The sequence below is a fragment of the Corvus moneduloides genome, chromosome 20, assembly GCF_009650955.1.
Source record: "Corvus moneduloides isolate bCorMon1 chromosome 20, bCorMon1.pri, whole genome shotgun sequence".
Classification (NCBI taxonomy): Eukaryota; Metazoa; Chordata; class Aves; order Passeriformes; family Corvidae; genus Corvus; species Corvus moneduloides.
Window position 1 is genome coordinate 1 of NC_045495.1, and position 235,963 is coordinate 235,963.

Genomic DNA, 235,963 nt, shown 5'->3' on the forward strand with positions numbered 1-235,963 from the left:
TCAGGTCATAATGGCTGACATGAATGGCTAAACAGTTCTAACTGTGTATCATGGGTACATTCTAGGGAGCTGCATTAGCTACGCTTTACATTTCAGTTCTGGATATGGGCAGTAATTGTTGAATGGGATCTCAGTTGCACTAAAGACAGCAATAAAAGTTCTGAACCCCTCATTCTGCGTGGTTTCTATAATTAGTATTTGTTGTAATTTTCTCAATCCTGACAGCTAGTGATAACTGAGTTTATTCGTGCACAGTATCTTTTTCTCAATAAATACAAAAGTTTCAAAATAATTTTATTTTCAGAAAATAAAACATCTGGATACAGTGACACATCCAGTTTAGTGGCAGTAAGTCAGACTGTGTGTGTGGATGGGAGCATTCTCCATAGGGATGGCAGATGGTGTAAAACTGAAAAATATTATTTTAAAAAAGTTGCTCTTTTGGTGATGTATTGAAGTTTGCAGACTAGCTTTGCAAAAAAACCTAGCCTGAGCTAGGTAACTATCAAGAGTTCAGCTTTGTTGTATGTGGGTATCCTACTTTTGGCCAGGACAGGGTTAATTTTTTCAGTTCTGCATGGTGCAACTTCCCCAATCTAGTTACTTTCCTTTCTTTTAAATAACAAATATAGAGGGAAATTAAAACAAAGCAAAATTTTACCTTGTTTGGATTGTGCTTCCACTGTGAACTTCATTGTATCAATCATTGAATCAACATTTCATGTGCAAAACTTGCAGTGTATCTTAAGACATGCTAACCTAGTTGTGGAATGGGCGTTCTAACTCCCAGCTACCTTAGGTGCACCTCAAGCCTTCAGTAGGCATCAGTGGAAATCTGTCAGTCCTGTTAACGGGCCTATGAGCAATATTGTGCTAAAACATGGTGTTATGCGTGATTGGTTGTTTGACTGGCTGTTGTTCAAAAGAACAGAAAAAGAAAAGCAGCTTCTTCTGTGTTTTGGTGGTAAAGAGACAAAGGAATGGCTTGGCTCCTCGTGTAACCTCCACACTCTTATCTAGCAGTGCATGTAAGTGCACATTTAGCCCCTGAAAGATCATTGACTTAGAAACTAGACTAGAGAATTAAGTGAAAGCTCCTAGCTGAGAAAACTTTAAAAGTAATTTTCTGAGAGTACATCTTCCACATTTTCAGGAAGTGTCCAGTCCTCTTCTTAACTCTGTACTGTTCTGTTTGAAAATCATATCCAGGTCACCCTATCTCTTTTCCTCACTTAGCGTAGAAATAAAACGTCATGAGAATCAGACCCCAGGTTAAAAAACAGTGTGCAGTCCAATGTAATAAAGTGTGCCATCTGTGCTGAGCCTTAAATACTGTCATGTAGGTGCAAATTCTGCTATGTACATCTCTGTTCCATTGAAATCAGTTGGAGGCTGACACTAGTATCTAGAAAGATCTGAATCCAGCCCTAGGAGAGTTTTGTGTTTAGGCTGCCTTATTGTAATCTAATAGTAATTAACAAATTCTTAGCAAGATCTCAGACCGTAGTTACCGGAAGTTGACTAGGATATGCATCCAAAGTAATGGAAGTTGTAGTATCTCAAGTACACTCTCCAGCATATAACAAGATAAAACAGTTAAAAAAAAAAAAATCTACAAAGTGTGTTAATGTTATTGTCTGCTGTTCCTGGTTAATTTTGGATGAATGTAAACAGATGCATGATAAACAGCCGACAAGTTCCAAGAAAATATTTTTATTGATTTGTCTTGATCGTGGGTTTTCTGTATTGTATATGAGATAATTTTAGATAGATATGTATATATTTATATTTGAGAGAATAGTTTGTTATGATCACATCACCGGTTCGCTCCATAATTCCTGTGTATGAAGACCAGAAACAAATTAATTTGTTAGAAGTATACACCCTGTGTCTTTCCTTTTCTGTTACGTTTTGTTGTTTTTATAATTATGTACAGTGTAAAATATTTGGTATCTATCTTCAGTCTTTCTGTCAAAAGGAAGCTTGTTTGGATTGAGATTATAAGAATTTTTGATTATATTTATAATGGCACATTACAGATTTTTTTCTTTAGTAATAAATTTTTTGGCCCATCTCATAGGTGGATAACTGTCCAGAATCAATTAAACCGTTTTTGTGGACTGTGTGTTGGGGAATTTTTCTCTATGACTTGTAGCTGCTGCTTCTTGGAAGCTACATTTTTTTTAGCTGCAGTAAGCGTGTGTCCGTGAAGCATTTTCTTCTTTCTTCAGTCACACAGATGAAAATCACATAGTTCCTCATGGTTTAACGTGCCCTCCCGCCCCCCCCCCCAAAAAACCAAATCCAGCCCAACCAGCCAAAAAAACCCAGTCAAACAAACAAAACCCAAAACCTCCTACTAAACCCACAAAAAGGTTCCTGACTGATTTTTCTGGAATTATGTTGACAGGCATTATGAGGAGAATTTATGCTTTTCCCAGAAGAAAGCTATTCTTACGGGGGTTACAGATTATAATACAGCTGTAATGTCCTAGGATTGGATTTACTTTATGTGTTGCTTGAACAATACGTTTTCATAATGGAATTTCTTTCTGCGGCAAATAGAAAAAAAAATGCAGAGCGTTACTCTGCAATCTCAGCCAATTTCTCCACTATTACATGGAGTCTTCTGTTTATCACCATCACACAGTGGATGGTGATACCTTTATCTAACAAAAGATAACACCTCCTAGGTGCTTGGGGCCCATTAAGGGCGAGTGTGTGAAGATTGATGTGAGTTCTGTGTTGCCAATGCTTCATTTGCAGGCTTGGCTCTTGGGGTTAGGTAATTGTTCCCTTCTTATATTGGGGTCACTTGCATGAGGAAGGCCTGTTCTTGGCAGGTGTTTCTGGATATTCTTCTCACTTTTGCTGCTGTTTGAATTTTAGTTGTCATGTGTGTTGTCTGTTCTGACAGAGTGTAGACCTGGATGACCACCAGAAACCTGAATTTAGAAGAGTTTTTAGTTCTTCCATCATTGAAAATGGGCATCGATCTTCATCATCAGGTACGAACAGGGCATGAAACGAAGCAGCACTACTTGTAAAATACCTGATCCTGGCAGTCATAGAGCAGGTCTCGCATTTTGGAAGGGTTAGAATCTGCTATAGTTTCAGAATAAATGTTGTCCTGTGGCACCAATACTTTATTTCCTAATTAGGAGTTTAACTTTTAAACTTTGGCTTTACTGTTAAACATGTACTATGGTGTTTCATAAATTAGAGGCTATTACTGTCGCATTAACTTGGGAGACGAGCGATAAGGCCTGCTATGCTGGGTTCCATTGCAGTCTCGCATCCCAAAACATCTTGCAAGTCACCCGTCCACTTCCATCATCCTTTGGTGGAGGAAGGACTTAACATCTCCACTTTAGAGAAAGTCATACAGTGTTTCATAAAACCATGAAAAGAACAAAAATGCCAGGGCAGGAGATTGGAAGTGAGGGCTGCACAGAGGAAGAGAAGCTTACCGAATGCAAATGCTAGTGTATTAATGATCTGAAGACATTGTTCCTGCTGCCATTCACGTAGAGCAAGTGCGATCGCTGTGAGGATCGCTTGCGCTAGGGTTGCTCCTGCTACATAAGTGGTACTGTGATTCACGGGGGAGTAATTCCAATGACTTGTAAAATAAAGTTGTTGCATGGACATTGGTTTGTAACTTTGTTACAAATCTGCAAACAAATTTCCTTCCTCTCTCCTGCTTTTTATTCAGGTCAGGCAAAAGCCGCCCATGAGCTGACCTCTTTTCATATGTCAGAATCTTCTTCCCCTGAAGCCCATGCCCCTGCAGTCACCTTACAGATGCCCCACCTTCCCGTTACTGCAGTAACCAGGACATCTGAGAAGTTTTCAGGAGAGAACATCTGTTCAGCAGGAACAATTAATACATCTTCTTGCCTGCTGGGACAGGGCAAGAGCACAAATACAATGGGAGTAAAACCTTCCAACCAGCCAGGTAAAAGAGACAAAAATAACTTGCTGAAGCTGCATGCCATTTCCTTTCTTCAACTGGTGCTATCAGTATTGTCCCATGACCTAGTGGTAATTATGAAACGTTGCTTCTATGGCTATATATCCCATTGCGGGACACTTCAATTTGGAATACTGTGGGTCCTAGCTGGAACTTTCAGCTGTTATGTCACATCTGCAGAGAATTTTTGCTGCCTAATGTAGTTGAGTTTTTAGTGAAGCATATCTTATAGCACAGTTACTGAATTCAATAAGTTACTGAATCTCTTAAACATGCCCAGCTATTTTAATGAAATTTGTAGACATTTTTACTGCTCTGAGACTGGAGGCCCTGTGAGAAGTTAGGTTGAGTTTAAAAAAAAAGTCATACTGAAGTCATTCATCCTTGGCTGTGATACTTACAAATTGGACTATATATATATACACACACACAGAGGTCAGAAATTATAGAAGGAGACCAGATGGGATTGCCAGCAAGAGATAGGGATTATTTGCAGATTCTTTCGATTTTATCTTACTAAAGCTGAGAATGTCACAAATGCTTCCTTTGTCTTTTTTTTTTTGTGCTGATACAGTGAAGGACTGGAATTCAGTTACAATGAGAACAGTGGATTCATCTGCCACTGGAGGTGAGTGTTCCTATCAGCATGCCCTTATGCAACAAAATTGAGAGTGATTCCATGCTCTTTGGGGGATTCAGATCTGAGCACGTAGTTTTGATTTGTAGTACTAAATGGTAATACTAAAATTGCTAACAAGTCTGTATGCAGACTCATAGAATCATGAAAACTTGTTCTACTCCATCAGATTCTCAATCAGTTCAGTGAGGGGTTCTTACCCTTATTTGCACAGTGATGTACATGTGTACTGTTAGGCAATCTCTGCAGTGGAAACCATAGGTGCCAGAAAAGTGTGGCAGGCAGACAGCTTGAGCAGTGAAGATTTCAGCTGATTGAGTGAAAACTGTGACTATACACAAGGTAGTGGCAATTGGAAAGTGGTGTGCCCACCCATGTGTTTTGAAGCAAATGACTTTGAGTAAGACAGAAGTAAGGAGTCTCCTTTGTAATATGAATGCGTCAAAGGACAAAATGTGTCACTCCACTTTTGCATTTATAGAGCATAGCTGGAGTCCAGAGCTGAGCTCTAAGAGGCAAAGCACAAAAGGTAGACACTCAGGAATGGAGGAAGGAAGATGCAAAATCGGTTTTAAGCCACATTTGCAACTTGGAGTCTGTTCTAGTTTACAAACTAAAATATCTTCCTGGCAGTAATTAGGTCATTTAAATTATGCACTCAGTTATGTTAAACTCCTCAGGGCTTGTCTGCTAGAATGACTTTTGCAGGCACCACTTTTTCTTTTAACTGAAGTGTCTGTGGCAGCGTGCCCTCCTCTGAGGTCTGCACAAGGGCCTGAAGTGATCTGACCTTCCGAGTGCGGTTTTATCAAAGATATCCTCTCAGAGTCCTTTCTGGTATGCTTACACTATCCTTGCTGCAGTGCAACAATTTTACAGAGGAATTGAACCGCTGGGGAAAATCCTTCCCCAGCTTGTTAGCTCATATGGAAGTTAGAGGCCTGTAGCTTTACAGTGTAACGAGTAAAAATCAACGCGTGTCTATCCATCAGGAAAGCACGAGGAAAGTTTCTATTTGAAAGCACACGAGGAAAGTTTCTGCAGTAATGTGTCTTTTATGTTTTTATATAGAGAATGCTACTTCTGCCACCAAGTCTGTCTCAACTGTGGACTATGGGCTGCGTAGTGGAACCAAAACTGGTGAAAGGTATGCATTCCTCATGACATTTTGTTAGGCCATTGTGGTCAATATAGTCTCAAGGGACAGGTGTTCTGCTGACTTGGAAAACAGGTGAGTCCCAGATGCTGTATTTTAAGCATTGAATGTATAATTGTACATTAATCTAGTTGCCCCATAATCTCTTACATTAACCTAGGGAGTTCATTTAATGTATTTTGGTCCGTCGACATGTAAATGGGCCTATTCCTCTTAACCACGCTTCTACTTTCAGGGAATAACCAATCAATGACTACTGGAATAATCACACCAGCTGTACTAAAACCATCCTAGTGATGTACTGTACATAGTAATTTTTGTTCAACACAGCAGTGCTTGTATACATACCCTGGATATTCTCAGGTGAAACATGCCAGGTTATTTACTGATTGTACTTCTCATGGGAAATCAGCAACCTGCTATATATGTCGTGGTATGTGTCCAGTTTGAGGGCCATTCATTCCCCCTAACCCCCCTGCACGACTTGCTCTTTTTGTGCCTCTGATTCCTGTATCAGGGCCGTATCTTGATTAATCCTCACACCTTTCTTTTCACAAGACATCTAGTAGGCTGTGCGTTGACATCACTCCTGTGATTACAGCTTTGGATAGCCTTAGCACATTTGGCTCTTTTTTGGGGGGGGAGGCTTCTTCAGGCTGCCCCACCAGTGCACCGAAGAACAAATGAATTGCCAGTGCTATATTTTAAGCCTGTTAAAGGCTGTGAGCTTTCCTCTGGGCTAAGTGGAACAGAGATGAGAAAGGACAAAAATTTTATAGAGCAGTTTCAAGTAGACCTAACTGTGGGTTTCCACATTGTTTTAGTCTTAGTCAGTAAGACTTTCAGTGCCCGATAGTGGAGGATTTTTGTTAGGAGGAGGATGTTATCAGGTCCTTTGAAAACAGTTTTAAAAATACTCATCTGTGTTGAACTTTGGGCTTATTTTTGGAAACCAATATATGATTGCCATCAAATATCCTTAGTTTGACTAGCCTAGAGTTTAATTTCTAGACAAATGCCTTGCTGAGGACTGCTACACATTCTTTATTAATGAGTTGCAGTTGCTTAGTAGAGGACTACATGGTATCACAATTACTCCTGGCATATCCAGACATACTTAGCAGGCAAAATAGCCATCAAGAAAAAAATGGGAGAGAAGAAAGTTTAAACCTCTTAAATTTGGCTTGTATCTGCCTTGAAAACAATCCCAAATTAGGCATTACATTTTTTCTGAGGTAGTTCCAACATCAGCACTCCAATATTTGGGTCATGATACACTAAGCACCCTAGAGAACTTGGTGTCATACCTGACCTCCATCTGTACCAGAAATTAATGTGTGACACTGATGTCATTGTTCTTTGCCTCTTTCCCCATCTCTGTTACAGAGAATACTTCCAAATGCAATGTGTGACTTACTTCATTAATGCTGATGAAGCGGTATATGGCTCAAACAAACACAAATTGGAGTATAATCCTATATTCTCAATCAAATTACCAGCTTGCAGTCAGTAAAGCAACGCTGACAGAAGCTCAGAATTCTGTGTGCTATAAGTAAAAATTTCAAAAGTACTTCCTGAATTACTCTTTAAGTTTAATTTTGAAAATGTGACAGCCTCAAGGAACCCTGAACCTTGGCAATGAAAGGGATTTAGTGCTCCTGTGTGACCACAACTTTTTTCGTGAAGGTTTTTAATTGTATTTCTGCTCAGTGCTACAAAGTGCTTGTGGCTTGTCCAGCTGTGTCTTATTTGTAATAGTACCTTATGGTCTTCTATACTTAAGTGCTGTTGTGTGTCAATAATAATTTTACTTTTATTAAAATTGCTTTTCACTCATGCAGATCCTCTTGAAATGGATCTTTTGGGAGGTTTAGAGACAGCAGTTGAACCTTTATGCTGGCTCTTGTCACTGCAGAGTTACTCTTTTGTTTACTGCATACTTTTTATGTTATGTTTTTCCAGTGCCATTGACAGTTACTGTGATGTGACCGTGACCCCCAGCTCTCACTCGCCTCCTCCTACCGTACGTCGCCAAGTTGAAAGGAGGCGAGAACTGGTGCGATCTCAGACGCTCCCGCGGACTATAGGAACACAGGCCAGAAAAGCGCTTTTCGAGAAATTTGAACGTGATGATGGAAAGTATGTCACAGTCCTTGTCTCCAGAACGGTTTCTTAAAGGGAAACTAATTTGTCGGTTATTACCAGCAGAGTACAGATGGGTGGGAGAACTCTCTCAGTGTAGGATTCGGCGCTAAGGGACAGTATGAGGTCACTTGAAGTTTCACTGACTTTACAGACCAAGCCTTGGAAATTCACAGCTACAGATTCCTCTGGCTTTGGAGTTGTTTAGCTGAAGCAGCAGGTGTCTTTTATCAAGAAAGAGTTCTGTGAAACCTGCCTTCTCCATCATTATAGGAGACTGCGAGTATAGTTGCCATTCATTGAGGATCAAAAGTATGAACTCTCCTTGATGGGAGTATGATTTAAATAAAAGAGGGCTTGGAATTCTGGCTTTAGTGAAATAAAAATTAGTTTTTCTTGCAGGACCAACAAGTTGAGGTTTCAGCAACATGTTTCTCAAATATCACCTGGAGGGGCTGACCTGGGCAAGGTTGCGTAGATGTTCCTGACAAGTAGGTTTAAGTTTTTCTAGAATGTAATTTAATCTGATCTCTGTTAATTTTCCAGAGGAAAAGGAGAATCCAGAGCTAAGCTGAAGAGGTCGCTGAGTTTTGGGGTTGCCAGCGCTAGCAGCATTAAACAAATTCTGTTAGACTGGTGTCGCTCAAAAACCATAGGATACAAGGTGAAGATATGCTAGTGCTTCCAGCTCTCTCTTCTTTTTTTTTTTCAGGAGAATTTGCCAAAAAACCATGCTCAAAAGGTGAATGTAAAATATGCTAGAGAATAAGTTAACTTCCTCAAGGTCATCAATTTTATTGTGGGTAACACAAACATGGTTTGCACAGGCAGCACTTCAAGACAGTCAGTGATTGCATGAATGAGATTCTGTATGTCTATTAAAGCAATCCATTAGTGTTTTTCTGAAAGCCTACATTTTTGTGCTTATGGATATAAACTTCAGTATACACTCAGACATTTTTTTTTCTTCGTTGCCGACTGTAATTTTTGCATTCACATGATGTATGACAAGTTCTGAATACATGGAGACTATGGCCATTTTGCTACATGCAGACCAAAGTACTCTGTTGGTATTTGACAAATGAATTTGTAGTAAATGGTTGAGGTTGAATCACACTGTGAGTAAATTTTTATGAGGTAGCATCAGTGTAACTAAAAGAATACAGCAGTTCAGATTTTTTCATTTTACCAGGCCTTAAACTGCACTTGTCAAAGAAATACGAATTTTTTTCCTAGGGATTTTTTTGCATGCGTAGTATGTTTTTTCAACATTACTAAATGTGCATAATTATTGCTAAACTGTACATTATAGTACAAATAAGGAGAACTAATTAAAATTACTGTTAATTGCTTACTAGAAAAGCTGGGGCTTGAATTTTATATGATGGGAAAGCAGCATGAGACAAGAGCACAAATACGTTTCTTTTCATTGTGGCAGTTGAAAGTAACAATAAGAATTTGTTTTAAGAATCAGGTTGCGCAGTAGGTATGATTCTTCCTTTATTTCTACCTATCTGTGTGTAAACAGGTATTGAATTAGGCAAAGCAAGAAAGCGTAGTCTTTATCTAGTGTTATTCACAGTTATTCACAGAGTGAACTGCTCTTCAATTTTAAATCCTCCATAGGGTGATTATGATTATATATAAGCAGTGTCCTTAGTTTCCACAGATACTGAGCTGGTGCATCGGGGCCTGCTCCACAGCTCACTGATGTTGATTAGATTCTTCACAGTATTTTCAGTGGGCTTGGATCAGGGACCTTGACTATGTGTCTGCTTTGCATCTAGGTATTTCAGGCAAAAAGCTTTCTTGCTAAGTGTGCCTTTTTTTCCCAGAATGTCAACAGTGAAATGGATATACCAAGATGGGAAGAAAAAAATAAAGCCTGTGCTCTTTGCTCTTGCTGGTGGAAAGAAGGATAGAAAACTGCATTGAACAAAAGCAGCTGCTCTTATTTGTTCCCCTGTGCAGCATTAACATGTGTGTTTTTTTCATCGTGACAGCACATGATCTCCAGAACTTCTCCTCAAGCTGGAATGATGGATGGCATTCTGTGCTCTTGTTCATTCTTTCTTTCCTGAAGCTTTTGATTATAATAAGCTTGACCCGGCTAATCGCAAGCAGAACTTTGAGCTGGCCTTCACAACGGCCTGAGTGAGTACATTAGCTCTCTGTGAAGTGCTTCAGTTCAAGTCTAATGCACCTGGGCAGCAGTGAAGAGTTTAAGGATTATTCTTGTAGATTCTCTATCATTAGCTTGCATGAATTATGCCAAAAAAGATAATAAGCTCTGTAGAGAGAATGCATAGAACATGTGGGAGACTTCACCTCTATCTGTATGTTGTTTTGGTTGAAAAAGAATGAAGGTTGAATTCAGTGTAAGTAGAGACCGAGGCTGAGAGCTTCTCAGTATCTCAACCAGGTGACTGCATTTCTGAAATGGCAGAGCTAATACCCTCAATCACGTTATCCAGATTCTTCTTTGTGCTGTATAGCAGGCAGTTAATGCTAACTTGTTTGTTAAAGGTCGTCATGAATGTGAACTCGCCGGTCAGAAATAGTAACTTTTTTGAGCTGGTATCAACATGATTCTTACAGTAAGAACTCTCCGTGTGGTATGCAGCTTGGTTTGGTACACGTCTTCCGAATGATAACATGGTGGTAGGAATACATGGCTAATGCAATAACTTAAAGAAACTGGATTTTCCACTGGTCATTCAGTAAAAACCTTTCAAAATTCTTCACATAATGTTATTTCTCCTTATTATGGCCTCTAGCAAAGGAATTCATTTGGGAATTACAAGTATTTTTATAAGTACACATATATGTATATATAAAAAAATATTGTTGCTTGTCAGTGAGTTGAAGGAGATTTTGTGATACTTTTAGGTGATTGATCTCTAAGAAAAACTATCTACAACTCTCAAGGAAAGCCGCAGTGTTCTTCTACCTCGATTTATGTAAACAGTAAGTTTAGGGGAGAAAAAAGACACCACGAACACAACACTAAGAAACAGTAGGTGAGAGGTATCTACAGAAATTACTGTTCGTAGCTATGATTGCCCTTTCAAACTGATTTATTCATAGTGCCAGTAAAAGCTATTTTCTCAGTTACTGCTGTTCACCCCAGTACTAGCTGTGCTGATCAAATTGCTTCCTGCCCTTGTGATTTCTCATCTTAAGCCTCTGCAGATCTGTTCCTTTCTGCTGGTCCACATCATTCACATCTTGAAGATATGGGGGTGCTGGAGAACAAGCAAGTCAACAGCCACATGGGCCTTCATCAGCACATCTCCTCTCTTCCTGAGTTTTTTCCATTCTTTTGGAAACTCCCTACATATTAACCAAAATCTGAGACGTGGGCAGAGTAGCGTGAGCTTGGGCTACGTGCTACAGCTATAAGGAATGTGAATGATAGTGAAAAAAGCCCCAACCCTACAGGGCTTTAGATCAGATTCCAGTATAGAGGAAGAGAGAGAAAGAACAGGAATATTCCATGGTCACAGAAATAATAATGTCCGGCCTGACCCTGCTCAATTAATTGTGAAATGAAATGCTGCCGATAAACCTCAGGATTTCTTAAATGTTTCGATGATGCTCAAATCAGAGCAGTAAATGAATCTTGGAAGCAGCTATGTAACTCTAGATTTGTTGTATCTGTTTTATTATTACTACAGAAAAATGGCTCACTGTGATCGTCTGATAGAAGTGGAAGACATGATGGTGATGGGTCACAAGCCAGATCCCATGTGCGTCTTCACCTACGTCCAGTCCCTATACAGTCATCTACGACATTTTGAATAAAACCATTGACACCTCTCCAGCCAGAAGGGTCAAGTACACCATGCTAATGGGAAGAGTGACATTTTGCAAATGGGACACATTATTATTTCTTGCTTTTTACTGCTTACGTTCAGCTGTGTGGCTGGCTGACTGAAGTATTGCTGAGCAGTGCCCTGAAGTGTTGATCACATCACCATGTCACTAATACACAAATGGGTCTGAAAAGACATTGGCAAAGGCAAATGCTGTCATTTTGGTGCTAGTAGTAGGTTGGATTTTTAGGGCTTTTATGTTTAAAGATCCCGGGAAGCAAATTTCCTTCTCCTATCTCTGTAAGCTGGGGACAATTTTATGCAGTGATTCTGCTATGAAGGTGTTCCATCTTAAAATGGCAGGTAAAACTCCAGAAGATAGCACCTTCAGTTTTACTTCTCTGTTGAGCGTAGTACAAAAGAAATAGAGATGGACAAGGAAAATTCTGTTTAGCAAGTAATAACCTAGAGTACTCAACCCACCTCGGGCAATAATGCTTCTCCTCCAACCCTACCCCTCCACTCCGGCATACACACACAGAGATCAAACAGGCATTGGTTTGTTCTCTTAAAGCATAAAGAGAACATAACCTCTTGTCTGATGAGTGTGGGGACAGATTACTATGTTACATAATGGCATTTGTCTGTAATGGTCGAATCTAATGTGATTTGCTGCGAGGCTTGCTTAAAGCCTCTACTGGCAGTGCTGGATTAATTTCTTGATAAGATAGCAGCAGCTGGGGCTGTTCTGTGTCTGAGATTGTGTGCTTGCATGGTTTATGATTGCAGGAAAGGTGGGAGTACCTGGCACCTGGTATAAAATCCTTTGAATAGTTGTAATAGAAACAAGCCTGTAATGTGCTTTTACCAGGACTCAGGGGGAGAGCAGCTCTTCAGTGTGAGAAGGAGTGAACTCTTTACAACTGGTTCAGTTCATATGCTGACTGAGGTAGATGAACAATACACAAAAAATACATGAAAGGTGTGGGAGTTTTGAAATGAGTTGCACTAGTTTCAGTTTTCAGTTAATTAGCGTTTAAAACCACAGTACAGTTAGATTATTCCAGATTTACTAGACAAAATGCTCATGTGTCACTCTTTCTGGCTTTCTTTTCGATAAATCAACAGTGTTGTTTTCACAATGAACATTAAAACCACTAAAAAAATGTACTTAAAAAAAGCCTTCTAAGGCTCATAGAAAGTAAAATTGAAAGCCACAAGTCCTCTGCTCATGCTAGAGAATGTTTTTTAACCTGCCCAGTGCTTTTTGTAGATATTTAGAAAGATTAATTTGGTTCTGTATTGACGACCGTTATAATAAAATATATCAAGCATTCTTCAGATTTATTGCATCTTTTTAGAATGATGCGACAGATAACAAAGTAAAATCAGTGAAAACAACACAGAGCTTTTACTTAAAAGATTTTTATTCCAGTCATGACTCTGTGTGCTCTGAATTATAGTTTAAAAAGTACAGAAGTTCAGTTGCATTTGGAATATGATTTTTGTTCAGTCTCCCTTTCTAGTCAAGTTTACTTAAGAAACCACGAACGAAGCAACCGCTTTGTTAGCATATAAGTGCCGTTGTCTTCAGTTTTTGCTTTGTCTTGGACGACCATAATTCTAAGGAGTAAGCATGCACCTGTAGCTCCACCAAATGCACTGTAAGGATAAACACATTGTACTTATATTTTGGAGGAGTTTGGATTAAGCATGATGAGAAATCTGTCCACAACTGGCACACACAATATACCTATTTACATTCTTACAGTAGAATACTTTTTATTGATTAGCAGAGCCAAGTTCCATCGTAACTACCACAAGAGGGGCAATACTGGCTTCATACATTGCGTTCGTTCACAGTCCCGGGTCACGGATGATTTTACTGTGTTATGTGAGTGCTTGGTAAGACACAGGTAAGTGCTTGGCCAATTTAGGCCTAATAGCATATAATTCTATAAAGGAAGTTTTAGATTGTAAAGTTATTGCCAATTCACCAGGGTGAATCTACATCCTTTCTGTAATTTAGCCTGTTTTTGCAGCTACCCACAAGGTATTTGCACAGGTTTTCTAAAGTCTTCCCGCTTCAGAGAGGTGATGGTAAAGATACCTGGGACTTACCAGCAACCTGTTTGCAGGGAAGTGGGACTATAAGCTGAGCTGATCTATTGGTGGTTTGTGTGTAAGAAGATGAGGGAGATAGTGCTATGACATACTTTTAGAAAAACTTACAGCTTTGTGCATTAAGAGGTCTGCTCTATATTAATAACATCAACTATTTGATTGTATGATTAAATTTAAATTATATAATGTATGCCCCCAATTAATTTTTTAGTATTTTTATTTTTAAAAAAATGCAGAGCATGTGTGTATATATGACAGCGTGTTTAGCATGAGTGATAAAAGAACAATATATAAAGTTGGCATAGTATATATTTTACACAAATGGACTGTTTCTTAACTTTTCTAATGTTTCTGTATTGTATCTAAAAACGTATCTATGGTTGTTTGTTGGCAACTTGATCCTACTTTTAAGGGCTAAAGCAGTTTGTTCTGTGCAGTATTTTCAAGATAATGTCAGCAGAGACATCATCTACTTTTTAAGATTATGTTTGCATATAGCTTCCCAGAGCAGGAAAGTCCTTCTCTTTTATAGTATAATAACTGGATGAATGTCTTTCATCACTTCTCCCTTTGTGTGATATTTCCAATAAAGTGTTTAATCTAAACATATGCTCAAACCCATGCAAATTCTTGGATATATGTAATTACATATAAAACTATCCCAAAGGTTCAGCCTGTATCATTAATTTAAACCTGACCTGGCTTACATAGGTAGTTTTAAAGTGTCCAAAATAAAAGATGGGATTGCCTTTGTGTAAGATGGCATTTAAAAGCTCCTTGTGAATTTTGTCTGGATGTAGAAAATGGGTTCATTATTTATGAAGTGGCCAAGTCCTCAGTCTGGAAAAGTCTCACGTTTTCTGTGGAGAAGTCTAACTAATCAGCATTAATGAGTCTAGATCTAAATTAAGTATGTTGCCATGTTCCTTATTGGGTGCATGAAAAATACCGTAGATAGTCTTATTCTTCAGAGAATCAAACTGTCAGCCAAGCTGCTGCAACTGTATTGAAGTAGGAGAGTTCTCTAGGTTGAACCAATAGTGCAGCATCATTAACTGCTTTCTTTCAATGCTGCTGAAATTGCAAAGCAGACTAACGTAATAGGTCTGAACTCTGGTGTTCCACTAGTGTTCAAAATAATCTGTGAAGAAAGGCTGAGAGGGCTGGGGCTGTTCAGCCTGCACAAGGCTCAGGGGAGAGCTTCCTGCAGCCTTTCAGTACTTAAAGGAGGCTTGTAAGAAAGATGGGGACAAACTTTTCAGTAGGGCCTGTAGCGATAGAACAAGGGTCAACAGTTTAAACCTAAAAAAGTTGATTTAGACTAGATATAAGGAAGAAATTTTTTACAATGAGGGTGACAAAATACTGGCATCGGTGGCCCAGAGAGCTCCTCATCCCTGGAAAAATTCCGGGTCAGTTTGGCCTTGGCTCTGAGCAATCTGATAAAGCTGAAATCATAGAATCATAGAATGATTTAGGTTAGACATCCTTTGTAAAATCCTTTTTAAAGGCTTTACAGTGGAATGTGGTAAGCGAGCTGGTGTTAGTTTACCCCTACTGCTGTGCAGAAGAGGACTTACTTTTTCATCCAGCTGTAACTGGGCGCTTACACGTGGTGTGGAAAGGCGGTGCCGCTGCCTGCCCACCGGCAGAGCCTCCGCAGCACGAGGACTCAGCCCCTCGCCCCTCGGACGCGCCCCGCCCGTGACCGCTCGTTACAGCGGCTGCGAGCGGCGGCCCGGGCGGGGCGGGGCGCGGCGCGGGGGGAGCGTCCGCTGCGCGCAGCTCCGGCGGCTGCGGAGCCCTTTTCTACCTCTGTAAGTCGGTAGAGAAAACCACCTGAGCTAAAACTAAAGCTTTCTTCTGTCGTATAATTCATATTGCAGGATCAGTTGTAAATTTCGTATTAACGGTTTTAAAAGGAAGTTGTGTTTTACGGTAGCAGACACTGAGGAACGGATTTGAGGTTTGTAGCTTTAATTACTTTGTGGCGGTGTCGCTACACTCTGGGACAGGACAGCATGACATACTGGGTTTTCAGAACAAAACGGCATGAAGTCCCACCGTGTTGCCTCTCGGAGGCATAGCGACCTGGTTCAGGAACGGCACGACGACCACCTCAGGTCGTTCGGGCCACCAGCTCGCAGACACCAATTTGGTGGACGGCAAATGGCGTTTATTCATGGGTTACATAGGGTTAAATAACCTGGGTTTACCGCGTCACTTCCTTCTGGTCACGTATTACCTGTAGAGGGGAGGGGTTTTACCTGTCCCGCACAACGCGATATCTTCTGAACGCCTGTCCCTAATCTCCTACACCACCGGTCTCAAAATAATGTCGTGGAGAGCCATCACTGGGGGGTTCCTCTGCTTTCAAGGTGACTGAGCACGTTTTCAGAAACATGACATTCATTGTTCTCAACTGCTATTCAGATATCTCAACAATTCATTGTGAATCATTTGGTCATCCCTTTCAAATTTGCCAGTATTTCTAAATGCCTTGGAATGTTACTGGGAATAGAGATGATAAAATTTTGCAGAAGACAACTAATATGCAGCCTGATCCATACTCTGTGACTCATGCGAGCCAAAGTAAACCTCTGTTCAAACCAGCTGTGCGTTCAGATCCACCGAAGCCATTGGAAAATTTTCAGTTATTATGGAAAGGGTTCCAGTTCCTGCTCCACCTGTTCATGTGGGGGGGAAAAAAATACTGTTTTTAACTAACGCATTTTACTATGCAATGTAGATAACCTGGTAAAAAATCCATCAGGGAAAAAAAAGTCTACCTAGACCAAGGGGGGCCTGAATGTACAAATCAAGGGACAGTCCATAGAAGCACTGCCCTTTTGTGCAAATAGTTGCAGACTTCATGTGTGCAGTGCCATATAAATTCATCTACAGGTCTGCCTCAGTAGCAGTCTTTGTAATTGATTCTGATCACTGTTCAGCCTAGTCACAGTTTTGCTCTTCCATGTGCATCAGGAGCATGCTGAGTGTCTGTGACTGCAGCTTTCCTACATGCGTTAGCATATATTGCTCATTTTCCTTGCTTACCTTGCACCCCAGTCTCTGTTGCTTCTTGAATCTCTAAGGCCTCCTTCTCTCAGGCTAATGGCTTCAGTTCTAGCGTTAAACCTGTCTTCTGAAGCCTGTATTTTTCTTTGGCTAGCTCTGAAATACCTGCATTTTTCTGTAAGACAGTGTTTCTTCAGCTGAAAGTCCTTTTTTGCCCTTCCAGAATACTTGCGTATTTCTGTTTACATGTCAGCTGGCATGAAAGGCACTGTAGTTACCAGTTTTAATGACCACTGTTTGAAAGAGAAGGAAGATAATTAGCAGCTTTCTAGCTGTCACTGCATTGTTTTCGCAGCTAACAATTGCAGTTGCTTCCCGCTTTTCTGTCCAGGACCAGCTCTGCTTCTTTCTGACCAACGTTGCTTCTTTATCATTTTGTGATCTTTTTGAACGTTGTTGGGTTTCACTCTGAGAAACTCTGCTCTGGTCTAAACTATAGCACCATCTGATGTCATGCTTTTTATCTCCTTCATCTCTTCTGTCTGGCTTCCAATATCTTCTCTCCCAGGAAAGAATATTGTTGACACAGAGATGGAGTATACTACTAAGGGTATTTTATGACTGACATTTTAGATAGCTAGGTACTTAACACACTTCTTGTTTGCTTTCACAATCCTTATGCATTTCTACAACAAATCAATTCAGAATTACTGTCAGAAGCTCTAGAAACTATCAAAAAATAATGTACAGAGAACAAGCTCAGTCGAGGAGAAGTATCAGTCGAGAGGTGTGGGAGGGAGAAGGAAGTTGAGTTAAGGGTAGCTGTGCTGAATGGAATGTGGGCAGAGCTGTGTGTTGCTGAGGAGCAGTTGTGGGCATTTGGGCTCAGGAGCTGTCTCGGGAATACTGGATGAGCATACTGCAAGAATAGGAAAATAGATAATCAAACTGCTTTGCAAAAATTCAGGGCATTGGTTTCTCCCTCCATTAAACAAGTGTCCCGGTATGCTTTGTTCTTTGTTCCATTTTAGTCCTTTCCGGACTTTCCCATTTCCTCATTTGCCTGCTGAAGTTCCGCCTTCAGCTTTTCAGGTCCTTTTTTGGTTTGGGGTTTGGCTTTTTTTGGTTTTTTGTTTTCTTTTGTTGTGTTGTGTGGTCGTGGGGTTTTTGGTCAGTTGGGTTGTGTTGGGGTTTTTTTGGTTGTGGTTTTTTTTTGGTTTTTTTTTTCCTAATCATCATTAGAAAAAAATTGCCTAATCAGGCATTGGAACAGGCTGCCCTAGGAAGTGGTGGAATTGCCATCCCTGGATATGTTCAAAAGGCATGCGGATTTGGCACTTGAGGATATGGTTTAGTGGTGAACACAGCCACGCTGCATTAACAGCTGGACTCAATGATCTTAGTGGCCTTTTCCAACCTTAACAATTCTATTATTCCATTTCTTTTTACAGTCTAGATTTTATCCATCTCTCCAGCCATATTCTTGAAAGGTGTTTACTTCTCCAACATCTGGGAGGCTATTTATCTTTTATATTTGTTCACTTTTTCTCTTGTTTTCTGTGGTTGCTTGTTTAGTTATTCCAGCCTCCTCCACAGGTCTCCTTTCCCTTCTTCCTATTGCATAGTCCATCTTTTCCTGTCAGTTCCACTTCTCTCCTCCTAAACTCCACTCACAAATTCTTCTGTTTCTTCACTCTCCCACTCCAAACACATCAGCACATTCTTCCCTACACATCAGCAAAGACTTGGGGAACTTTGAGCAAGACATCTATTATTTTCATATCAGTGTCATTTTGCAGGTAAAAAGAACAAAATATTTCTCATCCGCATGGACCCGTCTTCTCCCCTTCCTGCTTCTGCAGCTAAATGTAATGCTATTTCTGTTTTCAGGTTCCACATTACAAGAACTAACCTGCATTATATCCAGAAACCTTCCAAATAACAATGGCCAGACTGTTGCAAGATACATCTAAATTTCATCCCTCAGAATGGTACACTGCAAACAGGATGCAGCGTGCCAGTACAGAGTCCCAGAAATCCAGGTCAGAATGTGTGACAGCTGAGAGTTGGAGGCTGGTGGATGAAATCGAAAAGACAACTCAAAAAACCCAAAGCGATGTCAATAAGAAAATAGGTAATCCCATGTCTTCTACAAGGGTCAAGACGCATTATTTGAGCTATATGTTTAAGACAGACTTAACAAACTAGTTGGTAATGAACAGGAGTATGTGTCAATGCCATGCTTGTTGATGTCATGGAAAAATCAAAAATATTTTATACAATATTTTGAGGCAGACTCTTTATTTTTATTACAAAACACACAAAAAGCTATTTTAACCAAACCTCCTGACACGGGGTTGCAAAACTGTTTCCACACAGCCCACAGCACTATAGGCACTCCACTGTAGAATAAGTCTATTTTTAGCCATATCTAAGATCTGAGCTACAGTCCTCTTGCTCATAAAATGGGCCTGTATTAATACGCGTTTGTTATTTTGATTCTACAGAACAGAGACGGGAAGAAATAAAATTCTGGAAGCAAGAACTAGATAACAAGCTAGAACAAATTGTTCATGAGACAGAGGTATTGTTGACTTTCAAGAATAGGCTGGAGAGAGCTTTGGAGAGCTGCAAAGAGCCACTTGTCGTTGCCCAAAAGTGTCTCATGTACAGGTGAGATGATTCAGAAGAAAAGCATTCAAGGAGAGAAAAAAAAAAATCTAGGTAATGAACCTTTAACAAATAAAAAAAAAAAAAAGACTGCAAACTAAAGGCCTGACTCTCTTTGCAGTGGAGTCACAGTCTGATTTAGGTGTTCATACACTGGGGAAAGCTGAACATCATCATCTGTTAGATGCAAGCATTTGAACAATGTGGTTGATGGTTTTTCCTTTTTTTATTTAGGCAGAGGAGAGTTGGGATTGACTTGGTGCATGATGAAGTGGAACAGGAACTACTGAAGGAAGCTGAAGTCCTCCAGGGGATTATTGCTTTACTTGGACGTACATTGGAACAAACCAATGAGCAAATCAGGTGCAGAGGCAAAGGGCACAATAGAACACTAATTAGATGAAAGTTAAGACAGCCGCAATACTGAGAAGTTGTAGGGTCAGGCTGAGCACAGGTCCTAAATTATCTTCAATGCTAAACAGTTGCAGGAGGCCAATCAGTAATGGTGAGATGCTCTGCATGTAGAATACAAAGTACTTGCACTTGATCCTTGGTCTTCTCGTGATTCAGTCCTGTGCCTTTAATTTCAATGTGAATTGTACCATCAATTTATAGAAAGGCAGCTTCATGCTGTAGATTTTGTGACTTGACAACTAAGAGTTCATACGCTAATATTTCCATAACAGCATTTGAATTACCTAATGCATGTATGCATGCATATTAAGGACACCTGTGAGTGTCTACACTTTGTCTTAAGAGTTTGGTTGTTTCTTCTCCTAGACGAAACCGTTCAGCAAAATACAACCTGGAAATGGATCTGAAGGACAAATTCACAGCTTTGACGATTGATGATTACTGTGCTAGCTTGACAAACGACACTCCTCATATCATATATGCTGACAATGCAATGAAACTGGAAGGAAAGTAAGTGGTTCTTTAGTTCAACAAACATATGATAATTATACAGATAATGTGGGCTGTCCCAGTAACAGCAAGATTAGTTTTGTGTAAAACAGGCTTTATCTTTTCGTCAACTGTTTCTTATACTTCTGTCCATCACTTTTTTGTATCACAATAATTATGCTCCCAGTGAACTCCAGTTTAGTAGAAGTTTTTGAAGTTCGCCATTAGCTAAGGAAGAATTTCACATATTGTTTAAACACAGAATAGATTTACTGCCCTTAACTTCTTTCCTCTCCCAGAGTGTCCCAGTGGGGAGAATGCTGGACTGGGACACCTGAGGTGTGGAATCAGTTTCTGACTCAGTCATTAACCTGTCAAATGTGCCCCTTTTGCATGGGTTAGTTAGTGTGAAAGGTTTAAATGGAAAAATAGCTACCACAGAAAAATGGGCTGAAAAGAGGAACCATGCTGAGAAAGCAATGTGTGTGAGAGCCTCAGGAAGTCACTCTTGCTATGGAACAACTGGCAAACTTGTAACACCAAGAGACTGACAGCTCTTGCTGCCATCACGTTGGCGTGCATCAACAACGGGTTGTGTAACTCAGACCACACCCAGAATGGTGTTGCCTGCTGTGTGCAAATGACAAGTACAACTTTATATAGCCACCCAATTAAATAAGGAATGAACCCTCTGAGGAACTTTCCAAACACCCACCTGCAAGCCACAGCAAGGATGACCCTCTAATTCTGGAGATACAGTTGGGGCTGGGCTTCTCAACTATTGCTCCAGGCAGGTACTCTAAGTGTCGCACAGGTGAACTGTGTGAGAGAATAAGTGACTGTGTTGTGTAAATAGCTATCTGCTGTGAATAGTAACAGCTTTATTAATGAAAGATGTTCTAAGAAATACTGGCTATTATGTGTGTTTCCCCCCACAATAACTTAATCCGTCGCCAGGGGAAAAGAAAGTTATAGCAAAGTTGCTCTATGACTCTAGCGAATTTGTTTTCATCTGACTCTCATCTACTTCATTACAAAATTATTGTGACAGAGCCTTTATTTTGTATCATCTGTAGAATTCCCAGGACAAGTGGCGCTTACTGGGACATGCAGTTAAAAGTACTGCTTTGTTCTTGATTTTGTGGCATAATTACAGATTTATGAAGCCATAGAGGACCTGCTGCTGTCTGTTGGTGACCTTTTATTTTGAATCTCTTTCAGTTTTGTTAGCCCTGAGGACTGGATAGATTTCTCAAACATAAATGTTGAAAAGGCTGACAAGCAAAGAAACAATTCTTTGGCACTGAAGGCGCTTATCGATAGCATTCTCTCACAGACGGCAAATGACATGCGCAAGCAATGTGAGATGGTGAATGTTGCTTTTAGAAATAGGGTGAAGGAAGTCAAGGATGCCAAGCACAAGCTAGAGACATTTCTTGCAATGGTAAGTCATAGGGGACAGTCAGTGAAAAAGTGGAAGCACTGGGCTTGAGTTATCTACTGGTTTTCCCAGTCCAGTGGGTAGCATTTATCTGCCACGTGTTCCTTTTTGTTCCCTTCTCCCTCCTCCGTAAAAGTCATCTTAGATTTTTTTTTTTTTCTTGGTTCTGTGTGCACCACCACAGAGATGCATTTCTGGAGTCACTTATTCAATCTAAATGTTGTTGTAGTCATCAGTAAAGTGAGGATTTTCCTTGTGATTTTTAGTTGCAAGGGGCTCCTATAGCTTTTTCAGGATTGTGATATAAGAGCCTGATAATTGATAAAAGCAGGGTCAATGTGCTCAAAATTTGACGCATGAAAACTGAGTATTAATATTAAAAATTAATTGCTGAGCATAAATTTCTGGGTTCACCCAGAACAGTGTCATCTGCTTTCCAATGACAGAATCATACCCCTGGCTAAGTTTTGCAAAATATCGTTTGATGAACTAACAACATAATGAGTGTTACTGTGATTGTTACAACTATTAAAGATGATGATGATGATGATGATGATGATGATGATGATGATCTCACACATTGTAAGAGGCGGTGTGCAGAATTTCGTTGTTGGATTTGTTAAGGTAATGGATGAGACTGCCTCACAGGAGAAGAACATTGCAGCCTTAAAGAAAGCAATTGCTGATAAAGAAGGACCTGTAAAAGTGGCTCAAACCCGCTTGGAAGCAAGAAACCATCGCCCCAATGTGGAACTGTGCTATGACACAGTGCACTGCAGCCTGATGAATGAAGTTCAAGAAATTACCAAAAATATTCAAAGGTGAGTGGAAATGATGCAAGAGGAAAATCTGTGGTATAGATTACTGGGTTAATTTAATGTGTCAGAGTAACAACGGGTCCCAGCTATTCTCCCTGAAAAGTTGGGAGTTGCTTTTCTCTTAAGGGCAGGACACTTTAAGGGAAGTTGCATGGATATTGTCTCCATGAATCCCTTTCCATCTTTCTTTTTTCTTGCTCAGAATTCCTAACCCATATAAGAAAAAAAAAACCTATTCATGTGTTTTCAACTAATGGCTGCCTCTATTTTCCCTATTAGATTAAAGGATGCATTGGCACAGGCTGAGGCAGAGCTGAAACGCCTGAGCTGCCGACAGCTTTCCTTGGAGGAAGAGATCAAGGTCAAGGAGAATACACTGTACATTGATGAAGTGCTGTGCATGCAAATGAGAGAGTCTCTTTACATAAACAATTACTGAAGTCATCATACTGGGGGATTGTGCTCCAAAGAACCAGCTCCTGCTGAAATTTTATTTACAAACTTCCAAATTTATTGGCTTGGCTCAATGCTGTCTAGTTGTGCAAGGTAATTAAAACAGACCTAGTACTTACAGCTATCTGTTTCACAGCTATCTATGCTCTAAAACATTTGATGAAATCTTCCACTTGGCAATAAAATTCCAGAATAATGAGAAATGCCTCTTCTTCCATGTTTCTCTCATGTGTAACCAATGATATCTTTTGCCACTGAAATGTGTCAAAAGAGGACTCTGTGGAAGCTAGAGCAGGAATATCCTCATAAATCACTTGTTGGAGAGCTGGGCAAGTGGGAGGGATGTCTCTCAGGACTAGCCATGCTATGTTTTGTTTTTATCTTAGCATCTGCTGCTAAGAACTAGGCAGCATGACAAACTTAATAGGACTTAACTAGCTTAACTAGCTGATACACTAGATAGTACATCTGTCTGCATCTGAATCAAGATCAAGTCAAGGCTGACTTTGGGAGAATCACTTCCTCACCCCAGGTCTCAGTTTCCCTATTCGTAAAATGGACACAATGAGATAGGCTTCAAGGGTAAAATGTTTGAAGCTCTACAACGAGAAGTGCTGAAAAAAGAGGAGGGTCTTATTTTTAACAGACATGCCTGTAAGGGTGCAAAAGGGATCACTGCTTCCTTTGGTTCTGGCAAGGAAAAACAAAGCAAGGGCAAGAATAAATGGTGCTGGAGACAAAGGAGTCCAGTTCCCAAGTCCAACATTTTAATGCAAGGAGTTTAAAATCGTCCCTTGCCTCTCTCTTGCTGGAATGATAACTCCCTTTCAGAGGCATTGCTGTCAAGATTCAAATACCTTACCAAAGTCCTCCGAAGGATCCGATAATGCAGATGTCACTGGGTGTTCTTCTCTCCCTGTAGTTTACACCATTGGGTAGGTAATGACAAAATAATTAAGTTCTGAGTCAATCAGGTACTTGAACTTCCTGTAAATATCAGCCAACAGCTGCTCCTCCTCAGTGCTGTCATCTTGGGCTGTATAAATCCTGACCTGTATGCACAAACAGCAGTAATGTCTCTCAGATACAGGGAGCTTGGCCCATTAAAGCTCGTGGCAACAAGAAGCATCTGTGACTAAGAAGGAATCTAGAGAAGCAAAATTCCTTGAATTTGAAGAGAATCTTGAGCTTTACTCTCTTCCCACCCCCAACTGACTGAAAACATCATCTCCTGCCAAAGAATTTTTGGGAGGTGTTGCGAGGAATGGGTTAAATAGTGGAAGACTAGCGAGGAGGATTGTAAATAATTCAGGTGATCTTGCAGATGGGAACAGCCCTTGATAAGACCAGCCAGTGACCCTCTGGCATGGACCGAGTTTAACTGTGCTTACATCTCCACTTGTGTGTGTCCACCTGGGGGCTGCTTTGGGGATCCCTCGGTGAGCAAAGGAAGGGAAACAAATTTACTCTTTGTCTTTTAGCTGTGGTTTTGTGGTTGTCCCGGCTGTCTGCCTGTGCTGACTCAGACAGGAAGAGCAAGGTTCTTTTTACCCCCCAGAAGTGCTGCATCCCTGGGATCTGCGCAGATCTGTGAGGACCTACTGAACTCAGACTGTAGCACCCAAAGTAGCATGTCAGCATGGTTTACACCAGCTACAGTTGTGGCCTGGCCCCAGTTCAACACAGGATCCCTAAAGGGTGTGATGTGCTTACATCTTTTTGCTATTTAGTGGGATTCAGTCCACCTTCCTTGGTTTAAGCATAGACATAAGCACTGAGCCTGAGAGGTGACTGAGAAACCCTAGAAGTGGGAGAGGGCTTGAACTAGAGGTGACAGAGGGAATGCCAGTCTAGGAAGGGCTTCTGGATTTTTTTGGACATCATATTAAACTTCTATAGTATCTATATATGGCTAAGTAGATTGGAAAGCCCCATTTCTATGAGTGGTTCCCAAGCTCTTTAGTACTAAGGCATAACATAGGGAAGATAGTTATATTAACATTTCTGTAAGTGACCTTTGCCTGGGCACGGAGACCTTTGGGTATAGGAGCAAGAATGGAAATGGGAGTTTTGAAGCACAGTCTTACCTTTATGGTAGTCAAAACGCATTTCCTTTCTGCACGGTTTTGTAGCAGCCTCTCCATAAAGCTGGCACTTAGAAATGCCCAGACTTTCAGAAAAAACAACCTCTTGCATGATAAGATAAGCTGTAGCAGCTCATTGTCCAGCAACTCATGGTCATTGTTCAATTCAAGTGTTAATTTCTTGAAAAAGAATGAACACAGTTAGTACTACTGAACAGATGTTGAGTGCAGTAACTAGAATTCAACAAATAGTTTTCTAAGTTAACCAACAAAAGCAAGTGTCAACAGATCAATTTTGTACCTTGACATTAGCTGAGAATTTGTTTTGCATTATGACAACAATGTATGTGCTACAGTAAATCACTTTCCTGTTAAGATGGGTTGATCCCTTGGGCATTCATTAGAAAATGCTGCACCCACAGTCATGCCATGATCTTATCTGACATCCTGAAAATTATCCCAGAGACAAGAGTAGAGCCAATGATGGTTTCTAGAAAGCTTTACAGATCTCTGGTGTTTACTGGAAACTCTGCAATGCAACAGGACTTACAGAAAACTGTCAGCAACCATCAGGTGTAAGGCCACGTGTTTCCCTCTGGCATGCAAAGACCTGATGCTCACTTATGTGGGTCAGCTGTGGCAAACCTTTGGTGACACATCCCTTGTGACACCAAAGGGCTTTGACACGGGCACTAGTTAATTTAGATGTGCTGTACGATATTTATGCATTGCCAAAATAGAGCGGCCTGATAGCATCATGGTGGGTTATAAATGGACAAGGATAATTTCATCAACACACTATAGCTGAAACACTGAAACGACTCACTTATGAAAACTGCCCCCTGAACGTAAAACTGAAGCAGTCAGGAACTTCTATTGCTAACTGCTATTATGCAGAAGGCCTACATGATTATTTTGCTTAGCTTTGTGATATTGCAGTAGGGTGTCCCTATTGTTTCCCTTACCTGCAGACCATGCCAGTAAGCTGGGAGAAGGTTGGTGAGGGTAGGTCTCATTGTCCAGTCTGGGTCACTAAAATAACAGCTCCGTAGGCTGATGCTCCTAACTGGGATCTCCACTAGCAGGATCCTAGCTAGGTGATCATGCTTCATGACTCTTTCAAAGAAGAAGTTCACGTTCAGTTTTGGGGCTCTCTTTGCCAGGTTTGCCCATGCCATTCCTGAGACCACTTGCCCATGAGGGTCATGGATATGACACTTAATATTCAAGGTGCACAGGGAATGAGAGCTGTGCTCCCGCAGGATGTCCAGCAGTTCATCAGAGATGCAGTTATAATTGAAAGTCAGGATGGTCAGGCTGTGGAACTTCGACATAGTTTGGTGGAACAAGGCACTGCTGTAGACAGAAAGGTGGAGACTGAAGAAATCCTCAATATTGATTTCAGATATAAAGCTTCTATTTGTCAAGCTGCTCAGAGAATTCAGAAGCTCACAGCCTTCTTCCAAAGTTATTCTTGCTCCTTTTAAGTTAAGATAATCAAGCTGATTGCTCATTCTTTTCAGGAAGGCAGCTAAGTTCTTGATAAACTGAGCCCTAACCACATTTTTCCAGATCAAGCAGTCTAATTCTAGGTACTTGATGCTCAGGGATACTAGGTGACTATTACACTTACCCAGGTGTGAAAGAAGACCTCTCATAATCACTTGAAATTTTTTGATAAAGGGAGTATTGTAAGGATTCGATAACTTAATCTCAAGGTGCTTCAAATACTTGCCAAATTTTTTGGTATACCACAGTGCACTTTGAAACTCCAGTGTGCGTGCCCTTGATGACTGGCCATAGAAGGTGATGGTTCTGCATCTCCAGAGAGATCCAGAGTACATGGCGCAACTCCATTTTTTACAGACCAAGGCAGCTCGAGATCTGTCCCTGTCATCTAACCAATGGAAGACATGCCTCAGACAGACATCAGGTAGATAGGCCCAGGAGCTTTGCTCGGGTTCACTGTCATCTTCCATTGAGAGGACTTCTCTTCTGGGTCTTGAGTCAAACCTACATGCAGAAAGCTGTGGGTCGATTTCTTGCCAATCCCAACGTAATAGGCTTCTAAACAAATGGATGAAAGTTTGCTTCTTCACAATCAAAACAAACAATCTTTTCCTTGCCTCTGTACTCTAGCTGTCAGAGTCAAAGCTCTTGAGTCTAAACTATAGTCTTACCTAAACCAAAAGAAAAAAACAAAGAGTGAAGAACAATCACAGTACAAGCATAGGACACATCTTTTAACTTTTTGACCTTCACCTTCAGTTTAGCTAAACAGTGATGGGGTATCAACTGCTGCTACAGCAGCCACACTGTAAGAAGCCTTTGGTTAGCATCAGCTGCAGTTAATAGATCATGGTTTGTGCTCTGTTGCCTAGTGTTTAAAAGTACTCAGTTCTTTGTGCTGTATACATTTGAACTGGACCATCAGTGCAAAATTAGCACTAATGACTTTTCCTAGCCTTCTGGGGTACCATTCCATGACAATTAGTACCCTGCCTTAGATTCAGGTAAAATCCCTGTTGAGTATAATAAGCATGGCCATGGAAAGCTAGTGTTTTGCTAGTACCTTTGCAGAGGCTAAAATTCAGGATGTATTTACTTCCCTTCCCTGTAATACACGTGTCTTAATCATGTCTGCTTGAAAAATCATTCCTTGGCTTTTGGGGGTGAAACTGGAAAAACATCAAGTGATACTTTCTAATGGTCTACCCCAGAAATCTAGGCTTCTTGTCTGACAGGACTACAGGAAGATCCAACTCAAAAGTACAATATGCCAATCTCCAAACAGTCTACCTTTTCTACTTTGCACGTGATATTCTGCTGGATAAAAAAAAGTTGAAATGGATGGAAACAAGAAATGCACCATAAGAAGAAGAAAACATGCAGATCCATGAGTCTGTTTACAACTACAAAGGCTCAGATATTTCTGTTTTAATTTCATAAATGGGCACGAAAGGTCAGGCTGACAGCCCAGTCCAGCTTCAGTCTGCTGTTTGCCTTTTGGCCTATGGTTCTTATGTCACACAGAATCTCTCTGCCTGTACACACACTCTTTTCAATTAGCACCGTTTCTGTTCTTAGGGATTCCTCTGCCCACTCTTGCCATTCAAAGTGCCAATCCAAATCCCCAGCTATCAAGACAACCCTTAGAAACTGAGCGCGTGGTCTGATTACCACCCGACTCTCTCTCTCTCTCGTATTTAGTATCCCCAAGAAGAGCTCTTTGTTTTGCAGAACCATCAGTCATTTAGGAGATCTCTAGATCAATGTCCAAAAATCCAAGCCAAGTCTTCAAATATGACTGAAGCTCCAGTTTGCTAGTGAGAAGAACCTGAAACTTTTGCTATAGAGATTGAGGGCCGGGAGGACACAGGAGAAGCGGGCTAACACTTCAGCTACCTGGAAGCCCTGAAAGTCAATGGACAGAGGAAAGCAGAACAGCATATAGGGCTGCAATACATAGAAACACATCTGTTAATAAAGGGTGTTTATTACACTATACTCATCATTTTTAGTGTGTGAATACAAAAGGGTACAAACACCATCACGTGGAACTTTTTTAAAACCAGAGCTCTTAGGAATTCGTAAAAAGTATGTTTGTAAGCCAGTGGTGAGATTCAAGAGGTATCCTGCAGCGTTACTGGGTTGGCTTCCTCATCACTTTAAGTCTTAGCTAAGGAGGTGTCTTTAGCTGTCAGCTCTGAGTTTAACTTGGTGGGGGGAAAACAAATCTCTGGAAAAAACTAGATGCTGCTATAGCTCTTTCTAGAGCAATTTTTTTTCAGGTAGAAGTCATATAAAGAGAAATGAATGCTTTGCATGTCTTGTTTGCCTCTCGAGTAAGAAAAAAATCCAAATCAAAACAAAATCCCCCACGGCTGAACAAATACATCCGCTACACTTGGCCCTCTTTGCTGCCCGATCTGCTTCAGAGGGCATCCCGGATGGTTTACGGTCCCACAAGGACAGTTACACCAGCTGTCGCCTCCAGCAAGAGCTGCAGAAGCCCGTGGAGTAAAAGCAAACAAACAAAAACCTTCTAAGACTTTGGCCGATAATTACCAGAAGTAACAGGAGCTGCGGCTTGGATACCCAAGTGGGCAACCCAGCCCGAGTCCTTTTACTGCTCAGCTGACGCGGATCTCTGGGCCGAGGTCCGCAGAGGCAGCAGGCCCGCGGGGGGGGGCAGCGGAGCCGCGGCGGGCCCGGGACGCGCCCCCTCACCCGCGGCGGCCACGCGCGCGCCAGGCCGAGTAACGGCAGCCGCGCGTGCGCGGGGCCCGGCCAATTGTGGCGGGCGGCGGCGGCGGCGGCGCCAATCCGGGGGCTCGGAGGGGGCGGGGCGGCGTTCGAACGTGGTGGCGGCGCCCACGGCAGCTCCCGGAGGAAGGCGGCAGCTCGGTCCCGCTCCCGCTCCCGCTCCCGCGCCCGCCCGGTGCACTGACTGAGTACTAACCCGCGCGGCCCGGTCGCGGCCCGCTTGTCCCCAGCCCGTCTCCTCCGGCCTTGGCGGTACTTTTCGCACTTGTTTCTATCATCCCGGTGGGTGCAATAACGGCACTAGCTGGGCCCGCCCGGTGCCACCGTGTCTCGTTACCCCGATGTGGCGGCACGGCGGGTCTGCCGCGGCTGGCGGCGGGGAGCACGGGCAGTGCCAGCAGAGCGGGGTCCCTGCGGCGAGAGCGGCTCGGATCGGATCGGACGAGGCCTGGGCCCGGGCCCGGGCGTGTCCAGGGGCCCGGCCGGGGGCTACCGCAGACAGCTGTGGCTTCCAAAAGAACTAGAGCAGCGCGCTGTCCTGTGCGATACCCGTTTGATCATTGTAACCGTAGGACGGCAGTGGCTCTCTCGGGACGTTTCACCTGAATCATATTTGCTAGCAAGTGAAAATCAAGAATTGAAAGTATATGTGTACATATGTTTGAACTGTCATATGGGATTTAGGTAACTGGCGTTTTAGCCCTTCCCACCAAAACCTTCTACCAGTAATAATCCTGTCTGTTTCAGGACTTACGTTTCCACGATCATAACTGTGACTGAAGCAGGAGCCTTCAGCTAGCAAGTACAGCAGGAGACAACAGCAGCTGCGTAAACTTGTCTCGCAGTGGAAGGTTGTTTTTGATAAAGAAGGCAAAAATTTGCGAATACCAGATCTTGATCTGAGACACAAACAAAAAAATTGCACTCATAGAGCATTCTACCTCTCAAATTAGCAGTGGAATTGCAGTACGAGGCTTCTTTATGGATTTGCACAAGCCTAAACAGCTGTAGAAATCAATCCTGTTCTCTTTCAAGCCTCCAAGTAAAAGTCTGCTCAGCTCTGGTTTTCTTGTTTCAGGCAAGTGTAACCAAATATATTGTGCCACAGTTTCCATTTCTCTTTTTTTTACACTGCTTTGTACCTTGTTCTGTCTAAGCTTTGCTTTCATTTTGATTGTTTAGAAATAAGGCTGACCAAGAACTGGAACAAGATGGCATCTGTGCTTCAAAATGTCAAAGCAACAGTGGCCTGGCGGAAACACCAGCTCCTAGCTGACCTCAATGAGAATGAGAGCCCTGTGCCTGACAAATTCAAGAGAAGGGCCTCTCTGAGTTCTCTCAATACCATTCGCATGTCTCTAAGGAAACGGGTACCATTAAAGCGACTAGAGCTGAATTTTCATAAAACCCCAACTAGGGAAAGTCTGGAACCAAGACAGAGATGCCAAACTCTCCAGACTATTAAAAGAACAGCAAAATATGCTTTTGGAACAGTGTCCCAGGTACTTTGCCTTTGCAGTGGAACATGGATAGAGTTTAGTTTTGGCTTCAACTCCAGTACTAAGATTTCTGAAATCTGTACTGAATGCTGTATGCCAGAGAGTCCATTCCCATGCACTTGCACGACTTAGTAGCTATGAGACAACTACTAACTTTTAAAATCTTTAATATCTTCTCCTAAAGTATAGGCACGCAAATTATGGATCTAGCTGAACATGGAGCAAGGTGAAAACATTTTATTTTATTATGAAATAAAAGCTTTTCCCCTACTGTATTTAATCATGTATGGCAGAGCAGCCTTCACACGGAGGAAGTTGTAGAGATTGCCATCACTTGCAAAGAATTGTTACTGAGAAACATGCAGCACTTTGGATTTTTTTTTCTTTTATTTATTCTCCTGTACCCATACTATATACTAGCATGTTCTTCATTATAGTTGATCTAAATTTAGACTGACAAAACCTGCTACAAGGTAGCAGGGTAGCAGATTTGAGATTGCACTTCCCTTTGTTGGAGACCTCAGATTTTTAAATGCATGAGTTCTGTGTTTGTTGGGGAGCTTGACTTCTTCCAGCATAAGAGCAGCAGGAGGTTTGTCCCAATGCCTGCTCTGAAGTCCTTGATGAGTGCCAGGGGTTAGGGAAGCAAGTGACTCCTACAATGCAAATGAGTACAGAGGTTGAGATGCATTCATGTTAGTTGAAACCTGATACAAGAATGGAAGCTAGGCATTCAGCCCAAATGTTCCTAGTCTTCCTGGTTCCAAACTCTAGGCTAATTGAGTTCATTTAGCCTAACATGTCTAATGCTTCTTTCAGAAAATACAGAAGTCTTGCCAAAGCCCAGTACGCTCAATGGTGACCTTTCCAGCTGAATCCATCAGCAGAGGCTGTGCGACCAGTTCTACCGAAAAAGGAAGTACTACACCTTGCTGTAAGAGTGTTACTCCAGCAGCCAGTTCCAAAGGCACTCCAAGGTCCAGCAAAAGGGCCTTGCTTGGGCCAACAAGGGTGTCAGAACATAGAGAATGGAGGGATTTCTCATCCTGGCTTGGTAAAAATGCTGTCTCTCTCCGGAGATCAAGAAGAGCAGCAGCACTGAAGAGCCCTTATTCATCACCTGCTCCTTCCAGCAGGAAGATGTAAGTTACATTCTTTTGTAAGTCTTTTTTTTTTTTTTTAATTACTCTGATTAGAATATCTGGTAAAGTGAAAGGCAAGGTGTGCAGTTTACTGTCCTATTCTCCTGAAGGGGTGTGCTGCTCGAATAGTTAAGGAAGTAGTTCCAGCTCCCTGTATAGACAGGGACTGAGCTCTGCATAAAGCTGAAACATAAAAAAAGTAGTTTTTTGCTGACAGGAACTTTTAAAAAATCACTCTCCCACTGGGTAAGTTTGCAGTGTTTCTCAGCACCAGTGCCCATCAGATGCTAGAGACATACCTGAGTTCTTTGCTGGGTAAAGGCAAATGCTCTGTATGTATCTCACTCCTATTTCATTGTATCTTTTCCAAAGCTGCTATTTGTCTTGCGAAGATACCAGGAATTGCTCTGCTTATGCTGAGTTCTTTATAGAACGTAGACAGATTCTTGCCTCAAAGAACAAACACAAATTAGATCAAGGGTTGTGAGCTAGGGAAATACTTAATAATGTGCCCATAGGTTTTTCTTTTGGTAAAAGTCGCAAGAAAGGTTAAAGCTAGAAGTTGAATCCAAGCCTCGTGAATCTGAATCCTGTGTCTGAGTTGGAAGGTAGCTGTCTGGGGGATGAATGGAGATATGAAGCAGTTGGCCAATGGCATTAAGACCCTAACCCTAACCCTGCCACTGCCCTAAACTTCTCTGGGTAAAGTCTAGAGGTAACAAGAGTGGTACTGCAGGGATGGAGGCTCGAGTAGTGTCGCCTAGTCAGCCTGTCCTGTTTGATCTTTAGCAATGACCATTCTGTTTCCAGAGAGTTTGACTGCGAGTTGGAACTGGTCTCCTCAGGGATTTGCCAGTTGAAGCATATCTCCCAAGCACTCGATGATGCCATTGTGAAAGAGGAGAGGTAAATAATGTTAAGTGTCCTTCAACTTTTGGCACAGGTTACCTCCCACCTGAACATAGCCAATTGCAGGCCAAGTAGTCCCTGTAACTCAGGATGAGGAATAGTTGCAGAACTTTTTCAGGTGTAACATAGTACATCCGTTTTTCCTTCAAGATACCTGGGAAGATTAAATCTGCAGTTGGATTTGCAGCTTCTAAAACCTGTCAAATGCTCTCCTTGTCTTCAGTTTCCTTGTTGTGGAAGTCAGATTTTTAGCAGCAAGAGCCTACCTTTGACCTTGTGTGAGAAGAGTACCTCCCTCACTCTTGTCTAAAAGAGGTGCCAGTCCAGGCTGGGGGAGGAGCTGGGAAAATTCCAGTGTACTGACACAGTCACTGATGTCTGCACATCTATAAGAAAAATCCTTTTATTAGGTAGCATTATGTTAGCAAACAGTCCATGGTACCCAGATGAAGCAGCCTCTTATAAAACACCTTGGTTAATCCATAAGGTGATAGGCTGCTGTATTTGTGAAGGTTATGCCATTCTGAATTAGACATATTAAGAGAGTAAAAATTAAAGGTCAGAAGTCTTGTCACAGGGTGATTCCCTAAACTTCTTCCTCTCTTAGGACACTTCATGTCAAGCATTCAATAACTAAATGTCAAGCACCTCAAACGCTCTAGAGAGTTTAGCATCAAGTACTTTACCTACAAAGAGTTAAGGGCTTAACATCCCAGATAATTGCAAAAATTTTTACCAATGGGACCATGTCTAGATACCTATAGGTTAAAGCTTGTATCAAGTTAATTTTATCATATCCTTTGAAAGTTCACTAAATGTCACTCCTAATATTCTCCCATCTGCTAGCGATATGACAGTTTCTCTCATTCGTAACTGAGGATAGTAGCAACCAGGTAAAGTAGTTGTTCACTTACCTTGTCTATGCCTGCATGCATCTGTGGAGAGAAAACCTGCTGTTTAGAGAGAGAGAGGTTTATCAACTCATGCTGCTTTAAGGCAGTATTATGCCAAACCACAGAATTCTTCCTTCATATTCACTGTGGCTGTCTCTGGTACAGCAGATCATTGTGCAGTTGTAAAACTTCACCTCTACATTGTGGACTAGTGAGTCCTTGTGGGTTCACAATGAATCTCCTATGCAAACATCAGCTTTTCTCACCCCAGACCAGAAAACTACTGGTACTAATGTTTTTGTCATTCAAGTTTAGTTCTCACTGGTTACTAATGATCACAAAGCATGAGAGAATCAACCATTATCCTGAGCTGTCTGATTTTACAGCGTTTTTTTTCCATGCCTTGAATTTTCGTAGCAGTTGAATCCATGTTATCACAATTAACAGCAGCTCATAACTGTATTGGTGACGTTTTTAAACACAGCAATTGTACCCAAATGAATGTGACATTAATATCTTCACCCATTATGTTGGAAGTGTTCTTTTTGTTAAAGGGAAAGGTATGTCCTGAATACTATGTTCTATTTTAGCAATGAAGATGGGTGCAAGACACTTTGCTGTAACTTTTCAAGAAAAATGAGAGCAGTCTCAAATGCTCGACTGATGCTTTAAGCTGTGATCTGTGCTGCTTCCACTAATTTGGTACAGTTCTCCTGCAGATACATACAACATGCTCTGTCACTGCCTAGTTGCCTACTGGAATAGTTGTGAAATGAACTTTTTTGGAGGTGCCTTTAGTCTTGCATGAGATTTTCTGTTCTGGTATCCAATTGCCATGAGTTTTAATGTTAGCGCTCCCTTTTCATTTTTTTCATGATGCAGCAAACCTTGATCTCAAAGGATTGTTTCCAATTCCATGTACTGTTCTAATGTTTTGCATTTTAATGAATTAGGTTATATCACAAGAAATGCTCCTGTTGCTAGTTAAAATATTGCAGTACTTAATTTGTGTACTGCCATTTATGTTCATTGAAGATAACAAAATACTTTCTTGCTAGTGTTTAGAACAGGTACACAGTGAAAGTGTACCAGACGTCTTCCTTTCTCCCATCTGTTTTCCAGCAATTTGTGTGACAACCAGTTGATTAGCTCTACTGACTTCATGCTGCTAATGGGAGTCCTGTTGTTCTTCTGCAGGCAACAAGCAATATCAAACTACTGTCTAATGGCACAAAACTCACACTCTGTACATCGATCCCTGAAATCATCTCAAGCTATCAGAAGGCAAGCAAAGAAACTCCATCAAGCACTTGGTACCTAGACAGAGATGGCTGTAGCTATTTTTTCATGTTTCCAAGTTTATGAGCACATATAAAGGAGAGGTCTGTATAGCACCTGAAAGGATGCACTCTATACTCTTAAATGAGCCATTACACTTTATATATTTTTTTTTCATGAAGCAGCTCAGCACTTCCCTTGCTTTCTCTTTTCAAGTAAAGAGAGAATCAAAATGGTACCAACTACAGTGTGTTATCTCCCGCTGAGATGAGGGAGATGGTTCATCTTGAAAGTGACTTTCATGAGGCAGTAAGTACTTAGAAACTGATGCTGAACTGGCCAGTAAGAATGGCCAAAGCAAGGGCCACAGACTTATGAGGGGTAATCCTAGGTAATATTAGTATTAGTGTTTTAACTGGTATCCAGTGGCCATGAGTTTTAGCACAAGTACTTTTCATGTGAAAAAGATTGGTCTATTATTTTGAAAGCCTAACTTTTTTTTTCTTTTCTTTTTTTTTTTTTTTGTTATTAGCAAACTAGAAGTTATTCATTGTATTAGCTGGAAGTTAATAAAACAGTAGTGGCTTCTTTGAGTTCTAGGCAGAACTGCCATTCCAAAGCAACGGGCTTCTGTGCAGTCACTCATGCCACAAGAACAGAGCCATATTAGGACTCTTACTACATGGCCTTAAAGATTAGCCTAACTAATCCTATCTTAGGTAGTTTGGTTCCAGACAAATCAAAGAGCAACTTTGTCATTTCTTACTGCTGCTTTAGATAGCATCTTGGCAGTTGAGTTAAACATTGCTTTTGTGCTAATCTGTCTTTTACACATAGAAATTTGTTACTACAATTAATGTAACCTCTTGCAACTACTGTTATTAGCTAATATCACAGTGGAAGTATTTTGATTATGTATACTTAGCATTTGATACCTGTATCTTGCTTCTAATGACTTTAAAAAAATATTAACATTCGTTTGACAAGCCATTTTTGGTAGTTCATTCAGTATAACAAAGTTTAGTCTTTCAAACTAAAGCAAAGACATCAAGTTTATAGAATTCAACAGCAGGGCTGTTTTCCATGGTAAGCTTTGTGCAGACTTCTCCGATTATGTTCACTCTAAAATGAACCTTCAAATGAAAGACTGATTTGGGAAACTTTGCTCTACTTGATAATTTTTAAGATGTGCTTGTGACTTAGTAGTTCCAGTGTTACTAAAATTTTAATGGTATCAGGTATAAATATGAAAAGCATTCAGTTATGATTTATGTATAAGTATTGATTTTAAACTTGGTTGCAATTTTTCTTCTTTTTATTGTCAAACTAAACAATTTTAAAACATTGAAACAGTTAATGAGGCCTGGAAACATGAAAGCAACCCTTCCAGCCTGAAGACTTCTAGACTTTCAGAGGACTGAGAATTTTAGCTTATGTTATTTCTTGATGTAGTGTTTGTGTGTGTTTTGTGGGCTGTTTTTTAGGGTTTTTAAACAACTTTTCTATGTGGAACTATAGAAAAGTATAGTATCTCCAAATTATTCTTTGCATGTCCTGAAACTACTTCTATAAAGCTTTCACAAAAATGTTGTCTCATTAGTGAAATACCTTCTTCTATGACTTTTGAAAAGGAAGGAGGGTTGGAGTTTTGTGAAAAGTTGACCTCCAATCTAAGTATTATTTCAGACAGATCAAATACCCTCTATTTATGTTTCCACCAGCTACTAGGGCATGTACAATGATGATCCAATATTTACCAAATCACTGGTAAGAAAAATCAGTGACACTGTTTGTTTAAAGGCAAGGAAGATTTTATTTAAGTGGCTAATCTGTTTTAATATTTTAAAAACCAGCTCACATCAAAATCTATAGCAGTTGTAGAAATCTTGCTCCTTATTTCATATTAAGAAATTCATTATTGTACATTTTTGAATCTTTACAAGGCAGCAATAAGAAATATAAACATTTGTCACCAGATAGAACCTTCTCACTGACAATATTTAAAAGTATGCACTTAATAAAACTATAGACTGAAAGAACACCTACAATTTCAAGTTTCTTTGTCTGAATTCAGTTGTAAGGGGACTGCCCCTTTTCTCCCCAACAAATAGAAAAACAAGTTATGCATAACCTGCTTGCCTAAGTTATACATAAGACTTGGGGTTCTGTGAGAGGACTGCCATTCTGGGCTGTATGCCAGTCATCCAGGAATAACCCTACCTTTCAGACTTGCTATCTGTAAATCACGTTGCAATCTCTGCTATACCATCTCCCAGCATGTCAGCGTAAACCTGCCTCTCTCTTTTCCCCCTCCTAAGTTCTATACATCCATACAAATGACAAATGAATTGTCAAATTTGTTCCATTTTCCCCAACCCCTCAAAATTCCATTCCAAGGATAGCTTATTGAGATAAATACAAGTAGAGGGTAAACTGTGCTAATCGCCGTCTGTTGGGCTTGAACTGAGTGAAAGAGCCAACAACATGACTTCAATTCCAGAGTCCATGGCACAGGATTCTAGCTGTTCCAGGCCTCGTTTCTGAAAAACAGGTATTTTCATCCAGAAAAATGTGTTATTACTTCCATTTTTTAGGGGGGTTCTGAATTTAGGCTCATTTGTAGGAACAAATAGTTACCTTGAGCGACTAAACATCAAGGAAGTCTTAATTACCTTGCCAAACCCACAATTTCTGCTTAAGATATGAACACAGACCATGAAGAACCATTGCTCTTAGAGAAGCTGAGAAGGTAGGCTGGAAAGTTTTGTGTTTACAGGAATTCTATCCTGTACCAGCTCCAGAGAAGGATGAAAGTTCCACTTTCTCCCCTGCATGCCTGACATGAACAATTCAATGCAGAGTTCTTGAGTTCAGATGCCACATGTCGATCTCTAATCAGAAAAGTTACGAAACTGTGGTGCATAATCTTCATCTCTCCATTATCAAACCAATGAGCCTGTCAAAAAGGTACCCCATCATCTAGTCCTGCGATGATGTACTCACCTTTCTGTGGCCTAGATGGCAAGAGGGGAAAAGAAACCTGGGGAAATCCTATTTGTTCAGTAACGACTGTTGGACCTACAAATTTTGAAATGTAAAATACCTACTGGCTTTGGGTATTATTTAAAATGCTTATAAACAAAGCTTTTAGCAAATTTAAAACAGAAAACGATGCAGAAGGAAAGAAAAAAAAAACTTTTTTCCCCTTTCTAAATTTATTCCATGAAGGACGGGATGATACTATAGATCTAAATATTGAAGATTTGTTAAATACACACATTAGTAGTGTCCTGGCTAAAGAAAGACTGCAATGTATAAACAGGACAACTTACTCACTAGTAATGGCAAACAAAGGCTATTTTGCAGAATAGTGGGGCTTCTGAAAAAAAATGTCATTGTCCTGCATAGAGCAGGGTGTGTAACTTTTTTTCTCTAGTTTACTAATAGTTCCACTTCTACATAAGCAGTGAAAGTTTTACCTGTTTGGAAGTGACTTCCCTAGGTACTAGAGGAAAAAGTGAAGTAATCTGTATAAATTAAGACTAGTTTAATGTAAACAAATAAAAATGACAGCTCTCATGAACCCCAATGAGTAAGAATTATCAATACTTTGTCATTTTTACACCTAACAAAATTTTATGCTGAATAGATACAAACCATGCCACAAAACTAAACAGGAATACTTTGGTCAAGCAAAAATCTATTCCAAGAGCACTAGTTTATGCAAACAAAAATGTTATTCAAAATTAGCAGATTTGGATTAGCATCACTATTCAATTCTGCAATCTATACAATGATATCTTTTTCCAAACCTACCTAGCTAGACAACAAAACTGAACAGACAGCCATTGTTGCTGTTGAGTTGGCTTTGTTCTTTTTTTTTTTAATGTATATTGGTTACAAATTTGCTGTGAAAGCAGAACCAAAACTTAAATGTCTTCCAGTAGCTATACACACATACATACAAACAAAACCGAAACACCACAGTTGTGAAGGTGTGTTTTCACAATATCTCAAATAACTTTACCACTGCTATTAACCACAGCCATTTTTTTACAGTAATTTAAAATGGATCCATATCAACAGGACAAAGAAGTAAATGCTTCCGACTGTGGCTTACTTGTATGGTAGCCTTAGCACCCACTGGACTAACAATTTTGCATTTTACAATTTCATTTATGCTTCCTCCATTCAGCATATTAAAAGAACGTGCTTTTCTGTTACACACTGGAGGCACTAAACAACTGATGGTGCTGAACGAACTGATGAGTCTAATGTATGTTCTGTGGGCACACCCACCTGACTTCTCTATCCCCTTCCCTTTCGTGTATGCTAAAACACTTTCATAGCCTGTATAGTTTAACTAAGTGCTGGCTGCACAGAAACTGCAGCGATGAGGACTTGCAATTAAGAATCAGATGACTGTAGGATCAAACTTACCCTCAGTAAATGGCCTGCCTAGGGGACTGATTTTCCATGAAAACAAAAGTAAAACTGAAATCCAATTGCAAGCTGAATGCCCATGAATGACTGGATGCAGTTTCATGTGGACAAAGTGTTTAACTAAAATGCCTGTATCACTGTTTTGCTAAAATGCACAGCTGGAGCATGTGATCACAAGATAAACCATTCTCGCCATGAGCAATAAGCAGTGCTGGAATTATGCAAATACTATATAAGCTCTCATATATTGTATGAAAACAAAGTTAGGGAGAATATTTTCAGCTTGATTATAATACCATGTGAAACTTTGAAATTGTTACCACACTAAATCATACACACACACACACACACACACACACACACGTTTTACTGCTATTAGCTCCTAATATTCCTAAGGGAAGCCAACACAGTGACTACTGTAAAGGTGACCCAGCTATTAATAGAAATACACAAAATAGAGTTTTCATGACATGGTACCCTGCAAAATGACATTATGTTTCCAAGAGTAAAAGGCAGCCCTTTATAACCTAGGAGATTTTTCTAACCTCGTATTCAGACACTATTTCCTTCAATACAGTTACAGAATTACACACAGATCCCTCTTTTGAAAGGAAGTAGACCTTTCTACTACAGCAATTTAAAACACAAACATAGGTTTTCAAGTCTCTTGGGTGATAGAGGTAGATGGCTAAAGCAACAGTAGCTTTGAACAGGAATAGCAATTACTGTCAGGAGACATGCTACACAACACCCAATGCTTAAAAAGAACTTTTTGATCAGTCAATATTTTAGACCCCTCAGCAAACTTAAAATTTTCCTAGTAAGTTCTCTCACAAGCCTTGGATTCCCATACCTATTTAAAACTAACAAGCAGGAGCATGCTAACAGTAAACTCACTGGAAGGAGATGGAGGCTGGGGCACCTGTGCAACCTCCTCCTAGTGCAGAGCAGAGGAGAAGAAATGCACTATGTGATTAGAATTAATACATGCAGTGGGCTGAGACAGAACATGGAATAACTCCTCCAATTTCACGTATACAAGAACTATGATACTACTGGGAAAGCATTTGTAAATGTAAAGACTGCTTCAATGCAGTTTGCGAATGACTTTCATTTAGCTTTTGTAGCTGGCTGACTTGGCAACAGAGCATAAAACCCCCGCCCCTTGTAATGTATTTACCTGCTCCCAATAAGTGTTTGCTACCAAACTTTTTATATCTTTCCTTAATCTTCAGCAGAGATTACCCCTTCCCTTCAAGTAAGCATTATTAAAAAAACCCAAACCAACTACTGATGTGACAGAGATATTTCAGGAAGTTTGAAATAGGTAACTGACCATCTTGCCAAGTAACGTCTGAAAATATAAATCAAAGATCTCCACTTTTAAGCTATTTTGCTGCCTCTTAGGCAAAAGCTACACTCCTATACCCTTCCAAAAGCACACCGAAACTTCAAGGTTAACAGGGAGTATAGACTTACTTTACTTCTGCACTGTCTAAATAGTTTTCCATTGCATTTCTTGTTTTACATGTTAACTTTCAAAATCATTAACCAACTTGTCGAGAGATTGTTTCTGGTCTAGCAAAACCTGAAAGGGGGATGGAGAGGCACAACACCCTCTCCACCCCAATTCCCTGAAATAAAAAACAAACAACAAACCTGAAAAAGGAATGTCCTGTTGACTTCAAGCTTTCTCAGTGTCAATAGTACGTTTTTAACTCTAAAAAAAAGGGTTTTTATGTGCACTTTTAACTTCATTGCAGGTTTTAAAACATGCGTCAGTTCAGTCATTAAAGTTCTCTTGATTAATTTCAATGGAAGTATCTGCATGAAGAATCTGCAAACTGCTACTATGTAAAAGTAACTATAATGCTTTAGAAATATTACTACTTAGGGAAAATGTCACACATTTTACTTCTAGTAAGTCCATTGAAAGATCAGAGAGAAATTTAAATCAGTAGAAAAATGTCTATTTGGCACCTGTATTTTCGCATGTCCACTCTTTGAAGCTCAAATGCTATAATTCTGAATGCCACAGATTGTCTTAATACAGCAGCTGCTGTAAAGCATGAGAAGGTAAACAATTTATCAATTTACTTAATTAACTTTTTTTCCCCTCCAGTGTAAAGATTCTAGTTAGAATAATTTAAAAAGTGATTGCTCTGAAGTTTGCAGATCCCTTAGTAAAACGGTTCCCTTTAACTTGCCCTCTTAGGATCTGACTCTCAGACTGAGATCATCAGAGCCATCTTCTTTGGAGTAGTCCACACATTTTTGCACAGTCACCAAGTTCCACAAACAATGTGATCTTTGTACAGTTGCACACTACTTTGTTTACAACAACACTAACCGTGTTCAAACTGTGGCAGACACATTTATTTTTAACATGAAGTTTTTATGTTCGATTCACAAGTGAAGTTCTCTCATTTATTTGTCCAGCACCTCACACAAACATGAGTGCCCATGTTGGAGTCTGCTGATCAACACTGTAGGCTGAAAGGAAACCTTGGGTTTAAGGCACCCAGAAAGCATCTTGTTATACAAATCCTAACCACTTGTTATTGTAGCTCCTATAGCTGCTTCCCTTTATCACTTTTATTGAAAAGTGAAGTGGAAACAGACATGACTACTTAATGTTTAAAGTGTAAATCTTCTCTGTAACCTACAGGACCTACCCTTTATGCTGTTTTGGGTGCAGCTAGTTAGCTGATACCACAATCCTTCTGAGTAAAATCAGTATCTTCTCCTCTTATTGCACATATTACGTGTGTTAAAAAACAACCAAAGATATTTCCTGTTGCTATGATGATAAACTTGTGATAATTTTAGATTGTTTTATAGTTTCCCAATAAACATGACAAGAGGAAGAGATTGGGAGTGCCCCACTTGGTGTAAGAAGGCAGATTTCAGAACAGGGAAGACTCCAAGGTACAAATTCCCATCTACTTCTCTTAGTTTGGAGCTGCCTAAATACTATCTTTGAGGCATGCCTACAAGTTTAATGGGGTGCACCCAAGATCTACATTCCCAATCCTCCTAGGGAATAGATTCAAATTTGTGAACTCCACCTCGAACCCAAGCAATGGAAGGCAAATGCCTGTCATGATCTTTGTCTGATTCAGGCTGGCTCTGAGCACGCTCTGGCTTGGGGTTGGAAGAAGGCGGGTCAGGTTGCTGTACAGACATAGTCCTGCGGAGGTGGTTTCTCTTGCGCAAAAACTCAGGTTGCGAGTGGAGGCCAAAGCTGCCTTTTCTCAAGATCATCCGAGAGTTATTCTTTTTGGGTCGTGAATGGAGACTGAACTCCAGCGAGGCCAAGTGGGCTGCATAACCTTCACTGAGGAACTGAAATAGGAAGGAAAGAAAGGGAGTGACAAATTATTGCTGCCTTGACCTATGAGCTCTATGAGGAATTAAGTTTTGATCACTGGCACTCCAGTTAGACAGAGTATTAATACTCCTCTCCCCTCACTGTTTTTTCAAGTGACCTGTTCCATTTTGTCATTCAGAAATATGCAATGCATGCACTTGTAGATACAACTTGCAACGACTTGATACTCTTTACTATTCACTCTTCCAGAAAACGCCTCATTTGTAACCCAAACAGCCTTTCTTTGAAATACTGCCGCTGCTTTGTGTGTGTGTGAGTTTGCACATGCATTCATTTGCATGCATTTCCTTGTTTTCCCTAGGACTTCCTGACTGAATAGCAAGAGTTACTTACTTGGCACTGTGCCTGGTATTTCTTTGTGGATCGTCCAACTATGTAGATCTGGGATGGTGACAGAGCCAAGACACTGTACACAGAAATATCCTTCATGGAACCGTATGCGGCACAGATTTTGATGTGGCACTGAAACAAACATTACTTCCAAAGTGAACACACTGTTGAACACCATGCAACTACAAGGCTGGTGCTTGATTTGCAATGAAGCAGCATATGAATTCGTTGTTAACAATTTCAATCTGTAAACCACAGAAAGCTAAGTCGGTCTGCCTGCATATGAGCAAGAACTACAGCTATGCGCACAGGAAAGAACAAGCAGTTCATTTACTTATTTGTCATGATTGGAAGTCCCTTTGGATGCTTTATCAGCTTTCCTTGCTCTTTAAAAAGTGAGAAAAGAAATGAGGAATGGCAAAAAGACTTTGTGATGGCCAGAAAGATTTACTGTTCAGAAAGAAGGGAGATCTCTACTGAATAATGTTCTCTGAAAAGAGGTTTCAAGGCTATAAATAGGTTTCTAGTACCTCTTGCACGAGATTCCGGAGAAAAATGGTCTTTTGTCGCAGTGGGTCATGGACAAGTCCATCTGAGAAGAAGATCATCCCTTGTGGGAAATTGTGTTGGGACAACCATGAAACCACACGCTGTTTTTGCATATCTGGACGGCCAGTGATATAGATAATCAGATATCCCAGGTCCTGCCAATGCCTGTCAGAAGAAGCAGTTAAATTATGTAAGTACAGAAAGAGAAACAACACTCACAGGTCAGGTCAGCATCTTTTCTCAGATCAGTTAGGAGTCAGATGTTATCCTTCAACAAGTGGAAAGGAGCATGCCTAAGTCTCTGCTCTAATCAAGAAACTAAATAATAATGCCTACACCTTGGGGGAGATGGAGGAAAGCAAGAGACATTCTTATACAAAATATTATCTAAAGTATGAGAGACATTTAAAAATAGACTTAGAATAAGCCTTGCAACACATCAGGTATTGTTACTTTTGAAATCTTTAATGAGATTTCCTGCCATTTCAGCTGTAAGGAATGGAAACCCTTGAAAACTGACATTTCTACATTCCCATGTAAGTTCCAAAATGAGAACTGCCTCTACCCATCCAGTACAAAAATAACAGACCTGCAAGAATGGATTAAAAGGCCTTTTAATTTTTCCTCCAAAAAACATTCTTGCATTCCTGGCACCTGATATTTTTGAAGTACAAATATGTCCTTATTTGAAATTAGTGAAACACAAAATACACATGGGAATCATTATTAATTCACTGCACACACTTCAAGATCATATTCCCAAGAAGCAACTTTTTATCTTTAGGCAACTTAAACTACAAATTTCAATGTAATCCACAGCATTCTAATATTACTCTGAAATTCAGGCAGACCTGATGTCCAAGAAAATACAGAAATGTATCTGCAAAGACTCTTGGTCCTTGGAAAATTGCTGTCTGTTTAGTATAACAACCCTTTTCCCTCCTACTGTGTTCAAGCAGAAAGTCAGAGATTTGAAGTGTTCAAAGCTCATTTACCTGACAACATCAACGGCCCCTGCTCGGACTTTGGGGTCACTTCCCATAATTGAAACACTTGCTGCAAAGGAACCATCAATGCTGAACACAACACATTCCATTCCTCGGGGCAGTACAGTCAGGTAACTTGCAGCACTGCTCTGGTCTCCTCTGGAGAGTCAAAGCAATAAATTAATTTAAAAAGCAAAATGTCAGAATGTATTTTCTGCACGTTCTAGTTAAGACTTGAAATTAGATCTGTCTGGACCTACAGCTTTAAAAATCACTGTCAAATACGGCTTCTGATTTCAGTCTTACATGGGGCAATTGAAACTTACACTTTTAGGAAATAGTTTTCCAAAGACAAATTTGGAAGCTGACCTTAATAAGAAATCACATGCAAACAAATAACTAAAAGAATTAGAAAAAAAAAAATGCAAACCAGTCGGAAGTACTCAAACTACTACTCAAACTTTCTCCATAAGCTTAACAGTTGGTAATACGAGCATTAGCCACCCTCAATCCTTGCAAATTATGATGGGAATGCCAGTCGAGAAAAGTAAAAAAAAAAAAAAAAGAAAAAAGAAGCCCACCCCAAAACGATGCAGTCATACATCACTCTTTTCATGGAAAGACATGTGAAACACATTTCCTTGTGATGTATTTTCCCCAAGAGAATTGGATGTTAAAAAATGGATAAATGACAAGGAAATCCAAAGCTCTTCCCATCCTACCACCTCATGTTCCCTAAAACCTGTAATCTAAAGACCGCGTTTATGTCTGGTGATGAAGATTCTTACAATATGTGCTCACAGCCTAATGAACAAAGACAGGACAATTTATTTTGTTCCTCTTTGAAACGTACTCCTGCACTCTAAAGCTTCACTTCTGAATACGAGTTTATTTGCGTATCAGTAACTCCATTTTCTTGAATTGATTGCCTTCTTTATTAAAGTGAGGTAAAACATTTTCTCCTCCTCAAATAGCACTACATAGGATTGTAAGCTGACTTTGGACTTTGTTAACTGGTGGATAACAACACATTCTATTGAAGCTAAATTCACCTCACTGATTTAATCTCCCAAGTAGGGATTCAAACGAAGTTTTTACTCAGTTTTGAAGTTCCTTCCTGATCACAACAACCCATCACAGCTTTAGTTCCAGCTTGGAGCTATTACCTGACCACCATTTTGATGGGATACACACCAACTCTCAGTCTCTTCTGTTCAGGTATATTGTAGGATATTCGTCCACTGCTGTTGGATATCTCTGTGTCAAAATACACCCACCTACCCGAAGATGGCTCAGTCATTATGAAGATATCCACCTGTAAAACCAATGAAACAGTAATCTAGTGTGATAGTCAACAAAACACCCCCTAATTACCAGGCCTGCCAAGACCAGATAATATTAGTATCTCCGACCATGACTGGTTGTAAAAGCCTACAAGGAATTTTGAAGGAACTTCATGACTCAGTAAGAACTTCAAAGAGAGTCCTTGCAATAAGCAAATGCTTCCTAACATACAAGAGTTTATTGCCTGCATAATTTACTGTCTTAATAATTTAAAGCCCTGATCTTAGCACACTGCACATGTCAAACATAGTTATAGAGGTCAGAAATTTGGCAGGAACCTAAACTAGGAAAAAGACAATTCTATCTTGCATGGCTATTATTACCTTTTTGCACACTAAACCTACAAAATGGAAAATTTCATCTGGTTATTGAGACAAAATCTTTCTCAAATCATAATTTTGCCTACAACCAAAACACTTCAAATTATCAGAAGATTTCATCAATATGGTTTTCTTCAACTGAAATATTTCATAAAAATTAACATAAAGGATATTAAATACTTTGCTGGACCAGGAACAGGCCAAGTGAAGCCTCCATGCTTCAGTTTTTCCCTCAGCTCAGCTGCATTGCTCTCTTAATTTGCGCAGAAAATCTTACAACCTCAGTGAATATGAAAAAATGTGTTCACTTGATGCTTGGCTTTATTAGCTGTAAGCGTGGCTTCTGCAGGCAGCTTTAGGAATGAGAGTTTCAATTGTGTCACATTACTACTGATTTCTAGAACTAATCTTTACACACCCATGTGTAGGCAGCCACCTAACCTCTAGAATGCCGATTCTTTTATCTGGTTGTTTTACCTGGGCAGGATGATACATGATTTTCTTTTAGTGCTTTGTCAACTACTATAAAATTCTTTTTCCTTCTTCCTCGGAAAGTTAATTGTCTCCAGTAGGTGATACAGTTGGATGGTAGGTTCAGAAACCACTGCACAGCACACTCACCACTAACCAAAGGAGATAGCCATAATCAGGTAAGAGAGATGAGAGCTCAGAAAAAGGTCACCTATCAAGGAAAGCCCACTTTACAGCCTATTTTTGCTGAAGTACTAGGGGGTTAGTGACACATTTCCCCTCACTGTAAGGCTTTCTCTGACACTATACATGTGTGCTACATTCCACAACTGTTTCTGAAAAACTAAGAAAATTGATTACTCAGACTTCACCTTTTCACCTGTTAAAGCCACCATGTCCAGAGGTCCATACATAAAGCGCCCAACTAGTACCTGAGGACCATCTTCTGCTGCAATGACATCATTAGCTCGGTGATTAGCAGTCACATTCTGAAATAAGAGCAAAAGATGGGAAGGGTACTGTTTGTTTTTGTCACGAGGCTACTTTCTCTACTATGTTACAAACAGTGACACAGAAACACAGTCCTGGACAGTATGTCTGAGGTATGTCAAGTGCACTGCATTCCCACTTCAGCTGGAGCCTGATTTCCACTAATGGTGGGCTCCTGAATAGACTTTCTAGAGAGAGTGCTCCAGACGACCAAATAAGAGAGAACTTTTAGGGGAAACCCAATTATCCTTCATTTCAAGTGGTGCCATAGATGCACATCATTACGTGCAGGGCACATGCATTTTAACTGACATTAATAACTGACTTAGCACCTGAAGAATGGAGGAAATATTTTTGCTTGGCTTATGGATTTGTCTAGCATAAAGAAACTTCTTTGCATAATGGAAACTTAGGGCCTGTCTGTTATTTAAAGAAAGAAATATACTTTCTCTCAACATGTAGTGATAAACCAAGAAGAAATTGCTCCTATTCCCTAACCATTAATCTGCTTGCCTCTGGATTAAGTTAGCCATTTTCAGCTCTTTAGTGATATTCAGTTATGTAAACTCTTACTCGGGGAGATTGAACTCCATTTAAATTTCTGCCAAACCCATGTTCCATAGCTGCCATATATATTCAGACTTAAACTTACCCTCAATTTGACATGTGTCCTCTTGCGTAGCCATTTTTCTCGTGGATTGGATGGACTTAGTGTTTCTGGATCCAGGTTGTAATTTTCCTTGAAATTTACATTTTCATACCTCATCACCTGAAATTATATTAATATTTTAATAAATAGTGTATGGCCTGGGGAGTCCCGGTACTTGGCAAAGAAAGAGAAATTACAATGCTGCCCCACTTGAATGACACTGCAGAGCCAAAAGCACCATGGAAGTAGAGAGAGGTAAAGCCATATGTTCACATTAATTGCACAAATATGAAGACTGACCCTTGGAAGATGCAATTAACAATCCTAAGGTTATCTGTTGCAGAGAGAAAAAAAAAAATTAATTACCTGTCTTAAAATGAAGGCCACGACGTCTGTTGATTCCCAGTAGCTGGCATGAAAGAGATGCGGCAGGGCTACCGTTGGAAAAGCTGTCAGCACATCTGGACAATACAAGGCATAATCTATTCGTTTTGTTCCCCACCACTTTGCAGTAACTACAAAAAATGAAACAAAATATCAATAAATTTCTTGCTGACTTCATTTTTAAGCTAGATAATGGAATTAAGTCCTCTGCTTTCTTAATCTTGACATTTTGAGTCTGTTAAAGGTATCTATCATTCATGCAAGTACTGTTTTTACTGACTGCATCATCACATTTAACTGCCTGCTATCTAAAGAGCTCTTCTGGGTTCAAGTTTTGGGAAGTAGAAATCACCTCAGCATGATTCCCACAGCTTTCTGGTCCACGGAAAATGTGCAGTGAAAGACTAGTACTTTTACGATCATGTTATAGGGTAAGAACTGCAAATGCTTCCCAAACAGTGAAGCAATACTGAGATAGATAGATACATATATATACACACACATGCATGACTATAGTCCATAACAGGACAATATAATGATTTATAGCACTTTTAATTATGAGTAACAAACCACAAACCTTATCTATCTATACTGCTTCATGCCTGGAACATGATCATAAACCCGTTACTGTGAAACTCTTGTGGCTATTTATGAGTGGCACCTTAATGTAAAACTGTGACTTCTTTTCTATTACTTTATCTAATTACAAACAGAACAGGAAGATAACTTGTGTTATGCAAAATTGCAGAAACCTGGGCTATTCTCATTCTCCCCAATTTCCAAGCAGATACCTTTTCTTTTCATAATCAGCTTTTTCACAGAAACAATGTGAAGGGAAAGGCTGTTGCCATGTCCAATAGCACATGGCGTCAGGCTTCACTCACTGTTGGTGAGGCATGCTGATGGCAAGCTTTCAGTTGACCCAGAGTTTTCACTGTTTGTGCTGCCCAAGCTCAACTTTCTTGTTTTCCCTTGCAGTTGATTAGATGTATTTGGAGATCCAGGACTCTCCTGAGAGAAAGGTATGTTCAAAGAGCTATTCTCAAGGAACAGACCACTGTGATTGTGGAGAGCATCACCTGCAGGTTACAAAAATGAAAATAACATTAAAAAAAAAAAAAAGATGCACACAATGGTTTTGAAACTAGTGTTTGTGTGTATATCTTATTTGTTTATTTATTCATTTATTTTTAAATACAGGGCTAATGAGTGTTTTCCTGAATAATATCACATTTAATGCCCATGGATGAAACTTCCTCCTTCAGAGTGAGAATAGCATGACACAGCATGACTGTATGGAGAAAGCATACCCTACTGCCATGAATGTGCAATGGTACCCTGGTGCTTTTGGTCAGGCTCTTCCAAACTGTGTAGTAATGCTGGGAGGCTATTTTACTTCACACTCAACCCTACTCATTTTAAAGTCATTTTTGGAGAAGAACTACACAGCCCTGGGAGCTTCTCTGGGATACTTCTCTGGTCCTCTTTCTGACATGAGCAAAATTACTTTAGAAAGAGAATCTTCAGCAAGGCTATCTACTGGTTTGCATTTCCCAAATGGAACAGAATGGAATAGAATTCTCATTTATTCATGCCATTCTGACAAAGCCAGAGTAATACCTCTACTCAGTGAAATGAAACACAGCCTTCTCTGCGAGGTCTTCTGAAACATGTAAGAACAGACATGCACTTAAATAAAAATTACTGGTATCTTTGCTTGAAGCAGCCACATTCCTCATAGCCAGGAAAGGCAGAACCTCAACTTAGATATAGGTTACACAGCAAAGTACGTATCAAAAGCAGCTGACTCCTCAGTGTTACTCCTCAGAGAATAAACCTGTTGGAGATGTAAAAATAGTGAACAAAAAAAAAAAGGAGACCTGGTTCAATGCACATAACACAAAAGAAAGGAGATGGCCCTTGATGTCTTGCTCTACTTTTGAGCATATTTCAGTTCCATTCAGACAAATAATTGCAGTCATGCTGTGCTCATCATTCATGCGGTCTTGGGTTGGGGAACTTTATGATTCTTTATGTGCTGGAGGTCTGAAATAAGTTTCTCTGCAACTTTTCAAGTCTTACCAACTCTCAATGCAATGCATACCTCAATGGTGCACAAAGGAGCACACAATAACATGTTTCTGCTTTCAAGGACACCATTCAAAAAAGAAAACCAAACCACTGGAAGCATGTCTATAGCTTATCAGAGCTGGTAAAACAATTTATCATTAAATGAAAAGGAATAGCAGTATAGCTCCCTAAAATCTCCTCCCTTCCAAAAAGGAGACATGGTCAGAAAGATTCTGGCTTGTTTTGACATAAGCATGAATATCTCAACTGCAAGAAACAATATTGAGATCTGCCCCGCAACTGAATGAGAACAACATTCAGTTCTAACACTTTGTGGAGGGTATGTAGTTTGGACAGAATATGTTCAACTGCAGTTTCCATGGGAACATGTTTTTCATCAAAAAACTGCAGTGTACTGTTCTTTCAAAGAAATCTTGTTGACACGTAGTGTAGCTAAATGTGGCTACAGGATGGAGGTGAAAAGAATGGAAGGATAATTTTGTCTCAGGCAAACTATATAGATCCCAACACAGTCAACTGAAAAGAAAACACAATGCTACTTTGCTATTACTTATCTCGCAAGACAAGGCAGTATTATTATGCTTTTTGTACTGAAAGAAGCAACCTTTCTCATGGCTCTGAGAGTGACCAGAAGTTATTATTTGTCCCACTAATCTAAATTTACCATCATGCTTGATAAGAAATAAATTAAAGAGAGATCTTTTTACAGAGTCTCATCTTGGATAATTATGATAGTCACAGCCAATACAAAGAGACAAAGCAAGCTTCCTCAAAGTCACAGCAACTATCTCCAGACAAAATTAACAATACTTTATTTCATGCATATACAGCTGGAGAAGTACTGAGCTTTCAGATGTTTACTTCTGTCTATCCATAATGAAGCAGACCAGTTGGATCAGCCATAGTCTGGACTGGCACTCCTGCATATTCCTTAAAAAGAAAGCATCTCAAGAGAAGAATTTTGCAATTATTTAAACTGTGTTGCAAAGTTAAATGTGAGGTTGAAGCTCGAACAATAAAGATAATGACTATCTACCTCCTGCTATGCCAAATGTCTAAAAAGTAGGCTATGTTGAAACCAGGTGTTTTGAATTAATATAAAACAACCATGCTTTTAGCCCCCTAGTAGATATAATGTGTCTTGTCATAAGCAGGAAAGCAAAGGAAAGGAATTAAATCACACATGTTAGTAAGTATCAAAAGCAGGAGTGGTAAATCAGAGACCTGTTACAAAGCTAAATTAACTTGTAACAGCCACAAAAGCACCTCAGTTACAAAATGTCAGTTAGGTAGCAGCTAAGAAAGCTGCTGTTTAATGAAAGGTCAAGACAGTGTGGCTTTCTCTGGGCTGTAACACAACCTGAACTTGTACCTTGCCCTTACAGTGAAGAACCACACCAGTTAATAGATCACACTTTTGTCTGAACCATTACCTCCTGCAATGTCTTCTGTCAGCAATCACCACAGATAAAAGAGGAGGAAGGGAAATGTCTTCCCCACTTGCTCTACATGCCTGGCAGTGCTTTCAATCTGCTTTCAGTCTCCTACTTTTACGGTGGAGTGTCTGTATATCACACTCAAAAAAATGAACTTAAATTATGCCTCAAATAATTTTATATTACTAAGCTATTTCATCAATTGCCTAATATTGGCATCATGTCCGCATTAGGAATCGTAGCAACAGGAGATAGCGTTGGAACTGACCAAGTCATTAACAGAAAGAGGAATAATTCTTTGGGCTAGTCCAGTCTCTGTAAAAGTCAAAACCAAACCCAGTAAGAGTAAGCTTTCATCCTCAGTAAGCACTTAATAGATCAATCCCTCACACACAAAATAATACCACAATTATTACACACTGATTAGTGGCAATTATTGAGGACTACTGGACATAGACGGCAATTGTTTAGATAAACGTGTGTCCTGCTCTTTGTATACCATCATTTAAGTCTTAGATGTTTCCTGAATCTCAATGGAAAAAGTGAATTTGACAGAATAAAACCTTCAAGATAAACCCTATGCACAGAGCAATCTGGCTTCAAAAGCTTAATTTGATTGACAAGAACAGAAAGACAGCTATAGAAATATCCCTCTACACACCCCTACCCAATTTTCACGTTCTCCAGCCTGCATTATTGCAGAACTGTTCTTATGAATCTTATGGTGAAATTGTCTTCCAGTAGTACCTTTTTTGTCAGGCACCTTCCAGATCAGAACTATTTTTTCAGAGAGGAACCAATCAGGAACGTCAGGTAGACAGAAGAGTCACTCTTATTTTAACCAATCATGAGAAATGGAACAAAGAATGGGATCATTTAATGATGTGAAACGTTATCAGAAAAGGCTGATTTGGGCAGTGCATAATAATTAAGGTTTGGCGTAACTAGGTCTCATCGTAACTGATTAGTCAGGTTTTACAGTAACTCCAAGTCAGAAAGCAAAGCAAGGTATGTATTTCCATTGCAAGAAAATTCAATGAGGAGAAAGCATGCATTCCCAAGTCTGGACTGTTTCTCACCGTAGCTATTCCCTAAATCAATTCATGAGGAACAGCCAGATCTTTACATATTTCAGTGAAGCCAATACCTAGAAACAAGCCTTCAGCAACTCAGTATCAACTGTCACTTTTCAAACTGATTTGCATCCAATGCACACCATATTTGAGCAGGTAAAAGAAAGGAGTTGTGTGTACCCTACTGCACAGAACTGGCTCCCAAATACAATTCTCCTAGCTCCAACAAATAGAAACATTGCCATTTTATTGTATTAGCCTCCAACCTTAAACTCTGAATCCTGAGAAACCTTTCCCAATATCCTGCTGAAGCTTGAATTCATGTCTACTACAGAGCAAAAAGAATTAATCTAATATGCAAGCATGTACAGATACAGACTGCCGAAGTCCTTTTCTGCATAACGTCACAAGTCAAAGATACTTCATGCCTATATGATTTTACCTTATTTTCTATAAAGTCAAAAAAGCACAATTCCTTCTACTAGCACCTTGCTCATCCACACCTTCCTCTTTCTTCCCCAGAAAACAATCTATTTCTGCTTTTTTTTTTCCTGGATTCAAATCTTTATTACCAACATAACTGTTGTTTAGTAGCCCACCTAGGAGAAAAGCAATCAAGACTGCTCAGTGGTCTGATTTGTCCTAGTAGATATCTACAACAAACCAACCACAAGTGACCAAAAGAAACAACATGTGAAGATCTAGGCAAAGGTCAACTAATTGTAAAAATAAATTGTTTAAAAGGATAGTAAAAGACATGGAATTTTTCAAGTGACACTTCAACTAGAACAGTGATACTGCCTTCCAGCTCCTCTTTAAAACAACTAGTATCGCAAACCTCGTGCATAAGAATAATTTTTTTCTTAGTAATCTTCTTCAGTTCCACACTTGCTAAGTATGTCTGTGCTACTCAGTCCCAGATGACTTGTTTTCAGCATGTTAGCACATTGCTATTTCAAATTTTCTTGAGCTGTGTAAGGAGAGAACACTTAACAACAGGCAATGAGACCTACAAAAACAGGCACTGTACCTAACTGGTGAGATCTTCCATCCCCTAGTGGGTATCTCTGGTACCGTGGGACACTGAATGGAGGAAGAAGATGGAATCTTTTCTCCAATAATGGTTCAAGTCTGCAGGCAGAGGGGTCAGCAGAGTGAAAGAAACTGTACACTTGGCTGCAGGCTGGTCGGACCTGGCATACTTGGATGAGAATGAGACAGAGAAAGACAGGGGTCAGTATTGCTGCTTTACAATTTTCAAGGAGTCTGTACAGAAACATAGTTAATACAGTCTTCTGCAAACTCCAGATTAGCACACATCAGGCCAAAAGAAATGTAACTGAATTGTTTCCTGTTTCAGTGAAGAACACTTCACTGCACAGGAATTTACAGGGACATCACAATCTGAGATGCAGGCACATAGGAGATGTGAAGAGCAGCAGAAGAGAAACAGATGGAAGCAAGGAAGGAAAAAGAAATTCAAAATCTTGTAAATATGTTACTGAGCATTACAGCTGTGATGCTCAGCACTTCAAATGTGCTTCAGACCAGCAAAATGGTCTGATGGGCCTGTGACATCCAGAGGACTTAAACCCAGGTGACAGCAGAAGCTTCCCTTATATTTTAAAAATTGATTCTAACAAAACAAATAAATACATCTGAATTTTACTTGTCACATTTTCAGGTAGCTTTCTACCTTTCCTTTCAGTAAAGAGGGCACCTGACTCTTCTCAACTAATTTCCAACTGTCTGCATGATAGGTTTAAATTTGTCTTTTTCCCTCTCAACTGTGTCACAATTATCACTTTAAAACAGGATTCTTTTATCATATGCACTTCTAAAGACTAATTATGCTTCAAGAAGACACTGCTCACCTCAGAATGTGTTTGAAATGCCCATCAGTTGAGCTGCTCTCAAAGCATATTCCTTTGCAGGATACCAGAGGAAGGATAGAAGTGAGAACTAATTCAAAAAAAATAGTTTAAAGTACTAGTAATTAACATGAAAATTTCCTGTCAAAGTGTCTGGAGGGTAGCAGAGCAGAGACTGAGGGAAGGACTACTGGCTAGGAAAAAAAAAAACCCTTAGAGTTCTGAATTGTTGTCTCTTCTCATTATTGCAACAGATTTTCTCCCTCACCTGATAAATGAATGCATCATTTCCTATAAAGATGCTGTGCTATCCAAAGCTCATACCATGCAAAGAGACAAAGCATGTGCTGAATAATGAAAAATAAAGTAAGTTTTTAACTGAAAAACTTAAAAAATCCAGATGCATTAGAAATAAAACTAAAAAATCCTTTCTGTGTCTGATCACTAGGCTCTGTTACTAGAGAGGAAGAATGGCTCACATGCAACACACCCGAGGGCCAAATCCACCCATGAAGCCAGACATGAACAAGAGGCAATGCTGAACCAAGAAGAGATGTTATTTTTGGTATTGTTTTCAAGGACTGATCCTTGGTGAAGTGTGAGCTTCATGTTGTATGACATGGAATATATGATTAACAGCAGAACATAAGACACACTTCTGTAAGTGAGCAGTGAAATCCCTGGAACAATCCTCGTCACCTCAGTACCTACCTACATTAACGTTCCCATCTCTTAAAGGAAGAAACTTACCTCACTCCGTGATCTTTAACCAGGCTCCTTTATTTACCTCCTTTTTGTGTGAGTCTCTTTGTTTACAAAGGTCATTACACAACCTGTATTTTAACCCCAAAAAGAGCTTACCATCCAGACCAGGCAGAACAGTGCTCCTCATGGCCAGCACCAAACCAAGCGGTGATCCAAAAAGGAAGAAATCAGACACCTCAAATTCAAATCGGCCCAGATTTACTTCTGAGAGACTGGAATCCACAGGAGGAAGGTCTGTACCATCTTTCAACACGCTTGAGTGGATACTGAATAAAGAAAATACTGAATCAAAAATAATAAAAAGGGCATTCAGAAAAAAAGAACATTCCCAAAACAGGATGCTTAGAAAGCTCTAGCACTGGCATTTAGATCCAAGCCATACACCTTAAAACTGTAGAATAATTGCAATATAGCAGCCATGATTTTCAGTGCGGCTATTAAGTAAATTTACTACCTTCAACATGCAAGAGTTTCCTACAGTTATTTTATAGAACACTTGGTAAAGTTTTCCCAAAATCATGAATATTCAAGTTTACCTCCCCTTCCTTTTAGCAGTACAAATGTATGCAAGTTCATTCTGAAACTTCTGCTACAAATGTTAACCTACTAAAGTTGTGTAAGGACAATGGTATTAAAAGGTTACAGTCAAAGTATGTTATCTGGGTACATAAAAACCATTGTTGTAATCTGCTCCTTGAGCTATGACCTAGAATTTTATTACTTCTCAACTGTTTTTAACAGATCAAAATCAATGATACTTATAGACAGCTTTTAATCTTTTAAGTGATTTAAAACACATCCATTTACTTTGTATGCATGAGGTAAATACAGATCACTTATTTCTTACTGACAGAAAAAGACTTATCTATCATTTAGTTCTGCTAGAGAATAAATACCTACACTCAGAAGCAGAAAAGTAGCCTATGAACCTGCTGCCCATCCATGAGACAGAACAGAAATAATAACAATGCCTCTGTGCTCTGGTGCTAACAGGCTCCATTCATTGGCAAGCCCATACTCAGTCATCTACCACTAGCTACCTGGACAGGAATGCATGATGCTGGGTTATAGTGTCACAGTCGTAAGTGGATGAGTCACTCTGTTTCCGAGGCACCAGCTGCCTTTGCTTCTCATCCTCCATGATTCCCGAGATGTCAATATTGCTTTTGCTCAGGTGTTTGCTGTCACCCAGACTGGAGTCCTCTGCTAAGAGTGGATTATCCTTCAGAAAATGAGCAGAGCAAAGGGAAGATTCAGACAGGTAACAAAATACGAAAGAGCTTATATGAAATGCCTGCATTTATATATATGACCTCACTTTATCCAACAAAGGGTGGAAGGGACTAAAAATTTCTCTTTGCAGTAGAAGCAAAGAGATGAAAACTAAATTTCCCTTCAAGATAAATAGCCTAAAAGCTGGAGGGAGAATCAGGAATCTGAGGGTGGAGAGGGGTGTGAGGGGTGGAAAGGAGGAGTAACACAAAAGCTTTATCCCTCATTACTTCATCATTCTTAGAGAACTAAAAATATCATAAGGTAATCAGAAGGGGTCTTACCTGAGTGCACAAAATGCACATTACAACATTAATGGTCCTGCTCATCGTGTTCCATGGATATGGATCGGCTTTTTTGAGAAAGGGTGGGGCAGGGTGGGAAGGGGAAGGGGAAAGGGAAGGGGAAGGGGAAAGGGAAGGGAAAGGGAAAGGGAAAGGAAAAAGGAAAGGAAAAAGGAAAGGGAAAAGGGAAAGGGAAAGGGAAAGGGAAAGAGAAAGGGAAAGGGAAAGGGAAAGGAAAAAGGAAAGGAAAAAGGAAAGGGAAAAGGGAAAGGGAAAGGGAAAGGGAAAGGGAAAGAGAAAGGGAAAGGGAAAGGGAAGGAAAGGAAGGTATTTTGACAAAAATGGCAGCCTGCCAGAGGTTTCTGAGCAAGGACATATTTGCATCTACAGTTAGGGATACCATAAAGAGCACTTGGTAACCCTACTGCAAAGGCTAACAGATAAAGCCTTCACTACTGATTTCTGTATATCATAAACTGAAGCTGACAACTTAATTTTTAACAGCAAATTTTTGATAGACGGGCAGAATCCCACTCTATCATGGCAATTTACCAAATCCTTAAATTTTCTCTGGCTCATATGGAGCTGATTTCCTCCACGGAATGAATCTATAGGGTTTCAGCTGTGTGTATTTTTTTCTCTTCACCTGGATGCTGCTGATGCTTCCTCTCCTGCTACTGTTCCGACTTTCGTAAGCTGTATTAGAATTATAGCAGATGGCATCAAAGCCCAGAATTCCTCCAATGCAGTCACCTATGAGACACACCTGAAAAAAAGATTTTTTTGGGAGATGTAGCAAGTATTTTTAAAAGAGACAAAAAGCATCACGGCACTGCAGAGGAGTTTCTGTCTTACTTCATACCCTTGTTACTCATTTTTATACTTTGGTTTATATTGCAGTTACTTTCTTCTACTTTCTTTTATCTCCAGAAATATGCCCTACACCAAGAATATCTGTCCCAGGAACTATTTTGATGAGTGGGAGTTCTGCCAAATGGATTAGAACTCTTCCAGCTGCTTGCAGCCAGATTCCAGCTGGAAAAGTCCAGATCACTGGATGACCAGTGTCACAAAGATTTCAAGCCACTTAACATTTCCTTCAGAGTCATACAGAGGAGAGAACTTCAACAGATTGGCACTCCCCTGTCAGGACAAGGGAACAAAACTTTAAAATGAGGTATTAAGCAGAGAAATTCACTCTTGCTTCACATTTAATATAAACATAGAAGCTATCTTCAAGGTATGGATCTGGCAATTAAAAATACATATACTACTAAAATTGGGAATTCTGGAGTAATTTTATGGTACACTAGAATCTCCCTCACAAGCCAATTCCACTGAACCCCTCCCCATCCCACATGAGATGATTCTTTCTCCCTGTTCCCCTGTCCATGCCTGAGCATGAGTAATAGCTTGATAACACGCTTCAGCAAGTCTCTCCTTCCAATTCTCAAACGGAAGCAATTGTCTAATCTGTTGTTCCCAACTCCGATTAGCAAAACAGAAAATATTACAAATCTTTAACTTACTTCTAAACTTAATTCAGCTTGGCTACAACACTAAACTACAAGTTTTGGATATAGCACGTTGTGCATTTTTTCTCTGAAGTGAAGAATGTTAGGAAAAGCGAGTACATTTCTTGTAGTCAACTAAAATTATAAAAAAACACTTTAAAAATAAAACAAAATATCAAAATACATTAAGGTGATATCTATCCTAAGGCATTTCTGGTTCTAAAGTTGTATATAATTGAACAGCATGCCAATTTACTCTCTGATTTTCGAATTCCTATGCTGCACAATGAAGTCCACAAAGAGCCGAAAATCATATGATACAGGTAACCTTAATAAAATTAACAGCACTTTTTGTAGGGAATTGGCAATACCTTCTTCAATTTACCACTGTGTTTCTAATCCTTATTATTATTGGCATTAAGGTAATGGAGTTAATTTTTTCCAGATACTACGTAAAATCAAAAAGGCAACCTCTGATCTAATGAACTTGCAATGTAAATTGACAGAAGAGACAAAAATATGGAAGGAAAGACACACACAGGGTGTGTGTCAGGATATATGATATATATTCGATCAGTACAGGACTTACTCAGAGGCAGACCTGACATTTCTATTTAAGGAGCAAAGCAAAGCACTGTAGAAAGAGAAGTCACTTCCACTTTAACAGTGCTGCTAGTTGATAGTGAAAATTCTGTGGAACATACAGAGGTCTAGCAGACTCTTCCACAGGAAATAATATATATTATTTGTAAACTACAACAGGGAGACTTTTTTGTACCTTTTCCAAAGAAAAAAATCATAACACTAAGTTTCTATTGGGAAATTTTCATACTATTTTTGTAACTGGTATCACTCTTTACATAATTTCACCTTTCATAATGTTCTGTCACTGCAATTGGGCTGGTTTTATGCTTTAAGCAATAACAGTTTACTATGTGTAGTAAAAATGCCTTCAAACCAAATTTTAGCCTAAAAATACTGATATATCACAGCATAACCTTATTAGTGCCATGGAAAAGAATCTGTTTGTGTAATAAGACACATGCTTCCCTTCAAAGTTTACACTGTACTCTATATTAAATGTATTTTCTTTCTTTTTCTGAAGTGTGGAGGTCACTGTTCTTAAAGGAAATGCATGCTTCTGGCCATTGTAGGTGGCCCCATTACAAAATAATACCAGTAACTCACACAGGGTATCAATATCATTTTTCTATGTGAAGCAGGAGATTTTGAAAACTAAAGATGGTGAAGCAGGAACAGTAATTGACAGTTACTGTCAGTTGGAAGAAACCTGTAGGTGACTTCACTGGTGTGCAGGTCACAACAGAAAATCACATAATTTCCCCAGAGTTAGAGAAGAAATCTGCACCACCACTAGCAGCTGAGTATTTGTCTTCTATGTTTCATTACTGACTATTGCTTTATTAATATAGTGATGGAGGCAAAGAAGAAATAATAGATCAGTATTGGATTTCTTAGGATCTTAAATACGTCCCAATTTTTCCATCAGCTGTGTCTGAAGAACTCATTAACACAGATGATCATTTGTCTCAGGCTTGTTCACTACATACCCTGCTTAAAGTACCATAGCAAAGTAAGAGGTTAGGAGTCAAAATGCTTGTGGGAGAATGTATATAGTCTTCCACCAGCTGAGTAAATCCACATGAGATAGTGCATGGGATCCCAGAAGTGCCTGTCTTGTGCTGGACACTGAGAGAGCATTTTGTGTAGGTGATCCCATGCTAACATTCATTCATCGTATTTGTAGTGTTGTCCCACACTCATAACTCAAACCCCTCAACACAACGGCTTAAAAAGAAATAGCCTCGCTCTGAAGGAATTTTACTTTGATGTAAGAGAAAATAGTCCTACCTGCCCATTAAAACCAGCCCCATCAGTAGATTTGAGAAACTCATTGTAAACTTGATTTGCTCTACTGATCACCATGGCAACTGCATCCTGATACTGAGGAGATGAAACAGCCAGCAAAGGCAAGGCAGCCAGTGGGATGTGGTCTTCACTGCTGCTGAGACAGCTCTCATCATAGCTGTAGGGATTTAGGCTAGAAAAGGACATGTCATCATCAGGAAAACTTCAAGAGGCAGGACACAGCATCAGAGAATGAGCAGTTAGCAACAGAAATGGGTTGGGCTATTGCAGTTCACAATGAGCGAACGTGGGAAGGATCCTTTTCTCATCGAATTCAACTGCTTGGAAAAACCAAGGCATTACTGCTTTAGGTGAATGGGATCATACTAGAAGGCATTTCTGCAGTTAAACATACTTGGTGCAATTGCTCTACACACAACTAGACATAATTTTGAATGGCAATGACATGATTACATTTCAGCTTTTGTTTTCCCCCTGTATAATAACTCCCTACACCGAAGAGCAGGATCCAACCATCACAATGAAACAGTTTCCTAGAACACAGTGTGACAGGTGAATTGCTCAAAAGCATATAAAGATGTTTTTCCCAGTGTCCAATCTTTTCAAAAAGATGAAACAAAGCTGCACACATTCTGAAATCATAGTAAATATTTGCATAGTAACATCTGGCAAAAAGGAGGCAACTTGATTGAAAAAGCAACATTTTCATGCTTAGAAAAACAGAAATCAAGAAAATCTGATTCTCTCCTCCCCTCACCAGAGTTCAACAGTTAATCCTGGTTTGCACTTGTAGAAGAGTTGAAGCAGTCCCAGGAGTATGTGTTTCTTTCTCCTTTCTCTATCGTGCCATTTAAAATATTTATGTCACAGAAAGTAATGTTACTTGAAAACATTCTCTCATTCAATGAGTGAATTTCAAGACTGAAAAAGCAGCTGAGGAAGAGCAGCTACTGAAGTGGATACATCCAATAAAAATGGTTTTTAAAACAAATTCATCCACTTAGGATGAAAGATTGGCGCAAGTCTTGCAGTCAGCAAAAGATTAGAAATTATTAGCAAAATTTCATTATGAAATATATGGGTCACAGAAAGCTATTCAAAACCACAATGCAAAACCAAACACCAGGAAATACAAATCAACTTACCTGGAAACAAGAGAGAAAGCTGCTGAACAGATTGCTGGGCAGGGAACAAGTCTCATTAAGATGTGGCCTGAAGAAGCAGGGAAATGGGCTCGGGTCACTTTCTCAAACACAGAACTGAAGGTGTTGATGTCTGCCAGCTTGCTGTTGTGGTCTCCACTCCCAGTGTCTAATATGTTTCCCCCATGTAGGATCAAAATTAACACGTGAGTTTTGCAGTTCTGGTGTTGAACTCCTTCCTGTGAGAAAAACAGGAAATAAGAAAGGAGGCGGCATTTTTATGGACTTCGTTACTTTATTTGGTGGCAACATTAGCAGTGATTTTTTTTTTTCTCCCACCCCCACTGTGATAATTTTGTGGTATTTGCTTTCACGGGAGTGGGTGGGGGCATGTGTGTGCACGTGTGCACATGCACATGTCCTGTTCCATTTAATTCAAGTACGTCTGAATCATACAGAGCCCACTATGCTCTGACACAAACCCTGTGCAGCACAGATGTAGGTTTCAGATCAACAAAGATTAAGACAGTTTTGTGTACATCAGAAATTACTTTAAATACTCTGAGCCTGGAGAAAAATTCCAACCTCCACAGGCAGCGTAAGCGATCATCTAAGTATCCTAATGATTGTTTCATTTACTGGCAAGGTTCTCATTCAAATCGCCACAAGTCCAAAATAGACAAATTTCTCTGCAAATGAAAACATTCAGCAAAAGCAGATGATACCATTATCTCAGACTTTTGACACTGGCAGCTTCTTATTAAAATGAAAGATGGCGGTAATTCACCCAGACACTTAATGAAAAAGTAAAAAAATGCATCATTGCTGATATCCATAAAACTCACAAACAAATTTATTAATATGTAAATAGGCACATACACAGACAATAATCAGCATGCTTTGCAGATAACAGATATTTCCTACTTGAAACTGGAAAAGCATTTTAAATATCTCACAAATTCACCTTTTTTTTCCTCTTTACCCCTTGAGACTCGTGTGTACTCAAAGAACTCAGTAATACATTAAAAGATTAGATTTTTTGTTGTTAAATCTTGCTGCTATTTTCTTCTTCACTTTGGATGAGATGATTCCTGAAGATTTCTACTTCCTGACCAAATATGAACACACAGCAAAAACAACAGTAATATTTTTTGTCTAAAGATTGTTAAATGCTAGATTGGGTGATTTACTCAGCATCAGGCAATGTTCTGGACAGTTTATTTTTAAGTTCTGGAGTGAAGGGAAATGGGAAACTTAAGCACTTGTATAATGGTGACAGAGAAATGGCTGAAAATGAAAGAATTGTAGGTTATTCCACTATCTCTCTTCAGCCCATGAATTTTAGTACCCAGAAGTATTCATTGCGAAGGCATTTTGCTGACCTGACCTGTATCTGCTTAAATACAGGAGAATCATAGAAGCATTTTTCAGGTTCCATTTTTCCATGCACTAATTTACAATTTCCTTCTCCATAAGGTGTCATTCCAGCTTTCATAAGAGAAATTTAATTCCCTTTAGAAGCTAAATGTAGTTCCTTCCATGGACAATGCCTGCTTGTAAATAAGCAGCACTGCTGAGGAGATGATGGAACTGAAAGCTTCAAAAAGCAAAAACTCAAGTGGGTCAATATTGCTGAAGTCACTGGTATGAGAAGTCTCTCAGCTGGATTTAACTGGTATCTTTCACAGGAAGACTCAAAGGGAATAAAATTAATTTGCCTCTCAGCAGTAGCTCAGCCATGACTTAGAGAAGGTGCTCAAGAACAAATCAACTGGACATCTGAAGTCAATCAATGACTGTCACCATTTTCAGGGGGTTGTAGGATTGAGTTCTTCAAAAGTGGTAAAGTAGACATTTCCACTACCTGTCCTACGTGTAGACAGAGGACCTTAATCAGTTTGCTGGAAGGTCTACAATGTGTTGAGATTCTTTCCTGCTTCTAAAACCAGGCAATTCTGTTATTACCAATTTCATGACTGCTGCTTCACAAAACCTGTATTTCCAGTTAATTACTAAGCAGACATAACAATTTCTCTTCAGAAAACGGAGTCCTTTTTCCACCTAAGTATGCAATGTCTAAAAATCTTGTGATGATTTTCAGTGATTGCATGTGCACCTACTAAACGAAACCATCAAATGAGTTTACAATTTCATAATACAATATGACAGTATTTTCACCTGTCTACTTGAAAATCAGCACAGCTTGTTTTAGGAAACAATCTCACCTCATTGTCCTCATGTATTTCAATACTGCCTTGTGCAGGGAACCTTTGTTTTCTTAAAGAGGCTCTATATAATTCACCTGAAAGGAAAAGAGACATATTAGTCATATAAGTATCTGCCTGCTACATCTTTCACAGACACCTATGGAGGTAAGGCACATTTCTAATTTCAAGAGAGAAAGTTCTGTTCACATGAAATCCTGTAGACAAACAGAACAATACACAAAGTTTCTTGCAGGCCTACATATCAGAGGCTCTTCTATGCTTAGCAGCAACATACAGAACAGGATTCAGGTCCTTATACAGAGGCATGTAGTGCCAGTACAGCTGCTGTTGATCATCTGTGCCTTTCTGAAGCAGCAGCAGAAGAGGTCACCTGAGGTCCTGCATCACTCCGCTCATCCCATAAAGGTATCTTAGATACTTTGGTATGTCTTGTAAGCTGAAAAATAGGAAGTGACGTTGCAGAGAAACACACTGCTTTGCCAATACCTTTTCATAACAGGTTCATGCATCCAACATCTTCAATTATAAACGCAACAATGAAAGTTTCTGCATTGACTTTGGAGCATGACCAAACAGACTCAAAGACCTACTTGTCTGCTCTTTAGGCAGCCTGGCTGGGCAGCAGCCTGATCTAAGTGGTGAAAAATTCCTGATACCAGCTTTAAGATCAAGAGATTGTCCACTGTCTTGCCTTGGGAAAGAACACTTAAAAAGCTTTTCTTTGCAGAAAGCGTGATCAAACACTGGAACAGGTTTCCTAGAGAGCTGTCAATGCCCCAAGCCTGTTGGTGTTTAAGAAGCATTTAAGACATTGCCCTTAACAACATGCTTTAACTTCTGTTCAGCCATGAAGTGGTCAGGCAGTTGGACTACATGATCATTACAGGTTTCTTCCAACTGAAAATATTCTATTCTGTTCTATTCTATTCTATTAATTTTACAGCTGGCTGTGAAAAAGCGTGACCTCTGAACAAATCTTCTCTGGCCTTAAGGTCAGAGAAAAAGATGATACAGCACTATCCAGGGTTTTTTTTTTGCATTGTTTCTTCATTGAAGAAAATTGCTACCGGCTCTTTCTGGTCTCTTCACAATGCAGTATTTTTTTTTTTTCTACCGTTGCATCTTAGTTACCTGGGAAACAGCTGTAAGATGAAATTTGATTAGCAAATGTTGTGGTTAGCTCTTTGGGGAGGGAAAAGGTGCTTTTCCCTCCGACAGTGATGGAATTCCAGACAAGATGTGAATCCTAGTCCTGTAACAACTCCTCTTCACTCTTATGGGAGGGGAGGAGGAGGCTTTTAAACCCTCGTGAGTGATGATGCTAGAAATTTGTAATTTAAAATTTCAGCTGATTGAGTTTGCAGTCTTAAAATTCCACTCATCTCATGTTAGCTGTTCCTAGAGAAACTAGGAAGCCTTCCTCCCTCCAAGACAGACACAAGTTTTAGGAGTTAAAGAGAGATGATTGTACCAAATAATTACACCAAAATAGATAACAGACAGCTTTCAGGATTTAGACACATTTACCTTCATTTCTTCCAGCATGCCAGAAGAAAATAAATACACCCCATAATGCTATAGTTGGCTCAGTTTACTTTTCCTTGGCATTAGGAGTTCACACCTTCTTTGAGGTTCTATGCCATTTGTCTACAGGCAGTCTGCCAGACCTTAAGAGAGTGGAATGTAATTTTCACCTCACCAAGAACACTGCTTAAGCAGGGTCTGGCCAGGTTATTCTGAAAGCCCTGAATTTAGTCCAAAACACATTTTGAACATTCTACTCTTCTGCATTAGGACTGAGACTGAATTCTACAGCACATTCTACCAATATTATCCCTTACAGCCACTGTAAATTTATTTAGCCCCTGTGTCTACACTTCTCTGTATTTAAAATTGAGGCAATTATTCTTGCCTTTCTGACAGGCAAGGATTTAATGTATCAGTAATTTAATACTTGTATAAAACAAAAGAGTACAACAAAACCCACAACATCAGAAAGCAAACCTAACATCATAAACCCTAAAATTCCACCAAATGCAACTGCTTTCTGAAATTCTCTGCAATGTAATGCTGACCTCATTATTAAACAACTATGTCAACAATAGAAATTTAGAAGTTCCATTTTTGGGGAGATCATCAATTTAAAAACATTTAAATTAAATTAAAGGGATTTAAAACTTAAGTCTTCATTATAAAAAATCAGCAGGAACTATTGAGCACTTTTTGGTCAGGACCATGTATCAGCCCATTGAGAACTACCCTACTAGTTAAATGGCTCTTAGTAACATGTGGTACCAAAACAAACTTAGGTCAGGTAGGTGAGTCAAAACAGAAAGTGACACTTGCCTATTGCTTACCCGATACTGAACTATAAGGAAGACAGCACACAGTCCTAAAACAAATGCAACCTCAAGAGAAAAACTGCTTTTCATTCTAGCAGTCAACAGTCAGGAACAGTGGACACCATCTAAACTAACTTATTTAATGAGTGGTATACCAAGTATTTCTGCAGACAGAAACATATCCTGCTAACACAGATACCAGTGAGCTAGTGTGTCTGGCAGGGATTGTTTCAGACTCAAATTCCCACTGGAACTGGTATATAAATATACATATATACACATGCATACATGTTCATCAGTGATTTAGAGAGGCACTAAGCAAGTTCTGCATCTCTACTCAGTTACTTTGTCTGAAGTAACTTGTTGCCCTGTCTCTTCACATGGAGTACATCAGATCTCAAGACTGCCACGAGAAGAAAGCCAGGTGAAAGGAAAAACTCTGTGTGATTCAACACCTCAAAGCAGGCATGAAAGGCAGGGGTTTGATACATGACCAAAAAAATAAGTTATTTCCCTGAATCTAGTAGAAGAGAATTTGTATGATCATTCCCAAACTTCTGAGATCATGAGGTAAAGTTCAAAGCCATGCTAAAAATCAAGTGAGGTCCTCTTTTTTTTATGACACAGACCATTTCAAATATCCCTAATATTTTGCCATGTTAATTTAGAGGAGAAAAAAAAATTTAGAGGAGAAAAAAAAAGAGAACTTGTGTTGGCTACAAAACATAAAGTGGCAATAGTCCCAAAAGAAAACTGCTATTTCCATTATCACGCCCTCATGAGAAATGATGCCGTTTCTTGCCATCTGCTGCACTATTGCTAGCCCTTTATAATGACAAATCCATCATAAGAAATATGTTCATATGAAGGCTGTGACATATGCTTTCTATTAACAAATGAGAAAGAATACTGTAAACATACTGCAGATGCAGTTTTGCAAACTGCACTGTTTATAGGAAAATAATGGCATGCATCACTGAGCCCAATCGTGCTCTGAAAACCACAACATGAGATAGTTCCTGTGTTAACTTTCACAGTTTCTTCATTGAATGAGTCTTACACATACACATGCTACCAGATCTCGTAAATTACTACTATAGAGAACAGAAGAAGAAGAAACACACGGGATTTAGCTGAGGATCTTGACTCAAAATGCTCCACAGCTCCAGTTACCAGACCTGGCCAGATGGGAGAAGTATGATTTCCAAAAAGGAAGGGGTTGGCACCTAGTGACAGCATGTCCTTACAAACAGAGCTGCAGGAATAAAGAACCAACATTTCACTGTGAACTCCAGGAAGGTAACGGACAATGTCCCCAGAGAGAACTGTGATGAAAGAAAACACCCTCATTAACACCATACACTTCTGTAAGTCAATTCTCGCTCTTTAGCAAGCAATGCAAAACCATAGAAATATCAAAAGCAGAGCCACATGTAAATACACTCCTTGAAGTTGGGCACCAGCAGCAAAGGAACCCTAGCAATGCCAGGCTTGGCACTACTTTTCATTCTTATAGCACTCAGAAATTTGAACAGTAACACTTCTTGCACCTCCCTAAGCAGAGATGGAAGGAGGAAGTCCAGAGCACAAAGCACCGAAGGCTCCTACACTCCAAATTGAGCCATGTTGTACTGCCCTGTGTGAGCTATCGTGTACACCAGCAGCTTCACTCTCCAGTGCTCTACCTCCACCACTCCAGCCAACACTATAAGACAATAATGCATTAAATAATCTCATAGGCACTTTCCTGGTACATTTTAATAATCCATGGTGAAAATAATTAAATTTAAAAGAAAATTTAAAAGAATCATGATCCCTCCACATGCATTTCTCTTCTCAGTGTAACATACCACAAGGCCTGTGCTAGTTAACAACTCTACTCTATTACTATCTCTAGTTGTTGAATAGCTTTGGTACAAAGAAAAATTAGAACAACTCACGTTGTTTTTCCTGTAGAAAGCCAGATGAGCAAAATGCAGACTCTTCACCTGCAAAAGAAAGAAACCACAATGTAAACTAAAATTGCTTTACATGAACATCAAGTTCTTTACTTTTTCTCCTGTGTTGCTGTAAATATTTTGCAACTGACTACTACTATGCAGATTTCAAAAACCCCCATTGGCTTCCGTGGGAATAGATCAGCATATGACACACCTGACAACTTCTGGAATCTATTAATCAAAATGGTTATGCTAGAAGCTAGATTTTATTCTTCATTTCAAGAAAGGCATCATAAAAAATGAAACTTGTAGGTAGGTAGGGAGGAATCTATTTGATAGAGGAATGTAGGTAGGAATCTATTTGATCACCTGCAGCACTAGTCACTGAATCTCTTAATAACTAAGAATTGGCATAACTTACCTAGCAATACAAACCAGATTCTTATTACAAATATTTAATTAGCAGTTGTTTAAAGAATATTTTTGTCCTTCCATTCTCTTCCACAGTCTACCCGTCCAAGGAAAGTTGCAAGTACAAAGAGATTTTCTCAGATCTAAATACAAAAACCTAATCTACAGAGACATAAGGATACGGGAATAAAGGCCCTTCCTATAGATAAAGTGCTCTGGCCATTACTACCATGGAGGGTAAACACCTTTGCCATCATTTGTCCATGACAAAACCCAAAGGTATCAGCCTACCTCTACCTACACCTACCATCACAGCTGGAATGAGAACACAGGTCTCTCAATCCCTTCTCTGGGTTCTTTCTTCAGAGGCCCAGGCAACATTTACTTTTTTTTTTCCAGAGCCAGCCTACCACTTGAGTACATTCACACCTGCAACAGACACAGCACGCTGCTCCTGGAGCACAGCCTGACTCAACAACAGAGGCAACATCCTGTTGCAGGTGTTTGGCATCAAAGAACAGAACGGCAAATGACAAGGACCAGGGACGCCGGTGGCCCTCTACGATACTGTGAATAAAACTGCATGTGCTGCTGTTGCCTCCCCACTGATTTGCTTGTGTTCAATGAAAGCTTCTGCCTAGTGTCCAAGACTTTAGAACTTGTCTGCACTGTTTCTCAATCTCATGAATTAAAAACACTGTTATGCTAAATCCAGCTAGTGTTAATACATAAAGACTAATAATAATGTTTAAGTCCTCTGATGGATGCAGCAGTACTGCAACTATTCTCTATTTTTTCAGGTGCTCCAACTATCACAGTTGACAATTTGGTTTTGAAGGCAATAAAAAGAACAGAAAAAATGTCAGGCTTTTAATATACAGCAAAGAAATCTCCTTTAGTCCACTCTTTGTGCAAGCTGTACTTGCAGTACACTGCTGTACCTCACCTTTGAGGAATGAAAATAATTTGAATTAGCTATTTCCAAACTTCACATATAATCTTTCATTTTCAGTTCCTTTCCAGGACAATTCACAGACTGTTGTTCTGCCAAAGAGGTTGGGTCACAACTGTTACCTGCTTTCAGCTTACCAGAGAAGAAGTATTAACTGCAACAGCTCATAGAGAGAGTCATTGCTGAGGCAAAGCAGCCATCAGTCACTCCCTTGGGAACAACGTGTGAAGTTCTCAGGAATGTGAGAGCTAAAAGCAAAAACCAGACCTCCGTGCCAAGAGCACAGACCAGCTTTCTGAAGTGCTTGTATACACAATCCCACAAATTACAACATGTACAACAATGGGTTTCATGAATAAAATTCCTTCCTGTGGCAGCTTTGAATGGCTGTGCAGATAGAAACTCTACATCGCAAAAGAACAGCTCTCGACAGATACTGAAGAGACGTCCACTACAGAACTAAAATTAATTTTTATTTGGTAGGTTTAAGAAACAGACAGTTACTTTATTTTTCATCACACAATATATTTAACAGATTCTGAAAAAAATGCCACTTCTCTGTCCCAGAATTGAAGGATGATCTGCAAGTACTCTTACTTGCATGCTACTAAAAAAAAATAAAATTAAAAAAAAAATCAGGAAGGTGTTTTTTGGGCAGTGTTGAAACCAGAATAGAAGCCACCTTATTGTCCCACAAAAGATTGGTAAAACCAGTAGAAATAACCTTCTGTACTCTTCGGAGAAAGCAGCTGCAGGTAAAAATAAGAGTCACAAAGTTACCTTTAGTGTCATGCCGTGGTACACCGCCAATATACATACATTAGATTTGTAGGCTGTAGCCATTACGCACACATGTGCTCCTGAGATGTCAGAGGGCATTTTGTACAATTCTTGTCTCTTGTTCTGCTCTCACCTGGGATTACATCAATAACGGGTTCAGCGTTAGAGGATAGCACAGCAGAACAGAGTGCCTCAGGACCAAGGAGATACCAGGGGAATTGTTCTCTTCTTTCTTCCCTCACACATCCAGTCCTGCAATACTGGCCAAAAAGGTGCCAGCAAGCTTTATGGCATACATGACTTTCTGCGCTCTAATAATCTGAATTTGTGTAACAACATAACCATACCACTGGAACAAACAACATTGATGCTCCTCTTTAGAACATGACTTTCACCTCAGCAAGAATACTGTGAAAATTAACTTCTGAATAGAAAAATCTGTTTTGTTAATTTTTTTTTTAAAATGCTGTAGCAAATGTAACACCAGTGTGAGCATAGATATGTCAAACTTGGGAAAACAGAGGGAAAGGAAAGGAGGCAATATACCTACAGATGGTATGATCCTCTCCATGGGAATGGCAGCCAGGGAAACTCTAGGCCCAGTGAAAATGATGCAAGAACACATGCTGATTTCAGCATGTGGACCGGATCTTAATACAGATTAAAAAATGAAAAGGGAGAGACTGCAAGGAAAGCAATGCTCTCTGCAGCAGGACTCAGCTCTCAGTAAAAAATGTCTTAGCAGGTAGATTAAGCTTCCTCCATTTTGCATGCATCTTCTGTGCTGTATTCTAGAACATACAGCATCACAAAATTAAATGACAGCAGTTGTACAACACTAGTAACCTGCCCTACTATAAACTGCTAACAGTAGTGATTTGCAGAAATCCAATCCACTGCTTCTCTCCAAAACCTGCAGCTAGAAGTAAAATCTGTTTTTTATATGAGCAATCTGATGCATTTTGGAATGCTGATGACTGTTGTAGTTTCCATATTTCCCTTCTACTGTTCACCAAGCCAAATTTTCTGTTTGCCACTCTTTATATTAATAGGCAGCAGCAGATGCTATTGCAATAAATTTAATAGCAGCATAAGCATCACAGTCAGCTATGTAAAAACACCGTTTAATTAATTATGTGACTCCAGGAGGGCATGACGAGGAGGGGTCGATCACATGCTGCTGGAGGGAAGGAAGAGAGCAGTTTGTTTACACAGAACATTCACTGTGGACAAAATTAGGCAAGGCAGCCCTCAGAGGGGTTAAACACTGTACAGCCTTTATTATTGACCTAAACTGGGATTAATTTTATTTCACAAGAAACCATAGATGGTTTTCAGAAAGCCTACAGTCTTTCTCCTTCCGAAAAAACATCAACCTGAAGAACGATGTAGCTAAACCTTCCTCTTACATGTAAGATTTGTACCTATTGTGCAACAACCCAGTTGAATATTTGATGAAGAAAAATCTCCTGAAGTTGATTAATTACTTCTCTCTCACAGTAATGTTTCTCCATGATACCAGACTAGTTAGACTCTTAATTTGATGGAAAGATAAAGCAATACTGTTCCACAGACAAACTAAAAACTGTTTCTGTCCTACAAAGTAATAAAATAGCAATTACTTTCTCATTTGCTTTCCTATCTCTACCTTCATCTACAGGGCAAGGTCACGGTAAATTTTTGCAGCAGCTGTCAGTATATCTTACCCTTCTGACTGGTATTGTCTTACCTCGTGCATTAATTTGGCCTAACCAGAAATTCAAGAAGTCTGGGACAAGACAAAGGAATTTTCATATATGCTTAATGCTCTGGAATGCCCAATACAATTTCTGGGAGCTTAGTGCACTCTGAAAAGCTACTCCTCGTGCAGTCTGCCCAAAACAAAACCAAACCTTCTCTAAACAGAAGAATCACTGTCATCGAGTTGTCTTTCTAGCAGCCTTGTGCACATAAGACAACAGAACATACGAATTGCGACCTCCTGCCATGCAGTCATACAGTTTAGCTTTAGGGAGTCCTGTTAGGAGCAGAGAGTTGGACTTGATCCTTATGAGTCCCTTGCAACTTGAGATATTCTATGATTTTATAAATTAGCTTACTCCACAGATGTATATCAAACTTAATCTTAACCAAAAACGTTATTCTAGTCTTTCAGTTCTGTTCAGTGCCTTGTGGCTATTATGACAGGAGAACAGAGAGAGCAGTTGAAGGAATCAACAAGAAATTGTTCCTGACACTCCTAGAAACTGGCTGCTGCACAAATAAACCAGCCTTTTTTCCCCCCTTACTCTAGATAGGGAAAAAATGAGATCCAAAAGATACTATATTAGAGAACAAAAAAAAAAAAAAAACCAAACAAAAAAATCACTCAGTGATGCATTTATTGCACTTAAAATCTCAGGAAATATTTTTTTAAAGGGAAGTTACAAAGAGCAGATAGAGTAGTGGGGAGTCATAGTGCATGTCGTGAATTCAACAGCATTTTATAGTCCACTGAGAAACACAAAGCTTGTTACTAAAAAAAAAAAATCAGTAGAAATTGAAAAGCTCAATCCTAGGTGGTGCAGAAAGGGAAAGAATTGCAGGTTTCCAAACACAGACCAAATACAACTTGCACAACAGTAGCATCTCCCAGCTCTATCCACTATCTTGTAGCGGGGTGGATATGAAGAATAAATTTGATCTAAATCAGCAATTCAAATGACTCCCAGAAAGAAAGCAATATTCCTGTCAGCACTACTTTCCAGATAGACAATCAATTTGGTAAAAGATGAAAAGATCTGTGTAACCTACTCTTGTGCAATGGGACCAAGAAAGGCCGTTCACTCACCTGATATGAAAATTTCCAGTTGTGAAAGCTGATCATGTCCATGTATTTTGCTGGTAACCAGTAAAGCAATCCATCAGTCTGTATGTGTGGCATATGAAGCACAGGAAAAGTGAATTTCACAGGCATTTTACAGTCAGTTATGTTTTAAACAACTAAAAATTAAATCGTATTTTGTCAATATACCTGAGAATTCATCCTAATTTGAAGCATTTTAATTCAATTAACTGGACTTGCAGAGTAAAATAGTAGCATGTTGCTGACAAAATTGACTAATGGCTCTTAAAATTTAATTAGGGTGTATTAAACAAATAGTCATCATTTGTGGCAAGCTTTATTACAGAAATTACATTGTTATTTGTTTGCTTGCTTGTTTATTTTCTACAAAAATACCAAATACGGCCTTTTTCTTTTTTTTAAAATAAATTAGGTTTTAAAACAAGGAAACAGTCAAGATTCATTAGGGCTTTGCCTGTTTCACTTTTTTTGTGTGTGCATGTGTGGGTTTCTGTAGCGTTTACATTTTGGAAAACACAGGCTGAGCTGGCAAAGAAGATGACCAGCCTGGCTGATCAGAGAGCTTTGGCTTGAACTCAGAGGAAAAAAGAGAGTGCATCACCTTTGAAAGAAGGGGCGAGCAACTGGGGAAGACTACAGGGCTGTTGTGAGGGAGAAAATTGCAAGGGCAAAAGCTCAACTAGAACTTAGTCTTCAAACTACTGCTATAAAAGACAACATTAAATGCTTTTTACAAATATGTCGGCCATAAAAAGAGGGCCAAGGAGAATCTCCATCCTTTACTGGATGCAGAGGGAAACATTGTGACAAATGTTGTGACCCGGGGCCCAGAGAAAAGGAGCCCACTTCTGGCAGGACTTGTGGCCTTGAATAACAGCCTGGTTGATTTTTCCGTTCAGCAGGCCAGTGGGCATGCAGTGGTAGGACAAGAGAGAATGGCTTTAAACTGAAAGTAGGTTTAGTTTGGACATTAGGAAGAAATTAATGCCTCTGAGGGTGCTGAGGCACTGGCACAGGTTGCCCAGAGAAACTGTAGCTGCCCCATCCCTGGAAATATTCAAGCACAGGTTGGATGGGGCTTGAAGCAACCTGGGATAGTGGAAGGTGTTCATGCCCATGGCAAGGAGTTGGAACAAGATGGTCTTTAAGGTCCTTTCCAATGCAAATCACTCTATAATTAAGTACACCTGCTAGTGAAAGACAGAAATTATGTGCTCCTGAGAACCATGAGTTGTGCAAGAATGCACAGTCAAAAAAAAAAAAAAAAAAAGAGATTGTACACACCAAGTTTCAGATGTTATTTAACTCGGTCACATATTACAAAGATGTATATTTCTCTTCCTTAAAAGAAATAACCAAACAAAAACATGCCAATTACCTGTTTTCCCACAACGACACCACAAACTCACATTACTGCAAATATCTTGTTACTGTGATTTTAATACATAATCTAAATCAACCATTTCAACCTTCCTACTCACTCATCCATCTATGCTTCTGAAGATCATCTTCACATCTCTCTAAATTTCTATAGGAAGCTTTTTTATGAAAAAGCTATCCACAGACAAGAAAGATGCACAAGCACTTTCTCTTCACTGCTAGACAAACTTTCCTTCAAGACGTCTCCCACCATCATTAAAGACAAAACCTCTCTTGCTACTCATGTCGAGGACCATAAGCAAACCTGAGATATACAATCCATTCCTATCACACTACTAAGTAATTAAAACTAGTGCGTTGGGGCAAATAGACAAAGGAAATTGATGAAGATCACATTAAGATCTCAAGCTTGGCATTTGCTAAATTCTGAAATCTTGGCTTTGCAAACTTGGTTCTGGGATATTCACCAATTGTAATGAAATAAAACCTGTCCTATAATTTCTGGTAAAATGGCCAAGAATCAGAGCTGTCCAGCAACAGTGGTCGGTTCACTGAGGACAGGCAGAAAACCAAACAGTCACAGAAAAAAACCAGAAGCTCAATACAAGAAAAACTTCCAAGCTTGCATATTTTATTAGATGTGACCAAAAAAAGAGGTCTGATGTTGCAATGTAGCTTGCACGAAGTAATACAGTAGTTCTGTCTATGTTAATGACCCAGAAAATGCCAACTGCTTCTGCTCACCAGTTAGCAAGGCAGAAGTAAATAAAATTCCCTAGCGTGGAAGTTACCAGCTCAGGAAGGGCAGTCTGATCTACTAAAGCTGCAACCTTTTTGTTACTGCTGTTCAGTGTAATTAAAGCTGGCTCATGTCCATGGATGTGTGACACTGCTCAGCTGGCAAAGGCAAGGTATCCTGGCCTCGAGCTGCACTGGCCATTCCTTGGCAGCTGCAGTTCTTCTACTCTTTAAAAAAATAAACTGAACTGAGGGAACAGGGGAAAGAGGTGACAAAATGAAGGCTGAAGAGCTGAAAAGTCTGCTGGCCGTATACAGAGATTGAATCATAACAATACAGATAAACTCCAACTGCACTGGCAAGCATTTATTATCTCCCTATGGAGCTCTGTGGTTCTTCATCCACTTGAGACGTTTCTGGATTCTCTCATATTTTAATTTGCATGTGTGAGAGAAAAGAAATAAGAAATGGTATGTTCCAGCTCTCAAACCCACATTTACAAAAGACCAGTATAACAAGAGATAGCAACTGAGGGAGAGAGGACAACCCTAATATTCACATGACCTTATTTGAAGTCTTATGCAGGTTTGGTCTCAAACAAATGTGTCTTGACCTCATGGATAATGCATACTCCTGCATTTTTCCTCAGGATTTCACCCTTTAAAATGCTGACATAGGTTTAAGTTTACATGCTTGAATTTAAGATTACTAGCTTGAATTGAATGACATTTTTTTCTGTAAAAAGTATTTGCCTGGTTTGCAAGTTAACGTGTACAGTAATCTCATTTCCCACCATAAAAACCTCAAGTAATGCAATATAAAGCATATACTAAATTCAAAGTATACAAAAAGTCTTCCTCACCTTACCTCAACTTACCTTCACTGCACTTGCACTATACAAAAACAAACCAACAATAACTTCGACCTTAGAATCACTAACAATATATATTTAAGGTAAGGATATGATGTCAAGATAGCTGGAGGACTGAAATCCACCAGTCTGAATTTGTTCCTAGTGGTGAGTACATGCATTTCCTTTCATGTAATGGACAGAATACTTTGCACCAGGAGTGAATTTAAATGCATAACTATGATGTGCTTGGGCCTTTACCCTAAGTCCCAGATTCTTACTGGTGTATCAGCGCCCATTTCCCACTCCTTTCATTGGTACATAGTTACATATATATTTATATAAAAATGGCCCCAAATACCTGAAAGTATGCTTCTCCATAGAAATTCCAGATAAAGATTCGTCGACTTTAAGGAGCAAAATAACCCGGTGACAACAAGAAGTCTCTCACACATTGAACACAAGAAAAAATAAGTTTTAGTCTTGTAATCTATGTCATAGTTGTTCAGCTGAGTCCAACACTGACTTCCCACTGAAGCCAATAAATTTGTATTACCTGGTCTGACAAAGTTTTCTCCTGAAAGAGATCATTGCAATTCATTTCTCAGCACTAAAATGCTACTTAGATATCCATGTTAATCTTTTAACTATGGGATGCTGTAAAATTACATTACTTCTGTAGAGCATTTACATAGTATCTAAAAATTAATTGCTTCGGTAGTCAGATGTTCTTGTTAACTCTAAACAAATAGGTAATACAAGCTAAACATTACCTTGATTTTCCTCAAGCTTCCCAATTGTTTCTATCTGCTCAACAAGGTCATTTGAGTTCCACTGGCTCATGCCTATGAGAATAGCACTTTTTCCTTCCACCATCTCTTCTGTAACAGGAAAAAGAATAGAATAAATTACTGTGACAAACAAGAGAAAAAAGACAGGGTGAGAACTAGTAATTAAGAGAGAAATAAACACTCATTAGAGCTCCTAATGGGAACAGATAACAGGTTATGCAGGACTGTCCAGGAAAGCTTCTTGCCTACTCATATGATCTACAGAGATCCTGTATGTTTCACAGATTATGTGCAGGAAAAACATGGAAAAGAGAGGACTGTCTGAATTTTTTCTCTTGCCTTGAGCAGTCACTGTAAAACAAAGTTTATAATAATCACTTGACTGTTTAAGTGGTTGGTTGGTTTTGGGTTTGTTTTTTTTAATTTTTTTTTTGTTTGTTTTAAGAACATTCAAAAGGCAGAGCAGAGGGAAGCAAGGACACACAGACCAGTTCAAGACTTTTCAAGAATATTTTTTCCCCTTTTATCAAAGCCGCCTGTGCTACATAAAACTTTACATTTTCATCTAGGGACACAGAGACATAATGGAATGGAACCAAGCTCACAGTACAGAGAACCATCTCTTTTATTGAGATCCCATCCAGGGAGCAGGGTAGGAAAGCACAAAACCCAACCTGCAGATAGATATTCACTCTTTTTTGTAAAAAAACAAACCCAAAACCAAACAGGCCTAGAAGCTGTAGGAAAATATTTTCCTTCAATTTAACAGCTATTTAGCAAGAAGGGTGCATTAATCCTTTCTGAATAAATTTACTAAAAGCACTTCAGTCTGGCTGGATACAGCCCAGAATGGTCTTTGTACCTAGGGTGAGCAGACAGGAAAAAAAAAATAAGTAAAATAAGAAATAACAATTCTTTACTTGTTAAGGCAGATTCAGAGAATGGGTCAAATTCTGTCCTCTCTTACAGCCTTTTGTAGAGAGAATGGCTCTAATATGGGAGTAAACACAGAATAATTTAGTCAGGACATTTCTGGCTAAAATAATCATTTTCAAATACCTACCTTTCAGTAGGTCTCTAAATGATATAAAAATTTATGTTCTTTCACGTTCTCTCATATGTACCTCTCTCATTTAGAGAGATCTTGGTACTGGAGAAAGATGGATCTGCATAAAGGACTGTATAAATCACTTCATAGTCACCACCATATCTTATCTCTCCGTATGCCATGCCTTTTACAAACAAACAAGGATAAAGGTTATTTATCAGATTTATCAGAGAAGGGGGATCCAGCAAAGCCCCCTGACATCTGATGCAATCTCAGCTGCTCCCTGAGGCAGAGAGAACCAACCACTTAGCACAGCATTTTGCTTAGGTTTTTTGTTACTTTCTCTCAAAGGCTGATTTATTTGAAGTTCTATAAGGAGGAAGGGAAGGAGCCATGGTGGTTTTGGTCTCTTCCCTCCCTCCCTCCACAAGTGGTTTTACAGTCAATCTAACTATGATGGGTATTTTCAGTGATGTTTTGTGCTTAGTCCTTACTGCTGTTCCTCCTGCCAACTGGAAGTAACAAGAAGTGTCTTGCCCCCCTGAGCCTCACACCAGCCCTTCAGTGTAGTTGCACATACAGATGGAAAAGTGTTCAAATTAGCAGCAGCATAGAACAAACACAGCCCTCAAGACCTCCTTAAGGCCTAATGGTGAGTGTCCGGCTGAGAGGTGTAACATTTCATCCATAGGTAAAAATGGGCAGTAATGGTTCTCTGCTGGACGTTTTGTTTTCCTGCTTTGTTCTTCTTGAGCGAATTCCAGTCTTGGCATTGGAAGACCAAGCAGCAGCAGCAGCAGCACAGCCGATGGCCCTTTACACTGGCAGGTGTGTACAGCAGGCACGAAGACCAGTGAAAAGAACTGAGAACAACTGAGAGACATGTGCCTCCAGGGCTGTGTTATGGAAGATTTTTTTCTCAGCTTAAAGGCTGTGGGGCAGGCATGTGGGGAGATCTGTATGGGGGTGTTTGCCTGTCTGTTGTGGAAGTCTGATAAAATGGCCAAATGGGAATGTGCAAGCTTCTTTGAGCAGCTTTTCAAATCTGAGGAAAAATGCTAGTTAACTGTGGAATTTCATATTCTGACAATTTTGTGATAATGTACTCAGCTGTAATTTTCATCTTCTGTGATCAGAGGTATGTTGCAGTTAAATTATAAGGTCGTTTCCTGCACCAAATATCATTTTACATGTTGACACTGTAAAATTCCTGTCTAACTTATGGCCTGACACATGGAAAGCAAGAAACAAAGGAAAGCAAATATAACATATATTTATACTACAATATTAAACAGTAAAATATTACTTCTCCCTTTCTGTATGGATTTCATTAAATTAAGCAGTTAGCCATGACAGATGAATCAACAGTCAAAACATGTACAGCTGCTTCATCTCAAACACAGGTGCTTGATTCTCTGTTTACAAGGCTGCGAGCCAGAAACTTCTTTGTTTGAGAAACTGAGATTTGACCCCAGCTGTTTTTCAGAATACAAAAGCAGCTCATTATTGCCATGTTTTAACGGTGCCCACTGCTGTGCCCACTGTTTCCTACTTCAGACTGTCTATGAAGTACAAATTACACATGGGTAGACGTGGGATAGCTTCCAGATTCTCCCATGAAGAAACTCCACAGCACTCAACTCCAGCTGCACTGTGCAGCTGCCAAGAATATCAAACATTGATGAAGCACCCTGTATAAGTACCAGAGAAATTTTGTAAGAAACACTGCAGAAAATGTTATGCTGGAGACAGAAGAAGGGTAACAAGCTACCTCATTTTTAGGTGGTGAAAGCCACAGTCTCTCTCCTGGACAGGTTTCCCTCACTCCAGCACAAACAAACTCCTCTTGTTTCTTTGGTGCTAAATTTAATCTACTGACAATGCAAATTACTTCAGCCCACACACGTGTTTTCCTCTACCAAAGACACAAGTTCCCTTATGACCAAGGGAGCTTCTGAGTGCAGAAATGCCTTCGGCCTCTTTTGCTAGTATTTATGTTTGTGTGTACATTTATTTTCCTGACATTTATACACTTATTTCTGAAAGGCTGTTTGGGAGAAACCAGAGATTTCCTAAATTAGGAGGACTATGGACTGCCTCAAGGGTAGCAAGGCCTTGCAGAGAGATCTGAATAGACCACAGAGCTGGGCAATCACCAGCCATATGAAATTTAGCACGTGCAAGTGCTAGATTCTGCACCTGGGATGGGGTAATCCTGGTTATACCTACAAACTGGGGGAGAAAAGGCTGAAGAGAAGCCCTGCAGAAAGCGATCTGAGGGTTCAGGCCGATGGCAAATTGAATACGAGTCAACAGTGCATCCTGGCAAACAAAAGGGCCACCAGTGTCCTGGGGTGCGTCAGGCACAGCAGCCCAGCTGCTGATGGAAGGCGACCGTCCCGCTCTGCTCTGCTGCAGCCTCACCTCGAGTCCTGTGTCCAGTTTTGGGCACCACAATACAAGAAAGATCTAAAGCTGTTAGAAAGCATCTGGAGGAGGACAACCAAGATGCTGAAAGGCCTCAAGACAAGATTAATGAGGAATGATTGAGGTCCTTTGGTTTGTTCAGCTGGGAGAAGAGAAGACTGGGAGGAGACCTCATTGCAGTCTGCAACTTCCTCAGGCTGGGCCATGGACAGGGAGGTGCTGACAGCTCTCTGGTGACCAGTGACAGGACACGAAGAAATGAAAACCTATCTAAACAAAACTTGATTTGAAGAGCATCTTTGCAAGCTAGCTATCAAGTAATCTAAACTTGGAAATACTTGTGCCAACTCAATATGGACTATGTCCAGCAAATTCCAAGTGCATTTCTTGTTCTCAGTCTACAATGCATGCCTCACCAACTCCAAAAATGCAGCCATCAAACTGACCTTTCAAAGCATTATTGAACAATGGATCTTGATGATTCAAAAGAATATTCCATCAAGCACAGTAAGTGATCATACTCCCAAAGACAGAATCTAATCACATTTTTGATCTATTCACATCAAAGAAAACTACACCATCTAAAATGTCTGACACATCATAATTTTGGTTCTCTTTTTGGAGAAAAAACCTGAAGTATGATTTGGTGCTCAAAGTTACAACTCCAGCTTCACACGGAATTTGGAAACATTACTGAAATCATCATGACAGCTATTTTAAGCATGCGGTAGAACATTGCAAAGCACAAAGGCAGTGTGGAGGAAAATCAGCACAGGCTGTATTTCTTTTCTATTTCCAACTCTTCCACTCACTAAAGCTTAAGATTTAAATGCAGCTTAAACAATCTGGGTATCCTATTCTCATTGAATACCCAGTGGGAACAGATCACCATCTCTCATTCTCTTCATGCTTAGATGTCTCCAATGAACATTTAATTTTAATCCGCGCAAGTAATTTATCAGGTATTATTATCTCTCACTAAAAGTCTGTTATTAGGGGATTAACAGCTCAGTAACAGATGTTGTTCATTATCCTTACATAGCAGTGACATTTTATTTCAAGTAACCATTATAAAAATGATAGTGACTATCATTACAAGCATTTCAGACTACATAGACTACTTTTGACATTAAAATGTAAGTATTTAAGGAAAGCCTACCATACAATATACTTTACACACAGCATTCTGTGCTCATAAACTATGAGTACCACGACATTTCTCCAAAATACATTTAAGATATAATACATAAAATATTATACATACATAGTGGACAGCATTAGAAATGGAAACATTTTTGAACAGATTTTGTCTTCCTTTTCCCCCAAATCTTTCCAATTCTGATTGTACGTAATTTTCTGTATTCCTCATTTTCAGAGCCTGGGTATGCTGAAAAAATTAGATTTAAGAAATCCCCTTCAAATGACACACCTCAAATTTACAGTACTTAAGCAGTCAAATGCTGACTTTGGTTTTAATTTGATAGGGAATAATTTGATAGGGATGATTAACATGCATGAACTCCAAGAAAAGGATAACTTTCCTCACATTGCTGAAGCATTGTGTTAATCTGGTGCAGTAATAACTTACTGCCTATACATTAGTTTCACCATCTGCACTGAGCAGAACAAGCAACATACCACAATTGCCAGAAGTGACGACACCCACTAAAAACTGAGGCAGCAGAAGACAGAGATCTTGACATCAAGACATTCACAAGCTATTTGCAATACAGCCTCTTCTTAAAATTTACATACTTTAGTGAATGAGAGTCAGCATGCTCACACCTTGACAGGTGAGCACAACAGAATTTTACATCACATCCCTTAGAGCACAAACATGCTGAGGAGTGTTTAGACCTCCCAAATTGCCACCTCAGTTCATTGGCAGCATTTCCAAATAATATTCAGGTTGCACAGCAGAGCATTTTAAAATTAAATAAATTAGACAGATCTAATTTCAGGAGAGGAAAGTTCAGCAAATTAAGAACAGCTCTTAATTAGCAGAGAGCTAGCCTAGCCTCCTTTAATGAATAAGAATCTTGAGAAAGAACACACAGAGACTGGCTTGAAATATATACCATGTATTTATTGGCTTCAGCTTTGTATGAACACAGTGATAGAGAAGACAGTGCCATAAGGCTCAAGGTAAGAAGGCAAAACTAATGACAAAAGTTCTTATGCAGGCTAAGCAAACTCAGCTCGGGACAAGGAGACAGCTATATTCCATGCCACCACTTGAATCTTTAGCAAAGGTGTCAAGAGAGCATTTGTCTGTAACATCTGCTAGTTAGAAACTTAGGAAGTAAAAAACCCTAACCCTTAACATTCTAAATTAGAAGCCTAATGCACAGATAAAGAAATTATAAAGAAGGTATGTTTCTGATAGGTCAGATTCTCATCTGCTGGACTAGTCTAAATGCAGAGTAACTGCTGAGGTCAGAGATCATTTGAATTTAAAGTAGGTCAGAAGGTGGTGACAGGATCTCCTGTGAACAGCAATACTACCATCTGCATCTTACCACAAACATGGTATCAACTGTTAACTTTGCTTCTTCTGCAGGAGGCCACAAAAAGCCTGAAATCACCTCCAAGGTACTTCAATAATAACAACCATCATCAGCTTCCTCTTAAATTCTACTCTAATTTTCATTCACCTGCCAGAAAAGATTTCTCATAGTTTTAACACTGGAAAAATGAAAATCTAGAAATAAAATTAATAGTTGTATATGACACAAAAAACCAGTGCCCTAAAATAGCCCACATCTACCCACAGTCCACCTGGTTTTTACCCACTACCTAATACTGCCTCTCTAAAGAGTCCAGTGTCCACATGGGACTAGTTCTCTCGGTGAAGAGACTTCCACAGACTGACACGTATTTCAAGGGCACGCATTTTCATGAGAAATTACACCATAAATGGAGATTTTGCATTTGCCTCCAAAACAAACAAAACAAGCTGCCATTCTTACCGGTAACAAAGCAAACAAAATATGTATCCACACATACATGCCACACACACCTTCTCCCCCAAAATCTCAGTTACACACCCATATCAGTTTTGTATCTATGACAATTTACATTCCCATAATAATGAAAGATCATCTGAGTACCAGCTGCAGTGTCTGTGTGCCTACCAACTGACAATAAAGATTAAAAGAGACAAATGAGCTTATACACCATCCATATTTCTTTCCTCTATCTGTGCAGACAGCTGGAACATCCTTGTGCTAAAAGTCTCTTTCCGATAAGACAGCTGTTTGGTTCAGAACAAGGAGAAAATAATCAGTGTTCAGCAATGTATTTTCTGAAAAACAGACTCGTGCATGCACACAGGCAGAGCTGAAAGCTCTCAAACCTCTCTTCAAGTAGAGAAGGGCTGCTAAATCTCAGCTCAAAAGAGCAAATTTGAACTGATTTCAGGCTAGGCATGAGCTGGCTTTCTGACACCAGATAACATGTAGTCAGACTTTACGCCTCAGCATCCCTATAAATATTAAAAAAAACCCTAAACAGAACCAAAACCAGAGCCCCAGTCTCCCACTGGAGGAGGGGGATTGCGTATGCACACAACCTACAGATTTTTCTCCCACTTCAAAACTCGGCATGTTACTGATCATGTCAAGATTCAGGGTCTCAGATGATGTAGGGAATGCTTCAGTTACCTCAGCTGGTTAGAGTCACAGGTTTGATCCCCATATGGGCCATTCACTTAGGAGTTGGACTCAATTATCCTTGTGGGTCCCTTCCAAGTCAGAATACCCTGTGATTAAATCCACAAGCATTTGAATATTGTTCCTTGAACAAGCAGAGGTCCCAGTCCCTCCAGTGAAAGTTTTTATAGAGCGGAAAACCTAAGACATTGGTGTTAAAAGCTGGCCATCAGTAACATGGATGCTCATGGCCTTCCTCAGGAACTGCGAACAAGAGCACTCCCATTGTAGTGTCATACACTGTCTGACCTGGGAAGGACCTGGGCCCAAGAGACCCCGTGAGGTCCGCACTGGTGGTGTCTTGCTGCTTCCGACACTAGACTCAGTTCAGGGCAGCTCACTCATCCACCCCAGCACCTCACCAAACTCCTGTAAATTTAGGTCCATCCACAAATCCTGGATAGAAGAACTGATGGATGTTTTGTCTGATGAGGACAATGTTGTCAGTTCATCCACAAAGGAGGTTAGCTACTTGTTTCAAAATTGGGGGAAAGAATGGGGAGGGCAGAACAAAAATGTGTACTTACCTCGTGCATCGAAGAATTCATCATCGGAGCTCTCTACAGAGTCTCTGAGAACATTCTGCATGTGCCGCTGAGCACCACCAAATTGGCACGGGCCAGCTGGAAATACAAGGAGACTCACATTAACACGAGGGAATGCTCACCTCTGCTCCAGAGAAAAACCCCAACCCAACACATTAATGAACAGTTTGCGTACGTGCCTCAGGAGGATGGTCATCACGCACACTTTAATCTCAACTGTCAGCCAGCCAGAGCTCTCAGGATGGCAAAAAAAAAATACTTCCACTTAACCAAAGTGATTAAAACAAGTTCATGTTAAAGATAAGCCTTCATCACTTTCAGCCAATGCAGTGACCTCAAAAGATAAATTCCTTCCTTTTGAATTCATCTGGCTGTTCCATTCCAACACTCAAACTGCACATTGTTTCTAAGACATACAGCAGCATTTCCCCAGGACATGGCAGTAGCTCCCACTTAAATTCAATTTAACTCCTAAAAGAAGTGCCGTCTTATTTGGCTCACAGATTTGCAGACAAGCTACTCAATTCTCACTCAGTGAACTGCTTTCACCAGAGAGCTTTGCTGTGCTGGAGCCTGGGGCTTTTATTTGAAGCTTGCCATTTGAAGACGAAGGCAAAAGCACATTAGAATAAGTACAGTAACAGATATAGTCATGACACCTTAGATGGTCCTTATAGATTATCATACTCAAACTAATTTGTAGTTAGTAAACCAGACTTGTCTAAATATCTGAATTCTCCTTGCATCTGAGCAACTCAACACTAGAAAGCAGTAGTGAAATATATTCCTTATATTAACAACAAAGTCTCCCCACAGTCAGTGGAGAACCAGGGATCAAATCCACCATACCCCTAACAACACTATTGTAGAAAGGACACTCATTACCCACCAGAATAGTGTCCTTCGTTTTATTCATTTCTGCAAATGATGACATCAGACCTGATTCTAATATCCTGAGCCCCTGGCCACAAAAGCGTTCTTCTCTCAGTAGTAAAAGAGCAACTCAAACACAGGATGCATCCTTCTGTATTATTCTGGAGAAAACATGCCTCTAGGTCACAGCCTTTTGTTTTTCATTTACTCCACCTATAGCTGAATTAATCAGAAATATAAGTGAAGGGTGGTAAGAAGAAGCAGATTTTAGCTGACCAAGATAAAGTGAGTAAAAATAATAATCAATTAATAGCATTTTAATATGGTTTAAAAAAATGTTTATTAAGGAGTCAGTATTCATTACAAGAGTACAGCATGTATTGGGAATCTGTCCAGTGGTATCTGGCAGCTGATGGAGTCCCTCCATTCAGATTCATATCCACCCTAAAATGTATTGCTATAGTCACCAAAATAGTGGTAGAAAGAACACTATTCTGAACTTCTAAGGACAAAAAGTCTGCATTGGGTCAATGCTCGGAAGAGAAGGCATTTCAAAATTTCAAAAGCACAAGATGGGAGGCACCACAAAAATACTGGAGTGGTGTATGGAGGGTTGGACAGAGGGAGGAAGGGAGGGAGGGAGAGAGGGAGAACAAAAGGAGGGAGGAGGCTATACAAATAAAAAATTGTAAAAACTTCCAAAGTACTCCAAAGTAAAGAGCAATTCCCTGGAGAAGAACTGCCACTAGCCTGGCTGAAAATCAGTAGAAGTACTCACCCCACAAAAAAAGCTCATGGTTCTAAGGACCTTGGAGTTTGATGCAGAATGTGAAGGGAGGGCAGGGGAAAGAGTCACAAATATCCAGGCATAAATTCTGGCCATGAGAAAAGTTCTTGGGAGCATCAGTTTTATTATATTGCACTGGGAATGCTTCTAGATTTAGAAGCAGCTTAAACATAACCACAGTCAGCAGCACAAATCTGCATAAAGCTCACTGCAACAGCTCTCTACATCTAGATTGATTTGCTGGCTGGACTGCATTGCATTGCCCTCATACATTGGTGCTATTGAGTCTGCTTCCTTCTGTGCCAGCAGATTAGCATTAGGCACCTTCAGAGGACTCTATTAACATTTCTTGATTTTATTAGACACTGGCATTACCTGGACTCACTGACTTGATTTACACTGTCAACTGCTGCATATTTTATTTTATAATTTTGCTTCAGAGAATGAAAAGACCAGCCCTACTTCAGAACACAGGCGAGCTCCTTGGTAATGACACTTTATGCCTCTATGGCAGTGAACCTACTCTTTATAAGATCAGTCAGCTGACTCTTAGCAGCCAGGTTTCAGCGATTTTTGCACCCAGGGTAGCAACTTTCATTTCAGTTGTTCAGGATCACAATTTCTGATCATAGAAGGGGAAAGCACGTAGAAATGCTTTGAACACTACATGACCAATTTGCAAGTCATAATAGTTGCACTGGAAGTACATACAGTAGTTCCCCGTAAGCTGTTGGGGCAGCACGACAGACGGACAGTAGGATACAAGGGTAACATTTCCAAGAGGCAGATGGAGAGCCCATAGAAACGCACAGGTGCTTTTCTTCTAGAAGAAGCAGAAGTAAAGTTTCCTATCTAACCTGTTCTCTCTGCACAGAACTGCAGGTTGTGACAGTCAACCTGTCACGGAGGGAGCTGGAAGAGACTTTCCCTGAGCACAGAACCACAGTAAAAGCTAGGGAGAAGACAAGAGCAGAGCCATCCTTGCAGCATTATGAACAGAAGCTGAATGCTCTAGTTAGGCTAGCACTAACTGTAATTAATTGTAATTAAGATTGAGTGAACCTCGTTTTTCACAATTACAATCAGGGATTTTCCTCAGTAAAAAAAGTCTTGATTTTTTTCTTCAATGAAGAATAGCTGGAATTTCACTGGTACTTTGCTGCATCAGTGATCTGGGTGACATGAGAGGAGGTGCTGTGATGCATGAGTAAAACGCAATGTTGGAAAGCAATCTCTTAATTTTCCCTGCACTAATTTTGTTCACATTTTAGTTTTTTCTGTGGCTGATGCTATCATATCCACCTGAAGACAACTCTTGTAGGACCTACAGAAAACAGTATTCCCACATGTATACCATTCCATAATACATATACACACGCATCATCAATATACTAGATCTGGGTCTGTGATTCACTATGCTTCACAATATACCCCAACCTCACAGTAGCAGTCACTGTGTAAACGGCTAATTAAAAACAAAATCACTTTTGAATGTTTGTGAAAAGCAATCAGTTAAAGTAATATTTTTAGACTTACAAAATAATAAACATACTCATTAGCCAATTTACTCTTGTTAGATATTGATTTCCTTACCCCTGCAATGTACAACTAAGGATCACAACTGAAACCTATATCCTGCACAACAGCTTCCATAAGGGGAAGAGCCACAGATACAATCAGCTACAATATCTTGTGATAGGCAGCAAAAGAGTCAGGATCTTATTTGACTTAAAAATTGCTACAGAAATAGTTCCATGTTCTATTATGCAACACTCGCACTTCCGGTTGAAGGCAAGTCAGATTGCACCTCTGTACACGTCATCCTAATTCAAATGCGAGGCAAATTTCATCCTTGGTGTTTAGTGACTGTACATAATTCCAGCAAACAGCAGAAGGAACAGTTCCCACTCACATAGCAGCAGCTTCTAATGCTGTCCATTCAGAGAAGGAACAACCCACTAAAATGACGCAATCTCTGATATATTCCACAAATAGACCTAAGGAGCAGAACAGCCATGGAAAATGCCAATTCCACTTTGACCCACAAACACCAGCAGAGCTCGTTTTACCATAGTTCTGTAAGAAATCAACAGCAGTTGGAAAGTATACATAAGAGAAGATCAGCTCCAGCTTCCTCTGGTCAGGGGACATAAACCCAAATTCTTTCCAAGGTGCCTCTTTTTTTTTATCAAACTAGCAATGATATGATGTTTGAGCAGTGCATGAGCACATTTCATTCCATGTGATATGAGGGTGATTCTAAAAGAGAAAAAAAAAAGAAAAACATAAGAGGAACTGAAGTGACCCTACTGGTCTGTAGCCAACCTTCTCAGGACTAAGGAAATGGAAACAGAAAAACATATAAGAAGGGAAGTAAGGCTGAAGAGGCTCTGAAAAACACTTTAAGAAACAAAGGTTTTCCTCTGAAAACTGCATAGCTAATGCTGTTGATTCCCAACTTCAATCACTTTCCTATAACCTTTAGAAGGCTTGGTATCCAAAACACACTCATCCTTTAAGTCCCAAGCATCCTAAGACAGAACAGCTCACCATTGTCACTCAATAATAAGCACGTGATCTGCTACCGGTCCCAAAAATGCTTCTTCAATATTACTTGTTAGGCAAAGATCATATTTAAAATGCATACCACGTCAGGAGAAAGAAAAGGCATGTACTTTCCATTTCCATTCCAGTAACCGGCATCAATTCTGACAGCACAAAGCAACACTGTACACTACAGACCCCAGGTCCTTAGGTGCCAAACACCTGGAGGTTAAACGTGAGGAGCACAGGAGTATCTTCTGGAAAAAGGAAGGAACATTTTCCTGTGGAAATGATGCCCTCTGGTGGAAGCACACTTTGCCAAGACAGGGATTGAATCTGCTACTGGATCTAATGAGCAGAAAATTAATTTTCAAATGCAGCAGGAAGTAAGCCTAGCCCTGCTGTGAAACCACAGCCATGTTACCTTTCGTCACTGGTTCTGCCTTCTCCTCATTTTGAAATAGCTTTTAAAAACACTTACTGCAACAGAAAAACAGAACCATTACTGGAGTCACCACATCACTGTTTACAGAAGCACTTCACGAGCAGGACCAGCACATACACTTTGGGAATGAAAGAGCAGTGATTTCATTCCTAAAACATACTTGTGAGGGCAGAGTAGCAGCACAGTAGGCTCAGTCCAGAAGCATCACCGTAAGAGTCACTCCACATCTCCCTCTTCTCCTTACCAATGCACGTATCACTGGCTACCTTGTCAGGCAAACAGGACAGATGGAAAGTAAGCAGGATGACCCAAATGCCAGTCATACCAGCCCCTTGTGTACTGGCAGCATTACAGGCTGGTTCCAGAGGCCATCCCAGCTCAGGTGTGCTCACACCAGAGCTGCCAGGAAGATGCATTCAAGCAGCTTGGGATAAGAGCAGCAGTTTTCATTGGATGCAATTACAGCAGTGGGCTTTACTGTAAAACTAATTAAATATTATTCACTTCACCGTCATACTATCACAGATTTCAAGCTTTGCAGCAGGCCCAGCCTTTTTCTACATCTTTTGCTTGGTAACAAACATTTCCCAATTTCCAATCAAGCCTAGACATAAGCACATGCCAGAAGACAGGCAATCATAAAAAAACCACTCCTGAATACTACCACGACACCTAGGTAGAGATGAAACAGCACACAATGTTCTCATAGCTACTGGAAACTCAGTCTTTTACATAGTCAAATATTGAGGGTTGAATTAATCTCAGTTAAAAAATAATAAAAAATAGACTTTATTGCAAAGATTAAAACATTTCCACTTGTCAAAACTTGTTTTAGAAGTGTACCATTTTGAATTCAGGGACAGTTTTCCTAATAAAATCAAAAAGCACAAGTCATTTTTCCATTTGGATAGAGATGCTGGGTAGGAAGAATGACCTTTGCTATTGCTACTGACTGCTGTTGCATAATACTTCTTTCTGTTTTGCTGGTTTCAGATGCTTCTTGCCTACCCATTAAGTGATTTAACTGAGCTACCCACACAGTGTTACCTAGTGACTGTGCAGTTAAGACTCACTGGAGGCCAAGTTCACCCACTATTATTTTCTAGTTATGTTTTATTTCCTATTTGGAAAATGTAAAACTGTTACAAGGATGTGAATTTAACTACTGGAGGCACTCCTAAGACTCAGGAATTCATACAAGACAGAGGGAGATGCTGATCAGAGGAAGTCCTTGCCTACACATTGACCACCAAAAAAGATGGACCATATTTGCGATCACTTATAGCAGGGCCACACAGAGCTCATCCAAAATCATGGAATGAATCTGCAGCAGAGACTGGAACTGAAACAAAATCAGTTGAAGCTGAAATGAAACACACTGCAAGTGGAAGGGGCTGACGAAGGAGGCCTACAAAACTGTGAGGCTAAAGGGGGAGAGGGAGAAAAATAACAGTGGGAGGCAAGAGGGAGAGAACAAAAAAGGCCAAAGGGGATGGGGACGAAAAAAGTGGAAGATCAAGTCAAGATGTCAAGTTCTCTTGTCAAAATGCAGAGCGGACAAAGCCAGATATAGTTACAGACAGAAAAAAGTCCACATAAATTGCAGGTTCTCTTGTCAAGAAGTGAAAGACTTAACTGATGGAACAGTCCAGATGCCACTGTGGTCAGAAGTGCCCAACACAACCAACTCCTCTCTCCCATTCCTCATTCGGTTTCTATCATCTCACAGCAACTTCACAGTGAGAAATCCCTGGTTGTCTACTCTGTACATCCCTCCACTGCCAGTTGGTAAGGATAGGCATGTATTTGAATATTGAGTACAGGAAACAAATCGAGAAACTAAGCCATGCAGGCCTTTAAGCCCCCATTTTAAGGTACCGGTGACATTTGCAGTCTTGCACTTTACAGGATTACTAGTGAGGTGGACGAAGAGAGAGAAGAAGTTTAACATGACTGTTCAGACTTCAAAACCTAGATCGAACTTTCCTGTAAACATGGTACATCTCCCAGAGCTGTTTCATGATGTTTCAGATGCCAGCTTCCCCACAGCAGAAATTAACTTCACCCTCCCTCTCAGCAGTGTCATCACCTCCTCCAAACTTACTCCCCAAAACCAGAGAAGATATGAATATTCTCTAACCTTTTCCTGCAAGGACTGTAGGTGGACTGCCTGCAACACATTGAAAGTCTCTACTTTCATAGTGCAGAGATTCTGGGATTTTTGAGTCACTGTGCTCTATTAAAAATGAAGCTGGAGATGAAGAGCAGATACCCTACAACTCCCACAGGGACATGTCAGGTAGTGATCTGCAATTGTCTCTGTGTGGTTTTACAATCTACACTCTTGCAAATGCCCACGCATTTCCGTGCAGGGACTACTTCAAGTGCTTAAGATCTGGAGTTCACTAGGTGAGATCTGGCTACTCAAACGAGTCAAGTGTGGACCATGTCTAAAAGCCCTTTACAAGCACACCTGTCATTCAACAGTGACCAAACCGCACATTTTCACTACAATTTTGGTCTTCCTTTCTATCTGAGGTAAGGCTACAGCACTGGCAGGGGCTGCAAGGTAGGGTAATACAAGCAAAACAGATGCAATTTTTTATAATTGTGCATATTGCAGCTCACATTGATAAACTCAGTAGGCTCAATTTATAAAAGCAACACATTTTCCCTACACCTAGAGCAGATAGTTTCTTCCAGACCTCCTTTGTGAATGGTCTACTCTTACTTTTCTTTGCAATAAGTAGTGACAACATCACAAAGCTTGTATCAAAATACATAGTTTGTCAGTGAAATCACATCCAAGACAAGTACCATGCTTTAAAATTCCTGTCCAAAACTGTTTGAATATGCAAGCTATGTATGCAGGCTGCGTTACTCATGCATCACAGAAAGCAAAAGCAATGCTCCCTTATTTTCTTACCAAACTTAAAAGGATTGTAAACTAATGCCAGAGAAAAAAAATGAGACTTTTCCCCCACTGGATTACTACTTCATCTTCCAAAGACAGAAAAAAACCATTTAGTTCAATTCTATATTTGCATCCTCTGAAATTATTGATGCTCTCATGTTCCTGAGTATTACATCTCTGGGCTGCCACCAATCCATGCTTACTTTGGGGGAGTAAAAGAAATAAACAGTGCTGGAAAAAAATCCTCTTTTAGGTTTAGCTTTAATATTGCCACGCTGCTGTAAAGCTGTGTCCGGACCTGGCACCGAACACCAGGCGAGTGTCACATACTGACCACTCAGTCATAGCAGTTAGGCCTTCACCTGCAGCAGCAATGGGTTCTGCATGCAACCTATAAGAAAACCACTTCTGCATCAGCAACTGCACTCTCATCTGCTCTGGCCATTGTGCACACAGAACATACGCTACCTCGTTAAGGCTGCACCTGCCGCCGGGCACGGGACATCAGGGTGCTGGTGCTGCTGCTGCTGCTGCTGAGCATCCTCCAGCCCTGGTCTCAGTCCCAGCCAACCGACCTCCAACCTCCACATTGCTCAGGCTCCGGAGGAAGCACGAGTTACAGCACGTGAATGGGCAAGGCGCAGCGCAGGCTTTCGGCAAATTACACCCAACAGCACACCTGTATTGTTCTCCGACCACGGCTGCAGCCTCCCGGTCTGCTCCTCCCGAGTGGGCGGCAGCGAGCACCGGCCCGACCAGGCGGCAGCCAGGGAATTCCCCCGGAGCTAGGAGAGACCCTTCCCGGACCAGCACCGCCGGAGGGCGGGAAGGAAGCCGGGCAGCGGCGACTGGCGCGGGCGCCCGCGATGCTCCGGCAGATCCGCACGGCCGTGCCGCGACCACGACACCGGCAGATGCGGGCGCCGAAGGCAGAGCGGGCCGTGCTCGATAACGACGACGAGGACAAATGTATCCGCGCCTCGTTCACGCGAGTTTGCGTTCACCGCTCCGCGGGGCCGAAGGCGAAGAACGCGGAGACGGGGCTGGCCCGGAGCCGCGGGTGGGCGGGGAGCGCGCCGGAGCCCCATCCCCGCCGTGCCCCTGGGGCCCCGCGCTCCCCTCGGGGCCGCCCCATCGGCCTCGCTCTACCCTAGGGACTGCCCCTCGAGCTCAGCACTTACCTGGGAGTGGAGCTTTCGCCATTTCAGGGCTGCCCGCTCGCAGCCAAGCCGTCCTCAGCCTTATCAGGTGCTCGCCCGCTGGGCGCTCCGGCACCCCGCTCTCCGGCGCCCCATCGGCTTTCAGCAGAGGCCCCGCGCCGCCCCCTTGCCTGCGGCGTTGAGAGACGCGGCCGGGAGACGCCGCCGCCGCCGCCCGGTGCCGCCCGCCCGCCGCTGAAGGCGCAGCCGCCGTCGCTAACGGCGCAGTGAGAGCGGAGAGCGAGGGTCGGCCGGGCCAGCACGGGGACTTGGCTACGCATAAACGGCCTGGAGAGAGCGGCCGCGAGGTGCGAGCAGCACCCCGCCCTGGAGAAGAGCTCGGCGACGCGTCTCGCCTCGCCTCGCCGCTGCCGGCAAGGACCCTCCGCCCGGAGCTCGCCTCGCCCGCAGCCCACACGACACGCCCCCCGGGGACGGGCCGGGGCTCCCTCGCCGTCCTGGCGCCCCTCGGAGCTGCAGCCGGGCAGAGCAGGAGGGGGCTGAGACCCGCGCCCCACTGCTGCCCCGCACCCAACCTCAGCTGCCCGGGGAGCCCAGTGACGCTGTCCCTGCCCCGGCCCGTGGTGCTGGGGCGCGCACGGCTCGGCTGCTGCTGCGGCACTGCCCCTGCAAGCCGTTCCTGCGACTGGCTGCTCTGGATTTTAACAGCAAAATTCCTCCGGGTGTTGCCAAGCCCCGTGTCAATGCAGTGGCTGAACAACTGCAAAGCTGCATTTTAAGTCAGCCATAGGCAAGTGGCTTAGAGTCTGCTGAAAGCTGAATTAGGGAACTTACAGGGTGAGACTTGGTTCGTCCCTCTTCAAGAGCCTCACTAGCAGCATATCTCTAAAAGCAGAGAAGCCAACTTCTCTAGAACCCCCAATAACTGGGAGAAATTCACCTTAAGGAACGTCTTAAGTCACAGCCCTCCTTGTAGAAACGACGGGAGGAGGCTGGCAGAGAGCTTAGGAGGGACTATATAATACTGCAGTGTGTCAGAACACCACCAAATAAAGGGCAGTGAACAAAAGTTTTGCTCCCAAACCCCTACTATTAAAGAGCCAAGCAAATATAATGCAATCAAGTCCTAAAGCAACTTCTAGGCTCTGTGCCAACACCAACTTGGTAAGTATAATTACATGATTTGCTAGGGGTATTGCTTAGCAGTTCATTCAAGAGCCACAGCAAATACCCCTGAGAACATGGCGAGTTAAGTGGTTTTGCTTGAGCCTTAAGTGGAATAGGTAGCCAGAATGCCCAGCAGTTCCCACCTCCAGAGCCAGCTGCAAGTAAACTATGGTCCACCTTCCCCCAGCTATGGGTGATAGTGCTATGACATGCTGTAAAGTTTGCCCTCGAGCCACATTGCCTCTGCTGTTGGACATAAGTCCTCTTTAAAAGATTTGCCAAGGATTGCTTTCCCAAAGGTGCTACAGTGTCACTAAGCCACCAAAGAAAGTAATCCTAGAGAAAGACCATGGAATCACAAAATATGCTGTGCTGGAAGGGACCCATCAGGATCATCGAGTCCAACTCCTAGCCCTGTGTGGGACACCCCAACAATCCCACCATGTGCCTGAGAGCATTGTCTAAAAACTTCTTGAACTCAGGCATGTTGAACTCCAAAGGCGTATCTGGTTAGGTATCTCATTCTTTCCGTATGGACTTTGTCCTGTCTTGCCCCTCTCCCCCATAATTTACCCCACTGTTAAAGAGTAGCCCAGAATCTCCAATCTATAATATTATTGATATTTGCTCTGCTTTACTGAGTCTGTTCTGATTTTTCCATACAGAAAAGCGGTGATAAAATTTCAGTGTCTCTCCATTTCATGGGATAAGCACAGGGCATCTATTCTTTTCATGTGGAAAAGTCTATCAGTTTCCCAAACTCATTTTGAAAAAGGCAGCCTGTTTTAGAAAAACATTGCTATAGTGGCTTAATGCATTGCTAGGAAGCCTTCTTCCCAGACCCTGGCTGCTAGTCCATAGCAGAGCAAAATATTAGGAAATATCAGCAGAAGGAAGGACTGTGATAAATGCAAGATTTGTTGATGAGTACCAGCTTGATCCTAAATCAGGCTTTTTTTGTTAAACGAGGGACTGGGTATTAGGAAAAAAACCCCAACAAAACAAAACCAAAAAAAGCCACAACCAAGAACCTGGATACACTCATGAGAACAGAAATTAAATGCTAAGGAAGTAATCAGACAGCACAGCTCTCTGGGAGCTTTAGGCAGCAGGCTATTTTTAGTCATGTTTCCTAACTGGAATGCCGAGGGGAGAGGGAGAAGCCGTGACACCAGGATTTTTTGAAGCATCTGTGGAGCTTTTCTCTTCTACAGTGCAGCAACTGTTTTCAAAGACAGCCTCAGTTTCCATGGGCTTCCTCAGGCACAGATGGACCTCAGCCAGGGCAAATGCTCACCCTGCACTCAGGAGCAACACTGCAAAGTGGCCGAGCTCTGCCAGGGGGACCACAGCTCAGGGCACCCAGCCAGGGTCAGGGATGGCTCGCTGCATGATGGACCTGCATGGACCTGCTCACTCCAGTCATACCGTGAGCCAGGTAAGGCAGAGGAGCACAAGGAGAGACTGGCTGTACAGCCCACCATGCATAAGCTCCATTCCAAAATCGATGTAAGGCAGGGAAATGCCATCATTAATGTGTAACGCAGAACAAGTCAGTAATCCACAAATGGGGACAGTCAGAAGAGGCCAGTGCATTCAAAAAATAATGATGATAAATGTTACTCTGCTCCCTCTCAGACTAATAACTTACAGAATATCTTTTCTCAGTAGCACCCATGGCCCTCTTATTCACCAGTACCATATAAGAAAAGAGTGTGGGACCATATATGTAATGCATAGGAAGAAATAATGAGACAAAAATGTGCCATCAAGTTTTGTCAGCAAACAGAAAAGCAAAGTCGCTAGACCTCAAGAGCATGTATTTTAGCACCAGCACTCCCCCCTATTCAGACACAAGGCTAATGAGGGCTGTTGGAGAAGCAAAGGGTGATGTTTCATAAAGGAAACAAATGTGGTACTTCATGACTTCTGGTTTATGGACTGCATCATTCTCTGGGCAGACTTCATCTTATGCTGTTGGTTCTGTTTTGGACAAATTTCAGGACATTGGAAAAGCCAGATCCAGGAGTTGTCTGTATGGAACAGCCCAGCACGATCTCCCCTGAGCATCTCAGTTTGGGTCCATTTGAACAATGCTATTTATGTTTCACCAATACTATGGACGTTTTGTTCTGTGGCAGCTCAAAAAGGGACAGAAATCGCTAGAGAAAGTTAAAAAAAAAAAAAAAAGAGGAAGAAGAAAGAAAAAGAGTCAGCATGTGCATTTTAACAAGTCTATTAATAACTGACACCCATGGTGCCACCTTCTGCAGATATAATCATTGCTAAGCACGTGCTCCTGAGGTGGTTAGAAATCCACACTGAAGTCTTGACCACTCTGTTCTTTTTCCCCTTTGAAGTTTACTTGCTCTCTGTCTCCTTCCAGATCACCCAGTTCTCTTTGGCTGCTTATTCCCTCAGCCTAAATATTCAGACTGGCTGCAGAAACAGAAGACGGAAGCCAGAGTCAGCAGTTGCTGCCTTATGTTTAGTTTAATTGGTACTACTTAGTTCCATATTCAGAACAAGCTTATTTTCTCAATTGAAAGACAAAAGACAATTATAGAGAGTGTAACCTTGCACTTGAATTTCAGCCACATTTAAAAACATCAGAGGCAAATGAAAGTTCCAGTGAAAACACCTGGACAGGGAACTAGCTTTCATTCAGCTGCCTGCACTGGTGTAGGTGCAAAATTATAATACGAAGACCAGTTTCTTTGCAGATTGCCCCAAACTGAAGGCCAAATCCTGACACCTGCTGAGCCTAAACTCCAACTGAAACCTTAAGAGCTTGTCCCTACCAAGAATTCAGAACAACTAAAGACCAAATCCCCAGACATGAACTTTCATAACATTGCTATTCTCACATCTGACTCACAGTAGGAAACAAATAGCCAAACGTAAAAATTAGTCAGTGCAATAAATAAACTCAGATCCCTAAAAGAGGTTAAAGCCCACAGAAATTTGGGATTGCTTAATTTCTATGAGGCAGACACAAGTAAGATGTCTCAAACTTTTCTTCTGCACCTTAGTTAAGTTCCTCCAGAAGGACTGAAGAGTGTGAAGTTGGGAATTTTATTTAAAGCCTTCACTCTCCACATATATCTGCTCCCAGAAGGCAGCCAAATGCCACAACGTTCTCATCCAGAATAAAAGTTGATTTTGGCATCCTCAGTCAGAGGATACCCCTCACAAGTGAGAGAAAGTATGCCTTCCTTCACAGATGACCACATTACTTCAAGGTGTATGTAGTCTGACTCTTGTAATGTTGCCAGGTGCTCTCTTGCATGCTGGGTGCTGACTATTCCAAATGGATTCAGAGGGAAGTTATCTTAAATTAAAACTGTGTTCAGTGATAATAAACAAGTGTTGTTTATTAAAAAATAAAACATCCTCAAAATACTTTCAGACGCATATATACACACAGAGACACTATTGCTTTAGTATTTTTGACTTATAATCTTAGAAATTAACTGTTTTAAATTACAGATTCGCGTATCAGCAAAGTCATGCTTCAGCAGTAACATTTATTACATTTTATGTAAATTTGAAGATGATTGAAATAGTAAACCAGGCTTCAATAGAAACAAAATTATTTTTAAAATATATGTTCTAATTAGAGGAAATAATCTTAGAAGGTTAAAAATGAATGTGTTATAAGTTGAATAATACTGGAGGAAAAAAAATTGACAAAGGAAACAGACTCATATTGTTCTTCGAGTTACCTCAAGGGATGAATTTGCATTTCCCTAGTATACTACACATGTAATTATTACTCATTGCTCTGACTCCAGACATAACCCAAACTAGTACCTTGATTACTTGAAACAAGTTAATTTAATGTTGCAGAAATGCCAATTGCTCATTTATTTTGTTGTTCTTGATTTCATTGGGATTCTTAAGAGAAAGGAATGTGGGGTTGAATCACTAAATGCTGTTAAAAATGTAACATTTTAGAGTAGTTTAAGAAAAAGAAAGTAAGATCTCTACCATGTGCTTCTATTGAAAGGTCTCATTTTGCCTGTGCATGATGTACTAGAGATACTCAGGAACTCCACTCTGAGGCTGATGGCAAGAGCCCAAGCAAGCCTGCACCTACAGCCAGTGACAAGTGTTTGCATCTATTTGTGCTGTTCCATGAGAATCCTTCACTGGATTGCCACATCCTCAAAGAACTCACCCCAGTGTATGTGCTAAGCATGTGCTAAGGTGATCAGACAACATCAAGTCTGAAAAGGAAAACATCATTATAATGGTTTTATAAAAACCTGAGATGAATCCTTGATGGAGATCCAGTGCAGAAAATCTCACAGACTGTCAGGCTGAGGCTGACGTTGATGGGGCACGTGGGAAAGAATTCAGTGCATTGGCTGCAAAAACTCCGATGTGAACACAGCTTCTGCATAGTCCTCACAAACATCCTGCAACTCTGCTGCCACGTCACACAGGGCTTCTTCTGTCAGTTGCTCTGCAAGACTAAGGGAGAGGGAGGGCAAAATAAAAGAAGGAAAAGGTTCAGAAAGATTTCAAATTCCAGTCATTCATGCCATTGATATCAATGCTCTGTGCCAACTGATGTTGTGCCACTATTTATGCAGTTCTGAAAGAACAGGGCTAGCAAAGTTCAAATTCAGCCTCTATTTCCATGCTTTCTTTGGGTTGGAATTTGCAAGACCCAAAGGTAGGTTTTGAAATATAAGTTATTATAAATATATAAATATATATATATATAGAATATATAAATATATAAATATATAAATTATTATATATTAATATATAAATTATTTCTAGGCATTTGTAGGTAATTACTCAAGAAAAGTGGAAGGAAATTATAACCAGTTATGTAATTTAGTTGCTAAACCTTTTACTGAGCAATCAAAACACTTACTCTAGCTTCAGTGCAAAGGTGTGTATTTTGGCTTATGTTGCCCTGCTTGCTTAGTAGACATTCAGCCTGAGAAACAATTTTTCTTTGCCAGGAAGTGAACAGCAGAAAGGCTGTAGTTCACTGTTTCTTCACATCTTCTATTTGTGCTAAGGGATGGATACTCTACTCCAATATCCTTTTGTCTTATCCAAAGACCTTCAAAATCCATGAACACTGAGTACCAGTGGAGAAATAGTCTGAGAGCCAACTGCTTCTGGCTTTCAGTTTGGAATTGAAATGGTCCCTCCCCCCTCATCTCCTGAGTGAGAATGGAAATACCTGTCAATAGCTGATACATTCACTTCCAAACCACAAAGATAGTTCATATACCTCTCAGCAATCTGCCATGGATCGAAACTGCCCACCACCTCATGGGAAATAAGCTTTAAATGATGCTTGTATCTGCGGTTATAATCCAAGATGCTCTGGAGCACATCGCTTGGCACAGAGAGAGACACAGAATACGCTTTCTGTAGAGAATTCAGAGGCAAGGGCTGCAGAATGTCATCTCCAGTCTGCAATTTCTCCTCTGCTTCTTTGTTTTCATCAATATCACTGGAAATATGAAATAATCATCACGACAGGACAAAATTTTTAAGTCTCTTTTTGAAGAGTCAGTGTAATGAAGTCACATAGATCTTACGCACCACAGTTTACTGTAGGGCCAAATATTCCACTTACATGCTGTCAAAAGGTTTTTCAAATAGAATGTCTGTTTCCAGCTCTGTGTGTCCAGTTAATTTGGTTATCTGAACTGGATGAGGAGATGTAAGTTTTTTAGCTGTTGATGCCATTTGTTGTTCTAGAAGGAAGAAAATACTATTTTAAATTGGTTTTTTGAAAGAGGAAAAACTACATCTACTGCAGGTTAAGTCCTCACAAAGACTTTTGTTTCTTTTAAGCGGAAGTCCTTCAGGTAAGTAAAGTATTCAAAGTAAGAAAAAACAAATTCAGCTCAGTGTATTAACGATTAGCAATTTAGAAATGCTACCTTTAGTATAAATCATTTGTGCTGCCAGTGGGTAATTCTAGCAGAGAGATAGAAAATGCCACTGTAAAAATAGCACAGTCTATTAAACTTAGTGGTACATCCAAGATATGGAAAAAGAATCCATAGATTTGGGGTAAATCTTCACCAGTTTTACTGTGAGATTTTCCAACTTGTGTTAAACAACACAGTTTCAGTAAAGTTGTGTGTGATCCGATACCTTGGAAAATCAATGTAGCTTCACTGTGCTACTCAATCAAACCATAGGATAAAGAAAAGGAATGCTGATAAAGTATTGATTTTAGAATTACATCTTAGAAACTGTCCTCTGAAAGAAGCACCTATGGTAAAAAATGTGTCTGAGTGGTGCTATTTGATCACACATAATCCAATGACCTTGATTTCAAAACACCTGAATTTAAACCTACAGATTATAAGGAAACCAACCTGTACTAAAGAAGACAATTACCCGTTTTGTCTTCCTGGGCCCAAAACTGGGAGTCACTGTACACAATCTGGGTGACTCTCCTGCGGACAGCCTCCTGGTACATCTGGAGTGGAACACACAACATCAATCAATCACCCATGTATCTGGCAGCTCAGCTGCACTGCTTATGACTCAATAGGAAAGCAAGTAATGATCCTCCTTGGGCAAAGCAGGCTTATTTTGGCTGGTAACAAAACATAGAAAAGGGTTGGGTGATTGAAAACACAGATATTTCTCTTATTCAAAATGCCATACTTGAATACAAAACTAACTGCCAGTCCCATGGGAGCTCTTCAGATTTCAGACCAACAGCCCTTAGCCAAACAACTGACCGGCCCTCAAGCTGCTCCTGCCTCACCAACAGTGAATCCAAATGGGTGCTCCAGTGCCTCAGGGACAAGGACACTGCAGGATGGGATGTCAGCTTCATACTTCCAACTGATGAACAGATCTCTACAAGTAAATGGCACTAAACTGAGTAGCTCTAAGTCACAATAAATTCAGAGAACAGGAAGGTCAAAATGGAACTCAAACCAGAAACTATGAAAAAACTGATTGAAGAAAAATTTTTAAGAAAGCAATATATGAGAAAGCTCAAGTCAACTAAACAATAACCTTATGAATATTTATATAGAAAGATGAATAAATAAAGGCACAGATAACCATGTATTTGTCTGACGTCTCCATATTGCCCTGTGAAATACTTTGGATTGCCAGAGCGTATTTCCTCAAGATGGTCATGCTACTGGAATACTGAGATTCTATAGTTTAAAACAAGGGAAAAATTCAAATTAATATTCAAATACTTTCCAATCTGCTAGACAATCAACATAATCACCATACTGATTCTCCTATTCACATACAACGATTTAAGCCACAAAGTTTTGAGATGGGATGCAAACTCAGGTCTGCTAACTTTACAGCAACAGATTCATCAAACGCTCTGCTTCTGCTCTTACACTGTGTTTTCTGGAAGCACAAACTCCAGCCAGGTCTTTGATCTCAGACACTGATCCAGTCAGACCTTGCTTCATTTAAGAATGTAGATACTTATAAATATTATAATTTATGGACAGTAAGTAAGAAATTGGCACTAATGAGACCAACCAAGACAGAAAATCTTACTTCAATTTCTTCCATTCTTTGCAACATTGACTCCAGGCTATGAGTGTCAGCCACAAGCAGGGCCTCGGTCTGGAGTCTCTCATGCTGATCCATGCTCCACAGTTCCTGAGCAGTATCTTCCAAAAGGTCATCCAATAGCTTTTCACTCAGAACATCTGCATTTGTTGCAACCTGCTACTTAAAAAAACAAACCCCAAAAACAAATACCACAGAAAACAAAAAGCCACAAAGCCAATAAAGAAAGAAAGAAAAAAAACCCGAACCAAAACAAAAGCAACTTGCATTAAGTTGAAAAAAAACTGTCTGTTGCCCCTTTGTAAATGTTTGACAGCTCTCAAGGCATCATTCACCCCGTGGCAGGACCTTGCCTGTACTACCTGTGTCCTGTCTAACGGAGGCTCTGACCACTCCTGTACCTCCTTCCCATCTTTGTCTGCACAATGGGCTGGAGAAACAGTTTGTGACCTGCACAAAGAAGAAGAAATGACAATGCCATTCTGAAACCTAGTATGACAATATTAATTTAAAACACCAACTACATAAATGTATTTTTAGGGGGACTTTTGGGAGTGGGGAGAAGCTCGTATTAGATCTCACACCCATTATGATATTTTTCAAAGTAAGTCATTATCTTAACTTTTCTATTTTTTCCATTTCTCCTCTGCAAAGGTCAGTTAGAACTTTCACTCCTCTAGAATTTTTTGCTTCAAGCCTTGCTAGTCTTCAAAAATAGCGCAGTAGCATAGAGAGTTACAAAATGTACATTCTAACAACCAAAGAATGAAGTAGTGTGATTTCCAGCATCAGTTTGGAAGAGTTACAAGAAACTTTAGAGAAAAAATTAATAGAGTTTAAGACCATATAAGCCAGAAAATTCTGTTGAGAATGAGGGATCTTGAATCATGTTTCTGCTGTTGGCAAACGGGAACTACATGGCTATCCACAAATACTGTCCAGAGAAATGAGCTCCTCATCTTACCATGCACACTGCCTAGTACAGATACAGCATCTGGTTCTCCTGCTTCAAATGCTACAAACACCAGTCCCAAATCAACCTAAATTTGGACACCCCCGTCTCCAAATTGAGTAAATTTGGAGTAAACAAACCTGCACTTTATTACTGTCTGGGACAAATACATGTATCTTGTCCTTCTGGAACAGGGAGATAATATTTTACCTTCTCAAAGCAGTGCTGGGAATACCCACTCCACCTCCTGTGTTTTGTCACTGGCCTGCCTTGCACAGTTTGGCTTTGACTCCCAGGCAGTAACTCAGGCAAAAGACTAAAGCTCTGGCTCTTCCCAGGCTTTAGGGAATGAGGCTGCTCTGGGCCAAATGGGAAAGCAGAGCAGCTATCTGACAGCAAGCTGTGCTGTGCCACTGGCCCCCCTGGACTGAAGCCAGGCCAACTCTATCCCAGTTACTAGCACAGATCCAGAAGCATTTCCACTGGGAAGCAGGGTACAGACGGCTGCCAGGGGACTGCAAACATACCGCTTAGGTGAACCAGACCGAGGCGGAGCCTTTGAAGGCATGCAGGGCATTTTGCTCTCCTTAACAGGTCGTTTGTTCTCTTTTAGTTGGAAAGCTATAGTTGGCTCTCGAAATCGGGCACGCTTTCCTGGAGGGTGTACCCGTCTTGACTTTAAAGATTTCAGCATTCCCTTAAAATTAACATGATCACATTGAAAACACATATTCCAGTTGTTGAATTTTTAAAGTCTTTTGCATTCTGCTTCAGACTTTGTCTTGAAATTACACCTGCTAGCTTTGCTGCAGTTGACGTATGTGAAGGTTTTACAAGTGCTTTAAAGGGAAGTACAGCTGTGCCTGAACAGAACATATGCTTAATCCTGCAACTATTATTTTTGCAAACAGTTCCAACTTTTCCAGTGTTGCTCTTCATGGGGAAAAAACTTATTTTTGATTTTTCAGAATTAGACTCTATGCTAACTATTAATAAATCCAAATAGGTTTCCAAGGTAACATTGTATTCAGCCACAAAACAATAATATTCCCACATTTGTATTTGTTACAAGGTCATTTAGACTTGTCCCCTCAATATGAATTATTGAAATGCTTAACCTTCCTGCCCATGATCCTCGCTGATCCACAGGGATAGGAAGCAGTAAAAGTTACATAAGCATACATCTATGTTACTGTGTCAGATTTGATTTTTCTAGTTAAAAGTGATACTCTGAGGAAGGAATAAAAGAAAAATACACTTATTTGCAAAATCTAGCCCTAGTCTTTTAAGAATTGTTTTGTTTGTACTATGGAGCTTCTTTCTGTTTGCAAGGACTTAGCAGAAACCAGAACTTGTATAGTGAAGTTTTACCATTCCTGTTATCAATTAAGTAAGCCTTAGTAACTTATATTCTCCTACTAACATTAGCACATTAGTGCTGAGTGCATTTTTTGTGACAGAGGATGACCATAGGAGGAAAATACTTCAGCTTTAATTTCAAATTGAAAAAAACATGTTAATTTCAAACATGAAACTAGTTTCAGTGAGCATTTTCCTTACTAATTCTGTTGTTGTTTCTAGTTGTATAGTGTATTTCCAAGGAACAGTAAACACTATTTTCGAAAAACATTTGCTAAAATAGTCATAACCACTAGAAATTAACAGACAGGGTTTATCCCCCTGTATCTCCTATCTCATAATGGCAATATTGTGAGCAAGTGCAAAGCTTTGACAGTGTCTTATATTATACAACAAATCCCAGAGCACAAGTAGAAGACAGCATAAATGATTTATCACTTCCATACCTGTGGTTTTGCAGGCAGTGACACATCTTTCTTCCTCAAAGCACCACTTTCAAGGACAGACTCTTTTTTTACAGCTCTAGCTCTCACCAGTGCAACTGTGCTTCCTTGCAAAGTGGCATTTCTCTCTGGAATAGGTGGGCCACTTTTTTCTTGGTATTTATTGTGCAATGTATGAGCACAACTGTTTGCCTGTTGAACTGCTGAAATATTTGCAACATGTCAGTGTTTATCTGTATCAAAAATAACACATAAACTTTTAATTGTAAGTTGAAAGGGGCAAGAATTGTCTTTGTTTCTACATTTGATACCTCTGTTATGCTAGGTATACCGAATCATGAACTTTAAGCTCCACCGTAATTTTACAAAAATCAAAGACAAAAAGAAAATTTCTAGCCTTGTATTTCCTGACAAGTATTAAAGAAATTGTCTTTCTTCCATTGTTTTGATGAACAGGAAGGTTTGGGGTTTATGGTCATATACATATTTATATGTATAGAGATATTTGAAAATATACATATATATGCAACTCATGGGAAAGCCTTTTGGTAGCAACTGCCATATGAACTCCAGGCAGTGATAACAAAACATCCCCGTTTAGGCAGCAAGACACATGGAAATCATTAGATGTTTATATACTGTCTCCCAGGACTGCCAGAGATGAATTTGGCATATGGAATTCTTGCTACCTGGGGGTAGTAAAGAATACTTACTGTTCTAGTAAAAACTAGCCTGAGGTATGAGAAAATCACCACAAAGAAGAAAAACAGTTAATATAGAATATATAATAATGTAGGAACTTACAGTGGCTTTCATGAGCTGCCAAAATACTTCAGGTAAATTTATCTCACAACAGGTTGAGAAAGAATAAAGCTCCTTTTCTTTCAAAGTAAAAGAACAATATAGAAAGCCAACTCCAAACAGTTGCATGGCAAGATAGTGGAGAAAACCCCCAAGTCTTCAGCTTAACCATCAGTTAATGTGTCTCTAGGTACAAAACTGTGACTGTTGTGCAAAAGACATTGACAGTAATGAACTGGCCAGGAGAAAACAGCCACTGCTCCCAGAAGTAGAGAAATTGTACCAACCAAGGGAATTCTGAGCCAAGGCTACAGAATACCTTTTCAGTGTGAACAGTTAAACAATCACAGCCTGGTTTTTGTTAAGATTGATTTGCTAACATCTGACCAACTTCTGACCAACAATACCATCCTAAAAATGGAACTGCACATGGCGAGCTAGGTGATAAAAATGTATTTAGTAATTCAAAATACAAACCAGTCAAGAGACTACCAGCACATGGAGGTTTTTTAGACTCCTGTCCAAGCTGTCCCTTTAAGGGGACAGGTTTGTTTTCTCCTTTTGGAGACAGAAGGTGCTTTCTGGCTGGAAATGTCTCAGTCTTCCTTGGAGATTTGGCCTGAGAAGCTGAAATACATTTCTTCACTGTTTTTGGTGTTTGCTTGTTTTCCAGCAGTGAATTCAGATCCTGCACCAAATATTTAAGAGTTTTAATTACTCTCTCAGCAAATCTGATGTAATGAAAAGCAAATTCAAGAGAGTCTAAGCAGTTGGAGCTTTTTTGGTCTGGTTTTGTTTTGGTTTTCTTTTTCTGACAGTGATTATTCCTGATAGCTTGTTCATGTAGAAGCTTTTTCATATTATTAACTTAAATCTTACTGAAAAGGCTTACATTTTTGTATTTACAACTGACTCCAGCAAACCATTTGCTTACAGAAGGTTCAAAAAAATTGAACACAAGGGCTACAGACCAACAAAACCCCCATGGTCACATGATTATGGTAATACAGACACTTCTTCCAATGCTATCTTCAAACTTAAACAACTACTTCCTTTCCCATTCCCAGGCAGTTAGCACTATTACTGTTCTCATAAGCAGTTCATAACAGCAAAATTAAAAACACAGCTCTTACAGTTTTAACAGTATTTTAAGGAAAGTATCTTATGGCTCTGGTATTGCTTTTTTTTACTTATGCAGCAGGCAACATGAATCAGAACTTTTCTATGATAACAATGACAATGATGTATAAGCCATCAGATATCACTAAAAACGATATTTGAAGGGCACGGAGCTAACTAAATCTTGTACCCACAACTTTATCTTCTGCCTGGACAATTCTACACCCACCACCATATGAGATCCTCAGGTGCTCGTCACTGACACTGATGACTAAAGCATGCATCCAAAGTAATAAATACATAATGCACACCAATTTATAAAATTAATTCTCTCAATCCTGAAAATGACAAATGAATTAGAAACTGATGCTTTGTTACCAGTCCTCATTCTACCAGGACAGCCAAGAAAGATAGGAACAGCAATCAATAAGACCAGCAGCAGGTAGTTTCTGTGTTTAGGATGCACCTCTCTTTTACGCCACCATTACTTAGGAACATTAGAAGTACATTTTTACATTAGAAAATATGGCCTTTAAAAAAACAAAAACAAAACCAATAATATATTCTGCCATTTCATGAACACAATCTCATATTTCACTACATCTTTCCTGCCTTAGCAAAAACAAATGTTATTTTCCTACCTCAACCTGCAGCAAAATATCTATGATAATGTCAGAAATGGAAGAATCTCCTTCTACTTTGGCAGAGCATAGAGACAGTTGTCGAACGAGACTGCCCAGTTCCTTGTAGTGGGCAGGAATCTGCTCATCTGTTTGATCTGCAAACTGACTGGCAAATGCCTGCAGGGTTCGTACAGCTCCTCTGTGTGCTGCTGCCAACCTGGATACTGCTCGGGACTGGAGAAATGAAAAACAAATAAATGCTTTAATAACTATAGTTTCTATGAATACAATCAAACCCAGTAATCTAGAAAACTCTGTCAATAAGTCACTTACAGCCTGAAGGATAATTACATCTTACCTTTTTAGTATGTTTGATTGTATGAGGACTCAGTTTTTCTATATCATCCTGAATTTCTTTTACCTGTTTATCAAGAAAGCAGATGGAGAGGAGTGAAATCAGTCAGAATTAATTCCATGTCTATAAATGAATAATAGATTTTCACTGTAGCATCTGAGCGAAAGTCCAGATTTTCCAACACTGATGCTCACCTCTCTGTCCAGCCATGAGGGAAATTAGTCACACCATTCAGATCTAAACTATGGAAGTTCAGAGATAACCTGATTGAATTTCTCTTGTTTCAGTTAGTGTCTGTCAAATTTATCACAACAAACTAAGCTACTACACATCCCAGTTTAAAATGATGGCTCCTACCTGTTGCTGGAGCACATACAGCATCCGAGCTGACCGTGCAGCTTGTTGCTGTCTCCTAATGCAAAGTCGCTGCTTGTTTTCAGGATCAAGTTCTCTATCTCTCCCTAAAAAGCATAGAATATAAAGTTTTATATCTTAATTTAACCCGTGAAAATCCCAATTAAGCCATGACAACAGACATAACTTAGTAATAAGCCTCTTCCATGCAAAACCAAACCACATATTTGTGGGGGTTCCTTTAACAGTAATGCAAGTTAGTTATTATAAACTCTACATTCTGTTTCCGTTTAGAATTTGACGAAACAGTCTCATACAATATAGCTCATTAGTTATTTAAAAAATCATGTGACCCCTTAGTTTTATGACAAAGTTGCAGATAAAGCACTCAAAATTTGGAATGGTTAAACCTCCTGCCCGTTATTACAAAAGAACCAATTGCTTAAGCTGGCTAGCTATTCTATCTTTTATCTATTTTTAAAAAAAACAGATGGTTCTAAAAAATCCAGACATAAATACAAATTCTACCCCAACCCAAAAAATGGGGGGGAAAATCAACAAACTAGTGTACATTTATATAACATAATTACTGTTCCGTCTTACACCTTTTTTAATAATTTCTTCGATTTTCTGGACATAGCTCCTCAATTCTTTCTGCAGACGCTGGACTTCCTGCGTATTTTTATGTTCTTTTTTATTTAAATTTGGCTTGGGGTCTGGTCCTGTGTCATGAGTGGGTGGAGAGTCCAAAACAGCTGGTGATGGCTTTCCCTCCTTAACTATGCAGAGATAAGTGTTTGCATCAGAGCTGGCAGACTCCCCTTGGGAAGGCTGGTCAAGCCTCTGCTGACATCTCAAGCGAGACTGAGACTTCAGGGCATTTTTATTTTCTTGACTTACAAATACTTCAGTCTTCTGCTGTTGTGATTTTTGAGTCCACCATGGTTTACTGACCACATCTCCAAATTCCCGCTGTTTCACTTGTTCTTGGAGACGTCTTTGTTTGATGTCCCTTTTTGCCAGCTGAACAGCTAATTTCAGTCTCTCTTCAGATACCACTGAGAACATCCCAGAGCTTTTCAGGCTGGGGTCCTCACTTCCAACTAGATTGGATGCCTTCAGTTTTTCTATTATAATTGGACGAGGGTGAGAGAATCTGAGAGCCAAGTTCTCTGGAACTGCAGGAACATTTCTATTAAACTGGAGCTGTTCAAAGTGCAAAAAGACCCTGATGTTATACAGAACACTATACACAGATGATGCAACTCTGTCATGATGGCACTGTTTAGGATTTGTGCTGAACACAGTGCTAACAGCACATCAATGTTTTCATTCTTGCTAAGCAGTGCTCACACAGGTGAAGGCCTTTTCTGCTCCTCGCCTGCTCACCAGTGAGTAGCCTGGGGGTGGGCAACAAACTAGAAAGGAAACAACTGGATGGCTGACCCCATCTGACAAAACGGATATTCCACACCCTGTGGCATCATGCGCAGCATAAAAGCTGCAGGGAAGAAGGAGGAAGGGGATACTGGTGACATTTGTCTTCCTAAGTCACTGTCAACATGTGCTGAAGTCATGGAAATGGCTGAACACCTGCCTGCTGATGGGATGTAGATAATGAATTCCTTATTTTGCTTTGTTTGTGCATAAAAACAGGAAAGCATTTGCTTTCCCTGTTAAACTGCCTTTATTGCAACCCGTAACTTTTCATACTTTTTGCTTTCCAGTTCTCTTCCCCTCCCAACTGGGAGAGAGTGAGCAAGTGGCTGCATGCTCAGCTGCCTACAGGGACTGAACCACAACAGACAATTAAGAATAATTATATTTTTTGACCTCTCCCCTTACAAAAGGACGGTGTCAAGATTATGTGTGACAGCATGAGGAAAGCTAGTATGACACTCCCTGCTGGGCTGTCTCACAAAGTGGGTCAGAATCATCTTTCTGTTACAATCACAAAGGAAACCAATACAGCATCGCTGCAGAAGGCGAATGGCACCTGTGCTTGTAAAGCCTTAGCTTCATTCCCGTATCGCTGGGTGCTCAATGCAAACGCATCATCAGGCACTGCTGTCTTGCTCGGCCCCATCGCATTGGCTTGAGAGCAAACCCCGTTGTTGCCCCTTGCTTGTGATCCCAGCTGTGAATGCGAGAACAATAAACAGTTATTTCAGACTTGCAGAAGCAATCCCGGGTCTGATGTAACAGAGGGAGAACCAGCCCGAGGAGCCGCGGAGAGGAGATAGGGGCAGCCTCTCTGCAACCGCCCAGGGCCCGCGGCTGCTCCCGCCCCGCGCCCCATCGCGTCCCGGACGGTACCGGCACGAGCGGGCCCCGGGTGCTGCCGCAAGGAAGAGAGACGGGAGGAAGGAAGGAAGGAAGGAAGGAAGGAAGGAAGGAAGGAAGGAAGGAAGGAAGGAAGGGCGGCCGGGCCGCGCCGGGACCCGCCGGGACCCGCCAGGCGCCGCTCGAACCCGGTCCCGCCGCCGCCGCCGCCGCGGGGGCTGCCGGGAGCGCGCGGAGCTACGGAGGCCGCGCAGGCTGGGCCGGGCAGGGACTCCGCCGCTGCCGCCATGGGCTGGGAGGAGATGCAGGTCCGCGGGTACCCCGAGTTCGTGCGGACAGCGCAGAGCTACCACGGCCGACCCATCTTCGCGCTTTTCTGCGGCGATAAGGACGCCGAGGGCAGGAGCTGGTGTCCTGACTGCGTGACGGGTGAGGCCCGTGGGGGGAATGCCCTGCCTGCGGCATGGGCCGTGTCGGTGCTGGGGAAGCCGGAGAGGCCCTTTCCGGAGGGTGCTTTCCGGAACATGCTGGGCGGTCACAGCAGCCCCGGTCCCAGTGCCGCTCCCAAGCTCTAGGCGCAGTTTCCCCTGGTGAACTGAAGGGGCTGTGCGGGCTGTGAGCCGCAGCTGCCGCGCTGCCCTTTTCGTTACGCCCGTCGAACGGCACGGGCTGTTGGCGAGGACTGGTGCACGGCCCAGCAAACAACCAGACGTGCGTCCGACAGTCGGTTTCACCTATGCTGCTCGTGTCGAGGCGCAGCGGTGTCCTCCCCGCCGGTGTCCGGCAGCAGCAGGTGAAGGCTATTCTCAGAAATCATCGCACTGAACTGCCTGGGTCGTGCGTGTCTGAGCACGAGTGGAGGTGCATTATGGAACCGTCACCCTGCAGAAGGGTGGGCGCCGTTCTGGGCTGCCACACCCAGGACAGGACCGAACGAGTGTTTTTCTTCCGTGTTAGAGAAGAAATTGGTCTTTACTCAAACACAAGTCCAGTCAACGTTCGAGCATGTCATAAAGTCTGAAAAACTTGTGGATAGCCAGGTGAAATGAAATACAGATTTCTAACTAAAGCAGACAAAACATTAATCTGCAGCCTTGCTGGTCCAAGTAAATCCATGTGATTCTGTGTCACAAGTATTAAGTACTAACAGATTTTAAAAATTATTTTCTAGCTGAGCCAGTTGTGAGAAAGGAACTTCATAACCTGCCTGATGAGTCAGTTTTCATCTACTGTCTAGTAGGAGATAGAGCCTAGTAAGTAACTTTGACTGCTGACAAATGGAAACTGTCCTTCTCTGTAAGGAATCAATCATTTTTCGAGGTCTTCACCATCTCTGACATGACCTATCTGCATGCTTGTTTTGAGAAAGGGGTTGGGAGGGTGTGAGGCAAAGCCCTTTGAATAATTTTGAAGCTATTTTAACTTCAAAATGCCCCTCTACAAGCTGTGCTTAACGCCTTCTTTCTGAACAGCTGGAAGGATCCCAACAATGAATTCAGGAGGAATCTGAAACTAACAGGAGTGCCCACACTACTTAAATACGGAACAGTAAGTGATTTGTTGTATGTTCTGGATGTACAGGCATTGAGATGGGGACCTGGCAGGAGTTCAGGGCTGTAAATGAGTTAGTGTATTCTCTGAGAACCTTCTCTTGTTCAAGGAGACCAGAGCATTCTGAACAGCTCTTCTGCTCCCTGTTCCTCACTCAAACAGTTCCTCAAGAGAGAACCATTCTGCTTATTGTGTAATGTCTATAATAAACATGCAGTAAAGGGAATATGTACTCTTGGCTCATAGTGCTTGAGGGGTTGAGAAACTTCTTAGCTACATATTGTTAATATTCCTGATTTGCAGCTCCTCAACTTTTGAAAAATCCAAATGCTGAACTACAGGAGTGAAACCAGTATGCTCGACTCAGACAGCAGCTCAAGTTGTAACTTGTACATGTTAATTAAATTAGCAGTTACTTTCTTAGAAATGCCTCTTCCAAGGTCAGAAAACCCTCAGGAATGTTTCAGTTGTTATTACCTTGTTTGCTCCGCGCCCACTACCTCACTCCCCCGGACAACAGTTGCTGCATGTGGCTAATGTTAGTGTGTTAAGATGGCTCTTGGCTAGAACAGGTTTTTTAATTGCCCCTAAAACATGTGAACTTTTCCTTTCAGCCTCAGAAGCTGGTCGAAGAAGAATGTTTTAAAGCAGAGCTTGTGCGTATGTTGTTTACTGAAGACTAAAGCCCTCCCTAGTCAATCATTGACGAAGATGGTAATCTCAATTACTGCAGTGTCCTTTCAAGGAATCACTGACCTTTATTAAAACTTTCATGATTAATTACTTCGGACTAGTCAAGATAAATGTCATTAAATTCTGGGTCCAAACCCTACACTAAAATCTTACAACAAAAAACTGTATCTTTCCTTTCATGTCCAAATAAACTTGAGTTTGTGAACAACCTGTTTTCAAAGGAGCTGAGCTCATGTTAGAAGCTGAGATTAGCCTGCACTTACTGAAGAGTAACTGCTAAGTTACACTCACAGTGAGTAAGGAGGAAGGGGAGAAACAGAAAAACCTCCTTTCTAAGCCTGACCACATAATTACTGAAACTGTTAAGATAAATTTTCAATGCCAAAGGTGTTTAATGGCTTATCTGTTCAGTCCAAGTGTAATAAGATGGTGGCTGACAGCTGTAGTGTCACTGATCACATGTTAAGAGCTGGGAGTACCTGCTCCTACAACGGCAGGAAATACAACATGAATGCACCAGAAATACAGTCTAAAAATATGAAAATTAAAAACCCTGGCTGCTGCCAAGAGCTATGTTGTTACAATAAAAACTATAAAGGAGTAAGTGGCAAGTGCTTCTCCAATACTCCAAGCAATGACATGTTTCCCCACACACACTGTTCTCATGACAGGGAGTGTAAAGAGACTCCAGAGCAGCCACCACTGGACAGGCAGAGGCCAAGATTCAAGGAAGCCGAGTTTAATGGAACAGAGACAGTTACAGCTTGTTTCCCTCTCTATCTGCAGAGTTTATTAGCACCTGTCTCTGCTCCACTTCCCAGTCCTCACCTTGTACACTCAAATTCTATCTGTACTACATGCTATAAGGAAAACTGCAAAACGCCCATCAGCAATGACTGCCAGGGAAACAGAAATGACAAGTAATAGCTCAGCTTGGTTTCAAAAAAAATACTGCACCATTTCAACTTTGTCTATCATCACTTCACCTTTGCTTGTCCCAGAGCTGTAAGTAGCAGGGAGTTCTCAGTGACGCTTTAAGACACATCGTTATTCTCCAGGGAAAAAGTTTCCTAGGACCAGCCTTTAGAGCTACACTTTTTTGTAGATACGTAGTAAGTAACAAAGCTAGGTTTTGTTTTCAAAATCAAGAGGAATCAATAACTATTGTAGTAAAGCTCTTACAAAACTGTCCATGCTATAAAATAAATTGCAGGTGTTTATTAGTCTTTAAAAGAGTTGATGAAACAAAAACAACCCCAGTCACTCGATAAATTCAAATAAAAGGGACACACATCCAGAGCCAAACTTACACAAGGGTTCATTCCCCTCCTGTAAATACTTCACTAACACAAAGTACACCTTATCACCACTACTCCACGTGCTTTTCATTTTACAGAGGTGTTGTTTTGTTGTTGCTGCTCGGCCAGTGCCTGCTGGAGGCGCATCCTTTTCCGGGAATAGTGCTGCCAGTGGAGGATCTGTTGCTCATCAATAAATTTGGCACACTGAGCATTGACCAGTTCTTTGCGGAAATGTTCATACTGGAGCAGCTCTAGCATATGCAAACATTGAGGATACCTGGATTAAAAACAAACACACGTTAATACAGGTTTTTACAAGGGACACTAAATCTAGAGTGCCCAATACTTCTGTAGGTTATTACTTTAGTTTTGACTTGTATGTGCTTTTCCCAAGTGTGAAACCACTTCCGCCTACACACTGTGACTTGGTACCTGCAGTATCAGGCCGGGAAACAAGGAGTCCAGTTCCATTTATAAATGCACGTTCCTGCTTGCTTAGAGTAGCTTCCCCAATGTCTTGGTTTGATAGACCAAATCCATAGCAATTACAATGCCTGTTTCCAGAGCCCACTTAAAGGAGATGACCAAAACCATTTTCCCAAAAACTGAAGGAATTTGCACACTTGCAAGAACACCAAATCACCTTTTGTCTCATGTAAGCATCAATAACACAAAATTAATCTTAAAATGCACTTACTGCTTTTGTACCCTAACATTCAATAGTTTGATTTTGAATCAATCAAAAGTGCAGACTAAGGCTTTAAAGGAAGATTCTATGCAAAACTCATGAAATTTTTATAATTTTGCCCATTCCTGCTACATGTGGACTATTGGAAACAGGAAAATCTACGTTGCATATAACCATAATATTGCATAGTCTATGTTGCAGGGAAGACAAAAGTAACATTACAGGCAGAAATGAAACCCTGACATGCTACTGTACAATATGTAAAAAGAGGTCAATGCCAAACCATTAAAATGCAGAAACCTAAGGGAATTTAGCACTTACTTCAGGTATTTTGCATATTCAGGTTCTTTCCAATAAAGTAAATATTTAAGATAATTTACAAAAGCTTTATCTTTGAAGTAGCCTCTTTGTGCAAGAACTGAAATAAAATGACAAATAAGGAATTGTCAGTTATAGATGGGTGAAAAAAATCTGGACACTTGAACAAATTCACAAACTCAAAACTTTCTCATTACAATCAAATTTCAATAATTTGTATTTGGTAAATAAAAAAAACCACAGGGAAAAATAGTATTTTTATGTCAACAAAATAATAGATTAGTCTCATCTCCCTTACAGTTTGTATCTTTCATTGAATGGAACAGCTTTTTGAAACAAGAACTTTTTGACTGTAGCATCAAAATTAGCAGAGAGTTATGTATAGTACCTGAAACTATTCACATTAGTAAAATTCTGTTTTCAGATAAAGGAATGCTGTTAACTTGACATTAATGTTTAATAACAGACTTGAACTTGTTATTTTTTTCTCCATCAAATAAATGCTTTTTTTTTTGCATTCCAACCAACAAAAGACTTTGCATTTTAAAAAATAATAATCCACCTGTTAAACAAATTATTTACAGATTATGCTGTGAAAAACCCTTTGTTTAGCTCTGTCTCTATATTTAACATTACCAGTAACAATAAACATCATTAAACTATATAAACTCCTCAGCGTCCTGGTATTTACTTTAAGTACTCACAGTTGAGGTAATTTGGATTTGCCAGACATTGAACAAACTCCAGCTCCAGCTGGAATCGAAGCCGATTTCCTGTATCATCTGATTCAAGAAAAAAAACAGTAAGAATTGGACCCACACAACAGATTTGAAAGTAATCGCGGTCGATGCGTAACCCGGGACTAAAGAGTCCTGGGGGTGGGCGACGGCCACGGCCGGCGGCAGCGAACCACACAGCGGGAGCCGGCCCGGGCAAGTACGTGAGAGGCCTTCTCGGGGCTGCGGGCTCAGAGGGGCCCCAGAGCCCGTGCGGAGCCTCTCCCGCGCCGCAAGCTCTCGGCCTGCGCGGTCCCGTCAGACCCGGCGCTCCGGGGGCCTGGGAAGCTCCGACAGCGGCTGCGACAGCGGCTGCGACACCGGCCCCACGGGGCTCCTCAGCGTCCCGCACCGGCCCCGTCCCGGCCCCGTCCCGGCCCCGCACCGGCCCCGTCCCGGCCCCGCACCGGCCCCACAGCGTCCCGCACCTGCGTCCATGTCCGGGGCGCGGAGGGCGGATGGCGGCACGCGCCCCCTCTGCCGGCGGCCCGGCGAAACGCAACGCTAAGCACGCTGGGAACGCAGCGGCCGTTGCCTAGCAACGGCCGCGGGGAGGGGCGGGGCGGTGCGGAGGCGGGGCGGAGGGGGGCGGAGGGGGGCGGAGGGGGGGCGGAGGCGGGGCGGAGGGGGGCGGAGGCGGGGCGGAGGCGGGGGCGGTGCGGAGGCGGTGCGGAGGCGGGGCGGAGGCGGTGCGGAGGCGGGGCGGAGGCGGGGCGGAGGCGGGGCGGAGGCGGGGCGGAGGCGGGGCGGAGGCGGGGCGGAGGCGGGGCGCGGAGGCGGGGCGGAGGCGGGGCGGAGGCGGGGCGGAGGCGGGGCGGAGGCGGTGCGGAGGCGGTGCGGAGGCGGGGCGCGGAGGCGGGGCGGAGGCGGGGCGGAGGCGGGGCGGAGGCGGGGCGGAGGCGGTGCGGAGGCGGTGCGGAGGCGGGGCGCGGAGGCGGGGCGGAGGCGGGGCGGAGGCGGGGCGCGGAGGCGGGGCGGAGGCGGGGCGGAGGCGGTGCGGAGGCGGTGCGGAGGCGGTGCGGAGGCGGGGCGGAGGCGGGGCGGAGGCGGGGCGGAGGCGGTGCGGAGGCGGTGCGGAGGCGGGGAGGTGCGGAGGCGGTGCGGAGCGGAGGCGGTGCGGAGGCGGGGCGGGGCGGAGGGGGCGGAGGGGGCGGAGGCGGGGCGGAGGCGGGGCGGTGCGGAGGCGGTGCGGAGCGGAGGCGGGGCGGTGCGGAGGCGGGGCGGAGGGGGCGGAGGCGGGGCGGAGGGGGCGGAGGGGGCGGAGGCGGGGCGGAGGCGGTGCGGAGGCGGAGGCGGGGCGGAGCGGAGGCGGGGCGGTGCGGAGGCGGGGCGGAGGCGGGGCGGAGGCGGTGCGGAGGCTGTGCGGAGGCGGCGCGGAGGCGGGGCGGAGGCGGTGCGGAGGCGGGGCGGAGGCGGTGCGGAGGCGGGGCGGAGGCGGGGCGGAGGCGGGGCGGAGGCGGGGCGGTGCGGAGGCGGGGCGGTGCGGAGGCGGGGCGGTGCGGAGGCGGGGCGGTGCGGAGGCGGGGCGGTGCGGAGGCGGTGCGGAGGCGGGGCGGAGGCGATGCGGAGGCGGTGCGGAGGCGGTGCGGAGGCGGGGCGGAGGTGGGGCGGAGCGGAGGCGGGGCGGAGGCGGGGCGCGTAGGCGGTGCGGAGGCGGTGCGGAGGCGGTGCGGAGGCGGTGCGGAGGCGGTGCGGAGGCGGGGCGGAGGCGGGGCGGAGGCGGTGCGGAGGCGGGGCGGAGGCGGGGCGGAGGCGGTGCGGAGGCGGGGCGGAGGCGGGGCGGAGGCGGGGCGGAGGCGGTGCGGAGGCGGGGCGCGGAGGCGGGGCTCTCCTCACGGACGCTGCGCCGGCGCGGAGCGGTCGCTCCGGTGCAGCGTCCCTGCCGCGGAGAAGGTGCGTAGCCGGTGCCGGCCGTGCGCCGACACATCAGTCCTTCGCACTCGTCCCTAGACGCTGACACGGCGTCCCTTGAACAAATGCTGGTTATTTTAAGTGTTGGGTTTCCCGGCCCACGAGTCCCGCCCGGAGCCGCGCACTGCCGGGAGCGCTTCCCCCGTACCGGTACCGCAGAGAAGCCTGCAAGCACTCGGCTGTTGGGAGCTGAGAACAACTGGCACCATTCCCTCGCTGCCGCGGGTGAGGGAGCAGCTTCTGCTGGGGTACAGCAGCAGGGCACCGAGTAGCTGCTCTTGGAAAGAGTATTCAGAGATCCCAATATCCAAATAAACCCCACACTGAATATGGCACTGTACAAATTCCTTCTCACGGTGCTCTGCTGCAGCTCACGGCAACCCCCAAAGAACTCAGAAATCATAAAAGTGCAAACCAATGTATTTTTGAACGACCAACTTTCAGTTTTACATCAATCGCTTTGTCCTGACGACGTCACTCACCACCGTCCTGCGGCAGCCTCCAGCCCTGGAAAATTTCACCATCTGAGGGGAAAAAGCCCAGTGACACGCGCTGCTTGTGCCAGGGGGACCCAGTGACCCAGTGCGAGTACAGAGTGACATTCCTGGGGCTGCAGCTTCTACGACTGTCCCCAAACATGAACATTCCTTCTGACAGGAGCAAGGATAGTGTTTTGTCCGTCTGCCACAGAGGCCAGTCACTCCCAGAGCCATTAGAAGGTGGCTTTGGGGTCAATGTTCTAGGCATGTTATTTCCCCAGATAACCCTTGAGCTGGGAAGGATAAAAAGAAGATGAACTTTTGTTTGTATTTGCAGAACATTCGTTGTAGCTTTGTACTAGACAAAGCCACTGTTCATCACTTCCAGAGCAAAAGGAAGTAGAGAGAATCAACCCTAAAATACTGAACTGTATTTAAAGTTTAATGGTAAATAAACTGGTGTATTATTTTCCTTCTGTATACTGGACAAAGTTTGGAGCTTTGGGCTTTGTTTTGTTTATCATAGTAACTTTACAGTCAGCCAAGGAGATTTCTGTCAGCCTCTGCGCTGAATTCTTCATTAATTAAAGCACAATTTTCTCAGAGTAAAACCATTAATAAGCAAATACTCTATGAGTGAGCAGCAGCAGCAGTGGAAGCAATCTTTACAAACTTACCCGAAACCCTTCTCATGTCTTCCTTTTTTTGTTGTTTAATTATTTTCTATTTTCATTTGTTGAAGTATTTTTGGCATCCAAGTTAGCAATTTTCTATAATACTATCTTCTCCTATGATTTTTTTCCCTGGGAATTGGATTACAAAAACCATATAAAAAGGATCCGTGCATAGTTTTTCTTAATAAAAAAGGTTGCTTTTTTAGACAACATTTTAGTGGTTGTGGAATACTACTATTACTATATCAAAACATAACAAGTCACTCCCCAGTAAACACAGACTTTAGGCTAAAAGAAGAGATCAAATAGATCCCACGTGTCTGCATTGCTATTCTAGAATGTGATTTTTCTCCCAAGACTGACTTCAGAGGAGAGAATCCTAAAAAAGGATTGGTCACAAAAATAAATTACTATGTATGTTTGCCAGAGTTAAGTCAAACATCTCAATTCTTGTCCATCAAAACTAGGAACAAAATTGAAAATCAGGATTTTAGTATACTAACTGAGAACATTCTCTAGGAAAAGTTTGGATTTTTTTCTGCTTTTAAAAGTCAGGTGAGCCAAACTTGCAGGATATGTGTTAACATAAATATGAGTCTGGAATTTGCCTTATTGTCATAGAACCAGGATGACATCACTGCCTCAGTTTCTCCTTTCATAGAGACTAGACTGCTATCATTGCTGTTGCCTGCCCAGAAATGCGATGGTTTATGACAATAAGTATATCTTAACTTATTAGAACTGGCGTAGAGACACAGCTCTTAAATGGAACCACCTCTGGGACCTGAAGCCGCCAAGGTTTTATGACACAAGAGAAAATAATGTCTTGTTTGGTATGCTGTTAGATCTTGAACGTGAACACTGAAGAAGCGAGATGCTACAAAAGATTCCTCTGTGACACCATAGTGCAATGCATTTGCATCAGAGAGAAAAGAAGGTCCAGCAATTTCATCACTGAAAACGGATCGAGATGAAACAGTGAAGTTTTTACACCCAGTGCATGAAACCCAAGACATCCCATTTTGTTCACCCATTTACCCACTGCTTTGGAATAGAATGCAAACTGATATTAACATGGGCAACATCTGTCAGGATTTTACCCATAGAATGCAAGACAGCTTCTGTAGACTGGAGAGCATCCTGCTTCAAATATGGTTAAATAACAGAGAACAGAGTATGCATTATGTTATATTTATAACAAGCCAGCACAAAGTCTGCAATTTTTATACTCCAATGCTATAATTGTAATTCAATAGAAACAAGATCATAGTTTTCAGTGGCTAAAACAATTGTCAGAACATGTTTAATTAAAGGCTTAACTCTTCACTGAGTTCTCTTTTTTTGAGGTCAAGAAACTGGCAGGTAATGTGCATTTCAGAAGCCAGCCAATGACAGTCATGGTGGAGCCACTTCATCTGCAGATGCCAAACACCATTCAAGCAAGCTGCAAATTGGATGAGATAGTGTAAAGGGACTGGCTTATTGAAGGCACTGGCACTGGTACTTCTGTGACTATGATACTCCTCTAGCTTCAGACAAACGTTAGAAATCAAAGATAAAGTCAAGATTAAATGTCATGTGTGAGAAAGCATTTTATATTTTTCATTAATAAGTTGGTTAAAAATATGTCAGGCTTCTATTAGGACGCCTGGACGGCAGGTGAATTTGAAGTCAGCCATTTGCCAGGAGCAATATGCATTGACCTGAGAGCAGTGGTCTTTAAGGAACATCTTCCCCAAAAATACTGCCACTGTTTGGAGCCCTTCCTAAGGTCCTCTAAGGAAAGAATTCTGGAGGGAGCCAGGATACATGGGGCCTGATCTGAAGGAACTCTTATTCTGTTAAACACCAAACAGGCCAGAAACAACTAATTCCCAGTAATGAAGGAATGTAAAACTTCTCAAGGTCAAGATACATAGAAAAGTTTGCAGAACAATAAATGGAATCTTATCTATTTTATAATGATTACAAATATGATTAATTTCACTTATTTTCACGATATTTTAGATTAGCATTATGGTTATGTTATTTTCCAAATAACACTTCCATAATGAGGTAGTTTGAGCCACTTTCTGTGCTATTTCATTTTTAAGCTCTTCTACTGTGGCACTGAGCAGCAGGGCTTAGGGAAAACACCAGAAAGAATTAAGTATAAAACTAAAGGAATCATTGGCATGACTTTGTAATTAATGAAGAATTAATCTCCTTTATTTTGGAATACATTTAGTATGTGTTCAGCAGATAGGAAATAAATAGTTAATTTGGTGCTGAAACTAGTAGGTACACTCATATAGACTAGCACTACAGTCACTTTTATGAAGAAAAGCATAGTCTCCAATAATGGAAATACGATTAGTGAGATTCCTTCTTACTGGCAAGTATAACTAAATATTCTGTCCAGTCATCTACAACCTCACCCACTCAGGATGAAAATAACTTTAATTGTTGGTCATTGCAAAGGTGGTGCACAAATAGTTACAGTTTCACAGATGCCTACATCAATATTTAGCAAGAATATAAACCCTCTCTTTAGTTGCATGCTAGTCAACCTGCCAGTGCTTAGAGCAAGATTATACAGCATTTGTGCAAACAAAAGTACTGATTTTCTTTGGAGCAAATCTAAATACATCTCTCATGACAAGGTTCATAACTTTTGAACACCAGGCCCACAGTTGAATATGCTGGAATTATGTCTAACACATAAACTTAGTAACATGAAGTAACCTGGAGCTTTTAAGTACACAACCGTATAAGGCACACCTTGCCATGTTACTTGCATTACATTCCACTTACTTTCTGTATTGCAGTTAAAAATATAATTAAAGTATTTGGAGATTAAATGCCACAAACCTACAGTTTATCTGGGGTGGTTTCTTCAAGCTCTCTTGTTTCCTTGCCCATGCATTACAATAATTAATATCTCTGGGGTTTAGCAGTTTTTCCCAGCTCAGAGAAAACAGCCTTTCAGTTTTTGTATCTACTCCTTTTCCTAGGCCACATTGCTGGGAACCACATTCGAGGATACCATTTTCTTTTGCTGGGAATGCCAATGTCATCTCAATTCCTTGCTCAGAAAGGCTCATTTTAATATTTTGGAAAAGAGAGAAAGATGAAAAAATAATTGCCAAGCTTTTTCCTAAATCACACCATACTTCTGGCAGCTGCTGTGCAAGTTTAACTTATTGGGCAGCCCTCAATCTACTGACAGATCAATTCAAACACAGAGCAGTAGAGTGGAGTCATCCCCCACAGGAGAATGACTGCTGACAGATGTTTCATGAAGGACACCTGCACCTAACTCCCAGAGCACTGGTCATCATCAATTTAAGTAATTCCAAAAGAAAACACACAAATAAACAAAACAAAGAGCTGGGCCAAGATCATCCCCAAAACATTAACAATTTATTTGTCTGACCACTTTTCACTCAAGGCTGAAGTTATTCCTCAATATGACGCCGCAAAGGGGTGACTTTAATGGTATTTTTTGTATCCTAGGGTGACATTGCTTTGTATTGATCTGACTTATCTGTGTAAAAAGAAAGAAATGAAAACAGTCGAAGGTGAGCTCCAAAAATGAGGCAAGATAAGACAATTTTGTGTTTGTGGAGGATGTTCCCAGGAAAATTTATGTTGTTTTTTCCCCATTGTTTGTTATTAGAAAAGGAGTTAAAGTGTCCTGTGTTCTGCCCCCCCTGCTCCTTCATTTTCTTCGTCCCCATCCCTTTTTTCAGAGGAAATTCTTTTTTCCAAATTGAAGGATAACTTAGTATTGTGCACAAAAAACCCTCAAAGAAACCAAACCAACCAAACAAACAACAACAAAAAAAACCCCCAATCCCAACCCCCCCCCCCCCCAAAACCCCTACATTTCTGATTTCTGACTCTATAGCCAAGGCAAAATATTGAAGTAAAATAGAAACTTCCTCCAGAATAATCATTCCTTAAATGAATGTGTTAACTTCGTTTCTGGTGGAAATTTGATCTTCAGCTGGCTTTCTAAAATATTTGCTAAGACCCAACCCAAGTTATTGTTCTCAAAGAATAGCTCACAAAGGAAACTACAATAAATTAGATTTAGTATCTGGAACACTCAGTTCTTTCAAGAAAATGATTTGTCTATAAAAAAATGTTTTATGAACATTATAATGGGGCTCACACTCTGGCCTGAAACAGCTTATGAAAACTCACTGAAGTGCCATGTGCCAAATAAGACTGGGAAATAATTTTGTGGGGGAAATAAAGCACTAAAGTAAACTGGGGAAGCATAACATCTTTTCTCTGACAGAAGAAACAGTCTCTTTCTTACGGCCAGAATCTACAGCCTTAGATGTACATTTACACCATAATGAATGGGCAGCTATTGACTAAGTGCTCCAGAAAAACCTAAATGGGCAAAAAATAGTTTCAGTATAGTCAGCTCTATTTTTAAATAACTGCCAAACCTTGTATTAAGTAGTCCCTGATCACCTCAGGGCAGCATGGTATGCCTGCTTTTACTCTGTGCTGCCAATGGTGAATTTCTCTGCCAAGCAGAGGCAGTTTGCAGCGCATGGCAAATCCTCTCTGTGCCACAGATCCTTCACACAGGGGCCAGCAAAGATACACAAGGGGAAGGTCTGATCTGATGCAGAGGAGCTGCCACTGAGATGGTTCTTCTGAGCAGAGGGGAATCAGCACCCTGCCACTAAACCATGCAGGCAAATGCTGAGCCCAACAAGTCTCTTGCAGCAGACTGCTAGCCTTGTGGTGCAAAGTACAAAAGTGTTGAAGACCTCTCAATGGCACAATGAGATTGATCAGACTTGTCAAAAGTCACACATTTATTCAACCACACTGGAAAACATTGTGGAAACTCTGTCACTTGATCCAAGTGCTCAGGATTCATTACTACCCACTTGTTCATATCTTTAGCATAGACATTTGGGGGGAAGAAAAAGATGTGAAGTATCTGAAAAATGTATATGATATGTCATTACTAAAAAGGAAGAGGTGGTGTGTTAAGGAACCACTGCTGCATTTTGGGTAGGACTGATTCAGTGCTCTGTTTCTTTTTCTGGGCTGATTTTCACCGACTGCCCAATTCCAACTTTGTCTGCAAATGTTGGGTTTGGCTACAACCAGGTTGTCGTTCTTTCAAATGGTAACACACCTGAGCTGGAAGACAAAGGCTGAATAAGCCAAAGACTGAGTTCAAGTGAGTCAGCTGGAATGCACTACCCGCTGCTCTGAATTCAGTGGATGACACCAAAAAATCTGAACCACTTTTCAGCTTGGGGACTTCTTCTTGATCATATAGAGAATGCTGAAAGGTTTTTCTTCTCTATTTCACAGATCTAGATATTCAACACATGGGAAGGAAATACCTTTGTTCTCCCTTTGTATGTTTTCTTGTAGTTTGGTCATTCATGTGCTCATTTATGATTGTGAGGCCATCCCCAAGCACCAGTACATTGTGGGAACAAGTTGGCACACTGGTACAAGGCCAAGCAGGAGCCCTGTGCAACAGCAGCCCAGATCATGACTCTGCAGGTTTGAGACACTCAATATTTGCAGAAACAGCATTAGCAACTTGCTCTTTTGGTAAACTGGTATTTTGAGAGAAGAAAGGAAAAGCCAAGGATCCATAGAGAGTGGGAAGAAAATAAGAAAGCATTGATTTAGCTCCTCAGAGGTGGCACTACCAGCTGTGCTGCCAGCTGGCCAGCTGACAGACTCACTGACCACGAGGAATCACACTCTGCCCTCGTATGGTAAAATGGGTACTGTTTGCTCGCTTAGCGTGGCCGAATAACCTGCCCTGACAAAACCCACACTGAGGATCCTCCCATGTTTTCTGTGGGTGCTGGGGCTGTGTGTTTTAAAGCGGGGGACAAAGGGATTCTTATGCCACTACCTTAGGACTATCACAACTTCTTCATCTAAACCAATAATCCTTCGATGAGCAACAAAATAAATGCCATGCCCAGTAAGTGTCTATCATGATACTTGTCCTGCAGTGCTGAAGGGTCTGTAAACCAGCTCCAATCACAAAGCAATTGTCCTTGCATTGTCCATTGTAAGTAACGTATATTTACTTAGGGCACTGGAACAGGACACCATGCATGCTTGATTCTGAAGAAAAGCCCGTTTGTGCCTGTTATACTGGAAAGTTTGTACAACACTAATTCTTAAAAACTGGTTGTGTTTCTTAGATTCTTATAATCCTTTACTCTGAAATGAATGAGACAGTTAGTAGGGTATGCCACCTGATTTGGTCCCACCTGAGCATCTTCAGAGGTGCAAACTTGAGTTATCACTTAGCTGTTGAAAGAAGAGAAACCACTGATATTCAGGTCTGAAGACACTTAAGAGTGGTGTCCAAATCTCTGCTTTGCATTATTCACTACAGCATGTACCCTCCTGGATCTTACTGGAGCAACACCATGGTACTGCAGAAGCTAATGCAGAAACGAGTGGTCCACTATGGTACACAGGAAACAATCCACGCTGTTTCTAGAAAGTTTTTATTTGCCAGGCTCTAATTGTGCAACCCACCCATTTAAATTAATATGAATCAATCACAGAATGTCATAAAAGCGTCTCAAAAAGAAACTGCTGTTAACAGTACAGAGAGGTGACACATCCAGTAAATCACAGTTACAATAAACCCAACACTCTTTATTACCCCACATGCACACTTCCCTTGCCCCAGCACTCCTGACCATGAATCACCCCGTGTGACTGTTGATGAAAATAGCATTTGCTTCCTTCTTGTCCAGCAACAGAGTGAAGCTCTTCCCTAGCTGAGGTGAGGGCAACTTCTCCCCTTCAAGAAACTTTCAGAACATTCTTTTCGGCAAACAGGACAGTGAAGTGCTGTCCTACAGCTTTTAGCTGGAACCAGTTTTAGAGGAGTTTTGGTTTGCATGAACTGAGATAGCCAAGCTCAGTGTCATCTACCTATGCAAGCTCCCCTGTATCTTACTCGTAAGACAGAGCAGGGCAAGCACCTTGTATCTGGAAGCAATAACCTGCTCCTTCCCACACTGTGAACTCCATCAGAAAGCAGAAAAAGTCCCTTTCTCAAATGCACTTAGATACCTAGAGATGCAAATCAGCATTAAGTGGTGACTGCCAAAGAACAGAAGGTGCTCAGCTGTTCCTGGTTTCACTTTGTTCAAACAAATACTGTTATAAGTTTCAGGTGGTGACAAATATCTGTGAGCAAGCCACTTCTTGGCACTAGAACTGGCCTCTTCCTTAGATAGACCCTGCAAGTGGAAGCGTGCTTATCCACATGCTCCACCATTCCCCAGAAGAAGTATGAGGCTGCACCACATGCAGCCAGCTGGGTAGACAGGGAGCCTTTGGTGGCACTCGGGAACAACATTCAGCAGAGAGTTTATGGTGCTAAGCGCCCTGAAAGAGCACAGAAGATAAAGGCATGAAAATCAATTCTTGAAGCAGTTTTCTGCTCAAAAAAGCACCTGGTCATTCTGCGGATAAATATTTCCCTCACTTTTACATAAAAATGTGTTTTTCCAGTTCCATAAAGAACATTCACATTAATAACAGAACTACTGAATAGCCTACACACAATACCATGCTATATGCCAGATCTTCTACACAGAATTCTATGATTCTATAACTTAACACCTTGCACCCATTATCATGAGGTGGAAAATCAGCATGGGTGCAGAATTTGACCCTTATGTCCTCACAACACCTTGGTGAGGTAGATAGGTTCCATAACATCTTCTTTAGGAGGGGAAATAGTCAAAAAGAGGTGAACTGGCTTGCACGGGGGTACACAGCAAGTCTGGGAGCAAAACCCAGGTCATACCCACACATCCTTCTACTCTAAGACACAGCTTTACCTCCCACCCGCCTCCATCCCCAGGGCTGAAGGAAAAGCGTCCATGTACCACTGAGGAAGTACACCCAGCCCTACACCAATCATTCTGTAGACTACTTCTGTAACAGAAATGGCATAAAGAGGTTACAAACTATTACAAACTACTTTTCTCACAAGACATGAATTCCAAAGTACACAAGACAACTCCCACTGCTGTCAGCCAGCACAAGCACTAAAATCTGGATCCCTAAATTTTTTCCAGGTCATCAATTAGAGTCTTTCTCATGTCTTGACTTTGCTCAAAATTCCAGAGTTAATTAATAAGGCACATCAGGGGCTAATCCAGGAACTTCTGCAATAGGTGTGAAGTCCTATGGACCACTAGTCATCTCCAGGCTGGCACTCAGAAAACACTGGTTGGCATGTGAAATCACACATGTGACTGAGGGAAAGGCTCCCTTCCCTCTAATTGCCACAGTGCAAGAAGCACAGAGCCAGCCTTAATGCATCATTGTCCGAGACATCAGCTGAATCATGACCAGCATGGAATTATGTTATCTCAACCCTCAATAAAGGCGTCTAAATGCAGTGAGACTTAGGAGTGAAAACAAGCCAAGAGAAAGCGTGCTGGATTTTGACTTGGAAGGATCCCACCACATGGCTGCGGCCCCACTAAAACGTAAGATAGCACAACATCACATACCCCTTCTTCACTAGACCAGTGACAACAGGGATTTCTCTGTACAGTTGCTGACTTGTAGATATAAGGAATAGGTAAGGAATGTTCAGCCCCTGCCTGAGTGCAATGTTCAATGCTAATGATTTGCAAGTACACATAGTGATATAATAGTTCAAACCATTTCATCCAACAGCCTCCCCTCTCTTTATTGAAAGTTTGATAAATCCTAATTCTTGACCTTGATTGGAGGAACAATGGATCATTTGATCATACTTATGATCCCGACACATGATCCTTAAGGTTGTATAATTGCAAACACTTTTGGCTCCAGCACAACTGGAGCACGTTTGGGTTGGTTCAACCCTGAACTGATGTGTGACTGCTGGAAGGCAGCAAACACCCAACACTGGATCTAAAGTGGTGATGAGACTCTATACAGGACTTTAGGCAATAGGGAGTAGTAAGGGTCCTTTCCTTGTTTAACACACAAATTCTTCACCGCTCACTGATTTGTTGTGCTGTTTGCCCAGGTTGGGAATGTGTCCAGGTCAAACATAGGTCTTCCCCATGTGTTGATGGCCAGTGTGACACAGAAGACTCCAATGATGTTCATCACTATTCCAGATCTAACCTGTGAGGAAAAAAATCCAACAATAACCAAACACCAGCACAGCAAGTCCAAACCAGCAACACCCAAACACCAGCACAGCAAACTGCAGCGAGGCCTACTTGTACATACACAAGAAAGATGGTCATATAAATCACAGAAATAGCCATTGTATCCACTGCCTTATGCTCTTGCTTAGGTGGAGATACCAGGGAACACACTGTGCAAAGTCTTTGAGCACTTTGCTATGTATATAATGAGTCTAGGAGCTTTAAGGCATGTGTAATAAGTTGTTCTTATTAGTTAGAGAACTGCTTATGCCCTCTTCAAGTGTCCAGTTAGAAAACCAGTAATGTTTGTGTGTTCCGCCCAGAACCTGCCCTGTGTGGTCTGGCAGAAAATCAGAGGACCAGAGCCAAGGGCTACTGATTGCTACCTTCTGCTTTCAGCTCCAATGGAGACAAGGCCTCAGACACTCGCCAAAGCCCCAGAACACTGCAGAGCATGCCCGCACTTTAACCCTTCAGGTTTCAGAGACTTATGATTTGTCAATTTTTCATTTCACTTGGGCCAGTCTGTATGTCTGCCAAAGCCTGTGAGAAAAGTTCTGTTACTTCAGAGACGCAAATTTTTATCACAATATTAACACTGCAGAAGAGAGGGGCATAGGGTGGTAGTTACAGCCTGTAAGAGCTTCCTAGTACTATGGAAACACTCTGCAAAGAAAATTAAGCTCACCATATTTCAGGAAGAAAGCAATGGAGAATTTCAGATAAGAGACAAGGCATCTTACCATATCCAAAACACGGATGTGGCCGTAAGAAAACACTATTGCATTTGGTGGTGTTGCAACAGGTAGCATGAAGGCAAATGAAGCACTGAGAGTACCAGGCAGCATAACATACAAAGGGTGGATCTTGACAGATGCAGCCTGAAATGAAATGGAGAGAATATCACTCTGGAGGTGTTTGAAAAGAAAAGTATAAAGGATCAATCTACCCCAGACCACTGAGATACATAGGCTTATTTTGTTTCCTTGTATTACATCACCAGAATAATTTACAAACATTTTATTCTGAAATCTGTATGTGCTTAAACATAACTTTGCTGTTGTTTCCTGTCTCATGATACTTAAAAACAAGGTTTGATTCTTTCATGTTGTTTGTTTTGCTCTATGGTATAATTTGGAGTTCTGGTCAAATATATCCAACAATCTTTTCTTTGACCTCAGACCACCCTTTTTCCAGGGAACACAGGAATGGGATTATAATTACTAGGCACACGGAGTGACACTCTAAGACTTTACATAAACTCTGTTGGAATCAAAACTTAAGTGCCAATTTAAGTCACTAATAGCTCAGTACCTTGACTGGGGTAATTTTACTTTGGTGAAATAGTCTAGAACAAAGTGCTTTTCCTTTCCCAAATAAAGAACAAACTAACCTATTTTTCTCTTTATGCCACAGTTTCTAATCTGCTCAGAAAAGGCAGCAAAACTTATCAGGTTTTCCTCCCTAAGTTTTAAAATTGTTCTGGGTTCCTATGAGAAATGACACATTACTAATAATCAGGCTTACCACTTTGTGTATTTTAGCACAAAATGTGAAGATGCATCACTCAAAGGCATCATCAGAAAGTGCTGGATTTTGTTTTGGTTTGGGTTTTGTGTGTGTGTGTTTTTCCAGTTCTAAGTGATGGTTCAAAATGACCAAAGTAACTGATGTTTGCTGATCTGTATTGCAAAAGGGACTTCACTTTCTCCAGGGCCAAGGCACACACCTTACAGAAGGCACAACGTGGCTTCCTTTTAAGTGAGGAAACACTGGAGCAACATCCAAGACATTAAATGTAATATTGCTTTGCCACCCAGTTTAACTCTGATCTTCCAGCTGACAGGACAACAGGATGGAAGCAGTCTTACCATGGACGAAAAGACAGGCAGGAAGAGGGTGGCTGTGGCCACATTACTGGTGCACTCAGTGAAGACAGCTATGATAAGGGAGAGCACTGTTGCAATGGCCCATGGCGGGATAGATCCCAGCGGAGTCATTTGATGACCCAGCCAAGCTGAGAGCCCAGAGTTCTGACAAGAAAAAAAGTGAGTTTCAGTGAGGTTTAGAATCCCTGACTCACAAGCAGGGAAGTCATGTTATGTGCAACATTCCTGTCAAATAACGCTAAAGGAGTCCTGAATTATACAAACACCATCCAGGAAAGTACAATGATTTGTCACAAAAATGGAAAGAAATTCCTTGCCAACTAGACATAATACTGTATCCCACTTTTCTGATTCTTCTGGAAATCAAATACTTGCTCACACTTAGGTTACAAAATTATGGTTTTCTTGCTAAACAGAAAGTGTTATTTCTGAGGCCATTGCAAAAACTTAATGTATGGCCCAGAAACTTCTTCTAGGGTTTCTGAAGGTTATGATTCTGTCTGAATGCTCTGTTGTAGGAACACAGCCAGTAGTTGATACAAACAGGTTACAAAATCTCTGACTTGATGGTTTTTAATGCTCTGGAGCTTTAATAATTTATGTATGATGTATGTAGATGAAAGTAAGCCCCCAGAGCTTTAATTTGCCCCATGGTTTAAACCTAATTAGCCACAAAACTTAGATGTGAACACGACTTTCCCCCAAGTATGGCCCTACTGATATCTAAGGCTTGCTTTGATTTAGATGCATCTTAGCAGCGGTGAAGGAAACAGTGTGGTTCACCTCAAGATTCCTTCCTGGTTTGGGAATTTAGCTGCATTTTCTGTGAATTTATGAACACAGCATCAACCCAGGATTTTCTTTCTGAAAGTGGTTTTGGTTTAAGTCTGAAGATGTATAACCTTTAAACAAACCGCAAATGGTTCTGAAAATCTTACAAGTGTTATCTATGCTTCTATTTTTCTAGCCATGGCTGGGATTGGGATGATTACAGAAATAAGAAAGGATGCTTTCCTGGACTGTCCAGACAGTGAAGATCCCAACCTACTTGGCAGTCTCAAAGAGGTAAGATAAATTAAAGAAACTTGGTCAGAGCACAAAAACTCCTAAAAAAGACTCACAAGCGTTCACCTCTCCTCGGTTTTTGCTAATTTAGATCTGCCTCCAGATCTGAACTTCTCTACTGGGTTTGGCTTTGGGTGCATGCCCAGTAATACAGGACTAGATAACAAACCAGGGAAGTTCGCCTTTGAGTCAGAGAAAAACAGATGTCAGGACATACTGCGCTTGCATCAGCCAAAGCAAAACCTCCTCCCAGCAGCAGCACAATGCTCCAGGGCATCTTCCTTTGAACCACATTCCAGTCTAGCAGCGGGGCTGATAAAAATGGCTTTTTAATATCTGAAGTGAGAAATGAAAAGTAGAACATGTTTTAGGAGAGCGAAGACACTTTGTCTCCTGTTCTATAAGATACCAGTGGGCAGATGCACATAACTGACAGATCTGCACAGGGTGAGGGTAACACACGTGAGCACGGACTGTGCCCCAGCGCTGCCCAACAAGTGAGATAGGTGAGCTGCTCTAAAGAACTGCATGTAAATCCAGTGCATGCTTCTGCCTTGTTAGCTGAGTGGGTTAGCTGTTTCACAATATTACAATCCCTCTTTTAAATACCTTCTTCAGTCTGTTCAGAGTCAGACATGCTTTGACTCCAGGCTATGAATTTGGGCTTATGAGCAGGAAGGATAAACAGTAGCAGGGCAATAAACACAGCAGGAGCAGAATCAGTGATATACCTAATGAAGAAAAGAGGATATAGGTTAGAAAATGGACATCTTTCTCCTAGAAAAGGGCTGCCTTCCAGCACTCTAGTCACTGCTCTTTGCCATCTGGGGCTTGAGCAAAATGGGTCGTTAGCTCATGTCTGAGGTCTCTCAGACCTGCTATAACATAAACACAGTAATAAAAGAAACAAACTACAATACACATTAATAACCAGAGTCCCGGATGACAACTCATCCCTCCTGGAGCAGGGTTCCTTCTCTGTGCTGAAGCCAAGATTCAACAGTTGTATCTCAAAGATGGACGTCTAAAGAAATGGCCTGAATGATAATAAACATGTATTTTATGTTCCTAACATGCCATGCACGAACACTATGCAAAGAAGCCATTCAAAGCACAAAATCAATTTTCCAGTGAGTTCTAAGGTATTAGTTAGAGGCAGTATTACCAAATATTCAAATGTCACTGCAACTGATTGGAGCTCATAAAAACAAAATATGAAGGTGTATGTCAGTGTGACTGAGACCAGCATTACAGAATTTTCTCTTCCTTTAGGAGGTTCAGCTTGCTCCATGTCTCAGTCTCCAGCCTTTTCACTGCAGCACAAACTGTCAAATCATAGATAATTGGTGGTGTCATGTACAAGCCATTGGATCAAGCCCAGCAAACATGAAGTCAGGTAAAGTTGGAATTAATGACCCCACACTCAAAATGGAACATATGAGCAAGGGAATCTTTTTAGTAACCAAGAGGGTAAAAGATGGAAAAAACACCTAAGAACTTACTTTTCTCCTTCTGGGAAGAGCCTGGTGGCCCAGCCTCTTACAAAGCCTGGGTGTCTGGAAAACCACAAGAGCACCAGCAATACAAACATAAGGAGGACATTGAATTCAGCGTAAGAGATAGGGCCTAACTTCTTCATTTCTGCCTTCAGCACATTGTATGCAGCTTTTTCTTTGGCAGTTCTCTCTGTCCCACAGCCCCAGCTTTTTTTAAAGCTTTAAGAAAAATGGAGAAAAAAACCCTGTGAGTATGAACATATTAGAGGGATTTAACATCCTTATCACTCTGAAGCTATCACTCTTGGGGACAGACACAGACTACAGCAGAGGCCAGAAATAAAGAAATTACAACAGTGCCAAAGTATTTTGTGGGGACACGCCAGCTGTCACAGAAGAATGGGATCTATCAAAGGATGGCAATTTGGAGTAACCTGGGATGAAAAACTCAGATTTGAATCAATGGCTGCAAACCAGCTTTGCCAGCTCTCCTAGGGCTGAAATTCACAGATGAGAGATTGAAAAATAAAAAGGCAGCTCTGTCTGAAGATTAAGAATGTATAAGGCTTTTGCCTTAGTGTACCTCTCATGAACACAAAAGGTTTCCAGACCTCAAAATTTCTGTGAAACGGACCTGCTCTCTGCTACCAAATTAATAACTTGTCAGTGCATTTGTTTTACCCAGATGTCTCAGTAAGCTGATCTGCACTAATTTACTGAGGGGTTTACACAATGCTGTGTAGATAAATACTCACTTGAGTCCCATGAAGGAGCACTGTAACCAAAGCCAAGCTAGCACCAACATCAGGATCATGTTTGGGAATGCAAATCCAAACCAGGAAGCAAAATTCACAATATCATTATTGTTGGGGTATAACCTGTAAAGAAATGACTTTCTGTATGAATGTCAAAACATTTAGTAATCTACTCTCCCTTTAATATGTGCTAGTGACAATTATACATGTACATCTAGGACAACCATTACAAGCAATCATAGGCAACATCCACAGCCTAACTGAAGTCACGGAGGAAGACAGCCTGATTTCAGAGCAGAACTCAAATGATCCTCAATTTCCCCCGTGTCTTACTTTGATGCATATAGGAGCTTATGTTGATACTTTATGTCTCAGTCAGACAAGTGTGGCTGAAAGATCTCCCATACATCCTAGGTACCTTTCACTTCCAGCACACCTGCTCATTTATCCCAAGACAGGATATTTTTTCTTCCTCCCAATTCATTCTAATAAGAGAGCAAGAAATGTCTTTCCTGAAATTAATACCTGCACTTCTGCTGCCTTCAACAGAAGAAAAAGTTGCTAGTTGGCTTGAAAGAATGAAGACAGTGTTTTAAGAAAGGCAATTTTTGTTCTTCCCTGTGTCCACCAATAATGATCAGAGGAAAAATACCAATAGCAAACTTCCAGCTGGGTATTAAAACCAACAGATAATGTAGCAGCTGAGGCTGAAGTCCTTTCAAAACAAGGAAGCAATGTTGAGGGACTGATGTTGAGTCTGCAAAATTTCCACTGTGGATTGGGTGTCATGGAAATCAGTTCCCAAACTCAGTTTAGCAATGAGAGTACAACACAACTGTACAGTTTCCACAGGCACAGTATGGAGGAAGAGTATTATAGGAGGGGCCAAGTTCCTTCTAGCGCTCTTCAGTGTGCTTATAAGTAATCTACATTCTTCTGGTGCTCTTTACTGCAGTTCCTCATCTGATGTGCTGTATTTCAGTTGAAAAAGAGGACACACAAGAACCAATATCTCATAATCAACCACTATTTCCAATTTTCTCAGAAGACCTATAATTCCATCACAAAGCCTCCTTTTAAAAGATGCTGAGGCAAAAAAAATGAGGCCCAACTCTTCATACACATTTCTCACTCTCAGCTCCTCAACTTATTGCTTAAAGTTCGCAACTCAAATTGTCATCTAAGGCCAGTCAACTGGTCACAGAAACAGTACGACAGTATAACTAAAAGAAGCAGCAAAAATGACTTACTGATTCATCTGTCCTTTCAGTACCATGTTTGGACCTGTTCCAGTAAGTGTTGCAGTTCCTCCAATGCTGGCAGCATAGCATACACAAAGTGTCATTCCCTTGCATATACGCTTCCTCATTTTCTTTTCCTCAGAAGATCTGGGGTCATCAGGGACTTGTCCATTGCTTATGGCTAGACACAAAGAAAATGACTTGCCTCAGGTAAAACTGGAAAGGCAGAGAGTTCAGGATAGGGCCTGTAGGCTCAGTGCTTCCAGTTTGTATGTGCCATTTATTTTAATTTAAAAACTCACAGACATGTCCCTAAATACTTTGGACTAATGTTCATGAGGAGCTGAAGAAAGAGGCTGACAGTCTGGGTTTACATGATCCAAGGACGCTCTTGTCCACATCAGTGCCACAGTTCCTCATCAGTAATTTCTTATTTCACAGAGAGGCTTACCACCAGCCAAATATTGTAGTCACTGGAACCATTCCAATCCCACAGTGAGAACCCAACTAGCTTTAACAGATATGAATACAGGCAGAAAAAACCCCACTGAAACCCAAATCCTTGCTTGGCATAACTTAATCAATATGTTCTGCCAGTTTACAATAACCATGAAACTTTACTGCTGTGTCCACTGTTCTCTGAAGCTAACACTCTAATCTTGAAGTCTGACTGGACTAATGGAGCAGGACAAAGAAATTATGTCAATTACAACCAACTCAACAATATCAAAGGGTATTTTTTGCACACTCTAATTATCTTCACTACACTTGGGATCTGATCTTTAATCATATTTAATAATATAGCCCTCTGTAACAGCACAGCAGAGCAGCGAAATGAGAGGGACTGAGTTTATGCACATATTTCAAATGAAGTAAAACCTACTGCAGAACCACAGTATTGGCAGAGGACCTTGAGGTAAGATCAGGGTAAGATCACACACAAGAGCAGTTTGTCTACTGTGAGTCAAATTACACCAGTTCCTCTTTTCCACGTGGCTTTTAAAGTAGTCCTCTTTCTTCTCCCCACCTCCACATACAATCTGGTCAATAAAGAGATATTTATTACCCTAGAACCAAAATAGATTGTGTTCACATGATTTTTTTCAAATAGCCCTACATGGCTTAGAAGCTGAATCCTCACTGATAATCACAAGATTTAGAAAGTGGGATGCTAGGGGTGTGGATGGTTATTTCCCACAGGATATGCTTTTCACTTCCCTAAACAGGCAGTTAAGTCTGGGGAAACTGTAGGAGGATGACTCCAGCTCAAAGGAAAGAACATAACAACCTGTCTGGGATCTAGCACTAGCATACAAAATGGCAGCCATCAAAATTGGAAGCTATTTTGTAAAACCTAAATGTTATGTATTTAGGGGGTTTCAGTCAGGTTACCATCCTCTTTCCTTGGAAAGGGTACACAGCAATCCTAGGTAGGGGAGCTGCGAGTGTAGCAAGCTCAGTAGCATCAGCTTTTTGGTGAGCAGGCCCTTACCATGCACTGCAGTGGACTCTGATGTGCTCTTTTCTTCCAGCTCAATAACTGTATTTGTTTGCCCAGCTGCTTGTTCCATCATGGTCACATCATACTCCGTGTTGTCCATTTGATCCAGGACAGCCTGGACAATGGGAACCATCATGGCAGTGGTAGCTGTGTTACTTATCCACATGGACAGGAAGGCAGTGACTATCATAAATCCCAGCATGAGGCTGAAAAGAGAGAAAAACGCAGAGGAGAGGGGAAGAGAGTGAACAGACGCTGCTAAGCTTTGTAGTCACTGTAATTTGGAGAGCAGAGCCCAACAGGGATGTGTGCAGCATCCAGTAATACAGAGCAGGATCAGACTCCCTTCTAGGACAGCTCTGCCACCTTCACTGAAGGAATCCCAGTGCATGATTAAGTCTGTCATAATTTTGTCCCCAATGGCAAGCCTCTACAATTTAGTCAGATGCTAATTTTGGATAAAGGACAAATAAACTATTCCTGTTGCTAGACTTCATTTCTGAGAACTCTGTCCAAGTACAGCTCAATTGGTTCTTGAAGGAACCTTTCTCTGCTGACTGTTAAACGTTATCCCTAGGTCTCTCCTAAACTGAGGTAAGAGGTAAGAAAAAACCAATGGAATACTCTTACAGTGCAGGTTTCACCCCAAGAATCAGAAGGACCCTCAGTGCAATCCTTTTGTGAAGATTCCACTGTTCAACAGAAATTGCAACAATCAGCCCTCCAACGAAGAGCATGTTTGTGTCGTTTAGGTACTGCAAGCAAACCTGAAAGACAGAGAAGGTAAGTCGGGCCCAAATGTTGCTTCTTACTTGCTTCACTAGTGCATTTTGCCTACTACCCTCTCAAATCCACGGACTGGACCCAACCCCACCCAACACTGGCAGAAGAGGCAGCTGCTGCCTGAGAGCTCCCTGCAGTTTCCTGAACCCTTGATCACCTGTGTAACTGCTGAATTGCCTGTGCAGGAGCTCTTTGTGCATCATTGTGCAAAATGACACTGGATTCCTAAAACACAGCTGGGGGCTCAAAGTATGGAAGGCACTGGAAATGTCAAGCTCCAAAATGGCTTTCTCAGCACCTTCAACAACCACACCTGCCTTTACCAGCTTGTTGGGCAGTAGTGAAGCTGGGCTACAGAACCTGAATACAGCCTCTGCCTTGGACTAATGCTCCAGTACAAACAGTCCAGGATGAGTTCTGGAGAGGACACAGCATACCTGCTGGCACCATGCCATCTATCCTCTTAGAAGTTTGTCCCATACATTTTGAGATCTCCCAGAAGATCTGTCAGCACTACTTTCTCAGAGGTTATGAACACACAGACTGCTGGCACTAGTGGGATGCTCTCCAGCAGGATCCATGCCCAAAACAGACCCTTCCCTCTACCACCTCAAGCCCTCCCCTCTTAACAGTTTGGGCAAATGTGTATGTAGTTCAGCATCTTCCCATATAAGAACCCTGAACACTAATACAGACTTGTTGGCTAAATATTGATGAGGGATCAGAGCACTGGATTTCCCTGTATCAGACCTGGATTGCATGAATGAATTCCTTACTGATTTAGAGCTCTGAACTCCAAGCAGAGGGAAAAATACCACTGGCATGAGGGAGGTGACAGCCAGGGGAATCACTTCAGTGCACCAGTACACAGCCATGATGATGATGATATATGCACATTTGGCCTCCTACAACATAATAGAAAACACATTTAAGCATTAGAAACTGTTTTTAAAGATAAGAAATACATTGGTAGCTCTTACAAGTGGCTCACACACTCCACTGTCTGTAGCTTAACAAATTACATTGAATGAGGACTTAAACTTGTGCTCTTAAATCATGTTCTGAAGTCACTTGTCTAAAAACATCTTTTTGACCAAGAAGACCATAGTGTTTGCTTTAATCCATCCACACAATATAAATGCTGTGAGAAAAACAAATCTTTCACCATGAGGTAAGTGCACAGTTCGCCATGTGCAATTACCTCTTGGTGGTTGAGGTCAGCAGATTTTACATCTAGAAGCCAAGAACAGCAATATAGAGTTAATTTTTCTAAACGGATGACCAAGTTTCCCAGTGTGGATGATTAGCTTGCCTGAAATTCACAAGTCTTTGATGTATGTCCTGTAACATAGCTGAACTCAGAAACTATTTCACTGAATAATTTAAAAGTTCTCTGCTTTTTAAAGTAACTACTAAAGTAAAACTCTTTTATAATTTTTTTTTTTTGGTGACTAAGCACATTAGAGGTATTAAACAACTTTCCCAAATCTTATGGTCCCTACCTGCTAAGGGGATTCCCTAGATTAGAATTCTTGCAACCTGTCTTTTTGGGCTGTGGATCAGGCATTTCTGTATCCCAGCCTTCCGTGGTTTGTACTCTAAAAATTGTTGGGAGAAGCAAGCCTTCATTAGCTAACAGTGAACTGTTTGAAAGCTGAAGTCAGTGTTCTGTAGTTCAGTATTTGCTCCTATTTAGGGCATGTGTTTATAGGATTTTACTTTAATACAACAAATATGACTTTATTGCTAAAATAAATGGTGTGACAGTGACATTTAAAAACTGACATCAGGTGATATTTATAAGTAGGGCTGCGTTTTTCTTAACTTTGTTGAGAAGTTTAAGAACCAGGAAACACCTTTCATAAGTAATTTGAATTTTTTTCCCCTCAGGTACAAGTTTTGAAAAAAAAAATTTCTTCAGAGACTAGAAGATACCAGGCAGATCCTATTGAAGTCTCTTCCCTTTATACATATAAGGTGAGCCCACAATACAATTCATGCTGTACTGCAGTAATGCAGGGCTAGAACTGACTGTGGTTAATCTGTTGCTAGTATGAAAGACAGATAAACAATTCTAAGTGAATAAAATTCAAAACACTGGGTTTAGAGACTAAAGAGTAAATAATTTATGTGGAGTTCAAAAATACAACCAAGCTTATAAATTAACTCCAACCACCATGGCCAATTCAAACGACCAAAGATTTGGAATTAAATATGTATTTGTACTTATATCTATGTTTATCTGTGATTTATGGGAACAGTCACAGAATGTCTCTTTGATGTTTCTGTACAGTTGACACAAAATGCAGTGACCTGCCTCCTGGCTGAGAGATGAAAAAGCAGTCACTGACTGAAGTATTACTTTCCCATTGTGAAATACTGTAATTTCTTAGGTTATACTAATGACACAATATGCCTACAAATAATGGCAAACTGAAGACATATTTAATTTTTTTTTTGAAATTATCTTTCCTAGCTTTGACCAAAGTAGAGCTTAACAGTCAGGAATTCCTCACTATATAAAGCACCACCATTCAACTGAAAGGCCAGGTTGGTATTACTTAGGTAAACCAGAGAGCTGGCAATTTGGTTTATAAGCACAGATCAAATTTTCCTGTACTTTAAAACAGACTGAGCAACACAAGTTGCTCAGAAGAAAGGCTGGTTTTAGCATTAGAATAGTCTCCAAAGCTCTAGTAGGCTAAAATAATGCGAACTGAGCTTTCACACTTGGTCAAGAAGGCTACAAGACAATGAAGGCCATACTTCCCTGGGTTATTCCAATTTTATGCTGGTGTAACTCCAGTGAACGCAAAGGAGTTGTGCCATCGCCATCCCTGGAGTAAGATGGATGAATTGGAGGACATGGTATTTGAAATCCTGACCAATACATACAACACAGCGCCGGCTCCCGACTGCATCAGGATGGAGAATGTCAGCAAGCAACGTGCTGGGAGTAGCAGAGCCTCAGCAGAGAGCTGGGGACGCACTCCTGCCCTTCAGCCCGCTCCAGTCGCTACGACATAATGCGGGACCATTTCAAACGCGCCGGCCAGCTACGCATGGGTTTGTCTTGGCCCAAAATGAATAGCATCTGTTTGGCACGATGGGTTGGGTCCATGGGAGCCACAGGGAGCAGGGCCGGAGACGGGTGGAGTGGGGATCACCTGGGGGGCAGCAGGGCAGGAGCCGGGCTCTGTTCCCGCAGGGGCCCCGCAGGCACTTACCCGCGTGGGCACAGCGAGCGGCAGCGGCAGCAGCAGCAGCGGCGTGAGGAAGAGGATGGCGAAGGAGCGGTACCTCAGCAGGGGCCGCAGGCACGTCGGGGCCATGTTCTGTGGGGTGACACGGTCAGGGCGCGAGTGGGAGCAGCGCGAACCGCCGCCGCTTTAAGTACGGGGCGGGAGGGGACGGGAGGGACACGGCGGGGGGGACACGGCGGAGGGACGGGAGGGGACGGGAGGGACACGGCGGAGGGACGGGAGGGACACGGCGGAGGGACGGGAGGGGGGACGGGAGGGACACGGCGGAGGGACGGGAGGGGGGACGGGAGGGACGCGGCGGAGGGACGGGAGGGACACGGCGGAGGGACGGGAGGGGGGACGGGAGGGACACGGCGGGGGGACGGGACGGACACGGCGGGGGGGACGGGAGGGGGGACGGGAGGGGACGGGAGGGACGCGGCGGAGGGACGGGAGGGACACGGCGGGGGGGACGGGAGGGGGGACGGGAGGGGACGGGAGGGACGCGGCGGAGGGACGGGAGGGGACGGGAGGGACACGGCGGAGGGACGGGAGGGGACGGGAGGGACACGGCGGGGGGACGGGAGGGGGGACGGGAGGGACACGGCGGGGGGACGGGAGGGGGGACAGGAGGGACACGGCGGGGGGACGGGGGGCCACACGTCCTGCCCGCCCCGCCGGGGCCGCCCCGGGCGGCGGTGCGGGTGAGGGCCGGCAGCGAACGAGCCTCCCCGAGCGCCCCGGGCCCCGCTCCGAGCCGCCCTCCCTGCCCGGGGCGCCGGGACGCGGCGAGGGGCCGGTCCCGCACTCCCTCCCTTGCGGCCACCTTCGTGCGGGGCTTCTGCAGCCCCTCCATGCCAGGGAAGTTTGCTCAATGGCCGTGTATCAGCTATCACACCAGTCGGGAGAATGTTTTGAGAACGTTCTCCCTGCTCGCAGAGCCCACAGAAAGGTGCCAGCAATCAGAGATTCTCACAGAGCGCATCGCGTGCAGGGACCGAGGTGCTGACACGGCCCCTTTCGGGAGCTGGACTTTCGGGAGGTGCTGGTGACGCCAAGGGAGGATCGTCCCTCGCTCATTCACACAGTGGTGGGGAAGGACTGGGCTCCTTTAGGGAAATGGAGAGTGAAAACCACAGTGGGGGTCTCCCCAAAACAGAGGTCTGTGCAGGCATGCATGGCTGTGTTTTGCTATTATTTTGAGAGGCATTGTGCCTCTGGATCTGGGTTAAAAATAACCCAGGAAGGTTAACTTGAAAGGTTATTTTTAATGTTGTTGAATTCAGTGGCTTCATCTACAGCGCAGCCTTGGAATCCAAAAGGATGATCCTACTGACAGTGGCCAGCACTACTGAGAGGGCAGAAAGGAACAACCAGAGGGACCGGAAACTAGACAGGGGACAAACAAATTGTTGATATTTTAGGTTTTGCTTCTGGGATGGCAACAGCCACCTGAAATGAAGTCAGCAGAAATCATATCTCAACAATTTGATCCTGCAGTCTCTTAATACAGTCTTACCAAGCAGTTACTCACAGAAATAAAGAATTTCAGATTCCACAGCAAGTAATGAGGGAGCTCTGACTACAGCTTGCACTCTTTATCCTCTGCTGACCAGAGGAACTTGAGTGACAGAAGTTCAAAACAAGACACTCCAATGTTACTTTTCATTTATAAAAGCAGTGAATGCCCACTAAGAAAAACAGTAGCCAACCGGATCTGGACAGATTCCAAATCTTCAAACCTTTCGGAGCAGTCCCTCTGGGTAACTTACCAACACAGAGGAAACTTCACACCAGTGCAAAGTCTAGAAGAAAGTGGGGAATCGGCCAAAACTTGCATTCCTGTGGCCTATCTCCAACGAAAAAATGGTTCCTAGTCAAAAAAGAAAAAGGACTACAAGCACTTAAATAAGAAAATGCAAACAGTTAACTCTAATGGAGTTGTTCTAAGGTTAACTCTGATAGACCAGTGCAAATATGATTTGTTGTTTTCTTGTTTCAATAAGATGCAGTGAAGAAAAAAGAAAATAAAGAGGAAGACAACAAATGTGTTGATACCTTTGGATGGACTAATCTTGTGAAAGGAGACTTGCTTGCTGTGCCTGGGGGTGAGACACGGGACTCCACGGGCAATTCAATTAGCTAATTCATGCTTCCGTCCTTTTTTTGTCAATATAGAAAAGGGAATCAGTATTCCTTTATTGTGTGGAATTATTGCAAACTTGCCTTCAGTGTGCCATGCAAAGTCCATTCAACAGTATGGAACAAAACAGAGAAATAAAGACTCATAGAAAAGAACCAGCACCTGAATAATAGAGAACCAGATTGAAAGGTAGTGGATACTGTCTGCTGCTGCTTATGTAGCATTGGACCAGCAAAGGGTGTACCTTGGGAGGAGAGGGAGAGGCATGCGAGAAACACAATGTTCCCTAGGTTTCTTAGGATCAGCTGACTTTGGACAGGGATGAGAAGTCGGTGCAGGCCTCCCAAGAGATTACAGAGCAAAAAGGAAGGAGAAAAGGAGGGAAACAGGGAGGTGTCAGTCAAGACCAGTAAGTTCCTGACCCTTAGAGATAAATACCCACTTCATACTGCTTCTGGCAGAGCTGCTTGGTTGAAAAGTGAGAGATATCTAGGAAAAACATTGAGTGCAGATTTGAAAGAAAGCATGCCTAGATTTCCTTTATTTGAGCATCTTTTTATCTGAGACACTGGTCCTACACTAGGACACTGTAATCTTTTCATGAATCAAGACCAGCACTGATAAGCTGCCTTTAGAAACTTTAAATTTAAGGCATTCCCAGGACTTTGATTAAAGCAGCAGTGGGGAGAAATCTGAAGCGGGACCATGGAAATGTGCAACTTTTACTTCTTTACTTCTTTTGCTAAAGTAGGCTCCTTTTTTAGAGGTTTACTTCAGGAGGAGAGCAGGTTTGTTGGAGTGCATGTGGAATATTTGTTCATGAACAATGTCAGGGCTGACTGCTGAGAAGAAATCAAATTAGTGCCAACTACAGTTCCTGTGGAAGTCTGCTAAGAATTCAGCGAAAATCAAGCAAAGCAGCTGGCTGAGGGAGAGCAGCAAAGCCAAAGTCCTGTACTGAACTGAACCTGTCAACTTGAAAGGTAAATTCTGACCTTGTTACCACCTTGTTCAAGCCATCCTGCCACTGCACACTTCATCACTACTTTATAAACCACAGAAGGTTTGCATGTGTCAATTCATGTTCTGTTGTAAGGACCAGGAGGGTGAGAAGTTGACTGAATACAGATGTTAGAAGTACGTCATCGTGTATTATGGCAAGCTGCAACAACATTGGCAAAAAAAAGAATACTGAGAGAGGACGAGAGAAGATGCCTACATTCAGATAAACAGGTGGGAAAGTTGTGCAATGCATAATCAAGGTGGGGAAAAGAGGAATTTACAGTACAGGCTGAGACTCAGCACAGCGCTAAGGGATCAGCACAGAGAAACACAGAGGAACATGTTCCATTTGGCAAATATTGCAGCTGTTCTCCATCTCCCTTACGCTTCCAACAAAGGTGCATTTGGCACTGTCTGGACGTGAGGGTGCTACAGGAGTGGCAGCTCTTTCGTAGCATTGGACGATGAGCTTCCTCTTCACTGTGCCAAGGAGAGGACAGACAAAGTTTTGGCTGCTAACTTTACAGAACTGGTTTGACAGCTGGGTAGAGGGAGCTGCAGAGAGCCTAAGCACTTCCAAAACATTCAGGAGGAATTTTAGGTGGTCCAAAGAGCATTCAAACAAAAACCTCCCACAGCCTGAAATTTGGCTCATGCTAATTGAGCACTAATTGCAAACCTTCAAGAAAAAGGAATCCTTTCCTCCAGTCAGTACGGCTCTGAACATAGTAGAGAGCAATGGTTTTAAATACTGCTTTAAAGGCAGTGGGTAAAATTAACTTTTGATTGCAGACATCATTTAGAAGCAGAAGATTGTAGCATCCTTTGGGCCAAATTTGAATAATGTGCTGTTCTTGTTCTTCTTGGTAGTAAGTTTCAAATCAGTTTTCAAAGGAATTCAAATTTTTGTATTACAAAGAGGCTTAGGCACGGGTGGCGACATGAGGTGGAACCAGGAGCTGAATCAGGTCTCCCTTCAGAAAACCCTTCTGGCTGCAAGACACCACTTCTCCCATTTGCTGTTCTGCTGCCCTAATAAACACAGGTATTTTGAAGCGTGTCAAGAATCAAGGGTTTGAGTAACAGAGCCAAGCCCATCTTGTGGCTCACCGCCACTAACCTTCCCTGGCCTTTGCAACGTTTTCTCAGCTGGTGGCTCTGGGGCTCATTTGATTTAACTTGACAAAGAAAGCAGAGCATTTTTCTGCTGTTAGTGAGCTGAATAGGTTCAATGAAGTGTTCAGTGAGCACCAGAGCCAGCTCAAGAGACTGGGCCAGTTCTGGCTGGGCAAGGAACAGCTGTGACAGGAACAGCCGCATCTTTCAAGACAGCAAATGCCAAGATGAGCTTGACAGCATTGTCAAACCACATGCAGAGTCTTGCAATCTTTTCTTTTATACTTCAGATACCAGAGGCAATGATGTGAACCATGGCCAAGAGTTGCAGTCAGAAGTGGGACACTGCTGAAGACCAGTTAAGAAAGGCTGACCTATATTGTCTGGTAGAGAAAGGGACTGGAAGTCAATCCCACTTAGAAAGTAGGAATTCCAGGATCAGTCCAGGTGGAAAAATTGAAAAATAAAGATTTTGTTATAGTTTAGTTCATTCCCGAGAAGCTGCTTTTCTGATAAATTGCACTCTCTACAAGGCAATCCTCCCACTTACTCCAGTTATTGGTGGATAGGAATGGTCTGTAAAAAGGTGACTTTACAGGCAGCAGCTGGTTCATTTAATTACAGATAGACATATTTTCTGCTTCTAATTCAAATGCTGCCCAAGCACACAAGTACAGTTTGCTTGTTCTAAAGCAGTCCATTTGACCTAGATAACTGCTACTCTCTCTCGAGACAAAAACTCCTCACATTCTTTTTAAGTTCTTTCATGTTGCAGGCTCCATGCAACAGCCAGAGGTACAAAAGTTTTAACAAAATAAAATTAAACCAGGATTGTAAGATGTATCATATTTGACACTGAGAAACAAAAATTAAAACAACTGACCCTGAGTCATTCTAGGACTTAGCAGAAAAAGAATGTTTTCTACTTAGGCGTTTGAAAATCACATTTAAAAAATAACCAGCTCAGAACTTACCTCTACGTGATTCTTGCCTTAAAAAGATGCCTAGAAGAGGTCTTGTATGGTAATTTTATGCACTGGAAGGTTTACACTGAATTTAAATAGAAAGAGTTATTACCAGCATTCAGAGAAAACCACTCTTTCATTGCTCTCCATTTTCCCTCCATTCGGTACTTCCCAGCTACTGCCAGTCCACTGTGCTGCTTCAGGAGTAGCTTTCAACTAAGTTCCCAGTGGAGTATCTGATATTTTTCCAAGAAAAGCTCTTGAGACTCTGAACGAACAGTCCTTTCGGCACAATCCCTGTGCCCAACAACTTTCTACATAAAAGCCCTCATTATGAATTTTGAGTCAGTGGGGTTTTCTCAGGCAGTGTATGTCGCTGATCAGTCTTTCTAGACCTAGAACTGGTGTTTCCCATATAGTTAGTGCCCTAAAGCCCATTCAAATGCTGTGCAGGCTAACAACTACAAAAGAAAAAAGATCCAAAAGAAAATCATGTTAAAAATTTGATTCAGAATTGGCAGCTCTGTAACCTCTCCCTTAGCTGCCATCTCATTAACATATTTGTTCAAAAGCCTTTTCTCTGCTTCATTACATAATTTGTTTTACAAAATCCAGATAAACATTCATTATTCCCAGATTTAAATAATGGCTTATTGCGCTTCCTTTTTCTTCTTCCTTCATTTTTCCCAGAGAAAAATGGGGGACAGAAGGGGCTTGTTTAGATGGGAAATGAACCACACCAATTTCTGAGAAACATCTGTGGCAGCTGTTGTCTATGGCATTATGATACATTGTGCAAAGTCTAGTGAATAATTATTTCTGATACTCCTGCAAGGTGGAAGAATTAATATTAGTGCCCCTACCTGACAGACGAAGAAGGTCAATTAGTATTTTCTGTATCTCCTGTATCCCATTGTTCCACACTGGGTAGGGTCTGTCACATCAAAGACACTGCTTACATCATATAGCTATAAGGGATCAGTTGTAGCAGCAGGTACACAAATGCTTGACCTTCCTTCCAAAAGGCATTGAAAACATGAAGTTCTGTTCATTTTTCTCTTTAACTTATATTTCTTCTGAAGTTTCCTATGTAAAAATGTATTGCTGAGGTCCAGCAAGAGACAGGACGTGCTGTTCCTGGGGCCTTCGTGCTGTTGGTCCATCCCAACCACAGCAAGGTGTCCCCAGGGAGGAAAGGCAGTGCTGGCTAATGCAGGTTAGAGATTTCACCTGGCACATATTTGGATACCCTGGGTCCAAGGGAAACTGGGGAATCAGTGAGGCCTGGGCATCTGCTGGGGCATGGCTGAGCAGCCCATGCTGTGCACTTGGGGAGGAGAGGCTGGGGACCAATGATGGGTTTTCTCCCCTGTGGTGATGGAGGGAAAACACCTCCCCGTGAGCTGGCTGCTTTTTCCCAAGGGAAACAGCATTGCCCCAGGGAGGCCAAGATGGGTTTGTGGGGCCAAATACTACCATGACCAGCCCTCAAGAGGCGAAGCGGATAGCAGCATGCCCCTGCCCTCCTACTCACCACAAGCCAGCCCTGAGGCCCTGCAGCCTGGGAGGGACCTCATGTCGTGCCTCCCTCCTCAGGGTGCCACAGGCTCCCTCAACTCTGGGCCAGAGCATGCCTGGATGCTGGGGGCAGAGGCCAGCCAGACCAGCACCAGCGGGGTGGAGGAACCCTGCCATCTACTGAACCAGCTAATGTAAATCAAACTTACATGGGAAAGAAGCAAACTGAGGCCCCAGAGTTTCTCTAAGGACTAGCGAACTAATCTGTGTGTGGAACTCACACTGAAAACCAAACCCCAATACTTCTCTGGCAATGCTGCTGTTTCTCCTTTAAAGAATTTTTTGGCTAACAGCTGTTTGGGGTGGAGTTACTGCAACACAGCCTTTCAGTTTTTGGGTTTTTTTTCCTCTCTGCTCTTAGAAGAAAGGATATCCAGCAGAATAAAAAGAAAAATGTCAGGAGAGAGCAAGTCCTGCAAAAATTGGTAAGAGATCTTCACTCCTACAAAGTGAGGGGGATTTCAAGAGTTCCTAGGATTTTCCTTAGTGTTATCCGGGTCTCCTGTAAGAGAGGGAGCAGAGGAAGAACCACACATCAGGAGTACACTAGCCATTGAGTAGGAAAGAAAAATACTTTGTATGCATCTCAAATTTCCAAGTTGCTGCTCTCTTGCTACTTTGCTGTGCAGAGGTTTCTTTCACATCCTTCTCCCCTGCTGCATGTTCTCTCTTTTCAGAATACCACTGTGGGCAATTTTGCAGTATCTGGCAGAGAGAGGAGTCAGTGCATGGACCATGCCAAACCCAGCAGCTGCCTCAATTTCCCCCCATGACTGATGGTTCTTTCTGTTGCTATGTTTGCAACCAAGTGATAAAACATTCATTTCTTTGTTCAGGGTAATTGGCCATCTCTCATAGATGGCTGAAAGGGGCCATGAGGATTGCAGAACTTGATGTGTCTTGAATAGTAGCAAGGCCATTGGACAAACTATACAAAAGAAAGATGATTAGCTTTCCCTCTCCCAGAAGAGACTACACTCCACCTCAAGCTCTTAAAGACACTAATTTTTTTTGATATGCTGATGACCTGTGACTCTTGCAACATTCTGCTGCCACTTCCAACCCTTCAGAAACATGAGGTGAGAAGTGACACGCTGGACTTGGCTTCCTATCTGCAAAGGGCCATACTTACACAATCACTGCTGATGTCCCCAGTGCCCAGGATCCCAGTGCCCATCTCTGTATTCCAAAGCTTCTTGAACTGTTGGCCACAGGTACACTCTTGTCTGTAAAGTGTGGAATTTGTTAATCCCATAGACTATTTATGCTCACATCCACACAAACAAGATCCATTGCTTATAGTCTGCTTCAGTTTTAGGAAAGTAATAACCATGACGGAAATAATTAATTTTAAGCTCAAATCCTGGAAAGTCTTCAGCAACTGTACTTATTTGCTGAAGGCTCATGTTGTTCCTGCTAAGCAAATAGTAAGATTATATCCAGTTGCCTCCCTACTGAATATGATGGCTTGTTGAATATAATGTTAAATTCTCCTCTGACATGACTGTTACTTATTTTTCTAGATCAAATGTCTGCATTGGACAACTTTGCAAAATGCTAGGATGAAAAAAAATCAAGCCACAGGGAAAAAGGTACTGCAGAATTTCAGAAATTTAGAATAGATTTCCTCATTCAGGATGATTCTAGACTGAGTTAACAGGAACAATGGGATATTTTGCAGAGGAAGTGCATCTTGTAAAGCTAATACTCAGAGTATCACAAAGCTCTTTAGATTCCAACGCACAGGGTGTTCCCATGAGATTGCACTAAAGAAGCATTGCTGCAGAGCCAGTCTGTTTTCACTCTCCTGACTCAGACTAATATGTCTTGTGCCTCACAAATCAATCTACTCTGAACAGTGCAGTACTTTCCCTACTGAAGCAGAGACCAGAATATCCTCCTCTGGTTTTCAGATCCTGGCAGAATCATTTCCTCTTGGTCCAGTTTAATTAAGTGAAACTGAAAGCTGTTGTTCTCAATCTGTCCTTTTTCCACTTTGTTCAGTAAATGATGTATTACTTCTCCCTGTAAAGCTTTCCTTTCTGGGTGAATTAAAGAGAAAAAGCACCAAAGTGAGAAATAGGGGGTATGTCTAGTTTTGAATTACAGGACTCTGGTCTTGAAATGAAAGTGAATACATGGTAATAACATGGATTATTTGAACTGCATTGCGAGTTTTTATATATTGTTCAACTGAGTGATGACATAGGAAGGCTGTAAACCTGAAACTTTAAAACCACTCATAACTGGTCTTTGTTTTCAGAAGACTGTTCCTACAGCATTCATGACTAAGTCTGGAAATAGAGGCACGTCTCCAGATTGAAGCTTCAGCTCATCTTTAGGAAAAGGCACTGAAAGTATGATAGCTTTATCAGCAAATAAAAGTGTAAACTTGCTACTCTAGATTAAGAACAAAGACTGACTCGGATTTTTTATTCCTTATCAAGAGAAGCATTTAAAGGTTTCACCAGAAAACTGTAAAAGTGATGGGGGCTCAACAGCTGTCATAATTTCAAATATTTCTGTGTAAGCTTGCTTTAGGAATGTAATTTTCCCACCCACTTCAGCAGGGAGAGCAGTTTATTTTAAAATACTTGTTCTGGGGAAGAGAAGGAAATAAGGAATTCAGAATAGCTTGTCATGTTGAGTGCCACCAATTCCTCTTGTACTCACTGATAGTTGAGAACTTTGTGTTTATCAGGTCATGGCCCAGTGAAAGTAGAAAACATTAAATCCTGCTCTCCATCACTTCAGTGAGCCACTGAACCCAGGACCAGCACAAACATCTTCATCTCAGGAGATGACAGACAGATCCTGGGATAACTGAGGGCATTCGTCTCCTGAAATACAAGTGGAAACTGATAGAGTCCAATGGCAGGAAAATGGATGCTCACGGGACAGCAAATGGGCAGGAACAGGCAGGTAAGGGGATGGTGCACACACCAACCCTGTTACCCCAAGACCACTGCAGACTGTCTTTGTGCTCTGTCACAGGTTATTGTGAGAGCAAACGGGGTCACACCCCGTACTGCAACACCGGGACCAAAGTTACTGTATCTGGAAAGAGCCACAAAACTACCTCAGATCACAGGGCCGGCTTTAGCCTTCCAGCCTTTCCCTCTGGAGGGGTGGGAAGGCCTGGACTATTGAAGAAGTATTTCCTCCGCGAAGGCTCGCAGGGTGTTCGGTGCTCGGTACTGCGGCGGCACCGTGTGGCTGGTGGTGGCACCGTGTGGCTGACGGTGGCACCGTGTGGCTGATGGGGGCACCGTGTGGCTGGTGGTGGCACCGTGTGTCTGACGGTGGCACCGTGTGGCTGGTGGTGGCACCGTGTGGCTGACGGTGGCACCGTGTGGCTGGTGGTGGCACCGTGTGGCTGATGGGGGCACCGTGTGGCTGGTGGTGGCACCGTGTGGCTGGTGTGGCACGGGCACCGTGTGGCTAATGGTGGCACCGTGTGGCTGACGGTGGCACCGTGTGGCTAATGGTGGCACCGTGTGGCTAATGGGGGCACCGTGTGGCTAATGGGGGCACCGTGTGGCTGGTGGTGGCACGGGCACCGTGTGGCTAATGGTGGCACCGTGTGGCTGATGGGGGCACCGTGTGGCTGGTGGTGGCACCGTGTGGCTGACGGTGGCACCGTGTGGCTGACGGTGGCACCGTGTGGCTAATGGTGGCACCGTGTGGCTAATGGGGGCACCGTGTGGCTGATGGTGGCACCGTGTGGCTGACGAGGGCACCGTGTGGCTGATGGGAGCACCGTGTGGCTGGTGGTGGCACCGTGTGGCTGACGAGGGCACCGTGTGGCTGATGGGAGCACCGTGTGGCTGACGGTGGCACCGTGTGGCTAATGGGGGCACCGTGTGGCTGGTGGTGGCACCGTGTGGCTGATGGGGGCACCGTGTGGCTGATGGGGGCACCGTGTGGCTGGTGGTGGCACCGTGTGGCTAATGGTGGCACCGTGTGGCTAATGGGGGCACCGTGTGGCTGGTGGTGGCACCGTGTGGCTGACGAGGGCACCGTGTGGCTGATGGGAGCACCGTGTGGCTGACGGTGGCACCGTGTGGCTGGTGGTGGCACCGTGTGGCTGATGGGGGCACCGTGTGGCTGGTGGTGGCACCGTGTGGCTGATGGGGGCACCGTGTGGCTGATGGGGGCACCGTGTGGCTGATGGGGGCACCGTGTGGCTGACGGTGGCACCGTGTGGCTGGTGGTGGCACCGTGTGGCTAATGGGGGCACCGTGTGGCTGACGGTGGCACCGTGTGGCTGGTGGTGGCACCGTGTGGCTGATGGGGGCACCGTGTGGCTGACGGTGGCACCGTGTGGCTGGTGGTGGCACCGTGTGGCTGATGGGGGCACCGTGTGGCTGACGGTGGCACCGTGTGGCTAATGGGGGCACCGTGTGGCTGACGGTGGCACCGTGTGGCTGACGGTGGCACCGTGTGGCTGGTGGTGGCACCGTGTGGCTGACGGTGGCACCGTGTGGCTAATGGGGGCACCGTGTGGCTGACGGTGGCACCGTGTGGCTGACGGTGGCACCGTGTGGCTGGTGGTGGCACCGTGTGGCTGGTGGGGGCACCGTGTGTCTGACGGTGGCACCGTGTGGCTGGTGGTGGCACCGTGTGGCTGATGGGGGCACCGTGTGGCTGGTGGTGGCACCGTGTGGCTGATGGGGGCACCGTGTGGCTGACGGTGGCACCGTGTGGCTGATGGGGGCACCGTGTGGCTGACGGTGGCACCGTGTGGCTGGTGGTGGCACCGTGTGGCTGATGGGGGCACCGTGTGGCTGATGGGGGCACCGTGTGGCTGGTGGTGGCACCGTGTGGCTGATGGGGGCACCGTGTGGCTGACGGTGAGACCAGCACCGGCTCACCCGCGCAGGGCCGCGGCTTGGGCTCGGGCTCGGGCTGAGCCGGGAGCAGCCTGGCCAGCCCGGGCGCGGGACCGGTCGGTAAATAATTAATTAATTATTAATAACGTCAGGATCCCAGCTGGGTCAAAGACAACAGCGTCCGGATAAAGAGAGCAGCGAGCCAAGTGTCCATGGCCTGGAGCACTCTGCAGCCTCCCCGGCATGCTCAGGCGTACCAGCTGCCGGGAGTCTGTCTCAATACCAAGAGAGTCTCCAAAACAAAATACCTCTCTGATGGATCTTCAGAATACCTGCAAGCAATCTGTCTCCGGCCTCCCAGCGTGAGGAGATGGCTGTTACGGCCACCTCAAATGTCACTCTGGTGCTGAATGTGCTGCCCAGCGCGGCGAATCTGCTCCCAAGCTCGGTGAGTCCTCGGGGGACAAACCGCGACTCTTCGATTTTGTGAATGGCCTCTGTCTAAACTGCCGGGTCCTGGTGGGAAGGTGAAGGGCCTGTTCATTTGCAGAGCCACGTCACTGTGTGAAAGCTGCAGTTCCCACACGTCTGCAAACCTGAGGTCCGAGGTCCGTAAGGGATGCGGGGAACAGGGTACCACGAGGTACCTCACCCTCTCTCGGGGTGAGAGAGAAGCAGCGCTGTTCGGTTTCCGAATTCCCAGATGTGTTCGGTGTGCCAATGTGCTCGTTTCCGTCACTAGATGGCAATAAAGACCCGACGTGCTCTTCCCTGGACGGCACAGGAGGATTGTAGAGTTCGGCCTGGATTTGCCCCAGGAGATAGGACTGGAGGATACTAGAGAAACCGAGAAAATAAGTGTGCCGTCGTTCTGCTTGGTAATGAGGATTTTAGTTACGTCTGTTTCTTACAAAAAATAGATCTTTACCAGGCACAAAACTATTATCAGATTAAAAATATATTTCTGTGCAAGAAAAGGAAGCTCAGCCTTCCCAGGACAGGTACTCAGAGGATGTGGCATCATACTCCTGAAGCACTGCTGAGGTTTCAAATACTCTGGGATTTCAGTATTTTACCTTGAGGCTTAATATTTTTATACTTTGGCAGTGGCAGGAGGCAATCCATTTCTGTATGACCCTCCTTCCCCAGTAACCCCTTACCTACATGCCTCTCCATATAGTATTTTTTTAAACAATCCTTTGTCACAGTGACAACTTTAATACCAATCTCTGAGACACCAGAATGAAGGACACCTTGTATTCCTCCATTTCCTAGGTGCTGTGTGCTGGTGGCTGCTCCTCACTATGCTGTGTGTATATTAATTTTGCTCAAAGGTTAATCTCATTTGAAGGCAGGATTTTTGTGTGTACACAAAACATTGCAAAGCCAGCTGGCATATCCTACTCCCAGACACTGTTGTGATTCGAAAGCAGTGTTATGGGAAGCAGAAGGAACTAAATGAGGAAATTAAACTGACAATATACCCTGCAGTGAGCTGATCGGGAGAAGCTAAATGACCTATTTTTGAATTTTCCCACTGCTGCTTCTCAGTGGTTCTGTTGCAAAAGACAATGTGAGATCTCATTGTCTTACTGTTGTCTTCTATGGGTGTGGATTTTCAATAATCCAGAGGGTAAAAGTCATCTGTTGAGCCAACACAAGGCCCCCATACTGCCTCAGCATGTTGAAACAAACGGCATATATTTTATGAACCATACCCAACTATGTAACTTGTGTAGTACCTCATGACTGACATCTCTTCATTTGCTGCTGAAGGGCTTTCTGGGTGTCTTGAGTTGAGTCACATTGGGATAAAATTCGGCAGAAACTTGAGCTCAAGTACTTTTTTGATTATTTAGAAAAAACCCTGCAAAAAGTAAACAAACTATTAGATAGGTGACCAGGACCACCTTCTCCTATGGTATATGAACACATGTCCCTGAAATTCAGAAAGAAATGCAGTAAAAGTGCAAGTAGCCAGTGGGGGAGAGTGAGTGGACTAAGGTAGGCAGAAATGTCTCCAAGTGATGGCAAACCTTGCAGAGGCAGCAGAGCAGAAGGAAATTTATCCTTGGGCTGTGGAAACTGGTATAGTGCAACTGCATAAATAGTGGGGATTCTGTTCTCTGCCACATTCTAAAATCCAGAACAGAAGTGGCAAATAATAGTTATGTCTGAGTTCCAAATTAGAAGCCTAGGGAATGGAGACATAGCCTAAATCTCCATAAGATTGCTCTGAACTCTTTTTTTTTTGTTTTAAATCTACCTACATGAGAGAGAGAGAAAGAAAGAGAGAACAAACTGTAGAAAAATGAGAGCTGGTGCTCATTCTTGGTTTCAGAATCTGACCTAAATGACACTGATCTCTGCAAGCAAACCTGCTTCACAGATACCTGCAAGTGCTGCTGCCACCCTGCACACAGCATTTTACTGTCAGGCAATTATAAGCTACAACTGTGATGCCACTTCAGCTTCAGTGTTTGCCCTTTTAATTTTCTCTGTTGCTATGGCAGCAACAAATGATTGCGATCACTGCTGTTTATATTGCAGTCCAAGTCACATCAATAGAGATATTGGAAACTAAACACTAAAAATCTGACTTAACTGTATAATGCATGTGTTGTTGTACATAATAGGTTGTTCGCAATAACCAGGATTCTTCGAAAGCTTTTTTTCCTGTAGCATTTGGAAAATTCCTTTAACTGATGGTTGTCAAATGATAATTTACATTTAATACATGCTTATTCAGTGCTCTTCACGTAGCTGGACAAGATTTCTTTTACACTGTTTCCTACATCCTTGAAAACAAATATTTTAATGGTCTTTCTACTGTTGAAGAAAGGCTACTTTATCTTTTTACACACTGTATTAATCATAGTAGTATATTAGATCTGAAATAATACATCTTTAAAAAGATACTTCAGTACTTTCTCTCACACTGTTTTGTCTATTTAGACTGCACAGGCTGGAGCCTCTGCTGGAGCACTGTTCCTGATCCACCCCAGCATCAGCCAGACAGCAGAGCTTGCAGGGTGCGAGTTCATTTCCTGGGGGAGTGAGGAGTGCCCACCTGCACACACCTGTACCTGCCTGGGTGCCCACCTGCATCTGCCCTGCTGCTGTCGGATGCCCAGCATAGCTGAGCTGCAGGGCTGAGCCTCACAGGGCTGGGACTCCTTTGCTGGGTTATGTGACTTTTCTTACAGAAAGTTCAGTCTCTACAGGAGAGCCCAGGAAGGCAATTTGCTCTTTAAATGACCCCAATGCACATTGGGTGTATTGAAGAAAAAAGCCATTTCCTAGTGACTAAATCTCATTTAAAAAGCAATTTTCCAATCAATTACAATGCAATTTAGCTGCTAACTGTTTAATTATCAAAAAAGAAGCTATTTTGTTCTCTGTTCCTGTATTTATGAACCATGCTTCAAAATTTAATCTTCAGAGTTTTGTATGGAGGAATGTGGCTGCTCTATTGATGCAATTATAGTAAAATTAAAATTTTCACTTCAATGTATTGTGTTAGTTCAAGGAAATATTGTTTGCCCAGAAGCCTTTGAAATAGGAGGTTCATTGATTTCTACAAGAGCTGAACCTTTGTTATCTTCATGCACTATAAAAATTGCATTATCTTATGTAGGTTTTATTAAAGGAGCATAGGAATTATTTTGTTTTTTGTTTACTTTTGTTTTCTTAATCTTGTGTAAGAATTTCAGTCCTGGAAACATGCTGAAACTAGAGCAAGGTTCCTCTTGAAAAAAGGACTTGTGTCTCTGGAGAGACTGAAGAGGTACATTGCAGGGGTGGTTTATGAGAGCTGGGATGCTGGCGCCTGGTTGTGACGTCCTGTCTTGGGGTGAGCACAGTGGTGGAGCACAGAGGGCTCAGTTCTGAAAACAGGAAAACATTCAAGCAGCAGGGCTGACATGACTTGCCATTTTTATTTGAAGTCTTGCAGTGCTTGGTGTTTCTTCTTAAAGCTCCAGTTCCCAGAGTTATCTGAGAGGAGGAAGGGATCTGAGACATGAGGGGGTGGGAGGGCTCCTCTTTAGGAGATAATTAAATAGGCATTTCTCCAAAATGTCATGGGCATTAAAATGGAGTTTAATGGTGGCAGTGACTGGATGCCTACTTTTTGTTACCCCTTCTCTCACAACTTTTAGATTATTGCAGGAAATTTGTTACATAAAACTCCTACACAGGTCATCACTGCTCCCTGGTGTGTCACGATCACTTTGCTCATGTTTGTGTGCCCGTATACATATCTGGTCAGTTTTAAAATTGTAGTGCAGAAGTAATACCAGATATGGTAATTATTAAGCTGCTCTTGACAAAACAAAGTTTTCAAAAGCCTCTAATTGTTTTAGGAATAAATTATCAGTTCACAGCTCTGTCACTTCACAAATCTCATTATTATACTCTTAGGAAAAAAAGTCGTTTTTGTAAGGAATGTCTGTTTTCCTTCTTTCACATGTCCGTGTGGCTGTTGCTTATTTCCAGCATGTCTACGTCTGGAAGGTTCTGTTTATGAGCACAGTGGTATGGCACAGATAATTATTTATTGAACTAGCTCAAATCTTTAACGATTCAGCTTTAACAGGTCTGTTCTATTACTGTGCATAAAGAGCACTGAAGTAATTAAAACAATTTGATTGCTTTGAGTGAGGTGAGACTTAACACACACACACACACACACACACACACACACACGTTGCAGTGTCACCTGAGGATGACACTCATAAAGCCCAGGTGCAGCACAGCCTGTGCACTGAAGGAGCCCTGTGCTGGCTGCAGAGCACTAAGGAAAGGCACATATGGCCTTCAAAGGGAGCTTTGGGACAAGTTCCCTCATGAAACTCCACTGCTGGAGTTTAAATATTGACTGGAAAGACGGAATTACTGGTCACAATCCTGTACCGGCTTATCCTCAGTTTTCCAACTTCAGGGTGTGAGTCTCCTGTTTGTGTGAGTGGGATGAGTCCTGTGGTAGCACCAGGATCGAGTGGCTGCAAGATCCAAGGTGTAGCCATCAGAACGTTTGCCTTGGAGCTGAAAGGCACAGTAGGAGCTGCCCCTGGCTCTGAGTGAGAAGAGAGCTGTGGTTTGCAGGTTCACTCTAGCTGAATGATGAGGACCACCCCCTGAGCCTCTGCTCTGGTAGGGCAGGGCTGGGGCCAGGCAGAAGCCCTGTCCTTCCCCATGGTGCTGGTGGGTGCACAGGGGCCCTTGGCCTCTTCTGCCATCACTATTGGGGAAGCTGTGGTGGGATTGTGGGGTGCTGGGAAGGATGTCGTGCTCCACACCAGCACCAGGCACCAAAGGTGCTTTTTGATTTCATCTCATGCTGTTCCTGCGGAGGGGAAACAAATTTGGAAGCTGAAATGAGTCCAGCAAATGGATTTTTCCTGTGAAATGTGACTTTTATCTTTGCTAAGCCTACCTATTTAGATTATAAAGCTGAGGATTGAAATGGTGTGTTCCAGTTCCGCTGCTACCAAATGCCTGTTTAAATAAAAGGTTTGCTAAATAATTCAGATAAACATTATTCAATAATTGATAAACTTTGTAATAAAGATTGAAGCCTAACCCAGTAAAACTCCAAGTACCTTTATGTTCTTTATTAGCTAATTCTGTTGAGGAAAGCACTGTTTTTGCGTGGAGGTTTTTGTGTTGGATGTTTGTGGTTTTTTTGTTTGTTGGTTTTTTGTTTATTTGCTTTTTTTTGGTCCCCTTTCAACAGGCCTCACAGGAAGCAGGGATTAGAGATTGGGCATCAGTAACAAGCAAAGCCGTGACTCACAGAGGCACCAGGACGTACCCAGTCTCTGCAGGAGAGCCTTAGCCTCAGCACAGGAACAGCCCAAGGGCCCTATTTGAGACCAACTTCCCTCTAAAACTGCAGGAGTCAGCCCACAGGTGAAGCACCTCTTTGGGCCATTGAATAAAAGAGGCAGAAGTGTTTCTGTCTGCTAGAGGATGTCAGCTCAGCCAAGCCTTGGCTCTGTGGAGTCCTCAAGAGCTCCTCTCCACCTCCTGTCCCACGGCTCTGCAGTGGGGGTCAGAGGGGCTCCTGCTGCAGATCCAACCCCTGCATTGCAGCTGATCTCTGCATCAGTGCTCGGGAAAGCTGAAGCAGGTCCAGCTCAATGTGAGGTCACTATGCATATTTTAAAACACATTAGCTCTCCTGCAGATGTTTCCATTCAAAGATAAATTAGTTTTCATCTGCTATGGAGGAATAAGGAATGACAATTTAAGGCCATTTCTGAATGAGGGCCTTCAAGTAAGCATCTTGTGCATCCATTTCACATTTTTTAAAAATTTACATCTGGCTTCCCAGCTGGCCCATTGCTGGCAGTCTTGGGGGTCTAGAGGCACAGCAGTAGCAAGGGGCCTTACCCTCCTAGATTTGAATCTCATTTCCCCACATGTGGATCCTCCTACAAGTTAATGACACATTGGCGTCGCACGGGTGAAACGGGCAAGAGACATGCCTAGATCTGTGTTTTGGCTCTGCTGTGTTTTGGTATTGGTGCTACAGGAAGTTTGTCACAGGTGTTATGACCTCCCTCTTTCTGGCTAGCACACCTGTGACACTTCAGCACCCTGTGAACGCTGCCAAGACAAGCGGTCACTGTGAGGCGGGAGGTTTGGGAAGTGGCGTATCAAGTGTGCTGCAGCTGGCTAAAAATAAAAGAGAAATCAATACTGAGTCGTATACGATAATGAAAATCTGCAAATTAATTAAATATTTACCATGCTGAAATATGGCCATAGCAGTGTTTTCCGTGTCAGAGCCTGCTCTGGTGGGAGCAGGGACATCTCCAAGAGCTGCCTTGTTGCTGGGGCAGGGTGTGACTGCTGGGGAAATGTGCTGGGAAACCTGCCCTCCCTGAAACCTTTCAGGTGCCATGCCTGGGTGAGTCGGAGACAGGCTCACTCTCTCCCTCACCAGAAAGGACAAGAACAGTTGAAATCCCCAAACTTCATGGGGATGTTGAGGAGCAGTTCTTGGTGGGCTCCTAAGGGGTTTTTCAGTTGATTTGGCAGAATCAAGATTTCCCAGCGTTCCCAATCTCCATCTGCCAGTAAGTAGGAATGCTAGTTCATTCCCATGTATTGAGTGGGAAGTGGGAGGGAGTTTGCATACTGCTGTGAAGGTGCTTGCAGACTGGTTTTATTTCCACTGAAGTGTAAAGTACCCAGCAGTATGAGAAACAATACTCTGACCTTCAAAACACTGGCTAGGCAAAACAAGCAGACAAAAAAGAAATATTTTATTCCTGAAGCACAAAGACTCTAATTCATTTTCCCTTGGCTCTAAAGGTTGTCACTGAAAGCTGCTTTGGAATCTAGCCACTTGCAAAAACTGAGGGCAGGGTGGTGGGTGTGAGAAGGGGTCTGGAGCTCTGCAAGAGGCTGGCTGACTAATAGTTTGTGGTTGTAGCTCCAGAGTGGGGTTTTAAACACAAAGGCGTGGAATGAATTTGAAACTGATAGCTTTGAGAAGGAACAGAGCTTGGTCTGTATCCGTCACTACATTACCCACCGTAGCAGATTGGCATTAGCAAGTAGAGATCAGCTGTTTATCTAGGGAAAGGATCTGTTCTGCTATTAGATGCCAATAATAGAATGTTGTGCTTCCTCAGTGCAATACAGAAATTGAACAGTGAAGGGAACCTTTCCCTCCTAAAACTCCCCACAACTCACCTGTATCTGCTCCTGGTATATCAAAAGCCTGCTCTGCAAGAATGCACAAGCAATTGATTTGGATGATAACTTGGTTTTCCAGTCTGAAGTCATCACTACAAAAGGAAGTCACAGAATAGTTAGGGTTGGAAAATGGGGCTGAAGAGCTGAGGGGAAAGCAAGAGGCAAGGAGGAGAAAGCAGCATGGGCTGGCAGCTTGTGCACAGTGCTCAAAAAAGAGAGCAACTATTTCTGGTTGTTACAATCCTCACCATGGACTGTGCTGCTTGGCGGCACTTTGAACAAAACAAAAGCCAAAAAAAGGTGTAGGGAGTAAATCCTTTCAATCTATAACATTTCATCGGGACAGAACGGAGAGCTGTTGAATTTCCAGGTTTGGTGACGTGCAGGTTTGGTAGGCAGGCGTGTGAGGTGGCAAGTAGAAGTGTGTGTATATAAATAAAACATATCAACGTGCATGTGTTCTTGTGAGTTGAAATGATGGATTTTCAAAACAGTCAATTACTAGCCAAAATTTCACTGAAATGCCTTTCTGCTCAAGTGAGTAATGCAGGAAATATTATTTGCAATAATTATGTACCTGACTGACTTGGATTTACAAAACCACTATTATGTTATATATAATTTGGGATGGCTTTGATAAACTTGTTCATTTTGTGCCATCAATTTAGAGAGGACAGGAACCATTTGTTTATGAAAACTTACCATAAATAAACAATGAGACAAGACCTAGATTTATGGCTTAATATTGTAATTGGGTTTTACTGAAGAAAAAGTAGTCTTTTGAAAGCACGAACTTACAATTATTTGTGTACACAAGGAAGGTGCTGCATATTGCAGATGGCTCATGAACTGCCTGTCAGCTTGTTTGGGTGGGAATTGCATTCACTGGGAAGATATACGTCTTATAATGAAAACATTTTATCAGACTGTCTTTTTGAATCTAATGAATTATTTTTTCGCTTAAGCAAACTGTTCATTAATTGGAACATTAATTGAAACATTAATAATAGGCAGACTTTTAATCTGCGATCAGAACAGAAAAATAAAATTCCCAAGCAAAGATTAATATTTCTTTTTAAGACAATTCGTCAGTGATTAATAACCTGATGAATCTATAACATTTATCACTTTACTGGAGCATGCATTCAAAGACTTCATTGGATAAATAGGTGGGACTGTTTGAAGACAGCTGGGAGAAAAACAGAACTTTTCAGAGGGCCCCTTTGAACTGACCTTGAAGCAACAACTCTGTTGTTACACTCTAGACCAGGGAGAGGAGAGACAGCAAAAGGACTTTAGGAGTGTTCTTTAGAACTGAGGGGAAATCTGCCCAGAACAAATGCCTGAAAAACTTCATAACCTTTCTGGGTGGCTGAACAAAAGCTGTTACCGTCTGGAGTTACTGGATATCACGGAGGTTATGTCCAAACACTTGGCTGGCACCTGGGGAGAAAATAAAAGCCTTGGGGCTGATTGAGATCCGAGTGCTTCCTCCAGAAGGATGTGTGGCTCTACGTAATGACTACAGCAACTGTCAGGTGCTGTGAGGAAAGGACAAGTATTATTGGGATGATTAAACTGTGAAGGTTAAATGACTAATTTGGGAGGGCTGAGGTGTACTGATATTGGATCTACTGGGGAACACAGAGGGAGGCGATGCCTTTGTGAATTCTCTCTCTTATAAATAGTGTTTTCTTCCCCAAAGAACAGCTGGTTTATACATTTTAGTGCTTTCTTACTCCTCAAAATGAAAACGCTGCACATGTTCCTCTGAAGGCCGACACTACCCATTTGCCCCCATCACAGAGGAAAAGAAATGGTGCCACTTTGACTGAGGTAGTGGTGGGGACAGCACACCCAGGGCCAGATCTCTGAAACATACTTCTATTTTACTTTCCTTGCAGCTTTCCTCAATTGAGTTTCCTCAATTTTTGCTACCATTGTTTGCCTGCATTAGCAACAATGCCAACAATATTTCATTGAAATGTTCCTGATGTTCTTATGCGGTGTATAAGGCTTGTGCATAAATTATATGTCAATGTAGGACTGTCACAGTGTCCCTGATCACAGGAAACACTTCATCTGGGACCTGTTGTGATTTCCCTTTCAAGCTGTTGGGAAATTCCCATTTCCTAAAATGAATTTTTTCTTGTTCTAGGAAGTGCAGAGGGGATCCACAGTCACGGGTTTGTTACAGCTCTTGGGGGAAGGGGTTCCTCTGTGTGTTGAGATTTTGCGTGTTCTGAAGTTCTGGGTGCAAAGAACTTCTCAAGGAAATAGAGTGGGAAGGAAATCCATGCCTGCAAAGACCATGAGGGTGAGCTGTCAGAGCAAGCCCTGCCCCTGGACATCCAGCCCCTTCCATCATCTCCCAGTATTTCCACAGCATACCCACCTCCAGCGCTGCGGGGGGACCCGTGGCAACCTGGAGGCTGCAGTGTTGGGATTCCTGGCTGCTCCAGGAGGCTGCAGAATTCCAATATGTTCTCCCATATGTTTTAACACTTTTGCATTTCTTCCATCTGTTTATGGGAAATTTGAAGGAATTTAATGATCTTTTCTAGGGTTATTAAACCAACAGCTGTTGTCACTAATAGAGGACATTCTTTATGGCAGTGTGCAGATTCCAGTGATAAATCCAGCCCTACCACTCTATATTTCTTTTTATGAATGCAGCATTTGTACTGAAACTGAGGTTATGAATACAGGCAGTTCTTAAACTATTATTTTATGCTATAGCTTTGGCAAAAAAAAATAGGGATTTTTTTTCTTCTCCTCTGATTCCTGAGTGCTTTTACTATGAAGTACATTTTATGCTGGGTGAGACAGAAATTTTTTTGTTCCCATTTTCCTTCCTCCTCCCATTTTTGTTCTCCCTGACAAAAAAGCAAACTGAAAAACTGGAAGAAGATGCTCAGAAGAATGGAACACATCACAACTGAATAACCATTTTTGGTGATGCAGAATGAAATTACATTTTCCTGTTCATTGTAAGGGTTCCTCTGGTACACCAAACTGACGGTGACTTTTGTTGTATTTGGGCAGGTTATTGCTTCTTGTTTGTCTTACTGTCCTGAAGACTGTAAATATCTGCTTGGATACATGTTATGTCTAATTATACACTATCCTGTTTTTCAATACTTTTACTTAATATTGTATAGTGAAGAGCTTTTTTGCTGCATCACATTTTTTTCCTATTTTTTTTTAAATGGTAACATAACCCAAAATAATGATTACAATCTTTAGCTCAGTGAAATACCTGATGTAAGGTAATTATATTTAATGTACTTGCATAGTGGCCCCATATCTAATAATTTCAATATCTTTTCCTGAATATTTACTGTTCCCTTGAAGGCTTTCAGAGTCTCTGGCATCTGTGAATGGCAAGGCACCAAGAAGAACACAGCAGGACCATAGTAGGTTCCCTCTGTCTCGTGGTTTAATGTGTCAGAATGAAAGCAAATAAGAGCAGAAAAACAGTCTGTTAACATCACTCTCAAAGTATTTGAGGTACTTCAACTATTGCAAAAGTTGTATATAATCTGTTAGGAGACTTCTGATGGATATTACTTAGGAGTAATCACTGCATTTGTGTCATTAAAAAACAAAAACAAGAAGGAAATGCTTTTCTGTTGTCTTCTGTGGCTTATTCATCCTGCACCTTAAAAAACAAAGCACAAGACAAAGCAGTTTTTCATCTTGACTGAAACACATTTTAAAATTAATTGGTTTACTGGCTTGAAAGCTTCATAAATTGGATTAGAATCCCATATATATATACTGTCTACAGGTAATGGGTGATCTGGCCTGTTTGTTATCTTATGATTGCTTTTCTCACCTACATTTTAATTAAAATAATCTCTGCACTGACATCATAAGCAGAGATGGCCAGAAGCTGAATGATTCTCTCTGCCCTGGGAGAAGATTTGGGCTCAAATTACCAGCTTAAGAGGGATTTATCAAACTTGTACAAAATGCATATATTGGAACCTGAATTATTTAGCATGGAAATGAGTGAGCACAGTTAAATACATATGTCTTGTTAGTATTCAGCATTGCTACCATGAGATGAAAGAATAGGAAATGAAAAAGATTGAATGAGTGAGAACAGGAAGCAAAAAACCAGATATTTCTTAATCTGTAGTAGTGATTCATGACAATTTCCTTGTATCATGTCTATGTCCAAGGGCTTCTGTCTATATTAGAGGTAATTAATAAATTATTATGCATCTATCTAAGGGTTTTATGCTGTCACTTAGCACTGCAGTTTGTGCCTTCTTTGGGAAATTGAAGCAATAACTGAAGTTTAGGGGTCTTCACATACTTTGGTATAAATTCTTGTTTACTTTTTTTTTTTGAGCCAAAACTCTGTGTTAAAAGCAGCAATCCTTTCCCTGAAGGGCAGGGGCTTATATATCATGTTTGTGACCATCCTGTAACTTCACGGGTGTATGGATAATGGCACAGACGTACAGTGACACAGAGGGATGGATTAAACACTTGGCGTCCACCTGTGTAGAGAAGAATCCTGATCTGGAATATCAAATGAAACTGAAGTAGAATTGAGCTTGTGTAAAGTTTCAGCTCTGTGAGCTTTTAAGAGCAATATTTACTACTCTTTTGACAAGCTGGACTTGTAGCCTCATTCAGTTCAAAGGAGAAGGAAAGCAAAAGGAAAAATGTCTTTAAAGAGCAGCAGGGACTTTGGATCATTTATTCCTTACAGCATTTCTTCTTAAACAGAACTTTTCTGTGGTTGCTTCAGGCTGGGTTTTAAAAATTTGGGGTTTGGGCTTTATTTTCTGCTTCCTAGGGAACTCATTTGGAAGCCTGTTTTCTGGCAAAAGTGGAACCCTTGGGAAGAGGGTAAGAAAGACACTTTTTCCCCAGGAAGTAGGGACCTCTCTTCCCTGCTACTGGTGCCTGTGCCTTCTGCCCCTGGCTGGCAGCATTCCCTACAGAGCCAGCAGAAACATTGCCAGTTTAGTGGGACCCTGAGTTCTGACCTCTCTTTGCAGGACTGAGGGGCATTAATTGCCCCAAACAGCCCGTGGCCAAGAGCCCCTCCTCATAGTCAGGCAAGTGCCTGGTGCTCCTGCCATTCCCCAACATTTTCGTAGTCCTTCCCTCTTTAAAGCTAGTCTTAATCCCCAGTATTGTCACATTTGTGTGGAAAAGTTGCATAAGATTCATTGCATTTCAGAAATGAGGAATCCACCCTGAAAGGGGAGATTGCATTTGAAATACATCTTGTCTTGGTAATGTTTTTTAGGTGTAGTGCTTACAGCATTTTTCACTATCAAGGTGACAGTAATTGAAAGATAGATTCCTGCAAGTTTGGCATTTTTATTTTGGCTGAGAAAAGGTCAAATTCTTCTTGGAATCTTGTTTAAACTGGTGGAATGCCATGGAAATGTCACATTGTCTTTCTGATAGTGTCACCAGTGCTTTGATTAACACAAGTTTAACCTGCAATGCAGAATGAAACACAAATCACTTCATAAGAAACTAGTCCAAAGTGCCTGAGATCAGCAGAAAGATTTTCCTTGATTTCACTGGTTTTGGGATCTGGTCTAATTGAAACACCAAGAAAAAGATAAGTTGTTGCAATTATTAAGAAATGCATTGTTTAGGCTGGAGGAAGGCTCCCCTCCCCCTGGTTCAGGACCCCACAAGCTGGAGGGGAGCGCTCTGTGGGAAGGCACACAGGTGTTCCTGACCCTGTGGCTAATGGGCCAGCTGGACCCAAGCAGCCTCACCTGGGACATGAAATTCCACACCATCCCCACCCCCGTGGCCCTCTTTGAGCTCCACCAACCCTGTTCCCCCTTCCTTGCAGTGCCACAGCCTCACGCCCAGCTCTATCACAGGTACTGCAGCGGTACTACTGGAGGTTTGTCCTGGAACCTGGTGAATCTCTGCGTCTCTTGCTGTTGGCTTTTCCCCTTGGCTAATGCTTGCCCTGGGAGGTCAAATGTCACCATAACCTGTAACAACCTCAGTGTGCTTGGAGAGAGCAGGGGTGCCCCCAGCTTGTCCGGGGAGTGTGAGCTCCCTCTGCTTCTTGTGCTGTGGGAGAACTGGCATGTGGAGCCACAAAACCTTCCATGCAAGTGGATTTGGTGTAATATGACGTTTGTTTCCCATAAAGTTCAGGAAGAGCTGGATGATTTGTATTGTATTAGCAGAGTAAATGTCAGCATTGTGAAGGATCAGACTATTGAGTTGCTGCTGGGTGTATGAACAAAATACTGTGACAGCCTGGAACAGCCTATGTTGGGAACTGTAGAGTCATCTGGAAGTACTGTCAGGGGAGGCTTCCTGAAGTAGTTGGTTTATATACTATTTTACCAATTGACTTTTCTGAAAGACAATCTCTTGTTGCAATAGTTTATCTTCATCTTTCAATTTTCAGAACAGTTGTGAACCAAGTATCACATGTCAGGAACCATTTTTCACTGACCTGAGTGCTGCACGTTTCTATTTATAGATTCACTGTTTGTGTTTATTTCTAACACACTTTGCTATCAAATTTTGTAAATAATTCAGGAAAATATAAATGACAGAAGTTGCTGGGTATGTGAGAAGTATACTGTTAGGGGAAAACACATCCTGGACCTTCCGTCTTGAGGATGGAAGAGTTTTATAAGGAAAATCCCCCTAATGACAGAGTAAGAAAAGCTAAGGTGACATTCTAAGGCTAGAAATTGGTCTCTGTAGAGTTTTGGTCTGCTGTGGAGGCAGGCATGTAGGTGCAATGTACAAAGTGAAGAAATTTTTGTCTGCATCTGCCTGGTCTCTTTTTCAACTGGTGAGTGTGGGGTGAGGTACTTCTCTTGTATTTAGCATTTGGGCATCACAATCTCCATGTTTGTTGTACCATCTGCTTTTTAACAACTTAAGTTGGTTAAGTTAGTTAAAAAACTGCCTTGACAATTACTGTGGACTGAGAAATGCAAAAAATATATGACTCAGAAAGCCCAAGTGCAGAATGGAGGTCCCGAGAAAGGGGCATACTGGGAAAGGATCACTATAAACTTACTACAGCTGGGATTTTTCTGCTGTGTATCCTGTAACCATCTGCATTGCCAAGTTGCTTGTCATGAGGTTTTTCTGCTTGACTATCTTGGGTGTCAGCAGAATGAACGGATAAGTGCAGATTTGCAGGTCATCACCAGATCAAAAGGACTTTGAGTTACTATTCCTTTTGAACTGAAAGGTCTGAGACTTCCTGCTCTTTTACACTGTAGCAGGTCTATTAACGCTTGACTTCTGTACCTCAAACGTTATTAGAATGATAAATTTCTTGACAGCTGCTTGCTCAGATTTTTAACCATCATGTTCCAGTAAGTTGTTGAGAGGTACTTGATGTGGAATGCATAATGAGACTGCCTCTTGCTGCAGGTGAGCAGGATTGTTCTGTTCCTTTCGTTTGTATAAAATGCATCAGTCTTGTTGGAATCATTTGCATAGCCATGGCTTGAATTAGATTTAATATCCCCAAGTTTAATTTGAATTGCTCTGAATTTAAGTCTCTTCAAAGAGCAGAAGCGTGCTGCTTCTACTGAGATGATGCTTCTGACTTTCTAGAAGCCATTTTCTTGTATGAGTGTTTAGCTGTAATTTAAGACATGCATTTGTTTTCAGTAGTAGGGTTAGTGACTTGGAGCATAATCCTGACAGAGTTTAATATTTAGCATGTCTAAATGCCTCTGAAAATATAAATAAATATAGGGCTCTGAAAAGAGCCCTATAATGTTAATGTTCACTGCTTTTTCCCTCTGTTACATCTGTACCTGATCTCCTTAGTCTGATCTTCTTTAGATTAAATTGTTCTTTCACTTGTTTTTCCTAAGCAATTTTGAGACCTCAGATCATTCCCCTCTGGATTCTCTCCAGTTGATATTTTGCAGCAATGTCACGAGTTGATTCACGTTCCATCTATAATCCATGATGATCATAGATGCCTTCCTGCAGAATGCTGCACAGGCAGATGTTTCTTACCCTGTGTGTTTGTCTAGCCTGTTATTCTTGCCTTTTCCCTACTGACTGACTGAGGGCAGCAGGGGAAGCAGAAAAACCCTTGGTGCTGTGCCTCAGTGTTTAGCAACAGTTGAGATATCCCTGTGCTATCAGCACTGCTTTGGCCACAAATCTGGCACAGCACCATTTGGGTTTAGGGTGTCAATTATCCATGCCTCAAAAGGATCCAGAGGGAATAATGGGCAAGACTTTCTGTATCTCTTGTATGCTTCTGCCTGTGACACACTTACTGTGTTAAGCATTGCTACCATGTTCAATTTAGGGGCTCCAGGTAATGAAAAGACATGAATTTGGTTACTTCAGAGGTGTGATGTTCCCAGACACCCTGCTTGTACCATGCAGGATGATGTGACCTCCTGCCTCTTCCTCCTTGTGAACCTCCCTCCTCAGAGGAGGAAGAGTGCTGTTCCCAAAATAGCAGTGGCTGAGCAAGACAGTGGCTTTGATTTGTGATCCTCAAAAGCAAAGAAATACTAGGCAGGGTGTCCTTTGTGTTCAGCATATACGTGCTTGCCAAAGAATTGCTTTCAAGGCTCAACTTTTAGCTGAGGATTTATCTGCAGTGCTGTCATACAAATGTGTTGAAGTTTAAAACTAGATAATGCCAGTATTATCTCAGCATAGGGAAAATAGCTGAATTCACAGGGTATTTGGCAAATGGCTTGCCACATGAAGTTTCCCATGTCTGTATAAACACAGCTGACAACATCTAAGAACTAGTTTTGGAGGGCAAGCCACAGTTGCTCAAGTAAACACAGCTGTTGGAGCACATGGTTTGGCTTTAATTAAAGAGTTCCTGAGCATAGGGACTGGGAGAAGGCAGCCCACGAGTGTTGGTCACACAGGAGTATTTTTTGGAGATTTTTTTTTCCTTCCACCAGGGACTCTGCTCTGCTGTGGAGATAATGTTCTAGACATGGGACATTGCTCTTCAAATGGCAGAATGGTGTGTGTGCATGTCACATCTGAAACAGCAGTTCCACCAGCATTCTTTAGTTTTCGAAGTATGTATGTGAAGAGGCAATGTTTCCCAGTCTCCTTTTTAGTCTTGGTTTTGTTCTAGAAGGGCTAGGAAAGCTAATTAGTTTTTCCATCCCTCTGATCCTGCCTATGAAAAGGGGAGAGCAGGAGCATGGCATGATGTGCCTTGGGGGTAAGGATTCAGCAGTATTTTGGTAGCCTGAAGAACCCCATTTTTCTGTGCAGTACTGGGAGCAATCAGGAACTCTGACAGCAACTGAAATTTTACTGGCTTTTAGCATAGATGGAAACAGGCCAGTGATGCCTGTCTGTATGAGTTGCACTCTATCAATCATGAGCCCAGTGCCATAAATCCATAGTTCAAACTTAAGACAGCTCCCAAAGTCAGCTCAGTATTGATTCAGCTGCTCACATTATTGCCAAAGGAGTGACAATAATTCTAAAGAACCTTTCGGATGGACTTTCTAAGACTTAAAGGATGAGGTGTTATGAGCCAATATCTTGTCCTTAGGGCCACTTACTCTAAAAACTGTTTGCAAACTAAGTACATTAAACTTGTTTCAGTAACTTACTGCATGATGGGCAAGAGGATGGTCGTAAATATACCAATTTCCTCCCTTTCTGGACACTGCTGTGCATTGATCAGTCTCATGTACCCCTGATTGTCAGCATTATTTCAGCCCAGGCAACATTATTTCATCTCAAACACTTTCTCTTTCCTTAAAATGCTATAAATGGGGATAAATGGAATAGTGGGCTGTAGAATTTAATGAACAATTTCGTTCCTGTTTTGTAAAGCCAAGAAAGAGCAATAGCAATAGCCCTGATGATTCGTGGAAGAAATTGGGTTGCCTTTTTGAACATCTTTCTAACTTTTATATCTGTGAGTAGGTCAAGAAATGCATTAAGTGCTTTTGGTTTAATAGGTTAACTAATTGCTCTTTAAATTTGAATGAAGGCAAGTGGTCAAAAAGTTGATTACATTTTATACCTAGAAAATAGTTAATCATGCGTAGTATTCCTACGATAAAAATATTGTGGGGCTCTAAATTATCTTGTTTTTATCCTAAAACATGCTTTTTTCAGTGTTTTCTCAGAGCTGTTGCTGACTCTAGTGATGTGGTAAGGACAGTGTGAGATGCTGGTGAAAAGAGCAGAAGAGGGCTTGGAGATTTAGATTAAAATTAGCTGCTAAATGAAACTGCCTCGTATATTTTTATGCAGTCAAGTCTTCTGAAAGGACCTGCCACAAGCATGAGGCTTTTGGCTAAAAAAGGACTTTGCCACCCCAATTTTTCTTAGCAGTGGCAAAGGCTGCTAAGGCATGAAGAATGGGAGCAGAGAGAGTGTGGCAATGCTTTTACTGACTACTGTGACTAATAATTATTAATGTGATTTTTTTTTCATACTTTTTTCTTGATACTGAAAGTGCCAGAGTTACTGAAATTGTTAATTCTTCTTTTGCTATGATGCAATTTATATCAGCTGAAGAACTGGCCATGATTTCCTGGAATAAGTTTTCCTGAGTTTGGAAATAAGTTAGTAATTTTTGTCAGTTTTGTTTTCTTTGAATTTCATCAATAGTAAATGCTTTGTCTGTAGGGGAAATAAATACTCTGGGTATTTGTTGTTTGTAATGTCTCTGGGTAAGACAGTGTGAGGAGGCTGCACAGACTGTGGTCAATGAGCTGATGCATAATGTCCCTCCTCTTCCTCCCTGGAGTGTTACCAGAGCCTGGCCACTCAGACCGTACTTGGAGTCACTCTCTGAAAGCATTAAGTGTCATCTGGAAAATGGGTCAACAAGTTGCTTTAGGTAGATATTACTCAATATGACATTATTGAAATGTCAAAAAAACGTTTGTGTAAGTATGAAATGCAACTTGTAGAGAGCCAGTAAACAGGGGCACAGTAAAAGTTCAGGCTCAGTTTCAGAGCCCAGTTTTCAGTGAGGTGTTTAAACAAGAGATGCTTTCAGAAGTGTGCAATGCCCTCCTACTGTGTTAATTGACTTGAAAATCTGATGGTGTGACTTTGTGCCTAGCTGGGCATTGAGTGGTTCTAAAATTCCAGTTTTCCTGTTATCCTTTGAAGCCTTGGGGAACAAAATCACAAAAAGCCCCATGATGATTAACATCTTCCTCCCTGGCTTAATGGCCTTGAGTCACAGTGTGCAGCTGGAGGAAAGACAACCCATGCTGGCACTGACACTGCTTGTGTTCTGATGCTGTCACTAAAGCAGCATCTGTCTGTGACTGAAGTCATGTTAAGAAAGAGCAGAGCTTGTCTTCAACTGGCATGTCTTTGTAAGCAGGAGTTGCTGGTGTTCACATTTGCTTTTAGACAATACAAGCCACAACACCAGCTGCAGGCTGCTGTGTGCTTGGAGATGAGCCCTCCCTGGGGGTGTGGTGAAGTGCTGAGATGGTTCCATCCTTTCCATGGATTTCTGGTGATTTGAGGGTGCCAAAAATCAGCCAATTTGTCAGCGTAAGCAAAAAGTCTCTGAATTTGTCTTGGATACTAATGTTTGCAGTAAATTGCAAAATTTATCAAAGCAGCTGTGGCTCAGTTTCTGTGCCTTCTTGCCCTTACCCAAGGCAGGCAGGGCCCAGTTTCTGGGATGGAACCAGTACTTCAGAAGTTGTATGGAGTGACATGGAAATGAACATCTTGGCAAAGTCCAGTGAGGTCATTGGACTTACATTATTTTCACTGGCCTTTGATTCAAATTTTTAAAATTTGAAGGAATAAAGGTTGCCTCTATCTGCTGCCTCCCACTGGCCACTTGGCTGATCCTTGGGTGTGATCCTCGTTTGTATGAACTAAAATCGATCTCTTGCTGAACTCACCACAGCCTGCAGATGGTCTGTGTTTGCATTTGAACATTTATATCAAAGTGTGACACTTTTTCTGAGACTGGTTCTGCAGGGAATTTTTGTTAGGCTTTTTTTTTTGTCACTGAGATGATTCAATGATGCCACTGAATTTGCCCAAAGGAATAAGTAGCTCTTTCCACTAACAGCCATCTGTGTTTTGTATCCTTGCATCCATTAAAATTCTTCATTCTTTCTGTTTTTCTGGCATTGGAATAATCTATGAAATGCTGCCTGTCATTAGGTGAAACTGAGTAAGGAATAGTTCCTGCAACTACATCTTGTTTTCCAGAAAGCTCAATGACAGAGAAGATACGTTAGTGCATATTCCAAGCAAGAGGTGCCTCCTCCAGCCATAGCATGAGTTAAAAACATAAGGCAGAGCAATAAATCCTGCACTTGGAGCAGTCAGGAAGTACAGGGACACACATACCAATTTTGTTTCACATATTGAAAATCTTAGCAGAGTCACCAGGCTTATACCTGCTCACTTGATCATTATGTCCTTTTGATTATCGGAAAAAGGATCTACAATGTAGGTATTATCATCACATATTGCCATTACGAGATTTAGATGGTCACTGTGGGATAATAATTCACACCTTGCTGGGACTTGAAGCTGAAGTCTAATATGCAAGTTTCTTCTGTGAGATTTAGAGATTGATGGCACATTGAGCTCATGTGTTTGCTGAGTGGGTTATGAGGCGGGGGCTGTACTCCAGTAGGACACCTTGAGTGAGGTCCTTCACCACTGTAAGCCCATCACGCGGCCCTCGTGCTTGCTGAACATGGGACAAGAGGCAAGGTGGTCATTAGGAGACACTGGGGGGGAAGCTGATCTCCAGGGGATCCCAACTGGATGTGGCACCATTCACCACCACTCTCTGGGCCTGGCCATCTAGCTACTTCAACCCAGTGAAGGGTGTACCTGTCCAAGCTGTGAGCTGCCAGCTTGTCCAGGAGAATGGTTATGAAGTAAGGACTGCTATTAATGCTTTCCTACTGATGCAGTTATCCACAGTGCAGTGCCAAGCTCTGACCCAGAAAGGTCATTTACTCCAAGGGCTTCCTGCAAGACACTGTGCTCTGCTGGGGGCAGGTTCTGAGCAAGCCCCCCGGTTGCCTCATGCTGTGGCTCTCAGGAAGCTCCTGTGACAGGTGCAAGGCTGCTCATGACAGGGATTTAGAACATTCCAATAGAAGATGGTTTTGATTTGCTCAAATTCTTCTGCTCTCACCTGCAGATTCTATTTTTAGTGGTGTCAGCAATGTTGTGAGTTGGGCCAGCAAACACATGGGTATCAAGTATCCTGTTTCCTGCAAGTTGGCATTTTTTCAAGATATAAGGTTAGGACAGAGTTTATAAACTTATAAACATATGTTTCATTCTGACTGAGCAATCAAATTAGGATGACTCATGTTCTTGACCTCAGCTAAAGATTAGGCTTTTGCTGTGTATTGTCTCAAAAGTGTCAGCCTTGGATGCTTCAGCCCAGAGATGTCTGCTCAGTATCCTGTTGGAGCAGTGAGATAATGCATATTACACTGTTATCAGGTAAATCTTGAATTTGCTTCTGGTAAACACGATTGACAGTTAATTTTCACCTTAATTAATAACAAAGGATTTTGTTTGCAGAAGTGATTCTAATGATCCTTTTTTTGTAATTGCCTATCCCTGAGACAATTAGTGCCATTGATTGTAACCTTAGATGCAATTATTTCAGAGACTTCATTAGCATTGTAATTCCAAACTGCTATATAGCATTCAACTTTTGCTTTCATTAGAGTATGGACTTCAGTTTTAGTAGCTGCTAGTGGCTGGGGAAGCTGAAAGAGGAAGGACAGAATTACCTAGTTTTCAGAAAGACTGTAAGGAGGGATGTTTGCCATGAATTTGTGTTGAAGGCTGGAGGAGAACAAAACCAAGAAGGTTTATTTCAGCAGGACTGCTGACTCTGGGAAAAGTAGAAAACACCCCCAACTGTTGTGTAAAGGCATTGGCTCAAGGTCAGTGATGTAAAACAGAACACTCTGATAAATGAGAATTAACTCTTAAAGCCAGCCTCTTACACCTTTATTTAAGCTGAATCTCTTGTTGCTTGGTAGTGGATCTCAGTGATGAGCCTGAGAAAGCAAAGTGCACTTCATGCAAGGTCCCTTAGAAGCTCCTAGGTCATGTGGTTGGCACATAAAGGAACTTACAAAACCTTTTTCCTGATCTTTCCATCTTGATTTTTCTGATTGTGTTTTTTAGCTGCATGAACATCTGTGCCTAGAGTGTCTCGCGTAGCTTTCTGGAAAAAGTGAGTTCCTTTTTCTGTGTTTGGTGTCATTCTTGCTCATTTTTCTACTGTGGACTCTGACACCAGAGTGAGGAGACATTAATGTGCCATCCTTTTGTTTGATACTGTCCCTTCTTGAAGGTTCAGAGGGGGAGAAGCCTTTGAGTAGTCTCTCCGCAAACAGCGGGCAGGTGATACAGCAGCCCAGAATCAAGGAACGTTCCCCAGTTCTTGTGATGATCATTTGGGGTTAATTTTGAGGGTAGGTTTTTGTGTCACTTGAAGAGATATTGAAGAGGTTCATAGCAATTGCTCTGTGCTGCTATCAACAATGGCTCCCAGCAAAACATGGACAAGCTCCAGCAGAGATGGGGCATCAGCAGTTACTTCTAGGAGTGCTTTGGCTTTTAACATTTTTTTCTGGCATAAATGAAGAGCATAAAGGAACACGGTTTAAGCAGAAGGTAGCTTTCACCAGATGTGTGAATGCAGTAGTAGCAATTCTTTTCAAGTGGACGCTTGCTCCAGTTTTCACCTTGCCTTTTTGTTTGTTTTGTTTTGTGAAGGGGTGGGGTATTTGGCTTCCCCCACTGGTTTCAGCCACCGTGAGAAGGTCATTTTACTGGAGTAACTTCCCACACCCACCATGTGGTCTGTCTGGTTTTCAGTTCTTCTGCTTCTCTCAGGAACAGAGCATTAATGTGTTTTCAGGTGCCATGTCTTCAGAAGATAATGCAAGTGTAGTTAATGCTTTTATAAGATAAGTAGTGGTGCTCTTTTATTTTGCTCTAGTTGAACGAGTTCTTTATGTGAAAACTGTTCTCTGTGTGAAAACTGGATTTATGCTGAGCAGCTGCTGTGGAACTCTTGTAAGAGATGTTTTAAAATACTACATCGAGGGGGAGATGTGAGATGGCAGGATTTACAGGGGGAAACAGTGATCTGAGGAGTGCAGCTGCCAAGAGCTGCTGTTTGTTGGCTGCATGGTGACTGGCAGAGCTGCTTGAGGTGGATCCCAAACCTGCAAAATCTCAGCATGGCAAGGGGAGATGTGCCCATGCCAAGACTCTGCAGCCCTCCACAGGGTTTCAAAGCCTAATAAATTCAATGAGACCATGCACATTAAATTTAAATGTACGGCTACCGTGGTTTTTTTCAGTCCCTTGTAATCAGAGCTAATTCTTTTAAGACAAGATTTTTTGGTGCTGCAGAAGGGCACGGTGTTATTTTGCAGTGTAATTGGTTTTAATTTCCATGTTGATTCTCATGTGAAGTTCAGGCACTTAATTATAGCCTAAAGGTTTTTAAAGTCATTGATCTACAAATTCTTGATTAACACAATCCTGAAAAATGTGTAAAAAAATTTCCACAGAGGGGTTGCCTTGTCCCACAGTCCTGTGGAAAATTTTGCAAGGGAAGTTGTGGTGAGGCTTGGCTGTGTCCTGCTGCCCCAGTCCCACGCAGGGAGTGGGTGTGTGTGGGGCCAGCTGTCCCCAGGGGCCTCCTGGCCCTTTGACTACAGGGCTGTTGGAACTACAGTGGTACAATGAATAAATCCTACGCCAAAAAACAATTTTAAAAGGAGTCAAATTGCAAATAACAAATGACATTGTAATAAAAACCAGTGTGAATTGTGAGACGTCTCACTCTGCTCCCCACAAGGAAACCATATAACAATATTACATGGGTCCTTTTAATTCCATTTTGTTGAAGAGCTGTGGCATAATGATAAATCAATTATGAGCTAAATGAATTCCATTTCTGATTAAGTCTGCCACAGGGAAGCACTGCTGACTGTGTGTGTGGTAGAGGAAGTGTTGTTCAGGGCTTAAATTTTTTGTAAAGGTTCAGGAGTTATTAAAATGCATTCTAATTAGCTGTGGTTAAAAAAAAAAAATCAGTCAAAATTATGTATTCAGTAAATCTTTTCTCCTGAAAAGTTTATTTCATGGAAACATCCCTCTTCATTTTGCCTTTTTTTTTTCTTTTAACTCTTTAGGAGAAGCTTAGCCCTGTTGGGGATCTTCTGGATGCAGGCAGTTTGCTGGGGCAACTGAGCTCTGAGGTGTTTAATCCCTCTCATTGTAAAATCAAACAACAAAAATCCTCAAAACTAAGACCTAAACCTAACAGGTCAGTGATACGATTTTGACTTTTGCTTTCGAGGCAGAATGATCTCTGTGGAAAGAACAATTTTGGAAAAGTAAATGAATGTCTGGATTACAGCGACAGCAAATTATGGCCTAATTTATGGTTTTGAAGAATTGTTGGATGAATGCTTTATGACAGGATCATGTGTTTTCCTTTCAGAGGAGTTAATGTACCTCGGGGCCACTAATTTACGTTGCTTACCTTGCTGTGAATACCATAGGGAGAAAACAAAGCTCAGCACCAGAGCCTTGGCAATCAATCAATCATTTTCTCACCACGCTGAAGTGAGGTCGCACTGCATGGCCCTGCAAGTCAAGGCTCTGTTGAACTCAGCAGCCAACAGATCTTGTATCTGCTGGAAGACATTAAGCGAATTGTTGAAATTGTCATTCTTGCTAATCCTTTATATAACTTTTCTCTTTTTTCACTGAAGTGAGCAAGACCTCTATTACAGGGGGAGGAGAGCTTAATGGCCTGACTCTCAGCTGTATTTAGAGGGAAACTGGGGACTTTTCCAGTTTTGATATACACTATGCATATAATATTTTTACACTGGTGTGCAAGTTGTCATGGATTTAAATAGAAAAAAATTGGAGGGGGAGCAATCCCTTTCATTGCATTGGGTTTACATGTGGAAGAAGCTGTCACAATCTCTTTGACTCCTGTGGCTGCTACTTATACCTGTTAAAGACATGTTGAAATTGGTTCTGATTTTGCTGGCTGACTCACTTTTTGGTGAATATGCTCTCAGCTGTCATGCATTTATTTAATTTTGGTTTTAATGGCTTTCAAGGCTCCCTCAAACAAAACAGAGAAAATAACTGTCTCTGATTTTGTGTTCTGTTAATTGTGGTAACAAAGTGGCACGAGTCTGCTGTTCTACCTTGTTTCAACATGTTGTGTCTGCTGAGAATCTTTTGTCCTCTGAATTATAATTTTACATTTCTTCCTCTTTCCTTTAGCTTGATCAAGTCAGTGCATAACATTTAACAAAGTCACTGATAAAAGAACTGAATTCACTTGACCAATCTTCAGTATTGGGCTGGGTCATTTACAGAATAAATTTTAGTTGTTGCCCTCCTCTGAAAGAGCAGTTTGGTTATTTAATATTTATTGGTGGTCAAAGCAATGCCAGAGCAAACAACCTATAATAATCCTCCAGGCCAGAGACCTAAACCTGGGGAAATGTAGCCAGTTCCTTTTAATTCCTGTGTGTATCCTGCTGTGAACAAAAGTGCCATCTGTGTGGACATAAAAGCAGCATTTTCTCATTACCTCTGTGAGCTGGGCAAAGCTGCTGAGACTGACAGGCTTACTGATCTGTGGGCTCAGGCCTGGAGAAACAGGACTTGGTGGGAAAGCTTTCAGATCATCCCTTGAAGGCACCCTGCCAGCAGGCAGGAGGTATGGAAGAACAATACAATGACTGTCCAGGTCCCATGCTGAAAGAAAACAAATCCCTATCTGATATTCATAAAAATGCAAAGATGGCTTTGGATCTACCTTGCCTAATTTTACTTTAAGTAGTCAGAAGAGGTAGAAAAGTACTTCTGAGGGTGACTTAGCCCTCCCTTCTGACACCCTGTGATTTTTGGGAAGGGTCTGACCCATTCATTGCAGAGGGAGCATGGGGCAGCTTGTTCAGGTACCCTGAATTTAGATGTCTTGCAATAGCTTACCATGAACATCCCAAAGTGTTTTGAAACTGTTCCAAAGCGTGTGATTACAGAAGAATATCAAGTCCGTATTTAAGAGCACCTTTCTTGTTGACTTATTGTAGAGAAACTGATTCAAGTCACAATCTGGGGCTCAGTTGCAAAATGAAATAGAAACAGAAATGCTTTTTATTGTCCTTGTGGTCTTGCTGCTCATTGTCTCCAAGCCTCTACCTGAGCTCTGAGCTGCGGAACAGCAATGGAACATCCCAACTTCAACTCATGGTGTGGTGTTTGGGAGGGTCTTTCCTACAGCTGCAGTGGGAGCAAGCCTGGCAAGAGTCTCCCCTGCTTAGATCTAGGAGACCCAGAAGATTGGTTCTGTTCTGTACATCAGGCAAAGAAAAAGCCTAAATATTTTGCCTTGCCTTGTTTGGCATAAATGATCATTTTCCTCACTGCCTTTTCCCAGAAGTTATCCACAGAGCCAGAGCAGCTGAGCAATTTGCATTTTCTTCTGTCGTATTCTTTTGCTCTTTTCCTAACTTTCCCCCCATTTTTTTTTCTTTGTGTAACAAGACTGCAAGTACTTCTGGCATATTTATCAAGTATGTCTTTTACTAAGATTTGTCTGTCAGCTTGCCAGACAACCCAGTTGGAGACACAGAAGCAATTTAAGGATGAATATTTCAGTCTAAGAATAGCACCAAGGAAAGAATGTTCCTGGTTTCTGCTGTCCTGAAAAGTCCCATTCCCTAGAGCTGTTCTTTCCACATAAGTGCTCAGAGCAAGGCAGAACTGCAGCCTAGGACCTGCGGTCAGAGGTTTGGACAGGTAACCTCAGAACTGATAGCTGAGATAACGTATTCCAGAAAGACAGCTGAAGCATTCATCAATTTTTCTGCTGCCTTTTGGCAGCCTGGCCTTCTGGCTGACGATTACAGCTATGGAGAGTTTTCTGATGGGACACTTTTCCTTTGGAAATCGCTACTTCATTAATACTGAAAATGGGGGTGTATTGATATATCAAGGAAATAGTCAGGGACAAACAAAACATTGTCAAAATACACCTTTTGAGAGTTAAGTAATGCATCTTCATATTTCATACAGAAGTTTACTTGCAGTTTGTAGTGTAATGGATTGAAATGCTATAAAGTATCATTGTGTTAAAAAGAAAAGTAATTTCTGACTTGGAATTAGTTGTAGTCCAAAACTGTCCAACATTGAGAAATGGAAATTCTCATCCCTGCAGAGCTTTATTAGTTTTACAGCTTAGGTTCTATTTTCAGGTTTTTTAATTGTAATTGTTTCACGTACTGACTCTGGTTGTACCATTTGGTGAACTACTTAGATGTTCTTTTTTATCAGGTATGAGTTGCCTTGGGTTGGTTGAGCTCATGAATAAATTATTCCCCTCAACTGTTGACGTAGGGAGCAAAATCCCACTTCTTGTTTTCCTTTGTATTGCATATAATGCCACTGATGTGATTAGAACCAGATGCCAGGGGAGCTGGTTGTAGCTCTGGATTGTGCAAAGCAAGGAGACTATCTCTAAATCACAGGTGGGAGTGGCACAGCTGGGTGTCTGTGTGGGTGTTAGATGGTGGAGCTGGGGGCACTTGGTTGTGCAATCCCCAAAATTTAGATAGGTTTAGAGAGGGGGGGGAAAATGTCTCAGCTCTTAACTCTGCTCCCCTCTATGCACTTGTGGATATAGGAAGGGTCCCAGAAAGCAATGATGGAATGTCAATACCTGCACAGGCTATTGTCAGAAAAATGCCCAATTGAAATTTTTCTTCTGCTTTCCTTTATGTGAGGACACCCTCTGCATAATGCACTGATTGAGGCATTCCCAACAGGAGGAGTAAATAGTATCAGGATGATACTATTGGAAGACTCACAGAAGGGCGTGATTTTAGGTAAGACTTTGCTTCATGTTTTGCCAGCACTTGCCTCTCTTCTATTCATTTTGGTTCTGTTCATAGTCATTAGGCTTTCCTCTGGAGTTGCTTGTGCACTCCAAGGGCTGAGTTTGGAATTTAATTCCCTGCCTGTAATGCTAACGAGGCTTCATAGTGCATAGAAATGGGAGTGTGCTGAAACATCAGGCTGCAGACAGCAAGAAGAGCATGGGAACAAGATGCAATCTAGAGATGCTATGAAAGATCCAGGTTATTTGGTTATCAAAGCAGAGCAGGTTGCCAAATGTGATTTATATTGGATTGAATGTTTTTGCAAAGTTTTTCAAGCATTTACATTTAGTGAACAAGTGGTTCCTGATTCACAACAAAGCTATAGCAAGTACAGTGGAACAATATTTGGGAGATGAAGTGGAAGATACCAACCAGTGAATGATTCCCATGTTGAGTGAGTTCATGTGATACTTGTAATTAGCCTTCATTTCTGGCATGCTGAGCACTTTTCTCCCTCAGCACATCTGAGTGATGGGTTCTGCATCACAAATTTGTGCCTATGGCACAAGATATAAAAATGGCTCCACTTGTAATTCTGTTGGTAGTTCCTCAGATGATCGATGTACAAAGTTCCTATTTAAGGACAGCTGAGAGAATATTTGTGCAGCTCTCATTGCATTAAAGGGATCATTTTCCAAGACATCAAACTGTTTTAACCTGCTAAGAGAATCCTTTTCTGTAATTGTTTTTATAGGTTATGCTTGGGGATGAATGACTGTAACTCCAGTGTCAAAGATCTACTTCTGTGAACAATGCAGCAGCATCTCTTGTGAACTGTCAGTAGGATGTAATCTGTTTACTCTGTATTACTACTAGACTTAATGTTACACTGTATTTAAACCCTCCTTTATTAGGGGTATGAATTTGGCAATCAGTTGAAATGGGTCCCTTCTTTTTGCTGTGAATCTGCAGGGGAGGTGTATCAATGCTAACACTAACTTCAGGTTTTCTACGTCTTGCTGAAGGAAATGCAAGTCAAATGGTAAAGGATCAAGAGATAATATATTAATTTTGCATTCCAGTCATAACCCTGAAGAGGATACAGCTGTCAGAATTCATCATTGTAATTCTAACATAATTATTATAAATTCAATCTCTTTAGTGCCCCAGGACATTTGTCCTGATGGGCAGTGAAGTGGCCCTATGGACACGCTGGAGACAGCATTTTTGTGCCACTCTATTTCAGATGTTGTTTTACAAAATCAAGGTGCCTGTCATTCAAAGCCATGCTTCTGGGAAGGTACTAAGAGTATCATTTATATAAATTAAACTGCAGCTTTTGTACCCATTAATAGGAAAAACAATCTCTCTTTGTGTGTTCTGAAGGCCCAGTTGATCATCTTGAATGGATGGATGCCACTGCCTTGGCTCCATGGAGAAGCTTCTGTGTAAAGCTGTGATCACAGTGACACATTTCCTAGCAGGTTTTTATGAACAGACTGTGATCTGTTCTCAGACAGCACATGATAGCATTTTTAATTATTGCCAAAAAATGAAGTGCTTAAGATGATACTGGAAAAATCGTCACACAGGAAATACAAGAAAACTTAGAGCTATGGTCTATATTTAGTTGAAATATTATTGGTACCATTGATTTTCAATTAATATTCAGTATTGACCATTACCATAAAGAAGACAGCAACATACTGCAGGAGACTTATGGATTTTTTTACAAGTCATTGATTTTTTTTTTCTTGCTATGCAGCTGTTTGCATTAATAAGCCACACATGGAAATACTCCATAAGAATCTGTCTCCCCAGTTCAAGGAGACAGTGTGTGAGGATCTGTTTTCTCTGGAGGTGTCCCCTGCAGTACGTGGCTATTTGTCACCTTCTCATTAAGGGTGGAACAGCTGGGCTCTCCAGTCTGAGGTGCTTTCAGGCTGCTGGGGGCATCTGGGTATAATGAGAATTTGGGCTTCCTTTTGGCCATTGCCTTTTGGTGCGTAGTCCTCTGTCTGGAGGAAATCCTCATTATTAATGTGTGAAATTAAGAAAAGGCTTATTGTCAAAGGTTAAATGACCTAAATCTGCCAGCTATAGATGGAAGGAAACTTCATGTGCTGCTCAAAGAAGAAATGGCTTCTGAGCAAGTCTTGTAGGGCTCTGCTTTGTGGAAGAAAACAGAATTTGAGATATCACATTTTTTCTCCTTAGACTATGATTGGTTCTACTGGTTTAGGTTATTAGTAGGCATTTGTCAATCCATTTTCAGTAGCTGACAGTCTAGAGGGAATTGAAGTAATCCCATATACATGTATCAATAGTCACCTTCAAACATGGGTAGAGCTGTCAGGACACATCAGAGGTCCCTCCTGAGTAGAAGAACAAAGCTAACCCTGAAACTAATAACAAGCATTGATCTGAGAAATGAATACATATCATAAGATTCTTAGTCAGGATACCCTACAATAGGCAGAAACCAGACCCTATCTTAATCACGCTTCAAGGGACGGGGTCATTCTGTCCTTTATTACAGAAAAGACCAGTGTAATAGAACGGAAGATGTCAGTTCTAGCTGTCTCTGGTGTGCCCATGCTGTAGGAGCTTTTCCCTGCCCCACCAGCCTGTGCTGCTGCTTGGCACTGCCTGCCCCAGTTCCAGTGCGTGTCCAAGCCAAAGCCTGTCACTTATGGAGATGGTGGAAGAGGCCTGGACCCTCTTGGGCAGCCCTTCCACCTCCCTTATGTGAACAGAAGGGAGGGCACATGAACGTTCAGGTTGCTGTCAGTGTTAACACTGTGTATGCATTCAGAAGCCAGCAAGGTTTCTTTGGAGTAAGATCATACACACTCATGTACAATGAAGAAAAGACTTTATTGAATATGGTACTTTAAATGTTATTACAGGAACAGCTCTGGAAATGGCAAATCAGCACTTAGAGTTTATTGCTAAATGTTCTGGGCCCCACAGTGCTATGTTATAAAAATACTGTATTAAATGTATTTGCAGTATGTGACTTTTACAAAGCCCAAGACTAATTCTGGGAAAAGCAGACTTGTTCTGTCCCCATAGAGATCACAGTTTATGACATTAGAACTGCAATTTTACAGTGAGGGGGTTCAATCACACTGTTTATCTTCATCATGTTTGGTTATTCTGTAGTATTCAGGCTGACCAAAGCAACAGAGTTAGAAATGTGCAATGTAAAATTATGGCCACTTCTGTACTTCCCACTGTGGATCCCAGTTGGAGGTTCTTTATTTCTGTACTTCCCTGTTCTTGGAAACAGCCTGTAGGAACTCATCTTCAGTGATGGACCACACACTCTGTATGGCATTGCTGCAGCGATGTCAGTAGACCTGCTTTGATTTGCTTTAGCTTAATATCTGCTTTGGTTGTGTCTGTCCTGAAGGCATTATAGTTTTTTGTTCCATTTCATTCACTGTCCTTGAATTCTACAACTAAGTTTTAAAAAGACTAATTCACTCCTGCATTAGACAGGCTTTTTACAGTAATTTCTGTCTGTTGATCTCATGGCTAGAACTTTAAAATATTTTTGATCTGGAAAGGATCTTGCTCTGGGTCTGTGCTGATGATTAACAGAAGCCATGCAAACGGACATGGGTACAGAAAATAAATTGTCTAGTTATTGTGTCTTTCACTGTAAGATACACTTGCCTTGTTTCGTCCCTGTCACGCTGTGGATGCATCTTTTGAGCTGACATCTTGATTAGTTGTGTTTAATTACACAAATGAACCTTTTTGGCTTCTTTGGGTCTTTTTTTGGCATCTTACTGTTTCTACAAGGGGCAGATGTAATCTGTGTAGTGGGGATACTCAGTGTAGCATTTCCATCCAGCCAAGTCATAGCATTAGTTTTGCCTTAATGCAAAACATCCAGACTAAATCTATCTTCTGTTTTTTGGCTGTCTGGCATTAGAGACAAGTCCCCAGAGTGGTGTAAGAGTTGCACAGCACCCAGGTGACATGATACTAGATACTAAGTACTCCTCAATTTCATGCTAGGGCTGCATACCCAGGTGGCTGCTTCTCACTTCTAATGTAAGAAGTGAGCAGTTCAGCAGCCAAAAGTCATAGCTAAATAAGCAAATATAGCTAAATACCCAGTGGAGCCAAAGTCCACTGCTAGTGTTAAGAAACTGCTTTCAGGACCATGCTGTAATTCACTGGAATGGAAAAGTGCCTGCTTCACATCACTCACTGCTGCTCTGCTGTGAAGGAATTTATGAGGTGACACAATATTGGCAAAAAAGTTCACCTATTTTCTCTATGAAAACTACATGGGAAGGCTTAGACTGTATTTGCTTCCTTTAATGGGTGCCCAGCATGGAATAGTACATTGAAATGTTTTTGTGCACTAACTTCTAAAAGGCAGATCAAACTTTGAAGCTGTAACCAGTAATGGGCTGGGAACGATCTGTGTGGCCTGTGCCATGAGCTGGCAGCTGATGGCTCCGTTCCTGGGCTTCCTCTCCAGTGTTACTCTCAAGTGTGTTGAAAGAAGCAGTAATATTAGAGGGGAGACTAATTCACCATCATCTCATTTTCTTTTGGAAACATGGCACTTCATTGGGGTCTGAAGCCTTTTGCCCTATACTACTGACCTTTGGACACATTTCTCTGAAATTCAGAGCCCATGTGTGAGGAGCACAGCCAGTTATGTGAGGAGCACAGCAGTTGTGTGTGGTGCCAGTGCTCTGTGTGTGGGTAGGGGCTGGCCTTTACTGGAGTCAGGAAAGCCAGAAGATGTTGACTCTGCTTTCCCAAAGCCAGTTTCCCAGGGAAGCTTGCTGGGAAAGCACTGTGTCTTCAGAATTACTGAGCTGGCACTTTGGGGTCCTCTCCATTATATGAGGCTGTAAATGCATTTTAAGAGATTGCCTATTAATGTTGCAATAGATTATCTATATTTTACCACATTACTGTAGCGTTAACTGTTCCTAAAATGTGGGGAATAATTTCCTAATTTTTATTAACTAAAGAAATGCAGAAAGTGTTTTGACAGGCCATGTGAGTGTTGCCGCTGTGCATTGCATTCATTGCCCTTGGCATGCTCTCATCCTCCACACAGAGGTGTGTGCTGGGCTCACAGCATTGACCTCGCAACACTTCTATTAACCTGAAATAACCAATTCTGCTAGAAGCTTAAAAAGCACTTCTAGGCTGGGCTGTAATTTGGGAAGTATTCAAGCATTTTTCTTATGAAGTGATAAAGTTGAGGCAGAAATACAATGTGCTTTGTCAGTTTAAATTTAGCATGCAACAATTACTGAAGAAAAGAAACCCTATATTATCACTGCACTATCAGCCCCATTCACTCTGATTCGTATTGTCCGTGTGCAGCAGAACCTCGGGCTCTAAGAAGGGCACTGTGGCTTATCAGCTGTCCCTAAAGGTTGGGGCCGGAGAGGAGGCAGAGCCTGTTGTCCTGGGTCAGGGACGTTCAGCCTCCCTGGCCCTGGGGCTGCTCTGTCTTGCCGGGGCTCTGCCCGTGGCTGGGAAGCTCTGGAGGGTGCTGAAACCACTCTGCATTCCCTGTTCTTCTCTCCTGCAGGAAGCACTGCCAAGAACAAGGCATGTGCCTAATGAGCTGGACACCGTGCCGGGGGATTGGGAACAACCTCCCGGAGCAGATAAAAGCTGAGGATGTTGGGAAAGGCAGCATTTTGCTGTTTGAGGACACCTGTGGAAAGGCTTTTTATTTTTCCCCATCTGTGGATGGAAAAAAGACCCTTTAGGAAAAGACATTTCTGCTTTATTTATAGCTCACAATAATTTAATAACTATCTTTGCAGCTCATTGAGAGCAAAAAGCTTTTTCAGGCACTGCCCGTCACTTACAATGTGTGCCCAGCACCAAACACGACTGATCCATCAAGGTGCCTGAGCCCTTGCTCTCCAGAAGTAATGCCTGGGCGTGTAATTTACAGGGGTGTCTTTTCTCACCTGAAGTTTTGCATGTATCAAAGTGAGCCCTCTCAGCAGACATGCTGCCAAGCCAACAGGAACAGGGATGATGGTGCTAGGGGGGCCCTTTCCTTGCAGGCTTAGCTCTGGCTCATTGGCAGGTTGACGTGGTGATTGGCCCTCTGCAAAAGTTATTCTCAGGTATGCAAACCTTGGGCTTGACAAAAGCAGTGCGGGTCATTGCAAAAATCATTGTAATGAAGAAAATTTGAAGTGTTTTTAAACTTGAAGATGACCACGTTATTAGTGGTACTAGAGCAGGCAAGGAGTTTGAGGGTCAAAGTCTCCTGCCATGATTTCCATGGAGCAGCAGTACCATGTCAGCTCTCTGTCGGTGAATCGGTCATCAGCCTCAGGTGCTGGGACCTGCTGGTGCCTCACCAGTGTTGGCTGAAAAACATCTTGTCTTTGGAGGGAGCACAGCAGTGGGAGGTTTGGTACTTGATGCTGTGAATTAGACAGTGTTTGTAACTCCCCCAATTATGTTTGATTTCTTTATGCTGTTTGGTAGTTCCGTGCTGTGATGACAGCATTGTTCTTTCCCCCATGATGATGATGGTATCTCCTGTTCCCTCAGTTCTAACACATGCAATGTCTGGCCTCAAATGGAGCTGGCATGTTCCAGCTGATGTGTATTTGTGTCAGTCAGGAGGGTGAGGAGCTCAGCTCATGCTCATGGTCCATTACGCACCCCTGCACTGTAGGAAGGAAAGTCACTTCCTTCTGTGCTTTTCTCTGGGCAACTGTAATTCCACAGCTCAATAGCTTTGAATTTATTCAGCCTAGCTGGATATTATCAGGGGTTTTTTTATATATGTGGAGAGAGACAGACAAGGAGAGAAAGGGAGGAGGAAGAACCCTATCGCTTTTGTAGGGCTTACAATGGGATTTACACTGAAGCATGAAATTCTTCATATAAATATTTCAGGACTCTTATCTCTGCAGAGATTAACTTTGGAAATAACTCCTGGGGAAACAAGGGCGACTTGTTCTCAGCTCTTCCTCATCCCCCCTTGCTGCATAAACGGTTGCTGGGGGGGGTCTGTGGCTCTGGTTGCATCTCTGGAGGCTTTTGCCCTCCAGGCAGAGGTGGGCTGAGCATGGACCAGAGCCAAACCTGGATCACAGCAGCTGAGTGCTGCCCACAGCAGCTGAATCCTGCTGGCCAGGCAGGGGGTCCTGGGTTTACTGCACAGAGGGTCCCAGTCTGTGGCTCGGCTCAAGCCAGTAGAGATTGTGGTGTTGGGCTCCTGAGGTGTGACTGGGGCAGTACGGATGTTTTAACAGACATGTTACCCCCAGGATATGAAATACAGTGCTGGAGTTTCAGGTTTTAAAGAGGGCCTTGGAAAGCACCTTTGCATGGAAATTCCACATCAGAGTTGTTGATGGGTTCTGATTTATTCATGAGTTGAATAATACTGTCTGGGTTGTGCAATCCACACAGTCACACTTCCAAGAATTCATGGTTCATGGTTGTCTTCTTTAACACTTTAGAAGAGGAGAAAAATGAGCCATGTGATGGGGAAATCAGAAATAATATTAGAAATTTTTCAAGGATTTAGTGAGCATTCAGATCTTCAGCCCTTTGTACCCTCCCTGTATAATTACCAATCTGGAGCAAAGAAATTTGGCAGTCAGGTACTTCATTCTTTTTGCAAACAAAAGAAAAAAAACTAAGACTAAAAGGATAAACAGTGAAAACCAATTTAGCATAACTGCAGCGTGAGGATCTGATGCAGGTGTTTTTATGCAGGATTGCAACTTAGTAAGCAGCTTGGTAGGAAATTATTTTCTCACAGGGGTGCACTGAGTGCATTTACAAGCCCGGGGGTCCCAACTATGGCATCAGATCTGATTTATGTACTGTTTTGCTCAATTTCACACACCTCACCCCCATGAATGTGCCAGAGATTAACATAAAGGTCAATGCAGAGTAGTGCCTGTAGTGATTCTGGTGCGTGAATGACTTGAAAATGTCATTTGTTTGGTGTGGCTGGAAAAATGCTACAGCAGGTACAGGCACCAGGAAAAGGTATTGATGGAAATCTGGGGTGAGCTCAAATCTCCTGTACTGCTGTTCAACCTCAGGACTTCAGAGCCTTATCTAGTATATGTTATTTCCTGTTCTAGCAAGGTTTGTCAAAAGTGAAGGTGTGTTAAGTTGCTGTTACTCCTAGGAGGAGCTAATCTGTGCCTTGTGCAAGGTGGTCATCTCCTGGGTGATTTGACCCTTGGTAGACTATGGAGCTGAGCAGTGTTGATGGGTGTTTGGCATAAGGAAGCTGTGGAGATGCCAGGACAGTGCTGTTAGTGAAATCCTAATCATCAGTCACAGCATTTCCAAGGGAGAATCATTCATCTGGCTACATTTGTCATTTTTTGTGGGCTTGAGTAAGCTGGCTAGGCTGAGTCAGCTCACAGCACTCATTTTGCTAACCAGAAGGCAAACAAAACCCCAACCAAACACAGGAAGCAAGTATTTAATAAATACGGTGTTATTTCTAAACACCAGCTGCTTAGCGAGGTAAACATCACAATGCAGATATTGAGGATTAGCACAGTTTAAGGACACACTCTGAAAACACAGGTGTTCGGAGAAGTTGAGAGCTGCTTAAGGCAAAAGTTTACACGACATCTTTTCCTTGTTCCTCACAAAACCACACTCTTAATTATTATATTTGTAAAACACCTTTAGCCCTGGCCCACTTTACTCCACCATTTGCAACAGTCTGTCTTCGTTTTTAGCTCACACACAGGAGAGCAAACTCCTTTTAAACAGCCGTTTTTGCAAAACATGAATATCACATAAGAGCAAAATTGATTGCTGAAATAAAAGGTGATAGCTGCAATATTTTATATTTATACACTACTTCCAAGAGATCTGGAGATGAAGTCACAAAATCTGAAAAGCATGTGCAGTTTACCGAAAGATGGATCGTCTTTCAGCGTTTGCAGCACTATTATTTATTTATGATGTTTTTCATCCATTACATTGAGCATTTGCTTATTGAAAGCTGCTTGCTGTCTGGAGAGTGGAGCCACTCGTGCAATGGAATGAGCTGAGGCTACAGCAAAGAAATCTTCTTGCAGAACAAACAGGGAGAAGTGTTTGATTGGAAAAAACAATCTTAACCTCCCCCAGAATAAAATTACTGGAAAAAGCACTTTCTCCCTGGGAAGCTGTAATGTATGAAAGGAAGTGTTAAAGGACAGTGTTTCCTACACCTGAGCAGTCATTTGATCCTGTGGTTTAAGCTAATCAGCTGTCAGATTTGTGATCACAGTGGGACTACTTGACTTGTTCAGGTTGGATGTCTGGGTTTGAGAAGTGCTGCTGGCATACACCAGGATGCAGGAACAAGCTTCCTCTGCTATTAATGCTCACTCTTTAAATCCGTATGCTGTATCCTAGTCTAAGTTCATTGGAAAGCACTGCATGACAAATAATCTTATACATCAGCTTGTCAAGAAGACTTCTAAGTAATTTTAAGAGTTATTCATTTGGAAAGTCAGATGTTTCTTCCCCTGGGGCATATCAGCACACAGCACAGCTTGTTATTAACTGTGATGCAGTGCTGGTAATAGAGAGGTAAACACATGAGCTGGGCAGACTGTAGCACAGAGGACAGGCACCTTCTGGCAGTGTGGTGACAGGGCAAGTGCCCTGTGCGGTGGCCTGCTTGCCTCACTGTCCATCTGGGCTTAATCACAGTTCTATCAACCACAAGTAGTGAGCAAGAGAAAAGAAGAAAGAATAAAAGGAGATAAATTAATATACAGGAAAATTGAGACATGGATAGGAGGAGTACATAATTCCACTCTGAACAGATGGTGTGTTGTTTGTGTTTAAAGACTACAAAAAGATAGATATCCTATTGGCAAATATCATTCACTCTTGTTGTCATGTTTTGGGAAGAACTTCATGGATTTTCAAATTTTTACTGAAATTGAAGACATTCATTAAAGTTTGGAATGAAACGAAAAATGGTTGTTTCTTTCACAAGTCTACAGACTCTGCTTGGGAAATGGCCTGGCCCTTGCTTAGTATGAGGCTTCAAGATGCTGTTTACTGCAGTCTGTTGCAGTGGAGCAGGCAGTTCTGTGCAATGATCAAGCAACTCCAGTTTGCTGACATGGGAACGCAGAGGAACTTTTGAAATACTGGGACCTTAGCTCACCCGGAGGCTGGAATCCTTCCTTTCCAGCTTTCTTCTGGAAGCGCTCTTTATGCCATGTTCACAGCAGGTTGCAAGCCAGCTTCCCGTGTCCCCCAGTGCCACTGTGGCAGCAGTGGGAGCGTTGATTTTGGCTGACAACTTGTGAGATGAGAATGACCATGTTTTAGTACATAATTTCTCATGGCAGTAGTAATGCTGTTGGATTTGTTTCTATGCTTTGATAAGCAATTAGGATTTGACAGCTAATGGAAAATACATTTCCCCTTTCTCTCTGCAAAACTGGATGCTTCTTTTAATCAGGCTATCTGTAATAGCAAACTGGAACCCCTCCTGTGCTGGTTGGAATGGCCAAGGGAGTGGACACGGTTCCTCAGAATTCAGCAAGGTTCCTCACCCAGGAATGGGTATTTTCTCTTGTGGTGATCCATGGTAATCCATAGGCTCCTCTAGTTTTAGATGGCCATTGCAGTTCTCTGTGAATCACCTCAAAAGGCACTCATTCTGCCTGTACTGGTTTTCAGTGATGTAAAGACTTCACAACACTCGAAAGGAGCATAAAACCAGGAATAAACGCCACTTACATCCATTATTACTCACAGGGTAAATCAGAGTTCTGTGCATAAGATCAAGTTAAGCTAGTAGATGTTTTGCCCCATAATTTTTTTAGGAAGGGAGATAGCCATATTTCTCTAGAGATGTGAAACTTCCAGTCATCTGAAGTGCCTGTGGCACACACTGCTGGTAGTGACCATGGTTGGTAAGCACTGCAGGTCACACAAATAAATATCAAGTAGAAAGCTTGAATTAAGACAAAGATTCTTCAACATTTAACATCTGTTGTTGTATGAAGCCAACAGGGTTATTTCATACTTACCACCAAACTCTTAAAATGTGTAATTTTCTATGTAAGAAGGTAACTGTGAAAATCTTAGTGATGAATGACTTCATAACGATCCAGATGAGCCATTCTGCCCTGCAGAAGCCAAATGGTGGAAAGGCAGCAGGTGGAAAACATTTTTCCACTTCCATTGTGCTATTTATCATTATAACAACACTCTGCATCAAGAGTTAATTAAAACTTGTATCTGTGCTGTCTGAGCAGGTGATCAAGAGCCAGGCATTTGCTCACATGTTTTGGGCTGGAGCAGTTTTTGTTATCTGTGGCACTCCATGGAAGGGTAAATCCTCTGAAAAAATTCCGACCTCTTTTCTGTTTGTTGCATGCTGTTGCCTCAGTTCCTCCTGTGGTTTGCTGCTGCTGCAGCAGTAGGGCTGCACAGGCAGCCCCCTCTGATGGGCTGGGGTGGTGCAGGTCCCTGCACAGCTGTGACCCACATGTTTCCTTGCCCCGTTGTTCCCTCCCCAACAGCACAGAGTGCTAGCAATGGCTTTACTGAATTGCACTGTGTGTCAGCAGGCATTTGATGTTAACAGAAAGGATTATTACCACATCCTTTGGACTTTTCTGCTCTACTAATTTTGCTGCATCTTCTATTTTGGTCATTTGTCCTACATTTTAAAAAGCAGATTATTGTCCCATATTTCATCTCTGTTGGGTTGAAAGGGTCTCTGCTGCTGCTTTCTAGTGCTTCCACTGCAGGCATTTTACATTGCTCTGCTCTATTAGGTTGCTAGACCAAAGGTCAGACAATACCTACATGAGGCTAGAATTCTATTCACGTCCATCTACATTTGTTAATTATTATTTACATCTAGTAAATCTCCTGAGTAATTCTGCCAGCACCCAAGATACATAGGGCACTGCTACTGCAGTCAGAGACAATTTTAACTTTGGTCCTAACCCCATCAGATCCTGTTCAGTAACTGCTTTTCTTTCCTTTCTTTTTCAGTAACTTTCTTTTTCTTTCCTCTGGAAACAGCAGCTGGGGAAGTTTGTCCTGAAGAACATGTCTGACAGTGACAGAAAAGGGGTTAATACACTATGAACTGTAATTCCCTTTTCACACAGTAACCCCGGGGGGAAAAGCCTGTGATTGTTTACCCTAGGCCCAGGACCCATTTGTGCACCACACTAACATCCTGAAGCTGAGACTCTCATTCACTGATTGCTGTGTCTGGCGATACAGTGTCTGTTTAAACTAACATGCATTTTTTCTAAAGAAATCTGGTCTTTAAAGAGTCAAATGATGAAAAATTAACCATGTCCCCTGCTTATCTGTTGCTATATTTAATTATTTCACTGCTTACAATTGAGCACATCTATTCTTTCATACATTAATAATGATGTTCTACATAAATTCTCTGTGAAGAAAACAGGAGTATTACATATTTATTTGTTTCCATAAGGATCACAAGAATGAGGAGGTTTGAGTGTGGAAAGATGGGAGACTGCCGTGAGCAGCTGGATTGTGTCTTGAGGAGGTATTTGAGCATGTTCATCCATAAATGTCAGTCTCTGGCAGCATATTAAAATGGCCTCTATTCTTGACTTACAAAGAAATGTACAAGGTACCATGTAGCTCCTTCTGATAACTGCTAAAACACTGTGTGTCTTACTATTTTTCTTCTCAGCTGAACAAAAAAAGAAGAGTGTGTCTCTTTCCTAGAAAGGGTGCTCCTGTGTTGCTGAGCTGTCAAAGGATGTGTGGCAGTAGGATGGTAAAGTTTTGGTTATGAGGTGTCTCAGACACTTGTCAGTGTTCTCAGCCACTTCATGGTATGGAATATCCCTTGGGCCCAAGGGATTTCCCTCGTGTTCCTTCCTCATTCCTCGTGCACCCCCTGCCTTCTCACTGTGGGGTGGGGTGAGGAGCAGAGAACAGTGTCAGCACTGCTCAGCAGTAACAAAAACAGCTCTGGGTTACAGACCTTGTTTTTAGCACAAATCTAAAACACAGCCCCATATCAGATACTAGGGAGAAAATTAACTCCGTCCCAGCCAAAAACAGCACTCAGTGAGCAAAAAAATTACAGATTTGTACGGCTCCACTGTGTTGCTCTCTGTGAGGAATTCCAATCTCACAGAAATAATGGGATCAGTGAAAAACAGCCTTTTTGTGGCATGCATTGTTATTTTTTGCCATCTTCACTGGCCTGGATCTCTACTGATTCAATTTCACCACCACTTTTTCCTTGTTTGAGCCTGAACTGGTGTTCTGGGGGGTGGCTGTGAACATCCTGGGGATGAGTGTCCCAAGGGGCCCAGCACCCAGAGCTTGGTGGTCCCCCAAGATCTCCTGGTGCCTCTGTGGGAGTCCTGCTTCATCTGAAATTGGACACTTGCCTGCATTCATCAGTTTCCCATGGTCGTTATCTATCAGGGCTTCAGAAAGTGTTACATACTAGTTTAATGGTGTCTCTCTAAGAAATAATTACTTCACTGTGCCCATAATCCAGTTTGTATTTGATATGTCACTTCTAATAACCTGCAGAATTTTTCATTCAGGAGGGTTTATTTGTCATGCTTCCAACAAAGACCTCATCTCTTTTCATTAAAAACGGGTTTTTCAACTCAGAGACTTAAAAATAGGAAATAAAATAAGGAAAAGAACAGAATCTGTGCTGATGGCTCTGTTCAGTATGGGCGAGCAGAGCACGGAGGGAAGCAACAGCAGCACCCAATTTCTGACAATGTGCAGAACTGCAGTGATACCACACAGACAGGGGACTAGGCAGAGAGGGCATAAATGCAGCATAACTACATCCAGTTCTACTTGATTCTGCACCTAGGGGAACGAGCCAGTGCTCAGACTGTGTTATTTCTGTGTTATTGGCTCGTGCCAATGGCTTTCGCATGGCGAAGGGAATGCTGTGTAATCACTTCTCATTGTGTATATATTCCTAGTGGAGTAGCTAATCCTTTGGTTTTGACATCATAATTAGTAAGAGAGAAATTATTATGTCCCCAAAGCAAAGGCAATTTCAGAAGAGAGGAAAAAAACCCTCCACAAAACCTCAGCTAGAACTGTTAAACTTTGAATGTAGAAATCCAGTTTTTATGCAAATGACCTAATTAAAGAAAGAGCAAGACACAGCATCTGCAGAGCATAAATGCTTTCCAAGCAGGATTGTTTTCAGATGGACCAGTGTTTTTCTGGGCTCTCCTGGTGGTACCAGTGGATCCAGGCTGTCATGCCCAAGATTTCATTCTTGTCCTTTTAAATGACTGTTCAGTGCTCATCCTTTTCCTCTTCCGTTTCCAATGAAACTAAAGATCTGATTTGAAGTGGAAAAGGAGGAATTGCTTTAAAGCCTATGACATTGAGAAAGACCAAAGGTGCTGCCATTCAATTTTTGTCATTCTGACACCTTAGCAGGTGTTGCAGTGCAGAGCACGGAGGGGCTGGTACCCTGGGGCTTGCAAGAGGCTGTCAGTGGGCAGTGGCACAGGAGACTGCAGGGGGAAACAGAGCTGCAGCAAACAACTCCAAAAAAAGCACTGAGCATCCCTATTTATGATCTTTCCCCTCCTCCCCCCCCACTTCAGTGAATAATCCGTTGCTCCTCTCAGTTGCATGTCTCAACTTCACAAATTCTGAGCTCACCCAGAGACAGGAACTTATTTTGTTCCCCCCAGGCTTGGCCATGGGGCTGCCCTCCTTGTCCCTTCTGTGTAGACACCTGCAGACACCTGCAGCATCCCTGACCTGCCCTAATCCTGACCTCATGGCTTCTGCACTCTTTGTCCAAGTGGTTTCGGATGAGGGCGGCAAATCTGTGGGCTCAGATGATTGGATCAGGGGATGCAGCATGTTCTTTGCATCAAACCCTCCATCTCACTGTGCTCTCTCTGAAGGCCCTGTAAGATCTGGGGGGAAACTGGGAGTGCTTTGTTTTTTATCATGTGTTGGGATGAGCTTTAAAGATCAAATGCAGACTGGCTGCTGTCTGCATTTGATTTCTCCATCTTGAGTGTTTAAGTCCAGTTTCTCCCTATGCATATCAGCCTGACATAAATTTTTCCCTTCCAAGTGACAGTAACTGGCAGCATTTCAGGATATGACCTGCATTTATGGGCCCTGCTGACCTTCTTCTGAGTGTGGATATGTTTATTTAAATTATTTGTCTGCTGATAAATGGCAGCTCAGTGAAATGAGTTGTTGGCACATTAACCTCTCAAGCACTTAAGTCCAGTTTAAGTGATTATTAGATCAACTTTGACAGGATAGTGGCTATTATCACAGTTTATTTTACATCTACTGTGATACAGCATTTGAGGTTTTTCCTCCAACATTCTGGCATTTCCATGAAATCTCCCATCTTCTCTCTCTGGTTTTAGAAATTTCAGTCTCAAAGCAGTGCTATTACCAGACTGCCGCCTATACGTGAGTTTAGAGCTTCCCAGCTCTGGCAGACAGGTGAACCCAAATCTTTGTTCCAGCTCCCAAACCCACAGGCACTGCCCTCCTGTGCCTGCTGCTGGTGCCCGCTGTCCCCAGAGCCCCGGGCAGCCCCCGGCCCGCGTGGGCAGCAGGCGTGGCAGTGTCTGGCACAGCGATGTGCGCGGCTGCTGCAGGATTTCTCTCTGGCACTGGTGACGTGCCAGGGCGGGTCACCCCAGCAGCACCCCTTGCCCTGGCTACGTGCCTGGCTGGTGCATGCTGCTGAGCATGGTGGCTGTTTTCTCTGCTAAATTAAAAGCCATTTAGTCCCATGTACTTTTCTCCCTGTGAACCTATGAATACCATGTAAACAAGCCACCTTTCACCTTCTTTTTAGTAAACTAAACAAATTGAGCTCTTTATCACTGTAGAGCATTTCCCACAGATCTTAATTATTTGTTCAAGTCCTTTCTGAGTTCCCTGAGCCTTTAAAAATATCTGAGTATCATCTTTAAGCCTCAGTCACATTTCATGAACTGTGCCTAGTGTTTAAGGGATGAAAAAATAAGAGAGAAAAAGAAATGGAACTCCACACTTGTACATGGATAGCATTAGCTAAGACATCTGGATGAATATCATTGCTTGAAGTGATGTTCATACTATTGCTCCTGGTATCTGAGGAGCAAATAGCCTCCCATTTAATTTATACTGTAATAAAATCTCATATTGATTTTAATAAAATTGAAGACAATAATTTTGAATGAAATCCCTGCGACAGCTTCTCCATAAAAACTGACTCTTATTTTCTTTGCACATGTACGTTGCAATTCACATCTGATAACAGTGAGCTGGGGCACTGTTTTATGAACAGCTGGGAATAGTTTTAAGTACGGTGAGAAGAAACCCTCCTTTAGAAAAGAGGTGTTCGGAGAGCTCAACACAAAGCCCAGCCCTGCCATTGTGCAAGTGCTGTACATCTCACAGTGAGGCAGCGCTCTTCCTCCTGCCCCCATCTTCCTCTTCCTTGAGGTGACAGCATGTGGTTGGCAAAAGGTGATAAAGGCTCAAGCAGACATTAGGATGCCCTGGAGAACTCTGGGGAGTTAGTAGCTGTTGGTGTTTACTAAACTGCTGTGGAATTTGCATTTTACAAATCTTTACTCTTTGCTGCCCACCCTGCACATACAAATCTCGTCAATGTTATTTTTCTGTTCAGCCCTGGCAGTAAGTTTACTTGTGCATGAGAATTTGCAGAAATTAGATGTAGAAATGAGATCTGCTGAGGAAAAAGCCAACTGCAACATAATGAATATTCACCTTGATGTTCAAGTCTCACTTTGAAATGTGTTGCCCTGAGGAACTGCTAAGGAGAATTAGGATTTCACTGTTGGATGAATATTCAGTATGCTTTTAGTGCTGCTTCCTTCTACTCCCTGAAACTAAAGTCTCCAGTGAGACATCTCTAATCATTTTTGTTTCTCAAGTGCTAAATAGCAAGGGAAAAATGCAATGCAACAGGCGGTAAATGCTGAAAAAGAAATGCAGCCCCCAGGCTGCACGATTTGTTGTTGTTGAAGCCGAGTCTGGGGGAGATAGAAGTCATGATTTGGAATGCAATGCCTCTTTCTCTGCCCAGGGGCCCTTCTAGCTCTGACTGCCTGCAGAGAGGAACCTCCAAAAGAACAAACCACAATAATAATCACCACTCCCATGCTTGAGCACCCCATAACCTTTTTTAGGAAACCGGCACAGTTGCTGGGGAGCCTTTTGTCTCTAAATAATAATGTGTAAGATGCTGAGAATTAGTGAGATGCTTCATAACCTGACCCTGGGAAATGCCTGTGTGTGGGGCTGAAACTGGGGAGAGGGAAGAGCCAGTGCTGGCCGTGGTGCTGTGGCTGTGCTGGAATCGGCCGACATGGCTGGGGACTGAGCATGGGAGCTGAGAGGACTGAAGTCTCTGGGCCACTTCAGTGGATTTTAGTGAGTCTGAGAAAACCCTCCTCACCTCCATCTTCTGCCCTCTCTGTGTCTCCACTCTTCCTCTATGTTATAAAGGACCCAGATCTGATATGGAAATGAATTATTAAAATTTACCGAGAACTCAATAAAAACGGCAAAGCAAAAGGGGACAGCACGGGAACCGCGGCTGGGTGCCAGAGGCTCGCCCACAGAATGGCCATCCTGCTTCTTATACCCCTGTGGTTACATCAGCCTGATGCATATTTATTTATGGTTTTGCGTGTCAATCTTTTGGGAGCCCGTGCTTTTCTGGTGCTGTGGCCCTCAGGGTCCTCTCTGGTTGGAGTCCCATTCCTTTTGTGGTGGTGCCTTCAAAGTCTGGCTGGCAGCAGTCCGGCCCTTGGCAAACCCCACAGAACTGCTATTATAGCACACAGATCATCCAGCCCCTGTAAAAACCAACCTCACAACCAAACCACCCCAACAACGGTTAAACAGTTCTTAACATGTAACATTATAACTCATAATTCATAATCCATACAACATACGGCAAAAGGTAACTCTCAATAATTCATCTATAACACTCTATGACTTACTGCACTTCTGAAACAGGTTTGAGCATGTAGTAAACAACAGTCAGAGTGTGTTGAAACTGGCTGGTGTTCTCCCCCTTCCTCCTTCCTCCCCTGCTTTCCTGGTGGAGCCGTGCTGGTCTGCTCGACCCTGGCAGGGACTGCCCATGCAGGGGCTGTGGCATCCCCTGGACCTGTCAGGGCAGAGCCAGGGGCTGATGCTGGGGGCCAGCAGTGCCCCATGCTCCAGATGAGCCTTGTGCTGGCCTTGACCAAAGGAGGAGACTGACTCCTGAATAATATTTGAATTTTGGAGCAGGAGATCCAGGAACAACATTGGTGGATTGGAGCAAACAGGCTGAATTCCAAACATGCCGTTCCTACTGCTCGTTGTTGCGGGGCTGAGTGGACACATGGCCCTGGTGGAGGAATGAGCCGGGATGCAGGGAGGGGAGTGCACAGCACTGGGAGGCACTGCCAGCTCCTCGCCTAGCAGAGAAGACACAGAGGGAATGCCAGGCCAAAATGAAAAGTGTCAGGGCTCCACACTGCAAAGAGCCCATTCCCTCTACTGGGAGACACAAAGGGCTCATGCATGTGCAATCAAAGGGAGGTTGTTTTTTTCTGCCCATGGACTTCATTCACAGCATGTTTTCTGAAGCAGGGCTTATTTGGGGTAGATGGAGAGTGGTTCTCTCTGCAGGTGATGTGAAACCAAGCACTCCCAGTGATTGGATTGCTCCTTTACAGCAAGTCCCGTGGGCAGAGCCAGTGTCTCTGCGTCGCAATCTGAGCACATCAAGCACTCCAAAATTTATCTTTCAGTTTTGCGACTGGAGTGGATACAAATGGAAATGCTGAACATTACATTTAACATCAGAAAAAGCTTCTTTGCTGTGGGGATGATGAGATCCTGGGATGGGCTGGAGAGAGGGAGAGCAACTTCTGTCCTGGGAGATACCCAAGCCCAGCTGCTGGTCGTCCTGGGCAGTGTGCTCTGGGTGATGTCCTTGAGTGGAGGTGAAGCTTTTTACTGGAAATCACATATGTGACAATCCTTTTATCCTTCCCACCTCCAAAACTGCCTCAGTCACTTCTGAAAACAATACTGAGAGTTGCCTCAGTTGCAGGGAAGCCCTTTTAAGCCAGGTGTTTTCCTGACTTTGGAAGATACACCTTCCTGAGCAAACAATGAGATCAGCTGTGCTGAGCCTGAGAGTTCTCAGATGCTCTAATTAGGCTGATCTGGCTTCATGCTTCCCAGCAGGGTGCTTCTGTAACAGTCGGTAACTTATGCAGTCAAGCTGTTCCTACAGCAGGGTGCATCCTCCTTACGGTTCCCAAGACTGGGACATTTCAGGGTAATAATGGGAAGTCTGCTGGGGCTCCCAGGCTCAGCCCTGCTGGGTAGCCCACCTGTCCCATGTGCTTTGTGTCTCTCACTCCTTCAACACCTCTGCACCAATTTAACCCTGCACTGAGCTTGGTGGAGCTGCCCCTCTGCTCCCTGCGAAGTGAGTCCTGCCTGGAAGGAGGCCACAGAGAGACCCTCAAGAAGAGATCAGCGCTGCCTGGAAATGCACCTCTGTTAGCAGCAGCATCGGGGATGAGCAAGCAGCAGGCTTATTTGGGGTGAAACTTGTCAGAACTTGGGTAGCTCAGAAGCCTTGAAGATTTTGCCATATTCCTTAGAAGAGAAAAAAAAAAGGATAAAATACAAAAGGATAAAACATATTGAAAGAAGAAGGGGTTGTGATGGAAGATGAGGAGGAGAGCTGTAAGGTGACCCCCTGACCAGCGCAGTTAAAGAAGGTGATTTTCCTGATTTTCTCAGGAACTCAAGCCAAAACGTTGTATGGTTGAGAGTCTGAACTTTCCTCTCACATCCACTGAACCCAGTGAGGCTGCAGCACCTGGGTCTGAGCACCCTCCTCAGCCAAACCCGCCACTGGGGGTGAGGCCCTTGCCATTCTGGTCTGGGCAGCAAGTAAATAGCTTCTGCTAATGAAGCCTTGGCTTTCTGAGGCAGGTTTTAGTTCCTTGGCAATGCAGTATTGGGTTGTTTGTCAGCATGCTGAATGCTGAACAGACAAGGTGATCACGTCCCTGTTCCCTGGCCTGCTGTGTAAATCAGGAGGTGGCACGTTCCCAGTCTCTGGAGAGGTGCAGCAGGAACAGAAATAGGAATTAACAGCTTCAAACCCCACACACATGATTGCAGGGAGAAAGGGAATGTGAAATTCTGGGCAAAAGACTGTTTTATTTTTTTAGCCCACTCAAGCAGCAGCTGCATCCATGGAAACTGCCTGCGTGAGATCTTCCTGTTTGTTTTTCACCAGGATTTCTGTGCTGGCGGTGTTGTCATCAGACACTGCGTAACCAGTTAAAATTCACTGCTCAGGTACATTCTCTGCTGTGGGAGACACGGGACCAGCCACAGGGGCAGATGGGCAGAGCAGGGACAGAGGGTGCCCAGGGCAGCAGCCGTGCCCCTGCTCCTGGGGAGGGCCGTGCTATCCTCCAGGGCTGTGGTGCAGAGACTGGCAGGGAGGCAGAATCTTTCAGCTGATTTTCCCTCTTGAGTCAGTGAAGTTGTGCCAGTCAAACCCCTAAATAATGCCCCAAGTGTGAGCTTCCATCTCATGGGAAAGAGTATTTATGGGGGTAAATAACATGTGTGGAGAGAAAGAGAAACAGAGTGATGAAACAGAAACAGAGTGGCAGAGCGATGGACGGGGCAGATAATTAAAAAGAGACAATTCTGCTGCAGGAATAAAGAGTGTGCCTGACAGCGTGCTGCCTTGGCCACGCCGCTCAGGTTCCCTGTGCCGTGGCTGTCTGCAAGGAAAGGAGGCTTGCAGGGAAGCAGGACTGATAACAGAACTGCTCACAGAAGATGCTCTGGAGCTGAGAGCTGACATTTTCCAGTGGAAGAGTGGCTGCTGGGCTGTAGCCACAGCCAGGTCCTGCTCTGCAAGCAGCAGTGGTGCTGCAGCCAGCTGCAAGTGGCTCTGTGCTGGAGGTGGAGCAGGGGATGGGACAGCGTGTCCCCTCTGTGGGTGCTTCCCAGGTATCACCCCTCCGTCTGGAGAAGAGACACAGAGTATCTATCTAAAATGAATATGAGTGAAGATGGTTTCTTTTAGTTGGCTCCAGCACCATGGATTTTTCAGTTTATTGATGTATTTATTTATTGGAGAGAATTTTTCAGAAGAATGAGTGAGCTATTTTGAATGTGTCTTTCTGGTGTGTGACCCTAATGGGGATTCAGGTGAAAACCAGAGACACCCAGACTCCTTTCCATTTGTCTCATTCATGAAAACAAATTTCCTTCCCTTGCTTTATGTAATTGTCTTGTCCTCAATCTGATATTCCAGGTTTATGAGGAACAACAAATCAATACCCTCTTTTTTGAAAACTGCCGATTAATTAATTGCTGGTGTCTGCCTGCATGCTGCAGTTGTATTAGATGTCAGCAGTAATTAATTTTTAAAGGAAATTGTTCTTGCTGAATTTTGAACACCAGCTCAGATCCCATTTTTCCCACATGTTCATCTGAAGGGATGTCAGGCTGTTCCCCACAGGGGTATGTTCCTGACCAATGGGATGAATAGCAGGTGCAGCTCATGGGAAAAGTGGACAGTGACATATCTGCACCGCAGCTCTTTGGGCATTCTCGCCGTATTTTTGCATTAAATATATTACTTTGGCTTATAAGAAAGTGAAAATACATGCAGAAAGTAGAGGGAAAAAAATATATGGCTTTTGAAAAAGAATAACCATCTTTACTAATGTAGAAAAAAAAACAGCTGGAAGGTCTCCTTCTGCTGTTGAACAGACACAGTGGCTGTTGTATCATATAGACTTAGAAGGAACATCAAACCTCAGCTTTTCTTCTGGAATACAAATTATCCTTGTTAAAAATCAAACTATACCAAGCTCTCATTGTAAGTTTTTAGAGAGACTAAAGGATAAGCAGGAAGGAAACTGCCACGAAATGCTTTTGAGGTGGCCTCTTTATATGGATCTTCTGAAGTCCCCTGGCTGTAAGCAGTGGGAAAGAGAAGAATACCTCTTGTCAACTCATCAGTATGCTTTAAAAACAGCCCTAAAAACTCTGGCGAAACCTTAGCTCTCAGGTTTTTCAGTGGCTTCTTAATTTAAATAGTTTCTTAATCCAATGGCTTTCCCCTCTCCCTTTACATGTTGCCTTGGGGTTATTTTTGCAGAATCACTTGAATTTCTTGTAACGTGAACAGATTCCAATGCCAGCAGCATTGATTTGCATTGTACTGAGAATTAAGGGGTTGTTTTCCAGTACTGTTGCCTATAGTCAGAATCTGTTCCTATCCCAGTCTGTCCTCTGAGGGCTGAGCTTTGATTTGCAGCCTGCAATAGATGGGGAAGGCAGGGGCAGTGCTGGGTGTGAGGGGGATGTAGTACTGGCTTCCTGCTTGTTTAACTGTCCTTGCTTTTTGTCTCCTTTCCCCCACACTGACCTCTATGTGTTTTTAGCAGCATTTTCCACTCCCAGGAGGTGAGGAGGTGTCATCTGGCAGGAGCATCACCTCAGGTTCTAGACACAGGTGCTGTTGGGGCAGGCACAGGAAATATGTGAACTATCTTTCACCAAAGCTGCTTTGGACAGAGGAGGAGCATAGAGCCATGAAAACTCTTCTGACCTCTTTTTTAAAAACATCTGGAACTGCAGCATTCAAACAGTCTGGCAGAATATTTTTCAATAAATCTTGAATGTGGCAGTTACATTTTCTGTACTGTGCTGGAAAAAGGATTACAGTATACTTACTGCGGAGACAGGAGGATTGATTCTCACTTGGAAAATCTGCCAGATTTCTTGATTTAGAGAGTTGATGATTGGTGGAGTGTTTAGGCTTGATTTATATCAAGTTTTCTTTCTCGCTTGCTTGCTTTCTCACTTTTTTTCCCCTGCATGTTGTTTTAATGTTAATGTGAGTTACTCTTATTCTGAATGATTCTTTAACAACTATTGGGGGGTTTTGGATGTTTTTGATATTCAAGTCAAAACTCTCTTTTCTAATTCCTGTTTGCTCAGAGTAACGTGACTAAATTTCACTTGCATGAGGTCTAAATAAAGTCACTGTACTTTATGGCGACAGATATTGGAATCCACCCCTTTACTCTAAAGAGTGGATAGATGCTTATTCCCTGTGGAAAAGTCTTCCTGCCTCAGAGAGCTCTGCAACAGATAGTCTAGACCTTTAAAGATCAAGTTACTGTTTTCTTAGCCTAGCCATGGGAAGGAAAGGGGATCACATCCATATTTCCTCCAGGCCCTGGTCTTGCTGTCAGGACTCTGAGTGATGTCTGGCTCACATCTAACAGTGTCTGATAACCCTGATTGCTGCAAATGAACACATGCATGTAAAGTGAATAAAGATGGTCCTCCCAAAAATACCCATTAGAATTTAACATTTACACTGTATTTTTAAGGGAAGTGTTTTGTTTTATATTCTCCTGTTCAAACACCATGTGGCTGAGCAGGGCAGTCAGCGAGTCATAGCTGTATGTGCATAACCTTGGTCTGATTTGTTTGGTATTGAATTGCCGGTAGAGCATTAAATTGATTTTTAAAAAAAATCTTTGCAAGTATCTGGTATTGATGAAAAGGTCCTTATGCATTTGCAGTGAAGTTGTGTCTGTGCAGTGAGGTCAGCTCAGGACCAGCTCAGTCCTCGTGCTACCAGGGACGGGCGGAAGCCAAATCTGGCATTGACCAAACACCACCCGGTGCAGGTGGGAATTTTACCCTTCATACTTCATGCAGCTTTCAGCTGACTAACACACATCTGGATTCATCTCTTACTAAATCTTTAGTGCACTTTTAACAATAAATGGATATATAATTAACATAGGCAATCTTACTAAATCCATATTAGGGTGCTTGTTTGAGACCATTGACACTTTAATTGGAGGTGTTGTTAAGTGCTTCTCCTTCTACAACAGCAGTTGTGGCTCCTCCCTGAAAGCATCAGGCCTGAGGCAGATACATCCATCAGGAGGCTTCTCAGCTCGTGGTGAGCTCAGAAACTGAACGAATAATTCAGGCCCACTCATCCTGGTTCTAGTGGCCATGTATGGTTGTGTCTCTTGGTGCACTGGGTGTTTGAAGGCGATTTCAGGTTCGCACCCCAGTTCACAGATGGCTCTCAGGGCGTGCCTCTCTGTCATTAATCATCCCTCCCTTAAGGAAGCGGGGGCTATTTGGATGTGTTCTGGGCATAGCCAAATCATAGGCAAAACACACTGTTCAAACCCTGCCTCTCACAAGCAAGGCCAGACCTTCAGCTGCTGTAGCACCCTTTTCATTATACATGTTCCCCAAAATTCATCTGGCTTTCTTCACTTGCATCTAGAAACCTAGAATTATAATCAGCACTAAATTGTAGCTGGGATTGTATTACATGATTGCTTAGATCATTGGTGCTGTTTCCGAATTTTCTTTTTCTACTCTTTTCTGAGGATGTGATAAGTAGTTATATATATACCCTATAGCTGTAGGGGGAATAGCACCTTCTCAAATACAGTTTAATGGTACTTTCTTTCCTTTTGTACTCCCATGGGAATAGGAGTTGGGCTGGATAAGATCACACATGACTGTTACCATAGTTTTGCTCTGTGTCAGATGTGATCTCATCAGAGCTTGACAGTATCACAAATTTGAGAAAAGGGCACAAGCATTAGAGCTGAGATACGCACCCTTTAGCAATCCCTCAGTTTCTGGGGAAGCTCTCTGGAATGTAAATCATTGGGCATTATGTTCTGAAACGTTCCAATAACTTTTGAACCACAAAATTATGTGACTGTCAGAATTGAGGTCACTTCTACCCCTCCTCCTCACCCTGCTCCCCTGTACCTGAATACAAATCTGAAAGATGTAGGCTATTAGTATTCCAATGGATTTCCTTTTCCATATGAAAAACGAAGGCTTCTTTTAAAAAGCAATTTTAGTGTTAAGTTACCTATTTATGGTGGGTCCTGCACTCAGCTTGCATGAAGCAGATGTATAAATAGTCTTTCTAACCAAGGGCTAAATCTTGGTCCTGGCTCTGAGATGGTGTACAGGGTATAGGCCTATGTGACTGGATAAAATTCCAACAGAGGAATTGTTTCTCTGTTTTGTTGGGTCCCTGGGGGTATGCAAATTCTGACAACTTTGGGAACTGAGATGTAGAGCATTACATAGCAGTCCCTGGTACAATGTCTCCAGCTGGACACCTAAAAGCCCAGGGATTTGAAATTGCACCTCATTTTTAGACAATGTAGGGCATAAAATAATTTATTTAGCAGCTTCAGCTTACTGGATAAATCCCTCTTTGGCTGAGGTAGTTGCTGGCAACACAGAGTTCTGCATCCCTGGCCTGTGCTCTGGCTCCTGTTGTTTGTTCCACAGTGGCCCTCTTAGGCATCTCTCCCAGCTTCCATTCAGGCCAAAGGAGGCTTCAGCCTTTCCCTGAAGGGCTCCAGCACTACCCTTAGCTTCACTGGAAGCAATGCTCCTGCCACAGCTGCTCCTCCTGGATGGGAGATGTTTGCCCTCAAGCTCTGCAGGGTCCCACTTGTTCCCCTACTGGGCCAGCCACGTTGGTCATATCCCTCCTGGGTAATAAACCAGGATTTGCAGAAGTGCCACAAGAACTTAGGATCCCGAATTCTACTGAATTGTACGGGGGATTTCCAGCACTGGTTTCCTGGGCATTTGAAAGCCCCTGATGTTTGTTCCATGGGAGGCAGGTACCCCATCATAGCTCTGGATTATCTACCTCCTGGTCCTGCCCAAAAGGCTGGGAAGGCCTTTCTGTTTCCCTCTCTCCACAGGGAAATCAGCACTATAGAATTATTAATAGAGTTTATGGAAGTGGCTAAGCATGATTGAAAGGATGCTTATAAATGCGGGTAGAACTTGTCAGTGCCTCTTTAAAAGTGAGTAATACCATTTTAATTGTCGTCCTTACTGCTATAGATCACAATAAGGTTATGTTGATGGAACCATCAAGCAGAGTAAATGCTCTAAGTACAATATGTTAGTACTAATTATAGAGTAATTTAACAACAATGTGTATGGAGAGGGCAATTTTGCATGCCAATTCACCATGGCAAATTTAATTGCATGGAAGAAGGGGAAAGCAAAATATTTTCAATAAAGAGTAAAATGATAGACACTGTGTGGCTTTTCCAGTGCCGGTGGCAATCCTGACTCCTTTTGAAAGAGTTGCTGCCACCTCATCCCACTGAGCATCCCTCTGGTACATGAATATTCCCAGGGCACAGGAAATCTTGGACAGACTGCTGGCAACAGCTCTGAGTCTCCTTAGCCAAAGCAGAAGTGTTATTCCTCATCGAGGCAGGTAAGCTGCAAGTGGAAGAGATGTGAAATGGTAATGGAGTCATTTCCGGGGTCATTTCCTTTTCATCAGGTTGCAAGAAGTCAGAAGCTGTTACTCACGGAAATAAATCATCTATCAGCATTAGGCTTCCCCCCGGCCCCCCTTCAATTATTGCAATTTACAGAGCTGCAAAAGGACTGAATTTAAGAGGTGTTTAATTGTTTTGGGTGAAATAAGTTCTCTTGCTCTTTGCCTCAAAGATATTTCTTTTATTAATATTGTAGTTGCCTTTCACTGTTCTGGACCCACAAACAGATGTGTGAGAGTATTTCTTTCTCCAGAATGGTTACAAATTCTTCTTCCTGAAGTCTGGGAGTTGTCTTGGCAGTTACGATATTGTTACTCCCAACAGAGGTAGAAGTCTATGGATATTGACAGACCTTAGTTTTAACATCTGAGGCTTTTCCATGTTAAACTTCATTCTTGTTTTTGCCAACCTTTTGGTAACCCTGCTCCAGTGTGAGGCTGACAGTGCAGCTTCTGCTGATGGGAAAAAGCAGCTAAGGACTGTGACACTGCATTTCTCTTGCTAATCTCATTATCATGAAAACTTGAAATCTGTGCTACTTCAGGGCAGAATTTTCCCCTCTATTTGTCCTTTTGTATCGAAAACAAAATCACTTGATGACTCCCTTGTCTGTTTTACTGCAGAAACAGCAATAGGCATTTATTCAGACTTGCAACTTGCACTTAGAAATTGCTTTTAATGTTTCCTTGCACGGACTGTTTATCAGTTGTAATAAGTTTTTTAAACAACCTTTTTATTACCTTGAAATGGCTGAAGGAGATGATCCTCAGCAACTGATAAACCAAAAGAAGTCTGTTTGAAGTCAGTAGAATGATGCGAACTTCTACTAGCTAAAGCAATGGTTCTTGACAGGCCTAGAACAGCAGGATGACTGACTCCTGAACCGTGTAACTGCCTGGCGAAGCTCAGGTAAATTCAGTGGGGGGTTATCTCAGAGGATGAGCTGTGCCATTTGCTTCCCTGTAGGTGATACTATGACATGGTTTATGAGATTCACTCCCAGAGACAGAAGAAAACCCCCCACTTTTTGGCCTGCAGAGATTTTTGATTAAGATCTAGTGCTGTCTGCCCCTTCAGGGATCCCTGGATTGTCACGGAGATGACAGCTCCCTTGCAGGGAAAGCAAAGTACTGCCAAAGCAATGACACGTTCCAGGGGCTGGGATTTGCCCCGACTGCTGTCCCACGGACGGACTGCCCAGCTGGGGCTGCGAGTCAATCACTGCCTGGGCACTTCTGCCTCGGAGGCTGCTTCTCTCTGCCTGTGGTCACCGGCAATTTGGCAGGAGTTTCCTGAAGGAGGGCTACAGGCAGAGCTGTGGCTCAGTGCTTGTGTGGAGCGGGCTGTTGGTGACTCTCACTGAATGTGTAACACTAGAGGTGGGCCTTCCAACACCCCAGCAAGGTCTGGGTCTGCTTCAGGCTGGATGCTGTGGAGGGCAGGGAGTCTGGGGGGATGCAGGAGCCTCTGTGCCAGCCCTGCTTCCTAGCACACTTGGCTCCTGGGGCTGAATAACCTGCTGAAGCACCAGCTGGTAGAACCCAGGTTCAGAGGGTGGGTTCTGGGAAAGGCTGGACTGAGTCACACTCGAGCACAGTGAAAAAACTGTCCAGGGTTAACTAATCTCAGGTGTAAATGCTTAGAGCTGTGGGTGCCCTGGGTCATCTTTGCAAGCATCTGGAACTTGTCTGTAGACTTACTTCAAATTAAACAATAAGCATTTACATCTGTAAGCAAACAGTTGTTAAATTTGCACAAATAATCAATTTGTTCCATCCCAAGGATTTCCAATAAATATTGCATTCCAACAGAGACATAATGTAATAAGCCATTATTAGAATAATGTTGTGCTTGTTTGTTGATGCTCACAACTGACAGCAAATCTTTATTTTAATTAATTCTTAGATTAGTTAAATAAAAGCCATTCCAATTTTTCATTCTGCTCTTTTTATAAAAATAGTTTTATTGTGGTCCTAGTACAGATAAAATTGGCAGGATTGACCAGAAATGGATGTAACTTTTATTTCTCCACACTAGGGATGCAGGCCTGCTTTTATATTTGGAAGTGATTTGCAAATAGCAATATGAGTTTTTGTAAAATGCTGTGGAAACAAGTTGTTTTGGAAGTTCCCTTCTGCATGGTTCTGATTAAAGGTGCTTTGCATATATGCAAATGCTTTAGCAATTTTCAACTTGGATGTATTTACACTTAGCATATGTCTGGCAGTGAGTGATTTAAATGAAGGATTTTGGCTTTTCTGACTTGACAGAAGTGAGCTGCTCCTGGGTAAGGGGTGTTCTGTAAAACAAGAATCTTCCTCACACAGCTCTGGAGAATGACAGTCAATGCATAGTTTGCATTTTCTTGTCTAATTATAATCAGCCGTATATTTGCAGCAATAAGAAATAAAACATCACTAACAAACCTTGGTGAAATAATGCAGAAAGTACATTGAAAATAATTTTGTTGTGCCTCTCATGGAGAGTGGGCAGAGGTGGATTAAGCATTTGTAACAAACCTCTATGTTTGCAAAAGCTCAGAACTTAATTTTGATGCTGCTGTAGATGTGAGCAGAAGATTTTGTTTCCTGTCCCAGAAGACATTTGAAATTTCCATGTATTTACCCTTTTTACTCTCTCATATTGCTGCCACATAAGAGAGGTGAAGAGACAACATGGGGGTGCATGAACGTAATTAGTCTGAGAAATAAAACAGGAAGGATGTTGATTTACCTTCAGTCACTCAAAAACAACCAACCATGAACTGGGTTTGTAAAGCTGAGGTAGTCTGCCCTAAACCAAATCTTTTTCAATGAATGCTGCTTTGGCAGGTGCAATTTTTGTGGTTGTTTTTTCCAAGCTTATTTTCTTAATTTGGGACACTTTGAACATGGCCTTTTTCCATAAGCAGTTTTTGACAGAGCAGGAAGAGGATGCAGGGTGCTCTTGTTGGCATCCAACAGTCGGTCCTGCACCACTCCCCCAGTGTGCCTGAGTGACCTGAATTGAGAACTGAGGAGTCCATGAAATGTATTGATCTTTCTCAGCAATGTAAATAACTGGAGAGGTGCTTAGGTACTAGTTATGGGCATCAACACAAAACTGGAAGACAGACTGAACAAAGCAATAGATAATAACCTAGAAGCCCGGAGGAGTATCCTGTGCTATCAAAGAGATAAGCTGGATAGCCTAACAGGATTTCTGTCCCTGGCAATTAGGATTAATCCTGTTTGTACCTGGGAAGGAGTTGTCACAGGCAGAAGTTGTTGTCTCTCCCTTTCTGAATGAATATCAGAAGAAGTGAACACTTGCTTAAAGCCCAGGCCTGCTTCATCCTTCAATAAGGAAATTTAGTCATGACAGTGCTGGGTGAAATGATATTTTTGGCATTGCCCAAGGAGCACAGAATTTGCATCTCTGGGTTATCCAGCTATACAAAAGTTCTGCTGTGGGGAGGGCGTAGGCTTAAATTATCCCACACAGCGTGTACAGGTACACTCTAGGTGCATCCTGTTTATTGTTGTAGTAATCAAATACAACCCTTAATTTATGTTCCATTTGTGACTACATGGTCATGATTACTCCTGAAAACTGAAAGAATACCACTATTTGATCCCCCAAGACTGTTACTACGCTAGAAAATTCCTTGCAAATACACATTTTGACAGACCTCATTCTTAGCCAAGACAAACTGGCAGCTACAGTTTTATGCAAAATTAAAATGCTTAGTTCTTCCCTCCTTTTTGGAAGGCCTTAGGTATGCTTGGAGGCTGTCAGTTTCCTGAGCAATGTGTAGATGTTCCATACTGATGAGAAAGGTACATGCTTGTTTTAGGTCACTTTCTTCCCTTATCTGCTGTTTAATATTAATGATGTAAGTTGCTGTGTCAAAATATTAAATAATTGTAACCTGTGCAGGAAAGGAGTTTTATTTTAACCTTTGAAAACTGTATTTACATGTTTTAGTATATATGAATAATGCATAAAGTTAGGCGCTAAGGTTATTTTCAAAGTCAGTCATCTCGGGATCAAGCTGTAGAAAACAATAAAAGAGTTGTTTCTTTCCTCTTGCTCTCCCCCCTTTCTTTAATTCCCCAGGATTCAGGCAATAGCATTGAAGTCGAATGCCATTAGGATTTCTCACTAAACTTCAAAGCTTAATTTAGTCTCTGCTGGAATAAAGCGAGGCATAAAACAGGCACAGTGGAATCCATTTAAATGAGTGACTGTGGAAAAAAGACAGTTTCTAAGAAAACAAATGTTCTGCACATTCTTTTAACAGAAATCCTCCATCAGAGCACAGTGTCCCCCGGGGTGGTGGGTGCTGTCCCAGCTCTGGCCTCCCTGCTGCGGGGTGGGGGTCCCAGCCCCGTGCACCCCAAGGCCTTTCAGAGGCTCCAGGGGACTCCATGCAGGGACAGGCCTGGTCCCAGTGTGGAGGATGTGGGACCCACTGCCCATGCAATCACACATGCGTGTATTTGTGTGTATTTGACAATTTTCCAGAACATCATTGTAATGGGGTAAGTCAGCATGGAAGATTTGGTTTATTTTCCAGCATATTTGATGCTTCATGAAGGATGCAGTTGTACTGCAGACTGCTCCTTTATAACCTCACTCGTCAAAGAAATGTTCTTGTCATTAGCAAGGTGTTGCCTTTAAATCACTTCCCTCTCTGTGTTTTTATTCATTGTGACTTGAATTTTCTCCTATGAAATGAGCTGTATAATTTTGCTAAGGTGGTACTAAGTGCTTTATTTCATTTATTATAGGTTAATGCAGCTTCTGACATATCTAGAAATCCAAAGGCTGTGATTGTCTATCTTGCCTTCAGGATAAGTGCTCATAATCCAGTCACTGCGTGTCTGCAGCATCTGCTCCAGATAACGCAGTGTGCCTCTGACCCTCCCCACTGGTGAAGAACAGACCTGGAAAGGTCTCTCCTGTGGTCCATGGAAGGAAATTATTTTTGTTTTCAGTACTTGTAAGAGCCTGCGATTCCATAGCATCTCCTGCCCACAAACCTTGGAGCTTCCCATTTGGCACGCTGAAAGGCGACAGCGGCAATAGCACTGGGGCAGGACCTGAAGGAGCTGTAGCCAAGGTTTTGGTGAGCCTTGAACTGCAGAAGAATCCTGCCTGGCATCTCCAGCATGAGCAGGAGGCAAGTTGGTAACTGCAGACCACCCTCCCGTAGGCAGGGAGGTGACAAGCAGGCTCCAAGAGCAGGGGCGAGACACAACTCTACAGTACGAGGGCAGGGAGAGACTGGATTGATAAAACCATATTTCCTCAGTTAGAGCTGATTTAATTTTAAAATCTTTGGGCCTTTCACATCATCTGAACTATTGCATAAAACATTTAATAATGCACTTCAATTGTATTCCTCTTCATTTGAGGGATTGCTTGACACTGGTTCATGTAACTAAGAGTCGTAACAAGATGCATGTGACTAATTCATTCTCCTCTTTGCTGCTCTTTCAGGTAGCTTGGTCAAAACCATGCAGCCACTGGTGGTGGTCATGCCCCATGTCTAGAAATGATACACTTCCTGATAAGGTTTTTGCATTTTCTTGGACATACTCCTGTAAATCCCTCTATTTGTAACAGAAACAGCACGATGGTGCAACCTGAGGGGCCTGCAGACTGAAGGACTAGGGTGTTGGGATGGTAGGTGGAGTTCTGCGATGGGAAAAGCTCCTGATCTGGGAACCAGTGACTGAAGATAAATAGGTGCTGTGCAGAAAGAGCTGAGAGAAAGATGTGTTTGCTGGTCTGAGTATGCAGAAGGCTAAAAAATGCAACATTGTGGTTCAAAGAGGAAGAGCTGATTTACAGCCCATTGTAACTGTACATCAGGAAATTTGTTAGACTAATTAAACACTAATATAATAGGGAGATTCAAAGGGATGGCTTCCTTAAAGATTGCTCTCAACCACCCAAGGTCAAAAGCAAAGTGTAAGTAATGCAGTTGAGAAGTCAGATCTTTCTGATTTGAATAATTGTCACAATTGACAAAAGCAGTGACTCAACTTTTTACATTTGAACATCTCATTATATTGCAGGCCATTGGAAGACACATGAGGTTCCAGAGAGGTGTCATGTAAGGTGTCATGCTGATAATCCATCCTTTAATTAATTCATGGAGGTTAATATTGCTGTAGTAGTATAGTAGCTTGGTCTTAGCAGCGAGTAATGGGTTTTAAAAGAAATGGGTTTAATGGAAGATTCATAAAGCAGTGCAGAAAGACAGAACTGCTGGTGATGACATTCATGCTTTTTTAGGATTGCTTTAAAGGCTTTATTTTGAAGTTGGTTTCTAGGAAGAAAAACCATTTTCTCTCCTATTATGTCCTCTCTTCTAGTATGGTTTACCTGCTTTTTAGCTGCAGTTCAACAGAATCTGGATTCCACCTTGTATAGTGTGACTGTTGTTCACTTTAAAAATCTCAAGTGTTAAACTCTTCCTTTTCAAATGTAGCATTTCTGTTTTGTTCCGGTTGCCTGCTTATGACTCATGACTTCCTGAGGAAAACTGGAAGCTTGAGGGAATTGCATGCATATTTATTCAATTTCTAATATTTTGAATACAAAAATAAGAAGGCGAGTCTACATGGAGTGAACATCAGCATGGCTTTCAGTGGCATGATAGCTCCTTTTTTATTTATTTATTTTTTAACTGAGACATTCTGGTTAATTAAAGCTAAATGCGATAAGCACAGAGATGGTTAAGAGGAAAACCTGCCTTGCAGGGAAATTGGGTAAAGTGCCACAGGATATTTGCCCCTGCAAGATGGAGCTTGAGAGAGGATGTGATCAATATCTGTGAACACATCTCAAGGTGAAGGCGAAGAGCTACTTCAGCTAAAAGGCAACATGGACCAAAAAAGATGTGGCAGGGAAGGACAGTGTGAGCTATGCTCTGTTCAGGCTGTTGGTCTGGAGATGTTTCCTGACCAGTAGAGGAAAACATTCTGCACCCTTTTCCCTAGGAGAGAAAGGGGTAAAAATACTGCAGTTTTTTTTAAGGCAGAAGTCAGCTTGTTTTGGTGGGTGACTTACATGTGGTGGTGCAGGCTCTGGTGGGGATTGTGTGGAATGGCCCATGAAGTCCTTCACTATTCCTACAATCCTAAAAGAACCCCAGCAGAACACATGCAAGTGACACGTTCTTGTGTCTGTACACACAGATGTATAAAGTATACAGTGTGTACACATATTTTGTACAAAAGGTATAAAAATAAAGAGGCAGCCCCTGTACCTCAGCTATTAAGAAATGGTTAGCTACAATTTCTTTTCTTTTTAAATGAGCTGATTTTTGGCATTACAGAGCTAATGCATATTCATAATTTTTGCCAGCTCTAATTTTAGCCACCTAGAGTCTTCATTACAGGACATATGCATAATTAAATTGCCTTCTTGAGAGTTTACAACCTGTCCTTGCTCATCATTTACAGGTTTGAAATGATCAAAATATTTTTTAAATGATCCTGTAATGCTATACAAAGCTGGAAAGGCTATATAATAAAATGTCATTCTCATAATCTTCATGTTTTGTGGTGGGCCCAAATCCTGGTTTGTGGTCTCAGGCAACAAGCCCCATACCAGCCAGGTGGCACAGAGATGAGCCATGTGTGGAGTGCAAACAGGGAGAGACTCAGGTTGAAGTGTACTCAACCTGTATGACCTGCATGTTTTTTAAAGCACCAATGATACACAGCCAGAGCAAGTTCAGCTCCCTTTATATAAACTTGTTTTATTAAAATTCGTTTTTTCACTCAAATTTTTAAGAAATCCTTTATTTCCCATGAACAGAAGCATCTCGCAGCAGGGCAGCCCCTTTGGCCGCAGGGTTTAACCACCTCCAAGCCGGCCAGTGGCCCAGGATCATCGGCCAGCTGCCCTGCCAGCCCCGTGTGCCCCTGTTCCCTCCCCGCTACACAAGGGCCCCGTGCAGGGTCAAACAAACCTTGGGGAACTGCAGGAGTTAGAAATCAAACCTGCATGGCTGCTGGAGGTGGGTCCAGAGGGCAGCCCTAAGTAGCCATGGTTTTTCAGGTTGGACTGTCTTGGAGTTCCTGCAGGGATGAGGTAGGAGGTGGGATCCTACCCCTGCTGGGGCTGGAAGGGCTGGGGTTCATCCCCTTTGTCCCTGTTCTCCAGGTGGTCCAGGCTGATGTCAGTACGGGCTGGCTGTGGCCGTTTCTAGAACCAGGAGCACTGACTGTGGTGACATTTGTCCCTGGTGTCCCCCTAGACCCACCGTGATTCTCCAGGTGAAGAGATGGAGGTGCAAAAACCTGTGTCAAGCCCCTAGCACAGGTGGCACTCCCTTCTCTGCCACCCCTCTGGGGTCTTCTCCATGCCCCTGGAGCCAGGTTTGGGGCTGATAAAACCCAGGGATTCCCAACTGGCCCTGCTTAATGTCTGTATTCTCCTACAGGTCCCCAGCTGTGTGCCTCATTGTGGGGGATGCTGCGGCCACCCCCTTCTCCCAAGAGTGGAGAGAACTTGCACTGCTCAGCAGCCTCCACAAGTATCTTTGCCATAACTGCTAGAGAGGTCTGGTCTTCTTTTTTTTCTTTTTTTTTTTTTGCTTTTCTTGTTTGTTTGTGGGGTTTTTTGTTTGTTTGGGTTTTTTGTTTTTTTAAGAAAAAAAACTTCATTTTGAACCACAGCAGCATGATACCAGCCTATCATCTTGGCACATACTCCCTGGGCAGCCCTGAGAAGTTTCTTCCCCTTAGGGCTTCATCCACTGTCAGGATGTATCTGTTGATAAGATCTTTCATTTCCTGGGTAAATGGCTCAAAATTCTTTTGCTTAGCACCAGACCGCTTGAAATTCCCGTCCCTGTTGTTCTCCACACAGAGCAGCCGATCCTCTGTCACTGTCACGTTCAGAAACTCCACCATCTCCTTCAGCTTGGGGATGAGGCTCTGCTTCAGGTCCTCGTAGTGGACAATGAGCAGGCGCTTCCCATACTTCAGCCACTCCAGGACGTGGGAGGCCCACCAGGAGGCATAGCTGTTCACAAAGTCGGGCCACTCTGGATGACCAGGAAGCCAGGAAAATGAGACACTGTTAGCCATGCTGCATGTCAGCAATTTTCCTTTGCCTCAGGCATTAATGATACCTTGATCTCTATTTGCTGTCTACAATAATTTAATTTCCTGAAGTCAAGACAGACCTAGTGAAAGCTTTTGGGCTGGACAAAGAGCATTTGTGGCTGAAATGTAACAATTTGCAGTTTGCACTATAGGAAAGCCACTCCCAGCAAACTTTTTCTCGTTTCTGGGGGGCTATTTTGTCAGTTTTTGATGAATAGGTCTTGAGTTGTGACTGATGAAAGGTGATACATGAACTTGGGAAAGAAATGTGTAGTGACACAGGATACTTCCTCCCCAACCCTCTCCCAAGCCACAGCTGTAATGCCTAAAATACGTACAAGGAGAAATGGAAGCCAAATGGCTTTTCTGCTGCAGTCTGAATGCAGCAGTGTACCCAGCGGGGAAATTGCAGTCACCAGCCAGCTTGCCAGTCAAACATGTGAAGTGTGGCAAGCAGGTTCTGAAGTCTTGTCGTGTGTTCAGGGGACACTGAATCTCAAGCCCACTTATTGCTATTATCCTTATTTTTCTGCAGTGCAGTAGCACCTGTGCAGTGCTGTAAAATTTCCTTCATGAAGTGTCATGCTCCATTGGATCCTCCACATCTTAAATTATATTTCTCATGGCTATTACATGCTGCAGGGGCAAATTTTCTTCACCTCAGTCTGGCAAATGGGCTGTGCACAGGAGCACTGCACATGGACGTGTTTTCTATGCCCAGCATTGCAGTGGCAGAGACGCTCCCGTGTGCCTGTGGCATTGGTTCTGTGCTCACCCTCCTCTGGGGGTGGGCATATGGCAAGGCCACAACCGCTCCCACAGTGCAGGTGTCAGAGGTTTTGGGACTGATCCCTACTGCAGTGGGACTCAAGTCCCACTGAATTTGTTTGTGGTGCTCACTCAGGTCCTAGCATGTCCCCCCTTCCCAGCATACTGAGGAGATGGGTTGAATGCTTACCTTTGCTTTTCCAGTTGCGGTCAGTGGCATAGCCCAGGTGCCCGGCGTATTTTCTGTTGAACTCTGCCATCAGCGATTTGTACGGGTTCCTTATCAACAGGATGGCCGAGTCGAACATTTCAATCTCTGTCTTGCCACTTTCATGTGTTTTCACACAGATGGTCCTTCTACTTCTCCAGTGGTCTTTTTCTCCTTTAAAACCTGTTTTACAAGACAGGATTATTGACTTTTTTGCCAGACTATGTGTCTGTGCCTTTTCCCACTAAATCATTCCCTACAGTGGTGTAAGGCTGGTGGGACAGTACCAGTCAGCTAAACCCATGGCTGGAGCCCCAGCCACCAAGCTGGGCACGCACTGGCAGCCAGGCTATCCCTCTGCTGGAGAAGGCATCCTCAGCCCCACACTGCAGTGAGGCAGCTTTTCACAGGACCAATGCTTGGTACCTGCTGAATCTCTGCCCACTCAGGATACTGTCCTCCCAGAGTAATTAGGAACATTTGAAAATTTAACCTACTTGTTTACTGAAGGGTCTCACCCGCAGCATTTAGGTAACTGGTCTTTTGGAGCAGCCTGTCAGATGGGAGCTGCACATGTACGTGTGCACAGGGCACCAGTGCGGGCAATGTGCACATCTGCAAATGGAGAGCCTGGCTGTTGTCTGTGAGGGCAGCTGCCTGTCAGGGGCAGCGTGCTACTGGAGCTGTCCCTGCTGCCATCTGCACTGCGGGAGGCTGCTTGTCCAGGTGTGTGTTTGAATTGTACCAAACGTGCTGACAGCGACAGACATTGCTGGCTCAGGCAGAAGGCCGACAGAGCAGTAAGTAAAGCTCTGTGCTTTGGAAGGGCTGCACGTGTCCCATCTCTTGGGCCCCGGTACCTTTGTTGTAGAGGGCTCCATCAAAGTAATAACTTCCTGTGTAGTATCCCGTGGCATGCTCTATCAGATGGCGTGCCCACGTATTCCCAGCCCCAGGAAAGCTTGACAAAGCAACAAACACTTTGGATTTGGTGCTTAAGAATTTCCTGTCTGTGCAGCGGGTGTCTGTGAGTAGAGAAGATATTTCATTGTTAGCACTGTGGCTTTTTAATAATTCCACTGACAGCTCTTGATTACAGAGTTTATTGCTTCCTCCTTCTCTCTTTTACAAATATAGGGTATCAATTTGGTCTGGTTGTGAGTCAGCTACTTCCTAAAATTAATTCAGCTGTATGAGGCCAGAGATTATCCTCAGAGAGATTTCTGCTGGTTTTGTGTTAGGCGATGCTTTTTTGATAAAGCTGCAACAAACCATTTTACTTGCCAGCAAGTTGTCTTAAAAGCCTCTCAAAGCCTGTTTGTTACCAGCTATTTGCCTGTCAAGGTTGGGTCTTCAATGGAACTCTAAATGTGCCACTACACCGGGAAACTGGGAGTTTTTTAACACAGGAAAAAAACCCTCCTAATGAAATCAGCTGTCTTTAGTTTAACATCTGCACCGCCATTTCTCTCTGAAGGCCCAGGCAGTGGCGAGTCCTCCAAACGTGGAGTCAGACACCTGGTTTCATACATGCTTCTGTAAATCCTCACCTTGCTTCTTAGCATGCCATTGAAAGCAAGGATAGGATAAGAACTAATCTTGACCCTATGTGATGATTCATCAAGAAGCCAGGAAACAAATTGTCAATTACTCTCTTCATTCTTCAGAGCAAGCTCTAGATGAAGCCATGGCTAGAAAGTGCCCGCACAGCCCAGAGAAAGCACTGGTCTCCACAGACCTGGGAAGTACTAGCAATTTCATGGAAACAAGCATTCTTCTTACAAGTTCTTCTTTCGTGCTGTGGTCTGCAGTCTACCTCTGAACTGGGAGATGGAGGAAAAAAAGAAAAGGGTGTTGGGGGATAAAAAAAAGCCCATCACCAATCCAGGAAAGCACTTAATTTGTTAATTTTAAGGTTGTGAGAAGTTTCATTGAACTCAGTGTAAACCACTGCATGGAAAAAGTTGCTAGAACCACCTAAATGGTTTTCTAGACTGGAGCCTTACTCTCTGCCTTTTTTTCTGGCCTTCAACATGTATGCAGATGAATATTTTAGAGGAAGATGAGTAAAGCAGACTTAGGGTCTGCAGATCTGCCTCAGTGGCTTCCTAACATGGGGGCTACGTGGTGGAGAAATGCCTTCCCAGGCTCTCCCTCAATTCTCTCCATCTGCAGAATAATGATGTTTTTTCTGTGTTGGAGAGAGACAATGCTGAGCAATGAGAGAATGGAAAGATGCATCTTCATGTGCATGATTGCAAGGGGGGAATTTAGAGAGAGACTGTTTCCTAAATTCCTGCCCGTACGGTGATACCCACTACTGTGGCTCAGACTGCTGCCAACGAGATCACTTTTACCCGCTGCAGAAGGGGCACAGGGGCTGTTTCCAGCAGTGGTGGCCCTGGCCCTGGCACAGCGAGGCTGGAGCTTGTACCTTGCACAGGTGTCTGATAGACCAGGCAGTAGTTCCCCTCGGCAGTGCTGCTGGCATTGCGGGTCCCGCTGCAGCGCAGCCCGTCCGCGCTGTCGCGCGCTGGGAAGCGCCCGGTGGGGTATCCACAGTAGCATTCCTGCCCTCGGATCACTGCCAATGGAAACTCCTGCAAAAGAGAGAAAACGGATCAGTGTGTAAATGCCATGGCATCAACAGCCTTCAGGGAATGCTGCTGCCATGCAAAGAAAATAAATCTCCACAAGGCCACTGTCAAGATCACAGCACTGTTTGATATGTCATTCTAAAGCTCGTGCTGCTTTACTGTTACTGTCCTCATATTTGTGTTACCTTGCTTCTACATAGGAGACTTCCTAAGGTATGCAATCATGAGGAAGTTAGTGTTGTTTGCAAGGAATTCCTAAGGAAAATTCTTGTCTGTAAGATGTGTTTTCTAATGGATTTGATGCAGAGTAATTCAGGTTTTGGTGTACCAATCTCACCCAGGAAGGGTAACAGGCTGCAAAGCTGTGTAGTGGTGGGGCAGTGAAGCCCAGCTGCTGGGTTAATAGTGGTAAGAACTAAAACAAATGTGAGGGAAATGTGCTAAATATTTGCCGAAGAAATTAGCAATTGCTTACTGGCCCAAAAATTCAGGTTTTCTTCTGTTTACCAGAAAGACTTGGGTTGCCTCAGTGCCCTGTGGGCTCTCTTGGTGGCACGGGTCTGTGTGGGCGGGCAGAAGGCTGAAGGAAGTTCAGGGAGCATTTGAGTGCAGAACGTTCAAGTCCATCTATTTTATATCAACACTTTTTGCCTTTTAAAAATCTTTTGGAGTCTGGAAGCATGTGACAGGACTGCTGAGCAGCTTATCTCTTGCTCTTTCCCATGCATTCATCCTCTGATAAGGAGTCAAATGCAACACGTGTGCTGTGTGTGCCCAACAGCCAACATTTCCTTAGCGAATGAGATATGACATTGTCAAAAACTATTTACAGATTTGATCCAAAGGCAAAACAGTTCTGGGTTTGCCTGCAAACATAAATTTTTCCTTTACAATGAAGCAGTGTTTCTCAGTTTGAGAAATTAGTAAGCGTCCCTGCCCTCAAACACAGCCTAGAATAAAAATGCTCCTTGTGCCTCATGCCAAGTGGCCCCTGCAAGTGATGGACTGTTCTGGAAGGCTGGAGGTTCTGTGAGGCAACAAAACAGCTGCTCCTCTGTACTCCTGCATCTGCAGAAGGTGGTCGGTGCAGTGGTGCTCTGCAGCCCCTCAGCACTCGGTGCAGGGTGCCGGTGGTGCAATGCCTGGCCTCAGGGCAGGCAGCGTGGGCAGGCTGACCCTCATCTGCACAACCTTCCCGCATCTTGGGCAGCATATGAGTGGGGAAGGAGAGAAAACTGGAGTGGGCTTTGCATGAGGAATCTCAAAATTTTCTCAATATCCAATCTAAACCTCCCGTGGTGACTCTTGAGGGCACTTCCTTATGCCCTGGTGCTTATTCCTTGGGAGAGGAGATTGCGCTGAGGCCATGGGTCCTGGTCAAAGCACTGTAATCAGCCAGCTAATAGTTGTAATCAATTTTGTGATGCTGCAAAAAGTAATTGAACGTTGAGTTGAGTGCATGAAACTGAATGGGGCTGCAGGCAAAATCTGACCACACAGTGAACCCTGTGTAGCAAAACCAGCCCCATCAGAGTGGGGAGGAAGGCAAAGGAACCAACAGCCACTAAAGCAGAGGGTGCCCTGCCCATGCCCTGTGCATGGCTCCCTGAGTGGAGCCAGCTCCCTTGGAGGGCACTAGAGTCACGTTTCGGATGCTGCCAGTCCACATCCACCCTCTGGCAGCATGTCTCCCCACGAGCTGCAGCCACCGCCCCCGGGGTCAGATATGGCTCGGGGCTTGATTGGAATGTTACATGGAAACGGTATTGATTTCCTCATGGTTGATACTCATCACTTAGAACAACTTGCCTGTGTATCATGTCTAGTGGCACCACTCTGATGAGTTTCCCTCCCGCCATCCCCACTCCAGCAGCTGGACCAGATGCATCAGTGGGTATTTACTCTGATGAGTTTTGTCCTTTAGAAACTCATTTACAAATTCAAAGCTCAAAGGCACTAATCTCTCCCCATCCCTTAATAGATTAGAATTTAAAATAACAAAAAAGAAGAAAGGATGTGAAACAAGAACTGTTCTTACTTTCTTGGAGCAAAATTCAGAGCACATCTCCACCGTCAAATTGGGCTGTATCAAAGAGGCTGGAAAGGTGTCTGTTAAATTTTCTGGAGCTCTAAAACATCCTCGATAGATAACATTCCTCCCTGCGGCGAGATGAAATAGGTTTCTCTTAAGAAAATGATGTCCATAGTATCCTGCCTCTCTCACAAAGAACAATATTAGGCTCAGAAGGCAAAAATAATAAAATAAATTTTATATTACAAAGGCTGCAGAAATAAGAGAAACTATGATATACACTAGAAAAATGTGTTGCAAATCCTGTGGTATTGAAAGGAGCACATGCCTTTAGCTTTGTACAAACCACAAAAAGCAGGGCTGCAGCACCGACTTTGAGTTAAATTCCACCAGTGGAGGGCATTGCTATTGTTTGCAGGTTCCAGTTTCCTCTGAAGACCTGCTTTCCCCTAAACGAGTTAAAAGCCCTGATAAAAATCTACAAAGCTTCTGCACCAGAAAAGGAAAGGAATGTAAATGACTCCTGAAAACCCCCTCACCAGACCAACCTTCCTCTTCAGCTGCCCCTCTGCTCCCACAGCTTTTCAGGCCAAGGGAGATTGCTGCAGCCTTTCAGACCCTAAACCAGGCTTTTGTCAGCTGCTAAGGCAGATCAGCTTCCATGGTGTCTTCAGCACTAGCCTCTGATTTCACCTGCTTGTGCAGAAACACCACAGAGTGTGGCAGTATTGCAGTTGCTCCCTTGAACGCTATTGCCAGAACTGATGTGGGACGTGAGTTGAATGACAGGAGAGATGTGGTGTAGTTGCGAAGAAAAAAAATTGGTTCTGCATGAATTTCCTCGCAGAAAAGCCCAGGCTCTCTATCAAGAGCCAAGAGCAATCTGAGGAGAAGCTGCTTAAATTTTGTTTTTGTAACTATTCAAACCATTTACTAGAAGCAGAGCTGGATCTCAGGGATCACCCACGTGATGTAAAAATAAAATAACCCCAACCAAGCTGAAAGGAACAGGAGTCTACCTAGGACCAGGTCCCTCTGAGCACAGCACCAAAGAATAAAACAACAGGAGTGTTTGGACTTCTCAGAATGTTCTTGAAAGTTCTACTAAATCTCGCACTGACATTTAATTCCTGAAACAAAATGTTTACAAACATGTTTAGAGTTTTCTTAGCGGTCAGGAAGAAAGCTTGACCTGCCTACACCAGCATCGGGAGGGAGCAGGATTCATGGAGAACCCATGGATTACCCTGCAGACGGCTGGGTTTTTGTGGTCTGCCTGCTTTCTTTCGCTGAAGGACACCCTGAGGCAAGCGGGACTCTGTGCCACAGCCACCCCTGGCTGCCACAGCTGCGTGCTCTGCGCCTCGGGATTTGGGGCACGAGTCGGGGTGTCTGGGGAACCACGGTGGGAAGAGGGAGGTGAGGGATGGAGAGGGGAGACGGCAAGCCCTGTCTGGGAAGGTTTAAATGGAGATGTCACTGAATCTGCTCCGTGTAAGGAGAAGACTTACGCGAGGTCTGTGCTCTATAGTATGCAGCATAAATCATGGCGGCCTTTACAGTCTCAGAGTTACTTTCTAACATACTTGTTCATTGTGATTAATACTTCTGTTGGTCCCTCAAATGGCTTGTGTCAGGGGGATTCTTCAAACAGACAAATATCAGGTATTACTAAGGGCAAAATAATTACAACTCTAGCTTCAGGCTAGACTAATTTGAGGAGTAATTCATTAATACTTAAAAAAAAATTAAATGCTGTCTTTTCCTGAGGAATATGTATATATATTTTATGCTGGAGGTTGAAACAGTGATGCATGTCCTGGGAAACCTGCCAACGTGCCTGTCAGCCTGACAGTGGCAATTTAGGTCTATGTACCTTTGATATATAATTTATATGTAGCTGGTTAGATTATTGTACAAACCTTGACTTGTCTTTAAGAAGAAATGAAGTACCATCAATACTGGCACAACCTAAGGTCTTGGTGCTTCTTCTCAGCAAATAACATCTACGAGGTCTTGTGAGCTTGCCAATTGCAAAGAGTGATCAGCTGTTTAGATCTGTTATGTGCTTTGTGTTTGCCTAAAGGTTTATCCATTGTGTTCCCCATGGCAGCTAACTGAATGATGAGTAGAGTTTCATCTAAAGATGAAACAAAAATCCCAACTGCCACTGGAACAGAACTCCTTGGAAAAGCACAACTCTGGTCTCGTTTCTCTCAGGAAAGGGATTAAGGTGGCTCTCTCTCTGGCCTCTACTTATCCTCTGCAGTCACAGATCACTCACGTTGTCTCGGGTCATCTGAGCATAGGGTGGCCTTGATCTGAGTGATTTTCTGCCCTCCTGTTATAGGGCACCTCTTCCAAGGCTATTTCTTAAACACACATGGGTTTGTACGCCTGCAGTGGATACCAAAGGGAGTGGTTTTTTTCAGCTGAAATTCTGCTTCTGTTGCAGTCCCTCTGCACTGTGTTGAATTTCCTCCCTGGTGACACAAACCTCCTCTGTGGCAGCCCAAGGCGGCATGCCAGGCACATCTCCCCGCTCCGAGGTGGTGAGCAGCACTGCTATTTTGGGGAGGAGCCAGGGACCAGACCAGCAGCAAATGGACATTGTGCCCTGCAGGCACCTTTGTCCTTTGCTGCTTCAAACTCTGGTGACAAATGGAGTGAGACAAGCAGCAGGGACAGCCCCTGTGCTCAGCCTGGCCGTGACATCTCTCCCTTGTGGGGTGAGCAGCTTCCCCTGTCCGGTCCATGCCCACTTACGTCGCCTCGCTCCTGCCCGCAGCTCTTCCACCCTGTAGACCGAGAGCCGGTTCACCCCTCCGCACACAGAGCCCTTCTCCCCCTTGCACTCGCTGTTGCACTCCTCGGGCTTCGAGGCAGCAGCTGGGAGTGTGTTCCCACAGTAGCACTCTGCTCCGTACGCCAGGCCCGCATAGCTGTAAGCCCTGCAAAGAGAAGTACCAGTCGTGTCATAGAGGTGCCTGTCTGCTCCCCAGTTTGTACCTGGGGAAGGTGGGAACCTGTCCCCAGCTTCTGCTGCCTTGCTCTGGAGCAGAGTCTGTCCTGGGGACAGCATGGCCTCCTCAGCAGGGGCAGCCACCTCAACAAGATTTGGGCTAGAGACCAATATCTATCAAAAGATAAATATCTTATGAAGACTATTTAACCAAACACTAATTTTTGTCAAGGTCAATAGAAAATATATTGTAAGTAGCCATGCTGCCATAGAGAATAGGCAGCAGTGCAGCAGTCTGCTTCAAGCAGGGTAGCAGAGCTACGCGGTGCCTGAAGGTGAGATAATCACTGTTTTCACAGATGCTCTATGTTTAACATAGGAATGCTTTTCCCTTTTCAAATTCAGTTCCACTTGTTGTCAGAAAAGAGAAAATTTGCAGTGAAAAAATACCAACTCACCTCTCAGCACAAGCTTCCTGACAGTGAGCTACTGTCATTTTTCTTAAGTCATAAAAGACAGCTCCCTTCAGTGTCCTCTCCCTCGAATCATGAGTGAAGCAGCCCATGTAGGTGCCTGTGTGCATGCAAGACCAGGGTTAGGCAATGCATATGGGATGGAAGGGAAAAACCCATCCCAGTTATGGGTTATCCAGTGCAAGCAGCGCTGTGTTTGGTCAAGCCCCAACCTGTCTGGGGTCCCACACACTCTGCAGACCTCTCCACTGGTACTGAACCTTGGTAAGGGTATTGAAGGGGTCGGCACGACTGCCCCATGGAAATGGGCAAAAAGGAAGTGAGACTTTCCCAGGTTCCTTTCAGCAGACCTGCCTTTGCATACCCAGAGTCTGTGACCCACCCAGGACCACGGCTCCTGCATGCAGCTGCTGTCTGCTCGACTCCCTCCTTTGCATGATAAAACAAGGCCCTTCTCTAAAGTAAAGGAGAATGTAGCCTTCAAAATGCTAAAAACTTCCAGAAATCCTGTTGGATTTCTCCCAAGCGTTCTTTAAAATCTCTAGCTGATAATGAGATGGTGCAAGAGAAATATTAAGAAAATCAATTTTCTTTGGATATAGAGAGTTATATTAAAGCTGTAATGGAAAGATAAATTCACTCTTAACTAGGCAGCACAATGTAGCTATCGTACTGAGCTATCTCCTCTCTGGTGCAAAGGAATCTCTTCAAATATGTCTTGCTTTACTTAGCATAGAAAAGATAAATGTTTCTCTTAGACTGCATTCAGTGCTCAGCCTAATTTTTGTTGTCATGAACAAAATACTGTAAAAATCCAGCCCATTATTTAATATACAATTGGAAGGATGATGTGGAATCCCACTATTATACAGCAATTGTGTCTATAAGTACATTTTATCATTAAAATATGAAGGAAAAAAGGAAATTTGATTTTAGAAATAGCAACACTGAGATGATAACACAGGGAAATTAAATAATGTGAGCTGTGGACAGGAAAAAAATATATGGTGAAAAATGAAACTAAAAAGCATTATGTTAAATAATCCACGAGAAAAAGGAAGTTTGAGTTACTCCATGAGGGATTTTGGAGCCAGGAATAATACATTTAAATATTACAAACAGAACAGTACATCAAAGACCTGCACACAGTAAATTGCCAACGTGCAATTGGAAAATTCACAAGCTGTGAATACACACCCCCAGCACACCATTAACAAGGTGGGAGTCATGCACCTGCAACAAAGATGCTCCACATTTTACTGGAGACTTTTGATTGGGATACTGCGACTCAAACCTGTAGCAGCAGAGAACTGAGGATGTGGGGCCAAAGAGCCTGACTGGGGGTCCTGGGCAGGCCAGCCAACGTCTGCCCTCCTCCCTGTGTCCCTTCCAAGCCACCGCCAGTCTGGCAGCAATTTCTCATTCACATCCTCCCATGAATGAGGTACAGAGAGATTCCACGGCCTCAGAGTAGCATGTCATGTCACGTCAGCGATGCAGTCCCTGCCACCTCTGCATCCCATTCAATGGCAGAACCAGGCCAGGGGAAACTGGAAAACTCCATTTGCTGGGAGAAATCTTAATAGAAAACTCTCATTGTTGTACTAAGAGTATTTGCCAGTGTCCCTGTCAGGAAAAGTGTGGTCCCTACCCTGAGGCACTTACAATGTCAACAGGTGAGATAGCCTGACCTGGAGAAAAAAAGGACTTGGATTTTCTCACCCAAGGCCACATGATCCTGGATGGAGACAGAGCAAGGCAAAGTGAGCTGGGAGGTTCACAACAGGCTGGGGCCAATGCCATCGTTTTTGGCTTGGGTCAAGGGTCTGCCTGGGGAAGCCTTCGAAGGGCTGGCCAGCAGCCCCCGGGCAAGCAGGGGCAGAGCTGCACCGCCTCAGAGCCATGGCCCTATTAGGATGACACCCATGAGGAGTGCACAAGCCCAGCCCCCATGGTCAGGCAATGCTACTCTACTAAGCAGGAACCACGGGGCATCACTGAAGCTTTATTAAGCATTATAAGCACAGAGGAGTTCATTAGGTCTCGGAAGGGATCCATAATGAAATAACAAGCCTCTAAGTTTACTAGAAGTGAATTAGAGAAGATAACTTGCTCTATGTAAGTAGTTAAGTTTTAATTAATTACCTTCAAAGGCATTGCAGTGCTTGTTAACTATATTGTTATTAATAACGTCACTTCATATTCAATCAGATATTCAAACGATGCATATTTGAATCTACAGTTCAATATGGTGAGATGCACAAATAAATAGTCCTTCTGGCCCCTCTCATCAGTAGTTAGAACCTAAGCAAGTCCCTGGCTGAGCAGCTCTCAGTCTCCTCTGCCACCAAAACCTGCCACCAACAGGGTGTTCTGAAGCAGCTCCAGTCTGGTGCTTCAGGTAACTGCAGCAGTTCAGTTTGCCTGACTCACGCTGTATGACTCATCTCCCACCACTATCGCCTTCTCATTCCCATTCCTGACAATTGCTTCAGTAAGTATCATGATGTGGCACCCATTTTGTGCGATTTTGTGCCCTTTTGTTTGGACAAATTTATTCAACAAACTAAAAAGCAGTTCCAAAATGTGGTGTCTAGTCATCCAGATCCCATTCCTGTTTTATTATCAGTGAAACACCTCCAAGAACAACTAGTTCTTCTAAAAGGCACTGATGTGCTGTGCCCATGCAGCAGCAGGAATTCTCCTTGTGTTTCCTTGGCCAGTTGCACGTTCCCAGCATGCCCACCAAACCCCAGGAGGTTGTTTCTGGCTGGGGGGTTGATGGCCCAAAGGGGCAATGCATTTGCAGAGATGCTCACAGAGGGCAGGTCAGGAACAATCAGTGTGTTTGCAATAGCAGATTTTGGTGTACACTAGAAAGCTTTAGCAGGAAGGAGGCACTTCTAGACTTAAGGTACTGTATGGTTTTGGATAGTTAATTTGATAAAGTTCACTTTTTTAATTTGCCCTTCTGAGAAAGAAAATTAAAGTGGTCATCTCTGCCTGCTTGAAGAGAAAATAATTTAAATTAGAGAAGCATACTTCATTTCTGGGCTTCCATTCAATCAATAAAATTACTTTTTGGAGGAAGTTACAGCTCAGCATGATCAGGATGGGTAGGTTTGTACTTTGGCCTGTGCATACGCCTCAAAATTATTTTGAAAGTGGCAATGAGTGAGGAGGAAGGCAGACCTGCAGGGGCATGGGATGCTCGCCTGTGTCTGCCTGGGATCAGCAAAGTGCAATCTGTGTGTGTGCCAGAAAATGGGCAGAGGACATCCCTTACCTTTGTGTTCAGTAGTGTGCTTCATTGCTTTGAGTCCTGCTGTCTGCAGGGGCTCCTGGTCACTGGTGAACCGGTGAAACCACCTTCTCCTCAGCTGCCTGAGCTCTGAGTTACGGGACATGAGCCAGTGCGGGCTGTGCTGCTGGTCCAGGGCCGGCTCCTGCAGCGCATCCATGCCCACCAGCAGCCTGGGACCGGGGCGGGGGCTCTGCAGAGTCCTGGGGTCTACGATCCCAACCCTGGTCACCTCGTCCAGCACGGGCACGGCCTGATTAGCGGGGGTCCCACGCGAACCTTGCTGGATAACCAAGCGGGTCCGCTGCAGCAGCAAGAGGCTGCCAGCCATCAGGTAAGCTGCTGTGAGGAAGAAGAGCAGAAACTGGGTCCGACGGAGAAACTTCTGTAGCCTGAAGAAAGCTTTGGCCATGCCCTTACTGAAACTGGCCCTTCACGCTTCCCAATGGGCCCCTGAATCTTCACCTGGCCAGACACTCGTTCCTCCCATAAGTTCAGCCCATCACTTTGGTTCCTTCTCCTGCTGAAAAGCTTCTTCCCAGGTGGCTGCAGCAGAGACCAGCGTGGTGTGGCACTGCTGCCAGCCTCAGGCGCCTGGTTGGCCCAGGGACTCCATGGGCTCCTGGGGTGATGCCTTCATCGTGCCCTGCTGAGCTGCCAGACAGCCAATGCTGAAACCTGAAACACCAAGGGGAGTAAGGCTGGTTCACATCCAAACTGAAAACATCTACCATCAGGGTGACTTTCCTCCACCCACCCCTTTTGGCTTTATCTGAGCATTTCTCCATCTGTTGTTTATAATTATGCATGTTAAGAACTATAATCCAATGATGAGAATGATTGATTGAGCTCAAGCGAGTTTCAGATCTTCAGACTTTTTTCTTTTATTTCTTTTAACTCTGAATGCACAAGAAATACCTTAATGATGAGGTTATTTCTCTTGGGATGTTTGGAAAAGAAGTTCTTTATTTTCTTTTGTTGGTAGCCAACATCTCCATCCTTTGTCACTGGATGAACAAGCAGCCACAGTACAGGCATCTTTTTAGGGAGGTATTACCAAATTCCTTCCTTTCAGCTGAACAGTAGCTCAGCTATAAATGCAGATCAGAAGGAAACAGTAGTGTGGGTGTGTGGGAGGAAAAAGGAAATTGCATCAACTCACAATAGATAAGGTAATAATTATTCATCTCTGTGCAGCACAAAGAAGTTGGGCTTTATGCTGGAAGGATATTTGGAGGTTCTGTGTGTGTTGCTTTAACAGAAACCAGAAATCCTGCTATATCTTTTTTAGTGGATTTATATTGCCAACTATCGCTGTGGGGATGTGTGCGGAGAAAAACTAGTAAATGTTTGAAAAAATTTCATCTCAAGTTCAGCAGATCTCTCTTGACTGCTGCTGAGCTTTGCAGCTTTAGTTGTGCTGATGTGTACCACGATGGGATTGTCTGGGCAAGAAAAGCTCCTTTGTGCTCTAGGGAACCTTTAACCTCCCGTGGCAAATAAAAGCTGGCATCTCCCCATAAGTTCCTGTTTTCCCAGTCTATCCCTTCTCTGTGGAGCCAGGCAAGTGTTGAGAAAAGATGCAGTGTTTTCCAGAAAAGAAAATATTATGGCTTTTGCTTAGCTTGCAGCTGGGGCACACTCCTGAAATACGCAGTCCTGGCAACAAACATCTGTTCACTGTATTTCTTGTTTCAGTAGTTGATCGAAAGTTTTATGGATGTTCGCTTATGCCACTTTATTAAATAAATGTTACCAATTAAGTTTCCACCCATTCCCTTTTTCATTTGGTTGTGCAAATTCTTTCTGTCTTAAATAGCAACCAAACTAAAGATCCAAAGCTTCCAGGACAAAAATAAATTAAGGCTCAGTTAAATCTGAGCCCGAGTTCCTGATTTAGGTACTTTTGTTAAGTGTTTTTTTTTTTAAAGTACGTGTATGCTGATTTTAATTGTAGAGGACTGAGTAATATCCAAAAATATTCAATGTGGTGATTGCTACTCTTTCTTCAAGGGCTGGTGAGCACGAGCAGGTGCGAAGCACTGCCAGGCTGTAGCATCTCCAGTGAATTCTGACTGCACTCTCTACAGTAGAAGTTACACACCTCCCTTCGGATCAGCTCCAAAGCCAAAGAAAATGCATTGATTTACACCAGCTAAAGAGCTGACCCTTAGAGTTAAATTATTGAAAATCTCTGATCAATGTTGTGAGTGCTCAAGAATTGCAGTAAAAGGGTCAGAAGTATCGAGACAAATGAATGGAAAATTAGCCATAATTAGATCCTGCAGGTTGTTACTGCACTAATTCATCTGAAGAAATACTGTCTATGAGCATAGGCGGGATTTGATTCACTAGTTGTTTCTGCCATGGGGCAACTGTAAACTTGAGCTCTTCCCAGTGGAGGCTGTCTGATCTGAAAGCAAGTGGTGTGCATGTATCAGCCACTGGAGATTCAGACTGGGATTCTCCTGCTCCGTGCTGTACTTCCAGGTCGGGCTGGGTCAGCAGGGCAGGTGCCCACGTGCCTTGGCTTCCAGGCACACCACACTGCTCGAGGTGGCCCCACGCAGTGAAACACTGCTGCGAACCCTCAGTGGTGAGACGGCAATGGCTGCAGTCACACAGGAGTTCAAAAGGTTTAGGATTTTTTTCCCCCCTACCAGCACAATAAGGCTAGATAAATTGATCAGATTTGCAGTCATTTCTGCCCAGCTGCAACTCAGGGTTTCACAGCTCTTTTGGTTTATTCACCAAGGGAGAGGTGCTTCAAGCACAAGTTCTCAGACGCGTCTCAGTCGCTGGTGCTGGAGAGGCCATGCTGGGGCAGCCGGAGCTTTCTGGCTCATCAAGCAGTGCCAACAGCTTGGCTGGAGAAGGGCATCAAGACCATGTAGCAGAGGTCAGGCATGTTTTGCTTGAAACTGCATCACTGGCCCAATTTAGTCCCTTTTAATGCCTCCTGTGTTCTTGGTCAGTTGATTTGGGTAGAGTTTCTCCATGTTTGCAGTGATGTAAAGTGGAACAGCTGGAGGCTGCATTATCGCCAGGATGAGAGGATGTGCCACTTGCCTGGGCAGCACGTGGCAATGTCTCCTGGAGCCAAGGGAGACTAGTCTGGCCAATGCCTGCCTAAACAGCACCTGGGTAGGGCATAAATGTTCTGCCTCCACATGAGCAGGATGGAAAACTTGCTGTGCATCAGCAGAACTGCAGAAAACACCCAGGGTATCGGACCTAATTTAACTGTGCAGCAGGCTCTGCATCCAAGCATCAAGAAATGTTTGGCATTGCTCCTATTGCTCTGCCAAGTTTGTTTATTTATTTGTTTATTTATTTAGTAAGGAGAAGATGTTCTGAGTCTCAAAGGGGTAACTTTGCCCTTGCCCAGTGGTTGAAAGTTTAAATGGTACGAGGCAATTTTGCTGCATTCAACATGATGTGTACAAGTTACCTCCAGATGCACTCGCCCTTAGAGCAGTTGCCATGACAGTACATTGTAGTAAAACCCAATGAAATAAATAAGCAGACTCTCCGCCCACAACAACTGCTGCAAATGTGCAACTCAAAAATTAAATGTTGCTTTTCAGTGGGGAAATAGCAAAGTGCTGCTGACATAAAAACTGTCATTTGATTTTTCCATAAACTGCATATTGCCATATCATCAAAGTATGCCTAAAAGAGTTGAAGTGCATCACTTCTGATGATGATATTTAAAAGGAAAGACTAAGGAGGAAAGAACTAGTATCTGGTAATAGAAAATGCGTCATTTGTCTTTTTCATGCACGTTTCACCTAAAATGAATAAAGTGAAGTGGAAGAAAACAAGTCTTCTATCCCGGTTTACCAGTTCTCACAGCCAAAGGGGGATTAGGACCATATTAATTTGGAGTTGTTAGTAAAATATAAAATTATAATTGAAAGGACAATGATGGATAATTGATGATGATGATGATGGATAAATGATGGATGAGAACTGTTAAATGCCAGAGGAGACCTCTAGGTGAAGAGAGCAATGAAGGGGTTAACACTGCACTGAAAAAACGGCAGTAGTTAGCACTGGCAAGTATCGGCTTTGGGCATGGTGAGTGGAAGCACAGATCTACAAAGCGCTGGGACTTCAGCAGGGAAAGGATCCCTTGTCACCAAAAAAGTTGCTGTAAGGAAAAGCAGGTCAGTATCTTGCTTCCAAAATGAACTTGCAAAGTGTGACAGAGGATGTTACATTAGGCAGCTGCATTAATGTATTTGTAAAGAGAAATAAAAGCAATATGGTTCTACTCCCCTAGCTGAAGGAGCATTTACAGGATTTTTAAGGGAAGACTGAATATTTTCAGTGATACCATGATGCTGGTAAAGGCTGAAGACACTGAGAAACAGCCCCAGACTTGCAGGTGAAGAGTTGCCTAACTGAGGACTATCCCTTAATATGTGCTCAGTGCAGAAGCTCAGGTCAATGCTGCATTGAGAGCTGCAGGTCATCAAGAGTTGGTCCTTGTCTAAAGAGCAGCAGGATTTTGCAAATTCAGAGTTCTTGGCAAGGAAGCAAGATGATGTTTTCCATTGTAAACTGAAGGGAATTGGACTCATGATTACTATTTTTAGAAAAATCCATCCCTCTTCCACGCCTTTCCTTTCTTTTGTCAGCTTTCTTTGAGAACAAACGCAGTCAGGCCTGAGCTGAGGGATTCTGGCTTGCAGCCTTTTCCTTGGATACACAGTGCCATTTTCTCATGGCGTTTTGGAAAGTCGAGACAAATATCATATTGTGTGAATGCACATAGGAAGTAAAACTCTTAAGAAGCTGCAAATTTGGTGTTGGGACCCTGTCAAGTATTTGCAGTTCCCTTTATTCCAATAGCTAAAATCATTCTGAGAAACTTCAAGCATTTCTTACAACTTACAAAGTTTTCCTTGCTAGAGGATGTGTCTGTGCTGACCCCACATGTCTCCCTGTCAGGTCTGCCAACAAGTTGGAAATTAGGTAGAGGCACCCAAATTTCTCCATGTGCTGTGGTGACAAGCATTGCAGCTTGAGAGGACTTTCCAGTGAGTTTACCACTGCTTGCTACACGTGGGCTTGCTACAAGATGTAATCAGATTGCAAAGTTATCTTTGATGGTGTGATTGTGTTAAAACCTTTAAATAACACTGAACTGTGATAAATAAAAAAAAAATCTTTATGCGGAGTTAGCAGAACGACAGAGAAAAACTTTATAGTCCATAAACTGGTCAAATCAAGTTGAAAATAACCTAAATTAAAAATATATATGATACTCTGTGTATTCAATACAGGAGGCATTTTACAGTGACAGACAGTTCAGCTTTGGAGGGGAAAGGCAATGTCACAGAGCAGAGCTGCAGCCTGAGGTGGAGAGTCAGCACTAACTTGCACGAATTCTGTCCCAGTGGCTCTTTCACCAGATATTAAACTTGTTAAGACCAATTTTTTAGCATAGACAGGTGTAAATCCAGACAATAATGTTGTTGGTGAGCCTGAGGTGAGGGAGGCAGAGGAGTCTGCGGGTGGCAGGTGGTCCAGCAAGACTTGTTGTGAGAGTGCTGACTTGGAAAGTGCTCAGGGACAGCTTGAGCAGAGATCACACCATGGTATTGCTCCATTAATCCCACACTTTTTACCTAACTCAAGTCATAATGCAGTAATCAGCAGGACTGACTCCATGCCAGTGTGGAAAAGATGCATGCAGACATATGCATACTCACATTTCAGGTGCACATGTGCATACACATACGTGTGTGTGCCTTCTGTACTCAGAGGGATATGTGCTCCAGAGGGAACACACAGTCTGCTGTCACCATTCTCTGATAAACTGAAAGCTTACAGCAAACTGGTACTGAATCTCAAATGTATTTTACTAACAATAAAACATTCATGCATGATGTACGTCCTTAGATATTAAGAGTTCAAGCACCCAGCAAATGATGCTCTATCTGCAGTTTCCAAAAGCCCCTATATGGTCTGTGGCTGGAGTTTTGAACAAGAATGTTGTAACAAATGTACCATGTATTTATGTTTGCCTTAGCCCACAGGAACTACAGATGAGATCTTTCCTTGTGTGCACGGAAATCTACTGAAATTAAAATAACACACAGCTCTGTAATTGAATCATAGGTGTTTAAAAAGTGTCTTTTATAAACCCTTCAATATGTGAATTCCTGCAACATTCACCTACTAAACGTTGTTAGTCTATTTGTTCAGCACAGTGATGCTCCAGAAACTGTTTGGAGAAGCTGAGCATTCCAGCCTGCCTCACCAGGCTGTGACACAAACACACTTGCAGTATCCATTGCTGAGTTTTCAAGTATAATGTTCCGTGGATGCTTGGGGAAGAGCATCTCGAGAGCAACCTGCAGTCTTTGTAAATAATGCCGCTAAGCCCTTTACTTAGATGCTGTGGATGAATTTAGGAAAAACAGTCATTGAGACTGAAATGAATGCTGATACCTCAGCCTCTGCAAAAAGTTGTCCGGTTATTGCTCGTGCCCAGGCCAGCTGGCGCAGGGCTCGCAGAGGCAGATACTGAACGGTGTAAGAAAAAGAGGAAAAACCTCACCTTTCTTTTGTAGCTGAGGAACCCCTGTTGTAGCCAGGCAAAGTCCTGTACAATCCAGTGAAATATTACAAAAGGCCGTAATGCATATCTGAAAAGCTGATAAATCCTGCTCCCTCTGCCCTTCCCTACTAATCCTTCTCCCGCTCCCAGCGCGCAGAGCCGTAAATCCTGCGCGCACCCCGCGGTGCCGTGCGGGGCTGCGGCGCTCCGCTCCCTCCCGCTGCCCCCGCCAGGAGCTCCCCCAGCCCCGCTCCGCGCCCCGCTCACCGCTGCCGCCGTGTCCCTCGCGGGTCCCTGCGGCTGCCCGGGGTCCCTGCGGCTGCCCGGGGTCCCTGCGGCTCAGCGGGCCGGGGCGCCGGGGTCCTGCGCCCTGCGGGAGCCGGCGGGAGGGAGCCGCTCCATGGCCTCCTGCGCCAGCAGGCAGGGTGGAAGCAGCCTCCCCGCCGCGCTGCCAAAATCCTCAAGCACGGCCAGTGCGCTCGCGTTTCATAACGCTCCCCTGCCCGGCGAAACAGCCTCTCCTCTAAGGCTGCTTCACAGCAGAGCTCTGCAGCCTTCTGCAGCTGCCGACGTTTCCAGACCTACCCATTCCCTCTGCCTGGATGTTTGTCCAAACGCACGGATGGCTGCATCGGCAGAGAGCTGAGTGGCGGCAGCAGCAGCGAGAAGCCCTAACGCGATCAGCTGAACGGATGCTCCCTGTTTGTTTCTCGTGCCTCTTCCCACTAGGGGCAGATCCCTCCAGAGCTGCCCCTCTGGAGACCTGGACCCCTTCCCAACAGGTCGAGAGGGTCCCGGGAAAGCGAGTCCCTGACAGCCTCCCGGCACCAGCGTGGAGATTTCAGGCAGAAAATTGGTATTCTGGGCACAGGTGGCTGGAAATAAATTATTTATAAATGTGAGAGCTGAAAGGCAGTTGCTGGTGTCCTCAGGACTGCCTGTGCTGCCACCTTCCCTGCATGTTCCAGCTCGGTTCTGCTGCTGCTTCACATGGAGATTGAGGAATTTTAAATTATTCTTAAAGCATCTGCATTTAAATGGGGGCAGGCTGCACCCCTGCCTGGGGTTTTGAAATACCCCACGGTCTACACATATTTAATGAAATCTGTGGAGATCCATCCCTTTTTGACTCCAACTCTGTGGTCAAAACAGAATGTGGTTATGGGACCCACCTTTGGTTCCTCCCTGTGCCTGAGAGTGTGGATCAGAAACATCAGACCAAGCACCTGCCTGGCTGTGGGAAAGCAGCACTCAGGGGGCTTCTTGGATGTGGGAGGAAAGAGGGAATTGGGATGCCACGTGGAGGCTGATGCTGTTTCCTCTCTGTGTGCTGCACAGTGCTTCATGCTCTGACCAGTCCCATGGGCTTGAGTGATGCAGGTGTGGGGATCTCTCCATGCAGCGCACCCCAGGAGTGGGGTCTGAACCCCACAACCGGGTGCTGACGCTACTTGAATGACACTTGGCTTTCCCATCTCTACACGACTTTGGAGAAGAGGAACCTGGTTGGTCAGCTCACCATGAAGGACTAAAGTGCTTTTGCTCTTAACAAATGTTCTCTGGGACCTGATGGACTGATAGGGCTGCAATCCTAGAGTGATCCTAGAGTAATTTTGATTAATGGAAAACCCTGAGGCTTAGTAGTGTAACATTCAAATTTTAAAATGCTGATGGGTGGAGGTCTATTCTAAACCCCAGGAAGTTGTGCATCTATTAGATTGCAACCCATCCAACCTTTATGTGGGCTTACGGCTTCAAGGCTGTAAAATTGTGAAATTAATTCTGTTTTACTGAAATTAAATTAATCAAATGTTAAATGCAATGACATTTTTAAATGTGCTGGGTTGGGGCCTAGATCAATAGAATTGCAGGACTGTGCCCAGGTGAAGCAGTGGCAGAAAATTCAGTCAGCATTCTCAGGGAGAAAAATTATGCTGAAAATGTACCAAACTCCTGACCACAGTGTGTGCCCCACAGTGTGTGTGTGGGCAGCACAGGTGTATGGAGGTGTGTGTGGGCAGGTATGGCCACTCAGGACCTTTGCTGCAGGAGGGACAGCTGGCTGGGTCTGCAGCCACCTGGCACACTCAGCACCG

The 235,963-nt window shown here is 42.6% G+C and overlaps 10 protein-coding genes and 1 long non-coding RNA gene across 29 annotated transcripts; 5 read left to right on the top strand and 6 right to left on the bottom strand.

The window, feature by feature from the left end:
* Positions 1–2,914: 2,914 nt before the first annotated feature.
* On the top strand, positions 2,915–12,081 carry LOC116453969 (smoothelin-like protein 2; the record flags this gene model as incomplete). Its single annotated transcript, XM_032130001.1, has 8 exons — positions 2,915–3,008; positions 3,716–3,958; positions 4,548–4,601; positions 5,682–5,757; positions 7,729–7,905; positions 8,455–8,572; positions 9,912–10,062; positions 11,586–12,081. Coding segments are annotated over 7 exons (840 nt in total), but the record flags the coding sequence as incomplete, so codon positions are not given.
* A 2,789-nt stretch (positions 12,082–14,870) lies between these two features.
* TEKT1 (tektin 1) lies at positions 14,871–23,353 on the top strand. Of its 2 annotated transcripts, none has more exons than XM_032129984.1 (8): positions 14,871–15,664; positions 18,756–18,999; positions 19,373–19,538; positions 19,770–19,898; positions 20,316–20,459; positions 21,660–21,882; positions 22,504–22,700; positions 22,977–23,353. In XM_032129984.1, exons 2-8 carry the CDS (start codon positions 18,810–18,812, stop codon positions 23,134–23,136), a joined length of 1,209 nt encoding a protein of 402 aa, XP_031985875.1. In that variant the 5' UTR covers positions 14,871–15,664; positions 18,756–18,809; the 3' UTR covers positions 23,137–23,353. The 2 variants fall into 2 exon arrangements, with proteins under 2 accessions (XP_031985875.1, XP_031985874.1); XM_032129983.1 differs by lacking the exon at positions 14,871–15,664 and adding an exon at positions 16,074–16,225.
* Positions 23,354–23,426: 73 nt separating this feature from the next.
* Positions 23,427–29,443, bottom strand: FBXO39 (F-box protein 39). 2 transcript variants are annotated; one of them, XM_032129981.1, is made up of 4 exons: positions 29,303–29,443; positions 26,200–27,247; positions 25,238–25,414; positions 23,427–24,202 (listed from the first exon to the last, which is right to left on the bottom strand). In XM_032129981.1, the coding sequence occupies exons 2-4, from the start codon at positions 27,211–27,213 to the stop codon at positions 24,074–24,076; spliced, it is 1,320 nt and encodes a 439-aa protein (XP_031985872.1). In that variant the 5' UTR covers positions 27,214–27,247; positions 29,303–29,443; the 3' UTR covers positions 23,427–24,073. The 2 variants fall into 2 exon arrangements, with proteins under 2 accessions (XP_031985872.1, XP_031985873.1); XM_032129982.1 differs by lacking the exon at positions 29,303–29,443 and having other exon boundaries at positions 26,200–28,019.
* An 807-nt stretch (positions 29,444–30,250) lies between these two features.
* PIMREG (PICALM interacting mitotic regulator) lies at positions 30,251–43,441 on the top strand. 4 transcript variants are annotated; one of them, XM_032129966.1, is made up of 6 exons: positions 30,251–30,578; positions 30,683–31,002; positions 31,819–32,141; positions 32,952–33,047; positions 33,897–33,943; positions 35,141–35,226. In XM_032129966.1, exons 2-5 carry the CDS (start codon positions 30,712–30,714, stop codon positions 33,925–33,927), a joined length of 741 nt encoding a protein of 246 aa, XP_031985857.1. In that variant the 5' UTR covers positions 30,251–30,578; positions 30,683–30,711; the 3' UTR covers positions 33,928–33,943; positions 35,141–35,226. The 4 variants fall into 4 exon arrangements, with proteins under 4 accessions (XP_031985857.1, XP_031985858.1, XP_031985859.1 ...); XM_032129967.1 differs by lacking the exon at positions 35,141–35,226 and adding an exon at positions 35,066–35,105; XM_032129968.1 differs by lacking the exons at positions 33,897–33,943; positions 35,141–35,226 and adding an exon at positions 43,357–43,441.
* PITPNM3 (PITPNM family member 3) lies at positions 38,048–99,149 on the bottom strand. Of its 5 annotated transcripts, XM_032129958.1 has the most exons (21): positions 99,062–99,149; positions 85,793–85,995; positions 84,886–84,981; positions 77,156–77,263; positions 68,426–68,473; positions 64,141–64,217; positions 61,919–62,154; positions 60,756–60,945; positions 58,016–58,135; positions 56,854–57,035; positions 55,910–56,079; positions 54,208–54,378; positions 49,462–49,656; positions 48,560–48,708; positions 48,197–48,313; positions 47,427–47,543; positions 46,087–46,235; positions 44,930–45,079; positions 43,916–44,099; positions 43,389–43,517; positions 42,487–43,009 (listed from the first exon to the last, which is right to left on the bottom strand). In XM_032129958.1, exons 3-21 carry the CDS (start codon positions 84,944–84,946, stop codon positions 42,701–42,703), a joined length of 2,862 nt encoding a protein of 953 aa, XP_031985849.1. In that variant the 5' UTR covers positions 84,947–84,981; positions 85,793–85,995; positions 99,062–99,149; the 3' UTR covers positions 42,487–42,700. The 5 variants fall into 5 exon arrangements, with proteins under 5 accessions (XP_031985848.1, XP_031985849.1, XP_031985850.1 ...); XM_032129957.1 differs by lacking the exons at positions 85,793–85,995; positions 99,062–99,149 and adding an exon at positions 93,648–94,264 and having other exon boundaries at positions 38,048–43,009; XM_032129959.1 differs by lacking the exons at positions 85,793–85,995; positions 99,062–99,149 and adding an exon at positions 92,935–93,245.
* KIAA0753 (KIAA0753 ortholog) lies at positions 98,142–110,888 on the bottom strand. Of its 2 annotated transcripts, none has more exons than XM_032129964.1 (14): positions 110,338–110,888; positions 108,947–109,547; positions 108,345–108,448; positions 107,991–108,053; positions 107,651–107,866; positions 106,368–106,578; positions 105,093–105,289; positions 103,815–103,984; positions 102,698–102,785; positions 102,321–102,494; positions 101,178–101,259; positions 100,402–100,522; positions 100,051–100,275; positions 98,142–99,269 (listed from the first exon to the last, which is right to left on the bottom strand). In XM_032129964.1, exons 1-14 carry the CDS (start codon positions 110,425–110,427, stop codon positions 99,152–99,154), a joined length of 2,460 nt encoding a protein of 819 aa, XP_031985855.1. In that variant the 5' UTR covers positions 110,428–110,888; the 3' UTR covers positions 98,142–99,151. The 2 variants fall into 2 exon arrangements, with proteins under 2 accessions (XP_031985855.1, XP_031985854.1); XM_032129963.1 differs by having other exon boundaries at positions 105,093–105,292; positions 110,338–110,887.
* TXNDC17 (thioredoxin domain containing 17) lies at positions 110,853–113,078 on the top strand. The gene is made up of 4 exons (XM_032129970.1): positions 110,853–111,053; positions 111,796–111,877; positions 112,097–112,172; positions 112,790–113,078. Exons 1-4 carry the CDS (start codon positions 110,912–110,914, stop codon positions 112,856–112,858), a joined length of 369 nt encoding a protein of 122 aa, XP_031985861.1. The 5' UTR covers positions 110,853–110,911; the 3' UTR covers positions 112,859–113,078.
* Positions 113,079–114,064: 986 nt separating this feature from the next.
* MED31 (mediator complex subunit 31) lies at positions 114,065–116,482 on the bottom strand. The gene is made up of 4 exons (XM_032129969.1): positions 116,380–116,482; positions 115,880–115,957; positions 115,179–115,275; positions 114,065–114,446 (listed from the first exon to the last, which is right to left on the bottom strand). Exons 1-4 carry the CDS (start codon positions 116,387–116,389, stop codon positions 114,254–114,256), a joined length of 378 nt encoding a protein of 125 aa, XP_031985860.1. The 5' UTR covers positions 116,390–116,482; the 3' UTR covers positions 114,065–114,253.
* Positions 116,483–125,500: 9,018 nt separating this feature from the next.
* Positions 125,501–145,589, bottom strand: SLC13A5 (solute carrier family 13 member 5). Of its 4 annotated transcripts, XM_032130055.1 has the most exons (14): positions 141,930–142,019; positions 141,134–141,266; positions 140,143–140,250; positions 137,692–137,820; positions 136,763–136,899; positions 136,124–136,338; positions 134,641–134,812; positions 133,391–133,513; positions 132,642–132,854; positions 131,749–131,870; positions 131,357–131,475; positions 130,057–130,218; positions 128,929–129,066; positions 125,501–128,159 (listed from the first exon to the last, which is right to left on the bottom strand). In XM_032130055.1, exons 1-14 carry the CDS (start codon positions 141,995–141,997, stop codon positions 128,031–128,033), a joined length of 1,968 nt encoding a protein of 655 aa, XP_031985946.1. In that variant the 5' UTR covers positions 141,998–142,019; the 3' UTR covers positions 125,501–128,030. The 4 variants fall into 4 exon arrangements, with proteins under 4 accessions (XP_031985946.1, XP_031985947.1, XP_031985949.1 ...); XM_032130056.1 differs by lacking the exons at positions 141,134–141,266; positions 141,930–142,019 and adding an exon at positions 145,496–145,589; XM_032130058.1 differs by lacking the exons at positions 141,134–141,266; positions 141,930–142,019 and adding an exon at positions 145,393–145,480.
* On the top strand, positions 141,228–157,346 carry LOC116453999. Of its 2 annotated transcripts, none has more exons than XR_004243983.1 (7): positions 141,228–141,318; positions 141,444–147,386; positions 147,798–148,040; positions 148,485–148,553; positions 149,225–149,883; positions 151,946–152,671; positions 154,749–157,346. It is a non-coding gene; the product is annotated as an uncharacterized LOC116453999 (long non-coding RNA). The 2 variants fall into 2 exon arrangements; XR_004243984.1 differs by having other exon boundaries at positions 141,231–141,318; positions 141,459–147,386.
* A 56,229-nt stretch (positions 157,347–213,575) lies between these two features.
* On the bottom strand, positions 213,576–234,837 carry WSCD1 (WSC domain containing 1). Of its 5 annotated transcripts, XM_032130063.1 has the most exons (10): positions 234,135–234,836; positions 227,762–227,974; positions 227,282–227,638; positions 223,981–224,095; positions 223,327–223,511; positions 220,567–220,688; positions 218,366–218,531; positions 216,792–216,956; positions 215,914–216,114; positions 213,576–214,894 (listed from the first exon to the last, which is right to left on the bottom strand). In XM_032130063.1, exons 2-10 carry the CDS (start codon positions 227,784–227,786, stop codon positions 214,542–214,544), a joined length of 1,689 nt encoding a protein of 562 aa, XP_031985954.1. In that variant the 5' UTR covers positions 227,787–227,974; positions 234,135–234,836; the 3' UTR covers positions 213,576–214,541. The 5 variants fall into 5 exon arrangements, with proteins under 5 accessions (XP_031985954.1, XP_031985951.1, XP_031985950.1 ...); XM_032130060.1 differs by having other exon boundaries at positions 227,282–227,974; positions 234,453–234,836; XM_032130059.1 differs by having other exon boundaries at positions 227,282–227,974.
* Positions 234,838–235,963: the final 1,126 nt, after the last annotated feature.

Coding starts and splice junctions, on each gene's coding strand:
- TEKT1 (XM_032129984.1), top strand. CDS start 18,810: ATGGCCAGACTGTTGCAAGATACATCTAAATTTCATCCCTCAGAATGG. Junction 19,000..19,372: donor CGATGTCAATAAGAAAATAG/GTAATCCCATGT, acceptor TTGATTCTACAG/AACAGAGACGGGAAGAAATA. Junction 19,539..19,769: donor CAAAAGTGTCTCATGTACAG/GTGAGATGATTC, acceptor TTTTTTATTTAG/GCAGAGGAGAGTTGGGATTG.
- FBXO39 (XM_032129981.1), bottom strand. CDS start 27,213: ATGGAAGATGACAGTGAACCCGAGCAAAGCTCCTGGGCCTATCTACCT. Junction 25,415..26,199: donor CTTACTGGCATGGTCTGCAG/GTAAGGGAAACA, acceptor TTCTTTTTCAAG/AAATTAACACTTGAATTGAA. Junction 24,203..25,237: donor GCGTTTTGACTACCATAAAG/GTAAGACTGTGC, acceptor TTGTGCATACAG/GTCAGGATTTATACAGCCCA.
- PIMREG (XM_032129965.1), top strand. CDS start 30,712: ATGGCATCTGTGCTTCAAAATGTCAAAGCAACAGTGGCCTGGCGGAAA. Junction 32,142..32,951: donor GCTCCTTCCAGCAGGAAGAT/GTAAGTTACATT, acceptor TTCTGTTTCCAG/AGAGTTTGACTGCGAGTTGG. Junction 33,048..35,140: donor GCCATTGTGAAAGAGGAGAG/GTAAATAATGTT, acceptor GTTCTTCTGCAG/GCAACAAGCAATATCAAACT.
- PITPNM3 (XM_032129957.1), bottom strand. CDS start 93,669: ATGGCGAAAGCTCCACTCCCAG. Junction 64,218..68,425: donor CTTTCTACAGGAAAAACAAC/GTGAGTTGTTCT, acceptor TTTTCCTTTCAG/GTGAATTATATAGAGCCTCT. Junction 49,657..54,207: donor TGGAAGATCTCACCAGTTAG/GTACAGTGCCTG, acceptor TGTAACCTGCAG/GTGATGCTCTCCACAATCAC.
- KIAA0753 (XM_032129963.1), bottom strand. CDS start 110,427: ATGGGGCCGAGCAAGACAGCAGTGCCTGATGATGCGTTTGCATTGAGC. Junction 108,054..108,344: donor TGTATGTGCTCCAGCAACAG/GTAGGAGCCATC, acceptor CTTGATAAACAG/GTAAAAGAAATTCAGGATGA. Junction 100,523..101,177: donor GGCCCAGGAAGACAAAACGG/GTAATTGTCTTC, acceptor TCTTCCTTCTAG/AACAACAAATGGCATCAACA.
- TXNDC17 (XM_032129970.1), top strand. CDS start 110,912: ATGGGCTGGGAGGAGATGCAGGTCCGCGGGTACCCCGAGTTCGTGCGG. Junction 111,054..111,795: donor GTGTCCTGACTGCGTGACGG/GTGAGGCCCGTG, acceptor ATTATTTTCTAG/CTGAGCCAGTTGTGAGAAAG. Junction 112,173..112,789: donor CACTACTTAAATACGGAACA/GTAAGTGATTTG, acceptor TTTTCCTTTCAG/CCTCAGAAGCTGGTCGAAGA.
- MED31 (XM_032129969.1), bottom strand. Junction 115,276..115,879: donor AAATCCAAATTACCTCAACT/GTGAGTACTTAA, acceptor ATTTTATTTCAG/TTCTTGCACAAAGAGGCTAC. Junction 114,447..115,178: donor GAATATGCAAAATACCTGAA/GTAAGTGCTAAA, acceptor TTTTTAATCCAG/GTATCCTCAATGTTTGCATA.
- SLC13A5 (XM_032130055.1), bottom strand. CDS start 141,997: ATGCAAGTTTTGGCCGATTCCCCACTTTCTTCTAGACTTTGCACTGGT. Junction 140,251..141,133: donor CCCTGCACGCGATGCGCTCT/GTGAGAATCTCT, acceptor GTCACCCCACAG/AACATGGCCCCGACGTGCCT. Junction 131,871..132,641: donor CTCTTCCCAGAAGGAGAAAA/GTAAGTTCTTAG, acceptor TTTCTTCATTAG/GTATATCACTGATTCTGCTC.
- WSCD1 (XM_032130060.1), bottom strand. CDS start 227,708: ATGGCCAAAGCTTTCTTCAGGCTACAGAAGTTTCTCCGTCGGACCCAG. Junction 218,532..220,566: donor CTGAATTTTGCTCCAAGAAA/GTAAGAACAGTT, acceptor TCTCTTTTGCAG/GAGTTTCCATTGGCAGTGAT. Junction 216,115..216,791: donor TGGAGCCCTCTACAACAAAG/GTACCGGGGCCC, acceptor CTTGTAAAACAG/GTTTTAAAGGAGAAAAAGAC.